At 43.1% G+C, this 226,426-nt stretch overlaps 5 protein-coding genes and 2 long non-coding RNA genes across 20 annotated transcripts; 3 read left to right on the top strand and 4 right to left on the bottom strand.

Annotated features, from left to right (window-relative positions):
* Positions 1 to 625: 625 nt before the first annotated feature.
* On the bottom strand, positions 626 to 99,478 carry BCR (BCR activator of RhoGEF and GTPase). 2 transcript variants are annotated; one of them, XM_063416460.1, is made up of 24 exons: positions 98,763 to 99,478; positions 96,875 to 98,422; positions 51,810 to 51,994; positions 42,015 to 42,119; positions 41,322 to 41,507; positions 37,661 to 37,768; positions 36,213 to 36,273; positions 35,717 to 35,769; positions 35,237 to 35,377; positions 26,535 to 26,656; positions 25,151 to 25,319; positions 23,796 to 23,915; positions 22,907 to 22,982; positions 22,231 to 22,335; positions 21,562 to 21,636; positions 20,906 to 21,003; positions 20,112 to 20,243; positions 13,057 to 13,116; positions 12,816 to 12,925; positions 11,875 to 12,014; positions 10,342 to 10,476; positions 9,679 to 9,784; positions 8,712 to 8,874; positions 626 to 7,988 (listed from the first exon to the last, which is right to left on the bottom strand). In XM_063416460.1, exons 1-24 carry the CDS (start codon positions 99,283 to 99,285, stop codon positions 7,899 to 7,901), a joined length of 4,611 nt encoding a protein of 1,536 aa, XP_063272530.1. In that variant the 5' UTR covers positions 99,286 to 99,478; the 3' UTR covers positions 626 to 7,898. The 2 variants fall into 2 exon arrangements, with proteins under 2 accessions (XP_063272530.1, XP_063272531.1); XM_063416461.1 differs by lacking the exons at positions 96,875 to 98,422; positions 98,763 to 99,478 and adding an exon at positions 78,527 to 78,623.
* LOC134560447 (uncharacterized) lies at positions 15,596 to 25,120 on the top strand. 3 transcript variants are annotated; one of them, XR_010082736.1, is made up of 4 exons: positions 15,596 to 16,297; positions 16,427 to 16,503; positions 18,020 to 18,191; positions 24,986 to 25,120. It is a non-coding gene; the product is annotated as an uncharacterized LOC134560447 (long non-coding RNA). The 3 variants fall into 3 exon arrangements; XR_010082735.1 differs by lacking the exon at positions 24,986 to 25,120 and adding an exon at positions 18,406 to 18,712; XR_010082734.1 differs by lacking the exon at positions 24,986 to 25,120 and having other exon boundaries at positions 18,020 to 18,396.
* A 2,485-nt stretch (positions 99,479 to 101,963) lies between the features above and the next one.
* Positions 101,964 to 118,361, bottom strand: RAB36 (RAB36, member RAS oncogene family). Of its 3 annotated transcripts, XM_063415945.1 has the most exons (12): positions 118,252 to 118,361; positions 117,183 to 117,382; positions 114,728 to 114,824; positions 113,492 to 113,580; positions 110,943 to 111,008; positions 110,189 to 110,290; positions 108,485 to 108,549; positions 107,842 to 107,893; positions 106,391 to 106,472; positions 105,313 to 105,403; positions 104,653 to 104,772; positions 101,964 to 104,421 (listed from the first exon to the last, which is right to left on the bottom strand). In XM_063415945.1, the coding sequence occupies exons 3-12, from the start codon at positions 114,794 to 114,796 to the stop codon at positions 104,357 to 104,359; spliced, it is 801 nt and encodes a 266-aa protein (XP_063272015.1). In that variant the 5' UTR covers positions 114,797 to 114,824; positions 117,183 to 117,382; positions 118,252 to 118,361; the 3' UTR covers positions 101,964 to 104,356. The 3 variants fall into 3 exon arrangements, with proteins under 3 accessions (XP_063272015.1, XP_063272013.1, XP_063272014.1); XM_063415943.1 differs by lacking the exons at positions 117,183 to 117,382; positions 118,252 to 118,361 and adding an exon at positions 115,528 to 115,666; XM_063415944.1 differs by lacking the exons at positions 117,183 to 117,382; positions 118,252 to 118,361 and adding an exon at positions 115,377 to 115,521.
* Positions 118,362 to 118,531: 170 nt separating this feature from the next.
* Positions 118,532 to 193,387, top strand: RSPH14 (radial spoke head 14 homolog). Of its 2 annotated transcripts, none has more exons than XM_063416413.1 (7): positions 118,532 to 118,594; positions 119,052 to 119,494; positions 120,736 to 120,838; positions 121,023 to 121,141; positions 187,295 to 187,520; positions 189,152 to 189,288; positions 190,267 to 193,387. In XM_063416413.1, the coding sequence occupies exons 2-7, from the start codon at positions 119,296 to 119,298 to the stop codon at positions 190,524 to 190,526; spliced, it is 1,044 nt and encodes a 347-aa protein (XP_063272483.1). In that variant the 5' UTR covers positions 118,532 to 118,594; positions 119,052 to 119,295; the 3' UTR covers positions 190,527 to 193,387. The 2 variants fall into 2 exon arrangements, with proteins under 2 accessions (XP_063272483.1, XP_063272484.1); XM_063416414.1 differs by having other exon boundaries at positions 118,569 to 118,624.
* Positions 124,646 to 175,421, bottom strand: GNAZ (G protein subunit alpha z). The gene is made up of 3 exons (XM_063416412.1): positions 173,848 to 175,421; positions 152,737 to 154,004; positions 124,646 to 126,751 (listed from the first exon to the last, which is right to left on the bottom strand). The coding sequence occupies exons 2-3, from the start codon at positions 153,457 to 153,459 to the stop codon at positions 126,407 to 126,409; spliced, it is 1,068 nt and encodes a 355-aa protein (XP_063272482.1). The 5' UTR covers positions 153,460 to 154,004; positions 173,848 to 175,421; the 3' UTR covers positions 124,646 to 126,406.
* A 14-nt stretch (positions 193,388 to 193,401) lies between the features above and the next one.
* On the top strand, positions 193,402 to 221,109 carry LOC134560426 (uncharacterized). Of its 5 annotated transcripts, none has more exons than XR_010082732.1 (8): positions 193,404 to 193,579; positions 196,136 to 196,311; positions 196,743 to 196,913; positions 197,096 to 197,325; positions 198,277 to 198,360; positions 215,139 to 215,218; positions 217,592 to 217,724; positions 218,559 to 221,109. It is a non-coding gene; the product is annotated as an uncharacterized LOC134560426 (long non-coding RNA). The 5 variants fall into 5 exon arrangements; XR_010082731.1 differs by having other exon boundaries at positions 217,592 to 218,463; XR_010082729.1 differs by having other exon boundaries at positions 193,405 to 193,579; positions 217,592 to 221,109.
* SLC5A1 (solute carrier family 5 member 1) lies at positions 195,189 to 226,196 on the bottom strand. 4 transcript variants are annotated; one of them, XM_063416408.1, is made up of 18 exons: positions 224,681 to 226,196; positions 224,391 to 224,460; positions 223,646 to 223,778; positions 222,073 to 222,245; positions 219,677 to 219,748; positions 212,270 to 212,374; positions 209,619 to 209,678; positions 209,180 to 209,284; positions 203,656 to 203,761; positions 203,347 to 203,427; positions 202,774 to 202,994; positions 201,717 to 201,852; positions 200,865 to 200,972; positions 199,787 to 199,937; positions 198,715 to 198,883; positions 197,468 to 197,683; positions 197,072 to 197,174; positions 195,189 to 196,281 (listed from the first exon to the last, which is right to left on the bottom strand). In XM_063416408.1, exons 4-18 carry the CDS (start codon positions 222,157 to 222,159, stop codon positions 196,058 to 196,060), a joined length of 1,944 nt encoding a protein of 647 aa, XP_063272478.1. In that variant the 5' UTR covers positions 222,160 to 222,245; positions 223,646 to 223,778; positions 224,391 to 224,460; positions 224,681 to 226,196; the 3' UTR covers positions 195,189 to 196,057. The 4 variants fall into 4 exon arrangements, with proteins under 4 accessions (XP_063272478.1, XP_063272480.1, XP_063272481.1 ...); XM_063416410.1 differs by lacking the exon at positions 224,391 to 224,460; XM_063416411.1 differs by lacking the exon at positions 222,073 to 222,245 and having other exon boundaries at positions 224,681 to 226,187.
* Positions 226,197 to 226,426: the final 230 nt, after the last annotated feature.

Below are 226,426 nucleotides of genomic sequence, written 5' to 3'. Positions count from 1 at the left end.
TTAGTAATAGTCAGTGAGTTTCCTCTTCTTTGCCCAGTTCAGAGGTAAGCGTGATACTCAGTGTAGTTTTAAACACTGCAGTTAGTTACATTTTATCTACTTCCAACAGTGCAATGGAGCCCTTAATCTTCGTGATGCACACTTAATGAAATGGGCTAGAGAGCTTTCAAGCAGGAATCTTTTTATTGTAGAAAGGTTTATATATTATATTAAATTTGGACTATATTCCAACATAAATGTACTTTAATTACATTAATAATTTAAACAATATTTAAATAAAGCACCAAGTTAACTTGATTCAAATAACTGATTCAGCTTCCACACTGATTCCTACAAAATCCCACTAATTTCATGCAGTGTTTGAAGAACTGGAGGCCAGAGCTGATTTCTTAGTCAATACGAACCAAAGTTCAAGTGCTCTGCACACAAATGGAAAGTTGACAAAGTCTGAGACAGGCTAGGTTTTGAAGCAGAACTCCTACAAAAGGATTCATACACATCTGAACAGGGACTGGGTTGCTTCGCTATTTCTCTACCTTCCATGTAAACTATTTCCACACATTCAAGTTGTTTTGGTTTAGTTCTCTGTACTAACATCTAGATTTTAGGTGATACAGCTTTTACCTTGTAAAACAAGAAATAGGTTTTATTTTGAAACAGCGCTGTTAAATTCCATGCCCCCAGAAAACTCAGCTGAATGCAATTCACACATTCAGTGTAATGCAGGCCCACTTTTATCTAAATAAGACCAAAAGAACCTGACAACATAGATACAGGAGATTTTATTTAACATTGTGTACAAAGAAAGGCTACAAATGCCTTAAGACATTTTTCCCCCACATACAGTTTTTGGATCCCTTTTTCATACCACTTTTCTCTGAAAGTTGAAAAAAAAATCCAGAATGACAATTTTTCCCTTTCCCCTTCTCTTTGGGCCTAAACTGAGAGATGTTTAGCAGTATGGTTTGAACACCTTTCTGTATCAAACTATTAGGATTAGGTTTTCTTTCCCCAAAACAGAGCACTAAGAGATACTGAAGCACTAGCAACAGCAGGATAAAATGTCAAAAACTGACTCCCTAACATGGTAGTGTTTAAAATAATGCCAACAATATTAGCTCTGATGAAACCCAGAATTATCCAAACAATAACAAGTTGTTTGTCTTCTACCTCTGATAATTTAGGACTAATTATATAATTTAATTGTATTTATATTTAAATAAATAGTCTTAACTCCTTTCCTTGGAATTCTTCGTGGATTATAAACACTTATAATACTAGAGATAAGAACCAACTACATAACTTACATAGGCAAGAGAAGGCTGAGTTTTGGTTGGGGTTTTTTTTTGCTGGACAGACACAGAAAGGACAACATTTCAGTGTCCTGCTGTGAGATCATTTTTAAATTCACCATTTCCTGTGATGCTTTTCAGTTATCCCAACACAATAATGCCTTACCCTCTTTTTGCTGCCTTGGTAATCACTTTTAATACTCCTGAAACACTGGTCCCTGCAGAGCTAAGTTTTATCCAGGATTCTGCAAGTTTTGTAGATGACTGTGAAACCCAAGACTTCTTTTAGGTTGTGAGATGCAGTAAAGAAGGCAGGGAGCAGAAAAGGTTATTGTGGAGAAATGACCTTTTGCTCTGGCAGCTTTTACATTGCCATCTACTATATATGAAATAGGTTTTAGATATAGATCAGTTTTCAGCTCTTTGTATAATCCCAAATCAGCATTGTCCCTGTTTCTCCCAAAATGGGACTAAAATAGAGGAATTCTGAGCTACTGCAGATCAGCATTTGATCACTTGGTTGGGTGCAGTAAGAAGGAACTCAGAGCTGCCTTCTGAGCCTCACCAAACTGCCCCAGGGGAGATGGGGGCACCCACCCAGCATGGTGAGCTGGACCCGCTGGAACCCTCGCCTGGGGCTATCTCCAGGAAGCTGCTGGAGTCCCCTTGCAGGCAGGAAGCTGTTTTGGACACAAGCCTGCCCTTTTGTACATCCACAGGGACATAAAAAGCCGTGTGGTATAAATCATTCTGCAGATTAGAGAAACAGTTCATCTGTAGAATGTCTCAGATTCTGAGAACATCCTACCATGGGGGAAAAGACCACAGCAGTTACACAAGCAAAAGCTCTAGCACAAAATAAAATTTTCTCTGTTCTGGTGAACCCTTTTTGACAAGAGGATTTGAACATGATTGTGATTCAGACAAAGCAGTTGGGCAGACCCTTCTGCTAGGTTTGGGCACTCTGTAATTATGTTAATTCCCAAATATGCTTGAACAGCTGTAAATAATAGAATATTACTTAGCTCACAACACAGCCCTGCGTGAGCCCAGAACTTTAGCAGCACCTGGTCCACTCTGCACAAGACTGGAAATCTTTTAATTATCAGCAGGGCTCTGCTCCATTGCTCTGCTACAAACTGAGCCTCTCGGTGTGGTTGCTACAGTTGTAGAAAGATGTGAAGTGGTTCTGCTGGAAAAGGAGGGGTCTGTCTTACTGTGAGGTGAAACATGGGAGCAGGAAAAAAATATAAAAACTACTGCATGTTTTACAGTGGTCTCCAGCAATGTCACTGTAAGAGGGTAACATCAAGAGAATCAACAGTGGAGGCTAACTAGGTAATTTGATAATTTTGTAATTCTTTACAGGAGCATTTATTAATTTTCTTGACCCAAGAGGCATAAATCTAATGATATGGTCATGGAAGGCAGAATCAAGAGAACACATACACTCAGGTCTGCTTTGGTCCTACTGCCCCAACCCTTCTGTCATTACAGCTGTTGTGGCGTTTTATCCTTGCAGCCCAAAACCAGACTTCTAGCTTAAACAATAGCCCAACTTTGTGGTTCTAGGAGCTTTTTACTTCCTTGTGCTGATGGTTCACCTACATTAACATAGAGACACTACAGCTGCTGCCTCAGGGGGAAATGGTAGAGAGCGAGTGATAAGCTTTGCTTTCTTAGCACTGAACTGTGAATGGTCACTAGCAAGAAAGAAGGGTTGCAGCACATCAGAACTGTGAGGCTGCTGTAGCTGAATTCCTGGCATTCCTGTATTCCTGTTTATTTACTGGCAAGAGAGCCTTTGCTCAGCTATCTAGGGCATGAGCCACCTGCTGTAACTCAAAATGAGAACCTCATTCTAGTCCCAAGCAACGTGATCTAATTTTGCTCCCCTTTTCCATTTGTGTTGCTTTTATTCCCTAAAGATTGTTAAGGAACAGTTTACTAACTGTAAGTGCTTCCTTTATAGCTTCTGTTGATTTTAAGGGTAATCCATGGATTTAATTCTATTCAATTAGAAAGCTGATAGAACACATATAAACATTTATTTCATCCTAGTTCAGAATGGAGAATTGCTAATACTAGTCCAAGGCTCCAGTATCTCAGTCGTACAGGCTCTGTGTTAAAGGAAGGGAATGGTACCATGCTTATTTTTCACTAATAATAATGGGACAATGTTAGCAAAGGCTACAAAGAAAAACATCCCTGGAGTAGAAATTTAAGAGGGCATAAACAAGTGACTATCTGCAAGAATATGATTAATTTGATTGAATCTAGGAATTGCCCTTTCAGAATTTTCTTCTTCAAGGAACAGAAACAAATTCCCCTCAAGTTCCTGCACAAATGTATTGGTCTTCTGTTATTACTAGTCCCTGTCATCTTGAATTAAAGTAAGAAGAGGAAGGGGAAGTATTTTTTCTTAAAATATTTCCCATCTAATACTAAAATTTCCATAAAAAGAATGCCACATCTGATAAACTTATCCCAGCAGGTGACCAAGCACTGAAACAAAAGGATTACCTAGTGAGGAACTGGAGAAGACTGGGGTTTTGCCATCAGACTTTAAACATTTTTTAAAACCACCTTGGTCAGTTTACATTTTATACACACTTGAAAGAATGGCACATTAAGGTAAATGAACACATTGTGTCGCCTTCCAGTGTTACACGTGACAAACTAATCTGGAGATCCACATCTGCCTTAAGGAACAGTCCATTTGTTTAAATAAACCCATAGAAAACTAACAGGAACAACCATAAAAGAGTTTTAAACAGGTAAAAAGAACGAACTGTAAAAATCCTGCACCTCCCATGAATGTCCTGTGTGGTTCCACCACCTCGTGGCCAGCACCACAAGGGCCGGGCCGTGCCGGGCGATTCCGAGGCGGGCAGCGCGCACTGGCAACCACAGGCACCACACTGCTGGATTTTGCCCTTAGCTGATACACTGAAAAATAGCAGCATTAAAATACAGCCTGAAATAGCTTAGCTACTACCTCAACTTGTTAAAAATGTGCAAGAATAAAGAACACCAGCAGCATTTGAATGGATATATTTCAATTTGGTTTCCGACGCTTCCCTCCCATACAAAGCGTACACAAACACAAAGCTGACTCTGAGCTAGTAACTGTAATTTCTTGTCCATCTTTGAAAACTTTTCCCTTCGTTTGCTTAACTGTTTAAAATTTTACTTTAAAATCTATTCAGTGTTAAAAAAAAAAACATGAGAATTTTAAGGTAGTTTCTAAATGCCACGAAACTGATGCTTATTCCCCTCCTTAAACTGGAGAGACACAGACTATCCTAATCACCTGAATTTCCTTAGCTGAAAACAAACATTTCAGATTCCTATTTCTGAAAGTGACATTTGTAGAAAAGTCTCTCCAATACATTAGAAACTGAAGGAGCAAAATCTCCCAGCACACACATAAAGGCAAAGTTTTTGCTAGTTTGCTCTTGTGTTGTTTATATTGTACCTTTTAACAGAAAATTGAAAAGTCCAGTTTTCTGACACAACTCACAAGGGAATGTATAAGAGGAGAAATCAGAAGGCCTTTTCTAAAGCCAGGTTTTGCATTTCCCTTTTTGTTTAAGTATGATAAGGCTTATTAAAAAAAATAAAGTAAAAATAAAACACAAAATACAACCCCCCCCCCCCAAACAAACAAAAAAACCAACCAACGTCCCTGGGAAAAAAAAACCCATAAAAGCCTTTTGGAAATACTTAATTTCTGAAACATAAGACTACCGGAAAGAAAAATTAATTGCAAAATTAAAGGAAATTCAAGAAATCAATTCTCGTCTTTCAAATCAGTCCATGATTTCATCATCAGCAATACTATCCACTATCTTTTCCAGCCCAAAATTACCAGCTTTGGGGAAAACATATTCATACTTAACAGAAATAATTAATGGGTTAAGTTAAATTAACTTTTTTTCCCTGATCCACATGCCTGCATGTTAGATAACATTACATTAGAACTGAGCATTGTAATGAGAGACTGACAGCAACAACCTGTCACAGTAACCAAAGCAAAAGCAATTTTCTCACGGTTACACAATACAGATCAGTAATTTAACATAAAAATTAACTTCCTATATAAATAAAAATTAAAAAGTTGGGCAAAAGTAAATTGGCACAGTCATTATGGTATTGCTTTCCAGTTTCAACACTGCGAGGAGCAGATTCCAAACACCAAAGGAAAAGGCCATCACCCAGCACCGGGTGTAACCTGGGTTTTCCCTTTTCCATGAAGTCATCAGCAGTGCCCCTGCCTCAGGTCCATCCCCCCGAGTGGGAGCAGGCAGGAGTGCAAGGATTGCTGTAGAGCTGCTGGGGAAAAGGGAAACAAATACAGAGAAACAAACACAGAGAATGCTTTACTGCTCTGCACCACATGGCTCAAGTCAATGGCTTTTCAGGATTGCGACTAATTTTTACCTTCAAACAGGCAAAAACGGAAAATAAAATTTAAAAAAAGTCAAAATCTTAAGCCTTCAAGTTTCCTTGCCTTCATTCCCTCCCTCCCCCAAAAAGCACCTCCTACTACAGACAGTTTTTTCTTTTTTGCAGGTTCGGAAGTTGGAATGTCGTGGAAATACATACAAGAGAGAAGGAATTTCTAGTTGTACATTACATTACAAAGAGGTTTGCTCCCAGACCTAAGGAGGGAGGGATACTAAGCAATATTAAATTCCTATAAGAATCCTTACAAAGCATGCAAAATATTGATATACTCACAAAATTGAAATTTATATTTTTTCCTTTCTGATTTTGCAACTTCACAGTACAATAATTTCTAATATTCTGCAGCAGTCAGAATTACAGTGACTACAAAATCATTTCCCTTTAATTTTTTTCTATTTGCTTGAAACACTCCTTTGCTATTCTTTTTTTTTTAACTGAGAGTTTGCAGATCACCCATCAGAAAATGTGCAACTCAGCACAAGAGGAGTTGCTTTCTGTGTCGTATTTCCCTGCAAATGATGCTGACAGCCTGACCCTACCAATCTTCCAAAATGTGTCCCTCCCTCCCCTTTTTGTGCCGATTCCTTCCCTTGTCTTCCAGCTGTGCTTTTTTTCTTGCCAGGATGGTGATGGACAGATGCCACTAACTGGATGCTGCATAGCTGCACAGGAGTAGTGGGGGCTGGAATAATTTAGGAAAATGGCATCGCTCCCACCCCCAGGATGTTTGGCACAACTGCTTCAGAGCCAGAATGCTGCCTCTGGAGACCAGCAATTAGATTCTGCAGTTTCAATTCCCTGGGTAAATACTGCTGCCTTTTCCACCCCTGTAGCTCCAACTGATTTAGGGAGGGAAATCCAAAATTGGTGTTTGGCCAGACCTTTTGTACTGCTAGATGGAATTCCACAGAAGTTTCTCCACTGCTCTTAATTAAAACAGAGTTGGAATTTCTGGAGAATCCACAATGCATGCTACTTGCTAGATTGTCCATAAAGTACATTCTGGCACTTTTTCAGAGCATTTGTATCTATCAGAAAAAGACTCTTGTAGAAACAATGTACAAAGCCTCCAAAAATTCAAGTATCAAAAAAAAGATGTTCTGATAAAAGTCTGGAGTAAGCAGACAGCCAAACTGAGAGCTGTTGATTTTGTTTTTTTAATCCACAAATTCTTCAATTACTTTCGCAGAAATAACGTATTTTCTTTGGAGTGTTGGGAATTAACAGTCTTCCCAATTAATTTTCTTCGTTTGGTGGGGTCTAAGGAATTTAGCAATCCTTCCTGGACAATATTGCCCCTGCTTTTATATGCAAACAAACAACAGAATCACTGACTGTTATCCTCCCTGCCTCTCTTTAATTTGCTGTATTTATTTATTTAATTTTGTTGAGTCTATCCCAACCCAACAAAACCCATCAGAAGTGCAACAAGAGCAGGGCATCTCCTTCCCTGGGATGTACAAACATTTCTATGGGAAGGGCTGGGTGAGCCAAAAAACCATACAAACAAACAAAAAAATAACCCAGCCCCCAACCAGACAACAGTTCTAGCTGTACATAAAACACTTGGATTTCTTTAGAACCATATTCAAAACAAGACTTGAATTTCTGTGGAGAGAATTTTAGATCCCAGACCCTTCTCTTCTCCTTCCTCTTTCAAAGCAATGCTATTTTTTGTAGCCTCGAACAGTACTTGAAAAACAGCAGTTATTAAAGACACAGTTGTGATATATCCTTTAACACCCCCTCTCCCAAAAAGGGGTGTCCTATCAAGTGGTCCAGTAGAAATCTTGAAGTTTCTTTACGATAAATTAAATCCATAAAATGAGGAATACCTTCTGTCACATTCCCAACAAGAATAATCGCCACACTGTGGTGCATTTGTCCAAGTGTCTATTGCTCCTTCTAGTGGAGATTCCGAACAGCTCCATCTCTGGTTAGTTCTGGTTCCACCAGCACAAGGAGGTTCCTCTCCCTTCCCTCCAGCTTGTCTCTGGTTAACAAACAGCAGAAGCGCTGAGGGCCGGGATTCCCCAGCACAGGAGCAGGCCAGTCCGAGGAAACAGCAGTCGTCTTCTTCCCAGGGTGACAGAGTTACGCCAAAAGCCGCTTGTGTCCTCTTGGTACCGCAGGCACCTACACCTCTGTGGAAAAGAGAATGCTTTGCCTCTTGCTGTCCGGGGTAGGGATAGTCTCTAGCTGCAGGAAGTACAGAAGAACTTGAACCTGGAAAGAGAAACAACAAGGTAATACTAAAGCCCTGTAAAAGCTCATTCTCATCCTGGCTATGTGAGAGCTGGTGATGCAGCTCTCTGGAACATCTAGCAGCTGTGTATTTAATACGCTGTATTACAGCACTAGAAACAGCAGACCTTGCAGTGCTTCAGAGATACTCTTTTTAGATTCCAGGTGGAACAATGGTGCTGGTTGGTTCCAGCACTGAAAAAATTAAATCTACAATTTGCCATTACTCGATGGAGAAACACAGACCAGTGTGACTCAGTGACACAGGCTCTGTGCTCCAATCCTCTGCATAACCTTCAAAGGCAGCAGTGGCCAAAGAATTTTGTTGTGCATCAGTAGAGGTGGTTTAAGTGCTGAGGAGCATTGTGGAAACACTGCTGATTTTTTTATCCCAGGCCAGCAGCACGGTGCTGGGACACAGCTCCCCAAAAACTCCTCCCATGCACGAGCACACACAGGATGCACACACAGACATTCCTTCATGAAAAGCCAGATTTGTACAGATGCAAACTGACCTGCCTGAAGGAACAGTGTTCCACAGACAGGCTAAAATGTCTGTGTGAGGGCAAAAATTGTTTTATGTTTATCAAAAAAATGACCCTGAAAACCCAGTGGGGTCGCTGAGCCAGGCCTGCCACAGGACTGTGCTTTCCCAGAAGGTGCCTTCACCTTCTGGGAGATGGAATGGCACATTCAGGATTTTACCTGGGACATGACTTCTAGTGACCAGCTGTCAGTCATTGTGATGGGCTGGGTTGGGTTAGCAGGGATTTTACTGTCCTTCTCTGAAGGTCTGAGCAGTGTTGGTCCAAAGACAGTGGCAAGATTATGCAGGGACATCTTGTTCACACTTTCCCTCTCAGCAACCCTGGGGGAAGAAACAATGGACATGGCAGACCTTCATAAGTGTCTGAGTTTTAGAAATGAGAAACTGCGGCACAAAGTTTAAAAAATTTGCCCAGTGGCACAAAAGTTGGCAGCAGAAACACAAGTAAAGCCCAGATTTCCTGGATTTTAATCCAGAATCTCAATCACAAGATGATCTTTCATGTCTCCAGGGACAGTCTCTGGTATGTACAACATACTTATGCAAATCAACACATTGGACAAGCATTAAACCAGCTTACTGCATTAATGTCAAATGCACGGCAATACTTTTTCACAGTTATAACCATATTACAAAGACATAGACAAAACCAGAAAGACTTGACTACAAAATGAACTGACAACTGCAGTTAGGCAAAGTGCTGGAATTTAAAAAATAGATCACACTAGATATCAGAGACCTTCTGAGACAGCATTTCCTAGACCTTAAATATGGCCAAAGCTTCATGATTTATACAAAAACTTTTCCTGGTCTTTGTATCCAGATGCAGGTGCAGTCTCAGTGACACTGCAGCAGGAATTCGCATTTATGATAGATAAGCCCTGACTCTTTTGTTATTGCTTTCCTCCAGTTCTAATCCTTTTTCAGTATGAGTGGGAATGGAATTCAGGATTTACTGCCTCACTAAATGCTTATGAGACAATAGTTATCTGATGAGCATTCACAGCAGATCAGCAAATACTTCTTCATTTCTGTGATTCAGCAGGTATTTAAAGAAAAGGCTTCACTTTTCAAAATAGCCATGCTTTACACATTTAATGCATTTCTCAACGAACCACATATTACCTTTTTAAATGGTCCAGAAGGAAAAGGAATGTCACAAGGTTGGGTTCTGGAAGTGATAGCAACAGATTCAACATACAGCTCTCCTTTGCAACAGGATCTGAGAGTGCTACAAGACAGAGAACAAGACATCACCACAGGCAGCAAGTGCGAATCTGACTGACTGAGCCATGTCCCAGAACAGCCAATACAGATGGTCCCAAAAGGACTGTGACTACATCACCAGAGGCTGGAAGGTCAGAGTTGCACATCAATACCCACAGCATCTTGTCCCTTTAATTCATAAATTCATTAAGAATCTTTTTCTCTCAAGCAGTTCAAGTGCTTTGAGGTTTTCAATCATTGATGTTTTTCTCCCCATCAAGATAAGATGAGGTACATATTCCCCTCGCCTCCAGAGGGGGCTTCCCTGCAGCCTGCCTGGGCAGAATGTGCACAGCCCCAGCAGACAGGCTGGCATTGTCCTGAGCCTGTCCTGGGCTTTTGCAGCTTGCAGGACAGCACGGCCAGCACCCCCACTGCACCACGTGGGAAGGCGGCGGCATTCTGAGCTCCATGCCACTCCCCTCACAGCTTCTGTCCTCACTATAAATACGAGTCTTATGGTGCTTTGGAGCACCTTCCCACAGAAGTGTCCATCATCAGGGGTTCCTTGGCTGCACCTACCGATGCCCTCAGCAAAGTTGGGGTACAGCTCGTCTGTGAAGAGGGGCTCCGGCAGCTCCCGGAAGTACAGTTTGAGGGTGCCTGCAATGGCATTGACGTCCATCTCGCTCATCATCACTGACACATCCTTGTTATCTGAAACAGGGGAGAGTAGAGGAAGGGTAAAGAGGAACTGCTGGCCTTGCATTCCTTCTTTTCCTTGCTTTGGGTCTGTTTATTTTTGTCTCTGCCCAAATAGCTGGGAGTTTTCCTGTTTACATTTCTCCAGATTAAATGAGCAACCTTCCAGCTGAGAAGTGCTGCACAAACAACTGCAAACTCTTCATTGCTTTACATCAAGTCAGGGAACCTCACGCTCCCAGGGCTCGCTGTGCTGTGCCAGCGACCCTGGCCTGATCTGAGCAAGCCCCTACTTGACTGTATTTATATGCATTTCAACTTTTATTACTGACAGCAGTTGTTATTCCAATTCCCTGCCTCTAACAGCTTAGAATAAGAGATTCTGAGATTCTAACTCCCCAATGAGTGTAGCTAAGGCAATTCAGGGCTTACATTTCAGTTTTGGTACTATTAAGAACAACAAAACCACCCCCTCTCCCTAAACTAAACACCAACCAGCACTGGTAAAACAGTGTAAGCCAGCATTTAATAGAAATGAAAAAAGATGTTTTTCAAACTGTGAAAGACCCTTATTTACACTAGTGGCAATTCATCAGTGGTTTTTGATAGCTTAGGGTGATTGAAAAGAAAACACAAGAAGGAAATTTCACTAAAAACTGAAGGAAAAGTGCAGGATGGGTGAATTTGGGTGTCTGGCAGAGGTCTTGTGACTGGTGGAGCGTGGCATGAACCGTTCTTGGACCATCAAGTGGAAGTAGGGCAAAACTTCACTTTTTGTACCTCAGCAATTTGGAAGCGTTTCACCTGCCTGATCTCAGGTGCCTCTTGGGACATACAGGCCACTCTCTTAAATGTAGCACCAGTAAGAAACCTTCCTCTGCTCGAGATCAAGGAGAGCTTTGCAGAGGTTGCTCAAAGTGATCCAATTTTCTAATCCTGTGCACATCAGTCCACATGGAGAAAGGGAGAGAAGCCCTGACCACCCAACCCCAGTTTCATAAAAACCCCTCCTAGTTCTAAGGAACATTTGCTTTCAAAAACCATTCTTTATTTTAAAGACTTCTATTAATTTGGACACCTCACAAGAGCAAAGAAATTATGACTTCTGATTGCTGATGTTTCCCCCGAGAGAGGGGTCTGCCATTTACAAAGATTTGGCAAAGCAGGTAAAGCCATCATTTTATGTCTGCTGGGAAGAATAAAAAAACCATGGCTTGGTACAAGGATCCATCCTGTTGTATGTCTTGGGTTATATCAGTAAACAAAATATGCAGCCAGGGTTAAAATTATTTTCCTTGAGTGAGAATCTCTCCTTCTTAATGCTTCTTGGGCAACATAAGATTAAAAATAGCACAGCCACCTGACAGGGAGCTCAGGCGGGTTCTCACAGAAAAGTCAGACACAAATACTTACTGACATCAAAGGCAGCTTTCAAAGCCTGGATGTCGGTTGCAACCCCAGAGACGCGGTAGATCCCCACCTCCTCCATCCCGCGCCGCTCGATCTCCTCCACGCACTGCCGCACGATGTACGGCACCTTCGACCTCTCTCTCCTGAGGAAAGCCACACAGAAGAGCTCCGTTCAGCCCAGGCCCTCCGTGCCTGCCCCCCAGGCAGCAGGACAGCTACAGGCACCCCAACACTGCCCTGTGCAAACCTCTTCTGGAAAACAGGGTGCTGGGGTCTGAGCAGGCAGTCAGGACTGAGCTGAAAAACTCTGACTATTTTCTGACTGTTTCCTGGCTCTGGCTGTTCTGCAGCTTCCCTGAGCACTGGAGCTCTTGGCCAGGTCCCAGTGCCCCTAAAGCCTTCAACTCTGCCCAGGTAATCAGAGGATTCCCAAACAGCCCCTGGATACATAGCAACTCTGTTGCTTTCAAACTGATGCAATTCCGTGGGGAGGAAATACCACACTTCCCAAACCATACAACAGAACAAACAGGTTTCTGCTGGCAAATGATTCATGACAAAAGATCAGGGGTTAAAATAATACAATGGGATCCAAAGACCTTGAACATTTTTGATTATGGAAAGGAAACATCACTGTTCAGTGGCTCTGGAAATATGTGACCATGTCAGCTAACTACAGAGAAGGCAAGGGCAAGGGGGGTTTCCGGAATTCAGAGGAGCGATAGGCTGTCAGTAAACAGCCTGTGCGCACACTGGTTTTTATCTCTCCAAAAAATGAAGCTCAGAGATTGTAAAGCATCTCCTGTCTGCAGCCACATCTACACTCCTACACTAGTGGAGCAGGCTGGACTGCCAAACCTCTCAGGGGGACACAGGCAGGTGCACCCCTCTGGCCAGTTGTCTTCCTGAAACACAACAGGGACAAACGTGACCCATCAGCTCACTTGGTGACAATGGCAATCTTGACCCCAAACACGCCCGTCTGCTTGCGGGACGGCATCCTTTTCAGGCTGAACTCCCGACTGGTGAACTTCACTGACAGCTTCACTTCCACCTGAACCAACGAGAACAGCTGTTACTTTTTAAACATTTTCTTTTCTTTTTTTTCATGCTGTAATGAAGAGCAAAGAAGTAAAGCCCACAGGAGGTACAGAAGCAGAACTAATTTCTGTTTGCCACACTTACCCCATTCATTGAGATGACTGTGCGCTGCCAATCTTTGTCCTGCAGTGCCTGTGGGTCCAGCTGGAAAACAGAAGTTAGGAGCTAAGAACAGACTTCAGAGAAACCAGCTAGCCTAGAAGGCTTCTGCAAGTGACCAGAGCAAGATCACTTTTACCTTGTTATTTCCCTTCCATAGGAAAATCCACACTCCAAAGTTTCCCTGGTTTCAGGGAAACCAGGTTTTGGATATTGTGCAGTTCTCTAAGCAGGGCTGATGAGGGTCATACACATGGAAAACCCAGCAACATGAGAGCAGTGTCTGCTCAACAATAAAGGCAACCTTAGGGAGCACAGCCAGTGTTTGAATCTGCTGAGAAATCATGGGAAGTTGTCCTTCAATCAGCCTATTCCTTTTCATTTCTGTTTGAGCATAGAGGCAGGAAGAACACCAGGCCCTGCTATTGCAAGCAGTTATTAAACAGAAACAAGTTCCAATCTCTCATTTTCAGCTTTGAGTGGACAGTTGTGAGGCTGGGGAGCAGCTGACTGAAATGCTAGAACATCACCCAGCAATTCCACTAGTGCCTTAGGAGTGCCCAAATACATCCAAAGGCCTGAGGAGTGGCACTGAGCTCCAGGGAAACTGGCAAGAGAGAGGAGGAGCTGTCTGCTTGGGGGCTTGATCAGCCATTGGAACCAGCCAAAGCAAGAATTCACTGCCTCCTGAGAGCTTTGTAACACTTGGCTCTCGAACACGGAGGCACAGCAAGACCAGGAGGAGGCAACTGCAGCAAACTCTGTTTGCAGCAAACTCTGTTTTGAGTTTACTGCTGTCAGCAAACAGACAGCCATAACCAGAGCAGCTTTGCAGCACAGCTCCCCCCTCTCCCAGAGCCCCGTGCAGGGCCAGAGAGCTCTGGCAGGGGAGGGAAATGCTGGAACAACGGCAGCTGCAGGAAATTCTGGGAGAGCTTAGACACGGTCATGGTCACACTCAGATCATCAGCAGAGCAGCCCAGTGCTGCTGACAGCTACAGAGACAAGCCCTCCGTGCCCTCTCCCCAAAGAAAGGCAAGCAGCAGACAGTAAAGTTCCTCCCTGCCTCCTCCCACTGCAGAGACCCCAGGCAGCAACAGAACAAGCGAGGCCAACCTTATCCCTACGCGCTCTGTTACGGACGAGAGCCCACAGCGGGATGCTGCCAGCACACACGTGCTTCCCTGTCGAATTGGACCGGTTCCTGTAGGTGCAACGCCGGCAGAAATTGCTGAAGAGCCCTTGCAAGGAATTGTCAGTAACCAGCAGCTCCCACATTTTGGGACTGTGCAAAGGTCCAGGGGCCAATGGGCAGCAGCGCTCGGCTTCAGTGCCTCAGCGACCCCAAACACAGGAGTGCTCGCCAAGGGGGTTCGCTTTTAACTCCGGAGAACAGATCCGCCCCCGCTGTGGGGCTGGCCAGTTTCTAGGCTGTTCTACCCTGAACTTCCGTGCTGGAAGTTCGATTTCTTTCAACAACTGAATTCTTTCCCAGAATCAAGAGGAAACCACTTCTGAAGTGTCTGGTTTCCTATGAGGACAACCATGCTAAGTATTCCTGAAAGCTTTATCTCCAGCTCTAGGAGTCATCTGGTTAAGCTGCCAAAATGACCCTGCTGATGGGCACAGTCACAGCCAATCCTCTTGCTGGGAACCAGTTTTCCATATGCTTTTAGAATAGAGTCACTGAGTGTATTATTTATAGCAGGGAGCTATATTATTTATAGCTTAAGACTAAAGGGAAAAGAGGGTTTGAATATTTGCCAGAAACTTTGAAGGAAGAGTCCAGCAGAAGCCAGTTATGGTTTATTTAAGCTAACAGGGTATGTCTCAGTATTGACCAGGGAATTCTTGCCACTACAAAAACAAAGGCAATACACCAAACACCATCCTGCTTGGTCTCAAGAGTGACTTTGACACTGCTGCAAAGGACAAGCAGAAGCTGAATGCTAGGGCTGAGAACTCACAAAGACTCTTCCTTGCTGCAGCTGAGAGCTCACAGAGACTTCTCCTCACTGGATAACTGCTGGGGCTGATCCAGGACTACGAGTAAACCTCCATGTACCTGCTGCTGCCTCTTGCTCTCTTGTTTCTGAACTCCTGCAGAGCTGGCAGGACCCCTGCACTCCCTCCTACTGTTGGACTCCTGCTGGAGAATGCCTTGTGCTGAATGGGGAGAGCCAGGAAGAACAGGCACCAGGGCTGGCTGACCCAGCCAATCCTGCATGAATCACTGGCAATAACAACAGCAATTAAGGCGAAAAAAACCCAAACTCCTCCAAGGTGCTTTTTAAATAACAAAGTAAAATGATGGAAGCTATTTAAAGAGCAAAGCTTGAATAAACTCTCAGCAACACTGAGTGAGACAGGAAGATCAGGTCTAACAGTCTGATAAGTCACAGTAGGACATAACAGAGTCAACAGGAAACCAAGAACTGTCACTGGGACTTCAATGAAGCTTCAGTCGTGGTCCCAGCTGATGACTGACCCTCTGAGGCCAGCAAGATCAACAGAGGGAAAGGGCAGCTAGAGCAGGCAGGGAGAGAGCACACTGAGAACAGTGAGCTAGCAAGAGCCATGCTGCAGCACAGAGGACAAATGGGGCCATGCTGTCTTGTGGCCTGATTTGGAGATCAGTGACCTGAAAGAAGGAACACTGAGTAGAAGAATGCAATCCACGGCCAGCATGGCAAAGGGAGGCAGCTCTGAGCAAGCTGTGCCAGCTCAAGCCGGGGAGGCACTGTGAAACTGCTGCCTCTGCATTTGACAGTGGAATTCACTGCTCCTCTACACAGTTCCCCCAAACAGTTGCTTGGTTTGAGTGACCTGCCCCATCTCCATTGAAGCAGAGCCACTGTGTTGTTTCCACACTCTGTGCAAATAGGGCAGAGCTGCTAAAAGCCTCACAGACTGTATCACATGGGCTTGTTTGCACAGTCCCCACCAAAAGCTCACACTGAACAGGAAAACACAAACCAACCACTCTGTTTGTTTGCTGCTCCCTCCAGTCCCCTTGTGGCCTTTGGTATTTGCAGTGGCAAGCTGCAGCCCCAAATTCACTAATGAATCAAGTCAATACCTCTCTGTACCCTGCCCAAAACACAACAGGACAAAGCAACTCAGCACCACAGGGGGTTCTGAATGCAGGTCTCTGGCCCTTGTAGCTCAGCACTGAATTCAGACAGGGCATAGCAGTCAGGAAAGGCTGAGAGTGCACAGCAGAATGGTGAGAACCTGGAAAACGCAAACTGGGGATGCTGCTCTGGCAAATGCAAGCCAGGCACTAGGAAGGGTGTCTATGCTCTGCCTTGGGAAACCACCACAGAGAGCTTGATCATGATTTCTTTTTCCCCAGAGAGAAAACATGCAGAAGAAGGGAAAAACAAAGAAGCCTCAGTGAAAATAAAAGAGCATGGACTGCGGAACATTACGGTTAGTTGTGTTTTATATATTCATTCCCATTACTTCTTCCCTTTATTAAATTTTCCAGGCAACTTTACACTCCATCAATTTTGAATTGTAACTGATGTGACATACATGCTGTCAGAGTCTCACTGCTGCTGGGAACCCCCAGTCCTGCCATAACCCCATTCTTGTCACAGCTCCCCACTGACAGGTTAATCTTTCCCACCATCACCCACTAGCCATGACCCATTGCCTTCTTCATTTCCCCCCTATTTCCATTGCTGGGACAATGTTCTGCTTCAGCAAACTCTTGAAACAAGCTTGAGTGAGTAGAAGGTTTCCAAGTTAACACTTGGGAGGTACAGCATGGGACAATTTAGTATACATGGAAAACAACTTAATGCCTGAAATAGCCATGGGCACTGCTATGACACATCCCAGATAATTAAGATAAGAGTGACAGTTTTTCAAGGCAACAGAGGAATGGTGCTGCTCCACAGAATGAGTGATCTAAGGTCACATCCTCCCTGGTTTTCCAGCACTGGTGTGAGGGAGAAGGAAATATTTAGCTTGAGCTGATCATGCAGAAAAAATAAAGCAGCAAAGGAAAAGGCATTTCTAGGAGGCACCAGTGGGAGGAGCCGGATCCCAGGGTGAGGTATCCTATCCCTTCACCCATGCACTGTTCCCAAGGCACAGCTGCTCCTGCTGACACACGAGCCCACTTAGGTACAGTCTGAACGCCAAGGAAAAGGGGGCCACACTCCAAACATGGGCACCTGTCTGCCACGTGGAGTGCAAAATTGAAGGAGCCAGAGAGCCAGCCCAGGTGCCAAAGGTGGACTGCAAGGTATCAACAGAAAGAAAAGCCCAGGGTGCTCACAGTGAGAGGGGCTTATGCCCACAGCTGAATGAAGCCGCACATTTCCTCCCATCATGTGATGTCCATTCTACCCTCCTCCAGCTCCCCCAGTAATTGCAGTTTCCCAGGGTACCCAGGAACAGTATTTCTCCTGCCTGAGGTGCACCCAAAGCCTCTAGCCATGTGTGCCAGTCAGTTCAACACTGCACACCCAGCACTGCTGCACCCAGGTCTGTCAGGACTTCATTTCTACCTTTACAGGAGGTTTTCCCACACTAAAACCTCATGGGTTTATGTTTCTGAGATAAAAACCTTGCAGACTGGCAGGAAAGAAGCAGGTCTTGCATCTGGCTATAAAGACAGGCAAATAAAATATTCCATAGGAAAAGAAAATATGAGCAATGGGAGCTATTAAAATTGCTGCCCATTCCTGGAAACTTGTGACTACATGGGCCAATTTCCAGCCTTCCTTCCTTCACTGCCATAATGCAGCGGAGAGATTTAATAAACATTTTTGCAGCCAAAACAGTCCTCATCTCCTTGATTGTCTTCATCACTGAGGCTCAGTATTTGGTGAGTCAGAATTCCCAGTAGTGGGAAGTTGCATATTTACAATAATACATGGCTTAACAATACACTGCAATTTAGCCAACAGAGAAACTTCTCTGCTTTTATCAACAGGAGGATGCAGGCACGACTCTTCATGTTCCCAGAGTTTTCAACTAAAGGGAATTTATGGAACAAAAATCCTCACCCAACTTCACAGACCGTGCCTTTAGACAGACAGACTCAGGCTGAATAATGACAGTGCAACAACAAATCAGAAAGCCCAGGATAAACTACAAACTTGAAGGTAAACAAAATTTGATACAAAAGCACCTGGAAGAACACAGCCAACCTTCAGTCACAGGCTGTAATCAGATTTTGTTGTTGCATTATTATGGTTTCTTAATAGAGAAATGATGTTTACTTCAAAAATAGAACTAAATCAAAATCAAAACCTTTACTAATTTTTATCAATCCAAAATCTTACCAGACTGTCATATGACCTCTCTTTGATTCAATAGTGTTAGAAATCCATGACAGGACAGAAATCACTGAAAATTAAGAGGGTGTTCTGGCAATTCATCAAGTTTCTCTATAAATTGCAAAGGGGATTTACAGAAAGCAAGAGAACTTTTGCATGTGCCTTTTATGATACAACAGAATGAAACATTTATACATTAATTAAAAACATTTTAATTGATTTTTTTAACCTTCCCTCTGTGTAGGTTTCTCTAAAAGAATCAAGATGCAATTAATATTTAATTCCATCAAAGAGTATTTTTATTTACTAAAGTATAAAAAATATTTACAGAATATACAATTGCTGTGCATAAAAATGCCCACAGCTATGAGAAAGGAAAAAATTGCCAAAAATTTAAAAGATTTTATTTGGGTTTTTTTTAGTCTTTCTACATAAAATATTTGTAGAATTTAGTGTGTCAGTGATTTCAGGGCTCTCTGTTATGAGCACACAAATCTCCAGGGCATTTCAGGGCTGAAAACTTGCTCTTTTGTAGTTGCTCAGCTCCATGGAAAATAGCCTTCGTCAGCTGAAGGGACACAGGGATTTCTGCTCAGCCGAGACACACACACAGGAGACACCCTGTGCTGGCATTTATTGTCTGCACATGAGCTCCCTTCCCAACCCCACCATGCATTTGAAAAAGTTCTCCCTGAAAACAGGAGAGAGGGAGGAGAAAGCCTGACCAAAGTCATTTAGGCAATGAACCTTGGCAGAGCCAAGGGGGGATGTGATGCCACAGGCCACCCTCACCCCCAGCTGCTCCTGCAGTCCCACAGATGGCCTTGGCCTGCATGACATCCCTCCAGTGCCAGGGAAAGCTGCTGTCCACAGGGAGATGGGCAGCCAGACCTAAATGGAGGGGAACTGGTGAGATCTTTAAACATGCCAGAAAAGAAAGGTGTCTGGGCAGGGTCTCTGCTCTGTTCAACAGCCACTCCAACACAAAGAACGCGTCCTCAGAGCAGACATTGAAACACTTTTCTAAACTTGTGGACAGACAGAGCAACAAACTGGAACGAGATGGGGGACATATGTTCCCCATGTTTTCCTCCACACATGGCCTGATTTCTGCTATATCCAGCTTTAGTGCTCTATCACACAGCAGCTCCCTAAGAGCAGCAGCCCTCTGCAATCATCACCTCCCCCACTGTATTACACATCTGCCACACAAAGTGTCCCAGGCCAATCCTCAGCAGTGGAAATGTTCCTCGGATGCTGCCTGCCCTCATGGACACCACACTGGCCATGGCAGGCACCAGGACAGCCAGGCTGCCCCAGGGCCTGGCCACACATCCATCAACTCCCAGCACACACAGAGGGCAGCCTTTCTGCACGTGATTTACAGAGCAGACAGAACATTCTGGTGTCCTCCTGTCACAAACGAAGCCTCCTCACCAGTGCCCAGGGGCAGTGCAGTTCCTATGCACTGGTGTGGAAGTTTTGAAGTTAATGGGCAAATGAGAGGTCAAAACAAGCAGCTATTCCATAAGGGTGCTGGAGCAGGCACAGGGCACAAAGCAAGAGGGACAAGGCTGCTGACTTCCTGCCTGTGAATCACACTGTGTACCTCATTATCAGATGGAAAAAACTTCAATGCTGAGACAATCAGAAGGCAGAAAAAACCTCTGTGGTGAACTCTAGGTTCCAAAAGTCCTGTGATGTTTTGCAGTAAGGATATCAGGAGTGAGTTGAGCACAGTCTTACCTGGATCTGTCCTTTCCCCATTATGCGATCTGTGCTCTCTCCATCCTCTTTGGTGAGCTTGGTTTTGTTGTAGCACTTTTCATAGCACAGAATTCGCAGTGTCTGTGAGCCCTCCAGCTCAATCTCAAACTCCTGCAGGGCACCAGGAAAGGAAAGAACAAGGGCTGCATCACAACAGGACACCAGCCTCAGAATAATCAATACAGTCTCCTTAGTACTCATCAGAACACTTATGGACTGACCAAACCTCCTCCCTACTGGAACTGGTCTAGAAATAAGCTGAAATTGTATTTTGTATCTATAAGGTGGTCAGATTGAAGACTAAGAAGGTTCACTCCTTAGTCAGGTTTCACAGGTCTCAGCAAAGCATTATTCAGACACAAATTTGCTCCCCTTCCTTGTAAGAAATTTTGCTCACCAGCAGGTCTGAGTTGGCTGTAAACAGGCAAAATGTCTACAGTGAATTCTTCCCTCTCTCAACAAATAAACAAAACCATTTCTTCAACATATTTTTACTTGTGTCTTTAAAAAAAAAGATCAAGCATGCATCTGTTTAAAGGATGAAATACTGGACAAGACTCATTTGTATCAAATTGTTTAACTACTGCTAATCCAAGAGAAAATCTTCTGCAAGCCCTGACAGCCAAGTGAACCTGGCAGTAAAATGTTTTCTGAGAAGCAGCATATGCAGCACAAGTGCTGAGCATGCACAGCCTCTCCCATTGGCAGGCCTTCTGCCCATCATGCGTTGATGTTTGGAACATGGAACAAGTCACACCAAAAATCAAACCTACCTCGTTCCAGTTGGGCTCCGTGGTGTCTCTGTAAACTCTAGTTTTGGCCTTGTTCACAAAATACCCAAAAGAATCCACCTCTAGCGTGCAGTACAAATCTGAGAAGGGGAGACAAAAGGGACAAAAACTTTAAAAAAATATCTAGAATCTCCTAACTTGCATTACTCACTTGCACAGCATGCCTTCATTTCCATCATCTCTGTATTAGTACCAGTAACACCATCCCATACAAATCTCATCACCCTGATCAGCCCAGCTGTCCTTAAGGAGCTCTGTCACCTTTTTTGATCCTTGTGTCAAGTCATTCCCCTGAATTTTAACACTACTTTCTTCCCACAAAAATTCTGTATGCCAGAGAACATCTTCCATTCTTTCATTGTAAAACAAAATACAGCTGAAAGAATTCAGGATAAGGCCTGACTTGTTTCTAGAACAGCTGTGTAATCAGCAAACACTGCTTAAAAACCTTAGACTAGGCCTAAAAATAAATGCTGTGTGCTCGATCCTCTTTTTGAGAGTTGAGAGTAGGAATTTCCCCAAAACACCTCTCCTCTCCAGCACCATCACAGATGCTGCAGTCCACGCCCAGCTGTCCCAGCTCATGGCTTATCTAACCCCTATCAGCATCTCTTGGGTGTCCCAGAACTGCAACTCACTTGAGCTTTGCTTGAATCCTGTGGCAGAGTGGACAATGACATTCAGGAACCCATAGAGACCTGGAGATTCGTCATCTGTGCAAAAGATCCAAGGGAGTTTGTTACACTCACACTGGAGCCAAGAGTGAGAGTGATGAGATGATATTACACAGGTTAGTGAGCAGAGGGTGAACATGCCCAAGGATGGCAGGAGCACATAACAACCACTTCAGCAGGACAGGAGACTGTTCCACAGCTGGCACCTGTAATACCTTCTGGCACTGGGGGGCTTTTACAGTGACAGTGCTGGGATCAGCAAGACAACATGGAAGAAATTCATGGGAGATAAAGTAAATTATAGAGGCTAAGTCTACACTAGCAGATTAAGTAGTAATTTAGGATGGTTCCTGACACAATTTTGGCCATCTAGTGCAGTTTCAAAGGATTCTCAGACATAGCTCAAACTGTCCCAAAGCTGGCTAGGACTCCACCAGCACTCTGACACCTTGCACAACAGCTGCATGCAACAGTGCAAGGACCATTTGATAGCTGATTAATGTATACTGGAGGATGCTGCAACCTGTAGCCAGAGGGAACAATAAGAGCAGCTCTAGGGGAAAGCACAGCATCAGGCAGGGGGAGAGTTTCACTGCAACTGCACCATGTGAAAGCAAAACCCAAAGGTCTTACCTTCCTTATTGATAGTGAGGGGAATGTTGTGGACTGTCTGAAGCTTCACGCAGGAGTTTGTCAGCATCTGGAGCTCCACCGATGTGAGGGAGAAGCTTTTAAAGCCTGGCATGAAGATTGAAAGAAGGAGGAGTAAAAATTCCAAGGAGAGGCTGGATGCATGACCCCTCATCCTGGGCACACACGGGCAGTGCTCCCTGGGCACTGCTCAGCAGCAGCACGGAGGTGCCAGGGCAGTACTGCTGCGGCTGCAGCCAGCTCTGCTGGGGGCAAATTCAGGTACTCCTCCAAGGAAAGTCTCAGAATGGTTCACAGGAACTAGAGGGGTTCTTAGATCCTTGCAAAGCCAAAAACACCATGCCACAAAAGTAACTAAGTTCTTTTGAAAAGGGAAAAGGGTGCGGCTCTTCCCTCTCGGTGGAATTGCACTGAGCTCTCATCTCTAAACAGAAGAATCTCTACACACATTTATTTACTAAGTGCTCTCTCTACACATCCATCACATGTTACTGCAGCAGAAGTTCCCAAACAGCCTTAGACAGGAGAAATCCATATTATGCTGTGGGTTTCAAAGCAGATCTCTCTTTTGGCAGGGTTTATCCCACACCTCATCCTCTGGAGCCCTGCTCTCCTAAGGTGACAGTATTTGTACCAGTGACAGCTGAGGGATACTCACATTTCTTCTGCTGCTCCCGGATATTCTCCCTCCACTCTGCCCTTTCATAGTCCGATGAAATGAGGAATGTGTAACTCTACCCATGAACACAGAAGAAAACAGGCTATGCATTAGTCTGATGCACTACTGAGGGCAGGGCTGCCTGCTCCCAACCTTCCCCCGTGCAAATTGCTGGATAGGCTGTTCTGCTGGCACTCCTGCCATTTATCCTGCAGCACATCTCTCTCAAGACAGGCTGGGCTCTGGCAAGGCGCCTGTGGTACCAACACGGACAGTCAGGGCTCACAGAGCCCTGCAGCAGCTCCCACGGCAGCTTGTGCTGTTCCTCACAACAGGCATTCAGCTGCACCAGGAATGCCAAAGCCTCCAGCACAGGCCTAGACACCAATGAAGCAGTGACAGTCAGGAAGAGTCACCAGCTGATGGATTTACACTGGGCACTAACAGTCCTGTGAGACTCCTTGGCCTTGGGAAGGCCACAGTGAGAGTTACAGCACTGCCAGAGCAGGGAACAGACCTGGCAGAGCATGACCCTGGCAGGGGCAGCTGCAGCCCTGAGGACACTGCCCTGAACGTGCCAAGCCTTGAGGCCACAGGGCAGTCGAGGGAAGCTGCTGCAGAGCTGGATCTCAGGTGAAGGGCTCTTCCTACTGCTCCACCAGGACTGGTGCTGGGACAGGGGATTCATTTCCGTGGTTATTTCTTAAATGCCAGTCTTGTTTGCAAATTAGTCACAGCCTTATAGGATGCCACCATAACCTTTGGCACAGCAAGGGTGAGGTGTCTGCTGCTTGCAAAGTGCTTTGAGGACACACAGCAGAGGCCACAAAGCCCTCCCTGTGCAGGAGCCCCCATGGCCTGTGGCCCCGCAGTGACAGGGTGCTCTCACCTTGCCGTTGCGATTGTGCACTCGGAAGGCCATGTTGGGAGACATCAGCAGTAGGAGGGATTCCTGCTCCGAGAGCTTCTTTTTCAACCTCTCAATCACCTTGCTGCCTTTATTGGCCCTCTGAAGGGTTTGGGAGAGAGGGAGACAGAGGACATGTGTTATTCTCCAAATCTGCCCCCATTTACACTAACTACTGTTTTGAAATCCACAGTCTCTACCCTGTGAGGAGGTAAATGGCCCCAGAGTAGAAAAAATGCTGTCAATAGTATCCACAGGACTCCCAGGTGCTCAGAAAGGTGTTATTTGCAGAATCTCTACACTTGGACTGGGCTCTGTTCCCCGATTCCAGCTGTCCCAGCTGAAGTGCAGAGGTGTGTGGCCACTGGCCCAGCTGTACCCTGTATTTTCTGTTCCAGAGGCTGCAGTAGCATCATGTCACTGGGCAGCCATAGCACTGCCAGGTCCCCCAAGTGTTCTTAACTGAGGAGACTCTAAGGAACTTCTATAGAAGCTGCCCACTGATCCATTTTCATCAGAGGTCTGCTAAAAATACAGTTTTTCCTGGATAAAATCCAGTCCCAAGCCCAGCCATGTGTATTGTTTAGCAGTGATGTACCAAAGCAGTCATCTTAGACACCTGCAGCTGGTGAGTAAAAGGTTTCCACGAAGTGTTCTTCCTAATATCTTACTTTTTCCAGGAAGCCCTATTTGAAAGCCAGCCAGGGCTAAGAGACAGAAGTGTGTTCTTTGAAAATGTGGGGAATAACCTTCCCACAGCAGGAACAATGTTACCCATATCCTGCTTTACATACCACCAGTGTTCATATTTCTCTTTTAGGCTCCAGGAAGGTTTGGGATCTAACAGCTCTCAGAAAACATGTCTTGCAAGCAAAGAGAAGCCTGGGCCAGAGACACCATGTCCATGTCCAACTGTCCAGTCAGCATAATTGCTGTTTTCTATACATTTGCTGCTGCTTTGACATCAGTGAAGCAGGAAAAAGCTTCAAAGGCCTAATTGACAGGCAGGATCATAATTTAACAGCCAGAATCTGGCAAATAACACTCCCAGTCCTTCTGATGTCTGCAGCAGAAGATCCCTGCCCTCCACATGGATGCTCATAGGTGGTTTTGCTGAGGAGAGGAGCTGCTGGCTACAACCACAGGGTCTTTTTGTCTCTGTCTCCTCACAGGCTGTGCACTCAGATGAACAAAGCACCTGGCTATCACAAGCCCCTGCTGAACAGTCTGCTGCAGCCTGGCTCCTCAGCTGTGCAGCCCTGGGAGAGCTGCCACCAGCACCTCATCTGAGCACAGACCCTGTGCCTGCACTGCCAGGGAGTGCTCAGCTCCTTTACCTTTTCCCGCTGGATGTCGTTCTTGATCTGGGATATCTTGATCTTCATGGCATCCAGCTCCTCGTCAGGTACCAGTGGGATATTGGGCACTGCCTCAGACTCATCCACCATTTGGAAACTGAGGTCAGTGAGCGGGATGTACCACTTGCAGTCATATTGTTGGCTTTTTCTGAAAGGCAGTAGGTCCAAACCTTTTACTACTACTGGTGTTTGGCAACACCCAGTCCTTCCCACAAGTTCTTCCCTCCTGCAGTGCAGAAGATGCAGGCACCAGCCCAACTTTACCATGATTCCCATATGGAAAAAGTCTGGCAACAGGCTGCTTTTCAGTAGGACAGCCTAGCAGGGCCAGTAGCTGGTACAGCACATAAAAAGACAACTCATTTTGTTATCTAGTTCTTTTCATCCTGAGAAACCACATCCACCTCCTGCAGAGAGTTTTGGTCCTGCATGCTCTCCCTCTGAAGCCTCTGGTGTGGCAAAGTTCTAAAGCTGTGCCACACCTGTGACCTGGTGGCCCCCTGGCATCTGAACCTGGGTCTCTCCTGCCCAAGCTGGGGCCAAGGTGGGGCAGGTGATCCAATGGATATAAACCTCTGTGTAATCCAACCAGGGAGGAGAAACTACAGCTCACAGCTGCCATTCTCCAGAGGTTTCACCAGGATTAGCAGCTCACTTTTTTAATGCTTCCAGTCATTTATTCCCTCATGACCTTTGCTGTCAGGAACATCCACTCTCGGGAATGTCCCACTCCTTTGAAGGTCCATTCCTCACAAGACGTGCTTTGAAAAGGACAGGTGTAACTTTTTGCTTGAGGAGGGCAAGAAGATAAGGGACATCTCCCCAAATGCTTATCAAATGAAGAGAAGCCCTGTTTGAGGCAAGTACATTGGTAATGGTTCCTCCCTCCTCATTTATGAAAAGTGTCAGCAAAACTGCTTTTACAGCTGCACTTTGGGGTTAACACAGTCTGTTTTACTGCACCTTTGCCATTTTTCTGTAGAACTGTTAACAGGCTGTAGCTGCAAAGCCAAAATTAACCACCTTAATCATTAAAAAAGTGAACAATGTCATCTCAAAAGAAAGGGGAAGTAGAAAAATGAATGACATTTGTCCAGAATACCAGCAGCTACAACATATCTTGCTCTCCTAGGTAGGCTCAGAGCAAAAATGGGAGGAATTACCTTTCCTGAGGGGTCAGCACTTAGACAGGATCTCATACAGTAAAAATTCCTATCTTTCTGATAATTTCTTATCTAAGTTCTTCTTGTGGATTATTGTTACCCAGGCCTGGGGTATCCATATGCAACTAAAACTGCAAGCTAAACCCAGGATTCTCTTGCAGCTGAGGTGCAAAGCACAAAGTCCAAAAGGAAACTCTCACCCTCCAATCTGCTTCTTGAGCTTGGCACACAGGAAGAGGTCAGTAAAAAGAAAGACATGACGTAGCTTGCGAGCCCCTTCCACCAGCTCCACCATGAAACTGTCCTTCAGCAGCTGCCGGTGCTGGGAAAAAACAGGAAAAATGTGTCAGTGCAATGCCTGCAAATTTGGCACTGGGGCAACACAGTCCTTAGACATGATTCCTACCAGAGCAAAACCGAAAAATCCTACTTAATACTCCTTGCTGTCATCTCTGCTCCCTGCTGCAGCCCTCTCTCCCAGAGGCAGGAAGAGCCATGCATCTCCTCCCCTGCCTGGGGCTGGGTCAGACTCTTCGGGCTTCTGTCCATCACCTGCTCCTGAGCCCAAGCGCAGTTTGTATCCGAGTCCCTGAATCCCTGCCGGCGGATCGTCCCCTCCCGGCCAGCAGAGAGCAGCACACACCGCTTCTCCCAGAGCCACTTCCCAACCTCTGCAGCAGCTTCAGCCACCCCAGCAGGGACAGCGAAGCTCTCCTCGACCCCTTCCTCTCCCATTTACAGAACGACTTTGTCAACATTAACAGCTGAACGCCGTTGCTGCTTCTTCATTACAAGTGCTGTTGAAGGATAATTCCTGAACTTGTGTATCTGGCAAACTTCTCGGGAGTCCCTTGTCAGCCTGTGCTTTAAAAGGACCTTCTGGATGTGCCCTCACCACGTGCCTATTGGAATGTTCTTTATATATCATGTAAAGATTTCCTAAACCTAGAAGATGCAAAGGAGCTGCACAACTCTGACGCCTTTAATCCTGCTTCTAGTTCCACGGAGTTTTACAGTCTTCTAAAGAAAGGGCACACACTGATGGGCAGAACCATCGCCTTCCTAATTCCCTTATGGGGGAGGGCAGGATGAATCACTCCCCAGTTAAAAGCCCAAAAGGCTGGAATGCTGGCACGTGGACAGGCGGCTGTGTGCTCCTTCCAGTGACCACGACAGGAGTTTCATGCCCTGCTCTGTGCTCGGGTCCTCCACTGTGCTGTCAGGATCAGCAGGACTCAGTGCACACCTGGAACAGACACCTCCCCCAGATTTTCAAGCAGAATTCAGGGCATTCAGCTCTGGGCAAGTTTTATTTCCACCAAGATGTATAACTGTCAGTGCTGCCTCACTTCACAGCCAGTACAAACAGGAACCATCAGCTTCCCCACACATGCTAAGGTATGCTAAGGAACTCTTCCCTGACCTGCACTTCCTTTGTTACTCCAGCCAAGAGGATGCTCCTCTGCCATCACTGAGTGACACATCAGACATCCCACAGGTGCCTGGAGACAGGAGAGTTCTGCTAACCCTGTCCAAGGCTAACCAGCACCTCCCCAGCTGCCTCACTGCCAGCCTCGCCCAGCCCATGCTCAGGACTCACCCCTGAGTCCCTGCTGCCCTGCCCCGTGGCTGGGACCCCCCACTGGACACACAGAAGGGTCTCCATGGGGCAGCACCACGAGAACAGCTCCCCTGGGCAAGGTCAGGACACCCAGACCAGGAGTGATGCCCCTGGGCTGTGTTTGTTGCGTGACTTAACAAACCCTGAACGCATTCCCTGCCGAGGGTGTGGGAGTGCAAACCCCCACGCTGCCTCTCCTGCCTACCATTCTTCCCATCTGGGCTCTCCAAAATGAAAACAAACCACATCAGTCCTGAGCCTAGCAGGCCTCATGGCAAGGAACACACGACAAAGAAATGCCCTTGCAGACAGAAGCCTGTCCCACAGCACCCTACACTTCCTGACAGGGATTAGGAGCCTGCATTTCCCCATCTGCAGCTACAAGGGCACCACAGCTACCAGAGAAAGCACATGAAAGAGTGCCAGCAGCTCATCTTGGTGCTGCCTTCCATTACACAAAGCTCCTGGAAATCTGTGAGCAGGGCAGCAGAAGCTGCAGCTTTCCCAGAGCTGCAGGAAGCCAGGCTGCTCCTTGGCAGACTGCTGCACCATCTCTGGGCAGGACTCTGGGGAGATCTGCCATCCAGCAGTGATTCAGCTCACAAAGGCCTGTACATATGTTAGTGTTCATTTTTAGGTGGGTGTGATCCTGCTGGCTGCTGCTCAGTGGTTTTGGAGAGAACTCCTGCCTGCACTGATGCCTTTGCTGCTGATGGGCACTTGGGCACGCCTTCCCTCCCGCCTGGGAGAGCAAGCCCCAGCTGGGAAACCAGAAACACTGAGCTTCGAAAATAAATAAACAAACAGGAGGAGGTACGTTGTCAGTAGCAAGAACACTCCCATCCTGCAAAGAATTTCATTTGGGAACAATCATAAGCAGGGAAAGAGATTTTCTGAGCAAGCCAAACCCCTGATCTCAGGTTTCTAGATCTGATGCATATTAATTACACTGCAAATCAGCTCAGCTCCTCTGGAGAAATGAGAACAGCTGCTTGTTGCCAGCTCAACCTCTGCTCATTGTCTGTAGGTGTAAAGACGTTCTCACAGCTTACTCATCTCTGCTACCCAGCAGGATGTGGCACTGTCCTTTCCCTGCCTGCAGTGACAGGGCACAGTCCTGCCCTGACCCTCTGCCTGCCTCTGCCAGGCACTGGCAGTGTGTGAGACGAGCCAGAGCCCCAGCCCAGCACATTGCTGAGAGCACATCTCCCCAGAACCTCTACAGAAAGCTCAGCCATTCTGTGCCAAATGACCCAAGAGCCCCCCATTCCCACCTGGGGCTGAGGTGGCACTGAGTTTATCTGGGTTAGTACTCCTGGGAACCAAATTCTGTCACTAACACAGACACAGTGCAACACTGAGGCAGCAGAAATCCCACAAAGAGAGCTGGGTGGAAGAGAACGAGCCTACTTCCTAAGCTTGGCTGGAACAGAAGAAAAGGGGTGAAAGAGATATATTCCAGTCAGCCAGAGGGAAACAGAGAGCTTCCCAGAACCCTTCCTCCCTCTTCTTGCTCAAGGGAGCCAGTTGGGAAGGTGTCCCTGCAGCAAGCAGTGGGGGTGAACTGCCACAAGAGCAACCAAGCATTTGGGGAGGAGAGTACAGGAGCAAACATTTGTGGATCAAGTTGGGAAATCTCACTACCAGCTTTTCTTGGAAAAGGGAACTTTCATTAAGGCTGGGCAAAACAGGCATGCCCCAGGCTGCTCAGCATCCGTGGGGCTGAGGAGGGGCACTTCCAGCAAAGGGGCACATCCTTTGCTGCAAATGAGTCATCTTGCTGGGAGGTTCAGCAGGTCAGAGGGAAACAATAAAAGGATTTCCCAATGGCTTACCAGATCCCTGCCAAACCCCAGTGTGGGAGCAAAGGGCACCTTCCTGGACCTCCTGACATGAGTCAGCCCATCCTCTCCCACCCTGGGGGAGCCAGCAGCCCCCTCAGACAGGGCTTGTGCCACTCAGAGGCCTGTGCCACCTCAGCTCTGCAATTTTTTAAGAACCAACACTTTGGTCAACTCCTCCCACCCAGGGCCACCAACAGCTACTCCTTTGGTGGCCTCCTGTTAAATGGGGTCTCCTGAAACACAAGGGGTTTTGGATGGGTGAGCCTGCTGTAGCTGACATATACTAGCTCTCATGTGGGAAACCATCTCTCTACCTTGCTCCCAGAGTTACTCTGTTAAAGTAACCAAAGGTGCCAAAGATTTCCTGTAATACTCTGAAATAACACTGACTACAGAAACACCAATTAAACATCCAAGAGAGCACAAGATTAGGGTGATAGGGTGACAGTGGCAGGAAAGTGGCAGAGTGACACCCTCTCTTCCACAGACAGCCCTCAAGACTGTCAGGTGTCCATCACAGGAGCTCAGCTCAGAAAGATGCTTCAAAAGCTTCAGAAAGATGTTGCAGGAAGTGTGGGAGGAAAGCCTTGATTTTGTATCATAATAGAGTGAATTAGGATCGTCTTTAATCTCTCACACAAGGCCTGTGCTGTTAACTTCAGTGGCTCTTGCAAAGCTCCTGTACTGGTGCAATATAAGTTCCATGTCTCTTTTCCAGGCCCTGCTTTTCTTTGCATGTTTTCATCTGCTTCTCCTCCCACCCACCTCAGTGCTCTGAACAAAAGAGCTCTCCCTGTACCTTTTCCAGAGCTTGGTTATCCTCTCTGGATTGCCTATTGCTGTCCTCCTCCTCCTCTTACCTCTGTCACTGAGCATCTTCCCCTCCTCTGCTACCAAGCTCACGACTACCTGTGCTCATCTATTCATCCTACAGTGTTTTTGTGCTGCTTGCATATGATAAATCCTGCTGCTGTCACAGCCTGATTAGCTCCAGGAAGTGTGGCCAGCTTGTCTGAGACACGTTACAAAAAGTGGAATTTAAAATCCTACTCCAGCAGACCCACAGCTGCACCAAAGGCCACCTCCCCCCTTGTGCTCATCCGAGGTGGTGACAGCAGGGCCTGCGGGGGTGACAGCCCCGGGAAGGGCTGGGACACGTGGAGGAGGGGAAATCCAGGAGATGGGGATTGGCACATGTCACTGAGGAAGAGGTGGTTTGGCTTTCTGCAGAGCGTAGGAAGAAAATGATTCCTCGTGTGTGTAAGTGTGTTGCAAGACCAGCACTGCAAAAACAAAACAAAAAAAAAACAACAAAAAAAAAGGGATGCTCTGCCGAGGGAGTTAAACTGGCTGCTCTTTGAGCATTTTAATGGCCTCTTTCTTCTTCCCAAAGCTCCTGTCACCAGGAGCCCTCTGGCTCCAGCTGTAAGACAGAGTGTGAAGCAGCCAAGATAATTTCTGAGTGCTCTATTTCCAACATCTGCCCAAGGCCTCCAGGAGCAGTAGGCACCAGGCCCCACACTGTGCACGGCTGTGTCTAAGCTTCTCTTCCAGCTTTTCAAAGGCTTCAGTTTGCACTTGTGCTCCCTTGCACACGTCCTTTGTCCTTGCCCTTCTCTAGCACACTTGGTCCTCTACGAGGTCAAACAGAAGCACAAGGCAATGACAGCCAGTGCCCCGGCTGCAGTTTAAACCACATTTAGAAACACACTGGAGGAGCTTGCCAAGCAGCCTCTCCTCTCCAGGGCAAGGACAAAGGTGTAGCACAAGCTGATCTGTGATGTGACCTACTGGGCTCGTTCCCAGAAAAAGCTGCCTGGCAGATCCCTTGTGTCTGGACTGGTGCTGATGAGACCCGACATGAGGCCACTCAGCCAGCACTGACCCAAAACTCCAGGCTCCATCCCTCCGTGCCACTGTGGGATCCCATGAATATCAGCATGAACACTTCAGAGAGGGTGGGAGGACACGGCCAGGGCAAGGCAGAGTGGCAGCCACCACACTCAGGATGGTCTGAGCTGCGCTGGAACAGCGCTTGTGCAAAGAGCACGAGAGGAGCAGCAGTCAAGAAAAGGACCACCACCTCCCAAGTGAACTCTGCAATTCTTTGCTGTTTCATTAATTCCTGCTTTGCACAAATGCACTGAATTAGCAGGAAACGCCAGCCTCGACCTCTGGCAGGCAAAGACACAAGCACTACAGTCATTTGCATCCGGGCTTAGCTGAAAAAACCCAACATGCAGTACCCAAAGCTGCTCTGTTAATCAAACTAGAGAGGGTTATTACTGCCCTCCTGCTGCATGTAACAGTGCCCCATCCTTCATCCCAAAGCGTTTGTTTTCCTTCTTCCCCGCAGCACCATCCCCAGTAGAACCTTAACCTCATTCCCTATTTAAACCAAGACAACAGTTGTGCAGAAAGATCAGCAGGGACAAGAAGATGCCTCTCCCTTGGCCCCAAGGGCTGGGTGACTCTCCACCACTCACATTCCAAGCCACAAAGTACAGGGCTACTAAGAGCCCCTTCCCCTCCACGCATCTGCTTGGTTATTTGGAGGGTTAGCAAAGTGCATACCTGTAGGTAATTCATGAAAAAACAGTAAAAAAGGTAAACTATGAAAATAGAAAGATGGGATGAAAAGAAGGGAGCAAGAGAATGTAGTGGATCAAGCTGAATGGAAACAGAGCCCAAAGGCCAGAGATGCCCCCTGGCTCCCCTGTGCTCCAGGCTGGGGCTGAGGCTCTGCCTGCTCCTCTGCAGCCTGGCCCTCAGCGAAGTCTGCTGCAGTCAGCAAGGACCAAACTCCCTGTTCACAGGCTCACTCCACCAATTGTGCCTTCCCCGCTGCAGCTCTTTCTGGCCCTCTGGAGAGGGATTTTACTCCCTTTGTTCCCATCTCTTTGCACTACCTGAAATACTCATCCAGCCCAGCAAATTAAACCACATGACAGAAACCTTCCAGTTCCCATGCAGAAGTCTAGATTAGAACAAAGCCTCTGGAGCCCAGCAGAACTGAGGGCTGGAGTGCAGGATGGACACCTGGCACCACACAGGGAGCCCAGCGGGCAGGGCAGGCTGAGTCACTGCTCCCAAAGCAGGGAATCACCTCTGCAAAGAGAACAACACTGTGCTGATGAGCCTGCACTCTCTCCTGACCTGCACTCCCCTCCTCAGCAGCCTGTCACTAGGGAGATTAGCGACTGGCTGCTTTACCCAGTTCAAAGCAATCCTGAAAAAAGAGCTGGAGCAAGAGGCTGGCAAAGGAGATTTGATTCCTCCCCACAACACACTTAAAGGGAAAAAAATATTCCACATAAAAGGCAGGGACTGGGAAAAAAAGATAACTGAGATCAGCACCTAAGCAATACATGAGGGGAAAAGGCTATTTTACCCTCCTTCCTTTCCACCAAGGAAACTTCAATGGGAGGAAGACAAATAATGAAAAAAGCCATCAAAGCAAGCTGGTGATTCATTAAAATAAAAAATGCATTATGCATTGAGAGCAGTCAATTAGGAGATGCAATCCACACACTGTCCTGTCACCCCGGGGGAAGCACCAGCAAGGCGAGTGGGAGGAAAGGATAAGTAGAAAAGGAAAGATTTACAGGCATAAACAAAACCCAGCTATGACCCCAAGCTGAGCAGCTTGCAGGAAGGAACAGCCATCACTAACCCACACAGAGTAACTGGGAGCAGATTTGTGTCTCTGCATTACTACATGGAGAGTGAACATACCTACTCTCAGGACATGCAGGGTTCAACTGGGGCACTAGTGCTTTGACAGAAGTGGGATATTGCTGCCAAATGACTAAAGAAAATATTCATGCTCAGATTCCCAGAGTGGAAGGCAAGTCCTTTCCTTCCCTGGGCTCAGGAAAAGCTGTGTGCAGTGAGGGAGGGCACAAAGGGTTCCCAGTCCCCCCAGCACTCCCATAGCTCTGGTATATCCTCTCCCTCCCCACATCATACTGGAGTCACGGCAGGACCAGTGAGAGTGTGACCAGGCCTGCTGAGCCCAATCCTGCCGTGCCTCCCCTTCTGCTTTCCAAGGTCTGACAAATGCACAGCTCCAAAAAGCCATCAGCAGGATCATCCTCCTGAGCCTGCTCCTCTGCCTGGGCTCTGGCACCTCATCAGGATTCTGCATGACAGTTTCAGAGCCTGCATCCCTCACTGAGATGGTGACAGACAACCAGAGAACACAAACGGCTCCCTCCCCTGCGAGGGGCATTCCAGCCTGTGCTTTCTGCTATGACTCAATCAGCAGCCACTTTAACGAGGCCATCCCCTGTCACTGGGACACTGGTGACTGATGGCTGAGCTTCTACCTCAGCCTCCAGTGGCTCGGCCCCTCCTCTTCTTTTCTCAGCTGGAGGAGTCCTCGGTTGACAAAATGAGACAATGAGCAAGGCTTGCAGGAAAAAGTGCACCAAATTCCCAGAATGGCACCTTCCAGCAAACCTTTTGTCAGCTGAAAATCAGTTTAACAGCTAAAAGCAAGCATGTTTAGCTGTCAGGATTTGGGAATAAATCATGAAGGTTCATGGTATCTTAACAATCTCCTGGGCTTTGCAAGAGATGTTTTTGTACAGGGTAATTTGGGTCACTGTTGATCACCCCATGTCTGGAATGCTGCCACAGCTCTTCTTACACCTTTACTATCTGAGCTGCACCTCTCTGTGTCCAATCTTCTACCTCCTTCCCTCTCTCAATACTTCTGCCAGTCCTGGCCTTTCTTTATCAGGAGGGACTGAACCCCTTTTTAACAGAATTAGGAGGCAGCTGAATCAAGCCATTGAGGAATGCACAGAAAAGCTCTGTGGCCTCCCAGCACAACACTGCATGCAGGTGAAGGATCTGCACATCTCAGACCCTTCTGGGTGCAGTCTAACTCCTTACAGAGCTGAGAAGGGTAACATTACACTCTCAGGAGTCAATCCTCTCCCTGGCTATCCCAACCCATTCCATCTGTTTTGCTTTCCAGTCATATTTACAACACTCTCCTTTAGAATAAGGATGCAGAAAATTAATTTTATGGTGAAAATGAAGATTCTGGAAAAGAGCTTTTCCTAATCTTTCATGACTTCTGATGTTTCCGCACCTTTTTCTCCTCCCAGGCTTCCCATTTGGTTTCAGTTTGCAGGTAAAATACAAATCCACTTAGTGCATGGCAATGTGCATCAAAGAAATTATGTATGACAAATGATAATAACAATGCTGAGGACAAAACTCTGATCATACTTCCCTCTCAGTTTCCAAACTGTTTTCTGAACAGAAAACAGAGGGAGCTGTACCACATCCTTTAGAGAACAAGGACACTGCATAAACTGTATCTTAGCAACAAACAGCTTAACAGCATAACTTCCCAGTCAGCTCTACAGAAAAGACATAACCAGTATTTAGAAACTGAGAAAATAACAAGAGCAGGAAGACTCACCTCCCCTTTCTTCACAGTCATGGACTGCCGGCGAGGAGTGATCTCCTCGTTGATGCTGGAGAGGAAGTTCTGCGAGATGCGCAGGGCATCCTGCAGCAGGGGATGGTCAGGGTGGCTCACAGGAGTGTGCTTGAGCAAATCCTGACAAAGAACACAGAGAACACAGTCATGGGCAGCACTGCATGGCAGGAGGGCTCAAGCACCACTAGTCAGAGCTGTAGGACAAGATGCTCCAGCTTCTTCAGACAGATTAGAGCAAGGCTTTATCTCTAGATAACAATACCCTGCACTTCTTGGTGACATCACTGCAAAGATAGCAGCATCCTATCCATGGACTCCATCTCCACAGTGTAAGGGGAAGAGGCTCTTATGCAGCTCAACAGGTTTATTTTTGCAGTCCTGCAGCTCCATTGAAAATTTGAAGGTCAAAGAAAATAAGGCAGGGGTCTAAAGCTTGAAAACTTCCCTTGAGACACTTACATGCAAGACAAGTGTGCTGCGGGTCACTCGATCCACTGGCTTGTACAACAGAGCTGTGGAAACAAAGCAGGAGGAGCATCAGGAAGAGTGAGTGTGGAAGCTCCTTCTAGCCTGGGGTGTCTTCTACCCGTGCACAAAGACAAGCACCGTGCAACCTGACCTTGACCAGGCTCTCTCAATGCCCCCACAGAACCATCACTGCTGGGGTTTTGTGCTATCACTGGGGAGCAGAGGTTCTCCTAAAATCACGGCAGCCCTGTGGCCGGGCTGGCTTTGCCCAAAGGCACTGATGAGGTTTGAAGCCAGGAGGAACTTCCCCATGCAGGGAGCCCACTTTGCACGACTCTGCTGCTTAGCAAAAGGGAACTGACTTCCCAGGCAGAGCAGGCAGACTCCACAACCCTCCAGCATTTGAGAAGAAAAAGGGAGGGTGGAGGTTTGGCAACAGCCTCCACATCGTCCTGACAGAGCAGTCTCCTCTCCATGGATCACTCACTTTCCAAGGAATTTTTCGTCGTCTGATCTTTAGATTCCTTTGTGCTTCTGGCCTTTAGATTCTAAAAGAAAAAGAAAACCCACATAGCAGATGGTCAATCACCTTGAAATATCACATGAGAACACAACAGACTATCTGCTCCTCCAGGGGAAGGCCTAGATGTGAAAGGAGGAGAGCCCTATCACAGTTCCAGTGACAGGGAAAATGTGCTTTTCTTCTTGGTAAATCCATCACTGCCATGTCACAGGCACCCACACATCTCCAATATTAAGCAATGTTCTTAGGAGCACCTGTCAATAGACAGGCAGCAAAGCAGGGAACCACCTACAGCACCAGGGATGGGGGAGTTTTTAAATCACCTGCAGAAGGAAGAGTCCATAAGGACACAGCCACTGTCCCAGCACCAATAAATAAAGTACAGGACTGGCATTCAACACCCTCAGGTTACACTTCCTATTCCTGTCCTCAGAGCTGGGTGACCTTGGACACATCAGTTCTTCACAGCAGCAAAGGAGCTCTGTCTGTGACTCTGCTCTTTGCCAGGGGCCATGCCATGCATTAATGTGCTCAGCTCCAAAACCCTCACCAGGACACAAATGCAGAAGTACCCTCACCACCATTCCAAATACAGCAGATACTGTATTTGATTCAAAATTATTAGCCAGAAAGAGCAAAACTGAAAGATTCTATTTTCACCTATTTCTCATAAAAGTCTCCAGGGACAGGTGATATAGAATGTACTCAGGAGTTTTCTCAGAGCACTAAATGCTCCTGCTAGTACTCAGCTCTGATGATTTATCTGATTGTTTTCAAGGAGGCACATGTGAAATTCATGTTTTCTTGGCAACTGAGTTCTTCAAGAAATAATCACTGCAATACAAAGAGTCAATGAGACCATACATGGCAGGGAAAGCTGATGAAAAAATATTCAAAATGTTTTGAGACAGGTACTCCTCTGACAGGGAGGAAATCAGCACAGGCCAAAGAATAGTATTACAGATTTATGGTTGACACACTTGCCTTTTTCAAGAGTTATCCTCTCCTCTCCATACCAGCAAAGCCTGCAATCCCACTGACAGCCACAGTGCAAGCCATTAAGGATGGCTTTTATACCACAGCCAGAATCATCGTTAGCAAGAGAAACATTTGAAAAACTCACATAGAGCTTTCCCTTCTAGAAATGCATGAAGGTGGCACAGAGCTGGAGAAGTTCAAAGCAGTGCCACTTTCTACCAGACTCCCTGGGTGGGGACAGCACACAAATCTGTGTCTGTGACCAGCCTGAGGTACAAGGCAGTGTAAGAACACGAGCTGAAGCAGGAGCCTGTGGGAGCTCCCAACTCCTCCAGAAGTCAGGGCTGCAGAGGTGCTTGGAGAATAACAGGAGTGACAGGGCAGGGTATTAGTCAGAGGCAGACAGCTCGTGTGTCTGAACACCGTGACATTACCTCAGAGATTTCAGCAAACTGAGCATTGGCTTGGCAGCATTTCTCTGCTGTCTCCATAGCAACTTCATAGTTATCCACAAAGGCCCGGTACACTCCCAGCTGGCTGGCCTGCAGGAAGCAAAACAAAATATAATGAATGCTGGGGAAGGAGGCAGTTTGGGATGGTCAGTCTTGGAATCCAATGATCAGCTCACATTTCTTTCACCCCAAACAACTGCAGGGAATGCTGAGCGGGCCCAGAATGACATCTCTGACCTCTTGACTTTGTCTAACCAGCACTGGTGCCCCCATGCACCCAGTTCCACCCTGTGCTGAACAAGTTTACTTGTGAAGGATGTGAAAGCCTAGGAGAATGACACATCCTTATTTGTGACATCTATTTTTCCCTTCTGAACTGCCAGATTAGTATCTATTAATATTGCAGCTCATTGATGTAACTGGAGCTGCTGGCTTTTTGCCACAACACATGAATCAGAAGGAATGATTCAGCCCAACAGCACAAATGTGACCCCAGTAAGCTACTTGTTGGTCTTTGCGTGATGGATATACTAAATCAAACCCAGATATTACCCAAATCTCCATTAGTGAGCATTATTATAACAGCAGCAGAGTGCTGAAAATCCCAAAGAGAGATCCAGAGCACAATCTGTTTGGATGAGAGTGACTAGGGCACTAGGTGACAGAAAATGGCAGTTTTTCCAGCAGAAGGAATATGGAATTGCTCCAGAAGAGGATGGAACAGGCCCCAGAGTGCAGTAGTAAGTCATTATTATCACAGGGACTTAGCACTGATCCCGTTTGCTGACTTAGGAATTGCAGCCATACTCATGCCAGAGAACACAAGATCCAGCATGGGAAATCCCTGGGCAGCCTCCAAGCTTGTCTGGAGTGCAGAGCCGGCTCTGTGCTGCAGAGCTGCCAGGCTGGGCCGGGCACACCTCGGCAGCCTGAGCCTGCAGTGCCGGGTGCAGCCAAGGGGGCAGCAAGGAGACCCTGCCAGGGGCTGCACTCACCCTGCACCTCCCCGAGCCTGGGCCCGAGGGGTGCGAGAGGCACGGCAGGAACTCCACACAGCTCCCTCCCCTCCTGCTCCCTCTCACAACCATGGTGCTCCCCATTTTCTGTGCAGCTTTGTGCAAGAGGTGATGGAAGAGAAAAAGCCACGCTCACGACAACATGCCCTGCACAAACTCTGTTAACAGGGCTGAGAAACAGTGAGCGATTTCCTAGGTCACATTTGACTGAAAGACTAGAAACAATCTGAACCCTTACACAAAATTACAGTTATGACTGAAGTTGAAGAAAACTGTGCTCACTTATACCAGGGATGGCCCCAGCAGCATGGGGAAAATGAAATCTGTATTTGCCACTGAGGCACAATCCTGTGAAGACGTTGCTGTCAGAATTGCTGCCCATTTGCGGGGCTTTGGCCATTCAGATTTGGATGATGCCAGCCAACATGGCAGAGCTTTAAAGTTTCTCCACTCCCATGCAGTTTCATTTCCTGCTACTCCTGAACAGCCTTCTAAGCTTTCATTTTCCTCCTCTGAATGTGTCATCACAAAGACATCTTTTTTATTAAAAACTGAGCTCCCAATCACAGCAATAATACTCACACACCATTGTCATGCTGGTTTAATTTTTTTTTCAATTAAAAAGAACACACTGAAAATGAAACGAGTTCGTAGAAATGGCTGGCTTTGGGACATTTTTTTCCTGTTTCTGAGGCCTATCGGTGAGGATGTTTGCTAAATAGTTCTTCATTTCTAAAAACAGCTCTAAAGAGTTTCCTTTCTAGCTATAAAAAAATATGTACAATATATTCCCCCAAAATGAGAAGCGTATTTCACTCCCACATGCCTGGCATCTTTTCTTTTTCTCAACAGGAAAAGGTGTAATAATGGTCAATTTGATGCTGCAAATAGATCGTACTGTGTGTCAGAACATACAGAATTCTAAAACTCTTTGCACCCACTATCTGTAACCTCAATCTACTGTGCTGGTTTTTGCGTGAGAGTACAGAAGAAGAATGTCCCCAGGGACATCTGGGTATTTCAGTGTTTATCATCAGACTGCATGACACGACCACGAGCAAACAGTCTGCACCAGAAGATTTGATGTACATCCAGTGTGGATGCCTTATAAAGCCTGATGTTCTTGCTGTCTCTCTCATCTAGTTGCTTCCCAGTGCCTGCCAAGAATTATTAGCTTTATCTCGTCCAGCAAAGAGTTTGCAGTTCCCACTGCTGCAGTACCAAACCACCCGAAACTGGGACTGCTATGCCAGCTCAAAGCCTCCTGCACTAGGGCAATTGGTTCCTTTGTTTCCAATGCTAATCCAACAAAATCAACAATTCTGTCTCAAATGCAGGAAAATCAGGCGAGTGTAAGAGCAGAGGAAGGGCTGAACTCCTGCACCCAAGATCAGCCAGCAACAAGAAATGGTCTGAAACAAAAGCTGAGCAGCTGTGCAGTGAGGAGAGCGTTGCTGGACAGCCCTGCCAAGGACTGTGCAGCTCTTCTCCAATTCGTGCTGTTCCATTGCTGCACCACACGTCCAGGGCAGCTTGTGAGGCTGCCACCTCCAGCAGCTCCTGTGTCTGCTCCAGCAGCAGCAGCTGGGTTTGTCCTCTCAAACCAGCTGCTCACATTGCATACCATGAACTATTCACCAAGGCACCAACTTGACCCCTCCTGGCTCAAGCATGCTGGCAGTGAAAAGCAGATTCCTCTATTTTCATCTTGAGCTGCTGGCACGTACAGAAAACATCATCTTCCAGGCCAGCTCCCCCTGCTCCATAGGGGATGGGGCTGATGCTGGGCTACACAGCTGCTAACAACTGATGGACCCTGCTAAAGAACACTCCCCAGCCAATAAACCCCTCACTGGAATGTCACTCCTGCCCTGAGAACCAGAGGCACCTCAGGAATGCAGAGCTTCTTTGCTTTTCTAAAAAGGAAAAAACAGCTCCTTTAATCCTTTGCTCTTGCACATGCTCGGGGAGAGGCTAAAGGGGCCAAAAAAACCTTCTAGAATGCAAACAATTTGTCATCTGGCTCAGAAACTCAGCAATTTTAATTCAGCCTCAGGAATATGCTGTATATGTCTTTGTCCTTTTCTGCACTCAGAGAATTTTGTTGAGGTTGCTTGGAGGATTCTCAGCTGCAGGTTGACTGCATCAGCATAAAGCCAGGGGAACAGAAAGGCCAGGACAGTGACAGAAGAGCAAAGCCAATGGTGGTGACCATAAATCAGCACCAGGTAGAGCAAAGCACCAGAGAGAGAGTGTGGGGTCAACAGTAATGAGGAACACTTCACTGCTGGTGTTAAGAAGTTCACTTTGTAGTACTGCTACTCTCCCCTCTCCATCTAAAGGAAACGCTTTGAGAAGTCTGCAGAAACCCTGGAGATTCACATAAATGTGAAACTGTATTTATTTTACCACCACAGCTCGCTGCAGTCTTTAATTAAAGACAATGAAAGAGCCATTTTTTTGCTGTAGGGCCTGCACTGCAGTGCCAAAGTGAGGAGCTGAGAAACCTCTCATCTATGGCAGCCACAGACTTTGATCCCTTTTGTCTCTGCAGTTCCAAAGGAGCCTCCAGCTCCTGTGAGATGGCTGAGGGGTGCCAGCACGTTTGGTGATGGCAGCTGACTCACCAGCTTTTGGAAGAGGTCCCCAACACGCTGCTGGTGACTCCACTGCTGCACTCGGGGAAAGAGCCCATCGTAGAACTCCTTGTGGATCTCGTAGAGCTCAGGCACTTTGAAGAATATTGTCTCAATCTGCTGACTGGTCAGCACGGGCTGAGAGGTGGTGGCAGCAGCTTTCAAAGGCTTCATGGGCTGAAAGGAGGAAAGGAGGAAAGCATTATCATGCAAACCATGAACATTCACCTTTGCCACACTGCAACACATCCCTCCAAAGAGTTATTTTTCATCCTAATAAAAAGTGGGATTTGCATTCACACAACTCCTAAAGCTAGACAAGAACAAGTTCTCTCATGGGGATCAGCCACCCCTATAAGATGGATTTTCCCTGGATATTAACATTGCAATTAAAATCCCTTTGCACTCCATTTCCCTAATCTCTGTCCAACTGTACAGCAACATGTAATAATTAGCACAGGACACATAAAGACAGAGCTCCTGGATACTGCCACAGTAACAACACCCAAACTCTGCTACATGCAGTCTTTCCTTTCAGCCTCTCTCTCTACTGGAGAAGAGGAGTAACAGGCACCTTTTGCACCCAGCAATTTGTAACCCACGGCACCTGAACTTCAGGGAAACCCTGGATAGAAGCAGCAGTGAAAATTCAAGTACCAGTATTTGAACTGGCTCCAGCCTTACCAGCAGCAGGGCCTCCAGGTGGCTCAGGTAGGTTTCCTCACTGGCTAGGATTCCTGACAGGACCCATTTTCTCATCTCCAGGCCTTTCTCCAGGTCTGGCTCACTCTACAAAGAAGTTGTTTAGGAGAAAAAAAAATTAACAAAAATAAAGAGCACATTGCAGGGAGAGTAAGAAAAAACTCCAAGAATGAGGATGGAGAATAAAAGACCATTCAGTTAACCAGAGCACACAGGTTTTTTCCATTTACTTTCAGACTAAAAACCAAACAAAAACATCCACCTGTGCTCAGCATCTTGTTTCTAGAAATACGCAAACATACAACATTAAAGAAACTTTTATTTACCAGCAACTGATACCACATAGACTATTTACAAGTTTCAGCTTTAGTTATCCAAGTGTGGTGTCTCAATTAGGTGCCCAGACCTGTTCACGAAATTCAAAACACAGAATTTAAAAATTCAGAATTCATCTTCCTAAACGAAACTTAGGGCCCCTGTTGAGTGCAATGCCCTCCCTCCTTCCAGGAGCTCTCCAAAGCTGTTTCTGTGAGCAGGATCACTCCCTTGCACCTCCCCAGCTGTGCATGAACACAGCCTGACCCAGCTCCCTTGTCTGCTCTTCCTCCCATTCTCTGCTATTCCCTCAAATATTTTTCAGTGCCAGCTCACACAGAGTCTGTTTTTAGTGAGAGGATGGAATAATCAGCATGGCTTGGAATACACACACTGATTTGCTTACTGGGATTCCATGAAGGAGTTCTTAACCAAAACAACTGAAGAAAGAGAGGGGGAAGAAAGCCCCACATAACTGTGTTCAAGGGCTAATGGGGAAGACTAGCATGAAGTGTTAAGAGAAGCAATAATCCCTTGTGCTGAATTTCAATTATCCTTCCTCTCAAAACTGTTACCTGAAAAAGAGTTTAACCTGATAAAGTGAAACTAAATGTTTCCAAAAACTCTAGAAAAATTTGGTCAAGCAATGAAGGTTCTAAATAATGAGAAACATCCCCCTTTTACAGAGTCGCATTCCCAGTTCTTTTTATTTCTGTCATTCACAGAAATAGCATTTTAAAACTCTTGCAACCTTTTTATGTTGTTAAATGTCTCTAAGAATAGTCAGAAGTTGGCTCGGAAAGAGTACATGCTTTTCAAGGGATTTGAGAAGGTTTTTTGGGGCTCCATCCTACTCTTATTATCAAGAGGAATCTTCAGCTTTTGATATCTCAGTGGGAGGATCAGGAAGCACAGCAGCACACTGTGACCGAATACACAGCCCTAGAGCTGCCCCCAAAAAAGCTCCACTCAGTTTAGGGTCCTGTGCAGATGTACAGATGAGGTACCTGGGCTGCAGGTTCAGTTTGCAGGAACTATCACATCCTGAGTGCGACTTTGAGCCTACGCACAACACAAAGAAAGAAACAGATCCTCACGCTCCCAGATATTTCTGGATTCTGTCTCATCAATAACCATCCTGATTTTTGAACAGTTTCATTAAATTTCACAAGCTATATTCTAGCCTAAAAGACTTGCAGCAACTACTTCATGAAATTTTTGTGAGGAGTCAAATACCACCACCACCTCTTAAATAAAAGTGGCAGACAGAAGCTGTTCTAAGGAAATGAGTAAGATTTACACACACGTAAGTTACTACATGGAAAGAAGAACTTCTCTTTGCATCCCACCCTTCAGTGACATTCAGTAAGAACCACAGGTGCCTTTTAAAATCTTGAAAGGGCATCTCAAAGAAGGCAGAAATTTGTAATTCACCAGTCAATGTTCAGACTTCAGAAAAACACAAGTGACAAACTACATGGTAAAATAAACAGTGCACCAGACTCTGCATCCATGGAGCACCTGTGTGACTGGCACAGAAACGTTCAGCAAGGCTGTGACCATTCCTTCTGCTTTCTGTGCCAGGAGTGCCTGATGTCCAGCTCATGGACCATTTTGTAAGGCATGGTACACACATATAATCAAGACAGGCAGCCCCAAGATGGTTAACAAAGATTGCCTTCATCCAAAGAGGAAGGGATGTGGCAGCCCTGGTGCAAGAAAAACACAATTGCTCTTGGTTTCCAAAAATTTCTTACAACACTCACAAAAGAAAAAGTGCAGCTACACAAAGAAGCATTGAGAAAAACTAACAGTGCTCCAAAGTCCGCATTGCTGAGGATGAGGTAACTGGTCAATATTGACACAGCACTATAATTATCTTTACCAGGTTCTCTTGGAGGAGGTGAGGATTTAAAAACCAGCTGGGTATGTTTGTAACATCTGTGAAGAGCAGCACACAATGACAAGTTATTTAAATTACTTAAACTTCCCCATCACGACAGTGGCACAACAGTTTTCCTTACAGCACTGGGAACAGTTCTCCTCTTCACAAGTAAAAGCTTTAATTTACAAGCCAGCTCTTGCTGGGCACCGTCAGCTGACGGAGACGGCATTTTCTGCCGGAATGTTAATTTCCTGCCGCTAAGAGATGCGCTTTCAGAGAGACAAACATCTCCCAGGACACACTGCAGGCCTTCCTTCCTGCCCATTACCACAAGGGCACTGTGCAAAGTCCACGGTTTTGTCCTTACCCTTTTTTAATAGGGGCATTTTTCCAAGTGTGATGCTTGTGTAGCCCAGCCTCAGCCACAGCCAGCCAGGACACAGGGCAGGGCCCGGCTGCCCCACGCTCTGCACAGCAATTGCTCAAGAAACCCTCAGGGGAGTGGATCCAACAGTCACAGGGCACATTACAGGATCTCCAGTGCAGTACCTCCAATTTACATACAGCTTCCTCCAGTGTGAAAAGATGATCCCCTGCCCCTGCTGCGCCAGGGATCAATGCAGCACCAGGGAGCTGCTGTGTGCATTGTGCTGCTGCTCCTGCTCCCTCCGGGAGCTGTGTCCTGACAAGAGCTCCTGCGGAGGGAGGCTCTGCTCACAGTCAGCTGGGGCTGCGTGGAGCACGATGAACATCTGGAAAACAGCCTCAGTGCTTCTTCAGCCTCGGGCTCCTTTCAAGTCACACTTGTTATGAAATCTACTCCGACTCAGAAATTCACTTGGTGCCAAAGTGAGGAGGAAGAAGAGTATGTTTATTTTTTGATAATGCAACAGTTCTCGCTTACAGACCTGGGAACCAGCTCACCTGCTCACCAGAACAGGACAGCAGTGAGCAGGCAGAGACTGGGGCTGTCCTGCCACCCTGCCCACACAGCAGCCAGCTGTGATGCACTCTGGGCCAAGGAATTTCTGCTTGTGTCTGACACAGAAGGGAAACAAAGAGCAACTCTGACTCCAACAGCCCCACTGCCCCTCTGCTCCTGCACTGCAGCCAGGACAGTTAACAGGGAACACCCTGGGCATTGGCATCAAGCTCCCCACCAGTACAGGGAGACCGGCCAAGGCTGAGGACTCCTTTCCCCTAACCTGGCAAGAGGGGAGCAGTTCGAAATCTTTGAGCTGCTTGTGGCAAGTGGAAGAGCTGATACCACATCTACCAGACCACAGAGGATGGGGAAAATACACCTATTACACAAGTGCAGCTGGGATGTTCCCAGCAGGAAGTGGGAGCAGCCTGTATTGGCAAACTCTGCCCACTCAGCAGGGAGTGCCAGGTGGTCAGCAGTGCACCCCATGCTTCCTACCCAGCCTGGTTAGCCTGCTTCCCACTTGTACAAGTCTGACTGGTATTTCATGCTCTGACTGTCCCTGCCTCTTTGATGCCAGCATCCATGTCCAGCCTTTCTCCACTGCCTTCCCATCTTTTGGCTACCTCTGTACCCACACATTTCAGAATAAACCTTACAGGGCTGTACCAGGGCAGCAGTCAGAGCATTCCTGTCTCCCTGCCATGGGAGCTGTGAGGACCCAGCACCCAGCCAGATCTGAACAAACAAGAAATCAGTGCTTTGCTTCCACTCCTCAGGAGCTACATTTAAAAAACACAAAAACAGTAAGGAAGGTGGAAAGCAGGCTACAGGAAATTACACAGGCATCTCATGCCTATAAGATCCTGGTGTTCTCCTCTCTTCTCAACTGGGTGGTGCTTTTTCCTATTCCAAAGCCTTAAAAATCAAAAGACTGAGTCACAGTGCAGTCTTGCAACCTGAACCTCGGCCAGTGAGAGGGGTTGGAAGCTCTGGAGATATCAGAGCACACACGCTGGCCCCGAGCCATGGCTGGGCTGAATGTGTTTACAGCTTGTCAGCCTAAGTACTTTAGTTTACTAACCAGGTTGGCATCGTGTGTTGTGTTCAATTACTGCGAGGCTGACATTCACCAGCTCCAAGGTTTAGACAGATTCAGCTCGTCCTGACTCTGGTTCAAGAACTTAGGGCTTCCTGCTTCTTGTTTAAATTAACAGCAATAATTGTTTTCTTGCAAATGTTAGAAGAGCACAGATTAAGAATCTAGAAACCACAATACGTAAGATTTAGCAAAGAGGTTGCTGCTGGCACAGCTCTCTAAAGAGAATCAGGGATTCAAAGTGGGCGTATAAAAGGCACTTTAACTCTTCCTTTGGTACAGGGTGTTCATACACCATGCAATGAATGTGTTCAAAGGCAAGGCTTCCCAAGCTCATACAGAAGCTGACAGCCTACAAAGGAGAAAAACATTCAGATTGATTTTTAAAGTGTAAATATGTTTGAGAGCTTCTGCTGGAGGTGTTTCATTGTCTTGGTGATATTAAACTGGGCAAATTCTGTAATCAAGCCAGTCATGCTCCATGTGGGGAGGGGAAGCAGCAGGGAGAGGAGCCAACATTATTTATAACACCCAGTACTGGTGTGCCAGCTCTCCTCAGGAAGGGCTGTACATGCAGGCAGAGCCCTTAAGGAGCAAAGAATTGGAGAATAAAAAGGAAAAACTGCATCTGTTGGGGGTGGTGAGTGGAAAGTGACAGTAAAACAAAACAAACAAACCCATTCAAATGCTGCGAGGAAGAAAGGAGAATGACTAGGAAATGCTGGAGGGGGAAGAACAAGCTAGCAAGAGCAGTACCAAGAGGAGCAGTAATCCCATTTGCTGCTGTAGCTTCAGAGGTCAGCTTCTCTGCATCCCCTTGGGACCATGCTAGGAGCAAAACCCACAACCTGCTCTGCCACCGCTCCTGCTGAGCTGGCAGACAGCAGGAACAAAGGGATCTGATCAGAGGACAGGCAATGGCTGCCAATGCTGCATCAACCACGGATGCACAGCAGAAAAGGAAAGAGAAATTCTACCTGAAAGTCTGTAAGTCCCAGGCAGCTTCTCCTCCACACAGAACAGACGGTAGGAGGTAATCACTCAGCTTTAGCACTCCTGCCTCCCTTGCTTTGACACATGGAGGAACTGCAGAGATCTGTTTTGTCAAAAACTCATCTTCCAGGTTCCTGAGAAGGGACTCCCCTCATTTCCTGGGGCGCTGGAATGAGCTTTGCTTTCCCCCTGCCTGCCCTGCACTCACCCCCACAGAGCCCAGGCACGTCTCTGAGCCTGCCTCTGCTGCTGAGCATCCTGAAAGGCCTTTCCTATTTCTGCACTTCCAGGCTGCTGCCTCTCCTCACATGAGGAGCAGCACCAGGCTGACAGGGAGTGAGGCTTCCCCTTCTCCCAGCCTTCTGCACCCTCCAGGCTGAGCTACCCACCTTAAAACTCCTGGCAGTAACTCTTCTCTCCTCAAGGGTGTCAGTCTCTGATTTTCCAGCTGTCCCTACACCTTCCTGTGGCCTAAGAGCACTGCAGCAAGCTCTCCCTCTGTCCTCCTCTAACTTTATCCAGGTATTTTCTCTGCTCTTCACCCTCACTGTTTGGCAAAGACAGACACATTCTCTCTCTTTCTGGGAGTGAATATCACTATTTTTTACCAATAGTCTGACACCTTCTGAAGGTACCAGCACTGTCTTATCTGGCAAACATTTGGGCTGACATTTTCCAAGAGAGGTTTCCAGATTTTCGATATTGGGAAAATTAAATCTCTTCTCAAGTTAAATAAACAAACAACTGAAGCATTAGTGGAACCTATTTCTCCTTTTTCCTCTGTCCCTGTAGGCTTGCTACAGAGCAGAGTTTGGCAAAAGCACTGGTTTTATGGCAGGACATGCATTAGCAGCCCAGCCTGGGATTCTAGAAGAGCCAGAAAAAATGGAGCAAGTTGGGTCAGACCCTACAAACATTTGTTAAGGCCTCCTTCCCACACAAATCACAAGTCAAGGGCTGCTGAGATGCACTCCACAAATGTCTGTGTTGCTTGTCCCTCTCTGGGTCTCAGACAAAGCCAATGCTGGTGCAGCCTCATCCTCCTCCCTGGGCAGGGCCCAGGTGGAACGGGAGCACAGCAGCCCTGGCTGGAGTGGCACAGTCTGGAGGCACAGCAGGCACCACCTCCTCTGCTCGTGAGATACACGGGGCAGGAGAGACAGAAAACACTGCCCAGGGGACAAAGGGCAAACAACACAAACCTCTGCAAGTCAGCTGCAAGGCTCAGTTGTGGAATAGAATGTGCTGGGAGCTGGTGGCCCTGCACACTGAGGGAGCAGCAGGAGGCCCCTTCACAAGCAGTCCAGAGGTTTCCCTTCATTCCCCCCTAGCAAGAGACACCGCTTTTGGCACCCTGCACTTTCTCTGTGGTGGCTGGACAGAGCAGTGAGCCCTGACGTGCTGCCCAGCCAAGGGCCAGAGCTGCTCTAGGGAGGTGGAAGAACTCAGCCAAACACCTGGCAGAAAAATACACAGCCCAGAGCAAGCCCATAAAATAAGTGAAAGCCAAATGCCCTCGATATTCAGATAGCAGCAATGCAGTCCCCAAGAGGGCTCATGGATGAGGCAGATGAACATCACAGCAAAATGCTGCAATGCCTGTGAGATAAGTGAATTACTTAGATTTATATTTATAAAAAATAAATTTGAAATATCATTGTTTGTTACAATTTCCATTTTCTGGGTGCCTGACGGGAATGCTGTTAACTCTTGGTTGCAAAGTGAAATTAAAGCAAATTTACTTTAATGTGAAGAAAGCTGTGTTAGAAGTCAGAACCTGCTTTTGCAAAACATTACGCATCTCACATTAAGCACCCAAAATGAGCAGATGCTTCTCCCATAACCTGTCTGCCCTGATTGCCTGTGGTTAGTGAACATATCACCCTCTCATCCCACAGGAACTCTGCAAGCACAATGAAGACCTGTGTGGCATTCCAGCTGTATTTGGAGTTAATGGAAATGAATACTTTTGTGCCCAGACCAGAGTGTGCACTGTCCTGTAAATAAGGTGCAGCTCTAGAGATGAAATATTGAATCTGGTGAGTATCATTCCCTCCATGCCCTGCACAGTGCAGGAGCCCACAGGAGAGAGGGACAATTCAGTAACTCAAAGTTTTCATGAAGATTCAAGACTTCTTAACTCCTGAATGACTTTAGAACATTAATGTTTTGCCAGGGTGTGTAATGCAGGTGCTGTGTTGCTGCATGCAGGTCACTTCACTTCCAGACTCTGGTCATAAAAATAATCTGAAATTTTCAGAAGTAATTGCAGGCATCTCAGTTAAAAGTGAAAGGGCAGAAGACAACTTTAAAAGCAAACACATCTAAACCAAACATGCTTTCTGCTAATCAAGCTTAGCAAATAGAATAGACACACGTCCTGGTATTTCTGGTCCAACACATGTTACCTGTTTGGCTCAGCAGTGTGTTTGACACTTAATTCTGTCACTGATGTCTTCTCCACTACAGCTGAAAACAAAACTCAGCAAAAGCCATCTCACAGCTCAGAGTGACTGGAAGTTTAACTTGCTCGGGAGATATCTGGATATAAATTAGTCTCTTTCTGCCTTTGTCATGTGTGGACTGATTACAGACAGGATCAAGTGATGCAGTTGAAGTTCACAATTAGAAGTCAAATCTGTATCAGGAGACCTCTTTCTTTTGGAAGCCATGAAACATCTTTTTATATTCAGAGAAAAGAAAGTAGCAATTTATGTTAAAAATTATTTTTGAAGAAGCAGCCTTCAAGCATTATTAAAGTAACTTTTAAATTAACGACTGTTAATGCTTATGAGGCAATATTCAAACAAATAAAGAACAAGATTAACTATTAGGCAGTGCCTCTTCCAGGCCTCCAGTCACAGGCACTGTCACAACTGGTTCTTTGAAGATAACTCTCAGCCACGTGTAGTCACACAGTGTTTTTCCTTCATCTGGAGAAACATAACCTGAAAATCTCAAGCCAATACTAAAATGGTTTTGGAGTTTTTTGAATTTACTAATGATAATTTCTTCATTCAAAAGCCTCTTACACACCACAAGAATTCTCATCTTGAGAAATAAAAAAGCATCTCAAAATGAATACACTAAACCATAAGCAGCTAACTAGATTCCACACTTTACAGTCAAATAAAACTAAGCTAACACCAACAATAAACTACTCAGTATATGCTTTAAGAGATCTTGACAATGAATTTTATAAATAAAGAACGAGGACACCGTATCATGAAGGATTCTTAGCCTAGAACTCATCCTGGAAGGAGTAAGCACAGCTGTGACAGAAACCAGCAGAGAGCAGAAGGATGTGCAGAATGAACACTGAGCACTGATGGTTTCTCAGACTTGTCTTTTGATGCAAGATAAATAAAACTGCCTGATAATGGTGATGGTGTTGATTTACATGTACACTGATATCTCTAAAATATCCACAATTATCTTCCATGACATCTTAATTAACAGGAAAGAACAATATAAAGGCAACACCTAAGCTAAAACACTTGGATGAGAGATTTCAAAGTGTCATTTCCAATGTGGGAATTCGAGGTTGCTTGGCACATTTTCTTAGAAGTACTGTAGGAAGGAAGTGACAGTTGGCTTTGTGCTATTGAGCATTTTTATGAATGATTTGGGGAACCCAAAAGTTTGAAAATTACAAAGATATTCTGGGAAACAGCAACTTGGGACTCAACTGCTCTGCAATCCATTGCAAAAGGATAAAAAGAAACAAAAGGTTGAAAGTCAAAGAGACTGATCCAAGCTGAAACCAAGACATTCTGGACTGTGAAGACAGCAGAGCCAATAGTTCTTTACCAAGGCATGCAGATGCAAGGAATATTGTAAAACCAAAAGTAGAAATTTTCCTGAGGTTCCAATCTACAGCCATGCTATTGAACCTGAAGTAAAAGCAAAGCAAGGCAGACTGAAGGGCTATGTTAAACCACAGGTCAGCCAAGGCAGTCCCTTCCGTATTTTCAATTATATTTGCTGTATTTTATTGATAATTGATTATAAAGAGAGCTATTTAGTGAATAGTCAAATCCATTACAAGTAGTGGCCATCTCCCACCCAAAGTCACCATTTCAGAGCTGGAACTTCTAATTCTTTTTATTCCATTTTCCCAGGGTGAAGAAAAGAGGTCTTCTAGATGCTTGATCAAAACCTCTAACCTACCTGAAAATAACTTTTATTTTCCTTGTGAAAGGCAATGACAGCTCACATGCAGAAACGTATGAGTGTGTTTGGTTCCACAGTCTCCTCTCCAGAGTATCTGCTATTTAGAGACCCTCTCACCTGCAGTACTCACCAATTCTCTCCACCACAATGCACAAAGGGCTCAAAAGCCACATACACAATATTGGCCCCTGAAGTTTAGGCCCAGCAGCAGCTGCAGGCCTAGTTTAGCATTAATGGACAGCAGCACGCAGGCAGTGCTGTGTCACACTGGGATGTGATGTGATGTCCCACAGCAGCAGCAGCTCCCCACCCCTGGCACACCCCTGGCACACCCCTGGCACACCCCTGGCACCCCACGGGGCTTTGCCCAGGGCAGGAGGGACTCACGGATTTGGTGGATTCCAGGGAGCCTGAGGACAGCGTGTCGCGGCTGCCGCGGCTCTTGGAGCTGAGGTGCGGCGAGGACGAGGGCGAGTCGTCGATGTAGGGCATCATGTCATGGTGCCGCCGCTGCTCCTCGGCGCGCTCCGCGTCGTACGCGTAGCCCGGAGGGGTCCCCCCGAACGGGGCATCTGCAAAACACAACAGGCTCTGCTCACCCCACAGCAAAACAAACACAGGCTCTGCTCACCCCGCAGCCAGCACGGGACAGCCACAGAAACCCAGAGCCAGCCGCGGGTAAACACACACCAGAGAGAGGAGAAAATGTCATTCAATTCACCGTGTCACCAAAAGTGCGTTTCTCTTATTCTACCTCCTAAAAGGCAAAGTCCTTCCTAGCGTTAGTGCTCGTTTAATGACAGCTCTCTCCCTGACATTTTCCTCCAAAAGCATTAGCATCAAAATAAATGCTTCTGCTGCTCCATAGAAGTCACCAGTCTGGGTTGAGGAACCTGCTGGGTAACAGACTCTGGGGACTCTGGCCATCATGAGCAGATGATGCCCCTGCCACTTTGGGAAAGAGAGGTAATTACACAACTCAGAGAACTGTAACTCTCTCCATACCTCTCAGCAACAAGAACAGTGGGAAAGGTCCTGCATGTCCAGAGTACAACCTACTACCAAAAATAAAATCCTAAAAGGTCCTCTTCTGTTGGCTGCCCCTCCTATACTGAGCTTAACCCCTTCAACAAATAAACAAACCACCACACTGTTCCCTGCTACACATCCCATCTCCCCTCCTCCAGAAACCCTAAAACAACACATCCAAAACACAGGCAGAAAAGGATGGTGGTACGAGGAGTCAAGTTAACCATTGCTGCATGAGACAGCAATGAACTTCTGCAGGAAAAATGAGTAGCAAAACTGGTTACGGCATCTTTAGTTGCTGTGTACAGAGACTGCTCCTGCAAAAACAAGGACACACACTGAGAAGCTCCTTCTGCCACAAGCTAAAAGGCTTTTCACTCCCTGCACAAAGAAATATACAGAGGAGCCAGATTTGGTGTCTACAGTGACATTGCACCACAATTTCCATGGGCCTGTGAGGCATTTCCACCTGCCAGTGCCAGAAGTGCCCTGTGTGTGACAGGACCAGCCCTGCACGGGCCACTGCCCACAAATGTAGAGCTGCTCCTCCTCTTCCAGCTACAAGCCACAGAATGCCACCCCTCTCCCCAAACTGAAAAATAACCCCAGGGAGATAGGCCAGATCTGCCTTTACAGGAGCCAGTGAGCCTTGTGGAAGACAAAGGCATCAAAGAAAGAAAAACAGTTCCACTTGAACAGAAGCAGAAGCAATTTCTTGTTTTCCCAAATATCCAGGTTCTGTGAAAATAATAAGCAGCTGCTGCCAAGCATACTAATAATCCTGTTATACATCACTGAGGCAGGGTGGAGGAGTAACATTTTAAAGCCTACTTTCCTCCCTCACAGTAAACTCAGTTAAAGCATGACTCATTTCAGTAAAAGATGTGAACTTTATGTGGAACAGAATAAAACTTGATCTGTGTGGCTTTTTCAGGAGGGAGAGCTGGTCTGGGGAATTTACACAAACAATATACTGCAAACCCAACAATAAACTCACTGTAGATGTGAGCCTCTGTCTCAGCCTGTACCAAATGCCACCCAGCTAAGTAACAGCCTGGTACAAGGCCTTTAGGCTGCTGAAGGACTGTGGCAATATTATTTTAACAAACTCAGTGAGTTTTATGTCACCCACCTGCTCAAGTTATTACCTTGTGCTCAAGCTCTCAGAGTTCCTCAAAAGACTTGTTAGATTAGCCACAATCACAGCAACAAGGGCAGAGGGAAGGTGCTATCTCCTCTCTGGGAGGAACTGTGATCTAGATCTAGATGCTAGAGGTTTCCAGGGTCCACAACCATTTAGAAAACACCATATAAGCTGATTTTCTCAACAGCAGCTTGAACGGGAGTTGCTGAAAACAAGAACCTTCTAACGCAAGAAGCCTGTGATATATCACTGACAAGTGAACATGGGCGTTATCCAAGGAAGAACATCAGTACTGGACACTTCTGGCCTCCAGCCTACCAAGGAAGAGTTCCTTTTTCCTGCAGAGCTTTCTTCAAACTCTCCTTATGCCAACCAATTTCGCCACACTCACGCAGTAACATGACCAAGTCAGTGAGCAGAAATTAAGGCAGGAATATTTTTCTCACTCTCAAAATGAATGGTTTGCTCTACTTCTGTTAGTGGGGGAGTAAATGCAGACTAAAATACATTAGCAGAAAGGCTTGCAGTGAATAACAGTATTTCCACTTTCCTCACTTTCTCTGGCTAAAAAACAGCTTCATGCTTCTACCTCCCATAGCGTGTTCTGTCTCCTACTACACAGGAAAACCTTTACCTGCAACTGGAGGAAACTCCAGGTGGAAGATCAGCTATTCCTAGCTAGGAATAAATTCAAGATTCAGTCTACCTTTGAATCACTTTGTCTCCCTAGCCATAAAAAAGAAAATAAGTCATCTTGCCAAGGAATGAATCTATCAGTGTCACAGACTGCTATGAGATCTGTTCATAAAGCCCCACACAGAATTTAAAACTTTATTTCTGTATCCTCCAGGGATTCTCCACACATTAACAAGCTTAGAAGTAGTTATAATCCCTCTTCTTTCTCTTATTGCTGAACACAGCACTGAAATCTACCTATGGAAATTTTAATTATCTCAAAGGCAGAAAGACCTTCTTGCTTTTATTTGCCATTTTTCCAAGAAAAGCCAAGCACTGCCATAGCCAGCTACACTACACAAGCCTGAACACCAGGAACAGAGGTAGCCTTGTGTCTGTGTGATTAAAGAGCCCGCTGTTGCCAGGGAAACTGGGTTATTCACATCTCCTCAGCCCAGCACTACGCTCACAGGCTGCTCAGCCTCCACCTGGGAGCAAAGCACCAGAGCAAAGGGATCAGAGGCAGGAGCTCACCTGCTCTGCCACTTGCAGCTGCTCTAGGGGCTGCTGTGCTCAGTGACAAGTGGAGACAGCATAAACCAAGCAAGAGCACCTGGTTTCTCAGCCAGTGCCTCTGTTAAGGTGAGCACTGAGAGGATTCTTATTCTCATTTTAGGGCCAGCCAGTCTCAGAGTTACTGTCAATAACTTTGCCATTAAGGCCAGAGGAATATGAATCACAGCAACAGCAGATAAGTGCTGACAAGAAGAAGGGCAGGCAAACAAGGCTGATGGGCTCCAACGTGTGCTGAGAGAGCACCAGGGAGAGACACCAAGGACACGGCTCCACGTGGGTTCTGCTTCTCAGCTCACACCAGGCACAGCCCTGCCTCCTCCCCTTGGGTAACCTGGAAGATCTCATCCCATGGAGAAGAGCAGCAGCTGTGACTTACAGCCACGAGCCCCCCCAGCACACCAGAGGAACTAATTCCACCCCAGCCCTCTGACGTTCTCTTACAGTACCACACTCCTGCACCAGCACAACGGGCTGTCACCACCTGGGGCTACCAAGGCTCATCATTAATTCTCACATTCTGCAAAAAGAAGCTCAAGCATTTACTTCCACCTTCGGTTCTGACAGCAACAGCCTGGCCTTGCTTTGCTTCAGCTTATATGATCTATTCTACCATTTCCCTCCTCACTTTCTGCTTCCATCCACTCATCTCTTTTTTCATCTCTGTCCCATTTTCATTGTCTTTTGTTCTTCTCAAACACAATATTCCTATCCTCTGTGACCTTGTGCCCCCCTTCCAAACTTCTTCCCTCCCTCATTGCTTCAGATTTCACCAGGCTGGGGGGTAAGGAGGAATCTAACAAATTTACAGTTACAAACTCACAGCACTCAGAGCACAGCAGCACTGCTCCCTTGTCCTGTTGCCTACACCCTTCCTGCTGGGTGCCACATTCATTCTTTGGAAATATGAAATCATAGACCCAATGTGAAAGCAGGAAGGGTAAAAGAAATTAACTTCTAAGTAAAAAGAAAGATTATCTGCATCTAATCCACAGCCACACAATGGCTCAAATGCACATGTCATACTTTCACAGCAGCACAACATCCATAGCTGCTTGAGAGGCTTAACAGCAGCATGCAGAGAAGATTCCAAGCGAGCTGTGCTCCAGCTAATCCTGCTAAAAGAGCAGTGAAGCCACAGCAGCTCAGACCTGCCTGCCTAAGTAAATACCTAGAATCCTGGAGGGGGAAGGGAGCTGTACATCCTGCCAAAGCCCCACATCACTGTGGCTTCTTTGTGAATGCTACCAAGGCTAGCACAAGTTTGTAATGTCTACACTCACTCCAAAAACATCCCCACAGCTGCAGAGCAGAACAGAGCTCGGGCAGTTTGCACCCTCGTGTTTCTATGCCAGGGAATGTGTGAGGCCATGGTTTGACAATGCATTGTCTCAGCAGCAACAGGGTTTTAGGTTTCCCCCACCAAGTCATAACCACTTCACTGCCCTTTCCCCTCTTATCCCCTTGGTTCTGCAACCCCACACATGCCTGTGGTCCAGATAAAGAACTCAGCCAGCTCAAAGAAAAATATCTTTGACGCTTCCCTTGTAAGCTGGATCAGCTCTGTGATCTAGTTTTGGCTCAGAAATCCAAACTGGAAGAATACATGCACAGTAGACATGGGGTGGGTACACTTAAAAGCTTCTACTGCAACTGAAGAACGTATCAGCAAAACACTGCTTCATTTTCCTTCAGGCTGGAGCTTGGTCAATTCCTGGGATTTACACGTGGCTGCTTTAGGCATAACTTACCAGAATGCAACACCCTTCTATTTTTATTTTTACTTTGTAACCTTTAAGTTACTAATGTGCCTTCCAACCTTAGCTCCAGCTTTTGCATATCATTGTTTACTTGGTGATAAACAACACAGAAACTTGTCATTTTATTTCTTGGTGCTGGCCAGGCTGCTTGGAGAAGGATCAGGGATTCAGGCCCAGTGCTAAGCAATGCAGAAGTACATCAGTGTGGATGGGCTGTGAATGCAGTTGCCTGGGGAATACAGCACCATTCTCTAAAAAATATAATAACTAAACTATGGAAAGCTAAACATTTTGCTTATTTCCTTGACATATCCTGAATCATCATCTCCAAACCCAGGAAATAGCACACTCAATATGTACAGTTTCACACAAAACTGAGATCCACAAATGATAATTATGGTGTTTATCTATACCAGGAGCCTGTCCCGCAGGCCACAAAGATCAAATATCAAAGAAAAAGAACAGATACATTTGCCATGTCAAATCCCTATAACTATTTTTCTCATATGGATGAAGAAGGCTCTGCTAGGATGTTAAATAGATTCAAAATAAACTATTTTCTTCATCCTTTCTATCTCCTCTCTATCTAAAGACAGTACACCTACATGTGAGGATGTTTAGTGAACACTGAAGCTCCCACTCAAGCACAAAACCAATTCATTTAGCAACAAAAGGTCCCATTAATTTGTAAACTCATTCTTCAGTATGAGGTAAAATCAAAGGCAAAACCATCCCAAGTTAGCTCCAAGCCTGCCCATGGCCTCAGAGCGTGTTTCTGCTTCAGGCACATGAAGTGAAGCCAGGGCTCAGTGCTGACAGACTCTCACCAGGCCCCATCACTGCCCACAGAGAATGGGGTGACCCCTCCCACTGCTGAACTGGCTGAGCGGGAGCAGGGCTGCAGAAGCACAACTGCAGTGAAACCCAGCTCACCCCAGGACAGCCATCGCTCAAAGCCAGGGTTAAACAAGCAGCTCCACACAGGCTGCACTGGCCCTTCTGCACGAGACTGAAACCCTCTCCAGGGAACAGAACTAAAGGGAAGCAGCACCCCAGGAAGGAAGGTCTCTAAATACACTGCTGAACACTAGAATGACAACTGCAGCTTATGCAGCATGCAAAAAAGGAGTTTGTGAATCCAAAATTTCAGCAGATTTTCCCACATTCACCAACATTTCAGGTTTGCATCCTCTGCCCTCTCATGCCAGTAAGTAATCTCTCAGTCAGGTGGAGTGGCTGCAGAAGCAAGACCTGTCACATGTAAATTTTATACAATGCTTCAATGTCTGCTAAGCAAGGGTAAGGCCCTCACATGCCAGTCAAGAGTGTGTGAGCATGCACAGACTGAGAACTGCACCTTATTTTTGAGATGGAAGGAGGAGAAAGCAAAGCACCTTGCACATGGAAGCAGCAAGACAGCTGGTGGTTCTCTCCACCCTCCCTCCCCCGGGGGATCCCAGGCCATGGATGTTAACCAGCCTCCAAGAAACTTCTGTCTCTACCACAGATGAGCTTTATCCCCATAGCAGACAGCGCCTTTAAGTCTTTAGGAGATGAATTAACTGCAGTCCACTTTTAATCTTTTAGGTGTGTCAAACCCAGATCATTAAACATCTAAAAAAGAAGATCAGAGTTCTTTAATCTGCCCATATATTCCATGAAGAGTTCATGCAGAGACTAGAGGACAGGTCTGAGCTGTTTGTAGCAGCCTTTTACTGAGACATGTTGCATTTTCTGTCATTGGTGTATTTGTGGGGCAGATTAAACATCCATGCAGATCTAATGCCCATGCAGAGGAGGTTCCACCATCCACCCATAATGTGAAAGCTGGGGCTACTGAAGCCATTCTGCACCTGAGGGAAACCTGAGGCATCTTCCCACAGGACAGAAGGAGCTGCTCACTACAGCTACTGAGAGTCATTAGAGAAATCCAGGAAGCTAACCTGATTATCCAGCAGAGTCCAGACAAGACCTCTCTGCAGCATGCAAATTCCAAGGATCTCCCTTCTGCCGGCACAACTTCCCTGCTGCTCACGCTCAGCCCCGGTGCTGCGCTGGGGAATCACACACACCTCACAGCCAGCACAAAGGGCACAGCAGGCAGCAAGGCAGGAGCAGCACAGCTGGGAATTCCCATCTCTCCAAGACATCTGACACTTGGAGCAGTTTCAATCCAGCTGAAACACTGGGAGGGAAGCACAACCACTGCACACCACAAACCAGACAGGGGAGTCCAACCGATAACAACAGCTGTGGTGAGGAGGAGAACGGGTTCCTCCTTTAGAAGATGTGGCCTTTCAAATACAGGGTGTCTCCAGAGCCATTAGGAAATCCCAGGATATACTTACTACAAGCACTGGGCTGTGACTAACATCAGGAGACAAAGTTACACCCACTGCACCGCAGAAGGCAGGACCTGAGCTCTGTGAGAGCTGACAGTGCCTAAGTCCCAGTGGCTGCTGCACATCCTCGCCCTTAGAGCCCTAAAGGGCAAACACACACATACAGGGACAAGGCAAATATCTTGCCAACAGGTAAAGAGAGAAGTTTGTTCAAGGCTGAATTACACAGGTACCATCCATTCAGGGATGAGAGTGTGAACACTCACAGTGCAGGCCAGGGCCCAAAGCAGTGAAACTCCTGTTACCTGTTTGCTTTCTGCACTGTTCCTCCTGTTTACCACTGAGTCATAATGGCACAACATTACACCCCATAACATGGATGAACACCTCAGGTTCCTGCCTCAGAAAGCAGAAAATGAATCTCTTTCCTTACAGCATCTGTCTTTAGATTCCTCTCCTGTTCTATGTTTTCTCAGGCAGGGTGGAAAGGTTTCCACGTTCAGTTCATATTGGCAGTCAGGCCACTGGATGTCCTTGGCAAAGGAAACCCCAAAGCACACTGGAACACCTTCGCAGTTTTCTTTTCCACTCCTGACTCAGGATTGTGCACCAAGTTCAGCTGTCCTCATTTACTCCAAGTCTAACAGGCAGAAAGCAAATTTCAGGCCTGGTTGTTCACATGTAGAGACTTTTCAGCACAGAGATACACGGACAGGCAGCTACATTACGTGTGGCTTTGTGCCAAAGGCACCAGAAGCTTTAGCATTCACTACATCAGAGGTGCAAACTGACTGAAAGAGAGAAAAGGCTTCCATGAAAAATAAGGTAAAAAACACCAAAAGCAAAACCAAACAAGTAAACAACCATGGACCCTGTACAGCTGTAAGGAGAAGAACCTGGAAGTCAAAAGTATTTCCCAACAAAAGCAGGGCCTTCATTTTGAGGGCTAAAGTTTTAGGATTCAAGCAGTTTCCCCTGTGTAGGTTCCTGTCCATGTCCACCCACTGTCCTCTAAATCACATTTGCAGGGACCATGGCAGACCACAGTAGGAGCTGGTTAAGATAAAAATAACTGGGAAGAGTGTTGTTTGATAATCCAGAGCAGTTCCTATTCCTTTTCCCTGATCCTCTCCACACAATGCAGCAGCATAAGAGCACAGAGGTGGGAAGCAGCAAATGTGAGTGCTCAGGTCAGCACTACTGCTGTGCTCAAACTACAGCCTTCATTTCAGTTCTAAAAACAACCTCAGAAACAAAGCCCAAGTGGAAACTGCATGTACTGCCTGCACTGGGGGGGCTGCTGCTCTCACACCCACTGTGGCTCTGTCATCTGCCAGGTGAATGGAAGCAAATTCCAGCCATGACAAGCATACTATTTACTATTTTGCTCTTCACAGTTGTCTCAGAGTTTTGCAGTCACTTCAAGCAACATTTGGCAACAGGAATCTCCAAAGAAGAAGATTATAAAATTAATTTAAATAAAATGGAGCAATTCTCACCTCATGATCTCTTGAAACCCCTCCCCATTTTTATATACACCTTTTCCTGTGTTTAACTAGAGCAGCCCAACAGTCCTGGCATGTGGAGAGGAAAGGGCCTGTTCAAACAAGAGTTTAACTGAACTGACAGTTCTGTGAGAAGGGAAGGGAGGGTCAGCCCTAGGCAGTGGGGGGTATTAAAGTCTATTTAAAAGAAGCAGTAAAATGTCTGATAAGAACACTGTTTTGTTTCTAGATCTTCAGCCTCTTTCAGGATGAGTTCCTTTAGCTTTATTTTTTGCAAAATTGTTTTGTTTTCTCACTAGTGCAGCTGGGACACTAAGAAACCAATAAAGGTAGCTGCCCTCTTCCTGTTTACACTGTAAATCTACCCCATTGACATCTTACTTGTAACACTGTGAAAAATAAGCTATTGATTTACTATCTTGGCCTAGAAAAAGCAACCCAAGCTAAATGCCTTGCTAGGCAGATGGCTCTGCCTACACCACTGACAACCCTCTCTGAACACAGCTGCTGCCCAAGCTCAGTGTCTTCCTGTCATCTGGCTGGAGAAGAAAAAACCACTTTTTTGTCATTCATAATCATGGCAAGGTAGTTGCCATGCTAGTTATAGGAACTTCTTTTAATTAAAGATGCTGAAGGTGGAACACAGCTTCCTACCTGCATTAATAGAAACCATCTTCTCTCCATCTCTTTCCCCTTGGAACAACTAGTTTAAGATGAAGGTCAAGGTCTGCCCTGAGTTAGGAAGTTCTCAGCTCACATACCACACCACTTTTTTCACAAACCTTCTGTGTGAAGCACAGTGTGCTTCTGTGTGGAACCAGCTTTTAGAAGTGGAAGTCCTCCTCTAATTATTATGAAGAATAAATTTAGATAAACATGATTCAAGAACAAGCAGCACAGTGGTGCCAGAGTTCTCTGAGAAGCCAAAAAGCAGATGAGAGGAAAGACCTCTCAGTCTGAGCTCATGGTGTACTTCATCAGACACCAACAATGCTGGTTTACACTCCAGCATCATTGACTGATTCATTGCTGTTCAGATTTTATTAAAACATGGGATAAGAGGCAGCTTATTTTGGTAACACAGATGTGTTACACCACCACTTCATTAAGCCCTGACATCCCACAGCATGAATGAGCCAACAAGGGATTTTGAAGCCATGCCAAGGGGAAGCACTAAAATGCCAATGAATTTCAGCCAAAGGAAAACAGAACCACATCAGCCCCAACTAAGACAAAACAATCTGTGTAGATGATGGTGTCCCCCAGGAGCTTTGTTCTGTACCCAGACAAAGCAGAGCTCCTGCTCACACAGCAGCTCCCAAAGCAGCTGAGTGTTTCACTCAGTAACTTTGCACCAAGGCCAAGAACTGAGCTCCTGCAGCTCCCCAGTATTTCCGGGGGAGCTGTGGATCTGCAGGGATACACAGAGCAGGCAGATCAGAGCCTGGCTGCCTGAACAGACAGCTGTGACTGCCACACACACATTCTTCAAGGGCACCCAGAAGCTGCAATTCAGCTCTGCTGGTGCAGGAGAGGGCAAAGCAGAGAAGGACTCACCTGTGAACACAGCTCTGTCCTCTGCAGGCCCCAGAGCAGCCTCTGCACTGTTGCTGTACTGCGGGTGATGGAGCCAAGGAGTGCCCACAGCGAGGGCTCACCCCCAGGCAAGTCACAAAACAAGCAGAGCTTCAGGGGACTGTGTCTCCACACCCCACACCCCTGCACAAGACCTCTTTCCCTTGAGGTGAAAAAAGCTTGTCAAGGAAACACTCTGGACACAGAGTTAAAAATCACAAAATATCTACATCGAGTGTCTGTACAGAAACACACACACATATATACATATATATATATGTATACACCCCCCAGAAGAAGACTGATCAGTTGTCGCAGCTATCTGGGAGCAGGATTTGGTGAGCCCAAATACAGGCTGAACCCAAGCAATCCACAGCAGACTCCTACTGAGCAGTCTGCACAGCAGGGTAAGATTTTAAAAGATTAAGCAGTGCAGCATGGACAGTCACATACAGAGCAGACACAGCCAATGATGATCCTCACTGCTGTTAACACTTGCATTTCCAAATTCCACTGCTTAATAAAAACAGGTGAAGAGTCTCAGCAGCTACTCTAGAGCATAACAGAAGCCAGAAGCTGAGAATTCTTACAGGAGCTAGTTTAAAGGAAGAAAACCTTAAAATCAATACAGCAGCAAAAGAAATGATTCCTCCATATGGTTTTGGAATTACTTTCTCCTTTTATTTCCAGTGGCACACCCCTCCCAAAAGGGTCAGACAACTATCCTTCAAGCTGAAGCACTGAAATTCCAGAAGGAGTGATAATCACAGTGGTCTGACATGGCACTTAAGGCCTGCTTCTGATTTCAAGCCTGAAAAAAAAAATCAATTATTTACCAGAATTACGACCTACTTAGCAGATAATAGCCTGGGATCTCCTCCCCCCCACCTTTACAAGCAACATTTTGCTAGAGAACAAAGCATTAAAAAGGAAAGTGTGTGGGAGTAGCAGGAGCAGGGGCTGTTTTCAGGAGCTCTCAAGCCCCAGCACAGGCACAGCCCTGCCCGGGCAGCCCCCAGAGGGCAGCTGGGGATGGGAAGCAGCTCCCGGTGTGCCAGGGACCCCTGAGCCCTGTGCTCTGGCTGAGTGCTGCAGGAGCTGCCCTGCCTGCCAGGCCCTGGCACCACACCAGTGCCTGTGGAAACCCGGGCTGGGTTCTGCATGAACTGACCCTGCAATCAGTATTGTGAGGACAACAGTTCTACCAGCACAGAAACACGAAGAGAAGCTCTGTGGAGGGCAATCTATAACTACAAAGAGAAAAATTTCCAGTATTTGAGACAAGATCCAAAATCTTCAAGACACTGAGCTTCCAGAAGCCCTTTCTGTCAGGCAAGAGATAACAGAACTTGGTGCCAAAATGCATTACAAATACACATATGGTCCTGACACCTTACCCAGACACCTTAGAAAGAGTATGGACCTAAATGACTCTTTGGCCTCATTCAATCCAAGTTAACAGAGGTGAAATTCACAGCAATTTGTATTGCAGTTGAAGAAGGTACTTCAATCCCACCTACCCCCAAGAAACTGATTTAGAAATTATGTCAACCTAAACCCCTTATATAGTCCAGAGGCACGTCCGGAAGCAAACAAAAATCTTAGATGGGATAAACTGCTTACTGGAAGGGGATCAATCACTTGTCAGCACAAGAAATCCTCACAGTTATGCTCCCCCGACAGAGAGAGAGGACCCAGGCCATGGTTTCTGACTTGACTGGACCATTTTGAAAGGGAAAAAGATGAGCCAGGCCCAGATACTTGCTCTGAAGTGAGTAAATAGTATGTACAGCTGATCTTTGTGCCAGTAAGGGAGCACACGCCCAGAAGGATGGCTGCACTCCTCCATGCAGCACAGCTGCCTCCCATCTTCATTCCTTTTAAAGGAAATGTATTTATTTATTTTCATCTCTTGCCTTTCATCTGTGTTTGCAGACAGTCAAATATTTTGAGTGAAAACTTCAGAGAAAAGCCTAACCATCTTTAAATGGAATACACGTACAACCAGAAGCAAGTAAAACACAACAGGGGAAAATAAAGGAACACTTGTACATCAGCACTATATTTAGATCCTGCTTTACTGGGACTGTTACAGAAACTTGGAAGACGTGTTGTGTTGATGCTTGGTCCAGCCCTAAAAAGCTTCAAGCAATTTGCCACAGCCCTGAAATAGCAGTTGTGACGTTTCAGACTGCAAGCTGCACAGAGCAGATACTGTTCCACAGCACAGTCACTGTTTGCTCCAAAACCTCTGCACACCGCTACGCTTCCTGCATTAATGCTTCCTTTAATTTCCAGCAGCAATTTCCAACAACAACCACACTGTCTGACACACTCACAGACTTTGATAGGTTTGAAATCCTGAAGAATTCACAGGATAAGTCAAGATTCCTGTCAATATTACTACAGCAGACAGCTGTGGACAGAAACACTACTTCTAAGTTGCCATATGGGACCAGACAGCCAATTATTTCAAGCACGGCATCCACTCACACAAAGCAAAAAGTTTGATGGTGCCTCAAGAACAGGGTTTGACAGACAGTCCCCCAAAAAATAAACCTTAACCTGGGGATTTGGTTTACTTCCTCAGAGTGGGGCATGCCCCAGACCAGATTTTTATAGCTCATAAAATGCACCCACCCAGCACATATTTGGGCACATATTTCAATACAAAAGCTGGATGTGGCAATGGAAACCCTGTTCAGGATATCACTACCATAAAACAACAATCACCTTCAAGAGGCTCTTTTTCTGTGCCAAATATTAACTTCTTCTAAACCCAAAAACATTACAAATAAAAAAAGAAGGAATCTTGGGAAAGTAAGTTAAAATGGGGACTTTCTAGGACCACACTGGTACCTCACAACCCCAAATAACTCATGAAAGTAAGACTTAGACTCAAGCTATTTGAACAAATTTTAGTCTAGATCCTTGGCCAAGAAGCTTTCAATCAAATAAGTGTAGACTATGAAAACAGCAGGTGTTAAAGATGCCACAGAGAATGACATCAAGTTGTAATGGAAGAAACACAGTTCACACAAAAGAGATGACAAATCTCCTCGGGCACTTTCTTCCTGTTAATAATCACAACCGTTTAAGTTGTTAGTTTCACATCAGCAACCCAGGGCTCGGGGACCACAAGTGGCTGCACACAGCAGGAGCTGCAGGAAGTGAAACAAGCCTGTGTCTCTTCTATCCTAAAATAAAAATGGGCTGGACCTCAGTGCTCTATAAAGGCAAAGCTGTCTTCTAACAGCAGCCTGGTAGAGATGAAAGACGATGGAATAGCTTCTGTTTTCTTTAAGGGTTTGTTTTTAACAGATGGGAACGAGGAGAAGAGAAACAAAACAAGCATAACTCACTCTATTTGCATATTACTCCCGAGTGTAACAGCTCAGAAAAAAGGTAAAGTTTCATAATCACCTGCACTGCCGATGCACGTGTATTAATCTAAGCACAAAGTTTTCATGAAGCTGAAGGCCAAACTCAGTGAGCAAGGTGAGGACCTCCCAGGTAAAGCCAGTGTACCCCTGAGCCCAGCCACGACACCTCAAAGCACTCAGTGCTCAGTGGTCTCTTGCCTTTGGTTATGTCCCTCTGCAGCAGGAGCACCAGGACCCACACTCTGTTCAACCCTGTCACAAGGCAGCTCTCCAGCACCTACCATCAGCACCTGATGCTGACAAGTGGGAAGGGAACAAGAGCAACCCCAAAAAAGCACAACTGAGCCTTAAAAAGGGTGGCACTACAATGGCCTGGACATCACAGCACCTGCACCAAGGGACTTGGCTCCTTAGTCACTGTCCCTGGTCTCTACTAGTCATGGCAGGACCTTCAACTGCCAGGTCCCTCTTCCCAAGCCTGGAGATTTAGTCTGGGACTAAACTGAAGTTACCTTGAAGTCATGCGCACACTGCTGTGCCTCACAGAGGTACAAAGGGTCACGGGAGCAAAGGCAGTGAGAGTCCCAGGACCTGAAGTGCTCTCACAAGGGACTATTTGAACTGAGTCCCACAAAGTATTCCTGCTGCTGCTGAGTCTGGGTTAGGAGATTTGAGCCCAACATGTGATCCCTCCATCCAGGGCTGCCTCCCTCCTCCCAGGGAAGGATGAGCACTGCCTGATAGGTCCCTAGCAAAGAGCAGCCACTATTCCTTTCCTGCGACTGCTTCTTGGAAACCAAGGTCTCCCTGGGACCTGGCACCAAGCCAAGGGTGAAATGTAAAATTTAGTAACAGTGGGATCTGCAGCCCAATGCTCTCACAGCACACAGACTTTTCTAAAGGGATTCCTGGCTATCAGCCATTCTCAGAGGGGGCTCCTCACATGAGGCTGGCCCTTGTCCTGGCAGGAGGGATGGCACAGGCAGGAGGTGACCCAGCCACAACAGCCCAGCTCACTGGGGCTGGAGGGCAATGCAGTTACAGCAGCAGAAGGGCCTCCTCAAATGGCAGAATTAACTCTGCAGCTGCCAGCAGGGCACCTGATGGGGCTTAACCCCAGAGCAGCTCAGGCCCTGCTCCCACACTGCAGGGCAGGCACATGGCACAGGTGGGGCCCTCGCTCACTGGACACCAGCAGGTCTTGGCATCCCAAGCACAGTCTCACAAGGACATGAGGGACCAAAGCTGCTCTTCACCAGGTGTGACAAACAAGCTGCAGCTACCACTGTCACATGGAAGCTCAGGTAATTCCAGCCTGTAACTGGGAATGTGGAGAGATGGGCACCAGCTGGCCTTGGGCAGGCTTGTGCCTCCAAAAGACAGGGTTTAAAATCCACTCCTCAGCCAAAACTTGAAATCACCGTACTGCAATATGAGCTTCACTGTGGATGTACAACCTCTTATTCAAACCCAAACTCCCCTTTCAGGCATATCAACAGCCCAGGATTAAAATATCCCTCTCTCCCAGTAACAGTGTTTTCTCTCTAATCTGCCCTCCAGAGATGACAACTGTGCCTCTCCTCCTCACTGCTTCTTTCTGAACAGAATGTAGAGCTTTTTCTTGCCTTCCAAAAGCTGGAACTCCTCTTGCTTAGTCCACAAGGTTGGAACAGGCTGGAAAAGTTTTTGGATGTGAATATTCCTCTTTCTCTAGCTTTGTTTTACAAAAATGCTGGGGGGAATGTTACACCCTATTGCTGCACAAAGGCCACAAACCCTGGTCTCCAGCACAGCAGGTTGCCCCATGCAGCTCAGTAAGAAACTTGGAAGAGGAGGCTTTCAGTGAAGATCCCACCTCCTTCAAATTCTGTTAATAATCTGCTTTTCCTACTGAATGCTGTCCATACATACAGAAATCCTAAGAATGCCAGTGTGGGTCATGCACACAGCCCTTCACATCTGGAGGCCTGCAAGCAAAGGGAGGCCAAGGCCATAAAACTCCAGGCACTCCTCAGTGAATTCAGCTCTGTGGTTTAGTTCCCAGCCTCAAAACACCACATTCCCATTTTGAACCTACCAAAAGCAGCTCAATTAATAGGCCCAAAAGCTGTGTATAAAATACATATTATTTAAGGGAAGCAAGGAGGAGGAAAAGAAGACATGAATAGAAGCTTTGATGTCAGGAGTTACTCCCTATCTATTTGTTGGGTAATTTAAATTTCTCCCTCACTGTCCATGGTTATTGAGTTTGATAAAAGGGAAGGAGGAAACCACCTTGGACAGGCCCCTTCTGCTTAGTTTCTCTAAATGGTAACAACAGGTCTAGTCAAACCCATTTCCCTGTTTCCAGTGCTAGTCTTTCCCTCTGTTCTCATGCCAGGTACAAGGAGTTTTAAACCAATGGCATCCAATGCCAAACCCTCTTCCATTCTTTAAACAGCAGAGCCCGTGAGCGTGGTCCTGCAGAGTAAGGCTCTCCATCAGGGAGGAAAAGAGCTCGCACATGGAAAAAGAAGTGGCATTTCTGGGGATGCCATTCCTTGCAAGAAATGGAGCACAGACATCCTGCACAACTGTCCAGAAGAAATGGAAAAAAAGAGTGAAGAAAAAGTTTGAAATGGAAGTTCAAAAACAGTTGCTTCAAATGGAAACACATCAAACAACTTTCTTCTACACAAGCAAACAAATCCCAGCAATATCTGAATGAAAATGAAATCCCATTTAAGAGTCAGGCATTCCTGGCCACAGAGATTTTTACCCATTAAAGGAATTGAAACCTTTCTCTCCCTTACCTGGGAACACATTCAATGTCACCTTTGTAATAGATTATACATGCTACAAGCTAATGCCTCTCCTGGCAGTGGCTAATAAATGATCCTGGTAGCATCAGAATTATATCAAAAAGGATAAAACTAATTTACAGGGAAACAGCTTTATGCTGAGCTAGAGCTGCAAATCAGGAGGACTAAAGCCTAATTTAGGCACACTTCTGTCTGCAAGGCTAGGAACAAGAGTCTCAGCTAAGGAGACACAGAAGGCTGGAAGAGCTGGTGACAAACAGAGAATTCAATCCAAAAAGACCGGATGGCAAAGAGAAGGTGGATTCTCTGAGAACGACAGCTGGAGAAAAGAAGTCCTGGCATGCAGCAAATCCAAGGCAGAAAGCATTTTCCACGCCCCCAGGACTGCTGGAAATTAGAAGTATTCCAGTAACTTAAATTCAATTGCTTATAACATCACAGCTCTCAGTGCAATCAGACTGCTCTGGAAACTGGCAAAAAATGTCCCTGCTTCCAGTATCATCTGGGCAGTTCATTTTTCATGAGACTGGCACCATGAACTTGGACTTCTCTAGATCTTGTGGATGCACAAAGCCTGACTAAGAAAAAAAAAGGAGTCAATGATTCTCAGCAATCACTGGGAAAGTGTCTAGGAAACCCTTCTGCAAGGTTTGACAGCATGGCACCATGCTTACTGAGACAATGCATGGCACAAAATCCTGCTGTGTACCCAAATCCCTCCAGCTCCAACCATCTGGGACAGCAACTCCTTTCAGGTAATAGGGAAAAGCCAAGATATTTTAGAAATGTGACTTTTAAACAACACCCCAGGTTCTCCTATTGTTTTTTAACTTTCTGACATATATAGATGTGCTGAATTTACTATTTCATTCATTACTTTCAGAACATGTTACAGAAAGACAACAGCTGAGATCAGGGTCTTTTGTCCTGCAGGTGAACAGTTCAACTCCAGGAAGAGCCAGATTAGCACCCAGCAGAGCCTTGACTTTCTCCATTTTTAAACTGAGATAATATCTTACTATACTCAGAACTGTAAAGTAAAAGCTAGAAAAAAACATATTTGCAGGTTTTTTTGGGAAAGAGTCACTTCCTACAGGTAACTAATTTTTCTTAGGCTTCTCACTTGCCCTTTTCATAGCAGGGAGGGTTTGGTAAGTGATTTAGGATAACCTATACAGTTAAGGGCCGAATTATTTAATTGCAAAGAAGAGAAATTCCAAAGCATCACTCAGGAACAGCTTTTTGAGTCAAGGAGAAGTAGACAGCTTTAAGTTACTATAGAAACAAGCAACACATAGTGCCATACACAACAGAAGAATTTCAGAATTACTCAAATCCAGGACCCCCAAAATCTTGCATATTATCCCCATCAAGGCACTATTTTGCAGTCAAGCTCGCCTGGATGCAGTACTTTACTCCTCTTTTACCTTTTCTACTACCAACCCTTTAGTCAAAGCAGCTGCAAGGGCATGGAGAAAAATCTGCCTCAGTCTCAAATTCATTCTGTTTACAGTTTTTACCCCTCTGCAGCTCCCTGATGGATGCCAGTGCCAGCAGCTGCTCCTCAGACAAGCTTACACAGTAATTGACTTGACATCCTCTTGAACACTTATGCATTATTATTTTGAGAGCTTACAGGTAGGAAGGTCACAGTGTAAGGGCATGCCTCCCACACAACGCAGCTCTCCTGAAATCATGCCCTGGAATACAACATCACATCTGCTGGCACAGGACTGACGTGTGAGGAAGGTTAACAAAGACTGAGCCAGCTCCTGCACATATCCTGCACCACCCCTCTGCTCTTCCTCGAGCTGAAACCTGCTGTACATGCTTCTCCAGAGTGAAACTTCAAAAAACAAATAAAAATGAATCTGTGGGATGCTGCACACGTAACCAAACTGCTGAGGCAGCCCAAGCAGTGCTCTGGGAGCTCTGGAGTGGCACTGGGAAGGCAGCTGGGCATCGCCACACCTGAGCAGACCACAAATGGAGCTCCAGCCACTTGACACCAACCCCAATTACTTGGTGTCTTGTTTGTTTGTCTTCTGCCATCAATCATCCCCTTTAAGTCAAATTCTGGGTTTTCCTGTCGTTAGGAGTGGGGATTCATTGCTTCAGCCTGGTTTCCTCCAGGACACATGGGGAGTTGAGATAAGCTCTCCCTTTCAGTCACTGCTGACCACAGATAAGCAGAGGGGCTTTATTATTTTCCACCTGGCTCCGCGAGCAGGACACAAGCAAGGATAATCTGAAAACCTGACAGGTTGAGGAGTGGAAGAAGCAAATGCTTCTTCAGCAAGTCTAAGCTTTGCTAACAAGGTTTAAGCAGCAGGGCACATTATTTTAGGCTCAGGAAGTAACCAAATCTTTAATTCTGCAGGAAAGAAAATTAGTTCTCCCTAGGAAAACTGAGGGTGAATAGCTGATGTGCATAATCATTCTTTGGAGAGCAACACTTACTGGCAAAGCTTTTCAAACCAGCCTTTAGCCACATTAACTCCCTTTAACACAAAGGAATTTGAAGACCACAGTCTAACAGATGAGGAAGCTTTGCCATTTCATCCTTTACAGGGAGGCACAGGTGGCAGCATCACTTAAAGAGTATCAGAGACATGACTGAGCAAAAAAAGAAGGCTGGGGAGCATTTAAAATACACTGCAGTTCTAGTACTTTAACAAATGCCAGGAAGTGCCCAAGTCCTGCCTTTTATTTTGTCCTAAAATACAATAGTATGATTTAAGAAGGGTGTGTGAGAACTTACTTGGTGCCCCTTAACTGTGCATGCTGCTGCACACAGGCAAAGAAAATGTACTCCAAACATCCCGGCCCTGTAAAGCCTGGATTTCTTACCACCTCGAGCTACAACAGAACAGATGCACTTTTAATACTCCTGTGACCCTGCCCATCCTTACAGATAATGTTTGTCCCCTGGAACAAAAGACAGACAGCATTTGGAGAAATACAGAAGCAGATTAAGTGAATTCCTAAACCCATTCCAACAACTGTGCTTCTCATTTCTGCTCATGTGCTGCATTCTCCAATGTTTTTTAGTTGTTGCCACATTCCTAAAGACAGCTCTCAGCATGGCAATTGCCATTACAAATCTGAGTTCCATCTTCAGACTGAACATGAAATAAGGTCACAGAAATGAGATGCAAGAAAACAAGTCTGTACTATCAAACATTTGGAAACTCTTACTCAAACAGCTGAGACAATGTTTCTGCACTTGAATAATGTGCTCTGTTCATCAAAATGCTGCCCAGCACTTTAAGTAGATTTTCTCTATGCTTCCACTTCCAAGCTGGTTTCTTCTGTTAACTCAAATCCTGTGTGGATGCTGTCAGCCCTGATCTCCAGCAGACAGTCTACACTTCAAGAGACAGTATAAACTGAATTCCTGAGGTGATTCCTACACATAATGCACTGAAATATTTACTACTGTGGGCTTAAAAATGTACATGTCTGCTCTCTCCCTCAGAGACTGGTTTTCCCCCCACTGAAAAGTCTGAGATACCTGTGAGCTAGGACCAAGAAATATGAAAAAAAGTGTTATCAGAAAAAGATTCTTATAATTCATTTGAGAAAGTTCTTTTCACTGAAGCTAGTGGGACTATATCTCAGAATATTTTGTCAGAAGAAACACTAGAAAGTCAAGTATTTCAGTGCTTTGAAGCACATATGAGACAAGAAAATAATTTGCAGAATAATCCAAATTAGAACAACAAAACCACTCCTCCAGAAACACAAGATGCTCTCAGTATGTACAAGCAGGCACAGCTAAGATCTGCAGATCCTTTGACCTACTGCAATTCTTTAAAATGTTTATGTAAAAAAACCCCCAAAAAACACTTAGATAAGCAAATCCAAATATTTGGTTTAATCAATGTATTTAATCCTAGCAGTGTACTACAAGACTAGCTGTCAATTTAGAAAGAAAAAAGATGCAGCATTTTGTTTAAAATGGAAAGAAGAAACAGTAATAATTAAAACAAACAGGAACGTGCCCCTCAGTGAGGAGGAGGAGTAACCCTGGGGCAATGATTGGGGCAGGCCATTGAACAGGGCTCAGATCTGACAGGGCACACAGGGAGCTCAGGGCTGCACCAGCAGCACGCTGCAGCACACACAGACAGCACAGACACACTGACACAGCAATGGGCAACACACACCGTGCAATTAAACATTTAGGGAAATTAGGGCCTGCACAGAGCTCTGCAGCAGGCATTGCCTCCTTACACTGACTCTGGAAGAGAAGCTCTGCATCAGCCTCTGCCCTGAGAAAGGAGAACTCTTGCCTTTCATGGGTACCTGTGATGCTCCAGGTGACCAAACCACTCCAGGCTTGGACATTTAGCAAGCAGGAAACAGCTAAGCAGTGCCAAAGCCTTCCAGGGGCAGAGCTCTCATGCTGACTAAACAAACTAATTTACATTATGCATACAGACAATACTGGATGTCAAAACCTGGCATGTCAATGAATAAGAGTGTGTATTTTCTGACACAAGAGTTTCAAATGAGTTCACGCTTTATGTCCCACAAAATGTGAAGAGCAAAGGCCTTACTCTTGAACTATAAAATACTCTGCACACTGCAATACCAAAAAACCCCACAAAAACCATTAACACTCTCCACAGGACTTTTAAAACATTTGATGGTATATACACAGCAAACCATACCATGAGAAACACATCTTTTATAGCACACGTGAAGGAGTCTGTCTGTCTTGCCGTCAGAACATTGTAAAACCAGATTTCCTAGGGAAGAAGCCTCTCAGCTTTGCCACAGCGGAGCAAGTGAGACCAGACTGCAACAGCTATCCGAAAGAACACAGATAAGGACATTATGCATGCACAAAAATGGTGTCAGTCACCAACCTGTACATGCATTTATCTGCAATTATAGCTCATTACGCCTGCAGTCATAACACAGTTATTCAACAAATTCTGAAGACATTAGCCTCCTGGAGAGTATGAAGTAGTTTTTCACCACTAGCAGAACCAGCTGTCTGAGGATTACTGCAGTGATAAAAACCTCTTTCCCTCTGTATCACCTTCAGTAACAGCAAGGACATCAAAGAAAGGGACATTAAACAAGCTGAGTCTGGTTAAGTCAGCACCAACAGAGCAGGAGTGCAGCCAAGAGATGGTTCTGGAAACAGCTACCCCAGAGGCAGCACAGACCAAAAAGAATGGATGCCAGTTCCAAGGAAGAACCTGCTTGATGCCAGGCCACAAATTACACATCACTACAGGAAAAAAGAGGCAACATTACACGCTTTATATGCTGCTTCTCTGACATGTGGAATTAAGAAATGATGTAGGTGTTCTGCAGCCTCAGTTCTGATCACAGCAGAACTGCATGCCCAGAGGAGGGGAGGCTGGGAGGCAGGGAGGAGCATCTCCAGGCAGGAGTGGACACAGCTGTGGGAACACCACTCTGCTGTACCAGCACAGGACTCTGGCCTCCTGCTCACAGATAAATCAGGACTTTGAAAGCCTCACTAACAATTAATTTAATAAATTACCCTTGTCTCAAACCAGTTTTCAGCCTTAGTATAAAATCTGACCTTGACTAAGATAGACCAGTAGAGAAATGATACAAAAAAGTAAACCAAAATATACAGATTTTCCATTCAGCTGAACCATTAATTTTCATTCTTAAGTCTAGCTTTGCAGCTAAAAGAGGACACACTCTCCCAAGGACAGCGTATCCCTAATTAAGAGGCAGCCAAAGGGAACATACAGATTCAGTTGTAATAATTCAGCATTAAGACATTCCGGAATCAGACTTCAGTCTATGATGTCATACTCTGTAGATCAACCTCTTCTGAACAAGTGTTTCTGATATGTTCATATGTTCACATGGACAAATCAACATGAGACAATGAACAGGATTTCAGAGCTGGTACTACAAGGCTTTTCTAAATCACAGTTTCACACAGACAATGCTTCAAATGTGCCAGGCAGAGCTGTGAGGAAACTTCTTTATCAGGTTTCACAGAGGTACATGACACATTTTGATTTTTAAGGTTACAGGACACTCCCAGATACTTCAGACTCATGCAGAAAAAAATACTCCCCCAAAGAAATTTATTGGCACTTTCTGACCAGAATTTCAGCAGTTAAAGAATTAGGAATGTAAAGTGTGCTGGGACTTGAACTCTGGGTGTGGTTCGCACTAAGCTGAAAAAAAGAAACAAGCCAATGCAAGAACCAGCTCCTGTTTTGCCAGGGAGATGGAAAAAGGGCTATATTAAACCCAGGAACTGTGGTAACAGATACGAAGTGTCATTTTGAGTGCCATTGGCTTCAGCAGTGCAAAAGTTACAGAATCGACTACACCTCAGGAGAGCCAAACATTCCGTTCCTGTTGAGCATTAATTTCTTGCCATAAGATGCATGAAGTTTATCAGTGAAAACAAACGCAAGAAAAGACAATTTCAGTTTTGTTTCATCCTCACAGCTTTCAATGACTGTCCATCCAGGCAATAGTTTTCTCAAGGTTTTTAAATCCAACTATTTTCATGTAATAAGGTGACAGTTTTCCATTTAAAACACAAGCAGAGAACTCTCTGTCACACTTTCCACTGTCCTTAAGTCACTCCTTTGTACCTGGAGATGGCAAGCTCTCGGCAGTACCTTAACACAAAGACTACAGAGAAAAAGGCTCTTATCAAAGATCAATACTCCTTCACCCCAGCCTTTACACAATGGAGTTCTTTGTATCCCTATCACAATCAAAAATAATATTGTCTTCCATATTCCTCTCCACTTCTCACCATTCTCCACCTTCCCCATAGAAAAAAATATGGAAGGACAAAATCTGCCTGTACACTTTAATTTACAATAGATTCCAAAGAGACCCAAATGGCTGTTACTCAGAGATGCACAAATACATGGATTTCTAGGGTAGGTTTCTCAGGAAAGGCTCAGAATTACCCTCACTAATCTCTCTGAAGGTGATGAATATTTAAAAGTGAGAGGGTAACCACTGAGACAACGCACAGAACTTTCAAAATGCAAATTTTGACTCCAAATTCCTCCCCTTAAGAAAGAAATAACCCCAGTTCCAGACATGCACCTTGACAAAGGCACTCGCGCTCCAGAAGCAATCTACAGCTCTTTACCAAACTGAGCTGTGCGGCAGGCACAGGAAATCCCATCTCACCACACCGGGCAGGAGAAGGCTGAAGGTCCTTCAAAGCGTGTTTGTGGAGGATCCCTTTCTGCAGCAGATAAAAATTCCCAAATTCCCACCAGTCCCACGGAAACACGGCAGAGTGTTCACCCCTGCCCAGCACCTGTACACAGCACAAGTCCCCAAAGCCCGGCTGAGCCATCAGCTGTCTCCCACGGCACACACAGGCAGCGTTTGTGCCTCCCTGCCCCGGCAGCTGCACCGAGAGCCAGGGGGGCTGCGAGAGGGGGCTCTCCCCAGCACACCCAGGGGAGGGCAGCAGCAAAGGACAAAAAAGGACTCAGGAAAACGGGGCAACTGAGCAAGCACACAGATTGTGTGTGGCCATGTATTGGCATCCTCTCCTTCCTTCCAGCTTGATGTCATTGATTCTGAGTGCTAATGTCTAATGCTGGGGAAATTCCAAGTTCACCTCAGGCTGGAGAATTTAAAAAAGAAAATGTGAAGCACAGTACAATCTCAGCTGCCTGCAGCCTTTCTGGGAAAAGGAGTGGAGAGAAGCCTGTCTGACAAAGCACCTTAGTCACGCAGAGCTTCCATCAGCCAGGCTTCAGGAAGGTGCAGGTGATGAAGGACCAGAACAAGCCTAAGTGGCCACCAGCACTGGCAGGAGCTGCAGGGCTCAGTCCTGCCCCAGAGCCAGCAGCAGATGCCACCCCAGGGTGTGTGACAGCTCCCATTCCACAGGCAACAGCTGGGTCACGACAAGTGGCAAGTGACAAAGCCACAGAGGAGAAGCAGCAGCCAAACAGGTGACAGCTCTCAGCAGAACCCAGCTGGAGCCCAGTGCAGTGAGTTTGGAGGGTGGTGGCCACAGAAAGGGAATCTAAGCAGCAGAAAAAGCTGCAACTTTCCCTGGAGCCAAGTCCTCCAAGTTCAGGCCATAAAACATAAGATGAAAAGCAAAATTGGCAGAGTAACCATAAGAGGGACAATGGGGGAACCAATGAAACATGCCTGCATAACATTTACCACAGTCAGTGGGAACACATGAAATGTGTGTTCCCTTTTAAAAATTCTTCTGTGCCTTCTCCTGCTCCTCAGTGCTCCTTTAGCTAAAGAATTGCTACTCCTTTAAAATCAGGTAAGCAGTGATACTCAAATACAGACACCTATCACATTCCTCTCAGGCCTATCCCACAATTTTCAAGCTAAGCAGGGAGTTTCTCTCCACAGCACAGCTCAGGTAATGAACATCAGCTCAGCTTTGACAGCACCTTCTGGTTTTTAATGCTGTCACAGCTGGTCCACCAGCTGTTTTCTGCATGTACTCTTGCAAACTTAAGGGGCAGGCCAGGCAGCAGAAGTTTGAGTACTAAATTCTTGGATTAACAGGGGTTAGCTGAGGCAAATGTATAAGCAGCAGTGCTCTGAGGAACTCCAGAATGGAAGCATAGCTGCAGAGAGGCTAGAATGCCAGAGCCACACAAACAGTATTTCTCAAACTTTTTAAACATATACAAGCATACAAGTAGTGGCTGAAACGACGTAAAAATATGCACAGGCAAATTTCTCTAACACTGACTTAATTACATTTAAATTAACACTACTATAGATCCACGCCCCACTAACAGAAGTCCCAAGAAAACAAGAAATAAACAGGTGAGTCATCCAACTTTTTCCCCTACTTTTCCTACATCCCTTTATTGAGCCCAGACTCTGCAGGATCCAAGCTGCTGCCACATCCCATGCAACTGTGGCCACCAGTTTTCACCCAGCAGTTCCTGAGCACAGATTTGGGACCATTTTTCCATTAACTTGGGCTCACTTGGGAAAAAAAGGCTCAAAGTACTGATCCATGTCAATTATTTTCTTCCTCTAGCTATTTCAGATGAAGTATTACAGAGCTGCTCAAGCTCCCTCATCGTTACAGATTTAGGGAATAAAAAAGGAAAGCTCTGCTTGTTTCAGGAAAGGTATCCAAACCGAAGTTCACTAGAACATGCGAACACAGCCAAAGCTTGGCAGTACCATGGCTGTTCCTAATGAAGGAGTTGCCACATTTCCTTTCAGACACATCCACAGGCAGCTCTGCCATGGATTTGGTCTCCCTTTGCAGTAAGCAACATTCAAAATAATTTACAAAGAAAATCTTCATCTTCCCCAAAAAGCTGATATAGGTGCAAAGAGGTAAAGCACATCCCCCTCAACAGCCCCACCTGCTTCCACTGTCCTGTGCTGTACCAAAGGGATCCTGCTCCCTTCAGGCTTTCCTGTACGACAGGAATCAGCACAGTCAGGAGGCAAATTGCCAAGTGCCCTTTACCATCCTCAGGAAGGTGATCAGGAGACAGGAGCTGGGAAGGCTGGGCTGGGCTCTAGCAGAACCTTGGTTACCAGTTCAGGTTAAGTAGCTTCTCCACAAGCTACTCAGCACCTGCTGTTCTCAGAGGGTGTGAGAGTGGCCTAGAGATTCCCCTTTCTGCTTTCTTCACTTTCATTCAACCTCAAGAACTTCCCACTGAAGGCACTCCATCCAACACCCACCCAAAGCTATGGCATCAAAACACCTGCAAGATAAACCACCAGAACTGGCAGGATGTCTCCATCTGGCATCTTTGATCAAGGTTTGTGGAAATCTTGTGCTTTCAACCTTGCCAAGCACTAATGTGATGCCTCCTAAAATGCTCCACCAACAGAGATTTTTGTTGTGCCCACCACAACTCGTTCTGTCACCCCTCAAGCAGTGACTCTGCTGGGTGTGCAATAAAGCTGTGATACTCCCACCCCTTCTTACACAGCAGAAACAAGAACCAGGGTCCAGAGACAGCCAAGTGAGAAGACCAGTCTGAGGCAGCACAGGTCCAGCTGAGCAGCTCCTCACTGCTCTGAATGTCTCCCTCCCGTGCAGATCCAAGTGCTGCAGCCAGCTCCCCTCCACTCCTTCTGCTCTCAATGACTAAATGACAATACAGAAGCAAGGCTGGCCTCTCACAGCCACAGAAAACTGAGGGCCTCTGCAGCCTACAGCAGTGTGGGAATATAAATCACATCCCAGCCAAACCTCACACTGTAGTCAAGTGGCTCTAAACCTTCTTTTAAAAAAGAAGCAAAACCAAAACAAACAACAAAAATAGCACAGAGCAGACCACAGCTCCTCTGCTTTTAGGTCTTCCTCACCCTTCCAGGTGTTCAGAAAGATTCTCTGGTGACCTCAGAGAGTATCAGCTCCTTCATGCTGACGAGCAACTAGCTGTTCTGTGGAGCTGCCCCATGAAAGCAGGGGTTCCTTTATTTACAGTTTCTTTCCTCCTTTCCCACCAGTTATTTTTAAGGGATTATGTTTCCTGTTTTCACTGCTTTGCCTCCATTTGTCATTCAACACTACCATTAAAGTAGGAGGGAAGTGCAGGGGAGCAGACCAACACAAAGCAAACCTTTAGGGTTCAGCAAGCAAGGGATTAAATGTCACTTCTTCCCCTCTCAGCCTCACCTCTCTCTTGCACACCCTCCAAGATGTTACATAAATATGGCTTATCCTGCAGCATATACCCAGATTCTGACAGCTGTGACAGATTAGACATTTCAGGATGGATCAGATAAGCAACCCTGGTTTGTGACAGATACTTACCCTCCCTCTGGCTGGTCCATTTTGGATCACGAACACCTTGTTCTGGAAAATCCCTCCCTGTATGCTGGAGCTGGAAATGGTGCCACAGCGTTTTTTAGAGACAAAAGTAGAGCAACAGAACTCAGCTACTCTTTCTTGTTATGCTGGTGATTTGCAGGCATTGTCTCTCTACCACCTCAGTACTGGATGTGTGATTTTCAGGGAAATGGTAGTCAGAGAAAAAACAAAACAAAAAAACCCAAAGGGTCTGGCAACAATTTAAAAGGATGCAATCCACAGAACTACTGCCCTTTCCTTAAGCCTTTGCTTACAAATGTGCTGGCAGCAGTCTCACAGACCCTCTGGATGAAGGTTGTACTGAGTAATTCAGATGCAGTGTATTCCTACAACTCCACTGCTCCTCAGCACAGCTCTTCTGCAACTTGTAGAAGTACGGTGACCCCTAAGGACAATAAATACAAAGCTATCAAAGGTTAAGGGTAACAGAACAACAACCTTGAGTAGCTAAAGGGCAATTTTACTGTTTTAACACCTTTTCAGGTACCTCAAAGCTCTTTGTTCATACATTCTTTACTACAGCCTGACTCCCATCCATCACCTGATACTCAAACACACGTGCTCTCTGTGAAGGATAAAGAGTTACTGTGTTAGCAGAAGCAGTCAGAAGCATCTCTGCCATGTCCATTAGCCCCCTCCAAGAGTTCACATGCTCCTATTCACATGAGTCTGGGGTTCCTCAAGGCTGCTGCTGTAATCTCAACCTTCCCTTCCCACCCTCCCCTCTCCCAGTCACAGTGCAGGGCTGCCCCAAAGGTGACAGTGAACTGCAGTAGAAGCAGATGAGGGCCAAGGGATGGAGGGAAATGAAAGATAAAAAGCAAAGTGTTGAGACAGGAATGCAAAGACTCTGAAATTAAAGCTGGTTTTAAGCCAGCTCAGGGTATGGCTAAGCTAGTCTAATGAGGGAGTGCAGATGTGTGGAGCAGCAAATCACACACAGAAAGAGTCCTTACACAGGTATCAGAGAGCAATTAAGGTTTAGCTGGGCTCAGGATAGACAAATCAACACTAAAGAGGAAACTAATTTCATATGAAACTGAATCATGCATGGCACACAGACATCAGGGATACCGGAACAGTAAAGGCCACGGAGATGGCAGAAAAACACCACAACCAAAAAATGTCAACAAGGAGAGCAATCAGCAACTGAGATGGCCACAGCCACTGGAGAAGATACATTTTTGCTCCCAGACAGAAGAAACTTTCACTTTATGGGACTGCAAAAATGAACATATTACAGCAGTGAAGAAAAAACCAACTAAAATCACAGCAAAGCACCAGGAGATCCTAAGCTCAGTATCTGACAGCTCAGACCACAGAGCTGGGCAGAAGGGACAATAACACTGGAGACAAAAGCAATTTCCCAGTGCATAAAGCAAGCTGTCCCTTCCATTGCATTAGGAAAGGCAGACATCCTCCCAACACCAGCTAAAACAGGGTGTGTTCCTCTCTAGCAAAGTGTGTCACTGTGCTGATGAAAGGCCGTGCTGGGGAATGAACACGTGCAGGAGCCTTGGCTCAGCAGGGCTGTTCTCAGCAGAGCCCAGAGAGCTGTGCAGGTACTGCTCCTCTCAACCACACATCCCCTGAGGGCTGGGTATTTCTTTTTCCTTTGAACAGTGCCATCTTATTTCTTGATACTACTGTAAACAGACTCACCTCAGGAACCGGTTTAGGGAGCTGCTGATTCAGAGCATCAGCAACTTCAGATTTTAAAGTTCTCCTTAAGAGGCAAAACAAGCACAGCACACAATAAAGGAATTTTGGAAAAAATAACATGTACAAGGCTTAGAAATAAGCAATCACACAGGGAAAACCTGGGCAAAGCCGCTGCAAGGAAAATACTGAAAGTTTCTAGGCTTGGTAATATAGCACAGATCACAAGACAGTTGCATTCTTGGCTGAGTACGCCAGCTTCTCTCACTGATCTTGCAAGAGAATGTTAATGAGACCTACCTGGAAGGCTTTAAAATTTAGGGGAGTACTGTTCTGGCAGGAACTTATGGTTAGTAAATCATTTTGAAACACAAATTACCTTTACTGAAATGCACCTTTTAAGCAGTTAAAACACAAACAAAAAACAAACAAAAACCCAAACCAAACACCAACCCAAAAAACCCCCAACATACAGATCTGCCTTTGGAGAACTGCAAATAAGAAAAGCCGGTTAGTCTAGCAGTCAATCCTGTAGCACAGGAAAAATGGAATTTTTTCAATTCCTGTCTCCTTTATTGTTGCCAGCTAAAGGCTTGGTTGATTTCTTAAGCAAACCCAGTGCGAGAATAGACCAAACTTCTCTGAAATGTTCTCCTGCCACAAAAATTTGTATTGCAAAGTGCCATTCAATTAACACCAGTTATGGTCAAAAGAAGTGTCTCTTGCACTGTAGTAAGTGAACAAAAGTCAAACCCCTGGATTCTACCATGCCAAGAGCCATAGAAATGTTGGGAGAAAAAAAAACAAAGATGGAAGAGCTTCCCAGTAAGGAGCCTGGAAATGAGACACAAAGTGCTTTATACCTTCAGTTCATTTACATGCATTAGGAATTAAAAAATAGCTGTTTGGTTGGTTACATAAAAGAAGATGTGGTCACCAGTATGGTTCTTTATCATCCAAACACTGCAGCATAAGCCAACAAAAAGGGAGTACAGCTGACTAACTCGGGCCCTTTAGGCCCTATCCACAGCAGTGCTCTACCAGAAACAGTGGGAAAAAAAGGTGAAACCATGCTGATCTAACCATCACAGGCAGAGATGAGAGGGGGTAAAGCTAATTTAGCCTTGATGTTACCACCTCACATCATGGATGAGATGCATGTAGTAAGTTCTAGAAGTAAAAACTAAAGTTCAGGGTGAAATCCCAGACCTATCATCTGTAGATGATCTTGGACAAAAACCCCTCAGTTTCCCTTGATGGACAGGGAAGGCACCCACATTTCTGACACACCTGCACATCCCAAGAACAACAAGTCCATATCATTACAGCAGTGCAAGAGAAGACATGGAAAGAAACCCCCAGTTTCACAGTGTGTATTCTTCCTCTTCTGTGCAGAAAATCTTGGACTGAGTTTTCTCCTCTCCATTTCCATGTCAAATATAGGATACTTACGTGCAACTTTTTAAGCCAACCTCCAATACACCACATTGTAACATAAAATGACAAGTCATCTTTTTAAAAGTAAATAACTGACCCTAATCACAAGTTTCACACAGACTTCCATATTATTAAAACTATATTTCAATATACTTAAAACCCAGGACTTTATAAGCATGGGACTCCCAATATCTTCAGTGCTATTCCTTTCTCCAGGCCTGCTTCTCTGAAAAACATTCACCCACCCAATTTTTGCCTTATCAGGAACCTGCTACATTCCAAAGGGCTGTGCTCAAGGTTGTAATGTTCTTTTCCAGGCATCTTGCTGACTATTTCACTGCCAAATACGGCCCTTTCCAGGATGTACTTGTTTGCAGAAACTCAAAACTTGAGGCATTTCAACAGGGTTGCACAGCACTGCTGACAGAAAGTAGACTGCAGTTTACGTCAATCAAAGAGAAAAAGTGTGTCACTTTGTGTATTTTTAAAACCAAGAATTAATAATTGATCTTTGCAGTTGTTTGATCTGAAAGCAAACCGAGCTAAAGGGATACATTCAGTAGCACAGCTGCCCCTGGGGTGAGCCACTGGACACCTGCAGGCTGTGCAAGGAGAACAGGCAAAAAAACCACGAGTTTGTCCTTGTGTGCTGAGTCCTGGCAGAGCAACGAGACTTTCTCAGTGCTGAGAGACTGAGCTGTAGACAGCACAGTGTTAAACACCAGCAATGGTTTGCTGCTCCCAGTTTTCCCCTACAAACAGCAACTCCTCCCCACTGCCTGGGGCACTGGCTGACATCTCCCAGGCACACTTGGTATGCACACAGAGATAGGACACACTCTGACAGGTTTCATTTGGAGCCATCTTCAAGGACATATTAAACGATGCAGTCAAATCCACTTAAATATCCGACAGAGTATCAGAATAAACCTGTTAAAAGGATTATTCTACATACCAGTTGATTTCTACAACAGTTGCATTTGTTGCAAAAGCCCTTTAAGTGAATACGGGCTAAGGAAATCACCTTGGGGCTGAGGCAGAGCACACAGCCAAGAACAAGAAATCAGCTATTTTAAAAGGTTCCACAGAAGAGAAGCAGACCCAGCTCTGCTGAGTTGCTCAAAGTGCCTCAGATAGTAATCCTATTTCGGGAATATAGGGACTGCTCTGGCCTCAATGAGTCAGCAGGGTGGGGCATTTTTTTCCCATGTTTGTGGACTGAACAGGAACAGAAAAAGCAAAAGAAGCTGGAAGCCAGAAATGTAGCACCTGGCTGGTGCACAGGCAGGAATTCAGCAGAGTTAAGTCAGAAGAGTTCACAAATCTCTGCAGAGCCAGCAGCCACAGGCAAAAATAGAAGACTTATCTGGGAGTCACGTAAGTATTCAAAATAAAACTGAACAGAGAACCTGCAGAGATGTTTCAATGCTGCAAGCTATGTGTATTTTCTCCTGGTGGTGACTTCTTGCCCTCTCCTTGTTCAAGACTGAGCTTTTTAAGCAAATCACACTATCTGACAGAAATCTCAGTTGCACTATCAGGCCAAGACATGACATTTTCTATTTCAAAGCAAGCAAATGTAAAAAGGCCTAGGAATTACCTCTAAAACTTCCCTTTCCCAAAAACACTCATCAAGGGAAAATATTCATATAAGATGTAATACTATAGATGTCTCATTACAGTAATTACATGATAAAAAATGGCATGAAATCTTAGCCATGAACACTCACATACACTCTGAGAAATCAAACTCAAGTTACTGAAGGAGGTTTCCTCACCTCTAAAAGCTGTGCTGACCTGGCATCCATTCTGTCCTCCTTCCAGATGATTTATGAGCTAAACAACCTTCTGCAGAAGCTCGTCACCTTTTTAAGTCTCAGTAAAAACCAATAATTGTATCTTTTTTTCCATTTTCTCCTGGTCATAAGCAGTCAGTGTATTTGCTGATGTAATAATTAAAACCACAAAGTACTTACACAGGCAACTGGAAGGGGAGTCACTCATACAGACCAGGATGTTGTCAGGTCTGTCTTGCAAATACTTACTGTAAATACTCCCATTTTCATCCTAGTGTACCACTTAGATTTACTCTACAAAACAATTTCTGGTATCTGCAAGCTCTCAGGCAGCTTTTACTTATTCATGCTGCCCCAGCAGCAGAAACAAAGCACCTGCCTGGAAAAGAGGGACTCTGCTCAAAGGACACCCAAAACCCCTTTGTGAAACCCCAAAGCAGCTGGATAGCCATAAAGGAAATTGCTGAAGTTAAACAAGACATCTCAGCATTAACTTTCCATTGTTATTTGAATAACAGCCCTGGAGTCGCAGGGGACTGGGGCTTTAAGTGTAAATTGTCTTTCATGGCATTACAGTCTCTGCCCCAACACCACCCGACCACTTACTGCTCCACCAGCAACATTTGTGGGAGGACAGATTAGGATCCATGGTTAGAGGGGCTTTGTGCTTTGTTTGGGTGGGTTTTGTGATTTTTGATTGATTTTGGCTCAGAACAAAACCAAACAAAACCCTCAAAAATGCCACAGATAAATTCCCTGATCCAGTTCTCAGTGTGAGATTAGAAATGAGCAGTTGCTGGCACGACTGGCAGGGCAGCAGGTCACAGCATGAGGCTTTAGCACCAGAGACAATTTAAATCAAGATTTAGCCTTAAGGGGCATAATACAAAAATACTGGAAGACATACGCAGATACACGTTGTAAGACAAGGCAGCTCGTGCTTCCAATTTTAAGCAAAGAAACCAAAAAAAGGAAGAAGTAGAAAACCCAGAGATAACCACACAAACAGCAGCCACAGGCAAAAAAACCCCCAGATTCTGGACTTTTTTACTTACAGAGGAACCTAAATGAGTTAATATGAACACAGAATTAAGCAGAAAAAAAGAAATAGTGTAAGTAAGCATATGAATTGTAGAAATCAGTGACAGGGCAAGCCCTCCAGCAACAGAACTCAGGTGTTTTCATTGTGTTTTGTTCTCTTTTTTTGACAGTATTTTCCTTTAAAAGTTAAATACGGATATAAACCAATTTCTAAACACATACCTATAGAGGAAGTTAATCAATTTACTAACTAAAGTGTGATCCAGGAGAAAAGCACTGAATTGGATTCCAGTACACTGGAGCTCATCAAAATTCAGCTAAAACCCTGAGTTTCAACAGCTCAAAAGACTGAGCTGCATATTTCCTCATTAACACACTTGGAAATTGATTTATGCAAATCACTATATTAAGATAAAAGCTTGCTATAAACCTAGGGCTGTTTTTCTTTTTAAATTGCCTTTTCATTCTTTACATGTGTTTGGAAAAAAACTTGCAAATGACTCGTTTCCTTACAAACTAAAAAACACAACCACAAAGCAACCAATTATTAAAGACTATTAAACAGGCCTGTTTCAATGTGCATCAGCCCTACATGGCAAGTATCTATTAATGGGAAAACCAGTTTTAGCATCAGAATGCTTCCTTAACCAGATGTTGGTCTAATTACAAGGAAAAGTTCCTTAAAAAGTTTAGGTAGAACACTCTAAATTTGCTTGTATCTTTGCATCAGTGCATATTTGCATATCCATTGAACCAGTCTGAAACACCTATTTACAGAATAAAATATTCAACTTAAAAATTCTTCCCCTTCATATTCTTCTTGTGCACATATATATTCAGAACACATTTACATAACAGATAATCAGGTCTCCTTCTTTGCTTTAAGTGGGAATACTGAGGTTTCTAATATGCTCTGGAATGGATGACACTAACTGCAGGAAGATGTGTAACCCTTTATCTGCAGTAGAAATTTTATTATGTTTACCTAGCAGCACAGAACAAAGCAGAGCTGAGATCACACTAGTCTGTGTTTCAGTTTGAGCAGAGACCACAACAAATTATGTATAGGTCAGTGCTCAAGGCTGAGTGAATTTGGGCAGTCAAGGTCAGGCCTAGGGCAGGTTTGCTGAGCACACACCAGGTCAGAGCCAGGCACAGCAGGGTGGGACACAGGCTCTGCTGCCTGCAGACATGGCCAGCACAGAGCAGGGCACCTTCTGCCGGGCTCTCAGCTACTCTAGAGACATCATAGACACGCTTTTCTCTCCATGAATACTGAAAAAACCCACCTAAGCAAAACCCACTTTGACAGAGTCCTAGCTCAGAGGGCTGGGCAAACTGGAAGGAACGTATCTGATGTTTTGGTATAAACACCATTTACTTTGTCAGGCCACTTTCCTCTTTAGGATGGCAGATGCAGGGTGGCTAAAAGAATTATTAAATGAAGTAAAAATGCTTTCCAAATTACATTAGTGTTTCCATAGCACCTAACCAGGAGGCATGGCAGATACATACAGCGTGCACAGTTCTCCAAGAGGTACAAGAAACTTCAAAACAAAATTATAGTTTGGAACTACCTGCCCAGCTCTCAGCCACATCAGTATTGCTACTGAAACAGCATAACCTGCATGCATGTCAGTTTTAAAACATTTATCATCTAAGCCTGTGAAGACCCTATCAGCTCTTTTGAAGTCAGAGCTCGAATTCAAACTTCAAAATCAAAGTATCTTGGGAAATTCTGGTTCAGGTAGTTACACAGAAACAAAGAGCTAGTGCTGTGGAGCTTCACTTGGAACAAAACAATCACTAGAAATCCCCTGGCATCAGCAAGACCTCAATCAGGTCTTTCCTAGGACACTGTTAGAGGCCTCAAGAGCAGCCACTGGTGTGTTCAACTATTAAACAAAAACAATATTCCAAAAAAATACCCACAACAAAAACCAAAACCAAAAACAACCAATCAACCAAAATTTGTTAAGCTCTCTTGCTCCTTCCTTGTTACTTATTCCAAGTGCATACCTTCTTTCCTAATACTTCCTCCTGTTGAGAACACTGACCCTTTTAGCAATACAGAGAAACTGGTAATAGCAAGTTGACTTCAGCTCTGTGACTGCACATTTCACTCAGTGCATACAGAAGCTGCAAAATCAATTTGGATTAGGAAGGGTCAAAATGATGTTTAAATCCTATGTAAATATTTCTATACAAAGCAGTGTGGTTTCTCAATAACTACAAAGGAAAAGGCTTATGGGTTTGTGGAACTGCTCAGCTGTGCTCAGGAGAACCTTCAAATTCGGCAAGCCAAACAGAGGAAGTGCCCCTCCAAAGCCTAAACAGGTACAGTGACAGGTCTGCATTCCCTGCATTGTGTTAAAACATCACTTAAGAATGCAGGAAAGTGGAAAATAATTGTCTTCACTGTGGCCTCATATAAATTCATAAGATATGAGAGACCTTCTGCTTCCACATGAAGCAGAACCCAGCCCTCACCTGAATGGCAAGAGCACCAGACCATGTGAACCATGTCAAAATTGCAATCAGTCTCTCATCCCTGTCATGTGCACTACAGATCAATTCAAGAAGGCAGACAGGCCTGTAGCTCAATACACCACCTGAAACACCACAGGAAAACCAGGGAATTTTCTTGATCCCTATCATCTGAAAAGAGTGTGGAGATCATCAGTCAAGTCTGCCCTTCTGCCAGAAAAAAAACCTGAACTGCTGAATAAGTGTAAGACAGGGAATGGTTTCCAGGTTCCCTGTTGAGCTGAGCACACACTGGCTCTTCTGGATATACTCAAGGACTAAACACAATCCTCCTTGTCACACACCAGCCCCCTCACCTGATCACACACATGCTTATCATGGGTTCTGTTCACCAGCATCTGCCTGTGGGCCCATAACAGTCACAGGTTTCAAGGGAAAGAGGGCACCAGCAGACAATGAAGAGCTCAAATGAGTTATTCAGTATACTTCATTCCCCTGAGTAAGTTCCTCGGGAACGATGCCAAGCGAGAAAAGGTTGAACAAAAGATTCACCCAAACAATTATTCAGGTGACTGTTAAGCCCAGTGTATTGCTCACATTATGTGCACAGCTTTCTGTCACTGTCAGAAGCTCCTGAGGGTCCCTGAGGATGTTGCTTATGTGAGCTGAGAGGTATTTGTTCCAGCTTAGGAAGCCTTTGAGACAATGCTCTGGATTTGACTAAAACATCCTCTTCCTGATATCCATTTACCCCATATCAGGAGCCACAGATGATCAATACTAGGACTAGAGAAGTGGTGTATGTCCCCAGGCTAAAGAGAGTATTTTCATCTGACAGCTTGTCAGATTCTTCTTCCTACTTGCAATTCAGATTTCACTCATCAGCTATCTCATCAAGAAAAACAAGAAAAGTAAAACAAGGAATGGACTGTAGGATGTGCTCTCCTCACTGCAGCCACTGATTTAGTGTAGGACGCCCATCACCTATACAGGACATTTCCAATCCCAGATAAGCACTGCCTTTGGCATCCACCACAATCAGGCTTAGGTGGGAGAACTGCAATAGAATTTTGCAACTGGACATTCTTTGCTGGCTAATTTACAAATTCAAATAAGTAATTGATACAGCTGGCAAAGACAAGTTTATTCATCCAAATACTATGATTTTCTCAAAGACAGCTGAGGCATTATTGTGTTTTCTCAGAGTGATGTCAGTGATTTCATCTCTGTCAGACTGAGAGGTCCAATGACCACCTCAGGAGAGTGTAAAGCAAGAGTGTCCTACCCAGGGAAGGGACTCCCATACTTGCTCTACCTAAAAGGATTCAAACAAAGGGGACAGTGACAGGCAAAGACAGGGGAAAACACATCCAAGTGTTTCAACAGTGATCTGCTGTTCTGAGCATATTATTATTATCAGCAGATTTCTAGAACTTCATGTAGTAATGTCACTCCAGGCCACTATAAAAACTCCCAGAGCAGCTTTAGCTTAGCAGGAAGCAGAACTGAAGATGAAGCAGTGAATTATGAACTGAGGCAGCCGGACTCTCAGTCACAGAAACAAGTGTTCTGTGCCTTAGCTCACTGTAAGCACCACAGTGTAACCTCCTTTGGGAAGGCCTGAGCCCAGCCAGGGGCACTCATACCCTGCCATGTAACAGCACCGCAGTAAATCAGCGCTGTGTTTGTATGTGACACCTCCCCAGTGACAAGAGACCAATTACATTCACTTTTTAGCAGCTCAAATACATTTGGAGCCTGATGCTCCAGGGAACAAGGTCTTTTCCTTCAGAACAGATTACTCTAGGAAGCTGCTGGCACATTTCAAAAGAACACACTGATGTGACTGTAGGCAACTGAGGGGTTTGTTGGGTTTTGGTGGCTTTTTGTGTGTTGGGTTTCTTAAAACTGCCCTAACAACAGCCTGCTCCAGCCTCACCCATCTTGTGGGTTCAAAATGGGCACTCCTTCCTTAGCTCTGCAGCCATGGGAGCACGTAATTGCTGATAACAGAATAGCTGATAAATACCCCATCAGAGAAGCAGCTGCATTTCAGTGTGGAGTCCAGAATATTCTGAAGTTCTTAAGAAGTAAACACAGAGTGAGCCAAGGCTGCACGGTGCACTTCCGCACACCTCAAGGTGAGGAGCTGCAGTCCAAGCACACAAATTCCTCAATATTAAGCAACTCCTCCTTGCCTAGATTTCAGATAATACTGCACGCAGTATTCACATTCTTATCCACAGCAGCCTACCACAGTTGCTACTGTGCTGTTGTCACAGACCAATCTGCAAGTAATTTGGGGATTTGGGATACTTCAGAACTTGTGCAGAAGCTCCTGAAGAGGATGAGGTGATTTTGAGGGGTTTAAAAAATATATTGTTTTTAAAAGAAAGAAGGTTGTGGTGGATCTACTCTTTTGCAAAAGAATCTTTATCCTCCACAAGATAAAATAAATAATAGTTTTTAAAAAACCACCCCACCCAGTAGTTACAGAGATTGGTGAAATGACTGTAAATAACAAAATAACAGATGGTAACAACGATGCAAAAGGCCTGTAATACCAACAGGCACAACTCAGTAGTAAAAACCAACACACTGAACTTCAGCAATTCACTCTTCAGGGCAGTCCTCGTGGCTTCTCACACACACACTCCTCCAGTACCCGTGTAGCCATCAGCAACTCACTTGACTCCAGCTGCCACATTTGGGCAGAGCTTTCTCTAAAGCAGAGACTCCAATTACATTTGCAATAATCTGATTACTACATGAGCCATAACCTGGTTAAGAAAGGGTCTGAGAGACACCATTTTGGCACTTAGGAAGAAGACAGGGAGAGGGAGACGTGCTTTGTTGTTTTAGTAGCAGACAGATTTGCAAACTGCAGCCAGATTTGGAGACAGAAATACACCACGTTGTCCTACACAGGACACTTTTACTGTTTAAAACACATACAGTACAATTTGAAAAAAATGTAGAGAAGTTATGGATTTGTAAAACTGTCTCAGCAGTAGGACAGACCAGCATTCATAGATTTACTTACAGCTTATGGTTACTTTCATATCACTTGTAATTTAAAGATATGATCAGGAAAGCAATTCACTTTGTCATCAGTGAGCTGGCCAAAACCTGCTTTGTAACCCAAGACACTCGAATTGGTGTTTTGGAAGTACTTCATTCACATGCAGCACACCCAGACTAATCCATGCCAGCATTTTTGTAGTCACTTGCAGCCTACCCCTCCATCCATCTGCCATTCAACCTGGACTGGAACACCACTTCTCTTCCTACATGTGCCAGCAAAAGATTACTAAAGCAAATGATATTTCACCAGGGGAAGAACAGCACCAGACCCTTATTATTCTTTCCATGCTTATCTTACTGAGCAGAACAAATCAAAGAGGAAAGGGTAAGAACAACCCCAAACTGCTGGTCTTGGTGTCTCTGGGGAAAAGCAAGCTCCAGATAAGCTGTGCCTCCAATCAACACTCTGATTTTCATGAGCAGCAATATGCTTCCCTATGGTAATTGAAATGGAGCAATTCTCAAACAGCTTGCCAAGTCTCACCTCATTAACCTTTAAGGACTGACCTCCAAACTTCCTTGAAGCTGAAACACAGGTCCCCCTTGCCTCTGCATGATCACTGTTTACCCCTAAGAGGTTGGGGAGCAAGGGAGGGCACTAGAGAGCAAACTGCTAAACTAGAACTGGAAGAACTGTTCAGAGCCTATTACTGGGGCCCAAACCTTTACAGGCTTAGGCCTCCTTTGCTGGCCCTTCTTTTAGGTAGCCTGCAAAGCCAAATTTGGATTACAAATCACACCCCCCATGTACAACACTTCTTTTAAGAGTCAGTATACAGCTCTAGCGTGCTGCCCAGTAGTCAAAAATAAGCATTTCCTAACACACACCTGAAAGTTTAGCAAATTTTATAATTAAACCTTATTTTTTCTTTCATCCCAAATCTGTTACTCAGAATGCCTCCTTGCCATTCCAGTCAACTCATTTGATTACTTTTGCTCAGGTCTCAGTGAAACCTTCTGGTGGCAGTGAAAAGCAAGCTGTCAATCAAAGAGTGACTGAACACAGTACTTAGCATTTTATCCAAATATCCAAACCAGAGATATTAGACAAATGGAAGCACTTAAGGAAAATGGTAGAGCAATTAGTTCCACAAATTAGCAAGCTCTTAGCTTTCTTTTTCTCAGCATTAGCTTGAGATAGCATAACTATAAGAATTAAGAGTATAACATTCCAGTTTTGCACCCTGGAAGTCTGTGCAAGTGGTCATGTATATTTACACTAAACAATAAAAATCTTCAAGGTTAAAATCACACCCAACAACTGCTTTGCTAGAGAGGAGAAGACACAGGAGACCAAAGCACTTCATTTGCCAATGTAATTCACTGCTTGAAAGTCCATCACCAACACACACAAGTAAATCTCTTCCAAAGTCACTGCAAAGCTTTAGGGCTCGAGCCCCCGGCTCTGGGGAATCACTGAGCTGGAACCACCTGGGTCCAACCATTTTGTATCCAGCACAATATTCCAGTCTGTGCCCATCACAGCACAGATCCCATGGCTCTGGGGCTGCTTGCTCCCAGCTGAGCTCCCACACCACTCCCAAACCTTAGGCTTGTACAGGTGACACATTTCACCTGCCCAGCCACAGGCCACAGGCCGTCCAACAGGCACAGAGTGAGCCCAGCTCCACTGCCAGAGACCCTGTGGAACTGTTGGTAAGGCTGCAGGGAGGGAAGCAGCTTCCTGAGCCACTGCCTGCAGAATTCACAGCTCTCTGTCTGCTCACTCCATAGGAAAGGCAGTCCCACCTTGATTTCTGTGCCGTGGACCATGAAAATGAGCAGATGAGGGGACACCAGAGTCTCCAGGGCGCCCCAGTACCAGACAACTCCTGTGTGGATTGGTTTGCATTCCCATTTCAAAAGCAGGTGCTTTGTGACTGCAGAAGTACCTGATCTAGGCTGAACCCAAGAAAAGAAAAAAAAATCTATCTACGTGCTATTACTTCTGGTAGGCCTGAGGTAAACATTAGCAACTCTCTGTGGAAGACTTCAGAGTCCACTATAATCAATGGGGACATAAAGCAGCTCCATAGATTCCATTAAACTCTGCTGGAGGAAAAGAGAAATCTGGAAGAGAAAGAGAGGGAGCTCTTCACTTCCCCAGACTAAGAAGAGGGGAGTGGTAGTGCAAGCATCCTGATAATCCCCAAAATCTCAAAAGCCACTAAATTGCTGAAAAGCAAGGCAGGGTGGGGGTTGCATTTAAACAGCATCTTGGCATCAGTGCTCCTAGGAAATCACTGATCATCACAGGAAAGAATTAAAATATGTTTAAGAAGTAACAGCAAAATGAACTAAAATGCCAGGAAAATTTAAGCTGCATTATTGATCCAATGTAAGTCACAGATGGAAAGCAGGACCTGTGGCCAGCAGGCCTTAAAACTAACAAGCAATCTGCACAGTATAGAAGTTCCTACATTTCAGTTCCCCAGAAGGAAGAATCTGAGTCACACAGCGGACTGAAGTGTGTCTCAGCTGCTCAAAGGGCAGCTCTGCTTCTGAACAACAGCAACGGGACTGGCATGTTGCTTCAGGAGTCTGCAAAATCCCACAAAGAACTTTCCAAACTACATCTCCAAACCAAAATTCGCAGAATACAATACTGAGTGGAGGAAGTGCAGAGTTAAGAAATTTGTCGAAGATCTCAGAAGATGCAAATAACTCAGGAAGCAAACCCTTGCAGAAATTGGTACAGAACAAGGTGCTCCCATGATGACACACTGCATGCTTTCTTGGGGCTTTACAAATAAGTAGTATAAGATTGGCCTTAAAAGCAGGAAATTCAGATGCTTGCCTATCTGGTCAGGGATTTAAGGCCCACAAAACCTGAAGAACCTACAGCTCTAGGTAGGCAGGAGTTTTTAAATGGCCTTCTGCAGACATAATAGAAATTGTAAGGTTTGCAGTTCACATGCATAAATTCCACTGCTCTTTCCCCTCTCTACATTAAACTCACTAAAAATACAGAGAACGTTCCATGCTCTCCAGAAAGGGACATTCAGAACTCCCACATTTAGTAGAGGCTAAAATAAGTAGAACTTCCCTCCAATGGAATTAAATGACATATCCCCAAACTGACCTCATACTGAGCACTGTGGTGCCTGGTGGCTGTCTAGAGAAAGAGCCTGGCATGGCTCTCTCAGAGCACCACCAAAGTCTTCTCACGTGAACAAAAGTTACTCCTGGGGCACCTTGAGGGAATCAGCTGTGCAGGTAAATATTATTTATGTGGACTCCAGATAGTTTCCATGTTATTATGCAGACAGATAAAACCATTTCAGTCAGAGTGACAGGACTGATTTTATGTGGCAAGCTCCAAAGCCAAGCAACAGCTCTGGTGTGCTCTTCATTAACAAACTTCTGTTAGTTAAAAACTGTCCCAGCTGAGGCAAGTTCTCCTCATTCCATAACACCACTGTGCAACCTTCCCCTTGACCATAAGCACAATGAGTGGCTTTTCTCATGTCTATTTCTACATTTAACAGAAAACAGAATTTTAAAACTCTTGTTCTTTCTTCACAACCATAGTAAAGATATTCAAGCTTAATGCAAAGTTAAGATGTGATTTTTTTTCTATTCCCACTACAGGAAATTAGTGATACATAATTAATCCTAATATCAATATCTTTGCCCAGGCTCCATTAAGTACATTTAATAGAAAGTACAGCTATTACCAAATCTCAACCCTGGAGCTCTCATGCTGCTCCTTGGAAAAAACTGAAAGCCTTCTACACTTAGGTCTGCTTTAAGGCTTTTGATAATCTACCTCCAAAAACCCAGATTCAAATTTTGGCTCAGACCCCATCCACTTGAGAGTTATGTCCTTTTTTATGCAACACAAAATCAGGAAAACATCACTTAGCTGTGAACTCATGAAATAATTTGGTCAGAACAGCTCATGTCTGCTGGCCAAGCTCAAGGTGCACTGGGACAGACCCAGATGGAAATGTCCCATTGCTCCTGCCCACAGCACACTCAGCATCACTATGGGAAGAGTGATCAAAGGCAAAGCCAGAAAACACACAACAATCCGAATACACAGGGAAGTCAAGTACTGCTGAATAAACCCCGCTTGCTGCTAATTAACACTAAGGCTGGTCAGAACCCACTGTGATTCAAACTTGCACTCAGTTCAAGCAAAACTTTAGGGAAGCCTGGCAGAAGCAGCGACTGAACCACAGGTGCTGGAAAATCTGTCTGGATGTGTGAATGGCTTTGGTATCACGTGGGCATGGAGAACAGCCTGCATCAGAGCGGGGTAGCTGGGAATGGGAGCCAGATAATCGCACAGTGGTCTCTCAGGCCTTTTGTTTGTTTTATGAAAAGGAGGTACTGCCAACTGGTTTCAGATCAAAATTCATCCCAATCGAGAAGGAAAGAAAATTCCTATAAAATGATGCTCAGTAGGAATCAATCAGAAACACAGTCCTCCTGAAGGCAGAAGCCTTTTCGGTTAAGTAAAAAGTTGCCACCAGCTAATGTGCAAGACAGGACTGATTAGCCATCTGGTGAAAGTTCCTGCTAAGCTTGCCATGTCACCCCCTGAGCTGAGGAAAGCAGAAGGTGGATCAGTTACATTCTGTCCTCGCCTGCAATGTGTGGTCATCCTTAGGAACACGACACAAAGCTTTCCAGCACATCTAGGAACTGTGAGTGTTCTGACTTTTCAGCTGCCTTTTTTTATCACTGCATCCCAGATAAATTATTTAAAATAAAATTTATCTATTGCCTTTTTGAAAGGTGAATTTATCCTGAAGCTTTAGAAACCTTTGTTATTTTTACCCCTTTGTTTCCTTCTACAAAAACTGAAATTGCCAGGAGGCTTCCCAGTCATCTAAAGAGCATCAGTAAACAAGAGCAGAGACAGATGGTTGAGCTCAGTTCAAATGAGCACAAGACAGCCTCTCCCCTAAAACCCAGGAAGAATGTAGCAGTCCCAGAGAGAAAACAGGGATGTACATCCAATCTGATAAGGGAGAAGTCACTGTGAAGAGGTGCAGAGCTTCCATGTACACTGAATATCCACTCCAACTGCCCAGCCTCCCCATAATACAACGGGTAAGAGGATGGCACCAGGGCACAGAAGATTCTCCCTCTATTGTTGTTCCCAAAAGTATTGCTGACAAAAACAATCAGCAGAGAAAGTAAAACCAGGCATCTCCTTCGAGCAAAGTTACTCTTCTGAGAAGTAACAGAGCAAACTCTCACAGCCTGAGAAAGTGACATCTCTGAAGGCCTCTGAATTCACCCACATCTACAGGAATTTGGTCCCATTGACAAATAACATGTTAATCCCTTATTAAAATGAGAGATTCAAAGAGACAAAGAAAACCCATGAGAGAACTCAGAGATTTGTAATTAAAGAAATCTGTCAAAACAAACATTCCTGTTTTCTTCATTCCTGGATTTGATTTTCATTTTCTCCATAGGAGACTACTGGTGTTAGCACAAGATACTATTTACATGACATGCCTTGCTTGGCTTAATAGATTCAGACATCCACATACATTCAAAAAATCCATCTGAATTAATATCATTCCTTGTATGCCTCTTCCACCTATAAACTCACTGTGATTCCACGGACACACCTGCATGCCTGAATGACTTACATAAGAATGGGTTCAAACTGTGCCCATTCTTCCCCAAATGAAAAGTTTTATTCTGCTGAAATTTAGTTAACATTTTTCCCTCAGGGCTTCCTGATATTCCAAGTTCTCCCTTCACTCAGAGATAGCAGAAAGCTCCAAGAACAGAGCTGCACAATCATCACCTCCAATCAGCTCTAATTGAAGGCTGACACGAGACAGAACGAGAAACTAGCACTGCAATTAATACAGACAGGAAAAAACAAGACTGTGGGAGCAGCATCATTATCGGTAAAGCTCTCTCAAAACCCTCAGGCTGTGCCTTTTGGCACACTACCACCTCTGAGGTAGAGTTTAACTACTCCACAGTGCACAAATATGAGGGAGGGAATAAACTGGTGGTGAATTCACCACAGATGGTGACTACCTGGTGCAGTTCTGACCCCTTTTTACCTCAGTGTTCACACTGAAACCTTAAGAAATTATTAGCATGGGACTCCATTGATCCTCTCGAGAGATGCCTGAATAAACCCTTCTGGGAATCCAGACTGAATTCCTAAAATGCAGTCTGACATGTACTTCTGTAGGATCTTCTTGAAACAGCAAAACTACAAATCAAACACAGGATTCTCACATGAAACAGTTGCCCCCTCACAGTGATTCACCCAGGGTCTCCCATTCATTCATTTCCACGATGCCATTCCCTGCTCTATACATTTAAAAGACCAAGCAAAAAGCTGGTACGCACCTGTATCCCCGTGGAACAAGCTGTCCTGGTGACACCTCCCAGAGGGCAAATCTCCATCGCTTGGCCAGATCTGTCCTGTTTTCCGTACCCCCACAATGGTGGCCTCAGACACGATGACCTGCTGCTGCCGGTGCCGTTTCTGGGACTGGGGGGTTGGCGGGCTGCTGCTGTCAAAGGACTGCTGAGAGTTCTGCGAGGGGGAACGGCTTTTATCCCGGTACATGCGGTAAGTGGTGGGGCTGGGGGAGACATGGCTGGACTGTCCTGAGGAGAAGTCTTCCTCGCTGGAGGTAAGGTTCTCATTAGAGCTACAATCGGGTGTATAACCTCCTCCAATATCTTCAAAACTCCTGGGGGAATAAGATCTCCTGGGCCATGTGAGATGTTTTTCCTGGTCAGCTGGGCCCTGATTTCGCAGAACAGGTCCTTTTCCTTCTCCTTCCCCCATCATTCCACCAACGTAGATACTCTGATACGGCTGAAAGTCCATGGGCTGCCAAGGTGAGCGGTTGCTGCCATTGGCATTAATCAGGTTATCTTTAAGAAACTTGGGGTTCAGTTCAGCATCCTCATATTCTCCATCATAGCCAAAGCTGCTCTCTGAGGACCTTCCCCTGTAGGCAGGCCTCTGGAACTCGCTGAAGCTGGGTACCATGTTAGAAGGGAGGGAGTGCAAGGACTTTTTGCGTTCCATTTGCATGGCTTGGCTACCAAGGGAGCTTATTTTATCAGAAACATCTTTATCGTTGACCTTTACTAGCCCCTTCTCATGATGATACTCCATGTTCACATAAAAGGGCTTTTCAACAACATCCTTGTTATCTCCAGGAGAATGCGAATTAACCTTTTTCATTCTCTCAAAATTGGACCTTAGAGCTGCCACGCTGGTGCTGTTCCCTCTCTCCTTAGGGTCAAATGATCCCTCCTTCTCAGCAGATCCCACCGGCCTGCGAGTGGAAGCCGATCTGTGTTTTGAAGGAGAGCCATCTGTATCACAGCGATTCTCCATGTCTTCTACAACTCTCTTCAGTTTCTCCTCACCGTAGTACTTACACCTGTCCTGCTCTCCCTCTCCGTGGTGGGGGCTGTCCAAAGGTGACAGGTCTGACCCATCGCTCTGGGTAGACAGCTTCCGCATAGAGGGTATCCTGGGTTTGAACTTTTCCTCCCCATGATGTGACTTGCTTTTTTCATATTCATCTTGGTCAGCAGACTGGTGATGATGCAGGTCCTGGATCTGCTGCTCTGCACCCCCTTCAGGCAACTGAGAAACACGTTTAAAACCCCATCTCTGTCTATCATAGCTTTTCTTCTCCTTTGCCAGAAGAGTCTGCAGGTAAATCATGCGGAACCTCTCCTTGTTAACCTCCATCTCCAGTCTCCGGATAGATGCTTTGCACATCTCCAGTTCCTGTTCAATGTCTCCCACAGATTTCAGCTCCATTTTAGGAGGCTCAGAGTCTGCAAACTGTGCTTTCCAAGCCTCTACAAACCCCACAGGGTCCACCATTTTGCATACGGGAGTAAGTGGAGAATACGAGAAGGAGGCTGGAGAGAAAGAGGTGGAAAGAAAAAACCAACCGGATCTCACATGTAGAAGCACAAACAGCTCGGGCAGGGTCAACTCAGCGCGTCTCTTTCGCGGTCCATGCAGGGCACCGGGAGGCAGGCAGCAATCCTCTCTCGCAATCCTCTCTCCTCCCCGTCTCCTTCTTGCTTCTGCCGGCCCCAGCCCCGCGTACACTCGCTACTCTCTCCTCGGCATGACTGATCGTCTGCTGGCGAACAACAATGCTCCCACCCGGCGATCCCCCAGCACTTCAAAGCGCGTGGACAAAGGAGCGGGCTCGGGGCGGGGGAGGGAAGGTAAATATCGCCCCCCACCCACCTCCTGTCGCCGCCGTCCTGGGCACGGTCCTCAGCCGCGGCCACGCTCCGGAGCCCTCCGCTCCGCGCTCCCTCGCCAGCCCCCGTGTTGTGCTTTCTCTTTCTCTCTCCTCCTCTCCCCCTGCCCCTTTCCCTGTCTCCTCCTCCCGGCTATTGTGCTGCGCTCGGGGCGCACACGGTCCCCGCGCGGGGCGGCGATGCGGCGGCGCGTCCCGGCCGAGCTCCGCCGCTACCCGGCGGTGCCCGAGCGCCCCGCGGCCCCGCGGGAGCCCCCCCGGCGGCGCAGCCCCCGCCGGCCCACCGCGGCCCGGCTCCGGCGGCGCTGCGGAAGGGGAGGGGAGGGAAGGACCCGGCGCAGGCACTGACACGGCGCTGGGGCCTCTTAAAGGGGCAGCCGGGCCGGCCGGGCCGGGGCACCCGCGGGGGCGGGGGAGCCCCGCGCCTTCCTCACGGCTGCCCGTGAGACAAAGGCAAAGTCGTGAGCGCTCCCGCCCGCTCCTCCTCGCAGCCACGGGCCTGGGCATCTTCACACCACACAGACATGACCATAGCTAAGACTGGTTAAGAACAAGCCGAGCACACAGCCCTGTGTGCACAGGGAGGTATCCATTCCTGTCCACACAGCCATGCCTTCATATATAATGTATAAACAGCAGCATGTCTCTGTGCTCTCTCGTGTGCTCACAGCAAGGCTCGCCCCTCCAGGCACTGATGCAGCTCACCTTCAAAGGTCACGCTTTCCCCCGCTCGTGTAAGTGCTGATTAGTAGCAGGCTTGTCATTCCCTCAGTCCTACCTTCCTTGCCAATAAATGACAATCTGGATTTCTGAGATGGGCAACTGGTACCCCAAAATAACTCTGATACTGACAATAAAGGCTGCTTTGTTTGGGCATTAGTCTCACTTTTGTCCCGTATATTATTTAGCCTCAGTAACTCAGTCCCACACTTCATCTCTGGGTGAAGGATGGCAAATGATTTAAACAGAATTCTGGCTGCTGGATATTACTTTCCTTCTGAAATTACACCATCACACTTCCTTCTTAACCTTGCTTAAGGCATGTGTCCTTTTCGTGTATTAATTCAGCCTCTGAAAAAAGGGTAAAAAATACAACCAAAGATCTATCTTGCCTGCTTGGAGGACAGGAAAAGGTGATATGCAGCCCTCATATTCCCCATAAAACTGTTTCTTTCATGTTTGTGATGAAGCATATCTTTTCTGCTACATGTTGCTAGAAAAGAGTGGGATATAGCCCTGATAAGAACTAATAAAATTCCATAGGAAGGAAAAGCACAACTCCATGGCAGTAGCTCTCTTACCTTTGAGATATGTACTGCTTTGAAATCCATTAAGCAATTTTCTTCTCTGTGTTTTTTAATCTGACAATCAAAATATTTGGGGGTATTTTCAGCTGTATCATAAAGGGCTACTCATGTATTCACCTTTGCATAGTTCATCCCTCTTGGTTTTTGTTTCCTGGCTTTAACAGCTTTTCCTGCACTTGTTTCCTCAGCTTTTAACACATAACAGATACTGGCTGACCTATATGGAAAACAGATTATTACCTAAATCATAATAAAATCTATATGTTTAATAAATGATTCTATAAATCCTTCGAGACTTCTCAATCTGTCACAGAAATAAAATAAATTGCCTTTTCTCCATTGATACTGTTTGTTTGCTTAGTGGCAGTTTGACCAAAGTGCTGCCATGCAATGTACTTCTAGGAGTAATGAGATTGTACTGGCATGGCTATGAACAATGGCAGGTATGTGACAGCTCTGGGATATGTTCTGAATTCATACAGAACTTTCACTGAAGGATCACCATTCTGATTTCTGGAGCAGTTTCTATTTGGGTCCACTTTTCTGACACTTGTGTCCTTTCTGGAGGGAATAAGAATTCTGGTGAGTCAGATGAGGGATTTCTATGTGCACTGAATTATTACTTACCTTTTAGTGAATAATACTGTTAAAAACGACACCCTCCTTATCTACTGTGGTAGCACAACTCCAGAAACTCCACTGGGAATTGAAGTGTTCTCTGAATTTTTGCTGATACTTTATGCATTGAACAGAGCAGTATTCTAATTGTATACAGAATTTCTTTAAGACGACGGTGGCAGACACATACCTGTGATTTGAGAGTGAGAATCCTGCGACGAGGGGCTAAATTGGGGCCGGCGTGCCCGGCGCATCCCCTCTGCTGGCCGGCGAGAGAAGGCACAGCGCTTCGGAGCCGCCGCGGATCGGATCCTGCCGTGACCGCTGGGCTCCCTCTTGTGGGGAGAGGAGCTGCTTGGAGCTGGGTAAAGCTCTCGACTTGCCTTGCACTCGAGAACTGTTCTTCAGCATCATCCCACGCGGAAGAACCGCGGGTTTTGTAAGGGGAACAAAACAAAACAAAAGAAAAAAAAAAAAAGAAAAAAAAAAAAAAAAAAAAAAAAAAAAAAAAAAAAACCTGCCACCACCAAAAAACCCAAAACAAAACAAAAATAATCATAAGACATAAGCTGAGATTTTAAAATGAGAAATAAAATATGATTTCTGAGTAATATGTGGCTGAAATTTAAAAATTGTATTTTTTTTTAACACAAAGCAGGACTCTTGGTAGAGTTTGACAAAGCTGACAGGTCTTGGGAAGTCCTATCCAGTCTAAATCATTCTATGAACTCAGGGGACAAAAAGGAACTCTCCTCCAAATTCAGACAATGGCAATTTCTCACTGTGAGAACAACTTCCAGGCCAAAAATACAGGAAAGTGATCAACCCTCTCCACTACCAAATATATATTCTCCAACTTGCCAAACACTTCATTTGAACCTGCATGCTCAGAGGTGTGTTAGAGAGTGTTCAGATCATTCCCTCACCAGTGTGCTACATTAGAACAACCTTTAGCTATGGATGGAAAGCTGCAAACACACAGAGGGGACAGATCTATTCATGGAGAATGGACTCCAGTTCCACCACAATGGACACCTGAGCTGGGAACCAACAGCTTTCAGAAAGGTCTAAATCCCATGATCTATGTAAATATAAACAATGATACCTTAAGTGTCAAATAATAACTCAAAAGGTGAAATAACACCATTAAAAATTAAAAGAACAGGCTTTTATAGTAAGAAATTAACTTTGTCAGCTGGCTTTCTTAAATGGCTTTTGATCCATTACCAGTGGGTTTGCTCAGCACAAATGCATCCACAATCCATGAATATGTTAGCTTTTACTTATTAAAGACAAGAAACAGCACAAGTTCAGTACTTCTTTTGGGAAATGGATTGTTACAATTGCCCTTTACATTTGCTTCAGACTGACTCCAAAGTTTACTTCAATTTCTCACCTGCAAATTCCACAAGGAAGCTGAAACTGTGACTGTTGCCATGATCACTGAAGAGATTTTCAACTGGTATAGGAATTGTGGTTTAGCCTACCTATAGTTAGAGTTAATAAAGTTTTTTCAACACTGTTTTCCAAAATATTAAGGCTTCTCAAAGTCAATTAAATTGCTGATAGAATGGATTTACAGAGATAAAACATTGGCTAGGTAGAACTTACAAATGTGTATTTATTTTCTATGGTTAGCTTCCTTTGTGCTGTCCTAACCAACTCATCATTTGCCACATGATTCAAAATTCGTTTTAGATGATAAATTATTAATATGGAGTTCTTTGCAGGGGAGGTTTCAGTGGTGCTAAAAACACCTTTAAAACCAACCAACCAAGCAAAGAAACACAAATAAAAAATTACAACAAAACCCCAACAAAACAACAACCAAAAACCACCCAGTCTCAAAGCACCCATCATTTAATAAACAGACTCAGGCTATTGTCCCATGATAACTGATGACTGCAATTGTATTTGAAATTTTTGGAGCTCCAGATGATACAAAACAGTAATAACATCATGCAATGTGCTGAATCCCAAGGAAAAAAACTGTCCCATTTGATTTTCTAGGCAACATGGTGGTGTTGTTGAAGAGATTGCATCTCTGTGACTTTGTACAATAATTGAGCTCAGCAACAGAAGAAACCCTTAGGAGATATATTTCTTGGTGGGGAAAAACCCCAAAAATGGATCTTTTCTTAGATTTGTTCCCGGGTGACCTGATCTGCTGCAGCAGAGTGAACCATCTCCACCCAGGCTCAGGTAAGAGAAAGGCCACTCTGCCCAGCCAGCAGAGCACGTGCTACAAGCACAGTGCAAATTCACCTCCCTTGGGAAACAGGCTCTGCACTGCCACAACTGCACAGAACAGCAGAAGGCCGAAATATTACACATTTGGATAAAGAGCTCCTTTCGTACCCTCACAGATTCATTTTTTCCACCAAATGCTACATTTGTGTCCTTGCCAACAGGCAGCACAATTTGCCAAAGTGAAGATTGTCTGATAAAAAAAGACACAGAGTTCCTAGATCTCTATTCATCATCTTCTAGGAAGCTGCTCTAACTTACGTCAAAAGGCAAAAGGAATAAAAAGCATATTCAAGCTATCTTTTCTCCACTTTTTCCCATTTCTTACTGAAGTGGGGAAAATTGCACAGAATCTAGAATATTTTGATGCATTTATTAACAAATGTCTTTATTTCTCATCAGCTAAAATCTGAGTACTGTTATAATTATTTTTAAAGATACTGTTCTTTCTGCATTGATTGAATAAACATCTCAGGAAACAGTACCTTGTAATTGTTCAAGTTTTCTTCTTCCTTTCCATTTAAAATAATTGCAGTATGAAATCTAGAGCTTTTTTTTTTAATGTCAGCAAGCCTAAAATGCTGGATATGAACCTTAGAAGCATGGAATTCTAAGCTAGATGCAACAGCATATTAGAGTTCAGAGAGCTACTGGAAAAATTAGAGGGAAATAATATGTTTTCCATACTATGCCCCTGTGTGACCATTCTTTCTTATTCAAGAGAATGGAAAAGAATAGCATTCTTATCTGGCAATATTTTCAAAATATTAGACAGTTCCTACCTGGACTTCTTTTAGGCTTAGAAATATTTAATACTGGGCTCTGATTCTCAAGTGGAAAATGAAAAGGAATACACATTTTTTCCTGGATGGAGAAACCACAGTGGAAAATATGCAGTCTGCATTTGTGTACTTCCAGGCCTGATACTTAAAAAGATTTATTTTCAAATAGTTCTAAAATACTTGGAATGCATAAAAGCAAATCAGAGTTATTTTACACAATGATTTTAAAAGGCAAAACTGTATTGATAGCACTCTTCATTCTGAATTGCCACTTGTTTACTGCTCCCATGAGAATGCCACCTCACTAGCTAAGATCTCCAGAGAATTATCAAAAAATAACACAGTAAAATGACATTTCTGACCACAGGCCTTTCTGGCACACAGGTGAGCCCATGGCACTGGCAATGTCTTCCTGCATTAAGACAGGGATGCTGTTTCAGCTACACAGAGAAAGGTTTACATAACAATAGTACCACCTGACACTGAGCCTGCAGCAGCAAGGGAACTCTCAGCAAGAAAGTTTGGGTAAGTGTTTCCTCCCTTATTTCTAAAATGAAAGCTCTCTATTTCTGGTTTGAGCCCATTGCTGCAGAGAAGTGTGGCACTTGCAGAAACAGTTGACACTTAGCAGCAACTCAGGCTGACTCCAGCGTTGTCTTCTGGAACTTCCATAATGTTCTTCTCTAGTTCTGCAGAAACAAAAAAGTTATAAAATCAATTTACAAGAAATTATATCATCTGATATTAAGGGTAACAAAAGCTGGATGCAGGCCCAGTCACTCCTGCAGGCTAAAACCTGGGCAGACAATGATATGAGTATGCTTGCAGGTGTTTGAAACTGGTTCTAATGCTCAAAAAATCTCCCCAATCCTTAGGACTATACAAGGAAAATGCACACAAATAAACAAAAATCCACATACTGATGAAATTTCCTGCCCCAATTTGGGCCCTGTGCCCAGGAGTGTTCTCCAGCTCCTTTATCATGGACTGTTCAAAGGCCAAGGCAGCAACTCGGGAAAAGAATTCTTTGACATTTTCTCCTAGAAACAAGACAGAAATTATGTGTTTTTATAAAAGCACATCAACAGATGATCAAGCATAACAAGCACATCTGTGAACAGCTGACTGCTCAATATTGGGACAGAGCAGGTCTCTTCAACAATCTGTCTCCCATTCTGATCACCACAGAAATCATTTCTAATTTTCTTACTCTGGAACACTATACCCTGTGCTCCACCTTTATTTTTAACAATGGAGAGAATTCATTTTGTGGTGTAATCTCTTTCCACTGCAAACTGTTAAATAGTAGTGCAGATGTGTATTTATGTAACTCACTATTAATTAAACATGCTCAGATACTGCAAAGCAGCTTGATTACTTCTTTCTGCAAACACGACAGTGAAAGCACACATACAAACGCTCAAATAAAATCAGCCATTAATAAGCCTGAAGTTTCTAATAGCAACAAACTGCAAGAAGAACAACAACAAAAAACTGGCAATGGGGGGATAATGAGTTCCTCCCACTCCAATATCAGCCCTCGTGGTGATGCTATTTTTACATTCTTTGCAGTAATTTACCTGTTTTGGCTGACACGGACCAGTATTCTGCCTGCATCTCCTGGGCAAAGCGGATGGCGTCCAGCTCTGTCCTTTCGCACACAGCACCTGACTGGGCACACAGCGTGGGACAGCTTGAGCAGAGGCGTGTCTGGGCTGGCGGCAGCGCAGAGCCACTGCCGCAGCACCGACACTGAGATGCTCCCACTTTTCTCAGTGGCCTCTCTGACCTTGCCTAGACTCGGGCAATCAGAAATGACTGCAAGAACGTTCAAGTACTTAGTACTGGCTTTAAATGGAAGTCTCTACTCAGTTCCCACATCGCTGAAACAAGAGTTAACAAGTGACCCTTGTATCTAACACATTCCCTGTAAAGAGCTATGGAGTTAGGAGCCCAGTTAATGGCCTTTAAATAAATCCTTGTCACCTCATCATTCTCAGCAAAAGAGTTGTGGGACCTACTGGTAAGAGAAGAAACAAATTTGTTTTCAAAACTTCAAAAATCTTTTTTTCTACAGAAAGACAAACACAGGACTGAGAATTGTATAGAGCGACTGCATTCACCCTGTTCTTTCAAAAATTGTTATATTCAATTAAGTGAGAAACCTTCCCTGTTCCTAAATAATGAACACAATATCCCTTAAAAACCAATTTCCCTCTAATTTTTCCAATAGCCCTCTGAACTCTAATACTCAGCTGTGAGTATCTAGCTTAGAATTCCATATTTATAGGATTCATATCCAGCATGTCATGCTTGCTGCCATAAAAAAAAACCACATAATGCTCTAAATTTCATACTGCAGTTATTTTAAATGGAGAGAAAGAAAACCTATGAACAGTTACAGAATAACAACAAAACTTTCAAGATCATGACTTATGTTTTTAGATGCTTGAAAAATGCCATGCAAGAAATATTTCACTAACTACTCATTTTTTCAGAAAGCCTCTTCTTAAATTGGCTTCATGCCTGCTGTTCAATTTACCTTTTAAGTTTTCCACTCAAGGTCTTTATCTCAATGACATTGTGCACAACTTGCAGGGAAATCACTTGAGGAACTAGAGTAAATCTGATTTCCTTATCTGTACTCAATTTACTCACCACCAAATCTTTTTTTGTTCCAACCAGAAAGATGAAGCTGGAATCTGGCTCATTCTCCCTCAATGCATCTTCTAGCCACTGTCTGAAATACAAAATAGCAATGACAGAATCAGTCAGAGGGAACAAGGAGTACAGGAGATGACAGATAATAGGGTCATAAGAAAAGTGAGTGGAAGAACTTATGTGAGAGTATTAAAAGCCTTTTTTCTAGACAGAAGGAGCAGTAGCTACTCCAACTCCTTTGAATATATGTCTCCCACTAAGGAAAAATCATATCTGTGGCAGAGTACAAGTTCAACAATCATTTGAGCACCCAGAGAGGACATTTCTCAGTGTAAGGGAGAGGGCAAAGTTTGGTGTGAGATAAGGAACAAGAAATCAAGAAGCAACTGAAAAGGTATGAACCACATAGCAGGTTACATACAAACGGGAATAAAGAGTGAAATAATCTATTCAGCATTATAAAACAGCTCCCTATGAAGGCTGTGTGATTCTTGTCTCACAAGCTTTTATATTCTTGTTACTCTGGCAATCAAGTTTCTCTTGAGTCATCCAACACAAGTCAAGGAGGGAAGGCAGTGTGTGCGTGTGTGGGAAATCAGGTTCACAGGCTTCAATTACTTTCAGCCAAGCAGAGACACTAATATATATATTATTTTACAAAGTCCTATGTAAATGAGCTAAGCACCATAGTACACATTCAAATAAGGCAGAGTACAGGTTGTAAAGAAGCCTGTACCTGCATTACAGTCACAACAGCACGTTAGAAATACATATATCACTGCTGTGACAGCAGTGTGGATCACAGATCCACGCAGGGTTTTGCAGCCTGCACTAAAAGCAGAGTGAGTTTACTCATAACAATTAATGTGTTGTTGTAACCAAACCATTACAAGGATCTGAACTAGTAAATTTAGCTGTATCTACACATACTTGGGAATTTTTAATTTTCTCTCCTCTTTTTGACAGCTTATCACCCATCAGAATCACAGAAACTAGAGGAAGAAAATTTTGGGATAACAGTGCCCCTGGAAAATGAAAGGCTCATGAGACATTATGCATGAGATGCATCTCATCAATTTTATCATTTATATCAGATTTCATCCTGTTATTCTATTTATAGCAAATGAAGTAAAAAAAAAAATGCTTTTGGGGTGCACTTCATCTCTTCCTGCATGTCTAGCTTTGGAAGGATCAAGCTTTTACTGAAGTGCCTCTCTCTCTGCACTGTCTTTAATGGAAGTCAAGGGTAAGCAGTTCAAATTTATGCCCTGCATTTTCTTCAGAAAAATCCCTCCCTATGTAATCCAAACTAGTGACTGTCATTTTTAATTTCTTAGCTCAATAGAAAATACACTCATGATCCAGCAAGTTCTTAACACCTACATATGGAAGGCAATTAAACCTGCTGTAAAAACATATGAAAGATAAGCCAAAATGCAGAAACTTACTTGGTGTGATCCAAAGTTTGGATATCAGCCAGATCAAACACTGTTATTATAACTGCAATAAAAGACAAGAACAGAAAAAAAGTAATTAAATTAGAAAGTGTATCAGAAGTCTCTCCAACCCATCTTGTTAAACAGAGAATGTTTATATATAAGGTGTAAGAACAGATTTAACACATAGGAGGTGGAAGACTATCCATTTCCATTTACTCATTCCTTTTCTTTTTCTAGCACCCAATAAGACCCAAGTCCTCAGTCTTCAAAATTATATCTATAGTCTGCAGTCTAAAGTGCTGTCAACCCTTTCATTTCGGGAGCACTCATTCCCACAGGATTGTCTCTTACCAACGGGAAAGCCAGAAATAGCCACTTCCAGCTCCAGCATTAATCTCACCCAGCTTCAAATTCTTTTCCCCGTTGTCACAAGTGCCACTTTCTATCACTGCATCATCAGAACACTCAGAGCTTGCAGATGTGACAACACATCAACTCCTGAACTTCTTCATCCCCTGTTCCCTGCAATAATGGACAATCCATTCCACCACACTGTCTATAGGTACCTTCCCAAGGAGCATACATGGATGTATGTTGCTGTACAAAACACAACCTCCCTCCCAAAGCAGGATCAAATGAATACAGTTCTCACCCTCTGCTCCTCGGTAGTAAGCAGATGCAATGCACTTGAACTTCTCCTGACCTGCTGTGTCCCATCTGTGCAATGAGGGAAAAAAAGAAATTTCAGGTTAATGAAAGCCAGGGTAACCTGAGTAAACATGTTAATGAAGCAGCAGAGTGGTACAAGGCAGAGAAGAATGTGATACCAGAGAAGTGTCACCATCTGGAACATGTTATTCATTAACTACTGATGGAAATACAGTAAAGCTCTATTAGTCAATGAAGACATGCAAACACCATTCTTACCTTTTCTTGAAAAATACTAATAATTTTGGAGACAATTCAATATCTGTATTCTGCATGGTAATAGCCTTTCCTTAAAATGTTTTTTTCTTCCACCTATGTAATTTGCATGTATTTCTAGGGAAATCTAGTTCTGTAAATTTTTTCTGCTAATATTAGCCTAGTCATGTATTAGCCACATTAGAATCTTGCAACTACTAGGTAAGATATCTGTGTCTACACCACAAATTAGAGACCTGCAGCTCAGTCTACCAGATACTAATGACACCATTAAACAAAACCAGGAATGTCTTTTTTATTAATGAACAAGATATGCAGTGTCCTCAGCTACTGCCAGCACTACAGAGGTTTGGGGTTTTTTGCAGCCTTGTACTGCCAGTCATGGATACTTGCAAATATATCTTGTATGGAAACCTCTCAGCAAGAGGGGGCACTAGTGCTTATCATATGGAAAGGTTGTACCCAGCTTCTGGAGACTTTGCAGATAATTCAACCTCACCTTACTGCTTCAGTTTGCAAAATGAGGATGCACGAGTCTGGATTTTTACAGGGACTCAAGTTCCAAAAGGACAGCACCTGGCAGAACTTCCCAAACACAACTGCAGTGAAATCAGTGGGAAATGGATTTTTAAGTATTTTTCAATAAATACCAGAAGCCATCTATTTACATCAGTGATTTCATCAGAAAAAAGTTTTTCTAAGTAAAAAGTTTTTTAAGATTCATGTACTAGAATACCTCATGCAAAGCATCTTATTTCTGCTCTAGGTCCCACTACAGATGATTCCATAATGCCCTCTACAGAACAATGCTGCTGGCCACCAGAAACACCAAGGGACACCACTCCACAGACCCAAAGCACCTGGAAGAGGGCAGGATTCCCACCAGTACAACAAACAAAGTTGAAAATCAAAGATATTAGGTTCACATTCTAATAAAACCACTCCAGCCTTTCTATGATTTAGGGATAATAAACTCGTTGCTAATTAAGAGATGTGAAATCACTGGAAATCTTAACATTAATTTCAATGCAGGAATAAAACCCCCAGTAAAGCCAAGTTCAGTGCTCATTGTGTCTACTAAACTCAAATCACAGATTGGGGTTACACTAGCACTGGACAAAGCAGTGGCAAAAGCTTTCACTTCTCTTTCATGAACATAGAATAAAAAAGACAGAACTCTACTGAAATAGTGCAAGACATCCAAGATGAATTTTCATTTACAAGCTTGTGACATTTTTTAGGGATGAGAAATCCAAGAGTAAAATTTCTATTCAACTCCAAGTCCAGAGACAGAATCTTTTCTTCAGATCACATTATTCTTTGTGCAATTGCATTATATTTTTAAAAATCTTTATTCCACTACAGCCTGCAGCAATTCAAGCTCTGCTGAGACTGTACTCTGTGCAATGTTAACCATGCTCTTTCAACTCACATCTGGAGGTGATATGGCATTCCAATGATCTCAAAACGTTCAATCTCAAAATCTACTCCAATGGTTGCCTTGTAGTCTCGGTCAAAATTATCCTTACAAAATCTACAATTTAAAAAAAAAAGGGCATGAAATACTAGTAAGACAATTACAAATAACTGCAAAACAAACACTGTCTGGGTAAATTATGAAGAAAAGAAAAAACTAACTGTGGATTTCGTATATGTTGTAGAAGCAGACATAAAAATATCAAGACACTAATTAAAAGAAAAGGAGATACTGTTTAACAAACTAGAATGTACCTATATATCTTGTAAACTCCCAGGATAGTACGAAACTCAGAATAAAACATCTTTGTGCCCTCAAGGGAGGTGCAGTATCTTCCAGTTTTAGTTACAAGGGAATATATTTTGGGTTGTAAATAATGACCCAAATGAAACCAAGACTCAGACAGTGGAATTTTTTTCCACTTGTTTGGCCTTTCGACTGGATTCCTTAGGAAAACACTGTATCACATTTGCCTGGATGAAAATACCTCAGAATGTAACATATACTGATTGAAGTGCTAGAGTAACACTTTCTGTGTTCATGTACCAAGACTGTCTCATACTCTTGACTTCAGTTTGTCTTCATTTAATAACAAAACCATGAAGTACTGGTTCAGGTTCAAACTAGAATCACAAAGCCAGCAGTGGAAATGTTAAAACATTTCTTGGAGAAACAGGAGAATCAAACCATCAGCTGAGATATACTGTACCTGTTGATAAGACTGGTTTTCCCAACGAACAGGTCTCCTACCACAACCACTTTGGATATTTTCAGCCTGTTATAAATATTTGAAAATGTTATATAGTTTTAGTAGTAATTTCAACAGTCTCCTTCTAAAAATTGTGATTTAGATCTTTAAATTGCAAATGAGGAGCACATGCATCTGTAACTTCAGTTTATCTATGTGCCACTGTGCTGCAGGATCTGTGTCTTAAATTGTGATAAAGCCACCAAAAAACCAAACTCTTCTGGAGCAGAAATACTCCATTTCTTACTCTATTTTTTTTTTATTTCAATTCAGTGGAACAAATTTTATTCTATTAAAATGGCTTTGATTACAAGTATATGCATTTGGCATAATTGTATGTGAGTTTACACATAAGACCACAGTGTATCTGCATCCTTTGCATCCCAATTTATCCAACTTTCTCATTGACTTCAACAGTACAAATGAAGTCCTAAGTGCAGAAATAAGACATTGATGATAATAAAAGAACCCACTGCAGAATGTGCCTCTGGGAAAAACAACCCACAGGGTTAGAGCCAATACATTTTCTGACTATCTGGAATAATATTAATCTGAACCTGGCTTCATGCAAATAATCCTCTTTGCTCTAGGTCCTCCCACAGGATACAGCAGATGGGCTTTTGGGTGACTCAATCTGCATTCTTAAAATTGAAACTGTGTCTTTTCCAGGAGATCCAGGTGGATCAGTGAATTAAGGTTTATTTGTCAACCTAAACTTGGATTGACATCTCCTGTGCACATGCTACAAAAATGGCTTAAGAGGTTTAAAGTTCTTTTCCATAAAGGAATGGCTTTTTAACAAAGGAGTTAATCTTCTATTGAATACTATTTCTGGTTGCATCAACTTCCATGTGATGCTGATTCCAGGTTATCTATTCTAAATAATTGAAAATTTGACTGGTAAACTGCATGACTAATATTTCCAAAAAAGAAAAAAAAAGTTTTATGTGCCATTCAACATTAACTGGGTGACCATAGACTCCTGTGCTCCTGATTACTGTCACTGAGAAAATACTGAATAAAATCAACCACCTTAAGGGAAAAGCCAAAGAGTAAGTGATGTTTTAGAGGTGTGTGTTCCATTAATTCATACTGGGGGGAAAACCCTCCCTAGATCAGACCATTTAACACAATGATGGGCTGTCAGGAGAGTATTCAACACAGCCATTAGCTACTGAATTTATCAGACTAGCCTTCCAAAGGACAAAGAAATACTTCATTAATTGGGATAATGGAAAAGGAAAATAATGGTTATTCCTGTCAAGCTTTACAAATACTGTACAAAACACTCTGACTGCCCTTCCTACCCCCATTCCACTGAAAATTACCTAAAATACCAAATAATAACCATATCTAGAAAGCAGTGACAGAAAAGGAGTTTAATTCTATTCACAAAGACAAAACATATAGTTTTTAGTTATATCTGTTACCCAAATAAATTACATAAAGGGTTGGTTTAGTATAGAAATAAAAATACTATTACTACTAAAAGTCCCAAACAAATACACCTTGGAAATGGAAGGAAAAAATCCTCAATTCAATAAAGCATGTCTCACTTGGAAAATTGTCCAGACACTTGTAACACATTTACATGAAACTAAGATAGAGACTGTGTTTCTAAAAAAGGAATAAAGTCACTGATGTCTCTCAGGGTGACATATTTTGGCTTAAAAAGGTTTTTTTTAGCAAGACTCCCTAGTGAAATGAATAAAAAGTTGCATTTAAAGATGGTTATCATGACAAGTCTCATGTCAGCAACTCTAGAGCTGGAGGAACAGTGAGCTAATTGTCAGTATTCATAGGAGCTCCACTTTATGGAGGATCCTTTACACTGAAACCAGAATTATTTATTACTAAAATGTACAGCTATTTATTTGAATTGAATAGTGATGATTTCAACATAGTTTAGAATTCTTGCCTTGCTTCAATAATTAAATCAGTAATAGCAACAGGAGGAGAGATAATGAGGGGGAAAAAAACAACTTCAAGATTACTAGTAGAGCATAAACCAGCTTGTTTTGATTTTTAAAATCTATATATTTATCAGAATTTTGCTCCTGTTTTAAGGAACCATTTATGAGAACTTCTCAGCATGTATACTTCAAAAAGTGAAAAAAACAGATTCCTAGGTGTTTCAAGAAACTTAAAGCTGCTGCCTTTATATCCCTCCAAAGCCTTTATTAACTGCTCCCTTGGAACACCTACAGAGATCACAGCAAGGCTGGATCTGTTAGATCTTTTGAACTGAGTGTTTACTTAAAAGGTGCTAAAAACCTTTCTGTTCCTAAACCACTACACCATTTTATCAATGCTATCTATCCCAGCAGAAGAAGCAGCACTTGATTCATGTACCGTGAACAGGTCAGAGAACTGTAGGGGCTGTAGCCCCCCTGCAGGGGCTTAGCTGCCCTGAAACACACTGGAGTGAGGAACATGAGGGGGGGAAGCTAATGAAGAAAGGAGGCTATAAAGAGCTTAAAATCCTTTGCTGCTGGGTTATTACAACTTACCCAGCTGTTGCAGGGCTCTGCTGACACGCAGCCCTGACCTGTGCGTGGAAGTGCTCTTTAAACTGCAGACAGGCCTCGGGTGTGTACCACTGGAAGAGAGAACAGCTGCTGGGACAAACTGGGGGATGGCTGCTGGGCAAAGAGTCAAACGGGCAAGGGAAAACAGATCAAATGATTGTTCACAGGGTTTGTCGAGAACAGGGTTATCCTGGCATAGGAAAAGGGGTGGCTTGGGTTAGAAGGCAGTAAGGTTTCCCCAGAGCTGTTTGTAAAACCTCCTTGGGACAGCACCATCCTCTGAGCACCTTTCTGGGGGTCAGTGTCCAGCACTGCCCAAGCACCCATGGCCAAATCCGTTTGCTCATCACTCTGTACCTTCAGTTATCCCAAAAATCTAAGACACACAAGACAAACACAGATGGGAGCATACCACCAGCAAGTTGTTATTACTATGAAGTATTTTCAATTTTTTATAAGTGTGAAGAACTCCTTTTATTACTAGCTCTTTAACTGGAAATTAGTAAAACATGAGGAAAATATATTTTACCTTGCATTTGCTTAAAATATCTGTGGTATTTTTCATAAAATTAAAAGCAAAATTTGTGGCTGAGATCAAGAATGGGGAAAAAAGTGAACTCCCTTAAAAGGACCTTTTGAACAAGTGAAAAAACCGTGTGGCAAACTCTCTGCCCTTCCCTGTCCTTAACTGTTCTATTATACTTCAAATGCAAAAGTCTTTGGGGACATCAAAGGTATTTTGTCTGTGTTTCTACAGTGCCTACTACATTTGATCTACTGTATGACTAAGGTTCTTGTACAAAGAGAAAATTAAAATTGCCTCAAATTCTTTAACCAAAGCCTCCTTATTAGATTTTTGGCAAATTTAACATCAGCTATGGTTCCTCTTTGGCCTCGGTGTTGGAGCTCTTTAAGCATGTAATTATTACTGTTTTGCTGAAAAAACAAGATAAATATTGTAAGATAACAATTCTGTAACAAGAGTCACTTTTTGTAAAGGTTAGAAAGAAGAATGAGGATTATTATTAAAGAGATCAGCATTGAATGGGACTATGAGGTCACATTAAACTTTGAAAGAATCCTAAATAATTTGTCATTTTAACAGACGAAAACAAGTGTACATTAAATTAAATTAAAATACTATATGAGCACAATGGAAAGATAGATCAGTGTGGCAGGGGTTACATACTATGACCAAAGAGACAAAAAAATGCTTACCTTGGGAAACTGAGAGATTATTCTTTCTCTGCTCACTGGGGGAACCAAATGCATTAGGCTGGACTTCATCCTCCAAGTTCAGTTAAATTCTACAAGGCTGAAAACATGTTAAGAGAAACCCAGTATTCAGAAACCACCTCAATAAAGGGACAACATGATAAAAACTAGCCAAGTTCTTGCAGACTTGTCATCTTTTTTTTTCCCTTTTTAAGTACAACTGGCAGTTCTTCAACTCAGTTTGCATGGAAGGAAAGCTGTTTCTCATGTTAAAAGGACCACCTCAGTCTGCACAGCTGTAGCAGCCTTCTTAAACCACAAGGCACCAACTCCAATTCCCTGGGAGAGCAGAGAATTGTTCACTGAATTCTACCCAAGTACTTGCAGTTTAGCCCTCAAAGGATTCTGCAGTGTTTAATTTTAAAATCTTGCTCATCATTGTTTCAAATGCCTCTGCACCAAGTGCATTAATTAATGTTAGGGGATCCCACATTTTATGTGGTCAGAAGAAGACAGGAAAGATGAAGCTGCCACATTTCCTGGCACAACATCAAACTTTCATCCAAGATCAGCTCAGAAAGAACGAAATCTGTCTGACATGGAAAAAGAATAACGTTCACATGAAAATCACAAACGCATTCAGCTGTCTCACCTGAGATAAATCAATTTGGTTATGTAAGGAAACCTCGTGGGCTGCTGGGGGAGGGGACCCTGATTAGGGCACCGATTTCTCACTGGCGTTCAGAAGAATATTTCTAATGGGAGCATTTTCATCGTGTAGCAAAGCGTAAGGAAGGACTCACCGAGCAGCAGCTGATGCAGCAGGATTCCAGCCACACAAGCAGCTCAGCCCCTGCTAGGTGGCCATAGCAACAGGTTTGCAACAATTCCCTTCCTCCCCTTCTTACACAGACCGGGGAGGCGGAGTTGGAGTAATTTAACTATACACAGAGCTGTGGTTTTTGAAAACAAACTCGTTTTAGTGGTCATAGAGATGGCCACTTTGATCAGAAACTGCTCCTCAATAAACCCAATAGTCCCTAATCCTGGTTAAGGAAACAGTTCCATTTTCTTCAAAGAGAGTTGTATATAGGGATACAAAGAGCAGGATTAACCTATTAGACAAGGAACTGATGGAGTGGGGAACTGTATATTGAATAACTGAATATTGCTGCTGTGCTAATATTAAGCACAGCAGCAATTATGAAGAAACTCCCAAGGGATTTTTTCAGCTTTTCAACATGATTTCATCACAGCTTTAAAGTCAGGATGCGCATGCCACTAATGAGACATTCTGAATTATATAAATGTCTTTCTACTCATTAATAATCTGGCTTTCTAAAGCAAGATTATTAATGAGTAGAAAGATATTTATATAATTTTAATTTCTGAATTTCTTTCCTTTGTCTTTGGTGTTTCTGTACAAAACACCAAAGACAAGGAATAAGAAATAACACAGCTCTTTTGCATTACCTAAGTATTGTCAATTAACTCATTAATTTAGACAGTATTTAGTAAACCAGAGTGCAACTTAAGATGTTAAAAGATTTTGCTGTGTATTTTATTAGGATCTAAATTTTAACTTTCAGGAGAAAACAAAGCTCTCCCATTCTAATAGTCATATTTTGATAAAGCTGGAAGAGGCTTTGAACCAGGAGACAAGCCTCTCCCACTTCTGCAGCAGACTATAAAGGTTAAAGGGCACATCAAAGCAGATCAGTAATTTTAAACAGTGTGCAAGTACAGAAGAGAAACCCTTACACTTGTGTTTTACAAGCACACACAAAGAATGATGCTTAAGAAAATTGCTAGTCCTGTACTTAGAATTTGTGTTTTATTCTCTTCCATGAGGAATTGCTTTTAAATCACTTCAGGCATGAATATGATCTCAACCTTACCAAGACAGCTGCTTCTCCACAAAGAACCCAGATTTGTAGCTGCTGGGTTATTCACCACAGGAGGTGACAGTATTTATATTTTTACAGTATTTATCTATTCCCATATGGAGAGTTCTGCCTAGGCTACTTGTGACCCTATAGAACTTGAGAGGTCTACACCCTTGTTATGATGTGCTCCTGTCCTCCTGGCCAGACTGAATGGTCTTACAGCAATATTAATGTCTTAATGTCAGAACTAGTAGTATAGTTCTGAAAACAAAATCTCCACGAGTTGGTAGGAGTTCCAAACACTAACTTGCTTTCTGCATGTTCTAGTAGTAGCTTTACACCTCCTGAGCATGGTAAACACCTGTCATGTGTACACAGACTGACTCACTGCTCCTCTCCTGGAGCTCTTTCACAAACCAAGCTACAAAGACTCCAACAATCTCAGTGAATGCAAAGCACAGGAGGGACCAAGGCAACCACACAGATAGATTTCAGAATTGAGAGGCCATCTTCACTTATACCTAATGTATTTAATCTAAATCTCACACACACACAAGCACATCCCAACTTACCATGACAACAAATAAGACACACCATTGCAGGAAAAGAATTTAAGAAATAAAAAGCTGCTAAAAATCCTGAGATCCGTATTTTCTCTTCTTAAAGAGCTGAAAGGGGATTCAGTCACCAGGGAGGGCTGGGAACACACGGTCTCCATGGCATCACAACCCTCCTTATCTCAACACTGCAAGAACAGGAGCGCCAGCAGCTTCTGTGGATAGACAAAGGATGTGAGGAAGGCATTCAGAAGGCAGACATAAAATAAGTTAACATCACGACCACTAACAAAATCAGTATTCCAAGCTGTGGTGAAGGACGAGAAAGAACAACTCACACAAAAAGCAGAGGTAACACTGAGGGACAAGTCTTTGATTTGGTCCTGCTCTTTCTACACTGAGAAAAGTTCATGTTCTTCCTATGGAAATCAGGCGAACTTTTACAAGTACATAGTTAGTGGAAATCTAATCTAATTCAAGTAAAACACCTGTAAAGTAAATAATCAGCTCTAAAATGTTGCAGAAAAATAAATCCTTTACAGAAACTACTTTTTAAAGTAGCAATTTTTCTTTTTATGGATTTTGAAGATCAACGAACCACAACCTATTCCTGTGATGCATTTTAATCCGGCTGATCAGACTTTGGATTTGTAAAATCCATTTTAAGAACTTTATTACAATTGTTACTTACATAATGAAAAACATCTCGAGGACTTCACTATCTGCACTATCCTTTTATAGCACAAGCTGCTCAGACTGTTTTCCTTATGCCAGTAACATCTGACAATCCAGAACACCCTTAAATTGCGCCACAGCGCTGCAAAGGTCCGTTCTTCCCGTGAAGGACGTGTTCCCTCTCCTGAACAGTTATGTGAAACTAAGTAATAATGGAAACCCTTACTACACATTCTAGCTGCTCATAGTGACATTCTGGAGAAGACTAGGCAAGAAAATCTAGTCCAAAACTACTGTGTTCCCTTCAGCTCTTGTCCCCCAAGGCACTCGCCTGCCGTATTTCTGCCCTTAACTCGACCACCATTTTGTTCGCTCTGAATTCTCCTCGATTTTGTTCAAGTTAAATTACTTTGAAAACAGGGGGGAGACGAGAGAGACTCCACGCTTCAGCAGAGAACCGAGGGAGCACGGCCGCCTCTCCGGGACCTCACGGCGACACCGCCGTCCCCTCACGGTGCCCTCAGCGGCCCCGCCCGCCCCGCGCCCCGCTGCCAGCTACGCCATTGGCGTAACGCGGGCGCTGCCACACGCGGGGCCCCGCTACGCCATTGGCGTAACGGCCCCGGGCGGGCGCTGCCGCTAGCCGCGGCTCCGTGGCGTTACTCGCTATTCACGAAGGGGCGCGTACGCCAAGCGCGGGCGCTGTGGCAACCGCGGCACGCGCGCGCTGAGGGCCGGGAGCCGCGGGCTCGGTAATGGCACACGGCGCCCTCGGTTGTTTAGTGCGTTTCGTTTGCTTCGAAGGGAGAAGTGGAATTGTTTAGAGGCTGTTTCAGCTTTTGTTTTTGTTGTTTTGTTTAGCAGTTTTCAATATTTGAGGTCGTAGTGTTCAGTCAGCTGAGGCGATTTCCGTACTGACGGAAGGGCGGGCTGTGGCGGGTGAAAGAGGGAGAGCAGTCCTCACCGAATTCTGAGGGCAGGTTTTAACCAGATCCCTTTAAAAATGCTTTTGTTTTTTTCCTTTGGGGAAAAAAAAAAAGAGGTATTTCGTTTTCCTTTGCTTTATTTTTATTATTTTGAGTCCCCTCCGATTTTGGGCATTGGGCTGCTTCACTTGAACCCTTTATAAAGCATTCCCTCTATCAATTTTAACATCCTTCCTTTAAATTTTAAGCTTTGTCTCTCTCTCTCTTTCTCTCTTCTTTGCAGTGTTCAGTGAGAATTAAACCAGATTAAGACAATTCAGCAGATGAACACACATTAGTGCTGATGATGCACGATTCCAGCCTCTTTCACAGCTTCCTGACAGTTTGCTAAAAGAGCTCCTTGGGGACACAGAGCACTCTTTAAAGTCAGTAGTTGTGTTTATGGTACATTATCTGCCCAGTCACCAAGTACAGCCATTTTGGAGTATTTTGAGGCGTAGGGAGACTCTTTCTCAGGAAGATCTGGGATGGCACAACCTCGTATCTCAGCCTACCTGCCCCCTGACACAGACCCCGCCAGGGCTGCCCTGGCCTTCGGGAGGAGGGCGCTTGCTAAGCTGAGAGAGGAGCTGCAGTCTCCCGAGCTGCCGGCACTGCAGCGGGCGCTCATGGCTCTCTGCGATCTGGTCCACGACCCAGAAAAAGTCTACGAGGCCATGGCATTGGGTAAGTGACCTGTTCTCACTAGCTCTGACACAGTGGGGCAGGCTGAGGAGGGAACCCCAATTTACTTTCCTCCATTACTTTTTCCTTACAATATCTTTGATGATGCAAGATACCCAGGAAAAAAAAATCCTGCTTGTTTTACCTTACAAAGGTAAAGAATATTATAATACCATATACATGACTGTTATTATAGGAATTATCATCATTTTAGGATTCATCAATGTCTCACTGTAAGTTTTATCAATGCCTAAATACAAAAGTAGTGCAGAGTCTTTCTCTTCATAGAATCATAGAATTGTTGAGGTTGGAAAAGACCTCTAAGATAATCCAGTTTATCTGTTAACCCTGCCATGATCACCACTAAACCATGTCCCCAGGCTTTATTCTGATTTTAGCTAATTCCTAACATAGGCTAATTAAAAAAAAACAAACACAACTTAGTTAACTTGAAGTTGGAACCCCATCACCATCATCAACTGCTTGCCTGGAACTTAATGAGAAATTAGGAAAGAAAGGAATATAACCAAATTTATCATACTCATCAGGACTATGTCTGGCCAGCACTTATTTTGAAAGCCTGGAAGAATCCTGAGTTTCAGTTCTGGGGGGGAGAAAAAACCCCTAACCACAAGTTTATTTTTCCCATTTTTAGCAGTATACATAGCTCATTATGTAACACAGAAAAAACTCCTTGTTTGCTACTGCTTTTTTCTCCATTTACCTCCTTTGTATTTTTTTCTTCTCACAAAAGAGACTAATCAGTTCAAAATTTATGAGGTTAGTGTTTGATTGCCAAAGCAATGTGAGGTTGTTTTTAGTTTGAGGTTGTTAGGTTTTTTGGCTTTGGTCAGTGCCATATGTGCATACACAATCATTAATGGTTCACCACATTTATTTCTGTTCAAAAAAGACAAGTGAGTGTCAATCCTGCAAAAAGACGCTTTTCTAAAGACATCAGTAGCTCTAGTGACTTATTTTTAGAGTTATGTCACTTTATATTTGCAGGATTAGGATTTAACTTGATAAGGAGTCAGGAGCTTGTTTGTAGCATGACATTTTTGGCAGTAGGCCTTGAAATTTGAAAGTTTCTTCCTTACTTGAAATATGACAATGAGAATTTCACTGTCAGGACAAGCTGAAATTTCTGAAGCACTTCAAATTGTGAGATAAACGATGAATATTGCTATTTCAAATTAATGCTGGAGGTAAGAAATGTTGAAATGAACTCTGATGTCTCACAGGATTCCTGGATAGCCTGAAGACTTTGCTGGTGCATCAAGACCAAACTGTCCGGCAGAAAACAACAGAAGTTCTCTCTATAATGGCTTCACATAGCATTGGCAGGTGGGTGCAACTCCAGAGTTTACTGAACTGTGTGGGAAGTGAGGTCTCAGTGAGAAATAAGAACAGAGTTCCTAAGTTTTGTCAGACAGATGCAGCATAAAGAAGAGCAGTTAAGATGAAAAACCTCAAATATGTACAAGTTTTATTATGTTGTGTTAAATCTGTCCTCCATTGTTGTTTCTAGGGAAGGTTTAATAAGAAGTGGAGTCATTTCTGCCCTTGCTGGGCTCCTGGATGATCCAGTAGATATCTGTCGGAAGAACACCCATCAGACTTTTGACATGTTGGCAAAATTACCTGCAGGTAGGAGGTTTTAAGCAGTTAGTATCCAAGTAGACAACGCAGAGAGGAAATCAGGTAAATTCACCTATGCTCTAAATTTAATTTCTTCCATTTCCCTTGAAACTCACATTTAGAAACAGTGTCTTGTCTATTTTTGCTTCTCTTAGTTTTCCTTAGTTAACTTTCTTAGGTCTTATGCAAGGTAAAGCTACCTGCTCAAGATACAGATTCTGTGCACTGCATGCTTGAATTGGTATTTCAGAATATTCTATCAAAGTTTCACTTTGTCCCTTCTGTTCAAGGTGTGGATCAGCTGTTCATCACAGTGCATTAGTTTCATAAGTGTTCTAATCTGAACATTAATCTAATGTTAAACTTCTCTAATCTTCTCTAATCTAATCTTAAACTTCTCTTCTAGTTGATCAAAATTCTAATTTTTAAATTAAAATTTCAGTAGAAATTATTAGTTAAAATGCCATACTGTTTAAATTCACAGCAAAGTATATTGTCTGAGAAATTCAGTTTCATTACTTATTCTTAAAAAGAATTAAATGAATGCTTAGAGCCTTGCTAACAGTATATAAATTTTAAAAAAATCTAAATATATATTTTTACATGCAAGCAATCCTTTTTAAACTCTTCAATAATTAGTATGAAGGATATTGATATGTTGGGCTAAACAACTTTGTGAACATCAGTATGGAAAAGTCTGTAAAAGCAGCTCTGAGTAATTACTCTTGGCAAAGGTGGTTTTTTGAGTCATGTGTTCTGTTTATTTAGATAAAAATATAATGTATCTATAAAAATATACATGCCTGCATTTAAGGGCTGGAAGATAAATCCTGGAGCTTAATTGCGTCAGTGTAGAACGAACTCACATACAGAGAGCTATTTAAAAGAAAAATGAAAAGGTGCAAAACTTTGCTATGAGACAATTTGGGGACGTATCAGGGATAATCACAAATATTTTCCAGTAGGTAGAAAGAGTCACAAAGCCCGACATAATTCATTTGACATATTACAGATACAGAAATAGTCTCCTGTTGGTAATTCAGCCCTTTTGAGCTAAGCCAAGAAACTGTCTGTGTTTCTCTTTGCATTCACTTCCGCACCTCACACCCAGGTAACGGGTAGGATGTACCTCGGATCAGCTGCAGGAGGTCAGCAGCTACAGCAGCGCCCCACAGACCGATTTGGGCTGTTCTCTAGAGCTGAGCTGATCTGCAGGGCCAAGAAAACAAAGTGCCCTGTGCAAGGCAAAAAGGAACAGAAGCTGTACATGCCCTTGGCATGAGGTGTAGCTGTTTCAACTGGGAAGTGGTCAGGGACTCCAGCTAGCTCTGTGCCAGGCCACCTGGTCTTTCTCCAAACAGGAGTAATTCAGGAAAATGTGGTTATTTTGAGCAAATCCACTTATGGAGTATTTTTGATTCCTAAATTTAAGGATGTATACTGGTATCTTCTAGGAACTGTGGGATAGTTAAAAACCAAAAGGTGGGAGAATGCACAAAGACTGGGAGAACACTGAGGAGTAACATTTCCAGAAGAAACAGCAACTTAGTGAAAAGAATTAATGGGTAGAAGAAAGACAAAAATAGATAGGTATGTGTGTTCAGTAGAGGATAGAAGAGGGAGAAGGGCCAGTAAGAGGAGATAATTAAGAACATGAAAGAAATTAATAGCAAAACTTCCTCTCTTTGTAAAAACAATTAGTTGACATATATAATACTTGACAATGTTAGTGAAAGGGTGTTATGAAATGATAAATGACCTTGGAAATAGCAACTGCAAAAATAGTTCTAGGAAAAAATATCTTCCATTATGATATGATTAACACTGGAAAGGTTTAATAATTCTTACCCATTACCTATCCTGTCATTTATGGGTACCTGATCCTTTTAGGCAAAGATTGAGGTGGAATGGATGGGGCAATGGATTTTTAAGCTTGCCAGAACCTCAATTTGGGAAGAGCCCAAGAGATAATATTTCTCCTACACTGCTGACTCTTAGTGTCTCCACTCTTTCACCCTTGAAAAATCATAACTAATTGAATGTGTGCATAAGGATCTTTAAGGATACCTTTTCCCTTCAAAACTTGTTTTGCTGTATGGAGTGCAAATGCTGAAAGGACAGATGGCATTCTTACTGCAGCAGATGGGACATCTCTTCTGTGAATGTCATTGTTGCCCAGGTGAAGTGAAATCCCAGCTGTATTAATGCAGCTCTTTCAGGTGGCAGTGCACTGCATCACTGATAAACCTGAGAACTGAGAAAATAGATGCAAATTTAATTGCATGATTTATCCAGGTGGATGACTAAGAGTCAAGGGATTTAATTTCAGCACCTGTCTTCAGCCAACAGACTTTTAGTTCTAACTTTGCTATGCCTCAGTTTTCTTATAGTCAGAATTTTTTTTACAGAAAACTCTGTATAAAATGTAGTTTATTATAACATCTTGAATTCTTCAGAGAGAAAACACAGTAACCATGAATTACTCAGAATGCTAAAATAAAAAAAATCATAGGAATTAAATTATTAGAGAGTTAATAGCAAGAAATTCCTATTCAGAGAACATGATTATGTGACTTGATTATTTAAACCTAATTATCTACTTCTTTGTTCTTCCCCATGCCTTTGATTTTAAGTAGGAGCACAGGTGGTGCTTAACTTACTTCTCTCTTTTCCAAGATAGTTTTCATTCAATGAGGAATGAACTGGCTGCTTTCCTTTAGGAATCCCCTTGGGCCTTTGTTAAAATGTCCTAGGTTCTCCACTTCATCGTCTCTAATACTTATGGTTGAAAGACCTTCTTAGTCGAATAAAGATTTGGTTTTTGATGTAAAGTTTTTGTTACCCTCCTGATAATTGATTACACTTCTGGTTTTATCCAGCTTTCTTACCTTGAAGCTATGCTGTAACGAATGCTGGTGTTTTCTTGTCACTTCTTTCCCTAATCTGAAATGGCCACGGTCCAATGAAAGAAAGAGATGGAGGAGACACAACATCTAATAGACCCTTCATTGGAAGAGGGAGTCCTGAGTCACTTCCCACCTTTTCCACAATTCATCTGGCTAATAATTGGATATAACATGTGGAAAGCTAATTAGTCTAGTAATACTGCACGATTTCCCAGGTAAATGATAGGAATTTAGTGGTAAACAAAGTTTAGAGGAACTTGTACTAGCAATTACTGTGTACATGTTTTAGGAAACTCACCAGGCCAAGCACCCTGAGTGCAAATAACCCAAGCAGGCAGCAGCACCTCCTCACTGCAAGTGAGACCTAAAAACTCTCTGTGTGCCATGACAGACCTTTTATACCCTGAAGGCACAACCAAATTTGCTCTTTTGCCTCTACTCTTCTGGTGTAACAGTTGGCAGGGAATGCTTAAAGGGACCTCATGTCTTCAATACAGGGATAAAATATCTTGTTCAAAATTAGACAGGTTAGAAGAAGACTTCCCAAACTATCCAATTAAGTAACTGTTGTAACACTAATTAATGAACACACTATAGACACATTCAGTATCATTTGAATAATTTATTTTTGAAGTGGACAATTTAAATGTTGATGTTATTAACCATTTTGTTTTAATTTTCTTAGAGCCCTTGGCTGAGATTTCTTGCACTAATCATAGTACATAAGGGGAACAAAAGTAGAAGGTGATTTTCCAGTGTGCATGTGTGTCTGTGTCTCTGTGTACGTATGTGCTTTACAATTATCAAACATATATTTACACACCAACTTTACACTGAAGTCTTTAAGAAGTCTTTTCTATGGCAGGGGAAAGAACCAACTGACCAAAGACTTAGGTCTATATAATCCATGTGAGATTTTCCAGTATAGTCCCACAGAGCTTCTTATGCATTCGAACTTTTGCCGGAATGTTACTCCATCCAGTAGTGTTTCTTTATGAGATGAAACCTGGAGCTGAGGATTGCATCTCTTCAGTTTCCTTAACTTCACTAAACTGTAAATAATTTAAATTATTAAATTGAAATATCAAGACATTTAGTTATTGTTCATATCGCTCATCTTTAACCTTCTAATAACACATCACATTTTAAAAATAATTTTAAAAACCAACAAAAAAAGACTTTGGAGGCTATATATTACACAATCTCCATGGCTCCTGCTTCTTGGGAAATCTGTTACAATATTACAATACCCAGAAGGTATTTGGAGCAGTGGAACAGAATTGTCCGTTGGCAACTTTCACATTCAGCAATCCAGACACTACAACAATAATTTAAAAAATTGCTTTGTGATTTATTTTTTTTATTTGTATTAAAAAAGGAACACTAACCTACTTCTTAAATATAATTTGGTTTTTCATGAAACACCACAAGATTTGGCAAAAAAAGATGTAAAAGAAGACTGTTTTGATGTATAAAACTCCTTATCAGTAGAAGAAACACCGACCTTAATTTGGCCTATTCAAAGATTCATTTCATGTAGTTTTGCTGCATATTTGAAGCCATAAAGAGCAGAAAGAGCTGCTAGTCAGTTTGGAAATCACAAAACAGTTGCGCACCAACAATTCCTTTAATAGGCAAGGTGTCCATGAGAAACAGTAAAGTAAAGCAGAGGTGTGTACATAGTATATGCTGAGAGTCATGTGCATGTGCATACATGATGGAGGTGTACATACTCTTGACTGTGGATACCAATATTGTGGGTGCATGCCCACTCTCTACAAATTTAAGTAGTATTTTGCTTAAACCCTCTCATTCAGTAGTTTCTGGTTTGAACTAGCTTTTCTCCCCAACACAAGCATTCTGCTCCACACCCTGCAAACAAGTTCATCTGTCACTCACCAGATTTATATTTTCATGTCAATAAAATTTTAGGACAACTGGATGAAGAGTCATTTCTTACACACAACATGATAACACTCCCACTGTAGGAAATGGAATGAAACAAATGGAATAAAAGTGCAGTGACTGTGGTGAAACATCTCCACAGAGTTAGGCCTCAATCTCTTTTTTTTTTTGTTTTTGTTTGGGGGTTTTTGAGTTTTTGGTTGGGTTTGTTTTTTTTTTCACTGGGTGTTTTTTTTTTCACTGTTTGGTTTTCTTGGAGAGGAGGCTCTCACTCTCCAGAACATGTATTTGGGGAAAATGATGTAGCAGATTAAAGGGGCATAAGAGGAACTGTATTCATATATCAGATTTCCCCTTTTCTCTCCTTGGGCTGTTAAGCATTGCCCAATTTTTTTCCACTAAAAGTGGAAGAGGTTAGCCCCTTTTTTATCACTCCAGGAAAACAGATTAAACCAAAGGATTCTTAGCAGAGGCCAATGTATTTGAGATTGTTCTGAATGATGACATCTGTCACTGCATCAAACACAAATTGTATGTTACTGGTATCAGTGGCACAGGTGAAGTGTGAGTAGATCTCCTTGGTCTCCTTGTTGCGATTCAAGTCCTCAAACTGGCGCTGGATGTAGACTGCTGCCTCCTCGTAAGTGTTCTGGCCTTTGTATTCAGGAAAGCAGACTGTTAAGGGGATGCGGCGGATTTTTTCTGCCAGCAGATCTTTCTTATTCAAAAAAAGGATGAGGGAAGTGTTGATAAACCAGTTGTTGTTGCAGATGGAATCAAACAGACGCAAACTTTCTGCCATTCGACTCTGTAGGAGAGGAAACAACAGTGTCAGCAATAATGTTTCAGCAGAATTGTGGAGAGCTCACAGCTCTGTCTGCTGCCCTGAGCAGGTAAACTCCATCTATGAACAACTGAGCATGACCACCACAATTATGTTTGGAAATTAAAATCCAATGCTGCTGTAGACTGAAAGAAGAGAGGTCGTTTAAAAATTAGCAGCTGTCTTGAGTGTTCCTGAAGTGCTGCTGCCACTGTGACACTTACACTGATGCAGCTGGAGCTGTCCATGGTACCAGGCTCCTGGGAGCCTTTTATTGCTTGGATTACCCCTATAAATGGGTGTAAATAGATGTCGTGTTTTGAATACAAAATATTATAGATTTATCACTCAAGTATTATTTATATATTATTTAGTATATTATTTATATATCACTCAAGTATTGTCAAAAGTAGATACAGAAAATTTCTTAATCAGGCATTTTTAGCAAGGTCAATGTTTTTAAAGCATGTTTAGGTTTCAGAAAATGTTATGCAGAATTCATGAGTCTTGGGAGTGATCCAGGGTAAGTGAACAGCAGGGATTTAGGATATCAAAAACGAAGGGTATATTTGGTTTACAGGACTATTTGCAAATATGTATGTGTTCCATTTGTCTGGCTTGTGTTCAGAGGGCATGAGAATAATCAGAAGTCTGGGCATTTTTGTTGTTGTTCTTTAACTGTGAAGTATTCTGGCCAGTTCTCCAGTTTGGAAGGAACAACAATGGAGGCTAGAGGATGACTTTGGCTTTTAATAGAAATCAAGTATTTTGGGTCTAATTCTCCTGAAATTTGTATCAGTTGTGTCCAGTGCATCTCCCTTGATCACTTCACTAGAGTCACCTGGTGAGAGGAAGAGAGAATAATCATGCACTGTTTTTTACACAAAAAATAATATGAAAATATAATTTATTTAAAATTTACTTTTTATTTTGTTTTATTTGGAACTATATTGTATTGTTATTATTTCAAAGAAAATCTGCAACAATTTTGGTCATTATTGTTACACTAAAGCTATATACTGAAAAAAATTGCCCCTTAATTGCATAGTTGCTGAAATAGGAGCAGAGTGATTTACATAAGCTTTTCAAATTACCTCTTATACTTTCCTCACTTAGTGTTATTGCTCCTTTTCATTTGCTAAGGATTGACTTGGTCAGAATTACATGCCGTGTTCTCTGAGTTCCATGAAGGCGCTGATTTAGCTCTGTGTTTACAGCGAAACCAAGGCTGGTGGCAGTTCCTGGTCATTCCCACAGCCCGGGAGCTCTGGGGGCTGGCACTGCCTTGGCAGCCGGGGACAGAGCTGACTCACCAGCCTTGAGGCACGCTCAAACACAGGCCCAGCCAGACAGTTCTCATCTGGGGGCTGTTTGTTCACTTCTGCTCTTGTAAGGTGGGGTCATCTGACACTCCAGCCTACTTTATATATAGACAGATTTATAGGTGTAAAAACATAGCTTTAAATGTATGTTTGAGCATTTCTTTTCACAGTGCAAATAGTGACAGAACAGATCATCCCCTAAAACATCATAGATCTGTTTTCAAATACTCAGGATTTCCTTTCCTGATTTTGTAGCTGATAATAACCAAGCAAGAAATTTTTATCTCGGTCAAAATGCTTTTGCTATTAATAGTCTGAAAAAAAAAATCTTTTAGAGCTATTACAGGTTTTTGGCCAACTCTCAGAACAACCAGGATATTGCATTTTAAGAGGTTTGTGTTCATTACTGTATTTTGTAGTGAATCATAACAGTGTCCCTGTATTACCAAATCCTCCATTGGAATCTGTAATCCAAGGACAAAAGCAGAGAGTTAAAACCCTTCCATAAATTGGGAGATGTTATGAACAGGTACAAGAGGACAGACAGTTTTAAATTATTGTAAACTTGGTGATCTCTTATGTGATGTAAAGAAAATATTACTAAATTGATCTTGGCACCTAAGAAATTTCTTCTGAAATTCAATATTATAGTATTGGCTCAATATCTGAAAGTCATATCCTTAACTAAATTGAATACAATTTCTTTCAGATAAAAAGCAAGTAAGCCAATCAAGGATCATTTCCAACAAAGATGCAGGTGATGTAATGCCAGTACTAGGCTGTAGTTGCATGGTATAAATGTGTGATATACCTTGGGAAATGAACCTCCCAAATCCAGGTCATGATTTCAATAGCCAAAGAAGGAAAATGTATCACTGAACAATGAGGAAATGTATCAGAAAGGAAAACCCAAGTCTTCAAATCCTACAGTCATACAGCGGTTTAGGCTGGGACCTTAAATCCCGTCTAGTTCCAAATCTCCTGCCTTGGCCATGGACACCTTCTACTCTCGCCCAGCCTGGCCTTGAACACTTCCAGAGATGGGGCATCCAAAGATTCTCTGGGCAACCTGTACCAGTGTCTCACAGGAAGAGCTTCTTACTAATACCTGATCTGAATCTACTGTCCTTCAGTTTTGAAGCCATTCCCCCTTGTCCTGTCACTGCAGGCTCTTGGATTTAGTGTCTCTCCATCTTTTTTGTAGGTTCCTTTCCTGTACTGGAAGGCCACAATGAGGTCATCCCTAACCCTTGTCTTTTCCAGGCTGAGGAATCCAAATTTTCTCAGCCTTTCCTTATAGGAGAGGGGCTCCATCCCACTAATCAATTTGGTGGCACTCCTCTGGACTCGCTCCAGCAGCTCTGTGTTCTTCCTGTGCTGGGAGCCCAGGGCTGGGTGCAGCTCTGCAGGGGCATTCTCACCTGAGTGGGCAGAGGGGCAGAGTGCCCCCTCCCCTGCTGCCCACGCTGGGGGCTCAGCCCAGCACACAGGGAGGTTTCTGGGTCCTGGCACACACGGACAGGGCAGGGCCAGCCCTCACCCAGCAGCATCCCTGAGCCTTCTCCCCAGTACTGCTCCTCTCCTCATCCCACATGATCTCTTGCCATATCTTAAGAAGTGACATATCCACAGTTCTAAGGTCAAGGCTGACACTAAAAATACATGCTATATCCACTCATATACTCCCAGCATAACAGGCTCATTTCTGCTTTTGACAGTATTATAAAACTACTTTACATATCATAGGGAAAGTGAACTTAAGAGGGTTATGGCTTATTATAATAAAAATAGAATAAATTGTTGTATGACTCCCAATGGTGTAATAAAACACAGTAAAATAATGATAGGCATTCTTCTCTGCAGTGCCTTTTCCAGTTCTGCAATCCTGAAGGGAGTATATAGCCAGGTGGTCAGAAAAAATGTACTGCTGTAATTTTATAATTATACACAAGCTGGAGTATAGGCAAGATAATGCCAATGCCTTACCCAGATGGCCTTGTTGGGGGCTAATTGCAAATTCTTTGAGCATAAGAACATGGAATTGGTTGCTTAAGGGAAAGAACACACTAAGGAGCAGATGGCTTCTTCTATGCTTCCAATACTTTGTAGACTCACAGACATTCCTGGTCATCCTCTGGAACAGTAGAGGTGTGCTTAGCAGGAAAGAGTTCTGAACAAGTAAGCATTTTCAAAAGGGAAGACCCAGTTATCAAGATAGCAGGTAATTAAAAGAACAGAGTTGGTAAATGGAGCCAAATTGTAATATAGTATCTCCTTACAGCTTTCACATAAAAGCTCTCTAGTCACAGCTGGGAGAGCTTTGAAATTAAAAATGAAAAATTATGAAGAGAGAAACTATCACAAATAAGGGAATTAGCTGTCATTTGTATTAAAAGCTTAAGAACTTCATCTTTCAGTCATTATATCTCTCTCGTCATCATTATTTTAAAACTGGTAGGCACTTGGGGGTTTGAAAACCTTAAGTAAACCAAGTAAAATTTACCTTGTATAAGCCATAAACAATAATGAATCAAATTTGTGCAGGAATAGTAATATTTGCTTTTTAGAAAAGTAAGAAAATCTTCAAATGTCAGTAAATCGTGGAATAACCAGCAGAAGCTGTTGCCATTTTCCTGTAGAGGCTTTCCTTGCAATAGTGGCTGACATTTAGCTTATGCTGGTAGCTATGAGCTATTTCACAAAATGGCATGAAACTCTCTGTTTCAAATATCTTCTTTAGAGATCCAGGACTTAAGATCTTCTGAAGAAAGCAGATGAAGCTAAAGTATTTGAAGAAGGGGTAGTGAGGTAAAAAGGTAATTGAATCAGTTGGATCTTTTTCCTTAAGGTTAATAGACAAAAGAAATGGAATCCATTCTGAAATAAGGACAGTCTACAAAATAAATGAAGGAGATACCATTGCCCAGGACACGCATAGTCAAAGCAGTTCAGGAATTCAAGCTATGCTTGAAGAAAGGCAGAGGCGAAGCAGAAAAAATTCCCAAACAAAAATACAGAAAGCAAGAGGTAGCTTGGGTAAATACAAAGAGACATTTTTTTCTTGTAAAAAAGCCTACAATGAGTGCTAGTTGGAGTGTCCTTCCTGTGTGGCAGTCAGGCAGTCCTGACTGAGTGCTGCATAAGAGAGGCATGCAAAACTATTGTATGCTTTATCTTTTGTTCAAAGGAAGACTTCTACAAGGATGTATATGCTCAGGTCACTGCTGGGCTAAATGGGAAAAACTACAATAATTTAATGAATTTTTAAAATTTCTTTAATCTAAAAATCAAAAGGAAGAAACTATCTGTTGGAGATAAGTAAATAGACTTAATCAAACAGCTCTCAAAGAATTAAGAACCCCACTGAGGTAGAATTAAACTGGAGTAAAACACTCTACCTGGGTTGTATATACCTGTTTCTAGCCTTGGCATGTCTCAGAAGGGATGAGGAAAGCAATAGGATTTGACTAGACAAAATTGTTTTGGTTTGCAAACCTTTTCTTCCCAATCCTAGGAGCCCAAAGTTTTCCTGGAAAATGTTGGAATTCTAAACTGTCAAAACTGGAAGAGGTGACATAGAGAATTCACAGTGGGACTTATTCTTCTAAGTGTTCTTAAGTCACTTAGCAGCTTAACTTACTCTGCCAGCAGACAAACTCATTATCCCATCACCCAAACAATTTGTTACATCAGTCTAAAAGTACTGCAGGAAATCCTGACCAGTCACACTGTAAATAAAACAGAAAGGAGCTTGAATGAAAGCAGCTATGTCCATATAGCATCTATCACACAGATACATCCATGCACATGCCATCTGTTTGTGTCCTTCCTACCAAAATGCCTTTCCATGTCCTGCATACATGAGGACTGCGAAGTGCAGAAAGGTGAAAACCTACTATAGCATGTTAGTTTATGCCACCACAATGAAGGAAATGGAAAGGGATGGTAAAAGGTTTTATATTGGAGGAATATCGAATTGCTACTGTGACATGAGCTTGTAGAAGGCTGAGAAACACATGTATTATCAAGTGGAGCCCTGAAGAATCTTGTGTGATTTTGATAGGGAGGTATCTATTTATGGTGTGGGTAAAAAAATTTATTAAGCATAAAACAAATTTGCTTTGAGTGGTTTAAAATTAGATTCATTCTCAAATCAGAGGAAACAATATATTAGCAAACATAATTTGTAAGCTACCAAATTAATTCTTCTCTATTTTAAAGATAATGTCTTGTAATTGTTCATACTTACAATTTGTACGTGCAAATGTAGAACTGGTAGAGGAGGCAGCAGTCAGTATTTGAGACCTCTTTTTCAGAGAAGCAAGGGAAAATAAACCTTATAATGTGGTAGTGCAACATACTATCTCCCATGATGATTCTTGTTGAGTATTGCTATTGTCTTTACATAGAACTCTGCAGATGTTAACTGAATCTGGCACTATGAATGAGAATTACAAGAAGACCTTTAGGCTTGGCTATTGTAAAGGATGATAATTAACAACATTATGAATATTTTATCATGTATGTTCTCTATGACTGAGAAAACCCTGTAGTGTTACTAAGGCTTAATGTGGACTAAACCAGACAAAGCAGATTTAATTGGGAGTATTACTTTAACAGAGCCCTGAACATATGTCTTTGAAAATTGATCCCTGAAACTTTTCAGGCCTGCAGTGAAACAGCAACTCCCGTGTTAGGAGTGCAGGCACAGTTAAACATTGGTATGTAGTTGTTACATACGTGTAATACATGTACCAGTGACAGACTGGGGTAAAGCAATCTTTAATACTATCTATCAAAACTATTTAATATTCCTAGATCAGGAACAACGCAGATTTGTTAATTTTACTAAGTACAGTCTGACACCAAGCTATGGTTGTAGTAAAGGAAGCTGAGATTAGAAAGAAGTTTGATTAAATTTCCTGATTGGAAGATTAGATTTGAGCCAGGGAATTTCCAAGCAAAGGAGCAGGACAGCAAGTGCTCCTGCTAGTACCTATAAATTAAAGAGAACTTTAAGAAAGGATATATTGAAAACTCTTAGAAAAATAGAGAAGAAGGTTATAGAGTTCAAGGATCAGAAAGGGTGGAACATTCATCAATCCATAGAAATGCTAGATCCAGATAAAGGCTACTCCTGTATGTCTGGCCAGAGTATTCAAGGCTGTTCCACAAATAAGAAAAGGGGAAAATAGAAATGGAGAAATACTCATAGACTGATTTATTGCTTGTGACCAGCTATACATATCTTTTAAGTAAGCTGAAGTACAGGAAAATTATATTTAGAAGTCACAAAATGTGCATGTGATAGGTATTATATTTATCACTACCCATCAGAGAATTACAAGTCCAGAGGAAAGTTCTAGAAAAAGGTATGTGCAAGAGAATAAAATATGGGGCAGTCAATATTGGTCCTGTGCCTGACAGAACAGCCACACAGGTCAATGTTTCTGGGAAGCAGTAATAGGGATGGATTGGCAAAAGTAATGCTGCTGCAGCTGACAAAAGAAACTTAATGTCACCATGGGCCAGCATATTAAAACCTACACATTTCCCAGACAGTGTCCAGCCAGGGCACTGCTGCCAAGCCTGCAGTAAAAGTACCCAAGAGGGTCATGAAATGGGCAGGTAGCTTGATTTTTCTCCTTCAGGGAGGGCTTGCTGTGTTTCAGTGGCTCAGCAAACAACTGTTACCACTCTGCTTTTACTGCCTCAGAGTCAGCAAAGGTCTGTGCTACAGAGGCCTCTGGCTGCTGCATTATGGATGCGTGTGCTCTGCTTCTCTGGGAATCATTCTGGGGCACAAGCAGCACTAAGAGGGCAAACATCCCATAAATTGAATATAAAAATAAATCTCCAGAGTCTTTCACAGTGCCAGAAAATTAAGATTTCCTGAGTACAAATTAGAATCTTCATATAGTTCTAAGAAGTAACTTTGCAGCATATAATACCTATGTTTGCTTTGGCAGTGGACATTGTACAGTATCCCAGGCAAGCTGCATGTTTCTGGAGGTTAGCAAAAATCTAACTTAAAAACATTTTCTTGATAAAAGCATATTCATTTAAAATGTCACAGTTCTTGAAAATATATTCAAAGTATCATTAACATCCATATTTCAGTTGTAAATACCTGGATGTTTAGCCTTAGACTGAGCTTTTTATGTGATGATGGAGTCCAGCTTTTCTATTCCTGGTGATATAGTTCGTTTGCTTTCAACATTTTCTCAGTGTTTTCAAGTGGGGTGGGTTTTTTTGGTTTTGCTTTTTCCAGGTCTTAGATTACTTGCTTAGCTCAAGGTCAAAAGGAGCATTTCAAGCACATATTCCACATAACTGAAATATTGCATAGTTTTACACATGACTTTAGCTGTCCCTGTTTGAGACCCTTAAGCTTACTGTCAGCCTTCTGTCTCCAGACATTCATAGAATCACAGAATGGTTTAAGCTGAAAGGGACCTGTAAGATCCTCTAGTCCCAACTCCTGCCATGGCAGGGACACATTCTGCTAGCCCAGGTTCCCCAGAGCCCCTTCCAGCCTGGCCTTGGGACACTTCCAGGAATGGGGCACCCACAGCTTCCCTGGCAGCCTGTGCCAGGGCCTCACCACCTTCAGTTTATAATTTCTTCCCAATTTCTAGTCTCCATCTACCCAGAAGATTTAACTTAACTCTGCACTGACCTTCAGGGAGAGGCTGAGGGAACTGGGCTTGTTTGGGCTGGCAAAGAGGAGCCCTAAGGGTGACACAGAACTCTTCCCAGCAGTATTAGAGGGAAGAATAAGCAGCAATGAACATGAATTGAAGTTTGGGAGGTTCAGATTAGATGTTAGGTTTTCTCTAGAAGACTAGCACAGCTCTGCAACAATTTGCTGAGTTTTGGGAAATCTACATCCATAGAGGATTTTCACTCAACTAACTGATAAAGCCATAGCTGGCCTGATTTACTCTTGGCAGTAGTCCAGACTGTTAGAGATCACATCCAGCCTACATTTCTGTAATTCCATGCAATGTAAAACCATATTTATAGTTGAATGCATAAATAAGCCAGTTTTACACACACAGTTCTGAGCAGGTCTCAAACTTTGCCTCCCAAGGAGATAAATTCAAGCACAAGGGCTATCCTTTGATGGAAAGAGTCACCATCCTGTTGTTGAGGCAGGATGAAAAGGAAATAGTTAACAAATGGAGCTGTGGCTTTGTGGAATACCCAGGGTTTACTGTTTTCTGTTCTTTGATGCTCTCTGGTCCTTGGAATAGCCCTTAAGCTATTGAAATAGTGCAGAAATCTGCAAGAGAACCACACAGGAATACACAAGTGAAAAGAGAAATGTTTATTCACTGTTTCAGGCTACTGACTAGCCTACCTTTGGTATAGTTTATTCATAACCCAAGCTTTGGCTGATACTGTGTCTGTAAAGGAAAAATATTTCTCATTGCACCTTCTTGGAAACAGGAATTTTTCTAATACATTGCAGGGTGGGAAAGGATATTAATAGGGTGAATATTGCTTTCTGACAATTGTCTTAATTGAAGTAGAACAATATATTGGATACAAAAGAGGAATTTTGGGTTTTTTTTAAAAAAAGGACTCCAATGCTTTTGCCCACTAGTGTGGGCACTAGATTTTGCCACTAGAATGCACCAGCAAGTTCAGTAATTTTGTGTAACACAATAAGGGCAGGAGGACAGATTGCAAATTCTTGTGCCTATGAATGCCCTTTCTCTGGAGAAAATACCCATATGATATAAAGAAAAGTAGGCTTATGAAATAAGTATGTTTTCATTTCAACACACTCAAGCCCAGCTTTCAAACAAGACTCTCTGGATCTTTATGAAAGATGTAAGATGAGGAATCATTTTTAGCATTAGAAAGCAGAAAACCAGCAAGAATTATCATAAGCATGGAATGACTATCATATGAAATTAAATAAACTAGTTCTGTTCAATCTGGAAAAAGAAATAGCTGAGCGAGAACATGGCAGAGCTCATAAAACCATGAATGGTATGGAAATGTTGGATAGCGGATGATTTTTTCACCATTTCTTACAATGCAAGATGTAAGAAACATCAAATTCATTTATCTGACAGCAGACAAGTATTCCTTCCATACAGTGCATAATTAAATGTAAAACTCTGTCATGGGATGTTAGACATTCATAATGATAATAGTAAAAGTCAGAAAAGTGTAATTGGGTTCAAGAAGCAATTAAATTAAAAGGACACTTAAACAGAAAGATGTTGATGCAATCTGCTGTTCAGTTACCTGGGAGGGTAAATTGCAGGAAATATCAGTGTATGCTTGATCTGTTCCCATATTTTTCCTAAATGTCCATTGTTGCCCACAGTCAGACACAGACTGCTGCAGGTACTGGCTGTGACCTCGCAGGGCTGGTCTGTGTGTTTTGGCTGTCAGAACAGCTCATCCTTGGAGAGAAATCAGTTGTTTATTTCTCTCTTGGTGAACACTTCTCCTTTATGTAACCCATGTGAAATCAGTTCCCAGGCAATTTTGCCTTTCCCATTAGTCTTGAGAAAGTTTGTTTCACACACTTCACCATCATTTGAAGCAGTGAGTGCTCCTCATTGAAAGGTAGGCAAAGGCTCTTGGCACTACAAGTGCTGACCTCCAGTAATTTGCATTGTCCAGTGCTGGAGTGTTTGAATGACAGGAAGACAGATGGGCAGAAAAAGAAAGAGAGAGAGAGAGAGAGAGAGAGAGAGAGAGAGAGAGAGACACTGGTCCACATTGATGCTGAACCAGTTTTCACCAGAAAAAGTTGGCCAGTCATTTCATTCTTCAGTAGTATCTGAACAATAAAAGCAGCCTATTATACACCAAAAAAGGTAAATGGCCCTTTATACTGAGAAATTCACTGCAGGGAAAAAAAAGTCCCACAAACCCTGAGACCATTTCTCAGACTGTGGGATATCAGGAGAAGGATGCATTTTGTGCTCACAGCTTAGGCAGCTGAAATTCTTGCAGGAGCAGTGGCTTCTTGTTTTATTGCACCTTTGAAAATATCTTTGAAGATGTTTTAGGTAGGATGCTTACAGAGTTTAGCACAGCAAGAGCTCTTGTGGGAACAGCAGCTGCATTCCCTTTGTAGCCTGTCCGTGTTGCAAGATTAAGGCAGCAGGATCAAGTGGTCAGTTTTAGCACCCTTGCCTGTAATTCTAACAAAGTTCTTCCCTTCATTGGGGTTCTGAGGTTGCCTCCTACTAACCTGGAAGAAACAGAGGCTGAGGGGCACAAAGGTCAGTGTTCAGTCAAGAATGAAAAGGCAAGAGGAAGAAAGCTGAAGGGAAACTGCAAAGCAGACACAAGCAGAGGGTCTAAATCTGGGTCTGATCTTGGCCTTTTTTTGCATAAGCTGAGAAAAGTACTAAGAGTGCAAAACCAGCATGCTTAGCATAATGGAGAATCTTGTCTTCACTTTCAATAAATTCTTCTGGTTTTAAGCAGCATTACTGGGATTCAGATCAAATCAGTTTCAAGTGATAATTTCTATGAAGTTATTTTAGAGCAGTTGGAGAAGAATGAAAGAAATGGTGATGTATGCTGACAAAAATGCTTCCCTCATATTTGATATGGAAATTCTAATCTGTTGGGCTAGAGACAAAGATGTAAAAATAAATAAACAAAATTTTGACTAGACAAAGTCAAAACTGTATTTAAGGAGACCACATTGTGATCTCAGGTTACAGGAATGCATTTTCACTTCACTGAATTCTGTCTCATTCAACTTGCAAGATGGACAATGTCCTGTGCTAGTCAATATTTGTCTTTGGAGTCACTACTCAATTTATAGATTCGTGCTTTATTATAGACTTGCTATTTATGAACTGCTCAAAAACCAGAATTACTGGTTTCTTCTCAAGCTTGTAATTATTGTATCTGAATGTTTCATTGACTACATTTGTTTCCACAGCATGTTGTCAGATCAAGGGGTGCTGTTAAAAAGAACTTATAAATAGGGAATGAAACAATCTATACAATGAGAAATTATAGTCAGAAGGAACCCAGTAATTCTAGACACCCAATCTAATTTCCTAGAACATAAGTTTTCAGCACATGTATTAATTTATTTAACAAAGTTTAATAGATTTTTCAAGCTATCAGTGATACCTGGTGTAGCTCTGAATAATCAAACCTACTACAAATCAAATTACAGAATCTCAAATTAGGTTCCTTTGAGAAAAGTAAGGAAGAATGTGTGACTGCCTAAGAAAATTGTCATTTAATAAACAGATTTAGAACTAAAAAGGAATGTGGACCTATGCCAGGTTCTAGTACAGTGTTTCAGTAGTGTTCCACTGCTTTAGCCACACTAACTTTCTGCTTTCCTGTAACCCTATGTTCCATTCATTTCACATTTTCCTCCCTCTGCTAGAGATGATGGCAGTGTTCCTGCAGTTGACAGTCTTATTTATCACGAGCTCCCATTAATCATAGAAAAATCCTTGCATTCATTGAAAAAAGCATAAAATCTATGGAAAAAACCCACCATCAATATAAAGTCAGGATCAAAATATACACAAACAAGACCATCAAAATAAGGTTACAACAACATTCTCCCATTTACTAACTCTTGATGATTTGGTTGCAGCAGAGCGCTTAAACTCCTCTCCATCTCATCCTCAACCCACAATGCTTCACAATCTAAACTTACTCCCAACCTCCTCACTCTTCCCGTGCTGTTTCCTCCTCTGACTCGTACATTCCAGATGAGAAACAGTGCTTATATAATTCTGTACCATCAGAGGCTGAGCAGATCTCCATAATAATGGTTTGTACCATTCATATTAGCACAGAGACACAGCACCTGAGACCACGGCTGTGCCAGCTGAAATATTAACATCTTGTTAAAATAAGGAAATTCTTAATTGTTTTTCTTTTTAAATAATGGTTGAATTTTTTTTGCTGTGAATGAATTTTTTTTTTAAATCACCATACATTTAACCCTTTGCAGAAAGGTAGATTTATTGTGTTCTGTCCCCAGCTTTCTCATGACTAGTCTAGTGTAGTAAAAGTCATTTCGGTGTATTTAAGTGTGTCTGTAGGTATCAGGCATCTGATAAAGAATCTTGGCTGTGGCTGCTTCTAAATAGATCCTCCTGTATTATTCTAAATTTACTTCTCTCCTGCACTGGGGAAAAGCTCTTGTGGTACTTAAATCCTAGAATTTGCAATGCTGGAATATAGGGCTGTGCCTTTTGTACATTCACCACCAAATTTTATTATTGATTGTGTGTGTGAATTTCAGTGAGACTAGATTGTTTTTCCTTAAACTGTGGGATTCCATACATCTAAGTACATCACATTATTTATTTTAACCTGCCATCTAATAATTCCAGCTGAAATTGATATCTGAGATCCAGAGGGGTGCTGGATGTGCTGAGACTGAGATACACAAGGAAGTGTCTCGTGGGACTCTCCTGCTCTCAGGAGACAATTGAAACAACATTATTGGCTTATTTGGAAAACATTACCATGTCACTTGAACTGGTTCTTGTGGGATCACAAGGGGAATCACAGGAAGTGCTGGTGCAGTGATGACAGCTTAGATAACAGAACAGAGCAACAGAGAAGAAAAAAATACATGTTTGAACATCTGGTCTTTTCTGTTATTACAGAACTACAAGGCATACTAACTTTCTTCTTTTTAAATGTTTACTCCATGTGAGTAACAATGCAGTAGCCTTGGCAGCCTGCCTGATGTCTTTTGCAACAAATAAACTTTTAGTGTTGTCTCTCTGAAATAACTGCTGGCTGGTTGGAGGGCTCTTAATTAATGGATCTAGGATTGAATCAAGAAAGAGACATTCTGAGAATTACTTCTACCAGAGGAAACAAAGAGGAAAACTAACCCAGGGACCAGCTTTTGCAGGCTGGAAGGGATTTCATTTATTTGCAAGGCTGCTTATCCCTTGTCCATTTCTCAGATTTCTTAAGGAAGTGTAGATAGATTTTCTGTTCAGTCCATTATAAGGGAAAAGGCTTTTAGGTTGTGTGCTGCTTCCCTATTTTTAACTTAGTGTTTCAGTTGGGTCAGAAATACTGTAATTAATTTTGTGCTCAGTAATAACAGAAAATAATTTTGGTCCAGTGACTCCTGAATCTGTCCTGAGCACACAGAGAGAACCCAAGATGCCTTCTCCTCCAGCTTCTGTTTTCCACTGCATTCATTTCAAGTCCCTCTTCAGGTTTCCATGGAAATAGCAGAGAAGTGTGCTTATATTCTTGGCATTAAAATATTCATAAAAAGGGATAAAGAGATGGTTTAAATGACAGATGCTGTATTGCTGAAGCAGGCAGTCAAATTTAGGGTTCTTGTCTGTAAATGATCATGTGTGTAAGTGAATGCATTCTGGAGAGAGCAGGCCCAGAATAAATTCCTCAGAGCAGCAGGAGAAGGGATGGGCAGGGCAAACCTGACCTGCAGAGAGTCAGGAATAGAATGCAAGGTTCCCCAGAACAATGCAAAATAAAATGCTGCTAAGATTTTGCTGTTAGAAGTTGACCCCTGTCTCAAGGGAAGAGAAGATAATTTAAACTTACAGAATTACTTTTGTTAACTGAAAAAATATTGCACAACTCCAAACTATTTAATTAAATTTTAAAACATTGCTTGTATAAAGCTTCTAATTCATTTCAGATATTGTAGATAAAATATTTGATACAAAATTAAAATTTAACTCTTTCAAAAAGGCTCTCAGATTTGAACTCTTGAGTACATTTAATGTTCTAACGTAACTATAAAAACTCAGCATGCTTTTAATCTTAGAAAATCTAACTGGAAGCAGGAAATACACTGAACTTATCTATATTTTTATTATTGAATCTTACTCAAACTAATTATTTTGATTGTTTACTTAGAGATTTGAATCTTGAGCACTACTAAAATTATTCTAGTTGTATAAATAAACATTTATATTCTAGAAAATCTGCTTTTGTGTTTCAAAGCATAACCTCTGGTCCTTAAAGACCATTGTATGGGCAGATTCCACTGTAGTATTTTGACCCTCAAGGAGACTGGAGTACAATATGTAATAAAAGGCAACTTCTAAAAGTCTATGAAAAAGAAACAGTAAATAGATGTATAATTTAAAAGCTTGCTGTTAGAAGATTTACTGCATAGAAACTTGGTGTAGTTTTCATTTTCCAAGAACAAAAGTATTTTTAAAATATAACTTTATGAAAATAAACACTTCAATGTGTCAAAACACTGTCACTTTAGTAGTGGAAGTCAAGAATGTTGCATTCTTGCATGAAGTCACTCTCAAAAAACCTTGCAAACCATAAGGCAGATGACCAGTGCATACTAATGGAGATCTATGAAAATGTTTATTAGTCTTTATCTATAAAATTAGCCTGACTTCTGGCATGTTTCATTCTAAATCCCTTTTTTTTTGAAAGATATTCAAACAAGGGTAATATGCCAGCCTGCAAAACCAATTATCCAAGCTCTGCTTGCAACAAATACTCTGGGACATTTTAACGCTAAAAAAATGTTTCAAGAAGTATCTCTTTCAAAAAACATCTATTTTTTTAATAAATACACATATAGAACTGAGAAAGCAAGACAGAACAAGGAAGATTAAGCCACTGGTGCAAGTTGATAGAACAATCAAGAAATAAACCCCTCATCTCCACTGCTCTGCCATAGAAAAGGAGCATTATAATATGGAAAAGTTCAGGAATTGTTGTAGAGTCACTGCAGAAATGCTCTTTTGACTGCATCCATGAAGTTTAATAACTAAAATTTTAAAAATAATCCACACCCTTTCATACACAATTCTTTATGATGCTGCTGCCATTCAGACCTCAGCCCTGGGGATTGTGCTCCTTGAACAGCAATGTATGACATAAATACCAGCACTGAAACAAGAGGAGCACATCAAAAGGAGCAGCAAGGACTTAGAGGAAGTATTTGTCATGTGCTGAGTGAGAGAGAACAGCAGGACACTAAACAGCTATTGAAGGAAAGCTCCTTTGAGGATACATGAAGGATTTAGACAGCAATGGCTCAATCATTCTTTCTGGAAGGTCCATTTGTCAGTCATATTACGCTTCTATTTTTTAAAAACTTATCTTCTTTCTCCCACCAGAAGTGCCACATGCCCTAATCAGAGCTACATGACACAGATACCACTTGAGCACTCAATTTTAAGAACAGCAGAGGTATTTTATGTCCAGGATTTATTACCATAGAAAACCTGTTCAAGCTTGCATTTTTGCAATATGGTTATTAATTATGGTTTCCAGCTTGCATTTTTGGATAATCATGCACTTTCCCTGTTGTTCAGAGGATAATCATCTTCATCACAGAGAAAACAGTGGAATTATAAATGGATTTGTCAGGCTGGTGGAGAAAACTGATCACTTCTTAACGAGCATGCCCTAGAATCCTTAGTGTGAGGCAAAACTGAGAATCACCTTGAGAAAGCCCTCAGTGGAAAAGGGGTTATAATTTCTCTAAAATCTTCACATTAAGTTGAACTACAACTAACTGAAATCATACCATCTGTAAAATCCATATTAGAATCATTTTCAGCTCAATCTCTAACCACTCCCAGTTACCCTGCATTCAAGACAGATGTTGGCACCTTTGGAGCACAAAACCTCAAAACATGGGACAGGGCTCCTCAGCAAAAATACCAGTGCATAAACTTTAAAATCATGTTATTTGTTGATCTTTCTGCCTCTAGAGCAGAATTTAAAACTAATTAATGTTATCTTTAAGCTAATAATAATTCCTTAAAGTGGGATAAAAAATGAAGAAAAAACCCAATATTTTTTCAGAGGTGGGATGGGAAAGACCACAGATACCAAGCAGTAAAGAGTGGGAAAATATTAGCAATCTACCATATGCATGGCCTGTAAATTCAATACATAATCATATGGGTGAGCCAAGAGTTTATCTCATAACTCATCTTGTCTTTGCTGCCAGCTGCACCTCAGCTGACGTTGCCCTGCTGTGTGACTGATGCCCCTTTAGCAGGAGCTGTTATCGATCTGTGTCGCTTCAAAAAGTGACACAGTGATGTTACAGACTGGGGATGAATTCAGTGTACTACGGTCATGAAAATAATTATACTGATGAGGGAGAATGGTTGAAAAATCAAACTGGGGAAAGCCAGACTTATTTTCCTCTGTATTGCTTAGCTGTTAAGTGCCTCGTTTCTCTTTGATATTGTACAAGAGCTTCCTTATTTGTACTGTACCTATACATTGAGCAATACAACAAATTGCATGTAAAACTGATTTCTAAATAAGAAAGTCAGCTTCATGAGTCAGAAAGCAAGATATCATCCAGGATCTATTTAACAATAAAGGAAACAATTGAGAATGTGCAGTATTAATCAAGAAAATTCATACTAATAAAAATCAGCAATTTCCTCACAGCAAATAATGAATGCAAAGAGCACAGAAATACAGAAGTATTAATCAGGAAAGCAAAATACAAAGAATTAAAATCTGGAGCCTGGTTTTGCTCTTATTAAAATCAATGGCAGTAATGTTTTCATTAATTTTGTTGTTTGAAAACTACTGTCAATAAAATGAAATCAGAATCTACAATATAATCTTCTGGAATTCTGTTCAATTTCCCAGTACTTCTTCTCCAGAAAAACAAAGATTTCAACGATTAAGCTACATGTATGATGATACAAAGATAAGTATTTTCATCATCTAGTTGTATTTTTCACAGGACTCTTTATTAAACAACTACACCCATCCAAGCCAGGAGCAGACAGGTTCCCAGGCAAGTTCTTCCCCACTGGCTCATCTTTTGGCACATGGGAACAGCCTGCCCTGCTCCTGTGCCTTTAATATTTCCTTGTTGAAGATTGTCCAGCTTTCAAAGGCCTCCTTTGCCTTTCAGGACTGTCCCCTCAAGGGGCTGTCAGCCAGTCCTGAACAGGCCAAGTGCAAGGTGTCAGCTCTGCTGAGCTCCCTCCTTTGCTTTCTGAGAACTGCAAACCCTCACTCTGTGATTGCTGTGCCAGGGCAGCCTGCGAGCAGCACACCCCCCCCAGCTCTCCTACTCCTTGTGCAGTTCCTGGCACCCCCTGCAGCACTCCAGTGGTGCCAGTCATCCCACCACGTTTCTGTGATGGCAGCTGGGTGGTTTTCCTGCTGTGCAGTCCCTTCCAGCTCCCCGGTGTGTTCCCATGCTGTGGGTGTTGGTGTAGATGCTTCAGTTGAGCTCCTGATCCCACCGCCTTTAGGGGGGAATGAGCACTAATTCCCACACATGACCATATCATGGAGGCTTTTCCATGATTTCTAACACAACAAAAATCTTTATGTCTTTGCTGCCAACTGAATCAGCCTTAGAAAGCCTTTAGCTGCCAGAGAAAAGTTGGTTCAGCCTCTTTCCTAAAAAAATATAATTAAACCCCCCACTATTTCAAGTTGGTATTAATCTGACCTAACTTCCAGCCATTTGTTCTTTGCCTTTCTCTGTTAGATTACATATTTCTTTAAATATTGAGCATCTTTTGCTCCTTCAGGTATTTATACACTAAGCAGGTACTTCACTTTTTTTTAGCTCTACAAAACTAATTAACCTTTGGAAACCTTTTTAAGTGCTGTAAGCTCAGTCTGGAGTGCTGGATAGCAATGACAGCCACATGCTGTGCAGAACACAGCCTCCAGGACATTTTAGGCACAGCCACAAAGCGTTTACTCTTGTCAACTTTCATTTTATTTTTTTTAATGTATCTTTAACCTCCTTTGTTAACCCCTCACGTTTCCAATTCAATTGGATTTTTTCCCTTTTCCTGTGTGTGGGTTGTTGAGGGGTTATTTATTTATTTATTTCTAATTCCTACTTTGATTTGATCTCTGAAGAGCAGCAAAGGCACTCAGCAAGCTCCTGTCACAGCCATCCCTCTCTGTAGCACTGCCAGGAGAATGCACATTATCAGACCACACCTAATAGAGGCTTTATAAAAATAAGTGTACTCTGGCAAGTCCAATGACTTCCCTAATCAGTATTATCAGGGTGCTACTGCATCAACATTCACACCACTGGAATTCAAACTGATCTGGGGAAATATTAATGGAAATAAACTCATTGCTGTGTCGGAGTTGCAGTGGGAAGGCTCAGGCTGCTGGAAGCACTGGGAGCTTTGGCTGAAGCCATTGTCAGCAGCTGGGACACCCCGGCGCTGTGCTGGCAGGGAAACAGCAGGGGGAGAGAACGCCAGGGTGGTAAACTGAGGCACCCCGCTGTCCTGGAGGGGGCTGCACCTCTGACACACCACCATGGCCTTCTACAAAATCAGTAAGCACAAGCTCCTCCCCATAACTGAGAAACTGAAGGATTCTTGCTTCTCATTTCATCCTAAATTGTCTTATACTATTATCAACAGTTCATTTTTACTGATGGGATATGGCTGGGAGTTGGTTCCTATTTGCAGAGCAAAATGTGGCCAATCAGTAAATAATGAGAAAAAATACACACAGAATATGTGGACTGTGCATTTTGAAAGCAAGTTGTTTCAATCAGCTTAATAATGGAAAGAAAGGACAGTATCAAGCTTAAATATCTAAAAAATAAGTGACAGGAGTTAAAGAGCTGAATTAATTAGAGTAGAGGAGTTATTCATTGTCTGCTAATTTTGAAGTCTAATCAGGGGACACTGTCATTGGTTGACAAGTTAAAAGTTTAACTGAGCATATTAATAGCTTTCAAAAAATGCATTTTGATGCTCAAAATTCTTTCCCAAGATACAGGCATACATATCCAGTCTTGGCAGCACACAATCAAAAAAAAAAAAAAAAAAAAAAAAAAAAAAAAAAAAAAAAAAGGCTGAAAGCAGTAAAACTGCAGCAACAAGGGCAGATTACTAAATCTCTACAAGTGTCTAGGATCTGATGAATGCCCAAGCTTATTTAATAGCTTACTTAATGACAGAAAGAGTAACTTTAGTCACAGATAACACTACATTAAAACATGCCATGGGCACAGGCCAGGATTAAGACAACAGTATAGCAGAATTAGAATTAATTTCAGCTGTAGGCCAAGTCACTGAGATTTTTTTAAAATTCATGTAAGTAATTTAATTCAAGGATTTTGCAGAATTGACAGAGAGTAGTCACTAATGATCCTTACAAAGGAAATAAGCAAAATTAGTTTCAAGTTGGGTAAGAGTTTTGCATCCACAGAGTATTTTAAATGCAAAAAAAAGGAACAAAGGAAGGCATCTCTGAAAAGGCTCTAGTCTAGATTAAGTGCTGCTTCAAACTACCCCATGAGAATATTTCTAGATACGATTTGGTGATCGAATATTTGTATTTGCAAAACTTTATAGCTTAAATAAAACTGATCACCTCTCCAGCACCCTATAACAAATACCTATCTTTTCTTAAATTGAAAGTTGCTGTCAGGGCCTAGAACGGCTCCTTTTATCTGTGCTGTTCAACTCAGCCAGAACAGGCTGACAGTGTAACCACCAAGTGGTTTTGCCAGTGTTGCACTGATTGTATAAAGGATTATTGGGATTACCCTGTAAGGAAGGATATTAGTGTAAAGGTAGTAGACAGACTTACTAGTAAATTTTATAAAAGAGAACGTGATGGATCCTGTAGCCCTCCAAGAACAAGCATGCTCAGGGGCGAGTCCATGGCCAGTGCTGGTCTGACAGGGGTGTTGATTTGACCTGCAATCTGAATTACTGATTTACAATAATAGAAGAAGGTTCTGAAAAATTCACCACCACCAAAACTCATTCTGAAGCTGTATTAACAGCAAGGATCCTCCTTTGTTCCAGCATTTCTGCTTGGTTTTAAGGCTAATTGGACTCCACTACTCTTTCCAGGGTTGGCATACCACAGAGAGTTGTTACAGCTAATACACTTACAAAAATAACCCAAAGTAGCTGTTTTTCTAGACCAGGATGGAATTTTCCTTTTTTTTTTTTTTTTTTTTCATGTTGGCACATTTCTATTCACTGTGATTAACTAGACAACATACAGAATTATAAGAGATGATATAAACACTTCTCTACCCACTAGATGGATTGTAGTTTTCTAAACTTAAACCATATTATTCTTTTTGTGGCATTGGGCTTCAGTGGGATCTTGACCCCTTACAATGCAGTCAAGTGAATTTCCAAGCTACATCTATATCATCAATGTTTCTCATATATCTTTTAAAAGCTGCACAGTTTATTGTAAAGTCTGCATTAAAAGCCACACATTTTCATCACAAAGAAGCAAAACTGATTGCCTGAACTGTGCCACTCTACTTCATATGCATTAAGTTTCAGAGAATCTAATTAACTTCTGAAGATTAAAGCTCTACATGTCCAAGAAGCATATTTTCCATAAGGCTAAGCCAGGCTTGTCACAGCCCTAAAATTATGTGGCATTCCTTACTGTTGAAGGGATTTTTCAAGGACAAATTTACAACTTGCTTTTGAGTGAATGATTTGCAATAGAGTCATCTAGAGAGTTGCACATAAAGATGACAATACGCTGTCGAAGAACCTTGTGTTGCTGTGGTGTATTCCTCTACTACCTCCTTGCTTACTATAACCAGTTCTTCAGTTTCACTTGGATCTTTCCTATGACAGTATATTTGGGAAGATGTTTGTGGCTTTCCATCCCTGCTGAGAGAGGCAGAGACATTCAGTTCCTTTCCCTCAGAACCTGATTCTTTATCCAATTGATATTTTCCAGTGTCTATGACAAGCTCCTCTGCCTGCCAGTGGCAGTGGCTTTCTGACTCATTACAATGAGAGCTTGACAGGTGCCTTGTGTTCATGTGTGCTGTGCTGGTGGCTGCTTTAACCGTGCACTTACAGAGCAGGCTCTACTGCCTCAAAACTGATCGGCATTCCTGGAATTCAGCTGGGCTTTGCTTGGGTTTTTTCCTTCTCTTATAGTTTGAAAAGCAGCAGTGTTACTGGATCACTGAGATTTTAACTTAAGTTCTGTTTAGTCATCTCTCAGTACCCATGTCTTTCCACCTAAGAACTGTTCTGAGCCTGAAGTTTGTAGGATATTTAGGAGCATTCTGCCACTCCTGATGCCTCAATGTTTTATTCACCTTAGTGCTGTATTGCTTGGAATTCATTCAAATCACAGCAAAACACCTTACCCAGTCTAGGAGTTTTGAATACAGCCAGTCACAGAGACCAAAAACAGAGAACTACATCATCTCTCAGGCATTTGTCATGGGGGATTTGAGCCCTTGCCTGCTGTTACCTAAATACGTCAGGAAATTCAGTCATTTAATTCAGATGTAAGTCTGACAGCCCTGGATACCAAAGCAGACAAATACTGCCCAGTAGGTCCCTTACTTCCATGCCATAGTTTTCCAAAACAGGTGAAAGTCTTTCTGTTTTGCCCCCATGAATTTCTTTTAATTAAGCCTACTGCTCTGCAGTGACCAAAATACATACTTATCTGTAGGTTTAAATACAGGGTTGTCTTAGGGATTAGTCTATGGACATGAAATAGATAAGCCTCACAGCAAAGCTTCCCAGCCTTTTACAATCTGATACTGGCATCTTCCTGCAATCATACAATGGCATTAGAATGAGTCTATTTTTTGTATTCTGTAGTGTGGCAAATTACCATATTTATTACTTTTTTTTCCCAATTAGAGGAAATAATTTAGTGAAAATACAGACAGAATTATTTGCCTATAAAATTACTGTTAGTATCCGAAGTTACATAGAATGTAAAGTTCAGGGTATGGCAACAAATCCAAAATATGAAAAATTGCTGTCCCATGTGTTCTATGTGAGAATATTCACATAGGAAGCATAAAATTATAATGAACAATGTAAACAAAAATAAGTCTTAAGTCTTGAAAGAATAGCTAGTAAAAAAACCTGCAAAGTGGCAGTTGAGCAATCATTTCCTGTTACATATGTTCATTATTTTACTGCAGTTTACATATTTTAGAAGGTACATGCTTGGATACAAGTCTTAAGGCTGGAATTGTGATGCATTACTATATAAAGTTAAACTTTGGTAAGGGACTATATATATTACTTTGTTAAGTGCAAAAAAGCTAGAATTTCATTTGCAGTGCTGAAAGATTACACACATGAGTGCTGAAGTCATCTAGGCTTTGCTCCCACACAAACTTCACTATGCAAAGTCTTGAAATGGAAAAGCTGCATGAAAAAATGGAACAGTTTAGGTCAATCTTTTTCTAGAATTCCCAAGTGACTTAGTTTGTCAGAAAAGTGTTTCCTGACGTGATGTTTTACCATTGATAATAACAGATGATAGAAGGGCTATGAGTGCAGAGATCACAATTTCCCCTCTGTCCTGTTAGTATTAGCATTGCAGAAAAAGAGCTGCATGCCAGAAAGGATTTTTAATACCCTGTATTACTCAGAAAGCTGAACTGTCAGGAAAGGCAAATAAGCCCCTTAAGTATTTGGCCTCAGGGAAAAAAAAGGAAGGAAAAAATGTTACCAATGTTGTTTACTTGATAAAAAAATTCCTGGCAGAAACAGGATTTCTGTTCAAAATTCATACAATTAACATATGACAGAAGGCTTCCCAGTTATTATTAGATAATTGAGAGGTTCCATTATGACCCCAGCAATTAATGTTGCATGAGGCCTACTCTAGCCTGAACAGTTTGCTGCACCATTTTGACTTTTTCATCTGCATCTTCCTTCTAACAAGACAGTAAAAAACAGCATCAAAAAGCCTAAAATTTAATTTTTATATTCATTTGCAGTGGCTGTAAGACAGGGAATAAAAATTGCTTGTTACCTGCAAGAAGTTTTCCTCTACTATCCATATTTATAACCTTACTGAACCAGTGTTGTTTTTAGACCTGCACAACTTTTACTTAGTATCTCCTGCACTCTTGTGACTACTGACCTCAGGAATTCTCAGGCACACACTCATTTAACTCAGTTCATTATGTACTTTATTATTGCATCTTTGAAGCATTTCTCATAGTCTCAAATCCTGTTGCAGCTACACACTGTGGAAGAAAATCTGTGAGAATGTCCAGCAGGACAGAGCTGGACAGATGGGGACACTCACAAAGAAACTGCAAGAATCCTTTTCATGGGGACAGGTAGCAGCACTGACTTCTGAGAGCACGGATTATTTAACACCCTCTAGCACACATTCATTTAAAGAGAAATTGAAATAAAGATGACACACTTAGATATTAACAGGTAGTGCCTTCAAAGTACAGGATGCAACATGTAAGAAGGCAAAAAAATATTACTTGATAATGTAACATTATCAAAGGGCAGAGATGGCATCTTAATGTGTAATAAAAGATAGAATGGGTCAATCAGCTGCTAAGGACCACGAAAAACAAGACAAGTAATTTATTTGACATAATAGAGAAGAAATCAGCATGGAATGTAAAAACTTAAGGCAATCTTCTCAGAGTGCTGGTCAGGAATAATAATCATACAATAAATCAATAGCAGTCCAAAGGTATTCTACAATTTTGCAGCTGTGTCAAAAGGAGAGGCAGCTGTTACGTGGTTGAGCCATGCTAACCAGCTACAGTGCAAGGAATGATAAAGCTATAGTTATTGCATTAGACAGGGAAAAAACCTCCCAAGACATTGTAGAAATGAAACCAGACACAGATCACATTTCCAGATAACCCTAGATAAGCAGGAAAAATATTGCTATAGAGTGACAGAGTACACAAGATGAAGGAAGAAAGTGAACCGTAATTCTTCATTTATCTTTCTCTTTGGTAAACAGGCTTAATATCACATATGTTAAACAGTGGTTTGTCCACTCAGGTGATTTTGTTCCTAGGAGTAATGTTACCCAGAATGAAGCATAGCAGGAAAAAGACAAAAACCCCTGAAAAAGTCAGCCCTCCCCTTCTGTCGTTTGTTTTCAGGCAGGATAAATTTAATGTAGTCACTTAAAATAACACACAAAGGAAAAGTTGTCCAGGAGCCGATAATTCAAGCATTATTTTTGCTCTCCCTTCTGCTCACTGGTGTCACTACAACAATCTCACCCTCAGCAGACTTCACGACTCAGCTATAATCAGAACCCACAGTGTGCAGAACTGGTTTTCCCCTCATTTTTTACCATATCTGTCAATCATTACTTTAACGCATCTTCAATAAAGACAGAGTTCATGCATAGCATTTCTCCACTTCTGTCAACAGGATCGCACAAGTTTTCGTATTCATACAGATCATTTGCTCAACGTTCACAGTTTATAAATCAGCCAGATTCTTACATGCTCTCTCAAGCAGTAAGTTATGTTTGGCAGTAGACTAGTTTTATTTAGCAGTTCTCTTCACCACAGATACTACACCAGGAAGCGTTTTACACTCTGCAGCTTTATAATTTGTAGGGCTTTTCTCATGAGTGGCAGTCTCAGTGTTGCAGTTGCAGTAATGTACCAATGTAGGTACTATTGTTTGTCCTGTATGGACCAATGCTCATAAGGATTTTTCAGAGTATATTGATTTTTTTCCCTTTCAGGTGGTTCTTTTTGATTCTTAAATCTGAACAGGAAGGCAGGAAAAGTCAAAAGAATTGCAAGAAACTCCTAGGCAGGGTCTAGATGTAAAATACTTTTCCTAATATGTCTGAAAATTAGGAGAAAGAATCAGTGGCAATGCTTCTCTCATGTCAAGAGGAGGTCACTAAACAAAAAACAGATACAGAAATCTATTACAATAGGAAGGCACTAATGCCAAGACAAGGATCTCCAGATAATGAAGGGTAAGTCCATGCAAAGGACAATGGAATGGCTCATCAAAATAGTACAGAGAAGAAAACAGAAGTGCTGTTTATAAACTGCAAAACCACCACAGAAGATAAGAATAGGGAAATATTATATCTGTGATAAGCTATACCAACAAAAAAGGGACCATTGAGTGTTCCTACCCATAAACTCCCTTGTCTTAAACAGCGTGTTTTACAACGCTGTCAAAAAAAAAAAAATTCAGGTAAAACCCCTGTGAAGCTTAATTCAGGCAATTTGAAAGTCACAGCAAATATATATTGGCGTATCTGTAAGCATTCATGTATTTCCTATAGCTGCTGTACTTGCATGCTGTGAAAAATAGAAGCTGACTACATTAAAGACTATTAAATGGGAATGGCTGTTCTTTGGACAAGGCAAATCAGCGATTTAACCAAAAACAGTCAAAGAAAATTTAAAATATAAAAATGTTATACTAATTTAAAAATATGTTTAATTGCTTTTAAATATTAATTGCATCCCAAATTGCTATTGAAAATCCTCAAAAAAAAAAAAAGGAGGGGAGAGGCAACTTATTATTATTTTACCTTCAACATTTCCCAGGACCTTCATGGTGTCCAAATGAACCATCCCTGTAGACCAGGATGTCACTCCTGCCTACCTTTTTAAGTGGTGTTTGAAGTAACAATTAACCATGCAAATGTTTAGCTAAAAGGCATCAAAAAACAATAAATTTGCTGTCATGTGAAGAGCATCTCCATTTCCCAAAAGTAACATTAAATAACTAACTCTGTCCAGTGGGGAAAACTATCCAAGTAAAGGAACCATAGCTTCTGAGTTTTCCTAAAGATTCAGGATTACTGCCTTGGGAGGGAAGGAAGGGGGGGAAGATAAAAGACCAAATACTGGTGAAGGAGAAAGGAAAAGAAGGGAAGAGAACAAGGAGCAGAAGGTGCACTTACTGTTTGGTTATCTTCGTACAGCTTCAAGTCATACCCACTCAGCTCCACACAGAAAATTATTGCTGTAACCCCCTCGAAACAGTGGATCCACTTTTTGCGTTCAGATCTCTGTCCACCCACATCCACCATTTTGAAAGTCAGCTCTTTGAAGGTGAACTTATTTTCTACAATCCCTGTGGTCATGTCCCGAGAGCGCAGAATGTCTTCCACCGTGGGGATGTAGTCCAGAGCCGCGATCCGTTCCAGGTCGTTCAGGTAGTACGCAGCGTTGTCCTCCAGGTGGTACTCGTTGGAGCGGCAAAAGCACTCCTGCACGCCGGGGTCTGCCCACAGCCTCTTCATCACCCCCAGCAGCTCCGGGGTGATCTCCCCTTTGCTCTCAGCTGGGCCTGTCAGGGCAAAAAGCTGCACTGCATCGTATGCTCTGTCAGGATTGTGAAATTCTATCTTGAGGGTGGCCAGAGCCCGAATGATACGTGTGAGAGAGTCAATTGCATTATAGATAATCAGAGGTTTGTATTCCTTACAGGCCTCCAAGTTAAAGCCACCACTATGAATGATTTTCATCTGCTTTACGATGGTACTCTTCCCAGAATTGCTGGTGCCCAGGAGGAGGAGTTTTATCTCTCTCCGTTGTCGCTGACTTTCAGAGCGCAGGTGGCGGTCAATCCTACGGGACCGCCGCGCTGCCTCTTTCTCCTCAGAGCTTTGCCGACATCCCATGGTACAGCAGGCAGGTACAGAAGGGAAGGGTGCAGACTGGCTCACTCTGTTGGCGTCTCTCAGAAAGATCTGCGGTGGCTTTCAGTTCTCGTGCCAGGTACACCCCAAATGGAAAAAGGTCACTATGCAATACCTGATGATCCCCAAAGCCTACAGCCACCTAATTGAGTCCCAGCAGGGGTGCAAACACATGTAGGTGTGCAGCCACAGAAATAGTCTCTTCAGTAGATGTCATGGCACTGCCCTTCCCAGCGTGGCACATTCCTGTTAATGGCGGGACACTTCCCTTTGCCACAGTTTGTCCAGAACCATCAAATACCCGTTTCTGTTCTGCATAATGGTTTTGCTGCCTTCTGTCCGAGGGTAAGAAGCCGCACTTTTGCCTTCTCTGCTCTAGCCTTTTCTTCTGATCGTGTTCTCTGGTTGCTGTGGTGATGCTGCAAGATAAAGCTGAAGCTCTTTTCACTGGTACTGTACTTGTTTTGTTTCTCTTCCCCCACTTCTTCAGCTGATCCAGTTCAGCTCTGTAAATCTGTGCTTTCCACCTGCCAAACAATGGGGAAAGAAATGAATGAGACACTCCGCTTCCTTGCAGCAAGCCACTCACTTTTTCCTCCTCTTCTAGCCTTCTAAACCTTTTATTATGCCAAATGGAAAATACAGATGGAAAAATACGTAAAGAAAAGCAAACATATAAAATTATAGTAAAAGCATAGGGACAGCTGAAGCTCACAGAGTAAGAAAATGTGGTTTCTGAACAATAGTAAATCAAATCTCCCTTTCAGCCTTCTGTGTTTTATTATCAAAACCTACATGAAAACAAACAGTGCTGAGCTGTGCCCCAATTTCTCCCTCAGCAAGAGCTTATGGCAGTGCTTTTCCTGCACATTTCTGTTCTGACTGGTTCGTCTGAAGTAGAAAATGAGAGACTCACAACTATATTTCCCAGCCTCTCTATTTATATCAATATCTTGTACTCAGACAGATGTCCTCCTGAGTTTTCTTTCATCTTATCTATCTCCACCGAACATTTAAATAACTAAATTAAGAAGCAAAAGATGCTGATTAACTTTGCTTCATGAATTTGAGAAAGGAAGAGTTACTGATCTTTGTAACAGCTCTTTTCTTTTTTCCCCTTGGAGAGCAGTATTGTTAAACGCAGTACTTGCATCTTGCTAAACCAATAAAGAAATGCAAACTGTGCATGCTTCTTTCGATAGCCAAGCTGTGTTATTGAGCCTCCTCTCTTTCCATTTCACTACAGGAAATTCTGAGCTACAGTAACAGGGAACAGTGACTACAAGGTGAAATTTTCATACAAGAAGCACAGGAAACGCCATCCCAAGTGAGGGCAGAGAGCTTTTCAGTGACTGTTAGAGCAATTATTCTTTCCCAGAGTAGAGTTTAAGGCTGCTGGTTGGAACTCTGCAGAAGGCAGCAGCAGGAAGCAGTTACTCTCGCAGAGAGCAAACACATTCCCAGCAGCTGATTGGTGACCATTTGCCTCTCTTCTAGGAAGGGCCTGTAGCCCTCACTAAGCTCTGAGCACAGTGGGCAGCAGTCACAGATGTCACAGCTCCCTCCCCGATGCTGCCCCAGCACACCTTGGCTCCTCTCCTGCTGCCTGCTTACTTGTGCCTAGAGGCTCCTCACTGAGTGTATTTGCAAAGTAAAGTACACAGCACTGAGATCCTTACAGAAACTCGCAGAGTCTACTAAAGAAAACTTTCTACTAACTTTTACTAAAACTAAGGCTCCCAATACCATTTTCAAACTTGCCCTACAAGTCTTTAGAAGTTTTCCTGTTTGAACTCGCCAATATTTAAAAGTAGATTGACAAATAAATTAAAATAAATATTAAAGGGAATGATTCCACACTACCAGGAAAGAGATAGAATGTTCCAAGCCAGATGCTGAACCTCAAGCTTTTGTGAGAAAAGAAACGTAACTACAACCACTTGCAACCTCATGTAGTTAACTTTCTAACTAACCATGACAATCTTACTCTGAGTTGTTTTGAACCATCCAGTCAGTACAGAAAGTCACCTCTCCATAGCAGTTTGAAGTGCTTGTCTCTTGTCTTTGCCTGTAGGGACCACAGTGCTTGAACAGGCTTGCAATTTAAGCATTTTGGGTGTCTTAAATGTAAAGACATCCAAATCCTTTGCCTCAAATGCACAATGCATTGCTCTTACCTGGTCTGGAATTCTACAGGAGAGTCTTAATATCAGCTATGTTTATCTTACTTCTCTTTGTATGTCAGGACATTAGCACATGAAGAACAGATCAATCAGTAAAAAATTAAAATAATAGTGTACACATTATTAGAATGGTAATTAGCACAACTTTACTTACTCTGAAGATGTCGAAAGAAAAACCCTCCCAAGTGAGGAGTTACATTTTCTTCAAATAATTCACTTTTTCCAATAATCACAGAAAAATTAGAGTTGAGGAAGCTGGTTCTTAATGAATAACGTTCTAGCCATGCTCAGGGAATGAAATTTCTGTATTAGATATAGGGCCAGATTCTTATATAAAAATCAGGGTTGCTTCCATTAATCACACTTATTCTAACATGTTCAGGACATTTCAAACTGGTTCTTCTTTAAATCCTCATCATCACAGGCCTCATTTACATGTCATTGAAAAAACCACTTGCAGAATTTTTTATGACATTTTCTCTGTATCGTGGTGATTATAGATGAAGAATTTTGAAGAAACACATATGAGCCTCCCTCTCTTTATTGTGGCTCCATCCTGAACAGAAGAGGTTTGCTAGCACGGAGCAGCAAGAGGGCACAGACTCCTGCCAAAAGGCAGCAGCACTTGGGATCAGCCTGGAGATTTTATGACTATATAAGACAAGCAGATCTTTTTTAAACTTCATGTTACTTGCCTCGAACACTTATGACAAATGGTTAGGGAGAAAGATTCTCTCTGGAATATTTTTTTGTTTTCATTCAGCTCATACATTCTGTAAAGTATTTCCTATTGCATATTTCCACAACACATTCAGATGCATCATTCATATTCCACAATGTTTTATGTATCACCTATTTTGTTCGCCATTCATTAATATGTTTAACACCAAAAAAGGCAAAGTAGGATCTCCTTATTGTAGGAAAGACCAGGAGTATGTAAATACACATTAGTTTTACACTCTAGAATTTCTTTTTTTTTGTTTTCACCTTCTAGTCATTCCTATTGCATACATATTTGGGTACCTGTTTCAAACAGTAACACAATGAAGTGATTGTGTTATTGCTTTGTAAAGGAGAGTAGTAAATGCTATTTTCAAATAGGTACTACAGTAAGAAAGTTTGGTTTATTTGAGCAAGTTTTCCCATGTACATGAAAAAAATCTCTCATGTTCCCAATCAATACTTTTTAAAATTCAGGAAACTTCAATAACTATTACATTACTGCAGTTTACTGTCCTGGCTACATACAAATGAACTTCCTCTTACCAGGTTTGCTTTTTCTTGGAATACACTCAGAAAATAAGGCAGTTTAGAATTAGATGTTTTTTTAAAATCAGATTTCATATTAAACATATGGCTGTAAGTTTTTAATTAGTTAAGTGTCTTTTCAGTTACTCTAGTGGAAAGTCCTATAGCTTCCTTTCACTTGCACACTTGTCTAAAGTTAGTTTTAAAAAAAATATTATTCAAATGACCAGGTTATACTGTATCTGTGTGTCTAAACTAACATATTTGCCTTCTCCTGTCAACTGGAGGCTCAAAATGTTAAGAAAAGATGGGTTTTTAAGTCTGATGATATAGATGGGTTATTTTGTCATGACTAGAATGGGTAGCTTTTCCCACAAGATCAGATTAACGTGCCCCAAATCCTCACCTAACAGTGATCTATTTCCATTATCAAAAGAGGAATGCCACCAATTCCTGGAGTGGGAAGGACACCTGAACAAAATTCTGTACTGGTTACTGTGTTAGAGTGTTGAAGCCCATGAAGCTGGGCAGCTGTTCTGACCATCCATTTGTCACCAGTAAAACCAGTCATTGTTGCTGGTTTCATATGTAGGCTCACTCTTTGCCCCTGTCCATCACTCCTGGCTTGTGCAAACTGATCCATGTGTGTGTAATATAAACACTTCTGCCTTTCCCAGCATGTTCCCAAGTTATGGCAGCAGAGGGAGAAGAGGCATAGGGGAGGAGAATGACACATCACCACAATTCAGTTGTAAACACTTCCATAAGGAAAGATCCAGGTATTGTCACTGGATCCATTAGCTACTGACACGTCACCGTGGAATGCAGAGTTGCAGAACCTGCCTGGAAAGATGTTTCCCCAGATCTTGTAGAAAGGCAGTGACTCCTAAGCTGAGAACAAAACCAGGGGCTGTGACTGTCACAGCACAGACACTGTGCATACAGCATGCTGCTGGCAGCAGGAATTCCAGCTGCAGTTGTAGGCACAAGCTGTATTATCCCTCATCATTTATCTTCATGACCACCAGCCCACTCACACACTGTAAAAAGCTTTGACACCCATGTAAAAGCATACTCAAACTCAAGCAAATCTAGCAAGAAGTGGCATGGAACTCATGTAAGACTTAAAAGTGTAAGCCAAGCTACTGTAATCAGTTTCTGGTGATTATACACATCCACTGAGAATTCCTGTACTTTAACAAAACCTTATTTCTGCACGTTTTAACTTTCAATCATTTCTTATACTATTAATGAAAGAGAAGAAGACACAAGGGAATGTGATATATCAGGACATACTCAAGGCATTTACTGAGGAAGAAATCAAGTGTTCTACTAAGCAGGCTTTTTTTGAGGGAGAAAAAGAAAGGAACTGAGGATCACTAGAAATGAGAAAATTGGGCCAGATTTTTGAATCTGGGGAGCATCCAGAAAAGAGTCCCAGATATGGATGCTGTGGAAATACAAGGTTGAAATAATTTCACAGAAAGGAATTTGCTGTTTAATGTATGGTGATTGAAGTTAGTTAGTTAGCCAGATGAGTGAAGAAAGAAGTGTCATTATTTAATTAGCTGAGTGTTTGACTGGACACTACCAAGTCCTGTCCCTTTTTGTCATGAGGGTTCTTTGTGACGTCAGTTAAGTCCCTTAATCTTTTCAAAGATGATTTCTGCTTGTTCATTTCTTAGATGCCCAATTTGAGATACTGTTGGTGACAAAGAAATGCGCTGAGTTTTCAAGTATAATCAGCCTCAGTGGTAGCTGTGCTCTAAATATTCAAATATTGAATAAATAATCTTTTTTCACTTGATTCATCCTGATCTCTGCTTGAGAAATAGGGCCTAATCTGTATATCAACTCCCCAAGACAGAGCCAAGAAATTATTAATGTCTGTGCAAAGATACCAATATGAGAGGAACAGCAAAGTCAGTCAGGAAATGCATATTCATGGCACAGGACCTCGGCCACAGTAAAGATCAAATAATAGAAGCTGCTGTAAGGACGGGATTCTTACAATAAACGTTGTCAAAGAAGGTAAAAGGACAATGACTAAAAAAATTTAATTCAGAACGCAGTCCGAGGCAGGGGATGAGTTCTGATCAGAACTGGTGCCATACCATGAGCTCCTTGGTGTCACCAGCACACTCTGTTACCAGCCCCAGCTGCTTTCAGCAGCCTTGCAGGAAGAACAATTGCTAGGTCCATTAGGTTCTCATCTGCTGATTCCCACTGGGGTTTGATAGAAATACTCAGATTTGTGGCATAAAATCTGAGCTCAACTATTAGAATTGCCACCTAGGGATACCATTCTGTGATCCATGGCAGAAGAAAGTTTTACAAGGAAATAATGGAGAACCCAAAGAAAATGACTGTGTAGGCATAGACCTATCACTATACAATTGAGTGTGCCTGACATGGAACAGAACAGATTTGCTGCAGTGAGATATTATATTCATTAGCTTAAACATCTTTGCCTATTGTTTGGAAAATATCCAACAAACTTTAGCAGTACCACAATACAAATTATGCTGATTAAGGATATCCACTAGCTAAGTATATCACCCGGCCAAAATTTAGCATATAGGCTTCATCCAAGATTTAGGGAAACCAAAGAACTTATAGTGAAAACACAGTATTTCTTATAAACCAAGCATTCAACAAGAACCTGTTGGTTATTTTTCTTTTGACTGTGCACACCCAGCTTACTAGAGGAAGTTGGAAACATAAGTCCTGTGAAGCATTAATACCTAAAATATTTGGTAGTTATTTAAATTATGACCTGTTTTAGCAACATCCACAAACTACTGTGAAACAATGAGAAGAAGCACCAACACAACCAGACATAAGACTGACTCTTGAGTAGAGCCAGATCTACAACAGCTCTGTTCTGAGCTGCATGGCCAAAAACCCAGAGCAGTGTCAGTGACTGCACGGGGAGCTGCTGTGCTGCACAGCGGTTTCACTAAGCCCAGAGCCTGCCACAGCAGCCGCTTTAGAGGTGACCTTTAGACTGGCATTAAAAAGCATTACAAGAACAAGAATATTACAGTGGGTCTAACAGTGGGTGTGCAGGAAATCCTGGCTGCTAGACAAGGGTGCGAAGAAACAACACACACAGCATCTGCTTTAGGGACGTACAAACATCAGACTCGTTTCAAAGTGTGCAATAAAGCAGCAAACAAAATGCAGTGGCCACTCAGTATTTTGTAACACCTCAGGTGATGACAGGGGTGGAGGTTATGTCTTCATTCATGTTGCTATTTGGCTTTTGTCATTAGGGGGACCATAACCCTTATGTGAGTGATTCAAGAGCTAAGACTCACTACCACAAGGTTGTGTTTCATGAATCTTACAGGGCTAAGGAGATTATTTTATTACATAAAATAGCACTAGTAAATATTAGATTTGTTCATTAATGTAATGGCAAATTTCCCATCACTCATTCAACCTTATTGCAGACAATACCTTATGAAAGATAAGGGAATTTTGGTAGTTAAAGCAAAATAAATTTTAAGAGGGATTTGTAACAGGAGAACAGTATACCCTTGTAAAAGGAAGTTTCTCTTCCTGTGCATAAAAGGTGACATAATAAAGCAAAACTGTGCTTGCTTTTAGCTGTTCCAGTGACAGGCATGAGCTATGAGAATCTCTGTAGTGGGAACATGAGAGTCTGGGCACAGATAACAGTGTCCTGAAGACAGAAGGTTTGTTTAATGCAATAGAGAAAAGCAGCCAGTGAAGATTCAAAGATTGAAGCTCGAGGCCAAGCAAGAGGCAAGGAAAAGATGCTCCAGTAAATGGGAATCCTGGAAACAACAGATGAGTTTTATCTGTGGTGATGCATAAGAAAGCATCTTAGAGACAGAAATATATCACAATTGTTCTGCTGGTTTTAAGGGAAAGAACTGGAGGAAGGGCAAAGATTAAGGCAAGAAATGAGAGAATGAAGCCACAGAAGCTAGGTAAGATTTCTAGGGTAAATTGAATGGTGTAAACACAGGAAGCGAGAAATCCCATATGCATTAAAAAAGGAAGAGATAGCAACAGAGGAAGGAAAGATGAGACAAGAAGAGCAGATGGGCACATCTTACTATATCATACTGGCATAAGATCAGCAGAAATCTGCACACAGGAAAAAAAAAAAGACCAGAGGGAAAGGATTGACTCAGAATCCGTAAAGATGGGTCTGCACATATGGAATTTAATTACACTAGGAGAAAAAAAGGAGAGAATAAATCCAGGGTGTTCACGGTGGAAGGAATTGCCTAGGTCATCAGACTTCCATCAGAATGGTTTTGCTAGAGAAAGGACAATGCTGGGAGTGGATCAGGACCGGAAGGTTGGCAAGAATAGACCTTGCAGGGAGAGGCAGAGCAAAAGGTTTTGGAAGGAGAAGAGCGAAATACAGGAACCATTTCTGTAGAAGTAATAAACGCTGAATTCATGGAAAGGCTGGGTGAAAGCATGGGAGGACTGGCAGTGTGATAGTTAAAGCTGGGAACTAAGCAACAGAGAATGAGTAATGTTTCACAGAGAACAAATCAAAAGAACCTTGGTGAATGAAAAAACAGAAAAACAGATATAGGTTGAATGAGTGTGCAGGAACAATAAGTTACCAACATGAGAAAAAGTCAAAAAAAGATTATAGAGGATTCACGTGAATTGTAAGGGAGTTCAGAGGCAGCAGCTCAATGAAAGCATGAGAGGAAAGAGCAACATGGTGCAGAAAAAACAGTGAGGAGCACGTCAAAATGGAAGAGAGGAAAGCAGTACGGTGAAAGAATAATGCCAATAGTTCTCATGATAGTCTAATTAAGGGAAGAACAAGAAAACTTCAGCACTTTTGTCAGGTTATTAACCTCCCAAAAAGAATCATGGATTAAAATGCTGTTCCTAACATAATAAGAGAAAGAAAGAAAGAAAGAGAGTGCCAATATCAGCATAAAAGGCAGGACTACCATCAGGGATTAATTTGGAAGGTAGGGTAGAGAGTATTTTCCAGCCCTAGGCCACACATAAAATTAACCGTCTGAACTATGTCAGAAGGTATCTACATCAGAACTGTGGATTTGCTAGGTTTCATCTTAACAACTCAAATTAAACATTATTTTATCCGCAGAAAGGAGATGAGAAGTAGAAGAAGTATTAGACTGCAGTCCAGGGCCAAAAAAAATAAATCCCAAGAGGCTAAAGAGAATCCACGATGTTCTCAGAAGTGTGACTCATGGGAGAGGACTTGGATGCTACCAAGAACAGATTACAGCTGCAGCCTACGCCTGGTCTCATTCTGCTTCTCTTTTGAAATTCAGAAGCTCTGACAGTCGTACACTCCTGCTGCCTGCAGGAGCTTCAGCAGGTACATCTCACACAGAGCTCCTGTTGGAGTTACTCTCTAATTCAAAGGAGGGGTTTTTTTAAGATGAATATGAAGGAAGTTACCCATGTTATGGGTTTGATATGAAATTGCTTTGTGCCAAATCCAAAACACAGATATGCTTTACTTCACAGAAAATAACTCTGAAACCAGAAATATTTAAGTACAGCATTGTACAATGGCTAATAAACACCTCATTTCAAAAGCCAAGCCAAGCCATCATTTTGCCATCTAGATAAAGTTCTGTAGAGACCTATAGAAACTAAGCCCTTTTTCACTCACAAAAAAGCCAAACTACCTTGGTATGTGATGCATCAACCCCTTGAGCTCCCATCTTTCCTTCACTGACACCTCCCCCTGAACAAAACCAAAACAAAACACCAACACAGAACCCCACCACCCACTAATTGCCGCTGCCAGAAAGAACCTAACAGCCTTCTGAGGTTTAGCAGCTACTGGGATTTCTCTCCAGTGTCTCCTTTCCATTCCCTCCCTCTGGAGGGGTGATCACACCCTCCTCACACCCCAGCTGCAGTTGCTGCAGTCACACACCCACCAGCACACGGCACAGGGATCTCAGTCACTCCCTGCCGGCTCCCAACTCACCATTGATTATAAGAAACTTGTGTTGAACACACAATGAATATTAGAGGACACTGGCATGGTTAAATTCCTTTCATCAGATGCTTTTTAATTTAAAAATTAAAAGAAATAAAATTTCTTTTAATAAGCAAGCTGGTCATGGATGGAGACGTAGATTGCATATTTGAAGAGGTTGAAGGCCTGGTTTATCCAAAGGGTGAAGCTAAAGCAGCAGTGCAAACATCCCTAGCAATAGTCCTAGTGTGTTTTTCACCACTTCTGCTCTGAAGAGTTGAAGTTCCTTAGATAATGTTAGATTTTTCCTCTTATTCAACCTTTCTTTTTCTACTGACATGAAAAATATTTCTATATGGCACTAAATGAGAATGTGAAATGAGCTAGAATAACTTAAGTAATTGTGGTGAAATGGCACCCTATGCTGACACTTTGGGGTGAGGGTATTTACAATTCCTCCTCATCAGAAACAGTGACAGTATTTATTAAGAGAAAATAACAGTAAAAACATTGCAAACCCTGTAAAGTGCTGTGGCTGTGATCCACTTACCATACAAAGTAGTGCTTTGTTGATTTCAGTAGGTTTTGAAATGAGCCTGTATTTGGTTTTGAACAGGATAAAAATAAACACAATTTATTTAACAATGCTGCAAGCAGGATACCAAAGTGCCAGCAATGTAGATTGTTTTACTGGTGAAAATTCAGTATTTAGTGCATGATTCATACTCTTCATATATCAGAATATCTACGCTGAGAACTTCTGTAAGAATAGATATGAAAATAATTTAACTTGCAGCTCCCCGCTTTTATATGATCTCAGTGTGACTGTATTTCTAGGAAATGCTGAAGCATGATCAGAATCATTGTGTTTCCACATTCATTTCTTGCTCTGTGCACATGTTCCCAGCCTGGCTTCTGCTGCTATTCACTGTGTTTGTTTCTAGGTTTCATCAGTCTTGGAGACTGGTGAGGCCAGATTTGACCACATCCATTTTGAGTCATGCTATGACAAGGCTTGGTTGGATGGCTCCACGTGTTCATAGGGCTATTCTGACTCTGTCAAAATTGTGGATGGCTTTCATGTCATTCCAGGAATAGATTTTTATCTATGAAACAAATATAAAACACTAGGTATTGTATATTGATTAGTATTGATTACTCTTTGAATTGATAGGTGACAAAACAAGCTGCTAAATGTAAGTCCATCTGTTGAGGAAGCTTGTGTAGATTTTTGATCTGGGTATTTACTTTAAAATAGGAGTACTATGATTTATATTTAGCTGGGCAAAGTTGTTATTTTTCAGCCTCAAGCAAGCTTATAAATTATTATTTTTCTCCAAACCTGAAACATATGAATGAGAGATGGATTTATTTTTGTTATTAGGGATAAACCAAAATCCAATGATTTTTCTAGATGTTTTATTTTTCTTTGGTAACTGCACTACTACTAGTAATATTAGCAGGTGTAACTTCAAATTTTGTTGCACATAGTGATGATTTTTTGGTGTTCTGTTAACACTACCAGTACTTTTCTGTGTATGCATGTGTGTGTGTGAAGAGAAGGGGAGGGGAGTAATCACTGCTCCTGTTAGTTGTGTTGCGTGTAAGAGGATTCTTATCATTCAGATATTTTTCCTAAATCTTTTTTTATTCTCTATAGTCCTACAAACTCCCTAGTCATGCAGCCAATAATACTACATTTTTAGTTATCCTTTAGCCCTTCAATTCTGTCTCTAAATAATCTCTCTCTCCTGTAGTACAAGTTCTCCTTTGCTGAAGTCAGAGAAGTTTCCCTTTTGTATCACACCCTAACTGGATTGTCTCCTCCTCTTGAAGGTACATAGAGGTCAGCTCACTGTTTTGGGACCCTGGTAGTTTCACTCCTTCTGTCTGAAGCAGGCTCTTGAATCATGTTTTGAGAACTGACGGGTTGATTTATGAGACTACACACGTGATCTACTGCTGTTCATAGTAACCCCCCAGATTTTGCAGTTTTGTCTGCATGAGGTTGTCCTGGCAGCTGAAGGGGGAGCCTCACTGGCCAGCCAAATGTCCAGCAGCACCCTCACAGCCCAGCTTTAACAACTGCATGTCAGGTAGCTGCTTTTCTGTTCCTTTTACTCTCAGTGACATCTCTTCTTGACTCAAGTAGCTGCAGCTCTAAAATTATCTGAAAGCTGAAAGGTGCTAATCGAGCCTTTCGTTTATTCATTATTCAGCAGTGGATCCCTAGTTATTCATTTCTCATATTACCAGGAAAAAATTGCTTCTGGTAACACTCTAGCCTACTATTAAGATGGCACATAAAGCTGGAATTTTATCGCTGATTCCTAACTATTCTAGTTAGCAATCTGCATTTCACACAGATGAGATATGCAAGAAGAAAGCTGATGACTCACCATTTTATTTCTTTTTGCTCACTAAAAATCTACTGTTGATACCGTTGTAAAAACAGCTCTGTGAAACAGGCACAGATCTGGGACACAAAATAATACATATGGTGGAGGTTACCCACAGCACACACAGCCTTCAGCAGAGGGGCTGCACACAAATGTCTCACTAAGCCATACTGGGTCAAAACAGTGCAAAAGCTATTGCAGCTGTAGGGATTCCAAATCCACGTTAAACTCACAAAGCAGATTTACCAAGGGGAGAGGGTGGGAAGGAAATATCCACAATGCACAGCAGAACAATATTTCATCTTGAAAACTTCATTTTCAAAGGACTACAAGGACGTCTCTGAGGGCACTCAGATTACTTGGCTGATTGGGGTGAGGTGTGGGATCTGCATTTTCAGTGATCTCAGGTGCCACTGGTTACATATCACACTGTTCCTAGATTGATAACTGCCAGGATAATTGTACCTAAAAGCACAGCTTTTGTTATGTTTTGGTTCATTTACAGCATACCTCAAACCTTTTAAATTGAGGTTTTGGAATCAGTATTTTAACTATGAAAAGATGAAAAGGGCTACTGCCTTTTAAAGCCATCTCTGACATATGTTTGCATCTTCATTGTAGCAAGGCTGAAAAATTCCCCCTCAGGATGCATCTTAGTAGTAAGAGAACAACTCATGATCTACCCTGAAAGCTACAGGCATTCCAGAAAACAAGGCACATAAAGTTTCTTATTTCTCAGCTCCAGGAAAAGCCTGATAAGGTGTCTCCCCACCTCTGCCAAAGGCAGGCAATAGCTACAGAGCTCACAGCTGGCTTAGCTTTCAGCCCAAACCCACCTTACAGCAATTCCAGTTTGGTTTCAGTCTCTTCCAGCTGGCAGCAATCCCGTTCAGATGCAGTGCCACTGGCACACACCTACTGGCAGGCTCCTCTTCCCAAAGAATATTTTGTGCCAAATAGCTCAGGAGGAATAAACCCCAGCTCGTGTCACCTCTTTGCTGGCTGAAGGCTCAGTACAATAGGGAAACCTCCACTAAACACTGTGAGTAGTTTTGCTCTGATGGAGACACAGGAGTGGCACTGAACAAGTCAGTACATTGTCATCATTGTACTGGTTGTGTCTCCTTGGCTTTTCTGAGAACTCTTTTATTCAGTTCAGGAGAATGAGGTACAATTTTGGTGTGTATTTCAGATTCTCATGCCTGCTGTTAACTAGTACACTGCACAAAAATAATTTCAACTCTCCCTTCCCATTTTTTGTGTTGATTACAGGAAGGAGCTCATTGGTAAGGATGACAGTTCTAAAGGTTTTTGTGAAAATTAAAAGGAAGAGCCAAGTCCTTGACCTCTTGCATACCTGTATTATTTTCTGAAATCTTTTCATCTTGACCTTCTATTGCTTGTATTCTGTTGATCACCACTTGCCTCTGACCAATCCCAACAGAGGCTTAAGAACCTGTAGTGAAAAATAGTATCTTCCATGTATTTTGTAACTAGATATCTCTGAAAAAAACATATCCTTTTAAATTACATCTTAGAAATTATGGAATCTATAATTGATGATTCTGATAAAAAGAGGCAGGCACCAAGGTAAACAATGAGACTGATGTACTGTTAATGTATCTGCATCAATTATAAATCTTTGCAACATAGATAAAGACAGAAATTCCATTTGCACTTCATATCTCACAGCTAAGTAAGAACTGTGCTGCATAGATTGACAGCATTCCATCTGGTCTCCTTTAAAACAAACACTTTACTGTTTTCTTGAATTGACTTGTTTATGTAAACTTTCAATGAGGTCCATGAATAATTCTTGACAGGTTAATCATGAAAACATAATGTATCCAAAATCCAAAGCTACAGTTGTATAGATAAGCTCTGATGAGTTACAGACTCCTGTCATTGGAGGTTTCCAACACCACAAATAAGAATGAAATGATACTGAATGAAAATACCTAGAGACTAATTGTGCTGTTGACTAAGAAGTTCTCCTATCACTTGGTAATTAAGTCTACAATATTTAAAGGTACTCCCAGAGTTCCATATGCCTGTGTGCCCAACCTCCCCATCAAAGCACACTTTTACTATAATGGACATCACTCATTTCTCCCAGGTCAATTCTGCCTAAATGATTTCTGAATTAGGATATTCTGGTATTTTCTACTTGGAGTTCATTGCTTTCCAGTATGAGAAGACACTAGAAAATCAACATAAAGTTGTAGAAAATACAGAGAAACTCCAACACTTCTAGTGTCTGAAGGAGAAAGGAATTTTCGTGATCCAGCCTTTATTGCAGAGCCAGATTGAGGCTGCCTAAATCACAGTGTGAATTAGAAGAGTTTCCAGGTATGATCCCAAGAGGCCACAATATCAGTGGCTGTACTTCATTTCCTTGACTGCAGAAGTGGGAAAAGGGTCGATCTGCTATGCCATGGATACAGCAAAGAGAGAGGTTTTTCTTGTCACAGACCAGGGTAATATCCTCTGTAAACATTTAATTTTAGTTTATAACCCGTGTGTGTTGGCAGAGAAGGGGACTGTGAGAGATCCAATAATTCAGTTCTTTGTCTATGTGGTAGGTTATTACTGGTACTACTTTATGGATGCTTTAACTTCTGTTACATAGGATTTGCACCGTTCAGGACTGCAGGGTACAGTTGGGCCTCTCTGGAAAAAGGGGGAATTGTAGGCTGCAGTGTTAAAAGTCACTGGTTCCTACCTCTTCCTGATGCTACCTGATACTTTAATTTGTTTAGACCATTGTATATTTACTTGACCTGTGGGAGCAAATAATATTGTGCTGATAGAATACTGAACTGCATATCAGCCTCTTCTTGCCACATCTAAAACAATTGTTGATCTCTTGAACCTAGTAGCCAAAAATTTGTTCCTGTAACTTAAAAAAATACATAAAGTCTTCAGTATTCCATTGCTTTTTGTGAGCACACATGCAAAAAGCAAACTTGACACACCTGTGTAATCACAGCTATGAGGCAAAGTTCAGATTTGCTTTTGGAAACATTCGCAGCATGAAACATTATCAGAGGTCTTATTGCACATCTAGTCAGGGAACAGAAACAATATGATAATAGAACAATTGTTCAAATTTGAAGTAGGCTAGCCTTAGAATTTTAAATACCTGCATAAATGTCACTGAATTACAAATTAAGGTGAGTTTATCTGGTTGTGGACATAAACAGATCGAAAAGATATTAAAAACATTCTCTGAAATGATTGATTAAGGCTCTACCATTACTGAGCAACACAACATGGAAGCTCAATAGATTCTTAGCAATGGTAAGAATATATGAATATCTTCCTATCACAAAATGGCTTATACTGTGGTACCCTGAACTCTGCCAAATTTAAAAGGTCAGGCACAGAAAGGCATCTTGAGAGAAAATCTTCTTGCCAAGGCCCTGTTGCAACAATCAACTTGCTGGCAGTACAGAGAGATGCTCCAGTGCAACAGTATTAATTCTGGAAACATTCAGTTTGTAATGAGTTTGGTTAGCATCATATGCATTAACCTACTGAATTGAGCGCTTTAAATTATATTTAAAAAACTTCCTGTATATTGGTTTGAATCCTGCCCTGTAACAAAAACAGTAGAGAGGCTCATTCTTTCCTCATAAGACATCCAAACTAAAAAAAATATTCTAATGCATATATATGTATAAATAGATATGTATACAAAAAAATCATATTTTGTTACCACATTCCAACATTTGGATTTTATGACTTGAGCTGGTAATATTCAGAGGCAAAACTCTTTACTTGAACATCCAGCCTAGTGGCTCTAATTGTATTATCTTCAGAAAGATGTTCCCTTAGCTGGTAGGTAAGTCTCCTTTTGAATCATACACACATTTCTCTTTTAAAGGAAGGAATATAATAACCAGGTGCATGCCCTCTCTGAACAGCAAGCCCTCTCAGAGCTGAACACCCAGCTGAGCTTTTGTTACTGTGCCATGACTCTGAATCGTAATCAATTGAGCTCCACTGTGTTGTTTCCTTCCACAACACAACTGTGTCGACTGTACTTGTACATCAACACTTGCTATGCTGCCTAATTGTATTTGCATTCGTGCGGTTTATGAAGATAAAGGTGTCTGGGCAGGGTTTGAAAATACAGAAAGCAGGCAGAGAAAAACAGTAGAAACACACTGGGAATATATGCTAGAATACTGCCTGGATCTCCAGGAAAAACTGATAAAAATTTGGGTTACTGGTGCTGTTCCAGTGGAGCCTGTCCAGTGCCATGACCAATAGCACTGCTGAGATACTCTGAGGAGGAAGCCAATGCCAGCCCAGTCACTAACGAGGAAACAGGGCTGGTAGCTAGGGAATGGCAACTGCACTATGACTTACAAATATTTATGGTGAACCATGAAAATATCTTCTTAATTAACTAGCGAATCTTGGTTAAACATTACCTTATAGACAGTAAGAGTGGGATTCATCTGTGCAGATTTAGCATCTGCATGTAGGTGGCTACTTCAGAGCTCCTCACTCAGTGCTTCCCTCAGAGGCAGTGGAGAGGAGCTGTCATTTCCAGAGGTCACTCAATCTCACACTGGCATGGTAGTCAGAAACTAGCCTGGGTAATTCCAGTGCAGAGCTCTTTTTTTCTTGCACCAGCTAAAAGGGAAGTTTTATCAACTGCTCCATACATGCATGTCCATGTTACAGACCTCTGAAGGTGATGAGAATAATTCCTTCCAACGGCCATGTCCAGACAATTACTATTTAATGAATCCACTGTAAAAATAACAGATTAACCAATTGTAGTTCCTATGAAATTATTATTTACTTTCTGGTCGTTATTCTTGACATGTGTGAGCGAAACAAATTCTTAGAATTTTTGGATTTGCCTCCTTAAGTTTTTATGTTGGCCAAGATGTTGACTGGTAGTCCAACAGGTTTTTTTCTGCAACGTAGAATCATGTGGAAGTGTTTGTCTTTTTGATGTAATGGCTTAGGAATCCAGAGAAGAAACAACTCTCTGGTATAACTGGCTTAAAGAGAAAACAAAAGGCAAATTGGATTTGTTGGGTAAAAACTGTGTTCCCTAATGATGCACTGGCTGTCCAATACTAAATAATAAAGTGGAATTCTGAGGAGAGTTGAGCTTCTACTGAGCCACAGAAATTGCTCTGACCTGAAGAAGTAAAAAAGGAAAACATATAAAGCTCTTGTCTCCTGAGATTTGCCATGCGTTTTGTTAGTTGTGAGTTTAAGTGTATTTAATAGTAACCAATGTTTGAAGTGTGGGTTGGATGCAGGAGATGGCCCCACCAGCAATCTCTTCCTTCCATCCAACTGCAGCACTGCCCTTCAGCGCTGAGGAAAAGCCACACATCTGAGAAGAGTATTTTCTGTGCAGCCTTCATGTCAAGGGTTATATTCTGCCCTTGATTCCACGTGAAAGCTAAAACAACCTAAATTGGTAATATGTATCCACTCCTGATTCAATAACAGAATAAATCAAACTGAATTTATCCCTTCCCTGTCATCTTGTCTATTCCACATACCTTAAATGGCCAGGGAACTTAGCAAAGAGAATTGATTTTGGTTGCTTTGGATCCGTATAGTTTCTCCCATTTGGGATTATTCTTTCATCAATATAATAGCTGAAATTTGGACTTCCTAATCACCACTCTTGAATTCTGGAAGTTTAATAAAAATATGATCTTTGAATATAACATACAAAATATAAGTCATATTATCGTCTCAATTGAAGGGAATTTGCTGTAACTAGTAATGGATGTGGATTTATTCTGGATACTTTGGAGATCACAAAGAACAAAATTTAGCCTTCTTTTTTAATAAAAATAGGACAATTCTTCTCTCTAAGTATAAATATGATTTTATGCACGTAGGCCAAGATTTTGATTTTTTAAGGGCCTTTGAATAAGTTTTCTCTAAGATAAAAGGAAATAGTTGATTGCTTGTGTAGAAACTGCTACTGCTGAGAGTGGGTACTGTCAACCTTAACATGGGAGTAGCACTCCCATTTTTGCAGTAAAAAAAGCATGATTCAGATAACTGATAATTTATGAATTACAGTTTGTGATGCAAGTAGAGAGTCCTGAATTTGTCACTGAGCTGGTGACCTCATTGAAACCAACTACAAACGTTGTTCCTAAAGACAAAGGAGAACCTGATAATTGAAACTGTTTGTGCTGGGCTCTATCCCACTGAAATAAAACACAGTCACAAAACTTCCAATGACTCCTGTGAGAGCAGGACCAACACTTTAGCAGAAATAGTCAGATTCAACTCTCCTTTTCAGTTACATAAATCTGAAGAATTTCTTCTGAAATAAGTGGGATTACTGTGATTTAACCCAAAGGCATTGAAAGTATTTCTCTTTAATTCATGGAGGAGGAGAGAGAAAAAAACATCATTGTTTTATATTGCCTCACCCCTGTGCATCAACCAAGGCTCTATCTGCTGTCAAAATCCTTATCTGCTTAGGCTGGAGAGGAAGAGCTGACTTCACCATTTAAGGATTTGAGCTTTTGTTACCTACTGAATTTTCTGTTATCCTTATCCCCCCCTTCCTCACCGCTTAGCAGGTAGATTCCTTGACAAAGGACACATTTGTGTTTCTATCTCCACTTCTTAAAATTTCACATACCTTGTTCCATCAGTACATAATCAGAACTGAGACAACCAGAACACTTTCACTTCAGTCCTTCAGAACTACCTGGCTGGTTATTTTTAGATTATCACCACTGAATTCAAAACCAAGGCCTGCAACTGAAACATGAAACTGCACTGGAGGCTTACAAAATTCAAGGTAGTACCTCCAGAAGACTTATTCAACTCTGCTCACCAGTGGCCAATGAAGTGACAAGCACATAATCTCAGCCAGACGTGTAACATTCTTTATGTGGCACGCGGAGGTTATTGCTCTCTGTAAGGTCCATTGTCAGAGTGAAATTTCCATGGCTTACACAGAATTAATCAGCTTTTTTTCCTTATAAGCATACCTATGTACACAGAGGGGGATTCTTCTCTGAAAATGTAATCAGTGCTTTGGTAATGAAAGACAGCATGAGTTTTTCTCCTAAATATGCCTTATGACTAAGAGGTTTTCTTTTGATTACACCTGTCACTGGCTTCTTGAAGACTAAATCTTCATCCTTCTATACACATAGGCCTCTCCTCTGATAATGTCCTTTATCCAAGGGCAGGGATCTGTGCTTTTTGCATGATAGCTTCCAAACAAATGATTTGATGGAGACAGCCAAGTTAATGGCAAAACACTCTCTGTTGTGCAGAGCTGTGTCTGTTCAGCTGTCAAATCTATGCCTGTTGAAGAAAAGTGAGGATTTGTGCCTATAACAGCACCTAAGGCATCAGCTCGGACTTTAAACGTCTATATCCATAAAGTCAGAAAAGATTTCCCCTAAGTCCAAAGTACACACTCATATTTTTCCCCTTTGTGATCCACAAGTAGGTATTCACAGCACCTGAGCTGCTGGTGTAACCTTTGTGGATGAAGTGTTGATGGCCACCCGAAGGGTGTGACCCACAATGGCACGAAATGCTGAGCCCAAATAAAAAATCAAATTGTGGGTGGGAGGCTATCAGAAGATGGATATAAACAATATTAAGAAATGCTGGAGGGAAAGGTAGTGATTTTTTCTCAAGTCTCCCCAGGAAAATATTAAGCTAGGTCAGTATCTTGCAGAATAAATACTGCAAGAACACACGTTAAACAGCTTCTACAGTGAAACAGCCAAAAGCAGATCAGATCAGTCCTATGAGCAGAAATTAAACTGACATCTATTTGTCTGCAGCTCTCTCAGCTAACATTGAAGGCTTGGGGGTTTTGTGTATGAAGCACTCCCCCAAAATGCAAATGCAAAGATACCAAAAAACTTGTGGTGCACAAGTGCAGATAGGAGCCGTCCACAGGTGCAGATTAATATAAACCCTCCTCATTCCTTCACATGCATGGGCACACACGGAGAGGGAACACATCCAGGCTCTGCAGAGCCACACATCCTTCCAATGAGCAGATGAGACTGTTACCAGGAGGATTTATTACAGAAATTTGGCAGCAGGAGTCTTTTCTGATAGAATGTTATCCAGGCTGCATTTCCCTGGGAGGAGGTGCTACATAGCGTGGAGGTTCTTCTCCCAACAGGCAGAATCGAATGGATTATCTTTCTGAATCATTAAGAGAACGCAACAGATCTTATTAAAGCTCAGGTATTGGCTATTTAAGGGTTATAGTTCAGACTGGAAAGGGGAGACCACTTAATTTTTAGAAAAAGGGCCCAAGCTGAAGCAGCAGCTCATGGAAGGCCAGTATCCCTTGAGAAGGTCATTTTCACTGTATCAGCAGCCTGCCTCCCCTTTACTATTTTTTGTCTACACACAGCGAAATGTTCCTACCTCACAGTGACACTCATATTTTTTATCCAGCAGAAGCATAGCTTATTGTTTCGAAATGACATCTTTTCCCTCTTGTTTTAGAAGCGCCTTTTTATTTTGGAAATGTCCATCACTGAACTGATTTAAGAGAGAAGGAAATGCGGAATATTGCACTCACCTCTCTAGCACCAGGCAGGCATCCTCCACCTCCTCAATCCATCAGTACAAACGCTCGCATCCACTGACGCCTCTCCTCTGCTTTGGCCCTTTTTCACATCAGCATCTGTGATTTGCCGAGCAGACCACACCACGACTGCAGGGACTAGCCCCGCAGCCCCGGCAGAAGCAGGAACCTGCCCTTTCCCATCTTCTCCCTGGAAAACACAACCGTAAAAACCCGGGCTGTTCTGAAGGCGGCAGTGGGAGCACTTGTCCGGCGGCCCCCCGCGGGAGACAGGGAGGTGCTCCGCGCTCTCGCCGGGGAGCGGGGCAGGGGGAGCGCGGGGCTGGCGCTGGAGGAGGAGCCGGAGCCGCCAGCCCGTTTCCACGCCAACGCCGGGGGTACCGCGGGCGGGGCGGCGGCGCGGCCGGCGGGCGGCTCCGCTCCGGCTCCGCTCCGGCTCCCGCCCGGGGGGCGGCCGGGCCCGCAGCCCCCGCAGCCCCCGCCCCGCCGCGGCGCTGGAGGAGCTGGGTGTTGGCGAGGGGTTTGTGCCTCTCTCCCGGCTCGTACGCTCCGCTGCACTCGCGCGTTACATAATGTGCGGTACAGACGTGCCGCGGGCTCTGCCGCTGCACAACTGCATCGCACCCGGGGCCGCTCCGCGGGCCGTGCTCCCTGCGGCACGGCCGTGCCCGCTCCGGCAGCAGCGGCAGGTCTGGATTGATTGCTCAATGCGTGTTTTAGGCGAACCGGTCACATACGTGTTGGAAGGATGCGGTCAAGGGTAAAGGGAGAAAAAACAGTTTCTTTAGTTACACGGAATTTATTCTACTGTTTGCTTTCCGCTTCTGCCATCACTCAGTTGCTCTCAGTACTGGACATATAATTGTATCTGGTTTTCCCTTTCTGCCTTTTGCATTTGGGTATGTGTGATTTACTACAGCTTTTTTTAATTATCGATGTGTATCATTTTCATCTCATTAACTGATTTACCCAATTTATAGTTTATATTTTTCCTAGCGTCTTTTTCCTTTTGGCTACAATACTAGTTGCATTGTTGAATCTGCATCCCTGATCAGGTAGCTGATTTCTCCCTACGCTGCTAATTTTATAAGCGTGATTTGTTACTGATACACTTCTGCTGGAGATAGCAACAGAGGCTCACACACAGACGGGATGCAGGCATTTTTTCCCACAATAAGGCTAACATAATACAAAGCAGAAAGCATCTGATTCCTGTAAATGATATCACTTCCAGTACTGATATTATCAACAGAGATGTAGCAGTGGCAAATTACAATAATGAAATCATTTCATGTAAAAATCAGTATACGGTGTAGAGAAAATTTTCTTGTAATAAGGAATCTTAGATGTTGTTCACATTAGAAGAGTTTGCCAGTACATCTAGATTGGTGAATTTGTTCTAGTAAAATTTGTTAGAAAAGTCATAATACATAGCTTGCATTGTTCTCCCAGCAAAACAATAATATTCAAATCATAATTTTGACCTGTTTTAATAAAAATATTTCTATAGTCTTATTTTGAAATTTTAGCTTTCAGTATACATGCACAAACATCTCAGTGCATTTATAAGATCAGATAAGAGTCAATTTAAAACTTGTAAGTGTTTTGTTTTTCATATATACTCTTTGCTTGCAAGTGCATAAACCCCTGATATAGTTATGTTGGCAAGGGAATAGAATTTTAAAAATGTATCTCTGGTAACTGAGTAGTCTAGATAATAGGATAAAAGAACAATAACAAGGTGTACAGGTTTAATCTGCAATTCCATAAAGAACAAGTAGTTACTATAGAAACTGTCCCATTACATGTATCTTTAGTATAGTACTTGATATGTGAGAAAAGGCATCTTCCACACATTAACCAACTGTGGCAGAAATAAAGCACCAGCACCATCATCCTGGCCAGGCCGAGCATCGCGTGCATGCTGTCTACAGAGAGAGCAATTTTAGGCATTTTCCATTGCTAGAACAAAATACCCGCTTTCCTCCAGCTTCGAGGGAGGCTCCAGAGCACAGATCAAATGCTGGCAGTGCAGGAATTACAAACATGCAGTAATGGGACAGGTCTAAGAAGTTTAGGGGCTGTTGTCTCAACACCACCATGTGGGAGCTTGGTGTTGATTAATGGCAGAGTTAAAAAGCAACTTGCCCAAAAAATGCCTCATCAGATGTGTCTAAGTTTTCTTCAGTCTTACCTTGTCCTACATCCAGAAATTCTCAATTAGAGCCTTTCAGCATGTATTGATTGCATTACATGTAGCTAAGCTCCCACAGGAATTTAAAGAGAAATAAGTCTCCAAATAGCCTGGACAGGTGATTAAATGCCAAAGTCAAAGAGCACAGAAATCCAGTCCTCAACCCAGAACTCTGAATGTGCTTTGTAAACAGATAGACTGGACAGTAACAGAAAGGGTTATTCTGTGTATTCACTCGATCGGTTTATTATTCACAGAAAGTGAATAGTTTGTGTGGAAATATAAGGAGTAATTTTAGGGACCTGTGGCAATCTGACTGGATTTCCATTTCCTCCTCTGTGTCAGGGAGGTCACCATTTCCCCCCACCAGAGTCTGAAGGGAGCAGAGTTTGCCCGTGGAGGTGCAGCACTCCAGACACAACCTCCTGTCCCCACTGGCTGCATGGGTTTCACTCCACTTGCCAGGGCTATTCATTAGCCAAAAGCCAAAGCCTTGCCTGTTTACTGCTGCTTTCTGCTGGATCAATCAAAACAGATGCATTCATACATGTTTATTTTGAAGACAATAGTGCTGAAACAAAAAAGTGCTCTTAAATGGAGAATCCCATAGGGATTTTCTAATCAATTACCCTTTATTATACCATGACAACATGAAAATATTTTTGTGCACACATGCAATGTTCTTGGTGAATGTACATCTCCAAATGATAGAGGGTAAATTGAGAGGTCACATCTGGTCTGCAATAAAAATTTAATAAAAGACATTTTGTGTTTCATTCAATCTTCTACCAAACACTCTGTTTTTAACAGGCAATTGTAGATCTGGGTTAGATATTTATAGACAGGTCTGTGATTCTCTCAGCATGAAGAACTGAACAGAACATTTAAAAGAGAATAAAAAGGCTGTATTTTTATTTTTAACCATTTTTCTCACGTGGAAGAATTTAAAATAGCATCATGAACAGATGATTGGGATCTAATACTTATATCTATCTGATATATTATTGCTTTGTATCACTGACTGTGAGATGGTGGGGAAAAAATCATGAATGCACCTTCCATCAGGTGGTATCAGCCTGACCTCATTTGGCTTCATCATTTAAGATGAAAATTCACTTTCTACCAGGATTTCACCCTTTTATCTTCTCTCACCCTTCAGTTAACTGAGGGGTTTGCTTAATGTCAGCAGTTTACTCTTCCTATGAGAGCAAATCATGAGAGGCATTTGAGAATGTGAACCTAGACAATGCATTGCATCTAATATCCCAATCAACTAAAAAAGAACTTTGAACAGCAAACAACAACCAAACCTTACAAATGTTGAGTGCTTTACATCCCTTCCTTCACAGTTCTATTATGAACCTCCTGTGTTTGCAGCTCATTGTTTCAGCTGCTGCATCAGCAGTTGCTGCTGAAGCCAAGTTGAGAAAAACAAACATCAAATCCAGCAGCTGGAGGAGAGCTGCTCTCCCAGAGCCCTGGAAGATGCTCTGGCTTTCCTGTGCAGGAAACTTTCCACAGCAGTCCTTAAGCTTTGGGATGAATCCATGAAGAAAGCTACAGTGATACTGTGAAATAAGATAAAGGAACATAGTTCTTTGTGAAGAGCACATCCTTCAAGACTGCATTATTATGTTATTCTAAAAAAAAAGTGAATTAAAGTATTCTTTGCTAATTTTTCACTATTAAGTGCAAAGGAATGGGAAAAAAACAACAAAACAAAATCCCTCAAATGTTAACCCAAATTGGGGATCACTTAGTAAAGTATATAACAAAGGATCTGTGAAGGTTGAACAGAAAAAATCACTTGAGATCAAAATACAGAGATATTTGGGAATTCCACCCAGGAGATGCAATTAAAGAGTGCCAGGAATTTTTTGAAACCAAGGCTTTTAAAACAAATTGTACCAGTTCAGATCTTCCATTAAAGTGGTCTGAGCAAGGTTGTTGATTATTCTTAGGGTACCCTCTTCCCTCCTGCAATCTTCCTGGTTGGGAGTTTTCCACTTCATAGGAATGATTAAATATTCACTGAAGAGTGACTTGAAAGTAGGTCTGTCCCACTTGAGGACATGGGTAGGCATTTGAACTTTTGGGCTTTTTAAACTTTTTTAATAACAAACAAACAAACAAAACTCTATTGGTTTCAAATATATTTAGTTTTGCCACTTATGATCTTACCAGCTGAAGAAGTATCAAATTGGGCCCTCCGAAGGATTATGTATATTTTAATAGATATTTAGAAAAAATGTTATGATTGGACTTCACATTTTCTGGTATCCTTTGAGCATGTGGTTCTTCATGTAAGAACCACAAGATATAACTACGATTTTATTAGGCACTGTTACTCATCTGTTCTATAAACTCCTTGTGTCTGGTTAACAGAAATTATTTTATAGTAAAAAAAAAAAGAAAAAAGGTAACATTTTTTCTTGAGGACACAAAGGTAATTCTAGGAAGCTGTGGAGAAGAGCTGGGAACATCCAGGTGGCTTTACTATGGGGACTTCAAACGCCAGTCTAGTTCTTTAAAAATCTGGAATATTTCAGACAGGACTAAGTAACTGGTTTAGACAATTGTCCACTTATTCAGCATCAGGCCCACAGGTGGTTTTGCATCTACATAAACTCTGAGAGTTTCCCATCCATCTACCAACCCACCTATAAAGCACAAAAGTGTTTAACAGTTTTGAATCCTCTGTATATAATGTTCTTATAGATAAGCACATAAGTAGTACTGTTGAAGTGCCTGTGCTTAATCTGGAGTGTTTACAGAAGCTAGACCTAATATTTTAGTCCAGGTTAAGTAACAGCTTCATTTTACTGTTGTGCCCAGCGTTTACTGGGGAGGTGTTTCAAAAAACAAATCATCCTCAAAGCAGCCCACACCTTGGCAGGCTTGTATTCAATCAGGATTTTTGAATTTTTCACTACTTGAAATAAAGTATGGGCTAGAAGGCACTGGAAAGCACGATTGCAGAGCCTCAGTCAGAGCAGACTGCAGCTCTCTTTGAGCAGCAGAAAGCGGTTTTCCTTAAGAACATGGCTTCCCATGGAAAACATGGAATCTGCAAAGTAGCAGGTCTGAGAGGAGAGGGGAGGCTCAATCTGCTTTTCCACCCAGCTCCACTCACGTCGTGCAGCCATCTGGGCCTGTGGTTCCAATCAAGATGTGTTTCTTCTGCGCTCATTTCAAACAAAATTGCCAAGCCAGAACATCTGAAGCAGAAAAGGATTTCACCCACCTGTAGTACTGTATTCTTCTTTTCAGGAGGTTTTATCAGTTCTCACCAGTCCATTGTGCTCATCTTGGCACCAGTGGAAGCAGTGTGAACTGTAGGATAAAATTGCCTTTTTGCAGCTTTGCCAGCAGGCCTGACCAGCAGATAGAAGCAGTGGATTTGTCAGCACTACAATTTCTCCAGTTCCTTCTTCTTTGAAATTTCTATCAGGTCATTTTTAACATAACATAAAACATAACATAACACAACGCAACACATAACATATAACATAACATGATCTCCCACCCTTCTAACAATGGAGAAAATGTAAAAAGAAGTACTTACACAGTGAGACTAAATTTGTGTTCCCATTAATTTCTTCCTGTTCTCTTCTACCACTATTTGCAGTCTTTCAGTCTGTTCAGTTTTCAGTCTGTGCAATGATTCATATCTTCAAAGCAAGTTGAGGTTAATTTTCAGCACAAAATTCTTCAGCATCTGACACATAATTAATTCTAGATATTTGGTTGCTTTAAGCCTCTCATTTTTAATGTTTGACAGTAGTATAATCAAACCTCTATAGGAAACATTCTCATTCATATACCTCTGTTTCAGATGGATTGCCATTTAGTTGTACTATGGAAGCTCAGAGAACATTTTCACCATCTTAGTGACATATTTCTCCTAAGGAACAAAACTGAAAAAAAAGGTTTTTAAAGCCTGAGCATGTGTAGGGTTAATTCACTGGTTACAGAAGGTGAACCTTAGAGATAACCAAGGTGTTCTAATGGTCACTTGGCTGTGTAATGCCATTTTGTGATGCATTCCAGTTGCACAGGTGTAACTTTCAGGTATAGAAATTTAAGACAGTTGAGAAAACTGCTTCTTGAACTTCATTCATGTTGCTTTAATTATTTGGCCCTCTGTCCCAAAAGACAAAAGATTTATTTTTCTTTCAACCTATTTTCTCAGCAGAAGTTCTGAAAACTTGCAATTGTGCATTGCTCTCACATTAGGGGCAGTTGGACTTAAAAGTTTAAGACTTTTTATTGTATAAAATGGTTCTGACTGGTTTCTCAGCTGTTCAACTGACTTGTCTGAAACAAATGTTTGCCACTCCTTCCACCCCAGCCAGCCAGACAATCATCTCTGTAGGAAATGAGCTCTCACACATCTCTACAAACCTCTGTGACAAGGCAGACCTTTCTCCACAGGAATCTCCAAAAATTGCTACAATGGAAGTAATAACCATATGAACGTTTGTCAAACTGATAATGTCATGTTCACCTTCCAGCATCAATTTTTGTGTGACTGAAACTTGCTACAGGAGCTGTTAACACTTGATGTACATGCTTGGTATAAAGGACAAAATCCAAGATTTAAGTCAGTGTTTGTGGATGTGCCAGTTCAGGTTCTGCTTATGTTTGTGAATGTTTTCTGTCAGGCACAGTAAATTCCCTGCCTTCTGTGAATGCTGCATGTGGGTGCTTGTGAAAGCTGAAATTCAGGAGTCTCTTATGGTTAAAGGCTGCACTGATCCCTCTTAGTCTCATCTTAGAACTACACATGTTCACTAGTGACCAGCAAAAGAAAAGGATAAAGTCTGACTTGGACAATCTGAAATGGGGTAGCTCAGTGGCTGAGGCTCAGCTTTTTGGGAGTAGAAATCTTAAGGCTTTCATTTTCTCTGCAGTTATTGATCTGAGGACTTTGGCACAAGTAGTGCACATCAGATTGTTTTCCTTCCTTCATGTATTTTGGCAAAGTCTTCCCTGTAGAGGAAACTAATAAATTTCAGGGTGACATTTCCTTCTTCATCTAATAGAACAATTAAAAAAAAACCCCAACCCTCTGGGTGAATTTTGACAAACTTTTTCTTTGATTTTTATTATTTTTAAGAAATTGTGAAGATATCTTGTAATAAAAATAAAATCCAAGCAATTTCCCAATTTGTGTGATTAATCTGCATGGAGGATCAGTGAAATGCATGCTCTGTGTGTGCACATGCATTCACAACTTTGGGATGACTGTGAGGGTGTCTATGGATGAAGTTACAAATTTAGAGAACTTATAGAAATTTACTTAAAAGGGAGGTGCAAGGGGCTGGAGTTCAGAAGGGCTGAATAAAACCCCTGCAAAAGATAGCTCAGCTTATCCTGCAACTTACAGGCAGACTATAAACAATAAGAGCTAGGAAAAAAAATTATTTCCCCTTCATTTTGATTGTTTGCTTTCTTGTATATGATAATAAGTCAATATAGTTTCAGTAAAAGAAGAAAAAGTTGCTTTCATTTTGGAGACTGCCTTCAGATTCCATGAATGAGCAGCAATCTACAGTTGCTGGACTGTGCACTGTTACTAAAGAGAACACATTTCGTTATTTCCACCTTTGTGTTTGGGGGATTTCCCACTGAAGCATCTGATACTGCCATCAGTCAGAATGAGGGGACTTGTCTTGGTCAGTTATTGATCTTGAACTGGAGACAATTCTTGTACAGAAACAGAACCCGGGGTTTATTTCTCATTTTGGAAAATTTCTATGTGAAACACAAGCCTATTCTGTCTAATTCATCCCCAGAGTTTTTAGAGATGGGATAAAATACCTTCTGTAGACTAACATTTTTAATTCTTTAGCTATTATTCCTCTTTTCATTGGCCATGAATGATTTAAATAGTTAAACCCCCTCCTTTCAAGCAGGTAGTCTTAATTACTATCAAAATGACAAATTTTTTTAAGTAACCTGTTTCTTGGATTTCTAAATTATACCAGAGAAGAAAATGCAGATATATCAGATGTAGTTTCTATGTTAATTTTTTCAGTGGTGCTTTGATATTACAATTGCACACACTCTAAAACAAAGTTTCTAAAAGCAAAAATGAGATATGCAGGAATCTCTTTCATTCTTTACTGAGGCTTAGGAACCTCTTGTTTATCAAACCAATCTTTCCTGTTCCTTGTTAATGCTGGAAACATTTTTGGTTTTTAAATCATCCCCAGAGGCAGCCACATTATGTGTTCCTGCAGGGCACTGCTGACTTTTTAATATTTTTATAACCTTAATTTCTGTCATATCTTTCATTCAGGCAGCATCCCAAATTCCTGAGTCTTGGAAAAATTCTCAGTGGCTTCAAAAGCAGATCACATAGTGCTTTTATAAAGCTTATAAAGTTCTATAAATCTGTTGTATTTTTAATGAGGATCTGACAGACACTACTGTTGAGGTTGTGATTTTGTACCTGGCGAATCCCTAGGGATCTCATAAGATAAATGTGTCCAGCCAATGCTCCCATTTGAAATGGTTTGATACAGAATTGTTTACTATTTCCAGTCTGATCCAATCTCTGCAGTTTTCCTCAGTTCTCTTAATATCCCAGTAGCTCTCCAGTTCATATAAACAGAGGCTTCCCACCCCTCAGCCTTTCAGATAAGAGACAGCCTCTGTCTCCAGGCACAGGCATCCTTTGGGACACTGCTGTTTGTTCCTGTTGAGTTGTCATGGAAAGACAGAGAACTATTCTTGCAAAGAAGAGGAAAATATCCTGATTTTCAAAGATGTTGAGAGAATTCTCCTCTTCAGGTAGAAGGCTTAGTGAATCTGATGGGTCCTAGGCAAGTGAGCTGTAGTTCATTGAATGTGGTCTGCCTCCTGCTCCAAACTCAGCCCAGTTTTATAGTATTTCTAATATTATATATATTCAATCTACTCCCTGACACAGCCATAATGCTGGCAGCACTGAGAATCAAAATGCTGAATCTTAACATTAAATAAGCTACTACAAGGTTGATAAACAGTGCTCTTGTGACAGGTGACTCAGAGATCTTCCCAGAATAAGTGATATTTTTTTCCATTTAAACAGTAGTGAGCAAGGAGCTGTTGAGGAGGATGTGCAGGGGCAGCATCCCCTGTGCTCATCTTGTCACTCAAGGTATCACTCTTGGCACAGAGGAAGCATCACCCCAGCACTGTGGCTGCCCATGTCTGTGATGTATGGTGGTGTTCACAAGGGTAATAAAGCCTTGCTTCCCTCTGAATGGTGATAAACTATTGCAGGGCAAGGAGAGAGCTGCATTTTTGAGTTTTGTCAGGATCTCCTGGCTCCTCAGTCTGAGCTCCCCCGGGCTGTCCCAGCTGCCTGTGATGCCAGGCTGCCAGGATTCCCTTCCCACAGCTCTGTTTGCCTTTCCTGTGTGCCCCTTCCCAAGCACAAATGCCTTTACTGAGCATTTCAAATAGCTGTGTGACCATCACAGAGACATCCAAGGTGCCAACAAAGACTCATATTCTAGAGAATCTGTATTTCCATATGATTTTTCTATGTTCTATTACACCAATAATCACTTTGTGGCCGTGCATGAGGCACATGCTTCAGACCAAAACAAACATTTTGAGTTGAAAACCAGCATTTTTAAGGAAAAAGATTTGCAATGTGATTTGATTTATGTAATTGAGAACCAAAACAAAACACCAGTGTTATGGTGTAAATAACTCCTTTGTCTTCTACAAAATTTAACTTGTTTACATACCCTGCAGCCATACTGAGAGAACAGAGTAAGTGGGAACTCTTCTCTGAGCCTATTTGAAAAAAATCAGGAAAGGGAGGATGAGAGTGGCCAGCGAGTTATGAGAAGGAAGAGATGAGTGCTCAGATAAAAAGCAGCCCAAGGGAAGATTACAAGTTCTCAGAAAAACAGATCAATAATGACGTTAACTATGCAGCTGCAAATGCAACTATTTGCATTTTGAAAACATTTTTCCCAACTACTTCACTGGGCCCAGGCTATCTAGAACACTCTCTGCAACAGACAAATCCCTTTTGAAAGGGCAGTATTTTAATGAAAAAGTCGATATCCTGAGGATGCCACTGTATTTTTCAGTACAGGACTCTTCAAAACCCCAGCTTACCTTCCCCTCCTATTGCTTGCTCACTAAGATCATCCAAGGATCTGAGACCACTCTCATTTACAAATGACTCCCAAACAATTCGCCACTGATTTTACCTCCTCCCTTTTCCCTCCCTAGACCTTTCAACCTGTGCTTCCCTTGGGAAAACCATGACGAATTTCCACGTGGAAATTTCAGTCTCAGTGTTAGGTAGTCTCTTTTTGTTGTTGTTGATGGCCTTTCCTCTCCACCCTCTTTCTCCTCACCACATTGAGACTTTTGACAAGGTCAAACAATTCATCTTTGTTTCTATATTTATATCTGGGAAGCTCCCTCTAGTAGCATGACAGCATTTGAGCTCAGAGAGCTTGACAATAACAGCAGACAAGAAAGCTCCTGGTACAAAGACCTGGCCTGGTAAAACAAAATCAATTTTAAAAAAAATTAGAACATCCCAAGTGTTCAGACGAAATGAGCACCAGAATAAATACTGCTTAATGGCTGCACAAAATCAAAGCTGTTCTAGAAAACACTGTACATAATCTCAGCAGCTTATGGACACAGACACAAAGTGGTTTTGTTGGGTTTCACACCCAGGACTGCAGTGCCGTAGTAAAGGCCAGTACTAAAAGAATACGTGAAGTGCAATGAATGAGGGATGGCTGAGGCAAAGAAAGTCAATAAAAAATAACTGGAAGGAATAAGGGCCAGTGAAACAGACCTGGCTGGATGAGTGTATTGGTGGAATTTATTAAAGATGATTGAATTGTCCAGATACAAAGAAGTGAAACCTGAATGCTGGTTATACTTCCCTGCTGTATGATGATAAAATGATCAAGAAAATTGAGAAAACTTAGCAAGGAAGTCTTGAAAAGAGAGAATTTCAGTAAAGTGAAAATGAAACTTAAGATGATGGGTTAAAAAATGGCTAGTAAGCATTTGAAAGCAAGTACAAAAAATAGGAAAGAGCCGAGTACATCTTCCAGCATGAGGGAGGTAGAGGGAATGCTACAGCAGCAGTTGTTACAGACAGATGGAAAGTTAAGTTAAATCAAGGAGTGCTTTCTCTGGGCTCAAACCAGAGTGTGTCTGCACTGTGCAGAGGGTTTGCTTGTGGACTGGCCCAAGCAGCACTGGGATCCACATGAGTTGAAACTACACACAGGTGCTTTTGACAGGTAGTGTGAGTTCAGGTGTGTCACCTCTGATTTATTACTCTTCCTCTGAAACTGCCCCTCCCAAACTGAGATTCTGTACTGATTTCCACAGCAACCCAGAATTTAGAAGTGCACGTGGTGACTGTGAGCAGTCTGGGGATCCCAATTTCATGTGCTCAGGCCATTCTTTTCATGAAAAACTTTGGGAAGACTTTAAAAAGTTTATTTTAAAAAATCTTGTCTTTCAGCAGCCATTTCAAAAGGCTGTTGGGAAGTGTGGCTAAAGGAATTCCAGATATGATTTAACTGCTTTAGTCTGCTGTCCTTGGGAACAGTTCACTAGTGGGTTCCCTACTGCCTGGCATTCCATAAGGCATGGAGAATTCCAGACAAATTCCTGCTGTTATCTAACCTATAATGTTATATGTTTCTATACCTGTAATGTACAATCCAAACCCCAGCAATCCTTTTCAAGAGGGTTGATGCTGGTGATGGAGCTGGGCCTCCTTCCCAGGGACCCTCCAAAGGATTCCTTTCCAGAGCATTAGTGCAGGTGTCCTTTATCACATCCTCCTGCAGGGACAGTATAAATGGGCTGGAGTTACTCTTTGACAAATTTCTTTTGTTCCTCCAGGGAACAATATAGGGTTGGTTGGGTTCTTTTCAAAATGCCAACTCCCCTGTGTAGTGACACACAGAACCACAGCTTCAAAGAACATTATTTCACTTTCCTTTCCTGCTTTGCCTTTCTGGCACAAGGAGAAATCCTTGTTTGTGAAATGCTGTTAGCCTTCAGAGTGAATTGTCTTGGAACTGGTTTTCCTTATTTATTTGAATTCTCTCAGAAACTGATCTCCAAATTTAGTACAGGTAGTTAAGCTGTAATATCACCCCAAGGCATTTCTTTGCCTTGGCATTGTAACATAGATCCTAATAAGTCAGTAACATAAGTTATTCAGTATTAGCAAAGCCTTGGAAATATGTACAACAGTATGTACAGTAACCTCTAGATTAGAATCCTGTTTTTCACCCAATTATCAGAGCGAGGGATTTCTCCTATGCACTACCAGGAGTCATTAAAATCTCTTTCCCACTTGTCTCTGCTGTGGAGATTCATTTGAAAATACCTTGATGACTCTTATCCACAAAACTTCCTATCTAACCATATATGAGTCACTTTGAAAAGAGCCACATTTCTCATAGCAACCAAAGAATCAGTCTTAGCAACAAGACAAGCTGGAGAATTTTGTTTTCACATAGTTACTTGTGGACAGTACGTTCTGCTTTCCCCTGGCATTGCTGTTGCAGTGTTGACTTAGTAAAGGGTAAGAAGTGGTACAAATCAGACTCTTGCTCATAGCAAAGACATCACTTTCAGGGCAAGTCAGGATCTCTCTGCCTTTGATGTTATATTTTAGGAGCCAGTGCAAGAGTGCTTTCTGATGGAAAGTTCAGAATTTAAAATTTTGCCTTGACAGAACTACTACAAAGAAATGTGTGAGGAAGCTGACAGTTCCCAAAATCTTGACTTCCCAACCCACTCACCCCAGAAACCACCATGGAGAATCAAAGAACGAGCTCTAAAGGCTGACATCTCTGCCTCTCTTGGCATATGCTCATGTTGAGAACAGTTAGAAAGGCACATAGAAGGTGACTTTCTAATGTACGTATATATCCTCTATTTTCCTTGCAAGGATAATTTTGGGAGAAATATAATAGAGCAACTGGGAACATCAAAGCAATTGTCATGTTGGTTATTACTTGGTCTTGATTTCTTTAGAGGAGTTTTGGGGAAACTTCCTGAAGAAGCAATGTTAAGATGACATTTATAAACAAAGCACGGATGGAGTGGTTTCCATCTCTCAATCCCACTTCTGTATAAGGAAATAAGTTCCCACATGTATTTTGATTCTCTGAAGAAATTCCAGGAGCAGGGAGCTGCACTCAGCTCCCATCCATCCACATTCCCTCCGTGTCCCCTCTGCAGGGGCTGGTGGTGTCCTGCGGGCTGGTTTGATTCCCCCACTGGTCCTGAAGTTGCAGACAGAGTTGGATGAGATCCAGGAGCTAATCCTCGATACTCTCTCCAACTGTCTCCGTGTGGAAGTTTCTGAAGCTCTGCAAGCTGGTGCTGTTACTGTGCTGAAGGAAAAGCTCTCACACCCCTCCCCAGCCATCAGGAGCAAAGCAGCCTGGGTCCTCCTAGAAATCAGGTAAAGAAACCTCTCTAATGCTTAAGTCCAAGAAAGAACTAATTCCAGGAGTAAATAAATGCTATTCATTTACAGCTGTGTTCCACTACACACTGAAGCTACCACATTTCACACATAAAGCACAGTCAGCCTGAATGCACACATGGGTAAAACAAAAATGGGACTTTAAAAAATTCTAGCTGCTATAAATCACTGAAGAAAGCAGATGCTGATCAGTCATTCCTTCTCCTTCTGTTTGTTTTCAGTATTGGCAGTGGAATCAGGATTTTTTTTCCTACTACAACACAGATAGGAAAAAATTCTTGCATGAAAAATCTTGTAGAAACAGGATTCTGACCACTGTGGAGGTAGGGAGAATCTCCCCAATGAAAAGTGCTCTCTCTCAGAAAATTAGAGGTCCTTGGAAACTTTCACTGTGATTGAAGACAGAAATAGTTTTCTGCCACAGGCTGCCACATACATCAGTGGTGGATCAGAAAAAGCAATCTTTATATTAAATTTGTATATCAGAGAATGGGTTAAAGGAATAACTTAAATCCACTGTACTGCAGTCAGAAAATATAATAAGTGTTCAACAAATGTCTAATTTAAAAAGGTCTGCAGATGATGTGGTTTACATATCAACTGGCACTACACATTTCCACATGTCCTATAATCAAGAAAGGTCTTAGAGGAAAAGAGTATAATTAACGTGAGTCATAGAAAGAAGCAAAATGCAGCTGAAATATGGACATGAGCGACATTTTAGGCTCCTGCAATGGCTGGGCCACATTAAATATTCTCCTCATTAGAGAGGCTGGAAAGAAAGAGAGAAAACTGATCTGGGAGTTTTTATTTTGACCCTCTGATTCAGCAGGTTTTTAAATCTCCAGAGGCTCCACCAGACAGGTTTGTAACTCCCTTGTAATTAGGACCAGCAACACCCTTAATGCTTCATCCTGTTACATGCAGCTGCCCATCAGTGTACCACAGAAAGCTTTCTTAAAAATCCAGATATCACCGAAAAATAACCTAAAATACCGTGTAGCTCGTGCAGGCAGGTGAGTGTGCTGTCCTGAGGCCTGTTTCTGCAGGTGGGATCAGCAGGCACAGGCAGGACAGTCCCTCCAGGGGCACAGCAGGCTGTGACAGTGCTGGGACACCGCGACGGGGCTCCAGGGGCTGCACGGGCAGCAGGCACAGTGAGGGAAACAACCAAACCACCTTCTCTGCACAACCTAAACATCTTCTCTGTACAACGTAACCACCTTCTCTGTACAACCCAACCACCTTCTCTGTACAACCCAACCACCTTCTCTGCACAACCTAAACATCTTCTCTGTACAACGTAACCACCTTCTCTGCACAACCTAAACATCTTCTCTGTACAACCCAACCACCTTCTCTGCACAACCTAAACATCTTCTCTGCACAACCCAACCACCTTCTCTGCACAACCTAATCACCTTCTCTGCACAGCTTAATCATCTCTGCACAACGTAACCACCTTCTCTGCACAACCCAACCACCTTCTCTGTACAACCTAAACATCTTCTCTGTACAACCCAACCACCTTCTCTGCACAACCCAACCACCTTCTCTGTACAACCCAACCACCTTCTCTGTACAACCCAACCACGTTCTCTGCACAGTTCTCATGCTGAGGGGAAGACCGCGGTGTGCAAGGAGGAGGTGATTCCTGCGCTGGTGAGCCTGCTGGAGGACACACAGCCCGAAGTTCAAGCCAACTCTGCCGGAGCGCTGATGTTTGCTCTTGTCACACCTCAGGGTGAGAGACAGAGGAAATTCTGCTGGGGCACCTCCTGGAAAGCCAATTCTAGGGCAACTAAGTAACAACACATTTGCCCCACCTCCCGCACTCCCCCAAGTCCTCAGTTTCTGACCGCGTTAATGCTCCTCCAGAAACTCTAAGTTTGTGATGTTTCCTTGTAACTTTCTTTAGCAACTATTGTTGCTTCGTGACAGTGCCTAGAGGGGACAGGATATTTCACATTTCATTCCCCTAAGTAGGTCAAGAAGTTATTTCTCTACCTCACCTGCATCGTTTCCCTCCAGAGGGGGAACATTTTCCATTCAACCCAGACCACACAGAGATGCACAAACCTAGAGCTACCCTGAATCAGCGGTGCTCAGCAGAGGAGCTGCTCCCTGGGAACATTCTGGGATTAGAGGCAGCTCCTCTCTCACAGCTGGGAGAGCAATGAATATTAATAAGGTCTGTAGCTCTCCCAAGTAACTTACATGACACAGAAAATACTAACTGCTAAATTTCCAGTGTGATGAATGAGTAATTAGACATAAAAGACTCAATAACAGCAGTTGTGTTCCAGTCCTCCTCTGCAAACCTTCCTCGGGCTTCCAAAGACAGCTCAGGAGTGGATCTTGGTCTTTGAAGTGTTTTTTAAAACGAAAGACTGGCGGATATTCTTGGGGGCATCTAACACACTCCACTCCTCCTCACCCCCCTCCAAAACATAGTTTATTCTATCGTTTGGTGCCTCGTATATTTTTAGATAATTTGTTGCAAATGAAATACTAATGTGCAAGGCAGATAAAGTTAACCGTGAAAGATCTTTTTCCTTAAAAATAAACAGCTGGGAGCCAAGCCTGGTCTCTGAAAGAAGAGCATGTTGTGCCTCTGTGCACTGCTCAGAGCTGTAGCCGGGCAGGGAACGGAACGTGTCAATCCGAAAGAACGATGATCAGATGCCATAACACATTTCAAAGCCAGCTTATTTCCCCACAGGGAGATCCTCAGCCATGGGTGCTGAAGCCATTCCACCTTTACTGCCGCTGGTTGCTGAGGAAACCAGCAAAGCGCGTTTGAATGCGATCAAAGCCCTCACCCTGCTGGCTGAGCTGCCGGAGGGCCGCCAGACACTGCTGGAGCACAGGGACGCGTTCCTGCGGTGCCTGGATGATCCCAGCGAGGCCGTGCAGAGAGCAGCCGACATCGCCATCACCGTGATGGACTGGAAACCCTTCTGCAGCCGCGATCTTTTCTAGACGTCTATTGCCCTCTGTTGTCTGGCTGTAAAAGGTGCATGGTTACATGAGACCTTCAACACCAAAACTCTATTCCTCATTTATTCTGGATCAGTTCCTCCTGAAAAGTTATGTGGCAACAGTTTCACCTCTGTATTGCAGGTCACAAGCAGAAAAATGGAGAAAATGGAGAGGAAATGTTAGGAAGTGTGGAGTTCACCACTAGGAGTTATTGCCCAAGTTACCAAGATTTCCCTATGATACAAGACACCAACCCTTTTTGTTTTCTTCATTATGTTCTCTCCTTTGTTTTTTTGTTGTTTTTTTTAACCTCAGCCTATCAAACACTAATCAATAATTAATTATATTAGAAAGGTTCACAACCCCTCCTGCAGTCTTGTCTGCACTGATAAATTGATTTAACAACAGGAATTTATGTGAATTTTGCTGCAAACATTTGTGAACGTGGGATTAAGACCAAAGTCAGAAAGCCTTTACTGGGGTAGCCCTGGGTAAAACTGAATTGGGGCCTCTCTGACAGGAGAGGGCTCCGGTCCCTAATTGGAATTGCTTGTAATAGGGAACAAAAGCACCTCGGGGTTTGAGCTGAAGGGCAGTGGAAGTGGTGGGAAGTTTCAGTAGCATTTTATTCACTGGGAGTTCAAGGCTGCTCACTACAGAGATGCTGCAAATTTCTGTCTGCAGTTACCAGAGTGTAATTTAAGAGGCTTCACAGGAGGCCTGGGCAAAAAAATAGCACAAATGAGCAGGACAGCCCTGGCCATTCTCAGCCACCAAGGAAGATGTGACAGAGTGGCTGGCACAACTTCACAGCAAGTCCCATCTGTTTTCACCTGGGTTTTGTTCTCACATGGGAGTCTTATATCCACAATTGTAGCTGCAAAGAAGCTGCATCAGGTCTGTAAAAGGGGTTATTTGTCAGGGCTGCTTTTCCATTCAAACCCACGGTCACACTGCAAACTGCATTACCCTTACACCCAGTATAAACTCTTCCTATAGGAGTGATTACAGTTAAAATGGTTCTCTTCCACAACATAACCAAAGGGTAAATTTCCTCTCCTATAAAGATGTGATTCAGAAGTATTGAGTCAGTTGGATTCATTCCCTCCAGGCAGAATCTTGGAGGAACTCTGCCTTTTAAGCACATAAGGCACTTGTATGTAATACATATTGGTGCCAGAGTGCATCCAACTCAATAAGAGAAGCCAGGAAGCTTTAATAACATGCTAAAGGACTAGAGCAGCACAGTGAAAGCTTGGCTGCTCTTGCAGAACTGCAGGAAAATCTGGTTACAATCATTTTAGCCCAGGTCCAACATTGTCACAGCCTTCCCTCATAATTCAGGTATCATCCTTCAGTGAGTTCCCAAAATAATTAGCTTGTTCAGATGCAGAAATAAAACCATCCACACTGAACTGCTCTGAGTAGAAGAAATTCACTTGGACCTTGAGTACTGCATTCCAAGTAATTGCCTGATCAATGCCTTAAAGACAATATAAACTGTTCCCAAAAAAGCCTCTTCATGGATCAGTGTTCTCATCTTACACACACAGCACAGAAATGGAGCAAAGCCTCAGGTGAACTCTGAGATATGGACACTACTGGGGCCCTCCCACATGCCAGCTTTGGTGTCAGCAGTTCTTTGGCACTGTTACACCTGACAACATGAGACCATCACACCCCAAACGTGTCAGGAATTCCTTTGGGCTGTACTGACCATGTGCTGCCTCTGCAAATGCCAGAATTTAAAGTCTGTGTATGGAACAGCCACAAACCACAGTCCATTGGAGTTTTCTAGTTACAAAACTGCTTTATTGACAAAAAAGCTGCAGATATATTAATCCAAAGTCATATGCTGTGCTGAGGGCTAATTCCCTGCTTTGGGATGAGAGACAAGAGTCCCCATTTCATGAGGCTGGGAATTAATTAGCACTGTAGGTGTCAGCAAAACAATTGGCTGGATCAAAGGAACAGCTGATGAACACTTTCCCTGCACTGACTTAGCTTTCAGTCAGGAGTACTCCATAATAAAGCTGCCACAGAGTTGGTCACAAAAATCCTGAAGATCTTTTTTAATCACTTCATACACACTGTAAATACTTAAATGAACATCTCTGGATCTGGCACATCACCCCCTAATTAAACTCACTGTTTCAAAGGAAATGCTGTGTGTACAGCAAGTGTCTTCTTTTAGCACTGTGCCTTCCCCAGTGCTCTGTGCTCTGATGGCTTTAGCACCAAGGCAGATTTTTAACATCAATGAAATCAATTTGCCTTTTAGCTTGAAGCCAACAAGTATTAAGGCCCAGATATAATTAATGTTGTCCTGAGTCAATACTGGAATTAATGCAGTTACACTCTACATGGATTGAGTTTTCAAATCAGTTGCCCAACAATCCTCAGAAACACCAGAAAAGACAGCTGCATCCATGGAAAGAAGACTTCCCTCTGGAGTCTTGTGTCCTACCCAGGCAGAGGTCACACTGAATTTTTTCTAAGTTTCCAGAAGGTTAAGAATGTTATGGCTCTTTGTTCTTGCAACTACAGACTCATTTTCCCTGTCCTTATACACTTTCATAAGGCCAAGGGGTGGAAACCATTCTGAGTTCTAAGAACAGGGTGTTCTCATCATCATTAATACTAAACATTTTTGAGATACTTGGATACACTTTCATGGGTGATACAGACAAATTAAGTGAACAGTGATTACTCTTTTCCAGGATTTTTCCTAAAAACTATGTAGTATTTCTTAAATGGAAGATTTTGTTTAGTATGTGTTCTTTACAGAGCACTGTCATAATTTGCTGACAGTGCTACAAAGTGCATTTATTTTATTTTAATTTAATTTAATTTAATTTAATTTAATTTAATTTAATTTAATTTAATTTTATTTTATTTTATTTTACTTTATTTTATTTTATTAATTTAATTCTGTATTTCTAACTAAAGTCCACTAAAATAAGCTCTAACCATGTATCTTACCTGACAGGGCAAGCTGGGATGTCTCAAGATCCCCTGTAACAGAGCTGGGTTATGCTGTATGTGCCATGCAGGTACTTTGTGCTGTGAGCCAGAGATTTATTTGGAGCCTCACCAGTGACCAGAAGTATTTCAAATATAGTCAAACACTGGGGAAAAGGGTGTGCTCATGGACAGAGCTCCCCTGAAAACTGAAGAAAAGCCACTTTCTTCCTTAAAACCATGAATAGCTACCAACCTGAGTTGGCATTTAATGTTAGCTAAACTTTACAATTTTATCAGCTGTTCACAATATTTTCTTTGAAATTCGACAAAATTACAGGAGTCAAGAGTAGCTGTCAAACTTTATGTAAACATTTGAGCTCTTCCCTCCACAACATCCACCTTCAGAGCAGAATGAAATCAGGCTGCTGAGGACATACAGGGAATATCCCTGGGAAATTGTGGGTTAGGTTTTCAAAACTCTCTAGTTCTGAGGAGCAAAATCATGCAATGATGCCTGATTCACCAGGAGATCATCCAGAGGCTGCTCAGACTGCCAGGAAATCACTTGTGTTGTTTGTCTTTATCCAAATAACTTTATAATTTCATCGTATTTTTGTAGCAAAGAATGACAAAGAGGGATCTGAGCAATCCTCAGTGATGTCTTTCTTGTTTGGTTTTCATCCATTATTATTATCCAGAGCCAGAACCTAGACACCAAATGAAGTTTCTCTGTCATCTATCATATTATATAAAAATCCCATCACTTTGTAGACACCAAATAGTTCAAAATATACAATTCCTTTAATACATACAAGTCTTCATAGTTCATTAAATACAATTAATTCCATGGTCTTTAAAATACTCTATCACTGTGTTAAGTGTAAGGAAGAAATTGCTTTACACTGGTATTTCTGATTTGCTCTGGCCCATGCAAAGGACCCTGCAGGGATTATGCAGAATAGCATCACTCCTACTGAAGAGCAGCAATTCTGCTGCGATCCAGAGCATTCGGGGTTAGATCCAAATGGAGCAGAGCTCCTGCCCAGGAGATTAGGAGGTGGGAGGGATGGAGGGCAGGAGGCAGAGCCGTGTGCTGTGGCACATGCAGGACTCGCTGTGCTGCCAGCCCGGAGCAGCCTGAGGCACAGCTCGGGAGTGCTCTGGGACAGCGCAGTCCCGCCACCGCGGGCAGGAGGGAACAGGGAATGGTGGCACTGCCTGACTGAGCAACCAGCACCTTCCTTCCACACTCGATTCCCCAGGAAGCTGAATGGCCTGAAAAGATCTATTGCTTTTTGCTTTGAAATGTTAAATCTGTCTTTTCCTGTGTCCCCAGCTGGTTCCAAACTTATCGAGTGGAGACAATCAGCCTGGTTTAGCTGATATCCCACAGCTGCCACTATTCTCCTTCCTGAACTGCTAACTCACGCTGCCATGCAGCAGGAATCCTATTTCTCAATGAGATCATCAGAGGAAAGATTTAGAGCTTTGCAGAAAAGCGGTACAGAGCCCTTCAATGCATTTGCAAACTGCAGCTCAGCATTGCAATGCTGTGGATGTTGCTCCGTGGGCTGGTTTGGAGCACAGTCCATAGACAGAGGCAGTGCATTGACTCCCAGCCCACAGTAAAGAGGTCCTTGACACACCAGGGTGGGAATTGATCAGTAAAAAATAGATATATATACACACACATAAATATATATTTTAAATATATATAATATATATAGTGCATATACATACTGTATTATCTGTTTATATATAATATATGTATTTTGTATAAAAAGCTTCACATTCAAGTATAGGTATATATTAAAATATCAAGAGAGGGGGACCTTTGGAAGTTAACCTTAAGCATATAATCTGCTGTAAGCAAAATTCTTTTTAGGATCATCAAGGCATGTGTTCCCCAATTTCAAAATGTGATCAATTCAGAGGTTAGTGTTCCACTGACAACTGAGAAACACAACCCAATGGAAAGTGAGAAAAAAGGGGAAAACTGATAATGGAAATTTATACATAGTATCAAATACATTGATATATACATAAATCCTTTACTTAAGATATCCCATGTTTGGAGGGAAAAAAAGCAATGTTTTAATTTGAGTTTGTAATACAGTCCCTCAGTGGTTGTGGGGGTTTTGCAATCAAATTATCATAGCCAAAGGAAAAGGAAAATTGAATGATCAGAGGAAGGGTTGAAAATCAAAATAGCATTGTCAACCCTAAAAGGTAGTTCACAAAACCTGATATGAAATATGGCTCATGCAGCCTTGTTCTGAACCTAAAATATGAAATGTATCATGAGCAGAGAGAATATTGGATGGAAATTCTGAACCTCAGTTAGCCCTGGATTGGTTCAGTGTCAAAACAGAAATTCTCTCTCTTGAAATCCCAGCAGCCTTCATCTTTAAATTGTTGAAATTATGATACAAAATCAGCGAGTAAATCACTCTGATGTTTTACAAATGTAGATGATGAAAATACAATGTGTATCTAATTGTGTAAATCTACAAGCCGTCATTTTTGCTCGGACAGTGCAGTACAATTTCAGGACTGAGATCAGGAGGTTATGCAAAGTAGGCATGGCAGAACACGGCCACAGTCAAGAGGATGATGCCATTGACATTCACAATGTTTCTCCACAGTGGCACTTCACTGGTGTCCGTCAGCTTCCTCTTCAGGGCCTCCTCTTCCTCCTTGCTCAGTTTGGGGCCCTTCTGTTGGTCCAGGCCACAGAACCAGTTGTAAGCTTTCCTGCAGCACCCCGGCTCCTCCTGGTTTTCCTCATTAACTGGAAGGAATAACGCTCTGGTCAGGAAAGGTGAGTACGGACCATGGCACACACTTCATCTCTGGGACTGAGGACATTCCCGTCTGACTCATGGTCATAAGTCAGGGGAAGCATTTTAGCACAAAATCAGTACAAGAATCAAGTTAATATTGGAGTTTCACAGCTCATCTGGGAAAAGAGGGTTTTTCTATTGTTCCAAGAGAGCCTTCTGCAGAAGACACTTGGGCCTTTTGCACTCCAGAGATTTGGCCTGCTACTGGCGAAGCAAACTATGCTTCAAAGATTAAACTCCATTTTTTCCATACTTTCTACACTCTTAATTGAAAGACAAATAAATAAATTTGAGGATACTGATGAAAAGGAACTTGAGAGCAGAACCAGAAACCCAGTGAAGAGAGCAGGTGGGTATGCAGTCTGTTTTCATGGTGCCTTCAATCCTGACCACTACCCACTATTTCCAGGTGAATTCCCTCCAAGTGCTGGAGTCACACACAGTTCTGCCAACGCACAGCCCCTGTCCCAGAGCATTCCCATTGGTTTAGTCCTGGAGCTGCCACCCAGCTACCAAGAGATTAAGAATTTCTCCCTTCAAATCCGCTTCACTTCTGATTTACACTGAGCTTGAGAGATTGGTAAAGGCATCTCATGAGCCATTTAAATTTGTGGGGTTGAGGGTTTGTTGATGGGGGGAGGGAGGATGTCTTTGACTATCAAGCATGGTCATGTTCCTTCAGGAATGAAACAGGGATAGTCAGATATATAACTGAATCTCTAGGTATTCAACAGTTACCTGATTCATCATCTTTTTCATCAGCTCTGTCCTGCTCCTCTTCTGCATCAAGATCAATCCGTTCCTCTTTGCTGTTCCGCAAGGACCAGCACAAGCGGTAAAGCTGCCACGGAACAAAAGGAGTTGAATTGATCATGGGCTGACTACACAGACACCAAGCAGCCTGGCCAGCCCCTGAGCTGGCTGTAAGACCACAGCACCCCAGAGGTCTGGGATGTCTGAGGCTGTCAGGAGCCACTGAAGATCTGTGACAGGTAAATGAAGACTATTTCCTTTGCTTTCTTACAAAGCTGTGTGCTGGGGGTGGCTGAAGTGTCGAGAGGTAACACACCAAGTACAGACTGGTGGTTTCACTGTGTCCCAGTTCTTGAGGAGCAGGACTGCAGTGATACTCACATGTACATCAGGAATGGGCTTGGTCATGAAGGAGACTGCCAGGATGACGATGGCAGAAACCGCAAAGAGGATCAGTGCAAAGTAAAGGTAGTGAATGCCACAGATGATGAAGGGGCAGTTGGAAGGGGCCCCGCAGCTGCCACTTCCATAGGCAAACTCAGGGATCATCCTGCCGAGTCCAGCCAGCAGCCCAATGATCAGGCCCCAGAAGGCACCCTGCAGACAAGGGTGTGACAGGAATGGATCAAAATTAGTCATTTCAGGCATGGAAATCAACTCTGAGCTCTCAAACAGTTACTGGAGGAAACATGGATGTAGTTATGTGTTACAATGCCTTTGGCATGTGAGTTTTAACCCAGATGCTTTCAGTGGCCTTATTGACAGCTCAGTGTATGAGTGCAGCTGAAAGGGGCAATGAGCAGCTCTGAGATGTCAGGCACACCTCAGGACACGCATCCAGACCATTTCTCACCATCCATCTGCTCCACACATCTTTCCCTTTCTACAGGAAGGTTTCAGCCATGGATTGCACAGCCCAGGGGCTGTTCTCACACCTTTTTACCTTTGAGGGCTGAATCCCTGACAGCTCTGGCACGAGCCAGAATGTTGTGTCATCCTCCCTGAAATGTGTGTCTGGTGTACCTGCTAAAGGCCCTAAGAGTAATTACTGAATTCTCAGTTCTGTTGGTGGGTGCCTGGGGTACAGTACTGCAGCCCAAAGTACAACACACATAGAGCTATGTGTGGGCACACACTGAAATAAGGGAAATTCTGTTTAAACATAACTTCTTGTTTGTTTTACTGTAAAGGTGCTTGATCATTGGAACAGGCTGCCTAGAGACACTGTGGAGTCTCCATTCCTGGGATAGGCAAAATCCAACTGGACAGGATAGGTAAGAGGTGATTTGTTTGATAAAGCAGCTTGGTGACCAATATCCTAAATGACAACTTTCAAATACATGTCTATAGATTATCCATTTAACACACTTCTTGGCAAAGTGATAGGTAACCTAAGCCTCAGAGCTATCCCTGAATTCCTAGGTGACTGTTTATCTATCAGACTATGAAAGAACTTTTTCAAACTCATCTCTGAAACCTCAGGCTTTGGGGTATGGAGACACAAAATCCCTGGGTTATACTGGGATTAAAATAAACAGGAAGAAGTTGCTCATAACAAAAAAACCCAAAACAGTTCTCCCAGTTCCTAAAGGAACATGCAGCAAACCTGTTTCCTAATTTGCACTTACCTGCTCATTGACACGCTTGCAGAAGATACCAAGCAGGAAAACAGCAGCAATGGGAGGTCCCAGGAAACTGGTAATAGACTGAATATAATCAAAGAGCTGCCCACTCTGAGCTGACTGCACCACAGGAACCCAGGCAATGCTGATGCCAATTAAGAGTAACATAAATGCCCTGTAAACATAGCCAGATATTCAATTAGACAGCTGCTTAGTAGTATCTATGATCTATCAGAGAGAAAAAAAAACAGCAATTAATCAATAATTTACATGTTCATTTTGTATTTCAACTAGTGAAATCAATTATAATGGCAAATTAGCACTGAACAAACAAAAGAAATCCAAGTTGGGTATTGTGTATGTCAAATATCCATCAGGACATGGTTAAATATGCAATCAAAACATAGAAAATCACTTTTCTCCTGTGGCTGTTATGTCCAGAGACAAATCAATAGCAGATGAACTAGAACCAGTTCATTGCTGCTGCAGCCTGGTGCAGCACGGAGCCCAGGAAGGTAATTGAAAAGATTTTCCTTTAAGCAGCAGTGGGAAGCAGTGAGAATTAGCTTGGCTGCCTCGTGCACACTGTCTGTTCCCTCGGGAGCACGGTGTGTTTTCCCAAAAGCAGCGCCGGGGTGGGACAGCCACAGGAGGCCACTGCAGCTCTGCCAGGCTGTGCCAGGCTGTGCCAGGCTGTGCCAGGCTGTGCCAGGCTCTGCCAGGCTATGCCAGGCTGTGCCAGGCTCTGCCAGGCTGTGCCAGGCTGTGCCAGGCTGTGCCAGGCTGTGCCAGGCTGTGCCAGGCTGTGCCAGGCTATGCCAGGCTGTGCCAGGCTGTGCCAGGCTCTGCCAGGCTGTGCCAGGCTGTGCCAGGCTGTGCCAGGCTGTGCCAGGCTATGCCAGGCTCTGCCAGGCTGTGCCAGGCTGTGCCAGGCTCTGCCAGGCTGTGCCAGGCTGTGCCAGGCTCTGCCAGGCTGTGCCAGGCTGTGCCAGGCTCCAGATCTGGATTTGGGGAGGAGGCAGCCTGTGCCCGCAGCGTGCTCGGGCTCTGTGCACAGGGGAGGCTCGGCCATGCTCACCTGCCCGCCAGCATCAGCTCCTTCTCAGACGGCCGGCTGCGAATTTTGGTGTAAATGTCCATGGTGAACAAAGTACTGGCACTGTTAAAAATGGATGTCAGGGAGCTCATGAGGGAGGCCAGCATCACTGACAGCATCAGACCCCGCAGACCTGGAACAGAGATGGGAACGGGATGGGCATTCCGTGGAGAGCCTCAGTATCTGGAACCAGGGGTTTGTCTGACCCTTTCCATCAGCTCTGGGTGTGGCTGGCATATTGATGTGCCTGACATAAAATCCTGTCTGACAATCCCTTGCTGGGCAAGCAGAGCTTGGAAAAAGCTATTTACAGCAGTGTCAGGGAAACTCTTGGGCTTTTAGCATGTAGGTACTTCTTTAGTGAATGCTGCCTGATTAAATGTTGGAATAAAAAAAATAATATGAAGCAGATTTTTCCCAACCATTATAAAAATAATTCCTCTTGTTTGCAGGAGAATGCTCACTTGCTTGTAGTATATTTGGGAACCAGGTATTTTAAAAAAACCCCAAGTTTCTTTTACTGCCTGAAAATCAGAGTTTTCAGGCCACTTTTCAAAGCCACTTTTCCAGATGGTCTGGTCTGCTCACAGAGCATGGGGAAGTACTGCAGGATTTTAACAGCAGTTATCAAAGGATGGGGAAGTGCCAAAGCTATCAGGGAAGTGCCGTGGTCTCTATAATATCATAACCTGGCTTTTTTCCCTTATGAGCCAGCACCCACCTCTGTAGAGTTGGCAGGAGGACCATGGGAACCAGCTCCAGCTCAGATACCCTGGCAGAGTCTTTTATAAATCATTGCCCAAGCAGGTTATTTTTTACCTTCACAAAAAGGGAGCTCATTTATCATTTCAGCACCCAGTACTTGCCAGCTGAGAGCTGATAGTGTCAGTATGGAGCTATTCTGCACCTACAGCTAATACAGACAACCCTTCTGGTTAACAGTACTTCATTCTAGCAAGAATTTTGGAATGTAATGTGGGTCTCGGACTCCCTCTATCACTTCTTTTTACAGTCTGGCTTTCCTAAAACAAAGAAACAACAAATACAAACAGTGTCTTACCATTTGGCATAAGCTCCACTACCAGTTTTGGATAAGCAATGTTTGTGCAGCCCACCGCGGTGCCACAGTAGCGCTGACAGATTTCAGGCACAACACAAGCCACCACATCTGAGGAGAGGATAATGAGACACTGAGACAAGGTCATATAAACAACAGATTGCTCCCAAATTAATAGAGCTTCTAGAATGTATCTCTGCATTGAGCCACCGGATTGACACGTTTGCTTTCATCCTTGGTTTGCTGGCAGGGAGGAAGGTGATTCTAAGCCTCTTTCCTTACCTTCCTCTCTAAAGAAATACTGACAAGTGCTGCAGGTCAAAAGAAAATCAACTCATTTGTCAGACCAGGGCTGAACAACGTAAGGAGACCAAGTAGAAAAACAAGCAGAGGAACACGAAGCCCTCTCCCTGCAGCCTGAACCTCTCTCCTGTGCTGGCTGCCAAACACAGCCAAACTCTGCTGGTCAGGGAGACAGGAAAGTGGCATTTCCCCATGCTGCCCTGGGGACTGCCCATGGCCCAAAACCTGCACTCTGTGACTATGGCCCTGTCCCTGCAATTCCAGCAGAGTGTCTGTCCTGGATAGCATTTTCCACTCATTCAGTGGGAGTGGGGCTGTAACAAACAGCTGGGGAGGGGCGCTCTGGAATTTCATTCCCCTAAAACAGACAGCAATAGTATTAACAGAGACCTGGGATCAGGGAAAAGAGGAAGGCCCGTGGCTTCTAACAGTGCAGTCAGGCTGAAGGAGGGATGAGAAGATGACAATCTAACAGGTATTTTGGAAGGGAAAGAGAGATTGGCAATGAAAGGCAGGCAGGAAGAACTTTGCATTTCTGTATCCATGTCATACCTGGGTACAAAATCCGGCTGATCATTCCAGGCATCACTATGATAAACATGGGCAGGAGTTTGAGGTAGCCACACATGATACAGCCAGCCTTCACATGGGACATGTTCTTGCCAGAGAGACATCTTTGGACAATAACCTGTCAATGACACACGGCAGCTATAACATTTCCATGATCACACCATGCCATATACAGATACAAGGTACTTCTTAACTTCTGTAATAGCAAAAGAGCCAATTTAGCATTTCTTCCACTAGTGAAAATGAAAACTACATGAAAATCAAAGGATATGTCTGAAATAAGTAAAGGAAAAACTTATCTGGTGCATGTTTGAGAGATAAGACTTCCCTCACAATAAGTCTTTAAAGCAGACAGACTAAAAAGCCAAAAAGGAATAGAATATTTAACTGAGCAGTAAACACAGTTACATTGAGGGTTTTGTTAATTGGTTGAGAAATCATGAAGATGATCTTTCTCACAATTCAGGATGCAAATAGATCATTTGTTAGAGACACATTCACGTGTTGCAGGTGCAGGAGCACATTTTTCTTTACTCATGTCAGTGTGATCTCTTGGGGAAACTGGACATTAGGTTTCAGAGAGAAGGAAGGATGACTGGGGAAGAGTCTCCAGGCTGAAAGACTGGACATATAAAGAACATCCCCTCAGGACTGTGCAAGTGAAGATGAAAGCTGCACATATAGGAAAGAAACTTGTCTTACTGGAAAGGGAATGTTTCTAGACCCAGTCTAACAAGGGTCATTTGTTGCATGGTTTCCTAAGTAAGTGTTCATGTGTTTTCACACATGGTCACACACAAAAAAATGAGAAAGGAGGCAGAAACAGGATCTGCTGAGCGGAGATGTGCAGGAAGATTTTAAAGAACACCCATTCCCTTTTCTTACATGTGGGAGGTGTCTAGAAACCAGGAACTGAAGAGTCACTGACCAGTCTTGAAATACCAGCCAGCTCTGTGGCCCAGCTTTACATTACAGGGGAGATCCCACTGGAGCAGAGTTCTGTGTTTGGTCTTTGCAAGGCGCTGGGCTCCCACATTACCTGATCTGTGCACCAGTACCACATGGCCAGGATGCTGAGGCCAAAGACCACCCCTGGCCAGGGCATGTCCCCGTTGATGGGGTCCCGGAAGATGTGGAAGGCGTCCTGGCGAGGGGTGTAGCACTCGGGATCCACCACGGTGCTCCCGTAGGAGACGTTGGATGGGATGGCCTCCATGTACTTCTGCATGAAAGCCTCATAGCCCCCCACTTCAGCAAAGGCTGAAACACAGAAAATACAGGCAGCAATAAAGGATTTATTACTGAAATCTCAAACAGAGCTTGAGAGCATGAGGAGAAAAACCTCCTTAATGTGGACATAAAAATCCTGTCATGGGATGCTGTTTATTACCTTACACATTCACTGGTGCTTGGGAGGCAGAGTGACTCAGTGACTAAAGGGCTCTGGCAATATGCCTGACTTTTGGCAACATGCCTGTTTCTCCCCTGATAAATAGATACAGGAGCTGACTCTCCTGGTTAAGGTAACAGTTTCACACTGCAGGATTCATTCCCGTAGCCACGGCAAGATTTGTGGCTGAACGTTCCAGTTTAATTCACCTGACTGACTTACCAAATCCCATGAGAATAAAGGATCCCACCACCATGATGAACGTTTGTAAGGTGTCTGTGTAAATCACAGCTGCAAGGCCACCTGATGGCAGAGAAAAGTCAAGAGAAATAAGATAGCCCTGGGCTAATGTCTCAGCTGAAATGTTTTTTTCCTTTTTTTTCCCCTTTTCTCACCACCTCTGTCTTTCAAAGATCACTGTAAATTACCCCCCTTTCAGGTTTAAATTTCTCCCTTTTTCTCTGCTTCTCTCTTCTCTTTCTTCTGACTCCCCCAACATCTCTGATTTATCAGACTGCTCTGCAAACTCACCTGTGATGGTGTAAAGAGCAGTAATAGAAAGCAGGATAATTATGGCCACATAAAGATTCAGCCCTATGGCCAGCTGGATAAATATAGCTCCAGAGAATATGTCAGCCTAGAAAAGAAAAAATTATAGGTTCAGCAGCAATGTCTAGGTTCATGATGACATGTTATAGTTTCATGGTGAGGGCACTAAAATACACAACTCTGCCTCTTTGCACAAACAAATCAAAAAGAAAATTGAAGCTGTTTTGTGCACCTGCCAGTGTCCCCTCAGAGCAGTGCAGTTCTTAGTAGCAGGGGTGTAACACTTCTCAGATAATTTCCAGGCCTATTTTAACAGGGTTGTTTTCTCTAGACAGTCACCTCACTGCTCAGTATTAGGCACTGAGAGACAGATTCAAAACAAACTGCTTAGAACTGAGTGTGAGTTCCCTTTGCTGCTGTGTGCGGGGCTGGGCTGTGTGACACCTCCAGGACACCGCACAGTTCTCTTCCTTCAGTGCCACCCCACACACCTCTCCCCTTACTGCTCACACGGGGTGTAGCTTGTCTTGCTGGTTTGGGACAAACAGTACATTTACATTCAAGGCAAACATCTTATATGGTTTCTATTTTTAAGTTCCCATTAGAAGAACTGACCGCAGTTGGCTAAGAGAGGAGACATTTAGCTCTTGCATAAGGAAGGGATTGTTCAGGTTTCAGACTAACACTGGGATGTTAATCCCATTAGACCAGTTCCTGATTGAAAGATAATTGGCATCAATGTTATTTATACAAGTTTGCAATCAGAATTATCTGCCCCAGTGCACTTGTGATGCCTTACTGTAAATTCTGCTTTCTCAGAGGTCGCTGCTGAGCCTGCAGCTCCCGGGCTCCTCTGCAGCCTCCTCCCTGCCTGCGCACCGAGGGCTCTGCACAGCCACCCCCGCAGAGTGACAGCAGCTCCCCGGGGCTCTCAGGCTGAGGCAGGGACACACAGCTCTGCCCAGCCCTGGCCTGAGGCTTCCCACTCCAGCCCTGCGGGGCTCCGGGGCCGGCCAGAGCCGGGGTCAGCCCGGCCCCGCTGCTGCCCGGGGAGAGCAGGGCACACACACAACAGGAGAGACCCGGCCGGGGAGCGGGGAGATGCCGGAGAGAGAAACCATCGAACACTGAGACTGAGACTGAGACCGCAGGGCAGGACCTCGCCCTGGTTCCCGCTGGAGAACGGGGAAGAGGCCAGACCTCCACAGCCCCACTGCACGGCAGCAGACAGCGACTTCTGTGGAGCAGAGTGTGAGGGACCACTCCCAAAACTGCATCTGGGACAGATTTCTTACAGGCTTTAGTTTGCAACTGGAACCAGCACCTTTAGCTCCTACCCCAGCAGTTGTCAGACCATATTCTTTGCTCCATCTCTCTATGGTAATTTGTTTCCCATCTTTTCACACTAACCAGTCCATGTTCCACACCTTTCTTTTATTGTTCTTGGCTTTAGTTTAGCCTACATATCATTAAATATTAATGGTCCTAAAGTGATTCCCACAGAGAAATGTATAGTTAATTATTGAGCATTCTGAGCAATGTATCAGCTTCTTCAAATTGCTGAGTTATCTTCCAGTTTCACTGCTCCTCCTCCCCAGTAAGATTATTGCCTTCCAATATTTCCTTGTTTCTCCATTCATGCGCCTTCATAGACAATCTTTATCTAATCTCTTATTAGAGTCACTCTCTCCTTTACTCAACAGGTTGTCTCTGCAAAGGCAGGGATCACAAAGGAGCAGCTGGCCAGACATGTGCCAGGTGAATGTATCCTGTGGGTGCCAAAGCAGGGGCACCTACTCTTTACCCTCTGCACTCTGCACTCCTAGGGGAAGGTTATTCTCTTCTTCTCACCCCTGGCAAGCCTATGCCCATAGATTTCCTACTGAAATTATGCACAATGAACAGAAAAAAAATGCTGTAACAGATTTAGAAATTCCAGATTATGATTTCCGATTTCTTCAAAAACATTCAGACCTTAATTCTCTTTTGTCTTGTCATAACTTTGTCTATTACTATCCATCAAGACTTTGCTTTTATCTGACCATTTCCTTTGGCATAATGACAAATATCATCAACACTTAGAAAGCCTCTGCAAGCTGCTATGGGCACTGCTCCCCATGTGCTGCATATTTAGGGAGCAGGTACAGGTCAGGCCCCTGTATGACAGAAACCCTTTGGGCTCAAAAATCACACATATCCTGATCCCAAGGATGAACTCCTTCCAGCATGTCCTTGTCTGTTTGTGGCTGATTAGCCAAAAGGCAAGGTAAGAAATCAACAAAACCCCCAGAAAATGTTCAGGGAAAGAGCAATGGTAAGGACATTGCAGAGGTGTGAAAAGGAAGTCTGATCCTCACACGGTGGTGGCACTGTGCCAGAAAGCACAGCAGGAGTCACACAACCTGAAAGGTGATACTGCTCCCTAGAAAGCATTGTTATCATTATATTATTAGGTACACTACATAATATTTCAACACAGCAAGGAAGAAGAAGCTGAAATAACTACCCCAGAAGGAAGAGATGCCACTCTTCTGCCAGGCTAAGAGGCAGTGATAATCGCTGGTGGGTGTGACCTTCCATCCAGGGCAGGGCAGGAGCCCATCCTTCTCTATCAAATCTCAAAGAGCCCAGGAGTGTTTGCCAAGGCAGCACGGAGGGAAGTAAAACACAGCGGCTTCTCAGCACGTGGATTGTTTGGATACCCAACGTGTCTCTGGGTTGGGAGGCCTGGGCTTGCCCCTCTCCCCACAGCACAGTCCCTACAGCCCGGCAGGAGTAGCCCCTCCCTCCCTGCTCTGTGGACACGGTGTTGCACAGCACAGCATAGCAAAACCCACTCTGAGATCCTCTGACAGCACCTGAGACCTCCAGGACTGGCTGCTCTGCCTAATCCGAATCACAGAGAGCAAGGGAGTCACTCCTGGGCAGACCCTGAAGTGACACGAGGCAGCAATGCAGAGACCTCTGTGCACTGCAGGAATCTCACTTGTACAGGCACAGACACTGCCAGAGCTGCTCGGGGCAGCTGGGGGAAACAAAAGCAATGCTTAGAGGAAATTGAACACCGTATTTTTCCTCTGTATAGCACAGAGACCCAGCTCCACGGCACTTCCCCACAAACACCTGGAATAACTGGGTTGATGGGAAGCTGGGATGGGCCAACAGTAGAGTGGGGCCCAGGTAACCTGCTGCTGTACTGACAGTGCTGCTGTACTGACAGTGCTGCTGTATTGACAGTGCTGCTGTATTGACAATGCTGCTGTATTGACAGTGCTGCTGTACTGACAGTGCTGCTGTACTGACAGTGCTGCTGTACTGACAGTGCTGCTGTATTGACAGTGCTGCTGTACTGACAGTGCTGCTGTATTGTCAGTGCTGCTGTACTGACAGTGCTGCTGTACTGACAGTGCTGCTGTATTGACAGTGCTGCTGTATTGTCAGTGCTGCTGTACTGACAGTGCTGCTGTACTGACAGTGCTGCTGTATTGACAGTGCTGCTGTATTGACAATGCTGCTGTACTGACAATGCTGCTGTATTAACAGTGCTGCTGTATTAACAGTGCTGCTGTATTGACAGTGCTGCTGTACTGACAGTGCTGCTGTACTGACAGTGCTGCTGTATTGACAGTGCTGCTGTACTGACAGTGCTGCTGTATTAACAGTGCTGCTGTACTGACAGTGCTGCTGTATTGACAGTGCTGCTGTATTGACAATGCTGCTGTACTGACAATGCTGCTGTATTAACAGTGCTGCTGTATTAACAGTGCTGCTGTATTGACAGTGCTGCTGTATTGACAGTGCTGCTGTACTGACAGTGCTGCTGTATTGACAGTGCTGCTGTATTGACAGTGCTGCTGTATTGACAACGCTGCTGTACTGACAGTGCTGCTGTATTGACAATGCTGCTGTACTGACAGTGCTGCTGTACTGACAGTGCTGCTGTATTGACAGTGCTGCTGTATTGACAATGCTGCTGTATTGACAGTGCTGCTGTACTGACAGTGCTGCTGTATTGTCAGTGCTGCTGTACTGACAGTGCTGCTGTACTGACAGTGCTGCTGTATTGACAATGCTGCTGTACTGACAGTGCTGCTGTATTGTCAGTGCTGCTGTACTGACAGTGCTGCTGTACTGACAGTGCTGCTGTACTGACAGTGCTGCTGTACTGACAGTGCTGCTGTACTGACAGTGCTGCTGTACTGACAGTGCTGCTGTATTGTCAGTGCTGCTGTACTGACAGTGCTGCTCCCTTGACAATGGAGAGGCTGTTTCATCCTCATGACCACACTGGAAGATTAAATGCAGAACCTGTTTTTCCTGTAAACAGGACACTCCAACTGAAACGGTGAAAAATCCCATCATCAGGCCCTTAGGCCTGACACAGGCTGGAAATCAAAGGTGGATAGTAAATTCAGAATGTACACAGCACCCTGATAGGCTCAGTACCAACATGTGCTGCTGAAAAGGACTGTGAGTCTGACTGGAGGAGTTTCTCTGCTGCTGGAATGTCCAGAACTCTGTGTTGTACCCAGGAGTTCTGATGATAACAGTTGAGCACAACCACAGCAAACTCTCAAATCCTTTTGAAATATACAGAAATCCAGCTCTGAGGCCAGCTCACGCTACCAGCCTGTTTAATTTATAACCTCTCTAAGGATCAGTTATCATGGTGTGAGAATGAGAGCAAAAGGCCAATCTTTTAGCTTAAATTGCACTATTATCACTCAGCTCCCATTCAGAGGGCAAAGACTAATCTGCCATGAAAACTTCTGCAAAACAACAGACTGAGGTATGCCTGAACTGTGGACTTCTTTAGAAGCTTGGTACTTTCAAGATATATGGAAAACACCAGCTCCCTTTACTACTCCACAGAAATGCATCCATTTACTTAATAAACATTAACTTCATAGCACTTTAAAGTTTACACCAATCCCTTGCCCATTAAAAGAATCTCTCCTCTTCCCTTCTTTCAGCTCAGCTGTTACAATTTCCCTCATTTCAATTTCCCCACTCTTCCATTTTTTAATTCCTGTAATCTTGTTTTACCCATAGTCTCCTTGCTCTTTTCCCTCTTCCATATTACTGATGACATGTTCACCAGAGGATACTAAAACAGATAAATATGAAATTTAGGGACAAAAATTCCTGCCCTGGGTTTCACAGATCCCTAAGATAAAACATATATACATAATACAGTACAAGTTTCCCTCCACTCTGATGTTTTCTAGAGGAGAGCAAATGTAAAAGTAAATCTTAAAACTTTAAAAAAAGGACAAAGCACAACAAGCATCAAGAGACACTGCCAGGGAGAAAAAAACGTGGATTGCAGAACAGAGTCTCACTGGATAAAGAAAACACAAAATCATACTTCTACTTCTAGTTGTTAATTCAGCCAGGAGCTCCAAACCTGAAATAGCTGACCTGTTGTGAGAACAATATTGTAAAAGGGCATTGCTTTTCTTAGATCAGTGTAGAATGGAAGAAATGCTGCAGAAGTTTCACTTACTGAGATCTTTGTGAAAACATAGATGATCAGGGAAAGGACGGACAGGTAGATCTGGATCCGCTTCCCACCAAAACGCTTCCTCAGGTACTCTGGCATTGTCACCACCTGTGGAGGTGGGGAGGGGTTTAGATAATGGGGAACAGGCATAAATCAAATTAGAGGAAGATTTTTGGCACTCAGATACTGTGAGAGTGGAGCACCAAATTAGGGGAGCTGCAATTGCAGTTTCAAGGAAGAGCAGCTCCAGGAATCAAAGGAGAACAAGGAGAGCACCAAGTGCTTAGAACAGAGAATCCTCATTTTTCAAGTACACAGATATAACAAAGTGCTGTTCTGGCACACTCAGATCTCATTCCATTCATAATGACTTTGCAATATTCCAGCTCCGAGCTGCAAACATGAGCAGCACAGACAAGTGGGATGGAGTGGTTTGACTTACCCCAGCTTTGATGTAGATGGGTACAAAGATCCATCCTAGAATCACCACGAATATCAGAGCCTGCAGCCAAGACAAGACCAGCTGAATTAGACACTGCTCCCAAAGATCATTTATCAGCCACAACAGCAGCTAGAGACCAGTGAAATCACAAAAACCTGGGACTGCAGGGATGTGGGGAGAGGAGGTTCTGCTCTGTCCTTTGATTTACAGTTGAAAATTTGGGGATGAAATCTTGGCTAAAAACTTCATCAGGTATATTGCAGCCTGGGTTTTGTGCTAGCTGTCCCAAAGAAGCACACATGACAAAATCTGATCTCTCCTCACAGGGCTGTCCTCTAGTATAGAATCACAACTCCACCAGTGGCACCAGACTATCCCAGCTCTCTTCAGAGCAAGCCCAGGATGGGCTTGAATGTTTTACAACAATTACATAGACTCACATGCAACTAGTAATATATTTTGTATTTTTCATATTACAATTTAATAATGTTGTGTATCCATGTGCATTCTGTGAACACTGACCTTACTGTATTGCAGTGCCACAGTTTTCTGACTTAAATGGCTGGAATGCTGTCCAATGTCGACTTGTACACATTTAAATCAACAAATATAAAACAAATTCCTGCCCTCAGAGCTGCATTCTGTATTTATTTTGTCCTCAGGGCTTAGAGGGCTTTTAAACTCTATCTTTTAAGTTCTGCCCTTAGGTCAAAACTGTAAGATGGACAAGAAATACTGGGTCAGCTTCTGTTGTCATTCTGATACAAAATAAAAATAATTTCAATGGAACAGGGATACACAAGGATGATGGTGGTCAAATCTGGTATTACTGTCATTACTTCTGTTATTCTGTTAATTGTGCCACTGTGCATCATGAGCTCTGCAGTGTCTGCTCAAACAGCCACAGACATCACTGCTGCTTCCAGCCAACCATCGCTGTTCACTGTGTGCTGATGCTGGTCCAGCAGGAATCTCCCAGGAGATAAAGTGTTAGAGATGTCTGAAGGAGGATATGGGCCCTAGAGATTTGTGTTCTGGTTTGGTTTGCTTTGTTCTGCTGGAAAAAGAAGGAGAATCAGGCCTGATATAATCAAAAAGAGGGAGCTGACAGATAAACTGCACCTCTCCTACAGTTCATTGTAAGCTTTGTCCTTCTCCTTAAACATTTCTATCGTACCACTACTTGGTCATTTGCAACAACCATTTACTTGCTAAGGAACACAAACCAAATCCCTCAGGGTGGGAGGATCCTTCCACTGCTCCAAAGTAAATGTGAGGGAAGTATCGACCTGTGGAGGCTCACTCAGCCCTTTGTCACGGCTAATCCCTGCCCGAGGGTGAATGGGGCACAGCAGTGACACTGCCAGCCGCACCCTGCGAGCCTGGCAAGGCAGGAAAGGACTGCAGGACTGCAGCCCTCCACGGGAGTCTCTGCTGCCGCGGGCTGCACTGATCCTGCTCCTCCTGCACTGACCCTGCAACTCCTGCACTGACCCTGCTCCTCCTGCACTGACCCTGCAACTCCTGCACTGACCCTGCAACTCCTGCACTGACCCTGCAACTCCTGCACTGACCCTGCAACTCCTGCACTGGTCCTGCAACTCCTGCACTGATCCTGCAACTCCTGCACTGATCCTGCTCCTCCTGCACTGGTCCTGCAACTCCTGCACTGACCCTGCAACTCCTGCACTGACCCTGCAACTCCTGCACTGACCCTGCAACTCCTGCACTGGTCCTGCAACTCCTGCACTGATCCTGCAACTCCTGCACTGATCCTGCTCCTCCTGCACTGGTCCTGCAACTCCTGCACTGACCCTGCTCCTCCTGCACTGACCCTGCAACTCCTGCACTGATCCTGCTCCTCCTGCACTGATCCTGCAACTCCTGCACTGGTCCTGCAACTCCTGCACTGATCCTGCAACTCCTGCACTGATCCTGCTCCTCCTGCACTGGTCCTGCAACTCCTGCACTGATCCTGCAACTCCTGCACTGATCCTGCTCCTCCTGCACTGATCCTGCAACTCCTGCACTGATCCTGCTCCTCCTGCACTGATCCTGCAACTCCTGCACTGATCCTGCTCCTCCAGGAGACTCATTTAAAGTCAGCTTGGGTGTCTCTACCCAAAGAGCAAAACACGTGCATAATTACAGGAAAAAAAAGGTAAAGAGGAAAAGATTTTTGGAATGCAGGTGCTTGTGAAGGATGTTCCAAATTCCTTACAGGCTGTGAAGAAATCAAAGCCGCTTCAATAATTTCGACATAGCAAAATGCTGCAAAAATTTCCATGGACTACAAATCTGATAAATTCTTCCCAGCATCCCGCAGTCCGAAAATGTTCTTCAAAAACAAGAACTTTATTACTCTTTATTACTTTAAAAGTAATAAAAAGATATGCATAGAGAAGAAAATCCACCAACTTATTTGGTCCAAATGCTTTCTAAAAAGCCTCAACAGAAAAGTGTCATCTTTTTCCAGTGGCTTGGACAGGTGAAATACCAGGTTACATTGGCTCTTACTGCTCTGTGCAGAAAACAAGTGTTGCCAAGCACAAACTTTGACAGTCCTAAATTATCAGGCAATGTTATTTTGATTAAGTTCTGCAGATAATCCAGATGTTTCAAGTCCTTTCACTGCCATATAGGCCACTTACATTCCACTCAAATCCCCCGATGGCAATTCCTCCAGCTGCTGCTGTTCCTGCTATTCCCACAAAGTGCCCACTGCCAATGTTGCTGGCAAACAGAGAAGCACCAATCTGCAAAGAGAAAAAACAAAAGTTGGCCCTCACATTCGTAGGAATTTTTTAAAAATCCCCTTAATTTGGCACATTGAACTCCTGCCTATCTGTGGTGAGGATGAGGAGAATGACTGATGAGCAACTTCCTTGACAACTTTCAGGACTCCCATTTATTGTTCCCACTGAAACCAGAGCCTCCAGCCATCACATCTACAACAGTGAGGGAGAACAGGATATTGAATAAAAGATCTTCCAGCTGAGTCAAAAAATATATTATACCAATATAGATTTAAAAATATTTGCAAAACTTGCCAAACTGACATTGGGATAATATCCAGGCAATCAGGGAAGAAGACTGTGACCTTTCTGATCTCCTTGTTCAAGGAGGAGATGACAAGGGCATTGCCACTTGTCAAACCTGCACTCCCTGTTCCATATTGCACAGCCTGTGCATCCAAATGTGTCACTGGTGAGAGCTGGACTTGGTTCACTTTTAGCCAAAAGGTTATTTGATGACTGAATTTAATTCTGAAAGCTGCAGAGCAGAAATATCTGCTGAGAAAATGCCTCTGGAAGCTACAAACAGTAGTAAATCAAGAAGTTATATTTAAGAAGTGCTAGATCTTTAAGACCCCCAAATATTGCACTGATCATACAAACAGAACAGTGGGAAGAACATGGAGAGAGATTAAAAATGAAAGGCTCCTGCTGGTTTACAGACAGGCAGGAGCCAGTCACAAAGATCTAATTCTTAACCAAGTATCTTGGACAATAGAAAAGATGAAAAGTTATGAACTTCATTTCCTCCAAATGAACACATTAAAGGCAGCAGAAATGCCCAGTGATAATTTACTGGGTCAGGTACTGAAGGATGCAGGGTGAGAAGTCAAGCATGAAAAAAGGTTGGATTGGATTGAGTATTGTGGGCAGAGGACAAGGAAGATGGAGAAGTTCCAAGATGAAAAAAAGGAAGTGAACATTTTTTTATTCTTTTCTCTTTTTTCTTATGTTCTCTAAAAGCCAAAAAAAAAAATCCACCAACAAAGAAACCCAAAACAGGATTAAAAAGAAAACCATACAGAAAGCAGGCAAGGGAACTTCTGCTGACCTCTTCTAATGCTCTCAATTGAATCATGGAATATCCTGAGTTGGAAGGGACTCAAGGATCATTGAGTCCAACTGATTTGAACAGCAGCAAATACTCAATCAGTGTTTCTGGGAGCACAGGGGTGATCACCTGAGTTTGGGGAGGATGAAGGATTCATAGAAATCTGCCTCTGCAGAGCAGATTTATTCTATAGAGCAATGCCATAGCCAGAAATAGCAACCACGCTCTTCAACCCCCAATCCTGATAACAAATAGATTACCCTCCCCCATGTTTTATTTGCAACACACAAAATTCAGAGGGTTCCACTCTTTCTTTTCCAGGCTTACTTTTTTTCCCCTTTCCTCAGTTTGATCTCCTGATTTCTTCAAGTCTTTTTGCAGACAAACTGTTCTTTTGCTGTGACAGGAAATTTACGTTTCTAAGTTCACTCAGTTCTGGATTTGGGGTTTTTTTTACACATTTTTAAAAGTCAGTTGTGCCCTACAGAACTGTAACCAGTTTGTCATATGACATTTCTACAGGACTGATAAGTTTAGCAACAAACATTGGCAAACAAAAGACCTCTGTGTCTTCTAACCTCTTTGTGATAGCAACAGTTTTCCAGAAATGATAGTGAAGAAAAAAGTATCATTTATACCAAGCATTAGCACTGCTGCCCAATGCTTTCCTTGGAGATAAATAATTAAACTTAAATCTAGGTTACTAGAAATGCAATCACCAGAAAATATTAACCACATTGATCTCTGATTTTATTTAATGTGTCTCCTCTCCTGTTTCAGAGAGCTCAAAGGCAGAGCCAAGTAACAAAGCAGCTAAAGCAGAACTTTGAGAACTGACAGGCACAAGCTTTGGCTCAGTGCCTGAAACCCCAGGACATACTGCAGGCAATGCTGCTGATGCTGTGTTCTCAAATGTATCTAAAATACCATTGTATTGAAAGAAAAATACCAAACCAAACTAAACCAATGCAAAACTACCAACATATTCAGGACCAGCACAAGGGCAAAAACAATGTGAATGCAGATCCCACATTGACATCCTATTCTTTTTTCTCTGAATTAGGGAACATCCAGTGCAGCAGAACTTTAGGATCAACATATAATAATAATGGATGCAATTTTAAAAATGGTTTTCAGTTAGGTCATATACCTGGGATATTTCATGGCCAGGAAAATGCAGATTGCCCTGAAATCTGCAGCACAGTCACAGCAAGAAGAGTGCAGACCAAATACCCTCACAGCCCCTTGGCTGCTGATGCCAGAGGGGAAGGAGGTTTCCCATCTGCCGTGGTTTAAGGATGAGGAAAGGAGGACAGTAAGTCCTTGCTGGAGGACTTACTGCTGAGGGGTTTTGTACTGGAAAGGCTGATTACTGGAATTCTTGATTTGCCACTGCTAGATCTGCTGAATGTCTTAAAAACTCTGGGCTGAAACTGGGAATGGCAAAGGGGAACAATCTTCTGGGAGTGTTAACTGTTGTCAGTGATGTGTGAGTGAATTGACTTTGAGGACAGATCTAGGAGGCAAGGTGAAGAAGAAAGTTGGTTGAAAGGGACAAAAGCTGCTAAGAGGGAAAGAGGACAAAAAACCTGAGCTAACCTGAGGCAAACGTGGAACATTACCCTTTAAAATATTGTAAGAGGTCAGGTCTTAACAAGAGCACTCTGTTCACAGAAGTACCACCACCCTGAGGCAGATGACGATCACGGTGCTTTTTCCTGTCATTCATTAACTGCTTCACCTTGCTCCTCTCGGTAAGTGGAGGATGCGGTGACATCCCTGCCCTGGCCGTTCCCAGCTGCATGGATGCACTCTGCAGGCAGTGGCAGCTGTGCAGAATGCACAGCCTGTGGCTCCTCTCCCTGCCAGGACCTGCCAGCCCACCCCCCTGAAGGCATTAGCTCAGTACCAAACCCTTTCCCACTGGATCCTCAGCCCCATTCCAGAGAATGCTCCTCTCAGCCCAGGGATCAGCTCTGTCCCTGGGAATCCTCTCTCCTCTCTCCTCTCTCCTCATGGGTCACCTGCAGAAGCTGCTTCTCAAATCCCTCTTCCCTGACACATTCCTCAGTCCTGCTCCTTGAGATTGGCCGTGCTTTTCTTTAACTAACAGCTCTTCCCTGCAACGTGTGACTTTACTCCGATGCAAAGGAATTATTTTTCCTGCCTGAGTTTTCTGGGATCACCCTTAGCCACTTTGGAAAAATCAGTACAATGCAGTATTACTGCCACACTGCCAAGGCTCTGAGACCCAAAGAAGGAACTGTGGGGTTTTATTCTTCTTTCCCAATTAATTTGAAAATTCTATGAATTACATTATTACCCAGCTAAATCACATCTATGCAATTCCCAGTGCACTAACAGGAGGGATGGATGTACAATACTCATCAAAAATGTAAAAAACCCAAAGGCTGCTGGAACAGCTCAGGCTCAGGAGGATCTGATACCCCACTTTGCACTCTGAGACAGAAACACCTCCCAGGCAGCTGGAAATTCTCACAGATTCTGTAGGAATTGATTTCACTGAACTTCTAATTTTCTATAAGAGCTTTGCTTTGATTACTTCATTATTCTTTTTATCCTGAAAACTATTGATTTAACACTTTTTTTTTTTTCATGGAACTTGACAAAGTAAGGTAATTTGTCATTCTACTTTACCTAAGAAAAGGAAATGCAAATCTTATTCACAGCAGAGTTGTGGTTCCTGGTTCCTCTTAGCAGTGTCAGAGTCAGCAAGTGGGGCAAATCCTGACACTATGCAAAACTGAACTGGCTGCAAAGATCAGAGAAATCCTGCCAGTGGTGTGTTCTGATGGCCACAAAGATAAGATGTGCACAGCTGAGGCAAGAACCTGTTGGGGTTTTTTCCCCTAATTCTTATCTGTCTCACAAAGATCTAAATGTACACGTGCAGAAACGAGCTGAGTTCCATTTCTGTTTGGAGCGCCCTTGACCCTGCACCCCTCTGCCACAGTAAATCCCTCCAGCACAGCTGCCTGCAGATGCCCGGCAGATTCTCTTTGTCCTGTTACCATTCGTGCCTCAGGAACTGAGGTGTAGAAGGTAACCCATAATTTTGTGCAGACAGCTCTGTCTGCAAAACTACAGAACATGAAGGAGAAAATTCAAAAGCAGGAAAGCTTCAAAAGTTTGGGCTTTTTAAATTGTGCATGAAGGGCTGTGAAACCTGTGAGAGTGGCTGCTACCAAAGCTGACTGTTCTGCAGGAACAGATACTTCATGTCCTACAACAGCAGGAAGGATTTGGCTGAAGCCAAGTCCTTCATCTGGCAAAGGCACTTGAGGCTGGCAAGGCCCTTTGCTACAGAGCTGTCACTTGCCTTGAACTTCTCTGTGTCTTTTTGGAAAAAGCAGAGCTGATTATGAGGATTTAAAGAGCCATGTGAGTCTTTCCTGAAGGTATTTCCCTCAAAGCCCAAGAGACCAAAATCAGTTTCTTGAAGATTCTTCCCTCAGTTTCTAAAGGGAACAGCATTTCATACCATTATGACTAATCAACAACAGATTTCAGTCTGGGGTAATCTGTGAGAATGTTCTTAATTACCTTTATACCTAATTAACCACTGGAACTACTGAGATGGCTCAGCCACTGCACAGGGGCAGTGATTCCAGTGAAGTGACCTCTCACCTCAGCCAGAAAAATTATCTCTGGGCTTGGTTTTGCAAAATGCTGAGCAACTTTCTTGGCTTCTGCCGGAGCAGAACAATCAGGCCCAAAGCAGGACAGATTTGGCCCAGGATGTGTCTTGATCCTACTCTACACACTGAGAAATCAAATCACAATCACAGTTTGCCAGTGACTGACAAACATTCAAAATCCTTAGTAAAAGTAGGAACAATCTGTAGCCCTTCATTCCCAGGGTCTCCTCTGCACTACCAAACCATTGATATTAAATAGTTTCAGTGAACAGAATCCCTTTCCCAGCTTGTCAGTAAGAGGTCCCAATACACTGCTAGTGAGCCTCCTTCCCTGCAGAAAAGCCACTTGTGGGTGCCCTGCAGAGCACAGAATACAGACAACCACTGAAAAATACAATTCCTTTAGGGGAATTAAGTTTATACCAAGTTTGTGGAAGGATTTTTTTTCTTTATTTTGTTCTGTTCCAGAAAGCAATTACATGACAAGGGTCATTATCCTGAAATGGCAGGGGAGAAATCTGACAAACAAGAGTCCACTTGCAAAACAACTGCCCCCACCCTGAGTGTGGAAATGCACTGAGGCTCTCCAGAATTATTCCAGGTGAGCCCTGGCTTGACACAGAAGAGAACTCAAAGCACAAGAGTAAAACATCACACACAGCTTCAGCTGTTGCAGAACTGAGATCACATCTCTGATGGAACTTTCTATACTTTCCTTGGTTTCCTCATGATTTCAGCCCCATTTGCTCTGTGTGATGGACATCCCACAGCCTGCTAAGCTGTGGGAATTGGTGTTTTGGAATCTCTTTTTATCCAAGGCAAACTTTCCAGGGTGATGCTGCTGACACGGTGTTTAGTTTGAGGTTTTGGAGTGCTTGCTCCTTGTTTATTTTGAGTGATATGAGGAAGAACAGCAAGAAGGGTTTATTTTTATGGCATGGGAAGACACTCTGGCATTCCAAAGGGAAGGACTGAAGAGGAGAGCCAGGACTGCACTGAGGACTAGCACTTTGTCCGTGCTGAGCTCACTGAGTGTGGGAAGGAGGGAGGGATCCTGGCAGGAGCTGTGGGTGATCCCTGCTGGATCCCCACTGGAGGAGCGGAGCCTGCTGAGTCTGTGGGGTTTGTGTTGGCAGAGGAGTCGCTGTCAGATCCTCTCCCCCGAGGCTCAGGGGAATCACTGGGAGTTCTCAGTGCCACTGGAGCAAGACAGAACTTTTCTGTGTGAGTCTCTGCTGCCTCACTGCCTCCATCTGCATTTACATCTGCACAAAGGGATATTCTTACCCCTTGACAGGCAGGCAGAACTGCACAAGGTTAAAGCCAGCCCACTGATTAAAGTGAGTTAAGCAGAGTAATCTGTTGGGGTTTTTTCTCTTCTCCCAGAATTATGCATTTTATCTTAAAATAACTTGGAAACTTTCTCTCTCCTCAGTCTTCCAAAGGAACCTGAATTTTCTTAGATCTACTACATCAGATGAAGAACCCTTTTACTGCCATTGGCCCTTAATCCTTTCCTGTCCTTAAAGAGGTTGTCCCAAGGCCTTCTAAAGGCAGAGAGCAGCTCTCTGAAGCACAAGACTGAAGGGTCTGCAGGAATTTCTGCAGCCTACTTCAAGAAAATTCCTAAATCTTTAGGGAACCAATACCTACTCTCACTCTTCTGGTCCTGTAACTGAAACAAGGTGTGTGGGGTCTTGACTCCTAAACCTTAATGAAGCACAGAAACATTTTCTGACACTGAATGCAAGACCAGGAATGTTGAGGAATTCCATTCAAACACATGGAATCATGTAAAACACATTTCCATTTTCTGTATTACAGTAATACAGAAAATGCAGGTTTGTCTAAGTTTCCTGCTTTTCATATTAAAGAGACTCTGTGATCAAGAAGAAAAGTTAATTGTTTTTAACATACTTTCTGCCAAAGGCCTGAGGGAATGGATGGCTGAGAACACTTTGTATCTATGACTCCTGTTCTCTATTGGAAGGTAATAGAGATCCATAGAAGACAATCAATCTAAGCCACAACTAATCTCTAAATACATTTAAAATGCATTTTACCAACAATGTATCAGAACATTTCCAGGATTTTTCTCCTTGTACAGACCAGAACTTGTTACTAAAAGTAGAAACAATAGAGCAATAAAGGGGAAACTTTCAGTAAATTAATTCCTGTCTGTGATAACCTTAAAATGAGCCAGCTTCTTTTAGTGCAATGAAAAGAATAGAGTCCAAATGTTGAAAAGACTTTAAGTGAGATGAAAGACAAAGCACTGGATTGGTCTGTGCTGACATTACCAATGTATTTATGTCAAACACACTGATCACATTGTGCTGAACACAGACAACTTCCCCCAACACTCTCCCTGCCCACCCCGAGGCTTTGTTTGTGCAGTTTGCCCCGACACCACAGGTGGAGAAAGAGTTGGGTTTGCAGCCACACAACGAAGCCGTGACAGGCTCAGCAGTGTCACAGAGCCCTTGATGTGAGGAGTGACAGTGCCAGGGACGCAGCTGCCCCTCCTGAGCTCTGTGTACACTCAGCACTCACCGGCCACCAAACCATGCTCCGTCCAGCCAGGAAAAACCCACCCACTGTGCCTCGGTTGGTGGAGTACATAGCCTGCAAAAGAGCAAAAAAGAAGGTTTAAATCATGTTTCAAGTGTACCAGGTAAGCTATACATAGGCTGAGAACAAACAGCTACAATGAAGGGATAATAAAACACACGGGCAGGGTAAAGTGAAAGAAACTGAGTGGCTAAAAAGAACAACCTTATGAGGAAGAAAATAATACAATGGAACAACGATTCTTTTATCTAGGTCTGCATTAGCCATTCAAATTTCATTCCTTCATTATAGTGTGAAACACTAATAAGATTAAATTTAACCAAGAAAAATTACCACTCAAGTAAAAGCTCACATGAATTTTTCATTGGGGTGAAAAGCCTTTTATTTCAGACATCAAAATAGACTATAAGGTGCAAACACTGTAAGTGTTTTTATGAACAGAAAGTCTGCAGGTTTTTTACTCAGTACCATCCTGCTCCTACAGGTATCTGTTTTGTTGTTGTGATATCAGCATTGTGGCTTATTCCTTCTGAAGTTCCAAAAGAAGCCAGCTAAAATTTCCTTTTCACAAACTTGTGCTGTTTTAATTAAGAGGTGGGCTTTAGAGGGAAATTTCCTCCAATTTTTGTTAATGACCCTGAGCCATTGTTTACTGGATTTCCATTGTCTTCTCTGATGGACTTTGAACAGGTAAATAAAGAAAGAAGACCTGGAAAAATTAGCCATATATTTTCTTCCATGCAGAAGAAAGGAAGTAAATATGATGGATTTACATTTAACTACACACAGCAACTGAGTAAGTATTTGTCCAATAACGATGTCATCATGGCTGGAAAGAAACGGCTCCAGGAATTAACTCAGCACACAAAGGCCTGAGAAACCAGAGATCAGCCCTTTGTTGTCAGAGCTTTAACATAAAGTTCAAGTACAGCAACAGCCAGACTGTCATGGCAAGGCCCAGCTCCCTCCTGCCAGGCAGCAACGTGTTCTGTGCACTGAGGTTTCAGATTTTTGGCTATATTTTTGGTCTCTACTCCTATGCTGAAGAGGCAAAGGAAAGGTTGTGTCCACTTCGTGCAAACCCTAAATTTTTGGTGTCCTTCAAAATATTGCCAGGTTGCCAGAAAGCGAGGCTTGTTCTGCAGCTGACTTTTCTGCCCTGTGAAATGTTCCTGGGATGCTCCTGGAAAGCAGAGGATTCCTGAGGGGCGATCCCTCCTCTCTGCTCGTTAATGGTCAGGTGTTCAGGTGACCGGGAGGGCTTGCCCCAGGGTAACCCGAATTCAGGGCCATTCCCCTGCTCCCGGCATTGTAGCTCCGTGTGTTGGCCCGTTCTCCAAAACTCTCCAGCTCTGAGGTCCCGGCGCTGGGCTGGGAGATGCCTCTGTCCCCCGGCGCCGTGATCTCCTCTCTCCCCAGACGACCGGGATCTCCTTTCTCCCCTTGCCCCGGGATCTCCTCTCTCCTCAGACCCCGGGATCTCCTCTCTCCCCTTGCCCCGGGATCTCCTCTCTCCTCAGACCCCGGGATCTCCTCTCTCCCCTTGCCCCGGGATCTCCTCTCTCCTCAGACCCCGGGATCTCCTCTCTCCTCAGACCCCGGGATCTCCTCTCTCCCCTTGCCCCGGGATCTCCTCTCTCCCCTTGCCCCGGGATCTCCTCTCTCCCCTTGCCCCGGGATCTCCTCTCCGCCCTGCTCCCGGTGTTTGTTTCCTGCGCTCCGGGCTCCCCCGGCAGCGCTGCGGGCTGGGGCAGGAGGCACCGCGGCCCCAGCCCCGGGCACAGAGGCGCTGCCAGGCGCTGCCCCGGAGCTGTTCCCGCTCTCACTCACGATGGCTCTGCACCCTGGGGCCGAGGAGCAGCCCCGGCGTGCTGCCCTCGGAGGGCACCGCAGCCCGGCCCGAGGTCCCGTCGCTGTCACCGTCCCGGTCCAGCGGCGGTGCTGCCGCTCCGCCACCGCACAGCGCTCCCCTCCTGTCCCACCCTGCAGCTCCCCCTCCCCACCGTCACCTCACAGCACCAATCCTCCCTGCAGCCCCGCTGCTCCCAAACCCCTCCTCTCGGGTCCTACTGTTTCAGGAGGGCCCTGGCTGATCTTTACCGACCGCATCTCTCGGCGCTGTCCCACACAGAGCCCATCACCGCCCCCTCCCCACTGCTCCCTGCATCCACCCAGAGGGACGGGCCCCGGCTCACCATCCCCTCAGTGGAAACTGCTGCCCACATTTTGCCCACCATGCACTTGTTAACTATTTCAATTAAGCATCAATATCATTACATAATTACACATTCTCACTTACTAAGCTATTTTGCCAAGACTCTATAATCTACCTACTCATTAAGTAAAACAAAATAAAACAAAATAAAATCCCAACCTACCCATAGTCCCACTGCCAGAACTATCAAAAAGTAGAGGACAATAACAGAGATGTCTGCAGCATTGTTGATCCTTATGTCAGATTCCATCCTGGCTGCTCCTCTGGCTTTCCTCTTCTTTCTCTCCTTATGTGCTTCTTGCAGAGTTCAGGTTAATGATAAACTGCTGTCATCACCTACGTCGTATATAATATATAACTTCAGATTCACTTGTCTCCAATGGGACACAAGTTGAAGCTGCTGCTTTTCCTTGGACAACTCTTTCCCAAAGAGTGCTGCTCTGTCACAGGTGCTGCAGGTTTCAGAGTTCAGTGTCCCTGCCAAAGGTGCTCGGGGTTTTAACATCCACGAGCAGATGTCTGAGGAGGAATGACACGGAAAGGAGTGGCTTGGCTGCAATAAACCAGCATATTTACCTCACTGGGGGTGAAGACTTTTTTTTTGTTTAAGTGGTTGTACCTGTAAATCTAGTCATGGAAGATGTAGTTCTTTTAGTTGATGATGGTAAGCAATTATCTGTGAGGAGTGACCTGGCACCAGGGGAAAACCCAGGAGTCCAGGATCTGGGACACCCTCTGTGTCATCTCAGCTCAGCAGCATTACTCAATGGAGAATCAGCCCTGTGTTTCTGGGAAGGAGAAAACTTGAATCTGCTTCCATCTCTCACATGGACAGAGGTAAAGATGCCTGTGAACACAGGACCTGGATCCAGGAGCTTACTGGGCTGGATTTCAGGCTGTTTAGACCATGCTGTTGGCTCTCTCTATTGGAGCTAATCAGCTTCACATTTGAGTAAGTTCAAAGTTCATCAGAGCTTGGGGCTGCTCTCCCTTTATTTGCTCCTCTGACTTCAGAATTAAGCTAAGCAAAGCAACTGCTCACAGAGATGTTGAACACACTGGTTACAGACAGATCCTCACAGCTCTGAGTAAGGAAGCTTCCCCAAATGATGCCTGTGAATCCTCTGTTTGAGCTAGAAGAGTCAGAGAAATCCAGGGTATTTAGAACAATATATCTGGGTGCCAGGCACATTTCTGGGCTCTGAGGGTACCTGAGAGTCCCATTCCCTGCCTGATATTAGGAAATCATTATTCATTTACAGCCTTTTGGGTGTAAAATGTGACCTTGGAGTTCCACTGAGCAGAACAAGCAGTGCAGGGCACGGGAAGCACAGCAGGCCTGACTGATCCTGCAGGGGTTATTTCCTCAGAGATGAAATCGAGGGCTGGCACTCTGCTCACTGCCAACGATTTTTCCCTAGGTAAACTACCCTGTGGTAATTGTGGCTAATAAAAAGCAACAAAGAACCTATAATACAATGGGATATACTTACAGGAATAAAATTTAAAAATCTCTCTGTTTGAGCAGCTATACTCTCAGAAAACAGTGCTACCCTTTGATAGGCATCTCTCCCAAACACCTTCTTCAGTTTGTTCTACAGGACTGTGAAATGTTAGCTTTAAATCCAACAGAGAAAAAAATTAACCCTGGAAGCTGCTGAGCATCCAAAATTCCCATTGGTTCTGACCTTCCCTGCTGTGTATTTCAGTGGAAAATAAAAGACTTATTTACTAACCTTAATTATCAGGAAACAGTTTGCCTAAGATAGGCTGCAGATGGCACTTCTTTACAGAGACTGACGCATATTCCTCCGGGTCCTTGCAAATAACAAAAAGTTTGGTTTCCATGAGTTCCATTTCTGTGTCAGTCTACAGAGGCAAGAAAAAGGAAAACATTAGTCAGGAACTGATCTGCTCTAATGTGCCCTGTGTTCTCACCCAGCCTCTGCAGAAGGGAGCTCAGAGGCTGAGCAATCGTGCAGCCTCTGTCCACAGCTCCTGGTGTGGCCACACCAACAAAATTCCAAGGTTGGAAACTAATGAAGAATCAGCGTCTAAAAAATACTGATCACACAACTCCTATCTTTATGTACAGTGGAAACAAACTTAATTGGTTTGTTTGTTTGTTTTGTCTTATTTCTGTGGGCCACAAACAGAAACCAAGCAGGAATCAGCATCATCTACAAGAGTGTCAGAAGGGGAGGCAGCCTTGTCAAGGCTCTGAATGTCTCATCTCCACATCCTCATATCTGCAGCCCAAAGAACACCTGGAAGCACTGCAGGTTGTTGGTGCACCCAGTGATTCACTGCATGAATTCAGAGCATACAAAAGGCCTCTGAAAGGTCAGGCAGGTTTTCAGATTGGAAAAAGGCTAAATCTTTCTTTGTGTTAAAGCTTTCAAAGATAAGCATGAGTAAATCTGACGTGATGAGTGAACACTGCGTCAGAGCACTGCAGTCAATTCTTTTCCTCACACTCACCTGGCAAGGTGCTTCAGTGGGTCTCTCATCAGCCTGGAGGATCTCTTCAGGCAGATTTAGTGTTCCAATACTAGACAAAGTCACAAATAATTTGATATATTGAGGGTATTTCTCTACTCTTGCCTGTGAGCCAGGGCAATTTATTGAAGTACGAGAGACTTTAACAGGAGTGAGAAAACCAAGTAGTTTAAGTAACATAACACAGAGCCTCTGATCCATGTCTACAGTGATTGCTCCCCTCTGGACAGGGCCTGGTGACAATTAGCTTATCATGAATTGTCTGTTCTTACCTGATGGACACAGCAGAGGATGGAGGAGAGAGCAATTAGCTACAGACCAGTGAGGAACTGGTTCAGATTCGCACCCCAGGCTGCTGATGGAGACCCAACAGGATAAATGCCATGGATGTGCATCCCCAGCTGAGCAGCCACAACTGCCTGATGGGCACGTGAGCTGTGCAGGAGCTGCAATTGCTGTGTTGTCCTCAGGAAATGAAACTGTAGCACAGAAAATTGGCGAGTTATTGGCCCTTAGCCAAGTCTCTTACAAACTTTTGTGTAGAAGTCTTCCTCCTGAGGATGAGAAATGATGAAGCAATGGTAAAACAAATAAACTACAAAGAGGAAGATGCATCAGCATGCAAAGTACCTCCCACGGAGGAACTCCTCCAGTCTCTTCCCTGGCGCTCCTCCACACCTCTTGATAAAGCAAGCAGATTTCTCTGGGGATGCTCTTCAGAAATGCTAACTTACACAGTATCCTTTGTACAAGCAATGAAAGACAAACACAGACAGAAATTTGCATTTATTTTATTTGCAGACGCCCACAGACCATGTTAGTAAATTCTCTACCCTCCTTTGACAGTTTCCTAGTCATGCAGTATCAACCTGGAAAAGAGTTCATATCTGCAAGTGGACAAAATATAAATTCAAAGGCTCTCACCACAGCTTTCCTAAATGGTTCTAATGATGGAGGGTGGCAGTTAGAGAATTGTTTAACACCTTTTTTTTGATGACAAAAGTCCTTTTTCTCTTTCTGCAATCTTGATTAAAACCTGGTTCTAATTAGAAGAATTAGTCAGAGAAGGATGACAAAAAATGTGGGAAACTAAAATGTGCAATCAATTGAAGAGGAATTACTGAAAAGAAAAAAGACTTGAAGTCCAGTAGTTATGATGTAGATAGAAGAAAAAAGAATCAGTAGGAATAGAGGTGCCTTCCTAAAAGGTTATCAGAAAGAAAGCAAGGTCATTCTATTCTTATTCACTGAGAGGATCAGATTAAGGAACATGAACAAAACCAAGTATTTATCAAGAGACAAAAGAGATAACAAAAATGAACACTTTCAAGACTAATTTTCTGATTAGTATCTCTACAGAGGAGAAATATCAGAGGACAAAAAATAGGTCTATATGCAGATAGATCAACAGCAATGAGGCAAGGAAATACATCCACTTCTACAGCAGCTGACTAAATGATCTCTGTGTGGTCACTGAGTACACCCAGCCCTGCAGGATCTCAGCATTGCCAATCTTATAAAAACAACAGGCCAAGACAGCAAATAATTTAATTTATTTTTGGTTTCTTAGTGTTTTATTAATGCTTATATTTAAGGAGGTTAATAGGGAAGGACTAATGGCAAGAGATGGGTTTGAAATTTCCACTGGGACTAATAAAGTTGAATAACAGATTAAAAATTATTCCCCAAAGCCAATGCAGGTTGTCACCAGATTTAGCCAACTGATGGCAGAGCAGATTAATCCCCATAAACAACTTCTCAACTGAGTAGCATTCTCATTAAAATAGAAGTATAAGTATTAGTATTATCATCTCATAAATAATAGACTAAATAGCACAGGACATTATTCATTATCCTCATTATATAATCCATTTTATTTTGTATATATTAGAGTCTTGTTAATCCTTCTTGGGATTTCCCCTTTCCCCTAAAACAATGTGTCCAGAAAAACATTTTTCAGAGATGGGTACAGGCTGGCCTGCCACTTCCACTATTGCTAAACCTAAATAACAGAGGGA

Source organism: Prinia subflava, chromosome 19, assembly GCF_021018805.1.
Source record: "Prinia subflava isolate CZ2003 ecotype Zambia chromosome 19, Cam_Psub_1.2, whole genome shotgun sequence".
Taxonomy (NCBI): domain Eukaryota; kingdom Metazoa; phylum Chordata; class Aves; order Passeriformes; family Cisticolidae; genus Prinia; species Prinia subflava.
Note: the sequence above shows the minus strand (reverse complement) of the source record. Positions and strands in the feature narration are given on the sequence as shown.

Bases quoted from the DNA above. Each gene is read 5' to 3' on its own strand.
- BCR (XM_063416460.1), bottom strand. From the start codon at position 99,285: ATGCCCAGGCCCGTGGCTGCGAGGAGGAGCGGGCGGGAGCGCTCACGA. The intron at 41,508-42,014 runs GTAAGGCTGGAG...TCCTCCTTTCAG, and splicing joins ACCTGGAGGCCCTGCTGCTG to CCCATGAAGCCTTTGAAAGC. The intron at 23,916-25,150 runs GTAAAGGAGCTG...CAAACCCTTCAG, and splicing joins ACGACATCCAGCGGGAAAAG to AGGGCCAATAAAGGCAGCAA.
- RAB36 (XM_063415945.1), bottom strand. From the start codon at position 114,796: ATGAAGTCCAGCCTAATGCATTTGGTTCCCCCAGTGAGCAGAGAAAGA. The intron at 106,473-107,841 runs GTAAGTTTCTGC...TTTGTATTTCAG, and splicing joins CAAACTTTGGATCACACCAA to ACAGTGGCTAGAAGATGCAT. The intron at 105,404-106,390 runs GTGAGTAAATTG...CTGTGTGCCCAG, and splicing joins GAACAAAAAAAGATTTGGTG to TCAGGTGCTGTGTGCGAAAG.
- RSPH14 (XM_063416413.1), top strand. From the start codon at position 119,296: ATGGCACAACCTCGTATCTCAGCCTACCTGCCCCCTGACACAGACCCC. The intron at 121,142-187,294 runs GTAGGAGGTTTT...TCCCCTCTGCAG, and splicing joins GTTGGCAAAATTACCTGCAG to GGGCTGGTGGTGTCCTGCGG. The intron at 187,521-189,151 runs GTAAAGAAACCT...TTCTCTGCACAG, and splicing joins TGGGTCCTCCTAGAAATCAG to TTCTCATGCTGAGGGGAAGA.
- GNAZ (XM_063416412.1), bottom strand. From the start codon at position 153,459: ATGGGATGTCGGCAAAGCTCTGAGGAGAAAGAGGCAGCGCGGCGGTCC. The intron at 126,752-152,736 runs GTAAGTGCACCT...CCTCTCCTACAG, and splicing joins TGTACGAAGATAACCAAACA to AGTCGAATGGCAGAAAGTTT.
- SLC5A1 (XM_063416408.1), bottom strand. From the start codon at position 222,159: ATGGAATCTGACATAAGGATCAACAATGCTGCAGACATCTCTGTTATT. The intron at 209,285-209,618 runs GTAAGTCAAACC...CCACCTCCACAG, and splicing joins CCATCTACATCAAAGCTGGG to GTGGTGACAATGCCAGAGTA. The intron at 202,995-203,346 runs GTAAGTCAGTCA...TCTGTGTTTCAG, and splicing joins CTTTATTCTCATGGGATTTG to CCTTTGCTGAAGTGGGGGGC.